Source organism: Bos mutus, chromosome 7 (assembly GCF_027580195.1).
Source record: "Bos mutus isolate GX-2022 chromosome 7, NWIPB_WYAK_1.1, whole genome shotgun sequence".
Taxonomy (NCBI): domain Eukaryota; kingdom Metazoa; phylum Chordata; class Mammalia; order Artiodactyla; family Bovidae; genus Bos; species Bos mutus.
In genome coordinates, this window is record NC_091623.1 from 32,617,875 (window position 1) to 32,906,232 (window position 288,358).

At 38.8% G+C, this 288,358-nt stretch overlaps 1 protein-coding gene and 2 pseudogenes across 1 annotated transcript; all 3 read right to left on the minus strand.

Moving 5' to 3' along the window:
- Positions 1-27,653: 27,653 nt before the first annotated feature.
- SLCO6A1 (solute carrier organic anion transporter family member 6A1) lies at positions 27,654-140,942 on the minus strand. Its single transcript, XM_005889812.3, has 15 exons — positions 140,576-140,942; positions 126,478-126,738; positions 118,664-118,849; positions 116,962-117,067; positions 113,855-113,885; positions 104,996-105,080; positions 103,819-103,931; positions 88,979-89,123; positions 77,014-77,209; positions 59,751-59,904; positions 51,837-52,024; positions 37,586-37,650; positions 35,111-35,248; positions 29,347-29,493; positions 27,654-27,706 (listed from the first exon to the last, which is right to left on the minus strand). Exons 1-15 carry the CDS (start codon positions 140,940-140,942, stop codon positions 27,654-27,656), a joined length of 2,235 nt encoding a protein of 744 aa, XP_005889874.3.
- Positions 31,985-33,366, minus strand: LOC138988462 (elongation factor 1-alpha 1 pseudogene; annotated as a pseudogene).
- A 38,749-nt stretch (positions 140,943-179,691) lies between the features above and the next one.
- On the minus strand, positions 179,692-181,490 carry LOC102275952 (large ribosomal subunit protein uL30 pseudogene; annotated as a pseudogene).
- Positions 181,491-288,358: the final 106,868 nt, after the last annotated feature.

The following is a 288,358-nucleotide window of genomic DNA, read 5'->3' on the forward strand; positions in this document are numbered from 1 at the left end:
GTTAGATAACCACTGAACCCCTTTCCAGCCATCCATTCATTTCATAAAATACTGATAAAAATATAAACTTAATTAAAATTTTTCATCTAACATCTATTTCGTGTCAGAGCCATACTTAGAATTTTGTCTTTCTACTAGGCCGCTTTTTTCCCGTGATCCTATTCCCATAGCTAGCAACCTTATATTTACTTCCAGGCCTTGGCCAGGCAAATAAATGTTCTATTCTAACTAGAACCATTCATGAGCTCACCAGCTAAGATGTTTGTTTATTGTGACCACCTTCCTTTCTTAGCACTCCTTGACTGAATAGACAATAGACTTCTTGATTTCTGGTGTACTGTTTACTGTTTATTCTATTTATGTCTAAGGCATTCAAGGTACATGTTAGCCAAGAAAGAAAGATTCAGTTCTGAGATGTGGGTGAGAAGAAAACAAGAAAGAAGCCAGATGAAATACTACCTAGTTTCGAGGTCATCCATGGAGTGGAATGAGTCATGAAACAGTAAAGCAGGTTCAATTGTATGCCCACAAATGCTTGCCCAAACAATGAACCTGAGTATAAAAGATGTATTCAATGAATGTCATGTAGTACTTTCTAAAGTAAGTGTAAAAAATCAGTAAGTATGGTATGGTGTAAGCATGGAGATACTGTAGGCGCAAATATTAATTAGGTACTATCATATATGTGTCAAAATATTCAAGTATTGTTGGTACCAAAGTTTTGGATCAATTACACATTCCTTTAAAATGGCCATGGCTCAGAAACTTGTGCCTATTATTTCCTTGCCCCCCCCCAAAAAAAATGTTAAGTGTTAAGGCAAAAATCCTAAGGTGAAATTCAAGCAGTAAAATAAAATTGCCCATAGGATACCTGCAATGACACCAGACTGATCTGAAATATAATTTCCTACCGGTCAACAGGTGTCATTTTATGACTCTCCCAAATTTAAACACTTGAGATAATTTCAATTGTCCCCAAATATTTTTGCATTTACTATCTGAATATTTGAAAAGTGACCTATTCTGATGGTGCCTGGTATATAGAAATCTTGTCTTCTCTGAATCCTAGAAAAGGAAAAGCCAGTATACCGTCTTAGATGTTTTGAAGACAATAGATTTCATCAGAGAGAACTGACACTGTTGTATTCTTCACCTCTCATATATGAACTTCCTTACACTATTCTTGCAAGTTGTCTATAATTTGTAGAAATAGAAATTAGAATAAAAATTTAAAAAATAAGATCTTTCATAAAACAGTCCAATCCTTTCCATCATACTTAGAATAAAATAGCATCCTTCCCACAGCCTATGAGGTCCTATATACTTTAGTCCCTGACTACCTCACCAACATTATGACACTACCTCTTGCTCAGTATACTTTGGGCTTCCCAGGTGGTGCTAATGGTAAAGAACCCACCTGTCAATGCAGGAGACGTAAGAGATGCTGGTTTGATCCGTAGGTCGGGAAAATCCCCCGGAGGAGGACATGGCAACCCACTCCAGTATTCTTGTCTGGACAATCCACATCAAAGGAGCCTGGTGTGCTACAGTCCATTGGGTCACAAAGAGTCAGACACAACTGAAGCGATTTAGCACACATACACGCAGTGTACTTTATTCTTAAGTTTCTCCTATATCCTTAACATGCCAAACTCTCCTCTGCCTCATTGTCCTGGAACTTGCTAATCTCTCTGCCTACAAGATTACTTTCCAGAATCTTATAAAGCTGATATTTTCTCCATGTTCAATCTCTGCATAAGTATTATATCAAGTAGGCTTTCCCTGTCTGAATTGAAACAGTCATCACACGCGTGTGCACACACACACACACACACACACAATCACCTGCTCTGATATCTTTCTTTATATTATTCATCAAAATTCACAAATATTTTATTTACCTTTTTATTATCAATGCTATCCTAAACCAAATAATTTTGTATTTCCCGTTCTAGCATTATAAGAGTTGAATAAACTTTTGTCAAGTAAATCAATTTGAAAGAAAGCCACAAAGTAATTATTATAACGATCATTATTGACAGGGATGTGCTAAGTCCTTTATGGGCATTTTTGTGACCTTATTTTACCGACCACTGTATCCTTATCTTTCTTTTTTATTATTTAACAAAAGTTTTATTTTATATTGGATTATAGTTAATTACCAATGATGCATTAGTTATAGGTGTACAGCAAAGTAATTCAATTATACCCATACAAGTATGTATTCTTCAAATTCTTTCCCCATTTAATTTATTACAGAATAGAGCTGAGTTCTTTGAGCTATGCAATAGGGTCTTGTTGGTTATTTATTTTAAATATAATAGAGTGTTCACATCAATCCCAAATTCCCAATTTTTCTCTCCTCATCCCTTTCCCCCGGGTAATCATAAGTTTGTTCTCCAAGTCTGTGAGTGTTTCTGTTTCTGTAAATAAGTTTATTTGTATCATTTTTTTTTTTAGATTCTGCATATAAGCATATTATGTGATATTTGTCTTTCTCCAACTTCACTTAGTATGATAATCTGCAGGTCCATCTATATTGCTGCAAATGGCATTATTTCATTCTTTTAAATGGTAGATAATATTCCATTGTGTGTATATACACATACACACATATACCACATCTTCTTTACCCACGCATCTGTTGATGGACACTTACCTATAGTAGTATCGTGGGCAATTTCTGAAATGACTCCCAATGACTCTTACCTCCTGATACTTATTCCATTATGTCATCTCCTTCCTTGTGTGTCCTGGCTAGACTTAGTGACTTATCTCTAACAAACAGAATATGTCAAAATTGGTGGTAGTGGCAGGTTGATATTAAAAAAAATAGTAACTTCACTGAAGTGAAGCCTGATGCATACAACCTTGACCAAACCATCAGACTTATGGATACTGGCAATATATATTGACATCTTGTACCCATGTTATGATAAAATGGAAAGGGATATCACTTTTGTGTTATCCTTCTAATAATACAAAACCTCAACAAAATCATGAGAAAATATCAACAATTCAAAATTAAGGGGCAATCCTACAAAATAACTAGCTCTTCTGAAAAAGTCAAGATTACAAAACCCAAAGAAAGACTGAGGAATGGTTACTAAGAGATGAAGGGTTACAAAGAGACTAAGGAGACATGACTACTCTGAATTGGACCCCAGGTGGAGGAACTGTTGAAATCTGAATAAAGTTGTAGTTTAGTTTGTTTTTTGTTTTTTTTAAGGGACGAGCTATCAATTCTGAGACTATGCTACAGAAGACCCTGACTTCCATCTAGTTTGTACTTACTCTTGGGCTCTTCCTGCTTGCTGCTCTGATGAAGCAACTTTCATGGCATAAGCCACATGGAGAGGTCCACATGGCAAAGGACTTCTGGTCAAAAGCCGGTGGAGTCACTGAGGCCATTGGTCCAACATACTTTGAGAAGCTGAATCCTACAAACAAAAACAGTATAATTATCATGGTTAAGTTTGGAAGAAGGTTCTTCTCTATGTAAGACATGAGTTGACTGCAGTCACAACTGACACACTGATACCACCCCCCTGAGACCCTGAGCCATAGAACCCAGGATTGTGTGCTGTGCACTTAGTCGCTCAGTCATGTCCGGTTCTCTGTGACCTCATGGACTGTAGGCCACCAGCCTCTTCTGTCCATGGGGATTCTCCAGGCAAGAATACTGGAGAGGGTTGCCATCCAGGGCATCTTCCCAAACCAGGGATTGAACCCAGGTCTCCCACATTGCAGAGGAATTCTTTACCATCTGAGCCACCAGGGAAGCCCACCCAAGCGAACTGCTCCCAGATTCCTGACCCACAGAAACTGGGTGATAAATGTTTAAAATCACTAAATTTTAGATTAATGTATTACACAATAATAGATAAGTAAGACCCATGGTTCTATACAATTACTATTCCTGCTTTCTGCAGGAAAGAGAAAAGTTGCTTAAAGAACTTAGGTAACTTGCGCAAATTTACATAATTAAGTGACAAAACTGGAATTCAAACACTGGTCTATCAGAGACAAAGACTATGGTCTTAGTCACTGCATTAAAATGTGCTCACAAGGTCCCTTACAGTTACATATAACAGCAGTTATATTTCTGTTAATGAAATTGATCTAAAACAAAGTAAAGTTTTAAAAGCATCTGAACCTATTACCAAATAAATTTCAGAAAAAAATAGACTTTAACATCTAAACAATGTCAAAGCAAAACCACGAGTTTTTGAGAATGATCGACTGAACTGAACTGAAGCCCAGCAATGATAGACAAAATCAGACATTCTATAAGATTCCATAGTGAGTTCGAGGGATTTCAGGGATGAAAAAGTGCCGGGAGCCGGCATATTGCATATTGAGTGCATATTGCGTATTGCATATTGAGTGCAGCACTTTCCACAGCATCATCTTTCAGGATCTGGAATAGCTCAACTGGAATTCTATCACTGCCGGTAGCCAGCGTGAGGAGCTCCGCCCATGACAAAGGTCATGAGGAAGGAGGCTCGGCACATGCAAAGGCGGGATCAAGCCTCAGGAGTCCCCCTGGAAATTCTCGAGCATTTACACCCAAAACCAGAGTCTGCCTACTTTCTGCTTTGTGCTTTCACCTACACCTCTGACTTTACGGGGGGCTGTCCCCCACTACCTCTTTGAAAATAGAGTTAGCTTACAGCTCCAGTTAATAGTTCCTGGGTGTGACAGTGTTTCAACCTACAAACTCCTTTGGAAATCCTCTAGCCTGCCTGAATAGGTTTTTCCGGCCACATGTGATTGTTCAGAGCCTCCCAACTGTGAGAGGCAGGAGATGTTCTAAACTGTCTAAACACAGATTCTTTTGAGTAGTTAAAAGATTGATTAGAAATTGTATTGGTGAAGGGATTTTTACTTGCTGGGCCAATGTTTGCTGCTAAGTTTCCATATCCCTTACCTGCTGTGTCCCTGGCAGTGTATTGATTAATATAATTGGTGTAAGTAGTAGCTTTAATGTTTGTAACCTGGGACCCTTGAGTTAATTCTTTTTCTTGTTATAGCCCACCACACCTTTGCCCTGTAGGAATGCAACTTTATCTAATGCTTTTGGAGGGTGGCGCTTGACTTATCACCTTTAGAGAAAAATAAGTTTTCTGAAGAAAGGGTCTTAAAATGTTAACAGGCCTCCAGGCCAGAAGATGATGCAAATCACCTAAGCTTTTGCATATGATAAGTTTGCAGGAAGAAAGCCTGGCTTGCTGCATGACTCTACCCCTTCCCCCATTATCCTCTATGCATAACTTAAGGTATAAAAACTACTTTGAAAAATAAAGTGCGGGCCTTGTTCACTGAAACTTGGTCTCCCCATGTCGTTCTTTCTCTTACCTTCTGGCTGAATTATTCAGCCTCTTTTCTCCACTGAATTTCCTCACTGAGCTATCCTTATTTCAGCCTCTTTTCTCCACTGAATTTCTTCACTGAGCTATCTTCATTCTATTACTCTTTATATCCTTAATTAACGTTTAATTAAGCAATTGTTTCCTGATCTTCGCCTAGCCGTCTCTCCTTCGAATACCCTGGATCAGCCAGGGCTGGTCCCCGGCAAAAAAGGGGAAAGATATGACCATGAGATGGCAGTAGTACTATGAGCCTTATCTCAGCAAGACAGGTTTTCTTGTGGGGGAAGTCCTCACCGCATGATAGTTCAGTTTAGCCAGTCAGTCCTGTCTAACTCTTTGCTCCCCCGTGGACTGCAGCACGCTGGCCTCCCTGTCCATCCCCAACTCCCAGAGCTTACCCAAACTCACGTCCATCAAGTCGGTGATGCCATCCAAACATCTTATCCCCTTCTCCTGCCTTCAATCTTTTCCAGCATTAGGGTCTTTTCCAGTGAGTCAGTTCTTCACATCAGATGGCCAGAGTATTGGAGTTTTGGCTTCAGCATCAGCCCTTCCAATGAATATTCAGGACTGATTTCCTTTAGGATGGACTGGTTGGATCTCCTTGCAGTCCAAGGGACTTTTAAGAGTCTTCTCCAACACCACAGTTCAAAAGCATCAATTCTTTGGTGCTCAGCTTTCTTTATAGTCCAGCTCTCACATTGTACATGGCTACTGGAAAAACCATAGCTTTGACTAGATGGGCCTTTGTTGGCAAAGTAATATCTCTGCTTTTTACTATGCTGTCTAGGTTGGTCATAGCTTTTCTTCCAAGGAGCAAGCGTCTTTTAATTTCATGACTGCAGTCACCATCTGCAGTGATTTTGGAGCCCAGGAAAATAAAGTGATAGTGATAGTATTGCAGCCTAAAGCCCTGGGGTAAGGGGTGAGAAGACTAATCTAGAGAAAGGGAGGCAAGTGAACTCCCAAGGGAGAGGAGACTCACGGAGGAGACTTACATGTCTCAGAGATGTCTCGCTGGAGCCCAGCAGGGAGTCGAGGTCAGAGAGCTCCAAAGGGCGGCAGCAGCTCTGATTTTGTAGCTCTGTGTGTGTGTGTGTGTGTGTGTGTGTGTGCTCAGTCCTTTCAGCCTTTGCGACTCCAGGGACTGTAGCCTGCCAGCCCTCTCTGTCCATGGGATCATCCTGGCAAGAATTCTGGAGTGGGTCTCCATTTCTTCCTCCAGGCTTTTGAAGCTACAGGGTTTATTTTATCCATGGCTGGCAGATGTTGGGCATAGTTTCCCGTGATACAGAAAGCAGTCCAACTCAAACTGACTAAAAATCTATTATGTTGAAAACTATTAATGTGTAAAAATTTTAGTTTGACACCAGTGACCTTTAGGGCAACAGGACCCAGTCTTCTGTGAATAAACAACCTAGGGGGCATCTTTGATTACTTTATAAAACAGATTCACACTAAAGTTTTTCTGCTATTAACTGGGTCAAATGGGAACAACTTGCCTTTAAAGATCTCTAGGCTAAGGTGAAACCAAACTTTTAGTTCACAGGAAACGACTGCCACAGAAGTATTATTCAGGCATAAAGTGAAGTCGCTCAGTCGTGTCCGACTCCGTGCGACCCCACAGACTACAGCCCACCAGGCTCCCCCGTCCCTGGGATTCTCCAGGCAAGAACACTGGAGTGGGTTGCCATTTCCTTCTCCAGTGCAGGAAAGTGAAAAGTGAAAGTGAAGTCGCTCAGTCATGTCCGACTCTTTGCGATCGCGTAGACTGTAGCCCACCAGGCTCCTCCATCCATGGAATTTTCCAGACAAGAGTACTGGACTGGGTTGCCATTTCCTTCTCCAGGGGATCTTCCTGACCCAGGGATTGAACCCAGGTCTCCCACATTGCAGGCAGACACTTTACTGTCTGAGCCACCAGAGAAGCCCATTCAGGCATACAAGCGGCTCAAAATTCTTTGAGAAAAATATTGGCTCCTCTCCTAGCATTACTGTAGACTCTGTCCCAGGCACCTCCATGAGAGGTGGGATTACCTCCAAGCAAAAATAAAACCACCTCTTTAATTTGTGTAACTGCATCTTATTCTGCCTATTGACCATCATCCATAGGAACATATGAATCTTTTCAATAAGATACACAGTCCTTATTCCAGTCACTAGCCAGAGAGCACAAGTTAGATCTGGAAATTTTATGTGCTAAAAGTGTAGATGAGAGGTTACAGTCTAAGGGCAGTGTTACCATAAAGTCTTTGGAAATTCTGTAATTTCTATCTTTAAGCCAGAACTCTAGAAATTACAGAAACTTAGTTCCTGACAGAACTATTTTTACTAAGTTATATTTAGTATCTGCATTTTTTTTTATAATAAACTATGTCAAATGGCAGTAACAAATGACCACTCCAACTGTGGTGGCTAAAAATTATTTCTAGCTCCACTACATGTTCAAAGAGGATTTGAGAATGTTTTCTCGGTTATACGTAGGTCCTCGGGGGTGCACATTGACTGAGAAGCTGCTGTCTTAGGGCTGTACCACATAAACCACACAGTGATGGCGCTAGAAAATAATCTGATCCCAACGAGACCCATTTCACTTCTGCTTACATGTCACTGGCCAGAATGACTAACATCTGACTTCGAGGGGACTGGAAAATGTAAGTGAGGGGAGGGAATATTTGATGAATATTATCTCTGTGACAGTATCATTCCTGTAAATTTTTGAGAACTAAATATGATAGATACACTTATTTGCTATTGCTGTTTTAACAAATGACCACAAACTAGTGACTAAAACAACAAGCAATATAATTCCTTACAGTCTTTGACGATCAGAAATCCAGAATGGTCTCACTGGATTAAAATCAAAGTGCTGGCATTCCTTGGCCCATGGTCGCCTTCCGTCTCCCATCTTCGAAGCAAGATGTGGGCAGTTTGGATTTTCTCACATCTCTTCATTCTGACACTGACTCTTCTGCTTCCCTCTTCCACAATCCAGGGTTCTCATGATGACATTTAACCTGGAAAAGCCAGGATACTCTCTCTATTTTTAAGGTCAGCTGATTAGAACCTTAATCCATCTGCAACCTTAGTTCCCCTTTGCCACATTCTGAAACATACTGACAGGCCCCAGTTAAGAATATGGACATTTTTGAAGGGCTATCATTCTGCCTATCAAAGTAGGATATGAAAAAGTATGTGCAGCTTTGTCATATTTGCTATTAAAGACCTACTCTAGTATTCTTGCCTGGGAAACACCATGGACATAGGAGCCTGGTGGGCTACAGTCCACGGTGTTGCAAGAATCAGACACAACTTAGCAACTACCCCACCACCACCACCACCGCTAAGGTAAGTACCATTCTTTTCGGGCTTCCCTGGTGGCACAGTGGTAAAGAATCCACCTGCAATGCAGAAGATGCAGGAGACATGGGTTCAATCCCTGGGTCAGGAAGATCCCCTGGAGAAGGAAACAGCAGTATTTGTTTCCACTCCAGTATTCTTGCCTGGAGAATCCCATGGACAGAGGAGCCTGGAAAGCTACATTTCACAGGGTTACCAAGAGTTGGACACGACTGAACTGACTGAGCATGCACAATATTTATTATGTTAAATAGTGAATTTTATATAAAATTTTCATTTAAAAAACTATGAAAACTTACTTTTTATCAATTCATAGAAACAGAGTAACACAACCTCTTTTCTTTGTCTTAGAGACAAGGAAGAAAACTAAATTCAGTAATGCATTGCCATATGAATTTGTGTCACTTTTTTTAAGCAAGCAAATCCTGCATTCTTAGGTAGTCTTATAATTTATTTCTCCTTAAAATAAATGCTTCCTGTTGCTCCCAATGTTTTTAAATCAAAAAATATAGTGTATTAATAATAATAATGTCAGCATTGTTGAATTAAAAAATTATAAAATATGGATGCAAAGTGAAAAGAAAAACACATTTTGAATATTTTCTACAGAATAAAGTTCTTATATTTTATTTTCAGTAATATAGAGATCAAGGCATGCATATTCTCAGGAAAGAGAATATTCAGAGAAATGAAGAAAAATCCCTTCTCTCAAGGAGCATAACATTTATTTGGAGTGATAAAATCATACACATAAAGGTATAACTAGCTACACCTAGCATGAAATAAACAGAAAAGTGCCTTCTAGTTAAATGCTATGAGAGCCATATCAGAAGGAAAAATGAGTAATTATGTGGAAAAGAAATGTCTGATTGGAGAAGAGTAAGTATTTTTTTTAATAATAGACTTTATTTTTTAGAGCTCTGTTTTCTGTGCACAGCAAAAATAAGAGAAGGTACGGAGATTTCCCATATAAACCCTGTCCTCTGTCCTATACATGCAGAGCCTCCTCCATTATCAACTTCCCCCACCGGAGTGGTAGATGGGTTACAACTGGTGAAACTATCTTGGCAAATCATTACCACTTAAAGTTCATCATTTCCTTTAGATCTCTCTTTTGATGTACATTCTATGGATTTGGACAAACTTATTGCCTGGAAAATTCCATAGACGGAGGAGCCTGGTAGGCTGCAGTCCATGGGGTCGCTAAGAGTCGGACTCGACTGAGCGACTTCACTTTCACCTTCACTTTCATGCATTGAAGGAAATGGCAACCCACTCCAGTGTTCTTGTCTGGAGAATCCCAGGGACGAGGGAGCCTGGTGGGCTGCAGTCTATGGGGTCGCACAGTCAAACACGACTGAAGCGACTTAGCAGCAGCAGCAGCATAATGACATATATCCACCATTATAGTATCATACAGAGTAGGTTCATTGTCCTTAGAATTAATCTGTGTTCTGCCTGGGGGTCCTCCTCTCCCCTGGCAACTACTGATCTTTTTACTGTTTCCAAATTTTACCCTTTTCCAAATGTTATGTAACCTGGAATTATATAGTATGTAGCTTCTTCAGATCGACTTTTTCACTTGAAATATGAATTTAAGTTTCCTCCAGTCGTTTCACACAGCTTGAAGGCTCATTTCTTTTTAGTGCTGCATAATATAACTGTCTGGATATGCCACACTTTATTTATCCACTCACCTACTGAGGGGCATATTGTTTGCTTTCAGGTTTAAGCAATTATGAATAAATCTGCTATAAATATCCAGTGCAGATTTTTATGTGGATGTAAGTTTTCAACTCATTTGGGTTAAATACTAAGAAGTGTAATTGCAGAATCTCATGGTAAGAGTATCATTAGTTTTGTAAGAAATTGCCACTCTGTCTTCCAAAGTGGCTGCACCTTTCAGAATTCCCATCGACAATGAATGAGAATTCCTGCTGTTCCACATTCTTTCCAGGACTTCTTGCTGTTGGTATTCCAGATTTCAGCCATTCTAACAGGCTGTAGTAGTATCTCCTTTTTTTAAATGTATTTTATGGCATCATGGTTGATTTACAATGTTATGTGAATTCTGTTGAACAGCAAAGTGATTTAGTTACGCATGTCTATATATGTTATTTTTCATATACTCTTCCATTAACGATTTATTATAGGGTAGTAATTGCAGTTCCCTGTGCTGTACAGTAGGACATTGTTTATCCATTTTCTGTATAATAATTGCATCTACTAATCCCAAACTACCAACCCACACTTCCTCAACCATCACCCCTTCCCTGGAAACCACAGGTTTGTTCTCTATCTCCATGATTCTCTTTCATTGTTGTTTTCATTTGCATTTTCTTGATGACGTATGATATTGAGCATCTTTTCACATGCTTATTTGTTGATTGTATATCTTTTTGGGTTACATATCTGTTAAGGTCTTTGACTCATTTTTAAATCAGTTTGTTTTCTACTGTATAGCACATGGAACTCTGCTCCATGTTAAAATGTGCCAGCCTGGATGGGAGGGAGGTTTGGGGGAGAATGGAATCAAATATATGTATGGCTGAGTCCCTTAGCTATACACCTGAAACTACCACAACATTGTTAATCAGGTATATCCTAATACAAAATAAAAAGTTTAAAACGTTTGGGAAGAAATCAGTTTGCTTTCTCATTGAGTTTTAAGAATTCTCTTATATTTTGGAGAACAGCCGTTTATCAGATGTGTCTGTTTCAAATATTTTCCTCCAGTTTGTGGCTTGTCTTTTCCTGTTCTTTTGCAGAGCAGAAGTTCTTTATTTTAATGTTTTAGATTTTACTAAATTTAAAAAGATAAAGACCCAGAAAAAGGGCTCCTGCCACTTTTATGGACCAGGGGTTTGCAGGGGAGGATGGGGCTTCACTTGTAGCTCAGCTGGTCTTCCAAAGAATCCGCCTGCAATGCAGGAGACCTGGGTTCAATCCCTGGGTTGGGAAGGTCCCTTGGAGAAAAGGGAACAGCTACCCACTCCAGTATTTTGGCTTGGAGAATTCCATGGACTATATACATATCCATGGGATATATATATATATATATATATCCAAAGAGTTGGACACGACTGAGTGACTTTTGCTTTCAAGAGACGGCTGGGAGTCGAAAAGTACTAAATATTGAGTTAGGATGAAGAAAAATATCTTCAAGACCTTTCAATAATGTAACCTGAGCAGAGGCACCTGAGAGTGGCATTGGCCAAAGTCTCCTGATAAAAACATCTCCAAACTAAAGTGTTTGGGCTGGGAATACAGGTACCCATAAGGTACAAATAAGAGCATGCTGGCCAACTGAAGGGCTGAGTCCTTGAAAGTAACTCCCTCCAGACTTGGTACCAAGTCTGGTGCAGAGGGGAGATTTGACCCATGAGACCTTCCAGGTAAAGCCTTTTAATTATGAATGGTTGGACCTGAGAGATCACAAGTAGGATTTTGGTGTGGTACTGGACTCCTCAATTACATATTATCAATATTACCTTTGCCTCATTTGACACCTTCTTTATCCCTTAACACAAATAAGAAACAATGAACTTGACCAATATAATAATTATTAAGGATCGTGTGTGTGTGAGTCTGTGTGTGCATGCATTAGTTGCTCAGTTGTGTCTGACTCTTTGCAACCCCATGGACTGTAGCCCACCAGGTTCCTCTGTCCATCGAATTCTCCAGGCAAGAACTCTGGAGTTGGTAGCCATGCCCTCCTCCAGGGGATCTTCCTGACCCAGGGATTGAACCTGGGTGTCCCACATTGCAGGCAGATTCTTTACCATCTGAGCCACCAGGGAAGCCCATATGATCATATCATATATTTAAAAATCCAAAACTGTTGAAGTGATTGAGTCATAATATTCCCTCCATGGTCAACTCCACTCTAGCTTTCTCTGTTCCTTCAATAAACCCAACTCATCTGCCTTGTATCCTTTGTATAAATTGTCTGAGACACTCTAATCAGATAGTCCTGGGTCACACATCTCAGTCTATTTAGATCTCTGCTCAAATGCCACTTCAGAGCAACACTAATTTAAATTCAGTAAAATATGGAAGTCGCTTAGTCGTATCCGACTCTTTGTGACCCCATTCTGAAGGCCGGAATACTGGAGTGGGTAGTCTTTCCCTTCTCCAGGGGATCTTCCCAACCTAGGTTCGGACCCAGGTCTCCTGTATTGCAGGTGGATTCTTTACCAGCTGAGCCACAAGGGAAGCCCAAGAATACTGGAGTGGGTAGCCTATCCCCTTCTCCAGGGGATCTTCCTAACCCAGGAACTGAACCAGGGATTCCTGCACTGCAGGTGGATTCTTTACCAACTGAGCTATCAGGGAAGCCCCACCCCCCCCCCCAAAAGGAGTACGTTTAGGCTGTATATTGTCACCCTGCTTATTTAACTTACATTCAGAGTACATCATGAGAAATGCTGGAAGAAGCACAAGCTGGAATCAAGATTGCCGGGAGAAATATCAATAACCTCAGATATGCAGATGACACCACCCTTATGGCAGAAAGTGAAGAGGAACTCAAAAGCCTCTTGATGAAAGTGAAAGTGGAGAGTGAAAAAGTTGGCTTAAAGCTCAACATTCAGAAAATGAAGATCATGGCATCTGGTCCCATCACTTCATGGTAAATAGATGGGGAAACAGTGGAAACAGTGGCAGACTTTATTTTGGGGGGCTCCAAAATCATTGCAGAAGGTGATTGCAGCCATGAAATTAAAAGACGCTTACTCCTTGGAAGGAAAGTTATGACCAACCTAGATAGCATATTCAAAAGCAGAGACATTACTTTGCCAACAAAGGTCTGTCTAGTCAAGGCTATGGTTTTTCCAGTGGTCATGTATGGATGTAAGAGTTGGACTGTGAAGAAAGCTGAGCGCCAAAGAAATGATGCTTTTGAACTGTGGTGTTGGAGAAGACTCTTGAGAGTCCCTTGGACTGCAAGGAGATTCAACCAGTCCATCCTAAAGGAGATCAGTCCTGGGTGTTCATTGGAAGGAATGATGCTGAAGCTGAAACTCCAATACTTTGGCCACCTCATGCAAAGAGTTGACTCATTGGAAAAGACCCTGATGCTGGGAGGGATTTGGGGGCAGGAGGAGAAAGGGATGACAGAGGATGAGATGGCTGGATGGCATCACCAACCCGATGCACATGGGTTTGGGTGGGCTCCCGGAGTTGGTGATGGACAGGGAGGCCTGGCATGCTGCGATTCATGGGGTCACAAAGAGCCAGACACGATTGAGTGACTGAACTGAACTGAACTGAAAATATGGAAACTTTTTTCAATATAGTTCTGTTCCAACCTCCCTCCTTTGTGCTTATATAAATGTGTTACAAACCCAGCAACATAGTATTAAAATTATTGTTTCATAAAATGTTATAGAAATAAGGAGAACAAAAAAGAATATTATATTTATGAAGTTTTTCTTTTTTATTAACCTACATATATACCATTTCTGATATTCTTCATTTCTTCCTAACTTTTTTCCAAGTTACTGTCTGGTATTATTTCATTGTTTCAGTATAGCTCCATTCTCTGCCGCTTCTTTTAAGCTATATTGTTGCATAGATTATATCCATATAGAACTCATTTTACTTGTTCTACTACATATTAGTAAATTAAATATTTCCACAGACAAGATAGCTTCTAAAGGAGAATTACTGTTATTTGTACTTAATTGAAAGCATATATTTTGTAAATGCAATGTAATAAGAAATATTGTATAGTTTTAAATTTTTCTTAAATATTTCCTTCTTATCTAGGGAATACTTCATCAGTTACCAAATAATCAACCTGTTAATTATCTCCTTGATACCTAGTTTTGTAAACAAGCTGTTTATAATTATTTTTTTTAAGTTAAAGCTTACACATTCTTGTCACTACTTAAGACATTTTTACCTCATCGGTGACTCAGATGGTAAAGCATCTGCCTACAATGCCGGAGACCCAGGTTCAATCCCTGGGTTGGAAAGATCTTCTGGAGAAGGAAATGGCAACCCACTCCAGTATTCTTGCCTGAAAAAATCCCATGGACAGAGGATCCTGGTAGGCTACAGTCCGTGGGGTAGCAAAGAGCTGGACACGACTGAGTGACTTCACTTTCTTTCTTTGAAAGCCAGCAATGTTCTTCAGTTCCACAACTCTCCATATGCCACAGGACACAAGACTTGTCTGTTGCTAGACCAAAAATACATGGTCTGGGAATAGTACCTGTGAAAAATATATTTATGTATTAATAGCCAGCTTGCTGTCTACAAATTGGGATAATATTTTGTTAATTAGATTTAAATTTAGGCATGTGTTTTCAGTTTCATTCCACCAAACATGTCATTTTACATCATCATGCACTAAAACGTGAACACAGTGAGGGCAGGGGTTTTCATCTATTTTGTTCACTGATATAACCCCACTATTTGGAAAAAGTTTAACATACATGATGAAATAAAATTTATATTTCAAGGCGGGTCAGGAGAAACATAGAATTCTCTGTGTCCATTTGGGCCTCTCCCTTCCTCCCTAATGTACAATGTGTATCTGCATTATGCATTAGCCACATCTTCTCAAAGATGGTCATGCCTGCTTAAACATAAAGATCCTTTTTTTCCCTTTCTTCTCACACTAGGAATGTAACTTCTCAAAAGAATAGTGTTCTTTTCTAACCCTGTAGAGGGTCGTGGTGACTTGCTGCTTGCTTTTTACATGCTTATCTATGTTAGGTAGTTAGAATAGGAAAAAGGAGTCCAGAATGGTGGTGGCTAAAAGACAAGGAAGGGGAAAAGCCCATGAAAATAGAACAAAGGAAAGTCTGAGGACCAGAGTGAGGACCTCAGGTAGAACAAATAGCACTCCTGGCTAGCCCAACTTATGTAACATAGGCCCAGGGAGGAGGAGAAAAAAACATATAAAAAGAGGAGCCAAAGAGCTATAGGGCTCTTGCTGTCTCTCTCTCTCAGTCTCTCTCGCTCTCTTCTCTTCATGTCTTTTGGGTTGGCATGCCCTCACACCTCGAGGATGTATTTTCCTTTTACTTTCTAAATAAAACCGAGCTGTAAGATGGAGCTGTAACACTGATCTGTCCGAGAGCTGTGACACGGTCTGTCCGAGGGTCTGTCACTTCAAATTTTTGATATGACGAGACACAACCGAGGAAATTACACACTCCCCCAACACCTAGACTATGTATCTTTGGTGACTTTTTTTGTATATAAAATATCAATATGTAATAAACTCGCACACCTATGGGCACCTTATCTTTGACAAAGGAGGAAAGAATATACAATGGAGAAAAGACACCCTTTCAGTAAGTAGCGCTAGGAAAACTGGACTGCTACATGTGAAAGAGGAGAAAGCAATGGCACCCCACTCCAGTACTCTTGCCTGGAGAATCCCAGGGACGGGGGAGCCTTGTGGGCTGCCATCTATGGGGTCATGCAGAGTCAGACATGACTGAAGCGACTTAGCAGCAGTAGCAGCAGCACACGTGAAAGAATGAAACTAAAACACTGTCTAACACCATGTGTGTTAGCCACTCAGTTGTGTCCGACTCTCAGTGACTACATGGACTGTAGCCCACCAGGTTCTTGTCCATGGAATTCTTCAGACACAAATTCTGGAGTGGGTAAGCCATTCCTTCTCCAGTGGATCTTCCCAACCCAGGGACTGAACACACACAGGCAGATTCTTTATTGAGCCACCAGGAAAGTCTCAGATAATATATTTTTGATAGTGAGTTATGAAGCACCGGAAAATTTTTTTACAGGTGGTAAGAAAACCTACTCTGTGATTAGTTCCATAAGTACGTGAGGTCTCATTTGGGATAGTGATTATTTGGGAGTTTGAGAATATATATAGAATTCATGCTAGACCTGTTTTTCTGTGGGGTTATTTTGTTAAAATTGCTTAAGAACTTTGATTTTGTGAAAGGCCAAGGTATTCTCCATAGTGGCCAACTCAAACCTGATTTATCATAATATTGAAAGACAATGAAAATGAAATTGACTTTGAGATGAACTTGTCAGGTCTATAGTTTTCCTTTCTCCTTATTCTGAGAAAGTAACCATGCTCTTTGTGCCTAGTTCCCTGAGAGAAAGTTGATATTATAGAACCAAAAGTAGTAGTAAATAACCTGCTTTCTTGGCTTTTCAGCTCAAGAAAGTTTCAGCTCCTTGAGAAATTATGCTAAAGAGATGGGAAAAGGAAGAGATTATTTCCAAATGCACAGGAGGATAGAGGCTGTTGGGCTACACAGAGATGAGGGGCCTTCCTCTGCCACCACTCCTAGCAGCAGTGGATAAAACATGGCCACATGTGCACAGTGAACCCAGAGAAGCTGAGACCCTGGGACTCCAGGATCCCCAAGAGGTGCTGAGAATGGAGATCCCTAGCCTAGGCAGACACCTCACTACCAATCTTGGTTCCTGACTAACACTTTATTTTGGGGGCTCCAAAATCACTGCAGATGGTGACTGTAGCCATGAAATTAAGACACTTACTCCTTGGAAGAAAAGTTATGACCCAACTAGACAGCATATTAAAAAGCAGAGATGTTACTTTGCCAACAAAGGTCCATCTAGTCAAGGCTATGGTTTTTCTAGTAGTCATGTATGGATGTGAGAGTTGGACTATAAAGAAGGCTAAGCACCAATGAATTGATACTGGAATTGTGGTATTGGAGAAGATTCTTGAGAGTCCCTTGGACTGTAAGGAGACCCAACCAGTCCATCCTAAAGGAAATAAATCCTGAATTTTCATTGGAAGGACTGATGCTGAAGCTGAAACTCCAATACTTTGGCCACCTGATGTGAAGAACTGACTCATGTGAAAAGGCTCTGATGCTGGGAATGATTGAAGGTAGGAGGAGAAGGGGACGACAGAGGATGAGATGGTTGGATGGCATCTCCACCTCAATGGACATGAGTTTGAATAAACTCCAGGAGTTGGTAATGGACAGGGAGGTCTGGCGTGCTGCAGTCCATGGGGTCACAAAGAGTCAGTCACAACTGATCAACCGAACTGACTGAATGGAACACTGAGTCAGTCACTCTCAAGATCAACCATGGGCTTCTAGCTCTCAATGGCAAAAATAATAATCTGAAAAATAGAGGCAGTTTTGGGGCTCCAGGTAGGTATTCTGAATTCCCAGTGTTATCTGAAATGGCACACTTTATACCCTCTAGGGATAGAATCTAATTAGAGACAACAATATGCAAATTGAGCTCAGGTCTCTCTAGTTTGTCTCTGCAATGGTATCTGCTACCTCATAAGGTTTTGCACCAGTTTCAGCAACAGGCCAGGGTGAGGGTTGCAAAGAAGTCTCTCTAAAATCCATGACTCCTCCCAGGCAATTCTATTAGGACCAGAATTAAGGTGATTGGAGAAGGAAATGGCAACCCACTCCAGTGTTCTTGCCTGGAGAATCCCAGGGACAGGGGAGCCTGGTGGGCTGCCGTCTATTGGGATCGCACAGAGTCGGACACGACTGAAGCGACTTAGCAGTAGGAGTAAGGTGATATTATTAAACTAAAAACAGTCACCATGTATTTTTCTTAATTGCCTCTGAAACACATATTTCTAAGAAACTTTTATCTGTGAAAAAAAACATCACTAACTGCTGGAGATTGCTAATTTAAATTCTGAATTATATTACCCTCATGGTAAAATATGTGAAGGAGAAGTAAAGGAGAAACGGTTGACTGCCATTCCAGTTCTACCAAGATCAGCCTTTAGCTCCTCTAGTTGCCCACGGATTGAGCACCCTGGGGGGATCTCAAGAGGAAGAAAAACAGGAAGCATTCTATGCTGTGCATGTACAGGCCCCTAGACAGTTGAAACACAGATCTCAGGAAACATTTCAATGCACTCCAGATTTTTGTATCTTCTCATGTTTAGAAAAGGACTAAAATCATCAACCTGAGATGTCTATTCTTTACGATTAGCAGTAATATTTTGATGTTTGACATGTTTTTTCCTAGCAAAAAAAAAAAAAAAAAATCATATATATCCTGACTCCTCCCTTACCTCTTTGGAGCAGGTCCTCAGAACTCTGAGAGGCTGGTTTCCTGGGCTGTTTCCCTCAGTAAGGTCCCTGAATAAAATGTAAATCACAACTTTTACGTTGCCTTTTTTCTTTTGTCAACAGATACGTCACATGGTAAAGTATGTCAACAAAATTTAGGCTAGTTCTACCCTCCTTCTAATTTAAAAAAAGCCCTCAACATAGTACATTATACACGTAAATTATAAATCTGACATTTTAGCTCATGCTTTATAAGGTAGATAATAGTTCAAACTCTAAAGAGGTGACATGTTTCCACAATATGAATCACCAGTCATACTGAGAATTAGAGGAAGGTTTCAGGTACATGACCACAATAATTGATGCAAACTAACCGCAAAATGTTCTGATGTAAATGCCAGTGTTCATTGTGGTATCTGACTACAGCATGCATCCACAGATATTAACTCTGCTTTTTTAGTTCTGCTTTTGCTTTTAATACAGATAGCCATAAAATAATAGGAATGAAATTTCAAAAATATTTCAAAATAATAAGAAAGAATACTTTATTAGTGACCAAATTCTTAAGCTGTATAATTAAACAACATTTACACTTAGTCCATTTGAATTATAACAGAAATAATAGGATTCCTGCTGTACCAAATTACAGGATAATTTTTTTTCTGAGAAGAAATAAGTTTTAATTTCTAAAGTAGAATTACAGAAGTACATTTCTACCTCTTTATTCACTCCAATGAAAGAGCAGACATTCTTCCCAATGATGACTGCTCCAACATGGGTTCTCCATGTTTTATACCAAGAGAGATACACTTTTCATGTATGCAAGAAAAGGCACATTTATATATTTACAGGATGATGGGAAAGGTAATTATTTAGGGCACTAGTGTCTCTTCTTGGACTCTCATAAGCAATAATGGAGAAACCAAAGCTATGTATAGTATTTCAGAAAAAATAATCCAGAAATATCACACTTCCTAATTTCAAACCCCATTATAGAGCTATAGCAATCAAAACAGTATGACACTGGTATAAAAAGAGATATATAGGCCAATGGAACAGAATCATGAAACCCAAGATAAACCCCTGCATATGTGGTAAACTAATATTTGACAAGAGCCAAGAATACTCAGTGGAGTAAAGATACCTCCTGAAAAAAATGATGCCGGTAAAACTAGTCATGTAAAAGAGAATGAAACTGAACCCCTATCTTACATCACTCACAAAACTTAACTCAAGATGGATTAAAGATAAATATAAAACCTGAAGCTATAAAGCTCCTAGAATAAAACAGGGAAAAATCTCCTCTTGGCAATGGTTTTATGGCTATGACACGAACAGCACAAGCAACGAAAGCGAAGTAAATAAGTACAACTACATCAACTCAAAAGTCTGTATACAGCAAGAGAAGCAAGCAACAAAATGAAAAGACAACCTACAAAATCAAAGAAAATCTGTGCAAATCTGACATCTGTTAAGATGTTAATATGCAAAATATATAAGGAACTTAAACAACTCAAAGGCAAAAAAAAATTGAACAATCCAATTAAAAAATGGCAAGACATTAATAAATTAACATTTTTTCAAGAAGATATTTAAATGGCCAACAATTACATCAAAAGGTCACTAATTATCAGGGAAATGTAAATCAAAACAACCATAAAATATCACCTCACACCTGTCAGAATGGCTGTTATTAAAAAGACGAGATAGTGTTGATGAGGATGGGAAGAGAAGGAAGCCCTTGTGCACTGTTGGTGGTGGGAATATAAATTAGTGTAGCTGCTTGACAGTAACTAACTGTGGACCTCCTGTTTCCTGTTATTGTACAGCCTAAGAATAGTTTTCACATTTTTTTAATGGCTTAAAAGAAATCAAAAGAAGCAGATTTTGTGGCACCTGAAAAGTATATTAAATTCAAATTTCAATGTCCATAAAGTTTTATTAGAACATAGCCATGCTCATTTGCTTATGTATTGTAAGCAAACCCAAAACTTTTACCCTCTAGAACTTGGCAGAGCAAGGTTACTGACCCCGGACCTTAGCAGATTGAACACCACTGAGGGCAGGGGCTAGAACAGACAGGTAAGGCAATGTAAGTAAATCAAATAGCACAGGTGATATGATAAATTACTTGTTTGGGGAAGAAAAATTGAAAAGAAAAAAAGCTTACATGAGAGTCTATGTAAAATGAAGCTTGGAAGTTTCTACTAGGGGTTAGTGGAAGAGTGGTTTCAACAGAAAGGGGCAAAGGTTTTACTCAGAACTGCCAATGCTGGTGTTTACCAAAAGACAGCAAAGTTCAAAAAAAAATAGTAGAAAACACTTACCTGTCACAGAGAAAGTTATCAAAATATTGAATAAAATAAATGAGTCAGAAGTTCGGAAACATTTCACTCTTTTAGAAATACCAGGCTGCTCCTGAGATGTATTGAAAAGGCTTTGGCTTGTTGTCATCCATATGTACAAAGGAGTTGCTATCCTCTTTATATTAATAATTTTCTGATTCTTCATATGCTACCCCTGACCATTATGCATTTTAGAATTCAAAATGACCATATTTAATCAGTTCAGTTCAGGTCAGTCACTCAGTCGTGTCCAACTCTTTGCAACCCCAAGGACTGCAGCACGCCAACCAGGCTTCCCTGTCTTTCACTATCTCCCAGAGTTTGTGCAGATTCATGTCCATTGAGCTAGTGATGTCGTCCAACCATCTCACCCTCTGCCACTCCTTTCTCTTCCTGCCTTCAATCTTTCTCCTCCTTTCTTCAACCCTTGCAGGGTTTTTCTAATGAATTTGGCTTTTCACATAAGGTGACCAAAGTATTGGCATTTCAGCTTCAGCATCAGTCCTTCCAACGAATATTCAGGACTGATTTCCTTTACGATGGACTGGTTGGATCTCCTTGCAGTCCAAGGGACTCCCAAGAGTCTTCTCCAATACCACATTTCAAAAGCATCAATTCTTTGGCACTGTTTTCTTTATAGTCCAACTCTCACATCCATACATGACCACTGGAAAAACCATAGCTTTGACTATATGGACCTTTGTTGGCAAAGTCTCTGCTTTCTAATACGCTGTCTGGGTTTGTCCTAGTTTTTCTGCCAAGAAGCAAGTGTCTTCATTTCATGACCACAGTCACTGTCCACAGTGATTTTGGAGCCCAAGAAAATAAAATACATCACTGTTTCCACTGTTTCTCCATCTATTTTCCATGAAGTGATGGAACCAGATGCCATGATTTTAGTTTTCTGAATGTTGAGTTTTAAGCCAGCTTTTTCACTGTCCTCTTTCACTTTCATCAAGAGGCTTTTAGTTCTTCTTCGCTTTTCTGCCATAAGGGTGGTGTCATCTGCATATCTGAGGTTATTGATATTTCTCCCAGCAATCTTGATTTCAGCTTGTGAGTCATCCAGCCCAGCGTTTCTCATGATGTATTCTGCATAGAAGTTAAATAATCAGGGTGACAATATACAGCCTTAACATACCCCTTTCCCAAGTTTGAACCAGTCCATTGATGGGAATACCAGACCACCTGATCTGCCTCTTGAGAAATTTGTATGCAGGTCAGGAAGCAATAGTTAGAACTGGACATGAAACAACAGACTGGTTCCAAATAGGAAAAGGAGTACATCAAGGCTGTATATTGTCACCCTGTTTATTTAACTTATATGCAGAGTACATCATGAGAAACGCTGGGCTGGATGACTCACAAACTGGAATCAAGATTGCCGGGAGAAATATCAATAACCTCAGATATGCAGATGATACCACCCTTATGGCAGAAAGTGAAGAGGAACTCAAAAGCCTCTTGATGAAAGTGAAAGTGGAGAGTGAAAAAGTTGGCTTAAAGCTCAACATTCAGAAAACAAAGATCATGGCATCTGGTCCCACCACTTCATGGGAAATAGATGGGGAAACAGTGGAAACAGTGTCAGACTTTATTTTCTTGGGCTCCAAAATCACTGCAGACGGTGACTGCAGCCATGAAATTAAAAGACGCTTACTCCTTGGAAGGAAAGTTATGACCAACCTAGATAGCATATTCAAAAGCAGAGACATTACTTTGCCAACAAAGGTCCGTCTAGTCAAGGCTATGGTTTTTCCTGTGGTCATGTATGGATGTGAGAGTTGGACTGTGAAGAAAGTTGAGTGCCAAAGAATTGATGCTTTTGAACTGTGGTGTTGGAGAAGACTCTTGAGAGTCCCTTGGACTGCAAGGAGATCCAACCAGTCCATTCTGAAGGAGATCAGTCCTGGGATTTCTTTGGAAGGAATGATGCTAAAGCTGAAACTCCAGTACTTTGGCCACCTCACGCGAAGAGTTGACTCATCGGAAAAGAGTCTGATGCTGGGAGGGATTGGGAGCAGGAGGAGAAGGGGATGACAGAGGATGAGATGGCTGGATGGCATCACTGACTCGATGGACGTGAGTCTGAGTGAACTCCAGGAGTTGGTGATGGACAGGGAGGCCTGGCATGCTGCGATTCATGGGGTCGCAAAGAGTCAGACATGACTGAGTGACTGATCTGATCTGATCTGATCTGATTGTTCCATATACAGTTCTAACTGTTACACTTTGTCCTGCATACATTATTCTCAGCAGACAGGCAAGGTTGACTGGTATTCTCATCTCTAAGACTTTTTCACAGTTTGTTGTGATCCATATACAACTATAAATAATAAGTTATTTTATGTTATGCACATTTATATATGTAACTTGAAATTTGGCATTTTTGTTCATTTTATTTTTAAATATTCATTTTGACAGCTCCACCTCAGTTTCACCATTTAATAGCAATTGGTTTCCATTATAAAAATATCACATAATGCATTTATGTTATCTTACCAATTACAATTTTTATTGTTCCCCTATTTCCTCATACAAACCATTACTTCTATGAACATTTCTTAGCATGTCTCTTTCTGAACATATGTAAGGGTTTTCTAAGATGTATACTCCTAGGAATGGAATTTTGGGGTTACATGGTATATACACTTTCAACTTAGAACATAAAGCAAATAAGTGTTCACAATGCTTCTACAGTTTCACACTTCCGCCATATAGAAGTGTAAAAGTGTAAAAGTGAAAAAGAGAAACTCTATTTGTCCAAATTCTCAACAAGAGATCTTGTTATGTTTTTTAAATTTTTAATTCTGATGCATACAAAATGACTCAATTTTCAATTATATTTTCTCAGGGTATATGCCCAGGAGTGGGATTCCTGGGTCACATGGTAGTTCTATAGTGTTGTATCGGTTTACATTCCCACCAACAGTGCAAGTGGGTTCCCTTTAAGATTTAATATTGTGTTGATGCCCATACTACCTAAAGCAATCTATAAATTTAATGCAATCCTTATCAGAATACCCATTATATTTTCTACAGAACTAGAACACACAATCCTAAAATTTATATGGAACCACAAATTGATCCAGAATAGCCAAAATAATCTTGAAAAAAAATAACAAAACTGGAGGTATCATGTTCCCTGACTTCAGACTATACCACAAAGATACAGTAATCAAAATCGCATGGGACTGACACAAAACAGAAAGTACAACGGAACAGGATACAGAGCCCAGAATTAAGCCCAAACACTTACAAACAACTAGTCTATGACAAAGGAGGCGTGTCATATAAAATGGATAAAAGATAGTCTCTTCATAAATGGTGCTGGGAAAACCTGCCATCAACACATAAAACGATGATATCTGAACATTTTCCCACACCATATACAAAAGTAAATTCAAATGAGTTAAAGACCTAAATGTAAGCCTCAAAGCAAAACAAAAAAACTCCTAGAAGAAAACATGCAGAACACTTTTTGACATAAATCATAGCAGGATTCTTTTGAGTCTGTCTCCTGAGGCCAAAGAAACAGAAGCAAAAATAAGCTATTCCTACCTAATTAAATATGAAAGGTTTTTCACAGCAAAGAAAACCATTGACAGCCTACCACGTGAGATAAATACTTCCAAATGATATGGCCAATAAGGGGTTGATATCCAAAATGTATAATCATTTCCTACAACTCAATACCAAAAAACCGAACAACCCAGTTAAAAAATGGGCACAAGACCTGAATACACATCTTTTCCAAAGAAGACATATGAATGGCCAAAAGGCACATGAAAAGACACTCAGTATCGCTAATCACCAGAGAAATGCAAATCAAAACCACAGTGAGACAGCACCTTGCATGAGTCAGAATGGCTATCATCAAAAAGTCTACAAACAACAAATGTTGGTGAGGGTGTGGGTAAATGGGAACTCTAACACACTTAGAAGGCAAGTGGGAGCACACCCTGGGAGGACAGTATGTTGGTTTCTCAGAAAACTAAAAATAGAACTGCCATGTAATTCAATAACTCTACTTGATATATATCCAAAGGGAAAAAACAAAAAACAAATCACTAATTCAAAAAGATACCTTCACGCAGTGTTCACAGCAGTACTATTTACAACAACCAAGATACAGAAGCAGGGACTTCCCCGGTGGTGCAATGTTAAGACTCTGAGCTTCCAATGAAGGGGCCCTGGGCTCAATCCCTGGCCAGGGAACAAGATCCTGAATGCCATAATAAATAAAAAATAAAATAACTATACTATTTTTTTAAAGATATAGAAGCAAACTAGGTTTGTATCAACAGATAAATGGATAAAGAATATGTGTATGCATGTATATCCATATATACCATGAGGGATCACTCAGACCTAAAAAAGAATTCTGTCATTTGCAAAAACATGAACAGACCTAGAGAATGTGATGCTTAGTGAAATAAGTCCCAAAGAGAAAGACAACTATTTTATGTTATCACTTATATGGGATTTGAAACAAACCAAACAAAATCTAAAGTCATAGAAAAAGGATCTGATTTGATCAGGGGCAATTAAGATGGTCAAAGACGCAAACCTCCAGTCGTAAGATACAGAAGTACTGGGGATGTACACCACGTGATGACTACAGTTAGCACTGTGTCACTGAGAGTTAAGAGGGAAGATCCTAAGAGTTCTCATCATGAGGAAAAAAACATTGGCTCTTTCTTTGTTTTTCTTCCTTCATTCCTCTTTCTTTCTTATCTATATTAGACGACGAATGTGACTGCGGTAAACTTACTGTGGTAATCACTATACCATACGTGTGACTCAAGGCATCGTGCTGTACACCTTAACCTTACACAGTGTGCGTTGTGCCCGGCTGTGTCTGACTCTTTGTGATCCCCTGGACTACTGCCTGCCAGCCTCCTCTGGTCATGGAATTTTCCAGGCAAGAATACTGGAGTGGGTTGCCATTTCCTACTGCAGGCCAGCTCTTGTGTTTCCTGCATTGGCAGGCAATTCCTTTACCACTGTGCCACCTGGAGCCCAACCTTATACAGTACTGTGTGTCAATTATATCTTAAAGCTGGGGGGAAAGGGGGAATAAACTCTTAGTGCTGAAAAGGAAAATGTTCTGTTAATAAACCAGACCTTGATGCTTTTCTAGACTATATATGTAAGGTTAAATGCTAAATGTTAAATCAAGAAAGCATCAATCTAGTTTACATAAGAATCCAGAGAAGAAAAAGATTGAAGAGACAGGATAGTCATAGGTATTAAGACTTTGGTGAAAATGCAACTTAAAGAGCACAAATAAACTCATCAATTCTAAAACATAAGCACTCTGCTGTAACACCAGGTATTGTTGTTTAGTCACTAAGTTGTGTCCAACTCTTTTGATCCCATGGACTGTAGCCTGCCAGGCTCCTCTGTCCATGGGATTTCCCAGGCACAAATACTGGAGTGGCTTGCCATTCCCTTCTGCAGGGACAGAACCCTTGTCTCTTGCATCTCCTGTATTGGCAGGTGGTTCCTTTACCAATGAGTCACTAGGGAAGCCCAGTATTAAGTAGGCTTTGCTTAAAAATGTCCCTTCAGGAAAAATCAAGCACCCAAAATAATTAGGCTGATGGAGAAAATACTGTAGAGGTAAACCATTCAAAAACCTATGCAACTTTGTAACCACAGTCCTAACAAAAATAATCACAATCTTAATGAATTTTAGCTTAGCTAAATCTCTCTAGCATTTTCACCCAGCATCACAGTCAATCGGTACTTTAAGTTTTAAGGCTGGGGCTCACCTCCCTCCTTTGAGAAGTAGTTCCTTGAGGGCACCAACTGTCAATAGAAAGCTGTTTCATCAAAAATTTAAATTTAAAATCTGATATTTAAAAATGTCTTTGCAGCTTCTTCATCTGCAGTTGCAGCTTCACTGGATACATTAACACTCTAGAATGTGTACTGATCCTTGATAGCATTAAAATACTCAAAATTGATTACAAAGAAAAGTATTTCAATAGGATTTTTAGCTGGCCTTTTTCCTTAAGACTAAGGTTTTCTCATTAACATTGAGAAGCTTCCACTGATTGTTTTAAAAGCTGCTAAATTGGTGTTAACCAGTGACTTTGGGGTTATATTTTCTCTATCAATCCTCTGTGAACTAGTTTGCAGCATAGAAACACATGTTCTATTGTAGCAGAATATTATATGCAAATTCAAGTCCTAACACTACTCTCCAAATTGTTATAATCTTTACTTTTACTCTACTTACGCAAAAAATACATATATAGATATTTACACATAAACACAGAAACATACTACAGGTTCCTTCAAAATGGATCAGAATATTATTATCTTATTTCCTCATTGCATAAATTTTCAAATAATATTTTTGGACAATATTAAGAAAGAATATAAATACCTTACAATTATTAACCTGTAATTCTAGGAAAACCTATACTGTACATTGGTGTTTAAAATCCTACATACATTAAAAACATAAGAGAAACACTTTATAGGAAAGTACTTTATTATGAAAATACAAATCACCACAGATTACATTTCTACTACTTTTGCAATCACATGTGATTTTCCTTTTCTGAATGTAGCACAGCAACAGATCTTGTAGAATCTTTAAAGGAAAAACTTCTGTTTTCACATTCTGATCCTCAGATATTCTACTATCCTGCTGGTTCAAACAGAGAACAGTCAAGTTTCACATAAAGGCAAGTTTATAGATTTTCATAAATGCATGTTACAGCTAGGTAGAAAAACGTATAGGAAGATATGAACACTCCCTGCTTCACATTTCCTTCTGCCAGCCAAGACCATGAATAGGGCCATGTCTGCCTTTACACACAGGGTCACTGACTAATATGAATAACAAAGGAGAAATTTTGTCAGTTGTTCATTCTCCCAAGAGAACAAAAGCAACATTGTAGAGAAGTTTTTGTTTCATAACAATTTTATTTTTTAATAGTTGGAAAATTGCTTTATAATTTGGATAGGTATTAAATCATGTATGAAATAATTATATCAACATTTTTCTATTGAAACACATTTAAGCTTAAGAAAAACTCCACAAATGGTTGGCACGTTTTCTGCATTCAGATTTGAACATTTCTTTAAGTGAAATGATTATGATTAATCATAAAATTAAATATAAAAACACAAAAATGGATATCAACTGAGGTATCAGTAGTCTTTACCAATAAAATTCAAGTCAAGAAATTAAGTAAAACAGAGAAGTATATGATCATATTGAATTTCATGTCTACTAATAGTAAAGAAGCGTGAAAATATGTATTGTAAACTGGCCAACTGACTGTTTGGATAAATTTTCTGAGAAAACCTTTCCATTACCAAATAAAGGAAAAATGCTAATTTTTAAATAGTTTGACATGTCTCCTTTTGGAGAGCAAATATGACTTTCATGTAAATATTTATTGTATGAACTGGATTGGCACATCTAGTCTTATTTTGAAAATTATTTATAAATATGCACAGCCCAAAGGAAAAGTAGCAAGAATAAACTACATGAAACCTAAATAATTCTGCACAAAAAAGGGAACGTGTTAGTTCTTCAGTTGTGTCTGACTCTTTGCGACCTCATGGAGTGTAGCCCTCCAGGCTCCTTTGTCCATGGAATTCTCTAGGCAAGATTACTGGAGGGGGTTGCCATTTCCTTCTCAACGGGATGTTCCCAACCCAGGGGTTGAACTGGGGTCTTATTTCTGGGAAAGACTGAGGGCAGGAGGAGAAGGGGACGACAGAGGACAAGATGGTTGGATGACATCACCGACTCAATGGACGTGAGTTTGAGCAAGCTCCGGGAGATGGTGAAGGACAGGGAAGCCTGGCGTGCTGCAGTCCACAGGGTCGCAGAGTCAGACATGATTTAGAGACTGAACAACTCCCTCACTGCAGGCAGATTCCTTACCATTTGAGCCACCAGGGAAGCCCAATCCTACATAACCAAAGACCAATAATGAATATATAAGACATCACTGCAGTTACAATTAACTTTCGTGTATTTTCTACTTTCACGTCATCTTTTTCTTTCAGAGTATGACCTTTCTATTGTAAGTATTAAATATGTGTGATATCTTTTAAAAATGCAAAACATAGACTATATTATTATTTTATACTCAAAATAATAAAACTTATAAGATCACATGAACTTATTAAACATGTAGTTATATTAAATTATTTTAAATTTTATTAATATCCAATAATATCCCATTGATAGATTGACAATTGTGTAATTCTTACATAATGTTGATTCTTCTCTTTCATTTTTTTTAACTCTTGGATTCTTCACAGCTGTAGCCAAGACATCACTATTTTCCTGTGGTAGATTTCTATATAGGCTCAATGCAACAGCATTAAAGAAAATAGTAGCTACTTTGCAGGTAAAACCTGAATTTGAAAAAAAAAAAATACAGTCATCAGATGCATCAATTTATGTAGAGCAAAATGTTTATGGAAAGAAAGATATTTACCAAAGAAAAGGTGAACATATTTCATCTCTAAAGTTACCAATTTTCCAATTGTAGAATATAAGTAATGTCATAAACTTATATCAAGTTACTTAAAGGAAAATGTGTTTAAATGTTTGTAAAACTTTTTAGATTTCTTAAATGTATGACCCAAGAAAAATGCAAAGTATATTACTATTTCACAGAATGTATTAACTCTAAAACATAAAAATACATTTCTACTTTCAAAACTAATTATCAGTGGAAACTGGAAACTTTTAAAGTCACTTCATGCAACTTTACTCTTTTTTGAAATATATATAATTTTCTAAATGCCAACAGAAACATTTTAGAATAACTAATTGACTATGTTTAAGTTTTTAAATTCATTTTCATTTTTCAAGTTTCAGAAAAGTATAGGCATTATATCAAAGTACTTGAAATTTGGATGCAAATAACCCTGTTAAAGTAAAAAATATTTTATAGCAACAATATCAATTATAGTGGTTTCAAAGATAAAATAGGAAACATTAATGAGTCTATATCATTTGTAATAATACATTTCAAACATTTATTTATAACAGCCAAACAGGGCAAACAGCCCAAATATCCATTAATAAGAGCATGAATAAACTATAGCATATTCAAAAATGAAATGGTATTCAGAAATTTTTAAAAAGCACAAACTCCTGCATAGAGTAACATGGATGAATCTCCCCAAAGTGTAACATTAAGCAAGACAGGTGAAATCTGCCCCGCCCCCAGCATATATTCTATTCCATTTCCATAATTTCCAGAACCGGCTAAACCAAGGTTTTGTAATAGAAATATGAAAATGGCTTATCTGTGCAGAAGGAAAACTGACTCGAAAAGGGCGTGGGATGAATTTCTACAGTTGTTTTGGATGCGGCTTGCACAGGTGCACCCAATTATCAAAAGCCTGACATGGAACACCCACGACATAACCATATGAACTCCTGTGTTAATTGTAGTGAACTCAATCTTATTTTTTTAAAAAACAGTACCACTTGATACATTTTTCACAAACTAAATAGCGTGACCAGCATTTGGATGAAGAAAATTAAGCATTGCCAACACACCAGAAACCCTTCTCATATTTCCTCAAAGTCACTGATGACAAAAGTTTAATCTTATTTGCTTTGGAAGAATATTTATAGCAGGTTAAAATTCTGTAAGTGGAGTCATACAATACATATTCATTTGCGTCTAGTTTCTTTCCTGCAACATTATGTGATTCATATTTTATGAAGTTGTGTGCTTTTAAATTTCACTGTTTCATAATATTCCATTGTTGATGTTATCACAATTTATCCATTCCATTGTTTTATGAATATGTATATATATTTAGCTTCCAGCCTCTAAGCCTCACATTTTAGATTAACTCGGTTCAGTTCAGTTCAGTCGCTCAGTCATGTCCGACTCTTTGCAACCCCGTGAATCGCAGCATGCCAGGCCTCCCTGTCCATCACCAAATCCCAGAGTTCACTCAGACTCACGTCCATCGAGTCAGTGATGCCATCCAGCCATCTCATCCTCTGTCGTCCCCTTCTCCTCCTGCCCCCAATCCCTCCCAGCATCAGGGTCTTTTCCAATGAGTCAACTCTTTGCATGAGGTGGCCAAAGTACTAGAGTTTCAGCTTTAGCATCATTCCTTCCAAAGAAATCCCTGGCACTCTCAGCCGCCACCCCTGACCTCAGACGTGGAGTAGCTCCTCTCTGCGACTTAGATTAACTACTTAATAATATTATAAGTGTGAATGCACAGCCTGATAACTGGGAATCTAAATGACATAGATTTACTTATTATTTATGTAACCATACAAAATTTTATGTGCAGCAGGAGCTTTTATACTGTAGAATCTGACCTCACAAACTAGCTTACATATAAAACATAGTTACTCTTTACTCATCTGTCCTAACCTAGAAAGTGCTGCACCGATGCTTTTTAAGATGTTCTTAAAACAGATGAGTTCTCAACACAAAATTAACAAATCTGAAGCACCACCCTAGAAATACAAACCCATGAATATAAAAATTGTTTTACCAGAAACAGGTTATGAGCACCTCTTACCAAAGTAGTACTACAGGGAGTTACAATGTTGACCCAAAGAAGACACTGGTTTCTCATTAAGCTTTTTATTAATGGGTCTCAAATTCTGTGACAGATTTTTGGTCAAGTTGTTTTCATTAAAAAGTACTGATTTTAAGAACTAATAACTTAAACTGCCACACACAAAACATATGGTCCACAGAACATTCTCCTTTCCTTCTGAAGGTTTTACGATGCATTGTTATCATTAACCAGTCTTTGGCTATTAAACATAAATGGCCACTTGAGACAAACAGTTCTGAGACCGTTCTTCCACCACTGATTAAGACTTGGGGTGGCAGGTATTGGGGATAATATTCATTCAACCTTCCTTCTGAGCTTTCTGGGCAGACTTGGTGACCTCGCCAGCTCCAGCTGCCTTCTTGCCCACTGCTTTGATGACACCCACAGCGACCGTCTGTCTCATGTCACGCACAGCAAAACGGCCCAGGGGAGGAGAGTCAGAGAAGCTCTCGACACACATGGGCTTGCCGGGAACCATATCAACGACAGCAGCATCGCCCGATTTCGAGGATTTAGGGCCATCTTCCAGCTTTTTCCAGAACAACAATCAATCTTCCCCTTCAGCTCAGCAAACTTGCAAGCAATGTGAGCTCTGTGACAGTCCAGCACAGGTGCATATCCTGCACTGATGTGGCCTGGATGGTTCAAAATAATCAGCTGGGCTGTGAAGCCAGAGGCTTCCATCGGTGGGTCGTTTTTGCTGTCACCAGCCATGTTGCCATGACGAACATCTTTGACAGACACGTTCTTGGCATGGAAGCCCACATTGTCCCCAGGAATGGCTTCACTCAGTGCTTCATGGTGCATTTCTGCAGACTTCACTTCAGTCATTACATTGACTGGAGCAAAGGTGACCCCCATACCAGGTTTGAGAACATCAGTCTCCACACAACCCACAGGGACAGTACAAATACCACCAACTTCATAGACATCCTGGAGGGGCAAACGCAAGTGTCTGTCTGTTGGGTGAGTTGGTGGCAGGATGCACTCCAGAGCTTCAGGCAGGGTGGTTCCATGGGCATTGCCATCCTTATGGGTGACTTTCCATCCCTTGAACCATGATTGCTGTTAGCACTTGGCTCTGGCATGTTGTCAAGATTCCAGCCAGGAACTGGCACAAAAGCTACTGTGTTGGGACTATAGACAATTTTCTTAACGTAGGTGCTGACTTCCTTAACAATTTCCTCGTATCTCTTCTGGCTGTAGGGTGGCTCCATGGAACCCATTTTAACTCCAACAATTAGTTGTTTCACACCCAGAGTGCAGGCCAGAAGGGCATGCTCATGCCCGCTCTTGGAGATGCCAGCCTCAAATTCACCAGCACCAGCAGCAACAGTCAGGACAGCACAGTCAGCCTGGGAGGTGCCTGTAATCACGTTTTTGATGAAGTCTCTGTGTCCAGGGGCATCAATGATGGTAACACAGAACTTGCTGGTCCCAGATTTCCACAGGGAGATAGCAGTGATGATACCATGCACGTTCAGCTTTCAGTTTGTCCAAGACCCAGGCATACTTGAAGGAGCCCTTCCACCTCGGCAGCCTCCTTCTCGAACTTTTCCACTGTTCTCTTGTTAATCCCACCACATTTGTAGACCAGATGGCCAGTCGTGGTAGACCTCCCTGAATCTACGTGTCCAATGAAGACACAACAATGTCGATGTGGGTCTTTTCCTTTTCCATTTTTGGTTAGGTTTAATGGTGGTTTTCAAGACACTTGTGTCCTGGAGGCAAACCCGTTGTGAAAGTGTTTTATGACTCTTTGATTATCCACTTTTCTAAAGAGTTCTTTCCAACATTTTGTTCATTTTTCTATTAAGTTATATATCCTCTATTTATTGTTGTTCTGTGGGTTTTTTTAAAAAGTATCTTGGACATTAGTTCTTTTTCACCTTTTTACTTTTTCCACTGTCTTCTAACATTGTGGTTATCTTTTCTGTCTCTCAGCTGTTTCTTTGGATGATCAAATTTTATTAATTTTATAGCTTGTGCTTTTTGTATCCTTCTTTACGCAGTCTTTTCCTACTTCAAGGTTGTGAATATATTCTACTGTTAATCTCTCACATTTGCTTCAGTGCATCTAGAAATGATTTTTGTGTATAACGTAAGGGAGGGATCAAGATACATTTTTCCAGATATGGAGATATAAAGTAATCTATTACCCTTTAGTTAAAAGACCACCTTTTTACCCGCCTAGTGTCTCCTTTGTCATTATCAGATGAGTGTGCAAGTGTGGGTTTACTTCTGGGTTCTCTACTCTGTTCTATTGGTTAATGTGCCGACACTCGCACTAATACCCTTTTGTATTGATTATTACAAGTTGATAGTAGGTTTTGATATCTGGTGGCATATACCTTTCAATTTTGTTTCTTCTTTAAGATTCTCTGGATAGATCTTAGCGCTTTGGCTTCCCATATGAATTTCAATTCCCTTGTCAATTAAAAAATTTCCTTCTGGGATTCTGTGACCACACCAAGGCTATACATTAATTTAGGAGAGGCGGTATTTTTAAATCTTCTTATCTGTAATCGTGATACATTTTTTTCATTTATTTAGATTATGATTTCCCTCAAATAAATTTTATATTTATCCGTGTAGAGGTTTTATACAACTTGCAACAAATTTTTTCTTGGTACTTGATTTTTAAATGTTACTGTATTTTTTAGATTATTTCTGTATTTGGTTGTGCACATGATTTCTGTGTATTGATTGTATACTAAGCAACTTTACTAAATTCATGTATTAATTCTAATATGCTGTGTTTCTTAATTTGAGTGCTAATGATACATATGCTCACTTTATAAAAATGTGTTCAGCTATACATTTATAATATGTGCTCTTTCTTTATATTTTCTATAAAAATTTTACCAAAAAACTCAAACTTGATGAAGTTGGTTGATGAATTTCCTTGCTACCAAAGAGAACCGACAGATTGATAAAATACACTTTTCCTAACTTTTTTGAGTGATAAAACTTTTGAGGATTTGGTGAATGCCACAGTCTTCCTCTATAGCAGATTCACGACTGTACAAACAGAATTTTAGGATTTCAAAATTACACAAAGTTTAACGTGGGCTCCCAGCATTCCTGGATCCCTCTTGAATAAGTTTTGCCCTAGAACAGTGGTGTGCACAGAACTTTCTGTGACGATGGCAGTGTTCTACATCCGCACTCTCCTACAGGGGCACTGGATGTTTAATTGCATTAGATTAACAGAAAACAACTTTATACGTGATGCAGCATTTCAAATACTTACATAAATTCCATAGTAATTTAGTTTCTAAAATATTTTGTATATAATAAGGTTTCTTTAATAATTAAAGTATCCACTTGTTGTTAGTTTATTATGACTATGCCTTACTCCAAACAGCCATAAGTTTTAAAAAACAATTTTACTTCTTGACATACTTCAATAGATATCACTTACATACTGCTACCAATAGGTAGGCCATTTTTGTCTTGTAATAGATCCAACAATTTCCAGTGCTTCCACAGCGCTCAGTATCCCGAAAGATGCAAGAAGTTTCTCTTATTATTTTAAAAATTACTGGTCCAGGTAGAGTCCCTATCAAAAATGCAATGATGATAAATTCTCCATGAAAACACTGTAGGCTGGAATCAGAATGATTTTTATCCCAAACTTAAACTTATATACTTAGCCATCATCACTCTAAACATACCATTTTAAATTATCTAAGAATTTATTTTTTAATAGGATTGTTAAAAAATGGAAACACAATTGTGTGTTTTTGAAAATCCTTATTCTTGTAGATATTAAAAAAAAAAAAAACTAGCAGATTCTCATCTTAGAATGGTATGCATGCTCTTCTTTAGTTCAGTGGTCCTCAACCTTTTTGGCATCAGGGACCAGTTTCAGGGAAGACAGTCCTCCCACAGATGGCGGCAGGGGATGGGCCTATGACTCAAGTATGTGACATTTACTGCGCCACCACTGATCTCACAGGAGGCAGAGCTTAGGTGGTCATGTGAGCAATGGGCTATGACTGCAAATACAAAAGAAACTTCACTTGCTCACATGCCGCTCATCTCCTGCTGTGTGGCCCGGTTCCTAACAGGCCACCAAACAGTACTGGTTCATGCCCTAAGGGTTAAGGACCCCTGATCTAGTTGACATCTCAACATTTTTATTAATTTCTGAATTAAAAGTTTAAGAGGAAGTATTTAAAACAGAGATTCTAAATACTGATTTTGTGAATCCAATGTATCTCCCAAAAGATTTAAAATTCTGAAATTTTCAATGACTGAAAAATTAGTTTTAAAATGCAGTGTGTTATCTGTTATGTGTCAAGATATTGAGAGAAATAACTGAAAAAGTAAATTCTTAGGTATGTTCATAGCAGCCCTAGCTTCAGAAGACCCCAAATCTAGAGGCATACTTGTGTGCTGCCTGAGGGAAATCTCTGTATACTCACAGAGAAAACATCTTCCCAGCAACAGTATCACTTTCAGATAAAAGTGAATGAAATCTTTAAAAAAATGAATAAGTAAGTAAATAAATACCACTCCAAAGACATTAGAGATAGGTTCTCAGAACTAATATATCTGGGTTCTCAGAACTAACATATCTAATGACTAACCTTCTTGCTTAAGAACTTGTGAGTTCTCATGTGTCATGACTTTGATGCCTATCAAAGAAAGCTACCCATCACCAGATTTCCCAATCCCAGGGAGTGCCGGTACTCTGTCTACAACTGCTCAAAGTGAAATGAGGCCTATTAACTCAATTTTTTTTTTCTATTTCCCTCCATGTTTTTTCCAATCCATGATAAATCTTTGTAACACTAACTCCAAGTATATCTTGGATAAGTTGATTTCTCTTTTTCATTACAACCCCCAGAATCAAATTTAATATAACTCAGACTAAGACTTCAGCAAACACATTTATCTTTTATAAATACTTCTCTCCAGCAGCAAAGTTATCTTTTAAATGTAAATCAGGTAATATCTATCAATTGCTTAAATTTTCTGAGACCTAGAGACAGTCATATCTAAAAGATCATCACCTTGTCCCACCCTCTATCATTCAAAAATGTACCAGCCTCACTGGCTTCATTTCTGAGGTAGGAAACTGTGCCCTTGCTCTTTCTTATGCTCCCTCTACCATTCAGAATCTATCTTTATCCATTGGATCATTGTCCACCATTAAAATATGATCTAATTTTTCTCAATCAAAATAGCTATTTTGAATTCTGAATACTGAGCTAAGAATTTCTTAGATTCCCCATTACAGCCACATTTAAATTTTTCTACATTCTTGATCCTAATTACTGTCTGTCTTTGTCTTCAACCCAGTCTAATCTTGTTTCCTTACCCCACCAATATTTTAAATCAACTTCTTGAATCAGAGCTCCTAATATAGTCTTCATGTGGACTTGAAAGCTAGTTTTTGCACTTTAAAAAAGCCTGAAGTACAGAGTGCATCACCATCACAAAAATAAATTTGTTCTTTGTATGTAAATCTTTTAAAACATCAGATACAGTATCTTTGGTAATGAAAAAAATTTAAAGCACTAATCTAGGTTAATGATTTCTCAAACACGCAAGAATGTAAAATATAGTTTCTGTGGTTATATGTGCTTTGTTTCAGCTTACCAAACCATTTGTATAAGCTTGAAGAATATATTTCTGATCAAAAAGATTTTCTTCTAGTTGAGTAAAAAATTAATATACATTTTATATGACAAGATGGATTTACATTAAGTATTATCTTTTTATACTGTCTCCTAAATTCTGTAAAGCATCTCCCCATTCACTTGTTTTGTCAGTTTATCCTTATTATCATTATTATTTGTTTGAAATTCTATATATACATGTTGACACATATAAATCAAAAGAGAAACAATTCAATTCAATTCAATAATAGATTGCCAAAAATCCATACCACATATTCTCAAAATCACAAAGGTCATACCCATGGCCAGAGGACGCTGTTTGTCAGACACAATCCTGCAAGCAAATAGCAATGATATCATCAAAACAGCATTATAATTAGCTGTAGAGAATGCTTACTAGGTTCAGGGGTAATTTTTTTTCCCCCTGTGCATCCATTAGACTAAGAATCTTTAGCCAGTTGACAGAATTCAGTCTGGTTGAATTAATTACAGCTCTTCCCATTTCCCCATATTTTGCCAACCAACTTTAAAACTTCTTACACTTCTCAACGAGGAAGCATTTATGGCCCAAACTCTCTGCTCCAGTCTTTGCTGGAAAAAGTGTAGCACTACCTTTCCTACTCCTCATTTTTCATTCTGCGGGGCAGTTGTCTCAGATGTCTTCCTTTTGGACCCATGAGATTCATCCTCTACCTTTCTCTCCCTTGCTCTCTGCCTTGGGAATCTGACTTGAATGGACTTCATCAGCAGGTTCTCTTGCCTCTGGCTACTGATTGGGTTCTGCCAACGCTGTGCTCCAGAGTGAGAAAGGAAAGTGACGTCAAGGTCTTCAGCCCCAGGTTTCCTCCCTGAAGAGTTTCCCACGTTGACTGGGTCTCTAGGCAAAGCAGTCCCCGCTGCAGGTCTCTCCTCTTCCCACTCGTGTTCCCCTTGGGTGTGGGATGGTAAGAGACCTGAAGCTGTATACTTTGGGTTGCCTTATACCCTGCCCACATTTTAAATAGCCACTTTATTCAACCTTACTTGTTCTAACTGGAGAGTGCCATCTCTTTTCTGTTGGAAATCTAAATTTTACCCTCACTATTCAAAAGTTGAAATAAATGAAAAAATAACTTTCTAAAAATATATATAAAGAATGAAGATCTCTGTACTTTGTATGGGTCAAACTAAGTATTTGTTTTAAAAAGAAATCATAATGCATAATGTCACATATTAGTAGTTAGGAAAATAAACTAAACTAAAATAAAAGTAATCAATCTTTGAACATTTTCAAAAGTAAAAAAATCAAAGCTACATTTAAATGGATATTTAAACAAATCCTATGCATATCCTTTATTTCCTTGTTCTGGAACTTGAATAATAAACAAATATGACCAAGATTGTCACCTAGAAATGACTCAGTGTATTAAAATTCAGCATTTGGACAGTATTTTACGACTCTTTTGTAAAAAATAACTCCACCTGTATCAACCTGATAAAATTACATACTCTTCTCTCAAAAGTTTACTACTGGGAATATGAAACCAAATTTACCAATTTTTAAAGGATTTAAAAATGTTTTTAAATAAAAAATAATTCAACTGTTATTATGAGTAGATTCATTAAAGACATATAAAGGAAGTAAAGTGAATTTTTTTGGTATTTTATCTAAGGGGTAAGGCTGTGATAAGATGGTTTAAGAATTTCATGGAATAAACAAAACATGTATTAGTACTCTTTCAAAATGGAACAGGCAGTTTCCAATATCTCTGATAACTTCTAAATTTATATTTTCAGCCCATATTTTCTTAAGTTCTAGACTTCAGTTCCTATCTTACACAAAAGTTGCATCCCCCTCATGCCCCCTATCACAAGAAGTAGAATCATCATCCATGCAGCTTTCAAGCCCAAAATCTAGAATGAGGCATGCTTTAAAAAGAGTATCCTTTCCCACTTTCATCAAATCAATAATAAAATACTGTGATTTTTAAAAATAACTTTTTCCCCATCTCTGATTTTCTTAATCTCTAATTCCACTAACCTACTCCAAGCATGTATTTTTTTTTTTGCATGAAGAAAATGAAACAGTTTCCTTACTTATCTCCCCCAAATCATTTTTAATTCTTTCAGCCCACTCTCTACATAGAGCCATAGTGATTTTTTTAAGGTAAAATTTTGATTATTTCATTGCCCCCCTAGGATCCTTCAATGGCTCATCAGTCTCACTGCACGCCACCTCACAACTTTTGCCTTTGTCATCCTCTTTGCTTACATTCTATCACACAACACTCTTACAAAGCTGTTTCTTGCACTCAGCTCAGAGTCTTGCATATATTGTTCCCACTGTGTGAAATTCTCATCCCTCACCTTGAGGACTTCGTTAAAATGTGATTTCTTTAAGGATACCCTCTCTGAATCTCCAGACTAATTAAGATTGTCGCATAATTTTCTCCTGGCATTCTTCTACATTTTCTTTGCAGTATATTTTAATGTTATAATTAAACACTTACAAGTGAAACTACTTTTTTTTTTTTTTTTCCCGGCCTTACAACCCTCCAAAGTCCATCAGAGAAGCAGGGACCTGGTCATTTCTATTCCTCTTTCAATTCACCGTTTTCCCTGAAAGTGCTCATCCACCTTCTAGCTTAAATCCATGGTACCTATCACAAGTGAGAAGAATACCAAGACATGCTAAAATAATGAGGAATGGAAGGGAAAGACATGAAGAACTAATTTTTCTTCATGAGCGCCTTGATGGAGAGAGAACTGAAAAATCATACTTCTCTGTTTAGACTTAAGCCTCACAGCTTCAGACAGGTCAAATTAGTCCAGAGGAAAAGGAACATTGTCTTTCTTTGTTATTGTTTTGTCGCCAAGTTATGTCCGACACTTTTGCAACCCCTTGAACTGTAGCACACCAGGCTCCCCTTTCCACAGGATTCTCCAGGCAAGAATACTGGAGTGGGTTGCCATTTCCTTCTCCAAGGGATCTTCCTGACCTAGAGATCAAACCTGCGTCTCCTGCATTAGCAGGCACATTCTTTACTGCTGAGCCACCAGGGAAATGCTACCCCTCATCAAGAACTGTAGGGTCGGTTTTAGATCCCTATTACATCTCTAAAAGCCCTGCTCTCTCTGGAATTGTAATCCCTCTAGTCCTCTGCCACCTTGTGCTTTAATATATTATCTCAGCTTTTCCAGTGATCTTCTGAAAGAGCACTGGCCTGCTGCAAAGTATTTCATCCTACATCACTTCCATGACATGAATTATCACTTGATAATGACGTCACAATTTAGGTATTTGACTCTATTATTATATTTTTAAAAAATAAATTTTGTTGAATTTGTATTATGATTATATGCTTTGGAAAGCTATAAAAAAGCACATACTAGAGAGACATACTTGTTTATACCCCGGCTCTCATCTACTTCCTTTACGCACTTAATTAGAATTTTACTTTTGTTGTATTAAATTCCTACATGGGTTGAGATCTATTTCTAAGCTTAATGTCATTCTATTCATAAATCAACACTATACTGCTTCAGTGTTGAGGCTTTATGGTGCATTTTAGCTTATGAGGATAAGCCTCTGTTATTCGTGCCTCTTTGTTTCAGATTCCCAAATCACTCTTGCTTATTATTTTTCCAAAAAAACTTTAAAATCAGGTTTTACACTTCAATAATTCTATTGGTATTTTCATTATCACACTAAAATTACACATTAACTTAAGGAGAATTGATATATTGGTGGTGCTAGGTCTTCCTATGCAATAATAGGGGATATAACCTTTCAAATTGTTCAAGTCAGTTTTTGTGACATTCAAGTGTGTTTTGCTTTATTTTGAAATTCTTATTTATCTTGAAACTCACAGGTGGTTGTAAAAATATTAATAGTACAAAACATCCTGTGTACCCTCACCCAGCATCAGTAAATGGTGAAATCTTATATAACTGTAACTATAATATTAAAACTAGGAAACTGACATTGGCTCATTGCTGTTAACAAAACAATAGACCTTAATTTATTTTCATTTTTCAGTTTATAAATGTTAAATTTTTAAACTGAATTCGTGTGTTTGTGTGTGTGTGTAGTTCAATGTATCTGTTATTTTTTTATATTCTGTTACCTTACTAAACACTTAGCTAAAATGTACTGGCTATTATTTCTAATACAGTGTAAAAAAGAACTGGTAATATTGCTTTTAGAAGTTCTATTGTGGTGGGGTAGATAAGTACTGGAGTTCAAATCTCATCAAAAGTGAAGGATCTTATATTTAACATACCTTTCTTTCAATTAAATCCTCCTGAAAGACTATACCCTAGTATCAATCTTAGAATTGATAAGGTCTTTAAAAAACTTACATGGACAAGGAAATGGCAACACACTCCAGTATTCTTGCCTGGAGAATCCCTGGACAGAGGAGCCCCGTGGGCTACAGTCCATGGGGTCACAAAGAGTCATACATGACTGAGCGACTGATACTACTACTTAAAAGACTTAAACCTATCGTCAAATCAGCTAAGTTTTTGCTTGGTTTACAGGGAACTGTTCCTATCTACCTTTATTAATAAAGCTATTATAAGATATTTTTGGAGTTATTAACATTCAGAGTCTCTATTATTTTTTGGTGCACAAAATCTCACATACGATTAAAAATAAATACAGGTGTTTTAAGAGACAGAGTCAAGAGAAAAGTTGAAATTTAATAATCCTACAGAATATTCAGATACTAGATACCTGATAGATATTTTAAATTTATGGGACTAATAAGTCCAAGGAAACAAATGACAAGGTAGGGAATATTATCAGAGAACTAGTCTATTAAAAAGAAATAATTCTATAACATAAAAGTACACTAATTATAGTGAACTCATGCGTGAATTTAAAAGCTAATAAGATACAGAGACAGCTAGAATTAGTAACCTAGGGTACATAACTGAAAAAGCAGGTGGAAATATGATTAATACATTGGAGATCAGTCAAAAAACTTAGGCTGAAGTGCAGAGCATAAAAACAAATGAAACTGAAAGTAACAGTGAGAAGATACACGGATATAGTGAAAGGTTTACAATTTGTGTAACTGATATCCAAAAGGTAAGCAGACTAAGAATGGAACAGAAGCAGTATGTGAATAGATAATAGTTAAGTATTTTCCAAAACCAGTGAAAGATACTGTGGTAGATAATTACCTGAGATGGCTATCATTGATTCTTTTTTCCCCTAAGACATGCACATTACTCCTGATCTCAGGAAGTGGAATCTAATCACCCTCCTTTTGAAACATGACTTTTTGGACAAACAGAATGCAGAAGAACAGCATTCTTGGACTTTCAACCTGGATCAAATGAAGCCTTGCAGTTTATACTTGTAGCTTATGCCTGTGTCTCTTAGAACACTAAAACTTGGGATGTTCCCTTTTGGAATTCTTGCACTTTGTTAGCAGACATTTAAGTTACATAGCAAAGCCACTTGGCAACAGCCCCACCTATGCTCCTAGCAAAATTCAGCCTAAATTATCAGCCATCTGGGAAATCTAGCCCAGTCATGCTATCAGACAACTCAAATGTTATGTGTCATCTGACCACAAGCTCAAGAGAAACCTCAAGCAAGAACTATTCTGTTGAGTCCAGTCAACTCACAGAACCATGAAATATGAGGAAAAATGTTGTTAAGTGATCAAATTTGGGATGGTTTGTTGCTGCTCTGGACTGACTTCCCTTCAAAATTTATATGCTGAAATTCTACCTCCAGTACTTTAGCTGCTGCTGCTGCTGCTGCTGCTAAGTCACTTCAGTCATGTCCAACTCTGTGCGACCCCATAGATGGCAGCCCACCGGGCTTCCCCATCCCTGGGATTCTCCAGGCAAGAACACTGGAGGGGGTTGCCATTTCCTTCTCCAATGCATGAAAGTGAAAAGTGAAAGTGAAGTCGCTTAGTCATGTCCGACTTGTAGCAACCCCATGGACTGCAGCCCACCAGGCTCCTCCGTCCATGGGATTTTCTAGGCAAGAGTACTGGAGTGGGGTGCCATTGCCCTTTCCGCCAGTACTTTAGAATGTCGTCAAATTAGAGACAGGGTTTTACAGAGATAATTAAGTTAAAATGAGGTCAGTTGGATAGGCCCTAATCCAATAGAACTGACATTCTTATAAGAAGAGAGAGTCTGGACACAGACATTCACAGAGTGAAGATAATATGAAAGACTCAGGGAAAGACAGCATTGAAAGGCATACTTGAAAGTATGAGAAAAAATATATATATCAAGACTTCTGGGATGCAGCTAAATTTATACTTGGGTAGAAAAGGCATATATACCAACACACAGAAGACATAGGTGAATAAAATAAAAATACTAAAAATGCAGAAGCAAAATGATAGAAATTATAAAGATAAAAGAAGAATGATTTATTAGCCACATACACACACATTCAAATTTTAATTTAAAATATTCTCACAAATTCTAGGCCCAGGCATATCACAAATAATTTCTTCTAAAGATTTAATTAAAATACATAATAATAAAACCAGATTAATAATGATGCCCAAACCTAACAAGCACATTGATAAGAAGGAAAATTCTAAGGCAAACTTCAAAAAAAAAGGCAACCTTATTCTTGAAAATGGGGCTTCCCAGGTGGTACAGTGGTAAAGAATCTGCCTGACTGAAGGAAACATAAAAGACGTAGGTTCGATCCCTAGGTCAGGAAAATCCCCTGGAGGAGGAAATGGCAACCCACTCCAGTATTCTTGGGGCTACCCTTGTGGCTCAGCTGGTAAAGTATCCACTTGCAATGCAGGAGACCTGGGTTGATCCCTTGGTTGGGAAGATCCCTTGGAGAAGGGAAAGGCTACCCACTCCAGTATTCTGGCCTGGAGAATTCCATGGACTGTATAATCCACGGGGTCACAAAAAGTCAGACAGGACTGAACGACTTTCACTTTCCAAGGGAACTACAAAAAAACCTGCAACCTGTCACAGTAATGAACTTTTATCTCCCTCTAGTGATAGCCTTTAGCAATCAATCATGTAAAGATAAAAATAGCTTCAGCTTGCCAGCAGGGAACATAATTCTTCTGAAGCAACTTTGCAGCCTTGTGGGTTTTGCCTTTACAAACACCTGCATTTTATCTCTTTCTTGGAACACATTTCAACTCTTGCTCAAACCAATGTCTTCAGAACTGGAATTCTCAGACCACAAATAAAGCCTTTATTTCTTCGCAGTTCTACTGTGGTGAATTTTTTTCTACATTGTATACAAAATTGGAAGTAATCTACCAACTAACTATTAGAAATTAACATGAAGGCAGTCACAGGATACAAGATAAAAGCACAAGAATAAATTGTATGTCCTTCAAATCAGTAATAAACAAGTATATTATATTATACTGCTGCTGCTAAGTCGCTTCAGTCATGTCTGACTCTGTGCGAGCCCATAGACGGCAGCCCACCAGGCTCCGCCGTCCCTGGAATTCTCCAGGCAAGAATACTGGAGTGGGTTGCCATTTCCTTCTCCAATGCGTGAAAGTGAAAAGTGAAAGTGAAGTCGCTCAGTCGTGTCGGACTCTTAGCGACTGCATGAAAAACAGTTAGCTAGGAATGCACCAAAGAATTGATGCTTTTGAACTGTGGTGTTGGAGAAGACTCTTGAGAGTCCCTTGGACTGCAAGGAGGTCCAACCAGTCCATCCTAAAGGAGATCAGCCCTGGGATTTCTTTGGAAGGAATGATGCTAAAGCTGAAACTCCAGTACTTTGGCCACCTCATGCGAAGAGCTGACTCATTGGAAAAGACCCTGATGCTGGGAGGGATTGGGGGCAGGAGGAGAAGGGGACGACAGAGGATGAGATGGCTGGATGGCATCACCAAATTGATGAACATGGGTTTGGGTGGACTCCGGAAGTTGGTGATGGACAGGGAGGCCTGGTGTGCTGCAGTTCATGGGGTCGCAGAGTCAGACATGACTGAGTGACTGAACTGAACTGAATGGCTAATGAATAAAAGAAAATATGTTCAATAATATTAGTCCTATGAATAAGGAAATTAAGATTACAATGAAATATCAACAGTTACACAACAGTAGACTGCTAGAAGAACTTATGCACTTATGCAAATACTTAAAAAATTTATTAAAATGCTTAACATACTATGATTCATAAATTCTGTTTATACATGGACTCAACAGAAATGTATTCATTTTTTCCAAAAGACAAGTAAAAGCATGTTCATGGAAATAGTAATCATATTAGCCTAAAGTGGGAACAACATTAACTATAGAAAGAATAAATTGTAGTATATTCACACAATGGACTACTATGCTGCTAAGTCACTTCAGTTGTGTCTGACTCTGTGCAACCCCGTAGACAGCAGCCCACTAGGCTCCTCTGTCCCTGGGATTCTCCAGGCAAGAATACTGGAGTGGGTTGCCATTTCCTTCTCCAATGCATGAAAGTGAAAAATGAAAGTGAAATCGCTCAGTCGTGCCCGACTCAGCGACCCCATGGACCGCAGCCCACCAGGCTCCTCCGTCCATGGGATTTTCCAGGCAAGAGTACTGGAGTGGGTCGCCATTGCCTTCTCCCTATAAAACCATACTATACAATATGATAACTATTACCCACGTGTGCCTACTTAAATTTAAGTCAGTTAAAACTAAATACAATTAGAGTTCAGTGCTTCACTCACACTGACCGCATTTCAAATGCACAATAGCACATGTGGCCAGAGGCTATAGTGAACATCGGAGATACAGAACATTTCCATCATTTAAAAAAATCTGATTGGATAGCACTGCAATACAGCAATAAAACTGAATTTCTGCTATATGCAGCTATATGAATGACTCATAAGCACGTCATTGAGTAACAAAATGCAGACACAAATAATTATGTGCTGTATCCTCCTGTTTCTGCATAAAGTTCAAAAACAGGACAAATTAACCTATTCATTGCGGAAGTCAAGCGAGTGGTAATCTAAGGGATTAAGGATTTAGATAAGAAAGGAGGTGGAGGCAAAGTTTTTGAAATAGTTGAATTATCTGTTTCTTGAGCTGGACTCTGGTTACATAGATGTCTTCACTTTGTAAAAATCTATCAATCTATACTGGTAATTTAGCACAGTCTTCTGAAAATGTATTATGCTTCAATAGAATGTCTGTAAAAATAATATCAATATTTTCTGCACATATCCATATACAAACTGTTTATAACTGTAGGATAGTTTTTTGATGATGAAATAATGAGCTAATGTTTTCTTTCCTTGAGGATTTTTGTTTGGCTAGTTTTCAGGAGATGAATGCTACCGATGAGAAATTTGACTGAAAACATTTTTGAGTTCTCTCTTTTTTTAGATGACAAAAGGACTTTTTCTTCATTTTTAAATCCAATAATTTTACCACAGTATATCTCAATGTTGAGATATTAGATACTCCTTAAGAACTGACAGCAAGGCAAATTATAACCAACCAAGATATAACTGGATAAACTTTGATAAAATGTCTGGTGACTAGCATCAAGTACGTTAAACTTCTTATGTTATACTACTTAGATTGACATAGATTTAACCACTTACATTAACTGGTATACTTAATTAATTAATTAATACTAGAACTAAGACTAAGTGAACATAAGGGTGAGAAAATGAAATAATAATATCTCTTGTCTCCCCATCTATTAGGCAGCCATCAAGTTTTCCTTCTTTTGATCTTGACCCTGTTCACTTCTCCAATTTTTGTTAGTTGTATGTGTACACTGGATCTCCTTTTCCTTTCTTCTATATTTGTCTCTTCTCACTAATACATTTCTGACTCTTACTTTATATTCTCCATTCTCCCCCTTCTATGCCACATTTTTGTTCTTGTTCAGTAGCTTACTCGTGTTCGACTCTGCGACCCCATGGACTGCAGCATGCCAGGCCTCCCTGTCCTTTATTGTCTCCCAGAGCTTGCTCAAACTCATGCCCACTGAGTCAGTGATGCCATCCAACCATCTCATCGTCTGTTGTCCCCTTCTCCTCCTGCCTTCAATCTTTCCCAGCATCAGGGTCTTTTCCAATGAGTCAGCTCGGGCATCCTCTGCCTTTTCTAAATCCAGCTTGTATGTCTGGAAGTTCTTGGTTCATGTACTATTGAAGTCTAGCTTGAAGGATTTTGAGAATTACCGTGTTCCATGTGAAATGAGCACAACTGTATCATAGTTGGAATATTATTTGGCATTGCCTTTCTTTTGGGATTGGAATGAAAACTGATCTTTTCCAGTCCTGTGACCACTGCTCAGTTTTCCAAATTTGTTGATATATTGAGTGCAGAACTTCTACAGCATCATCTTTTAAGATTTAAAATAGCTGCAATTCCATCACCTCCACTAGCTTTGTTTGCAGTGATGCTTCCTAAGGCCCACTTGACTTCACACTCCAGGATGTCTGGCTCTGGGTGAGTGACCACACCATCGTGGTTATTTGGGTCATTAAGACCTTTTTTTTTTTGTTTTTACTGTTCTTCTATGTATTCTTGCCACCTCTTCTTAATATCTTTTGCTTCTAATAGGTCCATATTATTTCTGTCCTTTATTGTGCCCATCTTTGCATGAAATGTTCCCTTGGTATTTCCAATTTTCTTGAAGAGATCTCTAGTTTTTCCCATTCAATTGTTTTCTTATATTTCTCTGCACTATTCACTTGAGAAGGCTTTCTTATCTCTCCTTGCTATTCTCTGGAACTCTTCATTCAGTTAACATATAGTTATGCTTATATTTTTATTGGATTCATGGTAACATTGTTCTCGAGCATTTTCACTGTCTATAGCAAAGTAATGCTTAATAATTTTAATTTATTTTACTATAATTATTTGGTATAGAGAAAGGAATTCTTCCTTTTTTATCCATTTTTACTTAACCATATTTGAATAAGATGCATTTTCTTAAACTAGAGGCAGAAAGTTATGGGAATGGAACATGCAACAGGTTTCCAAGCTTCAAAACTGAAGAGATCTTCTCTGTTTATGTAGAGGAGGGGTTTTAATATAATCCCTATGTGCGGTTACACCGTCTCAACTCCTGCACACCTGGCCTGCTTGCAAAGAACTTCTGTTGCCAGCTCTGAGCTTCTGAGATCTCTTCATATTTCTTGCTTTCCAAGGTTATGTATTCATTTATAGAAGGTACATTTTGCTGGCACTTTTTGAGATCTGCTGTCTGGACCTCCCAGGCATTTGCAAAGCTTTTCTCCCATTCTTTCCAAAAATAATCTGCTCTGACTTATCTACCTAGGTCTTACTCCCAGAACTTTCATCTTAAGGTGGACCTCTCACCTTCCAAGAAACAGTAATATATGCTGGAGATATTGAGATCTGTCAATTCCGAGACTCTCTCAACATTTGCTGTATCTTTTTGTGATAACATTTGTGATATCTTTGTGAATCTACAATCTGGTTCCTTGTTCTACTTCAATATTGGTAATATTTATATGCAATTACAACTCTTTTTTTTGTCTCGTAACTGTACTAAAACAACATTGTAAGTGTGCTCATGTGTGTTTGTGTGTGCATACTTATGTGTTTTATTCTTCTTATTGCTTTGTATAGTTATCAGGAGAAGTGAGAAGATTCAGAACCAGACTTCTAGAAAATTACAATCATCTTTCTCATCTCACTGCTGAGAATATTTATTCAGAAGTTTCACATGAACTTTAAATGAGGCATGATCAATACTTTAATCATTATCTTCAATCTGAGCTTTCTCTTCTTGAATTTCTTATCTCAGTTAATGGATTATCATTCATTTAGTTCCCAGACTAGATATCTGGACATCAGTTCAGTTCAGTTTAGTTGCTCAGTCGTGTCCGACTCTTTGCAACCCCATGTATTGCAGCACGCCAGGCCTCCCGGTCCAGTGAACTCCCAACTCCCGGAGTTCACTCAAACTCACGTCCATCGAGTCGGTGATGCCATCCAGCCATCTCATCCTCTGTCGTCCCCTTTTCCTCCTGCCCCCAATCCCTCCCAGCATCAGAGTCTTTTCCAATGAGTCAACTCTTTGCATGAGGTGGCCAAAGTACTGGAGTTTCAGCTTCAGCATCATTCCTTCCAAAGAACACCCAAGGCTGATCTCCTCTAGAATGGACTTGTTGGATCTCCTTGCAGTCCAGGGGACTCTCAAGAGTCTTCTCCAACACCGCATTTCAAAAGCATCAATTCTTTGGTGATCAGCCTTCTTCACAGCCCAACTCTCACATCCATACATGACCACTGGAAAAACCATAGCCTTGACTAGACGAACCTTTGTTGACGAAGTAATGTCTCTGCTTTTCAATATGCAATCTAGGTTGGTCACAACTTTCCTTCCAAGGAGTAAGTGTCTTTTAATTTCATGGCTGCAGTCACCATCTGCAGTGATTTTGGAGCCCAAAAAAATAAAGTCTGACATTGTTTCCCCATCTATTTCCCATGAAGTGATGAGACCAGATGCCATGATCTTCGTTTTCTGAATGTTGAGCTTTAAGCCAACTTTTTCACTCTCCTCTTTCACTTTCATCAAGAGGCTTTTTAGTTCCTCTTCACTTTCTGCCATAAGGGTGGTGTCATCTGCATATCTGAGGTTATTGATATTTCTCCCGGCAATTTTGATTTCAGCTTGTGCTTTCTCCAACCCAGCGTTCCTCATGATGTACTCTGCATATAAGTTAAATAAGCAGGGTGACAATATAGAGCCTTGACAATAATATATCCTTTTCCTATTTGGAACCAGTCTGTTGTTCCATGTCCAGTTCTAACTGTTGCTTCTTGACCTGCATATAGGTTTCTCAAGATGCAGGTCAGATGGTCTGGTATTCCCATCTCTTTTAGAATTTTCCACAGTTTATTGTGATCCACATAGCCAAAGGCTTTGGCATAGTCAATAAAAGCAGAAATAGATATTTTTCTGGAACTCTCTTGCTTTTTCCATGATCCAGCAGATATTGACAATTTGATCTCTGGTTCTTCTGCCTTTTCTAAATCCAGCTTGAACATCTGGAAGTTCACAGTTCACTTATTGCTGAAGCCTGGCTTGGAGAATTTTGAGCGTTACTTTACTAGCAGTAATGTAGTACTACATTTTCCCACATTTTATACCAGGAACATCAAATTAATAACCTTGCCCTTTTATCCAAGCTAAATATTTCTCAATTATCATCTATTCTTTCTCTCTTTCAGTAGAGATAAATTCTAAAATGGTTTCCTAAGTTATTTTCTTTGTTTCCAGTTTTCCACCATCAGCTCCAGCACCCAGACTATCTTCAAAGTAATCTATCTAAAACACATATTTGATAACTTTTACTTCTGAAGTCTGCTCTCTTTAATGGCTTTCTGGTGTACACAGAATAACATCATTCATGTTAACATGGCAGAGAAAGCCTTCCACGACCAGGCCCTTATCAAGCTCAAATCTCCCTGTCCAATTCACAATCATGGTACTCTTGCAACTAACTCCTTGCCAATATAGTTCACACACTTTTGCCTCTACATTCCCTACTCATTTTTCCTGTTGAGAACTGTCCCCCGTTTGCTTGCATTATGAGAGATCACTTATCTTTATGACTCAGTTCAAGTGCCACATTGTCTTAAGCATTTTCAAATCATCCTAGATAAAAATGACCATTTTTTCTCCTTTGTTCCCAGGTCACCTTGTACAAGCTTTAATCAAGGCATTCTAAGTGCTCACTGCACTCCTTTTTATGTGTTTTTCTCCTCCTATTAAACTCTAAGCAACATAAAGACAGGTCCATACAAGGTCTTTGTAGTTTCAGTCCCAGATACAGGTGAATAAACGAAAAGCCCATCTCATTTTACAGATATGTTCAAGTTTTGTCACCCATCTAAGCTGCAAGTGCACCAAAGACAGAGACCATATATGCCCAATTAGATCTTTCACTGGCATATATTTATTCATGTTTTCTAGTCTATTTTTCTAGCAGACAACAAATTGCTTCTCACGACCTAAGGATTTATGCTAGCCTTTTGAAAAAAATAATTTGAAAATAATGACCAATTATTCTGTTACTATGATAAAAATATCAAATATACTTCATATATTCAGGAGGAACAAATGAATAACCAATGTTTGTTTATTTTAGAATAATAATCAACTTATATATTAAAATTCCAAAATTCTAGAAGCTATTTTATGTTCCCTTATTGATGACACTGGTGTTTTCTCATAGTCAAACTGGCTAATATAGAAGTAAGTAGGCAATAAACATCTATAACCAATGAATGAACATTGAAATAATGTGTTAAAATTAAGATTTTTCCTATATCTATGAAATTTCCAGGTGCGTAAAATTAATGTTTAGTTTTAAATTAAACTAAATCTGTTTTCTACATACCTTCTGCAAATAAATTAGAGGGTTAAGCACATACAAGAATTTTGAAAATATAACAATTTTCCCCTTGAGCAGTTGCTACCTTGAAAAAAAAGCTTAAATTATTTACTGCAATATTCTAAAAGCTTCCTAAAATTGTCTTTCACATGTATTAAATGAATAATGATTATGAATAACATATACACACCGAAGGATGGTCAGGATGCTTGGTACACCAGCAAAAGCAGAAAATACAATTGTAGCAAAGATAAAAGCAATGAACAAAGGTAATTTATAACACTTTGGATCACATGTCCCTTTTGTAGCATCAATAAAATCACCTTGATCATCTGAGGTTGTTAATCCTTCTTTAATGCAAGAACAATTGTAGTATGTCTATAAAAATGAAGATAGGAAACAATCTTTAGAAATACAATCATAAGGTAAAAGCTCTTATAGTCATAAAATAAAAATTAAATCATTAACTGTAGGGAGACTAGGCAGTTTTATTAGTAAATATTTTTTGCCGTGTTGCTGATATTTGTTGTTTTAGTCACTAAGTTATGTCCAACTCTTTTGTGACCCCATGGTCTGTAGCCTGCCAGGCTCTTCTGTCCATAGGATTTCCCAGGCAAGAATACTGGAGTGGGTTGCCATTTCCTCCTCCAGGGGATCTTCCTGACCCAGGGATTGAACCCGCATCTCCTGCATTGCAGACAGATTCTTTACTGCTGAGCCACCAGGAAAGCCCAATTAGTAAATATGCTTACATTATATCGTATGTTGTTAATTTATAAATTCAGGACTAACGATAAATATCAAGGCATTTTACCTAACAAAGAATTGTGTACATGAGAATATACAATTATAGTTACTTAGGAAATATTCCATTAATTTAAGAAATTTCACTAAAAATATTTATATTTAATTATACAATAACTGAGAGAGATATGGGTTGAGAATGAATAAGAAAAATATAATGAACAAAATGGAATTTTAGATGGGATTTGAAATATGGAGAATTACTCAATTACGGACAGTTTTAGAACTGTGCTGAAAAGATAAGACTTTACTCTGTATGTGATGATGACAGGGCTGTTATCTATTAGGCAGAGGAGGCAAAGTGTGCCTAGGGCCCACAATACTTTCAGGACCAAAATAGAGGTTTTAATTTTACTGTCTTTTAAAATCAGAGAAAAAATAAATGTCATAATAAAGGAATATATTATAATGTATCAAGCCTGGATCATATTTGTCTTTACACCATTGCAGTTGAACATTAAATCAAATTCTCTCTCTCTTTCTTTTGTTTTAAGTGAAAGAAGAGGTTTACAAAGACAAAAGTGCCTAAAGTCAATGTAAGTCATAATGTAGTCCCTAATGAGAACCAATAAAACCTTCAGGTTGTTATTTTAGTACTGGTAATTCAAGAAAGATGAATAGGTGACATTTTCTAAGAAGAGCTAAACAGAGCTGGAGATACAAAAACTAGTAAGCAATTTGCTAATATATTGAGAAGATTCTAAATTAAATAATTTTGTTGTTCAGTCGCTAAGTCATGTCCAGCTTTTTGTGACTGTATGTACTGCAGCACACCAGGCTTCCCTGGGGAAATAAAGATGACTTGAACCTCAATGATTCAGAAGATGATGGTACAAAAGTCATATCAGTTGTTTAGGGAAGCTGCTAAGTGGTTGCTGGATATGTTAAACAAAAATAGAAATATCCAAAGAGTAAATCATTCTTTCTGTCATATTTTTTTTATAATGCCCTTGTACCAAACATCATTTTAGGTATTATTAAAACAGAGTAAACATACAACAGAAATCCCTGCCCTCATGTAGAAAATTTACTTGCATAATATAAGTGATTTTTTTATATAAAAAGAACCTTTAATGGAGCACACGGTGATGAATACTACGGAGAAAAAAAATAAAGGAAGGAAAAATCAGAGAGATGATAAGGATGAGTTTTGCACAGTCAGGTAATGCCACAAAGATACAGTGATATTTAAGCAGAGGTTTGAAGAAGGTAAAGAAGTGAGCCATTGTGGCTATCTGAAAGAAGTATATTCCAGGTAGGAAAAACAAAATAGAAATTAAAAAGCCTTGGGACTTGAGCTTGCTTGACAAGTTCAAAGAAAACAAGGTGGAAAATTTGGTTGAATCAGAGTGGACATAAAGAAAACTAAGAGAAAACAAGATCAGAGTAATGAGGAAAGGATTTATACAGAAATTGGTAGGTAATTGCAAGAGCAGTTTAGAACTTTGGTTTATATTCTTAGCAATATGAAACCATTAGAGGGGTATATGTATAAGCGATATATTTAAAAAGACTACTTTAGCAGCTATATTGATATTACTGAACTGTGAAAGCAGAGAAAAGTTAAAAGGCTATTGAAATAAGATGCAAGTCAGTGGTGACTGGGGCCCAGGTATCAAAGAAAATGATGAAGATAATCAGATACAGCATGTATTTTAAAAGTAGATTTGAAGGGCCCTAGGGTAGGAATGCTTACCAGAAGGAGAAAGTCATATGGAGAAGGCCTCCCTGAAAGAAACTAAGATTTGCAGGAAAGGGCGGTCAGTCCAAGGCACAGAGAGGGAACCAAGAAAATAAACACAATGGCTTTACTTTCTCCTACCCCATCTTTCTGATTTTCTACTAGGACTTCTTACTAGCATATAGTCCAGTCAGAAGCTAGAGGGCAAAGGAACTCTCATCCTATAGTCCAGTCTTCTGGAACAATGAGTAGGGTAGAGAAGGTGCAAAGTAGAGATCTAGTGTAACAAACAATTGCAGGCCATGGAACCTAAGCTGACCAACAGGAAAAGTGAAAATATGAAGAAAGTTTAGTGAACAGATGATAGAATTACAAGATATTAGGCTCTGTGGAGTTATAACCAAAGAGATATAACCAAAACGGCAAAAGTTAAATTAAAAATGAAACATTAAAAAATATTCAATCCAAATAATAAAAGAGGAAGACAGATCTAACTCTACAATATCAATAATTACAATAATTGTCAGTTGTCTGAAAATGCCAATTGAAAGACAGACATTAACAGAAATGTGGAATAAAGCAAAAGCATATTATCCATGGGCTATGGGAGACACTTTAAACTGTTGGAAAATAAAATGATAGAAATAAGATGCACCATGAAAACAGCAAGAAAATCTACAGTGACTATTTAATACACAAAACATACTTCAAGAAAAAAAGTATTATCAGAGTTGGAAAGGAACATTTTGTAAAGATAAAAGAAACAAATCATCAAGAAGCTGTGACAATTATTAATGTTATGCACACAGTGAGAGAGTCTGAAAATGCATGAAGCCAAAATAGAGAAATAGATGATGGTATAATTATGTTGACATATTTTTATATATAATGTTTAGGATTTCATATATCATTACAAAGTATGCAAAATGATAAGAATAATCGGCTTAAAACTAGAAGAACAAACATAAGTAGGCTACTACAAATAGTAGACCTGAAAACAAGAACTTTAAAACAGTTATAATTAATATTTTCCAGAAAATAGAATGTAAATAGATAAAATATCTTAAGGAATGTACAGTTTCTCCAGGGGTTTGGATTCTGCAAAAACACAGTGTTAGAACTGAAAAATACAATGAGTAAACTTACCACCTCAGTTAATGGGTTTGACAGCACAGCAGACATTGCAGAAAACAGAAATAGCAACTGGAAGACAGGCCAATAGAAAATATCTAAACAGATAAAAGGAGATGGAAAATAGAAAAAAAAAAAAGCAAAAAAAAAAAGGATGGGACGCAGTAGAAAAGTCTATTTGTAGTCTAGTGTTAGGCAGAATTCTAAAATGGCACCTATGAATCCCACCCCTCTATTTTATAAACCTGCATAATTACTAGGTTGATGGAAACTGGTGAATTTTAATCCTCTTACTAAGTTTATGTTACATGGCATTGCTAAGAGGTGGTAAACCTCACCCAATCAGATAGTGTATATAAGCAACTGGGCCTTTCCCGAACTCAGAGATTCAGAGCATGTGTCATAAGTGAGATTCCTTTGCTGGCTTTGAAGATGGAAGGAGTCATGTAGCAAAGAAGGGGGGTGGCCTCTGAGACCTAAAATCGGCCCTTAGCAGACAGCTAACAAGTAAAAGGAGGCTTCATTTTTTACAGTCCAAAGGAACTAAATTTGGCCCATAATCTGAATGAGCTCGGAAGTAGGTTTTTCCCCCCAGAGCCTCCAGAAAGGAATATATTTCAGCCAATACCCTGATTTCAATCTGTGAGACTCTGAGCAGAGGACTGAGTGATGCCATATCTGGATTTCTGATCCTGTCAGCTAATAAATGAGTATTATTTAAAGACACTAAGGCTGTAATAATGTGTTACACAGCGATATTAAGCTAATATACAGTGCTTCCCCCTCCAATAAAAGAGGAAAAAATGAGGGAGAAACAATTACCAAGAATTTTCCAACTGATAGACTATAAATCCAAAAACTAAAGACATTCTGTGAAACTCTAGCAAAATAATTATAATGAAAACCGCATCCAAGCACATCAAAGTAAAATTCTTGAAAATCAAAAATAAAGAGAAAATTTTAAAAGCAGCTAAGCAGCCAGAGACATAAAGACGACATAATGGCATCTTCCAAATGTAGGGGCGGGGCAGGATGTGGGGACAGATCATTGCCAATATAGGATTCCATACCAAATGAAAACAGTTTTTCTTTTCAGAAATGAAAGGTAAAATATAGTTCTTCAGGAAGAAAGAAAATAACCTCATATGAAAACATGAAAATGCAAGGAAGTGGGCAAATTGACTGTACAAAACAGCAACAAAAAGGGTATGGTGTGTGCTGTGTCTGACTCTTTGTGACCCCATGGACTGTAGCCCGCCAGGCTCCTCTGTCTATGGCGGGGGGTGGCCATTTCCTGCTCCAGGGGCTCTTCCCAACCCAGGGATCCAACCCAGGTCTCGTGCATTGCAGGCAGATTCTTAACCATCTGAGTCACCAGGGAAGCCCATAATTTACATAATTTATCAAAATTACATATGTCTGCAAGAATACTGAATATGTCACCCAAGGATACTGGAGTGGGTCGCCTATCCCTTCTCCAGGGGATTTTCCCAACCCTTTGATGTGGGGTTTCCTGCATTGCAGGTGACTTCTTCACCAGCTGAGCCACCAGGGAAGCCCAACAAAAAGGATATGTGTCCTTAAAAGTATATGGGGAAATAAAATATATATGACAAAAATAACACAAAGGAGGCAAATCAGTAAATGAAATTAAAATATTCTAGGGGTGTTTCAACTGGAAGAGACCCTAAGCCTGGCTTCTTGTAATCCTTAACACTTTGGACAATACTGACTTCCCTTCTCTATAAATAATTAGAATGAGGCTCCTGTTGAATGAGAGCAGTCTCTAGAAGAAGCCCCTGAAACTGCTGTTTTATGATGAAAGCCATATCAGCTGCTGAAAAGAACTGCTGCTAAGCTGCTAAGTCACGTCAGTCGCGTTCGACTCTGTGCGACCCCACAGACGGCAGCCCACCAGGCTCCCCCGTCCCTGGGATTCTCCAGGCAAGAACACTGGAGTGGGTTGCCATTTCCTTCTCCAATGCATGAAAGTGAAAACTCAAAGTGAAGTCGCTTAGTCGTGTCCGACTCTTAGCAACCCCATAGACTGCAGCCTACCAGGCTCCTCCGTCCATGGGAGTTTCCAGGCAAGAGTACTGGAGTGGGTCACCAGTGCCTTCTCCGGCTGAAAAGAACTAGTTCCAGTGAAAAGATCATGAAGAAAAGCTAGAGATTTCTTTCATATCTATGTAAGGATAGTTGAAGGTCTTTGATAGCATGGAAAATAGCAATACATGTGGGTCTCAAAGAGACAAAACACTTGGAATATTATCAACATGAATAGCAGATATCTGTTTTCAGTTTTGGTAAAGCTGTGATTCTCTACAGAAAATTAGAAATCTTCAGAGGTGTAGTGTTTCCTACCACTCCTCTTGTAAATTTTTGCATAAATCTAACTGAAGAGCACTCAATTCTAACACATTTGACCCTGATCATACTTTGAATATGAACATTTAATCAGAATTATTTCAAAGTTGACATATTTTCATTGAAAAAAAAATTTCCAGAAGGAATTCTACTAACACAATTTAGACACAATAGTTTTTTATATATGTTTAAAGTTTTTTAAATATTTCTCTTATTTAATTTTCATTTTGTTAAAATTATGTTTATTGGTATCAGTTCTTTCCCCTTGAAGTTAATGTATGTTTTATCCATTAATTGGCTTCATCTGTATCAAATGGTACTAATCATAACATTTGCTATGGTCAGTTTTCCTTCAGAGACTTTATTGCGTTTCAAAGCTAATTGTCTTGGGTAATTTGTAAAATCTAATTTTTGGTCATGGAGAAGGCAATGGCACCCCACTCCAGTACTTTTGCCTGGAAAATCCCATGCATGGAGGAGCCTGGTAGGCTGCAGTCCATGGGGTCGCTAAGAGTCGGACACGACTGAGCGACTTCACTTTGAGTTTTCACTTTCATGCATTGGAGAAGGAAATGGCAACCCACTCCAGTGTTCTTGCCTGGAGAATCCCAGGGACGGGGGAGCCTGGTGGGCTTCCGTCTATGAGGTTGCACAGAGTCGGACACGACTGAAGCAACTAAGCAGCAGCAGCAGCAGCAGCAGCAGCAGCAGTAGCAGCAATTTTTGGTCAAAAATATTTCATTCTTTTAATTTTTATTCAGGATCAAATATTATCACAGAGCACCAGCCTGGGCTCCCTGTATCATGTGGCAGCTTCCCACCAGCTATCTATTTTACAGATGATAGTGTATATATGTCAATACCACTGATATAAAAAAAAATGTTATCACACAGTTTGAGTCACTATTTTATGAATTACTTCATTATTCCTTAAGAATTAATTATTCCTTAGACAAATTAAATATAAAGATTTTTATGAAATAGAAACAAATCCCTAAAAGGGATTCCCCAGAAAAAGAAAGAGGGGTTAGAGCATTTCAGTGAGTGGACTTCTTGGCTCTTGAATATCCCATGGAATCAAAACACCAAAGTCAAACAGTTCTGCTTTATACTGTGGTTACAATATGAACACTTAAAAAATCATTTATTTAAAATAAGATTTTCCATAAGTTAATAAATTGTTGAAGATGGGTAACATATAGGAGTTCATTATGCTTTTCTACTACATTTAAAGTTTTTTCTATAGTAACCTATTTTGAATGGTTTAAAATATTTTAAATATATTTTAAAATATATAAATCATTTAAAATATGTAACAGTTTTTAGAAAATATAATATTTATAAATAACCATCTTAAATTTTAAAAAATTAAAGAATCATTTTAAACATTTAAAAAAAAAAAAAATTTTTAAGGGTATATAATCTTTTCAATATAAATATTCAATAAAAACTGAAGATACATTGTTAAATCATAGGCCAGAAAAAATACAACAATGAGGAACTAAAGTTGGTCAGGTATGTTATTATCTTGTAATAAAATTATCTGTTTGTGACAGCAAAAAAGAATATTGTGGTGTAGATATGAATAAATAAAGTACTAATAAAGTACTTTATTGCCCACTTGGGAAGATGGTATAACGTCCATATGTGAGGAAAAATGCTCTTTGTTTTTCTCTTCCCCTCACAAAGACTAGCCAGAGAGAGAGGAGCGAGAACCATTGAATAAAATGATGGATCCCAAAGTCATTCCTGGGCTTCCCTGGTGACTCAGATGGTAAAGAATCTGCCTACAATACAGGAGACCCGGGTCCCATCTCTGGGCTGGGAAGATCCCCAGAAGAAGGGAATCTTGAGTATTCTTGTCTGGAGAATCCTATGGACAGAGGAGCCTGGCAGGCTACAGTCCATGGTGTCACAGAGTCGGACTCCATTGAGTAACTAACACTTTCACTTCACTTACGGTTCTCCATAAGTCCTATGAATTGTGACCAATAAATCCACAATTTAAGAAAAATTTAAGAAAAGGGAAAATAAGGAGAAAAAAAGGATTTTATAGAGAGCAAGAGTAAAATGTAAACATCTATAAGATGGAGAGAGAGAAGCATAATAGAAGATAATAACCTTGCTAGCCTTTAATGTTTTAGACTGTGTACAACCTGCAAAGCAAGGAGAAAAATATCCAATATCATTTCTTCCACATGTAGCAGAATAAAATGCAGACGAGCATTTACAATGGGAATTGCAAGGAGCTGTCAGGTTTCCCAACTGCCCTATTCTGTAAAAAAAAGAGATTGAATGTAATTATAATACTAGTGTATTATACATATTAACACACACATCGAGATATCAATGAGACCAATAAAATATGATTCTTAATTTTAACAGATTTAGGAATAACTTATATACAATAAACTGTACATATACAAGGTATAGAATTTGCATACACTTGTGAAATCATCACTGCAATCATGTTAAAGAACACGACCATCACCCGCAACGGTTCCCTCATGCTCCTTTGTATTAATAGTTCCTCCACCCCATGGCATCTGCTGATCTACTTTCTGACACTATTCATTACTTTCAATTTCAAAGCATTTTATGAAATGGAATCATACAGTATGTGCCCTCTTTTTGTCTGACTTCTTTCATGAAGTTGGTCTTTACATGGTCTTTGTATGGTCATATGTTTCCATGTCTCTTGAGTAACATCAAGGACTAGAATTTTTGTATCATATGGTAGGTGTTCATTTAACTTTTTAAGAAACTGTTAATTAGTTTTCCAAAGTGATTGTGTTATTTCATAATCTCAGAAAGAGTGTATAAGATTTCAACTGTTTCCTATATTTCTTGCCAACACTTGGAAGAGTCTTTTTCATTTTAGACATTCTAACAAAGATATAGTTTGAGAGTCCCTTGGACTGCCGGGAGATCCAACCAGTCCACTCTAAAGAAAATCAGTTCTGAATATTCACTGTAAGGACTGATGCTGAAGCTGAAACTCTACTTTGGGCACCTGATGCGAAGAACTGATTCAATTGAAAAGACCCTGATGCTGGGAAAGATTGAAGGCAGGAGGAGAAGGGGACAACAGAGGATGAGATGGTTTGATGGCATCACTGACTCAATGGACATGGGTTTGGGTGAACCCAGGGAGTTTGTGATGGACAGGGAGGCCTGCTGTGCTGCAGTCTATGGGGTCGCAAAGAGTCAGACACAAATGAGTAATGGAGCTGAACTGAATATGAGTTTCCCTAATGACTGATGCTAGACATCTTTCCATGCACTTATTTTCCATCTATATTTATTATTTGGTTAAATATCTGTTCAAATCTTCTCCCCATTTTTGTGGCTTTCTTATTAAGCATTGAGAGTTGTTAATATTAGCAAGAAATCAAGTTCTTTGTTAAACATATGATTTTCAAATATCTTCTCATAGTCTATGGTCTGTCTCTGCATTACTTTAATGGACTCTTTCAAAGAGCATGTGTTTTTTATTTTAATTAACTCCAATTTATCAATATATTTCTTTGCGGATCACATATCTGGTGTCATATCTAAGAAATCTTTGCTGAACACAAGTTCACGTAAATTTTTTCTCATATCCCTGGAACTGTATATTTTACATTTACAATCCATTTTAAATTATTAGCATTGTATAATATACAGATCAAAGTTTATTTGTTTAAATATAGATATCTAAGTGTTCCATAAACTGCATATGCACTCTATCATAAATCAATTATCTATATATGTATTTGTGTACTTTTGGACTTTATTCTGTTCCACTGACTTACTTGTCTATATTACACCAATACTACTTTCTTGATTATTGTGGCCTTATAATAAGTCTTGAAATTAAATAGTGTTAGTCCTCCATCTTTGTTCTTTAGAATTGTTTGTTTGTGGTTCTTCTAGGTCCTTTGCATAACTATATGAATTTAAATATCATCTTTCCAATATCTAAAGAAGGAAGCTCACTAGGATTTTGGTTGTGGGTACATTGAATACCCACATTAATTTTTGTATTAACATCTGAAGATTAACATCTTAAAGATATTGAGTCTTTTAATCCACCAACATTGAATATCTCTTCATTTTAAAATTTAGGTCTTGGAGCTCTCTGTACACGTTAGAAAGTAGGGAATTCAGTTTTATTTTTCTCCCTGTAGTGAATCAGTCTTTCCAGCATCTTCTTTTAAACAACATGTCCTTCCTTTGTCATTAAATTGTGATGCAATATTTATTGTATATCTAATACAGAGAGCTCCAAAAAATTAAAGACCTCAAGGCAAAAGGTTATAAGCTAATGGTAAATATTGTGGATTAATGTCTTTCTGACATACGAGGCAAGAAAGGGCTTCTAAAGAAAAGTACAAGAAGAAATCATAAGGCCAAAGCTAATTAAGTTAACTACATCAAATTAAGAAATTGTATTCACTGAAGCACATCATGATCAAAGTTGACAAACAGATGACAAACTAAACATTATTTGTTCTATCTAAAACTTATTTTTTTAAATGAATATCTAACATATACAAGGAACTCTTAAAAGATTAAAAACAGGAAGCCCAAAAGAAAATAAATAAATAAATAAATAAAATTTAGGTCTTTAATTTCTCTCAGCATGTTTTACAGTAATCATTGTATAGAGTTTTTACATCTTCTATCATATTTATCTTTAAAATCTTCTTTTTCTTGATACTATTGCTAATGGTATTGTTGTTTAATATCAATTTCAAATTGTTTGTAGGTAGTGTATAAAATACCAAAGATTTTTGAATACTGATCTTTTCTTCTACAGAATTTTTTCTTGCTTAATAGTATTGTTAACGTTATTTTTTAAGCTTTTCTAGTTTTATTGAGATATAATTTACACTTTATAAACTTAAGGTGCATAGCACAATTATTAGACTTACATATGCCATGAAATGATTACCACAATAAGTTTAGTGAGCATCCATCATCAATATAAAATTAAATAAAGAAAAAAAAATGTCCTTGTAATGAGAACTCTTAGAATTTACTCTAACAACTTTCATCTATAACATGTAGCTGTACCCCACTCCAGTACTCTTGCCTGGAAAATCCCATAGATGGAGGAGCCTGGTGGGCTGCAATCCATGGGGTCGCTAAGAGTCGGACACGACTGAGCGACTTCACTTTCACTTTTCACTTTCATGCATTGGAGAAGGAAATGGCAACCCACTCCAGTGTTCTTGCCTGGAGAATCCCAGGGACGGCGGAGCCTGGTGGGCTGCCGTCTATGGGGTCGCAGAGAGTCGGACACGACTGAAGTGACTCAGCAGCAGCAGTGTCTATTACATCCCTAGTACTTATATATAAGTGGTAGTTTGTACATTTCCACTGCCTTCCTTCAGTTTCTGCTTAAAACCCTGCCTTAGTAACAAATGTGATATATTTTTCTGAGTTATTAGTTGAGTGGTTGGTTGGTTTTTGAAGCATAATTGGCCTACGACACTGTTAGTTCCTATTACACAGCATGGTGATGTGGTTTCCTATGCATTTCAAACTTTCCATCACACTAAGTCTAGTTACAACACATCAGCACACACAGATATTACACAGTTACTGACTATAATGCCCACACTGCACATTTCATATCCGTGACTCACTTATTTTGCAACTACAAGTTTGTACCTCCTAACTCCCTCACCTATTTAATTCCTGCCCTCAACTCCCTTCTCTCTGGCAAGCAGTTGTTTGCTCTCTGTATCTATACCACTTTGTTTCTGTTGTGTGATGTTTGTTCATTCATTTTTAAATAGATTCCACACATAAGTGAAATCATACAATATTTGCCTTTGAACATATTTAACTTATATTTAAATACCCTCTATTTCCATCTTTGTTGTTACAAATGGCAAGATTTCATCATTATTTATGACTAATATTCCACTGCATGTGTGTTGCATCTTTTTTTATACATTCATCTATTCATAGGCACTTGGGTTGTTTCTATACCTTGGCTATTGTAAATAATGCTGTCATAATTACTGAGGTGCATATATCTTTTCTAATTAGTGCTTTTCTTCTCTTCACCTAAATACCCAGGAGTAGAAACTAAACTTGTACGTATGCTTTGTATATATTGGATATAAATCCCTTATCAGATATATCCTTTGCAAATACCTTCTCCCATTCAGTAGACAGCCTTTTACCTTTTGCTGGTGCTTTCTTTTACTGAACAAAAGATTTTTAGTTTGATGTAGTCCCATTTGTTTATTTTTTTATTTGTTTTCTTTGCCTGAGGAGACATCCAAAACTATCACTAAGACTGAAGTCAAAGAGTGTACTGCCTGTTTTCTTCCAGTACTTTTGTGATCTCAGGCCTTACATTTAAGTCTTTAATCCATCTTGAACTTATTTTTGTTTATGGTATGAGAGAGTAGACCAGTTTGATTCTTTTGCATGTAGCTGCCCAGTTTTCCCAACACCGTTTGTTGAAGAAGCTGTCTTTTCCCCGTTGTATATACCTTCATTGTTGGAGCTTAATTGTCCATATAAGATTGCTTTTATTTCCACTGATTTATGTGTCTGGTTTTTGCCTGTGCTATACGTTTTGATGACTGTAGCTCTGTAGTATAGTTTGAAATCAAGGGAGCATGATTTCTTCTTTCATGAGATTATTTTGGCTGCTTAGGGTCTTTTGTTTCCTTACAAATTTTAGCATTAGTTGTTCTAGTTCTCTGAAAAATGTCATTGATATTTTTAGGGATTGCACTGAATCTGAAGTTCTCATTGCGTAGTATGGTCATTTTAACAATATTAATTATTTCACCCATTCAGTTCAGTTCAGTTCAGTCACTCAGTCGTGTCCGACTCTTTGTGACCCCATGAATCGCAGCACGCCAGGCCTCCCTGTCCATCACCAACTCCCGGAGTCCACTGAGACTCACGTTAACATGGTCTATCTTTCCCTCTGTGTATCATCTTCTATTTCATTCATCATTGTCCATTATAGTCTTCTGAGTACAAGTTCTTTACCTTCCTAGATATACTTCTAGGTGTTCTGTTCTTGTAATGCATTTAAAATGGAATCGTTTTCTTTTCCTTTTAATTTTTAAAATTGTATTTGTTTTTGGCTGTGCTGGATCTTCATTGCTGTGAAGTTGCGGTGAGTGTGGGTTACTCTTCACTGCAATGTGCAGGCTTCTCATCTCAGTGGCTTCTCTTCTTGCAGAGCACAGTCTCTGAGGCACACAGGCTTCAGCAGCTGTGGCCTCAGTAACTGCGGCTTGTGGACTCTCAGTGCACAGGCTCAGTAGTTGTGTCACAGCTTAACTGCCTCACAGCATGTGGGATTTTCCCAGACCAGGGATCAAACCGGTGTCCCCTGTATTGCAAGGTGGATTCTTAACTACTGGACCACCTGGGAAGCTGGAGATTGTTTTCTAAATTTCTGATAGAAATTAGTTAGTGTATAGAAATGCAACAGATTTCTGTGTATTAAATTTATACCCTACAACATTACCAAATTCACTGATGAGCTCTAGTAGTTTTTATATCCTGTTTTGAATCCTTTCCAGCCACTCTATATATTTTCATTAGAGTATTTAGAACATTTACATTTAAAGAAATTATTACTAGTATGTACTTTACCGTCATTTTGTTCACTTTGGGGGGTTTGTTTCTGTGGGTCTTTTTTGTTCCTTTCTCTTCTTTCGCTCTCGTCCCTTATGATTTGTGACTCTTTTTCGTGTTATGTTTGGATTCTTTTCTTGTGTGTGTGTCTGTGTAACTAAGAGATTTTTGATTTGCAGTTACCATAAAGTAGGTACCCACAGACAGAGACACATGTATCATTATTTTGTTATTTATCTCAAGTTCAAACACATTTTAATAACCCTGCATTTTTGCTCCACCCATGTTTCCTGTTTTTTACCTAGATTACATCTTTTTGTGTACCCCTTAACTATTTATTGCAGATATAATTTGATTAGTTTTGTCTTTTAGTCTTTCTACTGACTTACATGTGGTTGATTTACTGTCTTCCCTTCATATTGCCGTCACCAGTGAGTTTTTTCCTTTTCTAATTTTCGTGTTTCTAGTAATGGCCTCTCCTTTTTCAGTTAGAGAAGTCCTTTTAATATTTCTTAAAAAGCTAGTTTGGTGGTGCTGAACTCTTTTAGCTTTTGCTTATCTAACTTTTTATCTCTCCATCACATCTGAATAAAAGCCCTGTTTGGTATAGTATTAGGTTTTTTCCCTTTCATCACTTCAAATACATTAAGCCACTCCCTTCTGGCCTACAGAGTTTCTGTTGAAAAGTCAATTGATAGCCTCATGGGAGTTAATAATACTACTTTTAATATTGATTTCTACAGTTGTAGGTAGCATATATAAATGACATAGATTCTTGTAGATTTATTAGTATCTTACAAACTTGCTAAGCTCATTTTATTACAGTGTTTTTTTGGATTTTCTACATAGGCAATGGTGTTGACAACAGAGTTTTGCTTCTCATACCTTTTATTTTTTTCTTACATTATTGCAGTGGTTAGAAGCTTTATTTGGATTTTAAAATTGTCTTCTACTTGAATTTTTATCATATGGATTACTGGTATAATAACTGTGTTAACATTCTTCTCTGATAAGCTTAACATATACATCAGTTATGGGTCTGTCATTTTGCTAATCATTATGGGTTGTATTTTTCTGCTGATTTGAATTTCTTTTAATTTTTCAAGGGTATTTAGGTCTTGTAAATTTCACCATTTTGGAAACTAGATATTTTTGTATTTTTATAAATAAGCTTTGTTCTGGAATGCAGCTAATTTATAGGTAAATGCTTTTTGCCTTTTTGAGCTCTTGCTTCCAAGATTTGTTAGAGCCAAAGTAGTGCTCAGTTTAGAGCTAATTATTACCCGTTACTGAGGCAAGATCCTTCTGTATTCTATACGCTCTGTGATTTTGGAGGTTTCCCAGTCTAACTGGTCAGAACAGGCACTAACCCCAACAGTGTGTGTGTGGTGGGTTCTGCTTGCTTTAATTTTCCTTTGTAGCCTTAGACTCAGGTACTTTACTCGCATATATGCTAGTTAGTACTCTGCTTCATACTTCATCCTCTGTAGACACGCTGTGTCTTCTCGTATACTATCCTCTGAATTCTAGCTGCACTGATTTTTTCTGGACTCTCAGCTTAATTGCTTCAACTCAGGGAGTTTGACAGAATCTGTATGGTTCCCCCTTCCTGTACCATGACCTCAAAACCCTCTTAAGGCAGTAAGCTGGAGGAATTATAAGGCTCACCTTAAATTTTTCCTACCTCTCATGTATCACTGTCTTTCACTGACCAAGTCCTCTGTCATGTAAACCACTGTCTCAATTTTTGTCAAAATTTTGGTTGGCTTTTGTAGTAGGGGAAATGTGTTATTCCATCTTGGCTGAAAGTGGAAATCCAGAACAATTGCTAAATATAAATTTATAAGGAAATAAAAGGATCTTAATTTACATTATTAGTCATTTGAAAAAGTAGCTATATTTAAAATCATTTTTAAGACTATCATTTTTTTATTTATAAACTATGTATTTGAACCAATATAGGCAGCATGAACTGATTCTTGGTAAAGTGCATGAATTTATTGAGAGAATGTCAAAGAGCTCATAGAAATATGTAAGAAGCCTCAAAAAGTAGATTCTAAAAACCATCGTGAACCCTAAAAAGGCAAGCAAAAGTACATTATAGGACTAATCTTCTTAGCGAGATGTCCCCCGTGCCTCCACCCCCGGGATCTGATGCACTGCAGTATCCAGTTTTACACTGGCTGCTGCAGGTAATCTCTGGCTGATCATGGGCTTTTTTCTTACTTTCTCAAAAATCAAAATCTTGAGGGAGCAGTCCAATCAGATGAGCCTAACTCATACACCTGCTCATGAGAAGACTAGTTTGTATCTCCTTTTGGTTGATTTAAAGGGCTTCCCAGATAGCTCAATTGGTAAAGAATCTGCCTGCAATGCAGGAGAGCCCGGTTTGATTCCTGTGTCGGGAAGATCCACTGAAGAAGGGATAGATGAGTCAAGGCCCTGACTCACATGTACACTGAATAAGCCCCAAACAGGAGAGAGGATGAATATTAGGCACCAGGAAGGTATAGTTTTTGTATAAATTTGTAATATATATTGTTGCATTTAACTTGCTAATGTTTTGTTGATGCTACTGCATCTAAGTTTATGAGAGATATAGTTCTGTGTGATCCTTTTTTTTTTTTTACTGTCTTTGGCTTTGCTATCAGAACAATACCAGCCTCATCAATCAAGTTAGGAAGTATTCCTTCCTTTTATACTTTCTAGAAGATACTGTGTAGAATCACTGTTAATTCCTTAAATATTTGGTAGAATTCTCCAGTGAAATCATCTGGGCCAGCATATGTTTTAGGGGTACTTTGTAAACGGTGGATTCACTTTGCTTAATAGTTCCTTCTATAACTATTCAAATTATCTATACTTCATTTTGGGTGACTTTTTTTTCTGTTTTCGAGAATTAGTCCATATTACCTGTCAAATTTATATGCATGGAGTTACTTTTGGTAGGCCTTTATTCTTTAAATATCTATGAAGATAGATATTGCCTATTTTATTCCTCATAACAGTAAACTGTATGTTTTCTGCTTTTTTTCTTTGTTAATCTTGATAGTGATGTGTCAATTTTATTGATCTTTAAAAGAATAAGGTGTTTTTTTTTTGTTTGATTGATTTCTACTTGTATTATTATTTGCTTTCTTCTGATTCTTTTGAGTTTATTTTGCTCTTAAGTTCATGGGTAGGACCTTAAATTATTGAGGTATTTCCTATTTTTTACTGTGTGCATTTAGTACTATGAATTTCCCTCCCAGTCCTGTTTTAGTTTGGTCCCACAATCGCGGTATGTGGTATTTTCATTTTCATTCAGGTAAATGTATTTTCTGTTAATTTCTCTTCAGACTTCTTTGATCTGTGGGTTCTTAGAAGTGTGTTATGCGGTTTCCGAGTGTTTAGAGACTGTCTCATTATTGTTGTTTGATGACAGTTTGATTCTGCTGTGGTATAGTGCTCTGTATAGTTTCAGTTCTTTTATACTTTAAAGGTCTGTTTTGTAACCCAAAGTATGGCCTATTTTGCTATATATTCCATTTGTATTCAGAGAATAGGTATTCTGCTTCTGTTGACCGGAGTGTTCCATAAATATAAATTTGTTTAAGCTGACTGACTGTGCTATTCAGTACTTTTTTATCTCCCTTGAGAGAGGAGTAATAAAGTTTTCAAGTATATTTTTGGATTTATCTTTTTTCAGTTTTACTAGCTTTTTCCTCTTAGATCTTGAGTCTCTGTTGTTAGCTGTACACTTAAGTATAATTGTTTGCTCTTTGTAAATTGACCATTTATAATTTTGCAATGTTTCTTTATCCCAGTTTCTTTATCAATGTTTCTTTATTCTTGATTCTAAAGCCTGATACTAATATATTTATTTTAGATTTCTTTTGTTTAGTGTTTGTATGTTATGATTTTTTCATCTTTTGACTTTCAATATGTATGTCATTATTTACTGTAGATTTCATGTAGACTGAGTTTAGCTTAGGTTTACTTTTTTAAACAATCTGACAATCACTGCCTTTAAATAGGTAGGTTTAGATTAGGGATCAATGAATACACTCTATAAGGAGCCAGACAGCAAATATTTAGGCTTCACAAGACTTGTGCTGTCTCTTGTATATTCTCAGGTATCTGGGAGCCAACTGTGATCTTCCCAGAGACTGGGGAAGACATCAGACACCACCTTTGACTTCTCACTCTAGCCCACTACAAATGGCCAGTCTCCCTGGAAGGAGCAAGTACACATATCTGCCATCCCAGCTTTTCTGACTGCTGCCCAAGGAAGGAACAGGTCCTGGGATCACTTGGCTGTGATAGCCAAGGGGCCTTGTATTCACAGGACTGTAAACAAAAGAGCAGTTATTAATAGGCATAAGAACACCCCTCCTGCAGTGATAAACTCAAGCTTAGCACAGAGGGAGCAGGCAGGAAAAGCCTATCTCCCAGTTTCTCTCTAAAAGTAACCTAACTACATATTTTCTCCTCCACTGCTTAAGGATCCAGCTTCCCATCTGCCTGCATCTATGTGCCAGCTGCCATCCTCTCCCTTGGGCCACTGACACATCCCAGCCATCCTTAACTACTGGGGGTGACTACAGACAAAGAAGGACACCTGGGCAATCACAAAGATTTGATGAACAGCCAAGAACTCAGGGTTGGTTAAGTGATAAGGCTATTTAGTCAGTATAATTATAGATAAGGTTACTGTTATAGATATAGAGCTATGGGCTTCCCTCATATCTCAGTCGGTAAAGAATCTGCCTGCAGTGCAGGAGACCCAGGTTCGGTTCCTAGGTCGGGAAGATCCCCTGGAAAAGGAAATGGCAATCCACTCCAGTATTCCTGCCTGGAAAATCCCATGGACAGAGGAGCCTGGCGGGCTACAGTCCATGAGGTATCACAAGAGTCAGACACTACTTAGCGACTAAACCACCACTGTTATAGATAAGGTTCATCTAGTTATTATAGTCATTAAAATATAACTACAATAATTTGTTTATAGATATACAAGGTAAAAGGTACAAATTTTGACATCAAAAACATACATAAAATGCAGGGGGAAAGTGAAAGTGTAGAGCTTTATTATGCATTCAAGGTTAAGTTGTTATCAGCTTAAAAAGACTGTTATAAATATGCTTTCTATAAGCCTCATGGTAACCACAAAACAAAAACCTATAGAAAATGCACAAAAGAGAGAGGGAAAAGAGTCTAAGCACTAAATAAAATCACCAAATTACAAGGGAAGAGTAAGAACCAAGAAGAAACACAGGAACTACAAGACAGCCAGGAAACAGTTAACAAAATTGCAGTAAGTACATACCTATCAACAAAGACTTTAAATGTAAATAGACTAATTCCCCAATTAAAAGACATGGAGTATCTGAATGGATTAAAAAAACAAGCCCCATATTTATGCTGCATACAAGAGACTCACTTCAGATATAAGGACACATACAGACTGAAGTGATGGAAAATTATATTACATACAAATGGAAACCAGAATAAAACTGGGATAGCTATACTCATATCAGACAAAAAAGACTTTAAGACAAAGACTGCACGAAGAGACAAAAAGGTCATTTTACAATAAAAAGGGATCAATCCAACAAGGATATAACACATGTAAATATTTATGCACCCAACACAGGAACATCTAAACACATAAAGCAAATATTAATAGACCTAAAGGGAGAAATAGATGGCAATACAATAATACTAGAGGACTTTGACGTTCCACTTTCAGCAATGGATAAAACATTCAGACAGAAAATCAATAAGGAAACACTGAAATTAAGCCACAGGTTTGAAATACAAGACTCACCAGACATTTACAGGACATTCCATGTGATAATAACAGAATACATATATTTCTCAAGTGCACATAAAAATTCTCCATATATTATGTCACAAGTCTTCATGAATTTAAGAAGACTGGGATTATATCAAGCATCTTTTCCAACCACAATAGTATGAAACTAGAAATCATTTACACGAAGAGGACTGGAAAATTCACAAATATGTAAAGATTAAACAACATGCCACTAAACAGCCAATTGGTCATAGAATAAATCAAAAGAGAAATTTGTAAATACCCTGAAATAAAATTGAAAGCATACCAAAGCCAATGGGACACAGCAAAAGTATGAAGGTTCTTTAAAAACTAAAAGCAGAACTACCACAAGATGCAGAAATTACCCTCCTGGGTATACATCCAAAGAAAATGAAAACACTAATTTGAAAAGATAGGAATACATACACCCCAGTAAATGTTGATAGCATTATTTACAGTTGCCAAGATATGGAAGCAACCTAAGTGTCCATCAACAGATGAATGGATAAAGAAGATGTGGTATTTATATACAAAGAAATATTACTACTCAGTTATAAAAAAGAATGAAATTCTGCCATTTGCAACAACATGGATGGACCTAGAGGGTATTATGCTTTGTGAAATAAGTCAAACAGAAAACAAGTAACTCTATGTTATCACTTATATGTGAACTCTAAAAAAATAAAGAAAGCTGAGCACTGAAGAATTGATGCTTTTGAACTGTGGTGTTGGAGAAGACTCTTGAGAGTCCCTTGGAATGCAAGGAGATCCAACCAGTCCATTCTGAGGGAGATCAGTCCTGGGTGTTCATTGGAAGGACTGATGTTGAAGCTGAAACTCCAATGTTTTGGCCACCTGATGCAAAGAGCTGATTCATTGGAAAAGACCCTGATGCTGGGAAAGATTGAAGGCAGGAGGAGAAGGGGACGACAGAGGATGAGATGGTTGAATGGCATCACCGACTCAATGGACATGAGTTTGGGTGAACTCTGGGAGTTGGTGATGGACAGGGAGCCTGGCGTGCTGCGGTTCATGGGGTCGCAAAGAGTCAGACACAACTGAGAGACTGAACTGAACTGAACTGAAAAAATAAAATGAATAAATGTATGTAACAAAACAGAGAGACTCAAAGATACAGAGAACAAACTACTGGTTACCAGCAAGGATAAGGAAGGAGGGAGGGGCCAGATAGGGTATAAGACTGAGAGATACAAACTACCATGCATAAGAAAGCAATAAGGATATATTATACAGCACAGGGAAATAAGCTGTTATTTTATAATAACCTTAAAAGGATTATAATCTATAAAAATACTGAATCACTATTTTGTACACCTGAAACTAATATAATATTGCATATCAACTAGTTTTCAGTGAAAAAAAAAAGCAATTCTAAGAAATTCATATCAATTAAACTTTAGACGAAGAAAAAAGAATGATCTCAAATAAACAATCTAACTTTATACTTCAAGAAACTAGAAAAAGAATAAACTAATAAGTCCAAAACTAGTACAATAAAGAAAATAAATATCAGAACAGAAATAAATGAAAAAGAGCAAAAGAAACGATTAATAAAACTGAGTTTTAAAAATAAAAGATAAATAGAATAACATAGCTAGACTTGCAAGAGAAAAAAGGAATTAAATAGATCTAATTATAAATGAAAGTAGAGACATTACAGCTGATGCATTATAAATATAAAGGTCATAAGAGACTATTGTGAAGAATTATACAACAAAAATTTGTTCTTTCTGGTTTTCATCTTTCCTGTTTTTTTGCTTTCTCTGGTTTTCGGTATGAGATTTCATCTTCTCTCACCTGTTAGCATAGCATTTATATTGCTTTTTAAAAATGTTTTAATGGTTTTTCCTAGAATTCCCAATATAAATTTACAAGTTATTTAAGTTTACTTTCAAATAACATTATAACACTTCATTGATATTACAAGTACTTTATAAAAATATATTCCCAATTCCTCCCTCCCCTTTTATAAGACTGCTGTCATTTATTTCACTACCCATAAATTATAACCACTGAATACCTTAATGCCATGATTATTTTGAAGAATTAACCTATCATAACAATTAAAATAATAAAAATAAAAGAACATAGTCTACCAACATTTATATTCACCTCTAGTGTTCTTTGTTTTATATGGATCTATTAATGCATCTAATAAATCATATCATTTTTTCTGAAGAAATTCTTTACACATTTCTTACAAAGCAGGTTTACTGGTGACAATTCCATTATATTTTGTTTAAGAATATTTCTCCTTCACTTTTGAAAGATACTTTCATTGTTTATACCATTCAAGGTTCACTTTTTTCCAATCCTTCACATATTTCACTCCATTCTTTTCTTGCTTGCACGGTTATAAGTAAAGTTTTATTTCCTCTGGCTTTTATTCAAGATTGTTTTTGATTCTGCAGGTTGAATGTGATATGCCTACATGTAGATTTTTTTGTAATATTAATCAATTTTGGTATTCCTGAGCTTCCCAAATATATGGTTTGGTGTCTGTCTGTCATTAACTATGGAAAATTCTCAGCCATTATTACTTCACCTATTTCTTCAGTTCTTTTGTCTCCTTCTTCTCTTTCTGGCATTTCCGTTATAATTGTGTTACATCTTTGTAATTGCTTCATTGTTCTTGGATATTCCGTTTCTGTTTTTTTCATTCTTTTTTCTCTTTGCTTTTCAGTTTGAAAGTTTCCGCTGATGTGTCTTCAAGGTCGTTAATACTTTCTTCAGTTCAGTCCAGTTTACTGATGAATCAATGAAAGGAACTCTTCATGTTATTATACAGCCGTTTTGCCTTTCTAGAATTTACTTTTGATATTCTTCTTAGAGTTTCCATTTCTCTGCTTGCATTATCTAGATTTTCTTTCATGTCCACTTTTTCCATTAGAACCCATAGAATATTAATCATAGTTACTTTATGTTCCCAGTCTGATAATTCCAAAATCTCATTTCTTTTAGAGCCAACAACAAATGTTATTAATTATCCTTAACCTGAGACTGTCTTTCATCTTCTTTCTTGAAGAATATTTCCACTGGATAATAAATTATGTGTTGAAAGTTCTTTTCTGTCAGGACTCTTAAGACATTGTTCTCCTATCTTTTGAACCTATGGCTTCTGATGAGAAATTCACAGTCATTGTCTCACTGCACCTATAATTATTATTTTAACATTCTCACTTGATAATGTCAATATCTGGATCCCCTGTGGGTCTGTCCTATAATCTGTTTTGTCTCATGATTTTGTGGCTGTCTGGTGTTTTTTTTTTTTTTTTTAGTATGAGACTGTTGTCTACAACACTTTACAGCTTTGTATGATATTATCTTTCTTTCAGAGTGTCAAGTCTTTCTGCTGCTACAGTGCTGGCTGACCAAATTAATCCAATTAGAGAAAAATTAACTCCTGGCTGGTTACAGTACTAGAGGGAGCCCCTCACTCCTAGATCTTAACCTTACAGAGGTATCAGTTAAGAACATGGTGGTTACCATGGTTCCTTCCCAACAGCACATTCTAAAATTGAACTCTTATCTATAGGGCATCACAAGACCAGTGAAAATTTTCTTTGCTTTTTATATTATTTTTACTTTATCTTAGCCTCTTAGCTTCACTGTTATGTAAATGTGCTGAGTGAAACCCTAAAGAGTGTTATCTTATTTGTTTCCATTTCTTCTTACTGATGTCGTGTCCCATTCCATGGCCTAATTTTTGTCTCTTTAGGCTCAAAGTTCTGTCAAAGAATTGTGCCAGATTTTGGCCATCTTACTATTAGGTTGGTGCAAAAGTAATTGTGGTTTTTAGCATTGTTGAACTTCGCCCTTTGATACTGGAATACATTCTTAACTAAATGTGGTTAAACATTATACATCATTCTAATGTGCATCTCTCATTTTACATCTTTTGCTAATGAATTACTACTTGCTATTTATTTTGGAAATGATGTTAGACAAAAAACAAATTTGAGAAATTTTCTTATTCGAGTTCGAATAAACTCGGGTCATAAAGCAGCAGAGACAACTCACAACATCAACAATGCATGTGACCGAGGAGCTGCTAGTGAACGTACAGTGCAGTGGTGGTAAAGGAAGTTTTGCAAACAAGGCAAGAGCCTTGAAGGTGAGGAGTGCAGTGGCCGGCCATCGGAAGTTAACAATGACCAACTGAGGGATCATAGAAGCTGATCCTCTTACAACTACATAAGAAGTTGCCTAAGAACTCAATGTCGACCAGTCTATGGTCGTTTGGCATTTGAAGCAAACTGGAAAGGTAGAAAAGCTCAATAAATGGGTGCTCACGAGCTGACAGCAAATCAAAAATATTGTCATTCTGAAGTGTCATCTTCTCTTATTTTATGCAACAACAAACCATTTCTCAATTGGATTTGATGTGTGATGAAAAGTGCATTTTATACGACAACCAGTGATGACCAGCTCAGTGGCTGGACCGAGATAAAGCTCCAAAACACTTCCCAAAGCCAAACTTGCACCAAAAAAAGATCATGGTCACTGTCTGGTAATCTGCTGCTGGTCTGATCTCCTACAGCTTTCTGAATCCCAGTGAAACCATTATACTTGAGAAGTATGTTCAGCAAATCGATGAGATGCTCTGAAAACCGCAACACCTGCAGATGGCAGTGGTCAGCAAAAAGGACCCAATTCTTCTCCATGACAATGCCTGACAGTACTTTGAACCAATGCTTCAAACTTGAATGAATTGGGCTATGAAGTTTTGCCTCATCTGCCATATTCACCTGTCCTCTTGCCAACTGACTACCATTTCTTTAAGCATCTCAATAACTTTTTGCAGGGAAAATGCTTCCACAACTAGCAGGACTCAGGAAATGCTTTCCAAGAGTTTGTCAAGTCCCAGAGCATGGACTTTTATGTTACAGGGATAAACAGACTTATTCCTTGTTGGAAAAAATGTGTTGGCTAATGGTTCCTATTTTGATTAATAAAGACATACTTGAGTCTAGTTATAATGATTTGAAATTTAGGGTCCAAACCGCAATTGCTGTTGCACCAACCTAATAGATGCTTTTCACCCAGACCCTTTGCCAGAATTCCCCAGTTTCTTGCCAATGTCCAGAAATACTAAATGTACTCAGGGAAAACAGTAATTGCAGAAGGTTGCTTCTCCTTACAAGGTTTGCCTTTCCCCAGGATTTTGGTGCTTTAGCAGCTACTTGCCTAAGCAACTGTCTGATATCTTTAAACAAATCTTTTAAAACATTGTTTCAGCTTTTCCAGGTGTACTCAGTGGAAGCACTGGCCTGCCGTGTAGTTGAAGTAGAAGTCTAATTTTCTTTACTTATTTTATCTGCTTAGTTTTTCAGTTTCTAATTCCAGCTCTGTTTCTCTTCCTTAACATTGCTACTGCTAAGTCACGTCAGTCGTGTCCAACTCTGTGCGACCCCATAGATGGCAGCCCACCAGGCTCCTCTGTCCCTGGGATTCTCCAGGCAAGAACACTGGAGTGGGTTGCCATTTCCTTAACATTAGATAACATTAAAATAATCTGTGCCCAGTTCTTTGAATTTTTTCAGGTTTAACTAAAAGGAGACCTTACTCATGCATACTTTCAGATGCCTTCGGTTCCATTCTTTGACAAGAAGGCTGACATACCAATTCAGACAAAGGTAAGCCTGGCTTCATACAGTTAGTATGGTCTCCTATTTGCTACTCACTTTAATACAGATTTCTACTTCTAGGTTCTGATTCATTTCAATATCTTCTTTCTTTATATGAATGCATAAGCTGTTACACCACAAGCTATCCTTATGATATTTCTGCCCTAACAGTTAAAGGTGAAACTATGCTTTATGTTTCTTTTACATGTTCAGTAATGCCAAGAATGTTATGAACCTATTAGGGTGACTGGGTAAATAATTATTGACTAATAAATATGTGATTGGTTTGGATATGAAAGTACAAAATTATACTTACCCACCATAATCTTCAGTGATCCCAGCAAACGGTATTGGATCACAGTGTACAAAAACTACAAATGCAAGCAGTACAAGGGATACAGCAGATGTAACTATTACAAATCTCATAAGGCCTTTAGAAGATATGTGTAACTTGGAAATAATGATACCTCCCAGAATCTGGCCAAGTGCACCTCCTGGAAGTAAAACAAGTCCTAAAAGAAAGGAGGAAGAGAAAACACAGTTAAAAATAGTAGATGTATGGCAGACACCAACACAATATTGTAAAGCAATTATCCTCCAACAACAAAAAATAGTCAGCTAAAGACAGGACAGAAAATTCACACATTGATGCAATCTCCTCTGCTCTAAACATGCAGCAAACGTAAGTTTAACTAAGAAGCCAAGAGAAAATTTAAAGACACAATAAACAACAAACCTTAACCTTAGGAGAAATACAAATTTGTGCATGGGGCTGATACTACAGGCCTAAAGGACCTAGAATAAGAGGTTCCACAAAGTGTTTTACAGCAGTTATGAGCAATACAATAAAATCAATGCCAGAGAAACAACATTTGAAAGTCTGCAGCCAACTATGATAAATTTAAATAATTAAAGTGATATTAGTCCTGGGCATAAACATGTACTATAATTATGGAGAAATGTAAAAATAAAAAATATTAAATCATATAAAGTAATAAGGTAAGAAAACTTTGTAACATCAAGACTGAAATGAAAACTGTAAAAGCTGCCAGAGAGTCTGTTACTTGCCAAAGAATTATAATTATAGTTTATTTTTAAGAAAGATAAAATTAATAACCTAGACATACATACACACATGCATACATACACACAATCCTGAGCAGTGGAGTTAGTGAACTGCAAGTGAGCAGCTAAAATTTCCTAAACCAACTGATGGGGATAAAATGAATAAAACATGAATCCACTGAGAGAAGACAGAATAATGGGGGAAGAGGTAGGAAGCAAAAGAGAAGTGCAAAAAAATAAAATATACAATTAAAAAATGAAAAATTAAACATGTCAGAATTCACAATAACGATGTATGAATAAAACAACTATTAAAAAGACAGATGATGAAATTTGATATTTTTTAGAATGGAAAATTTGAAAATAAATAGTAAAAAAAAATGTACCATGAAATGTAGATCATGAACATGTTTATAACTAATGACATCACATTAAATAAATTATATAAATACTGCCTAGATTTCAAGGAAATTAAAAATCTATAAACAAAGTGTTTTAAATCAGCTGTCTCAGAGATGAAAATTTACTTTACAACACTGTTAAAGACATGTAAAATATTAATTGATTTGAACAGGAGTTATTAAAAAGAGAAATAAAAGCCTATGTCTACAAACAAAAAATCTCTGTTTTCAACAAAGCATGGCTTAAGTAAAAATATGCTGATGAGAATTTAAAATGCTTAGAACCAAACAATAATACAAATTACATCTAAATGTATGAGGTGCTATCAAATAAAATCTATAAGTAATGACATCTCCATCATAATTTGTTAGGAGAACTAAATGAGTTAATACTTAAGTGCTCAGGACAGAGTACAGTCATGCAGCAAACATTATATGAGTGTTTGTTTAAAGGTAGAATTTACAGACAAATGCATTTATTAGAAAAGCAAAAAGTACAAATAGTGTAGAGGCAATATTTATTAAGAAATGTGTGGGAACTTGAAGTGAATCAGAGAGTGAGCAATAAGGCTATAGGTAAAGAAGTCAAGAAGAAGTAAACCACATTGCAACTCATAATCTCTGAAATTAAGGGTAGGTATTAATATGACTGAAAGCAAGAGTGAGGTAGACTTAAAAAAATAAGAGGTTTGGATGGCAGTCTACATAAAATGCTTGATCCCCGATTCCTATCCCTAACCACAATGCCAGAGGACCCTAGGTTTCTTCATTTTGAACCCAACAACCATAGAGTTGAGAAAGCCAAGTACATCTGTGAGCATAAAACTGAAAACACAATTTAACTGAAAAAGTATTGGCTGCCAGGCTCATTGCCCTAGGCAATAAGAAAATACTGAACACTGAAAGTTCAACAGTTAAAAACTGGGTCCTTGAGGACTGCCCTAAAAAGAAACAAAATGGTTGAAAATTGAATTGCAAAGCACAGAACTTCCAAGCAACTTTTTATGCAAATATTATATTGATGTACAGAAAAACACACAAATTGAAATTGTACATTTGATGAATTTCCAAAGTGGACTTAACTCTGTAACCACACCCAGGTTAAAAAAAATTAATCAAACATTTACTAGAAGGCCAGAGGCTTTTTTGTGCACTTACAAGATTTTATAAAATATGAATTATAAAGTATGCATACATTATAGCTTCTTTTATTGGACATAATATTTGAAAAATCCACCCATGTTTTTGTATATAATAATAATAGTTCATGCCGTATCACTGCTGAATAGTATTCTAGTATGTGCATACAACACAACTTATTTACTCACTGTAATGTTAACAAATTGTGCTGCTACTTTAAAAAATTCATGTATATGTTCTTTTTGTAAACATTTGCATTTCTGTTGAATATATTCTTTTTTTATATATATGATATTATACATGTTTCAATGCCATTCTCCCAAATCATCCCACCCTCTCCCTCTCCCACAGAGTGTCTCTTTTGCTGTCTTGTATACAGGGTTATTGTTTCCATCTTTCTAAATTCCATATATATGTGTTAGTATACTGTAATGGCAGCCCACTCCAGTACTCTTGCCTGGAAAATCCCATGGATGGAGGAGCCTGACAGGCTGCAGTCCATGGGGTCTCTAAGAGTCGAACACGACTGAGTGACTTCACTTTCACTTTTCATTGGAGAAGGAAATGGCAACCCACTCCAGCATTCTTGCCTGGAGAATCCCAGGGACAGGGGAGCCTGGTGGGCTACCGTCTACAGGGTCGCACAGAGTCGGACACGACTGAAGTGACTTAGTAGTAGTAGTATACTGTGTTTTTTATGTAGTATGTTTTTTATGTAGCAGTATGTGGTGTTTTTCTTTCTGGCTTACTTCACTCTGTATAATAGGCTCCAGTTCCATTCACCTCATTAGAACTGATTCAAATGTATTCTTTTTAATGGCTGAGTAATACTCCATTGTGTATATGTACCACTGCTTTCTTATCCATTCATCTGCTGATGGACATCTAGGTTGCTTCCATGTCCTGGCTATTATAAACAGTGCTGCAATGAACAATGGGGTACACATGTCTCTTTAAATTCTGGTTTCCTCAGTGTGTATGCCCAGCAGTGGGATTGCTGGATCATAAGGCAGTTCTATTTCCAGTTTTTAAGGAATCTCCACACTGTTCTCCATAGTGGCTATACTAGTTTGCATTCCCACCAACAGTGTAAGAGGGTTCCCCTTTCTCCACACCCTCTCCAGCATTTATTGCTTGTAGACTTTTGGATCGCAGCCATTCTGACTGGCGTGAAATGGTACCTCATAGTGGTTTTGATTTACATTTCTCTGATAATGAGTGATTTTGAGCATCTTTTCATGTGTTTGTTAGCCATCTGTATGTCTTCTTTGGAGAAATGTCTGTTTAGTTCTTTGGCCCATTTTTTGATTGGGTCATTTATTTTTCTGTACTTGAGCTGTAGGAGTTGCTTGTATATTTTTGAGATTAGTTGTTTGTCAGTTGCTTCATTTGCTATTATTTTCTCCCATTCTGAAGGCTGTCTTTTCACCTTGCTTAGTTTCCTTTGATGTGCAGAAGCTTTTAAGTTTAATTAGGTCCTATTTGTTTATTTTTGCTTTTATTTCCAATATTCTGGGAGGTGGGTCATAGAGGATCCTGCTGTGATGTATGTCGAAGAGTGTTTTGCCTATGTTCTCCTCTAGGAGTTTTATAGTTTCTGGTCTTACATTTAGATCTTTAATCCATTTGAGTTTATTTTTGTGTATGGTGTTAGAAAGTGCTCTAGTTTCATTCTTTTATAAGTGGTTGACCAGTTTTCCCAGCACCACTTGTTAAAGAGATTGTTTTTAATCCATTCTATATTCTTGCCTCCTTTGTCAAAGATAAGATGTCCATAGGTGCATGGATTTATCTCTGGGCTTTCTATTTGTTCCATTGATCTATATTTCTGTCTTTGTGCCAGTATCATACTGTCTTGATGACTGTGGCTTTGTAGTAGAGCCTGAAGTCAGGCAGGTTAATTCCTCCAGTTCCATTCTTCTTTCTCAAGATTGCTTTGACTATTTGAGGGTTTTTTGTATTTCCATACAAATTGTGAAATTATTTGTTCTAGCTCTGTGAAGAATACCATTGGTAGCTTGATAGGGATTGCATTGAATCTATAAATTGCTTTGGGTAGTATACTCATTTTCACTATATTGATTCTTCCAATCCATGAACATGGTATATTTCTCCATCTATTAGTGCCCTCTTTGATTTCTTTCTGGCACCCCACTCCAGTACTCTTGCCTGGAAAATCCCATGGATGGAGGAGCCTGGAAGGCTGCAGTCCATGGGGTTGCTGAGGGTCGGACATGACTGAGCGACTTCACTTTCACTTTTCACTTTCATGCATTGGAGAAGGAAATGGCAACCCACTCCAATGTTCTTGCCTGAAGAATCCCAGGGATGGGGAAGCCTGGTGGGCTGCCGTCTATGGGGTCACACAGAGTCAGACACGACTGAAGTGACTTAGCAATAGCAATTGATTTCTTTCACCAGTGTTTTATAGTTTTCTATATATAGGTCTTTAGTTTCTTTAGGTAGATATATTCCTAAGTATTTGATTCTTTTTGTTGCAATGCTGAATGGAATTATTTCCTTAATTTCTCTTTCTATTTTCTCATTATTAGTGTATAGGAATGCAAGGGATTTCTGTGTTGATTTTATATCCTGCAACTTTACTATATTCATTGATTAGTTCTAGTAATTTTCTGGTGGAGTCTTTAGGGTTTTCTATGTAGAGGATCATGTCATCTGCAAACAGTGAGAGTTTTACTTCTTCTTTTCCAATTTGGATTCCTTTTATTTCTTTTTCTGCTCTGATTGCTATGGACAAAACTTCCAAAACTATGTTGAATAATAATGGTGAAAGTGGGCACCCTTGTCTTGTTCCTGACTTTAGGGGAAATGCTTTCAATTTTTCACCATTGAGAATAATATTTGCTGTGGGTTTGTCATATATAGCTTTTATTATGTTGAGGTATGTTCCTTCTATTCCTGCTTTCTGGAGAGTTTTTATGATAAATGGATGTTGAATTTTGTCAAAGGCTTTCTCTGCATCTATTGAGGTAATCATATGGCTTTTATTTTTCAATTTGTTAATGTGGTGTATTACATTGATTGATTTGCAGATATTGAAGAATCCTTGCACCTGTGGGATAAAGCCCACTTGGTCATGGTGTATGATCTTTTTAATGTGTTGTTGGATTCTGATTGCTAGAATTTTGTTAAGGATTTTTGCATCTATGTTCATCAGTGATATTGGCCTGTAGTTTTCTTTTTTTGTGGGATCTTTGTCAGGTTTTGGTATTAGGGTGATGGTGGCCTCATGGAAGTTTACCTGCCTCTGCAATTTTCTGGAAGACTTGGAGTAGGACAGGTGTTAGCTCTTCTCTAAATTTTTGGTAGAATTCAGCTGTGAAGCCATCTGGACCTGGGTTTTTGTTTGCTGGACGATTTCTGATTACAGTTTCAATTTCCATGCTTGTGATGGGTCTGTTAAGATTTTCTATTTCTTCCTGGTCCAGTTTTGGAAAGTTGTACTTTTCTAAGAATTTGTCCATTTCTTTCACGTTGTCCATTTTATTGGCATATAATCGCTGATAGTAGTCTCTTATGATCCTTTGTATTTCTGTGCCGTCTGTTGTGATCTCTCCATTTTCATTTCTAATTTTACTGATTTGATTTTTCTCCCTTTGTTTCTTGATGAGTCTGGCTAATGGTTTGTCAATTTTATTTATCCTTTCAAAGAACCAGCTTTTGCCTTGTTGATTTTTGCTATGGTCTCTTTTGTTTCTTTTGCATTTATTTCTGCCCTAATTTTTAAGATTTCCTTCCTTCTACTAACCCTGGGGTTCTTCATTTCTTCCTTTTCTAGTTGCTTTAGGTGTAGAGTTAGGTTATTTATTTGACTTTTTTCTTGTTTCTTGAGGTATGCCTGTATTGCTATGAACTTTCCCCTTAGGACTGTTTTTACAGTGTCCCACAGGTTTTGGGTTGTTGTGTTTTCATTTTCATTCGTTTCTATGCAAATTTTGATTTCTTTTTTTATTTCTTCTGTGATTTGTTGATTATTCAGCAGCATGTTGTTCAGCCTCCATATGCTGGAATTTTTAATAGTTTTTCTCCTGTAATTGAGATCTAATCTTACTGCATTGTGGTCAGAAAAGATGCTTGGGATGATTTTAATTTTTTTGAATTTACCAAGGCTAGATTTATGGCCCAGGATGTGATCTACCCTGTAGAAGGTTCCGTGTGTGCTTGAGAAAAAGGTGAAATTCATTGTTTTGGGATGAAATGTCCTATAGATATCAATTAGGTCTAACTGGTCTATTGTATCATTTAAAGTTTGTGTTTCCTTGTTAATTTTCTGTTTAGTTGATCTATCCATAGGTGTGAGTGGGGTTTTAAGTCTCCCACTACTATTGTGTTATTGTTAATTTCCCCTTTCATACTTGTTAGCATTTGTCTTACATATTGCTGTGCTCCTATGTTGGGTGCATATGTATTTATAATTGTTATATCTTCTTCTTGGATTGATCCTTTGATCATTATGTAGTGACCTTCTTTGTCTCTCTTCACAGCCTTTGTTTTAAAGTCTATTTTATCTGATATGAGTATTGCTACTCCTGCTTTCTTTTGGTCTCTATTTGCATGGAAAATCTTTTTCCAGCCCTTCACTTTCAGTCTGTATGTGTCCCCTCTTTTGAGGTGGGTCTTTTGCAGACAACATATATAGGGGTCTTATTTTTGTATCCATTCAGCCAGTCTTTGTCTTTTGGTTGGGGCACTCAACCCATTTACATTTAAGGTAATTATTGATAAGTATGATCCTGTTGCCATTTACTTTATTGTTTTGGGTTCGAGTTTATACACTGTTTTTGTGTCTCCTGTCTAGAGAAGATCCTTTAGCATTTGTTGGAGAGCTGGTTTGGTGGTGCTGAATTCTCTCAGCTTTTGCTTGTCTGTAAAGCGTTTGATTTCTCCTTCATATTTGAATGAGATCCTTGCTGGGTACAGTAATCTAGGCTGTAGGTTATTTTCCTTTATCACTTTAAGTATGTCTTGCCATTCCCTCCTGGCTTGAAGAGTTTCTATTGAAAGATCAGCTGTTATCCTCATGGGAATTCCCTTGTGTGGTATTTGTTGTTTTTCCCTTGCTGCTTTTAATATTTGTTCTTATCTTTGTTAATTTGAATATATTCTTAAGAAAGGAATTTGTGTATATAACTAGGAGTTGAATTCTTGGGTCAGAGGATATGTATCAGATCAGATTAGTTGCTCAGTCATGTCCGACTCTTTGCGACCCCATGAATTGCAGCACGCCAGGCCTCCCTGTCCATCACCAACTCCCGGAGTTCACTCAGACTCACGTCCATCGAGTCAGTGATGCCATCAAGCCATCTCATCCTCTGTCGTCCCCTTCTCCTCCTGCCCCCAATCCCTCCCAGCATCAGAGTCTTTTCCACTGAGTCAACTCTTCGCGTGAGGTGGCCAAAGTGCTGGAGTTTCAGCTTTAGCATCATTCCTTCCAAAGAAATCCCAGGGCCGATCTTCAGCATGGACTGGTTGGATCTCCTTGCAGTCCAAGGGACTCTCAAGAGTCCTCTCCAACACCACAGAGGATATGTATAGGTTCAGATTTTTATGACACTGCCAAACAGATTTATAAAACGATAAACCAATTTACACTCTCACCAGGAGTTGATAAAATGGCAATTGCTCCACATTCATACCAACATATCTTTCCCTTACATTTCAGCAATTCTGGTGACTGGGTACTAGTTTTGCCTTGTGGTTTTAATATGTATTTCCCTGAAAAACCACTGAAGGTGAGTACATTTTCACATGAATATTGGCCAACTGGTATCATCTTTTATATAATGCCTGTTCAAATCTTTTGTCCATTTTTATTGGATTATCTACCTTTTTATTACTGTCAGATTTTTAAATATATTCTGGACCCAAATGCTTTGTAGAATATTTCTATTGAAAAGATTGTTTTATATGCATTTTCACTCTTCATGCTGACCTTTGATGAATGTAAGTTCTTAATTTTAATGTAATACCACATTTTTTCCTCCATATTTATGTAATTTGTGTCCTGTTTAATAAATCTTTATCTTCTCTAAGACACGAAGATATTTTCCTACATCTTTCTAAAAAGCTTTATTGTTTTACCATACACATTGAGACCTGAAATCTACCTAGAATTGGTATCTATGTATGTAGTTACATAGAGGTCAAGATTTGTCTTTATTTAAATGTACCGATTTAAACAATAAGTGTATTCAAATAATTTTAAATTTAAAAAATATTTAAATTTAAATTTTTGTATTTAAAAAATTACTACTTTATTTATTGGGCAACAATTCTCTACTACCCTCTGATGCTATATATCCTACAAGTAAATGCGGTGACTGCTTTTTGTCCTACATTTTCACAGATATTTCTATAGTATGCTGTAGTTTCAATTTCAAAGTGTAGAATTGGTAACTGTATTTTGCACACTGGTACTGCATACGCTTCTAAATTCTAAGAGTGACAGAGGAGCACATAAATTGCTGTCCTTTTCCTCATGTATGGTCCAACAGGAACAACCCAGGACCCCAGGAGGAGAAAGGAAAGTCCCAGCTTCCATTAGGGACTTAAATGAAGCAGTGTCTCATCAACAGACCTTATGTCCAGTGAAAAAAAGTTTCCAGGGGCTTGAGGTTTACAGTGGATTAACCACCAACTGAATTCCATTGTCCCTACAGCCTTGAATGGCCTGTACATGGTGATGTCACTAAATTTTGGGCACAGACTGATGGCACTGGATACATTGTCTTGGACACTGCCAGTCTTCTTTTGCGCCCCACTAGTACCCAAAGAAGACTAATTTTCATTTGTGCTAGAAGGCCACAAACATACATCTGCAGTACTCCCTCAGGAGTACCTAAATTCCTCTCCCATTTACTACAAGGGGCAGATTTATTTTGACTGCCACTACCTACGATGCCCAAAGCTTTCAATGATAGAAGATACTCAGTTGGTTGTAGGGTGAGAGGCCTGACTCAATGGCTCTGACTTTGGTGTTATTGTACCATCATCAGCAAGGAAGACTGATCAAGCCTAACAAAATCCAGAGACTGCTCATCAGGTTTTGGGGCACTCTGCAGACAGAATCACAGCGCTCTATCCCTCTGGAAGTTAAGGAAAAACTGTCTCCCTTTCCACTAACCAAAAGCCAGTCTAGCATTGGATTTTGGATTTTTGAGTATTGAACACAGTAGACAACTCACTTACGGTTTCTCTTTGGTCTATTATATTAGCTGACCCACAGACCTACACTGAATGCTAATCAGAAAGCTGTGGTATGCTCCATACTTTGAGGTGAAAGTGAAAAGTGAAAATGAAGTCATTCAGTCGTGTCCGACTCTTTGCAACCCCGTGGACTGTAGCCTACCAGGCTCCTCTGTCCATGGGATTCACCAGGCAAGAATACTGGAGTGGGTTGCCATTTCCTTCTCCAGGGGATCTTCCCAACCCAGGGATCAAACCCAGGTCTCCCGCATTGCAGGCAGACGCTTTAACCTCTGAGCCACCATACCACAAACCTAATAAACCGATTTCAGCTGCAAGGCTCTGTGACTGATGATTTTGTGTGCTGGAGCCTCTGGAAAAAGGGAGGAAACCGCCACTCAGAAGCATTATTGCTTGTATAAGAGTCACAGACTCCCTGAAACAGCTACATTTAAAAGCAACTCTTAGCTTTTTCTGGGGAAGAAAATGGGAACCCACTCTAGTATTCTGGCCTGGAGAATTCTGTGGGGAGAGGAACCTGGTGGGCTACAGTCTACGGGGTCACAGGGAGTTGAACACGACTGAGTGACGAACACTAACACTTAGCTTATTACTGGTCTCTTGGCATAATCAAAGTCCTGACTCACAGAAAACTTGATTTTGTGGACTGATATTCTCATTTGGAGATGAACCAAAACAGACTCACCACTAACCATTTGACAAGCCTTACTTGTCAACTGGAATTGGTGTGGTCCAGCCACGGAGGTGGTCATAAAAGAGCCACAAATGTTTAAAGAAACACCACCACTAGACCGCATAGCCCTCAGAATACTGTGGGAATTTCTTTCAAATGAAGTAACTTTCTTTACTCTGGGAAGATTTTCAGAGGGACTACTGATACACTATCTGTACACACCTTGAAGGCAGTTGTCTCTACTACTCGACAAGTAATCCGACTAGAAAAGGTGGTACAAAAAAACTTCTCCCTAATTTTCGTTGAAAAATCAATGACACCTCATCCCTGGAAAGCACTCTGGTCAGCCTCAGTCACTGAGCAGCATTGTTATGGATGAGTGAATTGCCCAAAACTTCATCCTCGCAGGCCCCGGTAGAATATATGCAATTACTAACCCGTTCTGTTATGCCTGAATGAATACCTCAGGCTAAGTGGAAAAGTCAATACAGAAACAAGCAGAAATTTATCTTACTGTCTAAGGTAGATCCTGAGGACCAAGAAATTTGGTCAGCTGGCTGCATCCGAACTTTGCTAGCATGATTGAGGCCAATACTGCAGGTGGCCTTATCCTGTTCTTTGGAGTCTTATTGATATTAGCTTTAATTAAGTACTGTATGAAAAAATACTGAATGATTAGTCCCTATCTGTTAATTATATTAATCATTGTCAAACAAAATGGTATACCCGTGGAAAAATCTGTCATATGGCCCCTGAAACTGTGTCGTGTTTGGCTTTTGGACTATGTGCAATTCAACAATGGTGTGCCCTTTACCACAAAATCTACTCCACAATGGGCTGAAAGTCAAAACTTTTGCACGTATTAACATTTGTTTTTATTTGGCTTACATGTTTTATGTTCCTTTTTTTTCCTTTCTTATTTTTTTAAATTGTTAATAACATATTTGAAGTTAATGTACTCTTTACTATTCTCTTACTGGTTACCTGCAAGTTACAGTGTGTATCCCTGATTTTTTACAACATAAAATAAATGATCACATTCACCATTTTCCCATTAATGCTAGAACCTTAAAACATTTAATTCCACTTGCACCCTCTTTTGGAGAACCAATTCTCAACATCTAATAAAACTGATGTACTTAATAGCAGCGTCTCTTTGATGTCTAAACTTAGATCAACTTTTACAGAGGTGCACAAGGAACATGTATACGAGTCTATTTGTTACTTCATTGTTTGGAAAAGTGAAATAGTTGGAGGCAACTTCATGTTGATGTATATGATACAGAAAAAGAAACAGCATTCATAAAATAGAATCCCATAGCAACCTTAAAATGCCTTAAATAGAGGTCAATATGAATCTGATGAACACAATTTCAGATAAAAGTAACAGAAGAGCACATACAAAATGATATATAGATTTTAGAAATAGACTGTATGTAGACAGGTACATAAGAGGTAACAATATATAAATGTGTGAGAAGGAAGAACTCCAATTTTAAAAGAGGTGTAAGTTACCTCTGCAGAGGGAGGAAAAGAAATGTGATAAAAGAGAAATGCAGAAGTCCTACAAATTTCTATATGTTAAAAACTAGTGATGCAATGATGGGAAAATGTTCATATTTTAAAAATTTGAACAAGCAGCATTCAGATATTTAAAATTTAAGCAAACACTACTGCTCCTTCTACTTCCCACTTAGTTGAAATTTTTCATAAATACATAAAAGAAAACTTTACATAAAAATTTCACAATGAGTACAATGAATGGAAATGTCTACCTGCAAGTGTAGTTGCCTCATTGGGTGATAATATAAACTGATTTTCTATATATATAGGCAAAAATTCAGATGCTCCAATCATAACTAAAGATTCTGAAGCTCTGGACAGAGATAGGTACACAAATATTGGATTCTTGATCAGAATCTGAAATAGAAATAAGTTACATATGAATTATTTTATTTTATTAGGTAAAGAAAAATAGATATACCCACCTGTATATTAGTGACTGATCCACAAAAAGTTTACCTTTTTCAATAACTGACAATACTATATGTATATAAAAATTGAAACAGAAACTTAAAATTCACCAATATACCATAAAAGGCATGTAGTGTTTGAACCATTTTTATTTGCTATTTGATCTCCATAGCACCTATAATTTTGATTTGTGACTCTGGCAGTGTGCTAGGACTGCTAGAACTAGAATATTAATTTTCAAACTGATTTCTATATTTCTTAGATATGTATATATCTTTGAGAATGTTCAATGATGTTTTATATTTGTATATTTTTAAATAAACTTAAATTGTCTTTTTCTATCCCTAAACACTATTTCTGAAATCTATCATTTTCTGCGTATTTGTCAAATTCATCTTCTGGGTTATATTTAACACATTACGTAGTGTAATACCACTCCCATAAGGTTAAATGCTTAAGTCGACTTGAGCTTCCTACTGGTGTGAACAAGGTGACATTAAACATCCCTGTGCAACCCTTAAAGAAATAGGACAGAGTGTCTTTGTAAATATATATACTAGACAGGGATTGCTAGGGCTCTGGGATTTGGTCTACCTCATGCCATTATTTCTCCAAATTTTTCTCCAAAATTATCAGTTTATACTCCCACCGTAATACAAGAGAATTCCATTTTCTTCACGTAGCGACTGGTACTTTTCTAAAATTCATCAAAGCAATATTTCTGATTTCATATTCCTTTCCAGAACTTCGCCATTCTCCAAGAAAGAGGGTTGAACTTCAAAAGGCCTGACTGACTGCCTCACAAAGCAAGTAATGCTGCACAACTTCTGAGGCTGGGTCAAATAATGACAGTATGACTTCTGCTGGGAACGAACTCTCTCAGGAGTCTGGCCGTGGAACGTGGTTACCGTGTTCTGAGAAAAACCAGGCCAGACGGGGAGGTCACGTGTGGGCATTCTGGCAAACAGCCAGAATCAAAAGCTAATATCTGGAACAAACCTTCAGATGACTTCATCACCCAGACTTACTTTACTACAATTGATCAAAACAGATGCTCTTTTATTTTAAGCCACTAAGTTTGGGAGTGGTTTGTCATGTAGCAACAGATAACTGGCATACCCCACATATTCACAAACACTTTAATATTAGTTGGCTTTCAAAATTTCACCATTCTGATGAATGCATATTATTACAGTGCTATTTTTTATAATTCTCTAACTTCAAATATAACTGAGCATTTCTTCATATAATTTCTTAGCTATTTAGTATTCACTTGGGAGTATGAACTGGCTGTTTATATGCTTCCTGAAATTCTGTAGATTTTCCAAGAACTCTCATTTATTCTAAATACTAATCTTGTGTTGGATTTAGTTATCTGTCACTAACCTTTTAACACTGTCTACAGCTTCCTTCATTGAACAGAAATCTTAATGTAATGTACTTAAGACATCTTAATTACATTAATGTCTTAATGCAATCTAATCCATAAATAAGCTCATATTTGACACTATTACAAATCTTGTCTATTATTTTCATATCCTTATATTGCAAGGTGTTTCTTTCGTTTTAAACCTTGACTTTGTCATTTTTTATAGTCACATTATACTAACCTAGAAATTATCTTTTTGCATAATATGAAGTAGACAGCCAACTTCACTTTACCACACAAAGAACCGAGTTAGTCATCATACCTACTGAACAATTATCTTCGGACTGCCTCCTCTATCATATGACAAGTTCTTATATACACTAATCTGTAGCTGGGTTTTCTGTTCCACTGGCTTGTTTGTTTGTACTGAGGAAATAATACCTTTTCTTTTTTAAACCACTATGGCTTTATATCAGGTCTTATTGTGTACTAGAATAAATATTCTTTGTTTCACTTATTCATGCCCTTGTGTGCCCAGTCACTCAGTGACTTCCCTGCCAGGCTCCTCTGTCCATGGAATTTCCAGGCAAGGATACTGGAGTGGGTTGCCACTTCCTTCTGCAGGGGATTTCCCCAACCCAGAGAAGAGCATGACCTTGCACACCAGAGTAACACCCACTTTTCCCCACAGCCAGTCCCTCCCATCAGAAGCTTGTACAAGCCTCTTACCCTCATCCATCAGAGGGCAGATAGAATCAAAACAACAATCACAGAAAACTAACCAAAATGATCACATAGATCACAGCTTTGTGTAACGTAATGAAACTACGAGCCATGTCCTATAGGGTCACCCAAGACGGATGGGTCATGGTAGAGAGTTATGACCAACTGTGGTCCACTGGAGAAAGAAATGGCAAACCATTTCAGCATTCTTGCCTTGAGAACCCCATGAACAGTATGAAAAGGCAAAAAGACATGATACTCCTGGAGAAGAGCAGAGAAATAGCTCCAGAAGGAATGAAGAGGCTGAGCCAAAGCAGAAACAATGCCCAGTTGTGGGTATGTCTGGTGATGAATGTGAAGTCTGATGCTGTAAAGAACAATACTACATAGGAACCTGTTAGATGCTTGAATCAAGGAAACTTGGAAGTGGTCAAACAGGAGATGGCAAGAGTGAACATTGACATTTTAGGAATCAGCAAACTAAAGTGGGTTGGAATGGGTGAATTTAATTCAGACGACCGTTATATCTACTACTGTGGGCAAGAATCCCTTACAAGAAATGGAGTAGCCGTCATAGTCAACAAAAGAGTCCAAAATGCAGTACTTGGGTGCAATCTCAAAAATGACAGAATGGTCTCAGTTCATTTCAAAGGCAAACTGTTCAATATCACAGTAATCCAAGTCTATGCCCCAACCACTCAATGGCACCCCACTCCAGTACTCTTGCCTGGAGATTCCCAGGGACGGCAGAGCCTGGTGGGCTGCCATCTATGGGGTCGCACAGAGTCAGACACGACTGAAGCAACTTAGCAGCAGCAGCAGCAGCAGCACGCCCCAACCACTAATGCCAAAGAGCTGAAACTCAATGGTTCTATGAAGATCTACAAGACCTCTAGAACTAACACCCAAAAAAGATGTCCTTTTCATCATAGGGGACTGGAATGCGAAAGTAGGAAATTAAGAGATACCTGGAGTAACAGGCAAGTTTGGCCCTGGGATACAAAATGAAACAGAGCAAGGCTAACAGTTTTGCCAAGAGAACACCCTGGCCATAGCAAACACCCTCTTCCAACAACACAACAGATGACTCAACACATGGACATCACCAGATGGTCAATAGTGAAATCAGATTGATTATATTCTTTGCAGCCAAAGATGAATATGCTCTATACAGACAGCAAAAGCAAGACTGGTAGCTGATTGTGGCTCAGATCATGAACTCCTTATTGCAAAATTCAGACTTAAATGGAAGTGAAGTGAGTGAAAGTCGCTCAGTCATACCCGACTCTTTGACCCCATGGACTATACAGTCCATGGAATTCTCCAGGACAGAATACTGGAGTGGGAAGCCTTTCCCTTCTCCAGGGGATCTGCCCAACCCAGGAATGGAACCCAGGTCTACTGCATTGCAGGCAGATTCTTTACCAACTGAGCTATGAAGAAAGTAGGGTAAACCACTAGGCTATTCAAATATGACCTAAATCAAATACCTTATGATTATACAGTGGAAGTGAGAAATAGATTCAAGGAATTAGATCTGATTGAATGCCTCTGTCTATGGACGGAGGTTTGTGACATTGTATAGGAGGCAATGATCAAAACCATCCCCAAGAAAAATAAATGCAAACAAGGCAAAATGGTTGTCTGAGGAGGCCTGACAAATAAATGAGAAAAGAAGAGAAGTAAAAGGCAAAGGAGAAAAGGGAAGATACATCCATCTGAATGCAGAATTCACAGAATAGCAAGGAGAGATAAGAAAGCCTGCCTCAGTGATCAGTGCAAAGAAATAGAGAAAAACAGTAGAATGGGAAAGACTAGAGATCCCTTCAAGAAAATTAGAGATACCAAGGGAACATTTCATGCAAATATGGGCTCAATAAAGGACAGAAATGGTATGGACCTAATAGAAGCAGAAGATATTCAGAAGAGATGGCAAGAATACACAGAAGAACTGTAGAAAAAATATCTTAATGACCCAGATAACCATTTTGTTGTGATCACTCACCTAGAGCCAGGCATCCTGTAGTGTGAAGTCAAGTGGGCCTTAGGAAGCATTACTATGAGCAAAGCTAGTGGAAATGATGGAATACCCATTGAGTTATTTCAAATCCTAAAAAATGATGCTGTGAAAGTGGTACACTCAATATGCCAGAAAATTTGGAAAACTCAGCTAAGGCCAAAAATTTGAAAAAGTCAGTTTTCATTCCAATCACCAAGAAGGGCAAGGCCAAAAAATGTTTAGACTACTGCACAATTGAACTCATTTCACATGCCAGTAAGGTAATGCTCAAACACTATTGAACTGAGGACATCCAGATGTACAAGCTAGGTTTAGAACAGGCAGAGGAACCAGAGATCAAATTGCCAACATACACTGGATCACAGAAAAAGCAAGAGAATTTCAGAAAAATATCTACTTCTGCTGTGTGGATCACAACAAACTGTGGAAAATTCTTTAAGAGATGGGAATAACAGACTACCTTACCTGCCTCTTGAAATATCTGTATGCCTGTCAAAAAGGAACAGTTAGAACTGGACATGGAACAACAAACTGGTTCAAAATTGGGAAAGGAGCACATCAATGCTGTATATTGTCACCCTGCTTATTTAACTTATATGCAAAATACATCCTGTGAAAAGCCAGGCTGGATGAAGTTCAAGCTGGAATCAAGATTGCTGGGGGAAATATCAATAACCTCAGATATGCAGATGACATCACCCTTATGGCTGGCTGAAAGCAAGGAGGAACAGCCTCTTGATGAAAGTGAAAGAGTCGAGAGTGGAAAAGCTGGCTTAAAACTCAATTCAGAAAACTAAGATCATGGCATCTGGTCCCATCTTTCATGGCAAATAGATGGTCAAACAATGGAAACAGTGACAGACTTTATTTTGGGGGGGCTCCAAGATCACTGCAGATGGTGACTGCAGACATGAATCTAAAAGATGCTTGCTCTTTGAAGGAAAAGCCATGACAAAACTAGACATCATATTAAAAAGCTGAGACATCACTTTGTCAACAAAGATTGGTATAGTCAAAGCTATGGTTTTTCCAGTAGTCACATATGGATATGAGAGTTGGACTTTAAAGAAGGTGAGAGCAGAAGAATTAATGCTTTCTAACTGTGGTGTTAGAGAAGACTCTTGAGAGTCCTTTGGACTGCAAGGAGATCAAGCCAGTGAGTCCTAAAGGAAATCAATCCTGAATATTCATTGGCAGGACTGATACTGAAGCTGAAGCTCCAATACTTTGGCCACCTGAGTTCACTGGGAAATACCCTAATGCTGGGAAAGACTGAGGACAGGAGGAGAATGGGGCGACAGAGGATGAGATGGTTGGATGGCATCATCGACTCAATGTACATAAGCTTGAGCAAACTCTGGGAGATAGTGAAGGACAGGGAAGCCTGGCATGTTGCAGTCCATGGGACTGCAAAGAGTCAACACAACTGAGTGACTGAACAAAAACAACAACAAATATTGTGTATCTTTCAACTTATCCTAGTCTCCTCTAATACCATTACATAGAGTTATAGATTTTTTCATGAAGTTCTTGAGCAGCTTTGTTAACATAGTTCCTGAATTGTTTATAGTTTTGTGATTACTTTTTACTTTGTTAATTTTAAAAGTACTATTTCATGAATAGTCTTGTTTATTTGAATATTTTATTTTGTTTTATTTTTTAATTTTATATTTCTCATGTTGCATATTCAGACACTGCTCAATTACTGGGTTACATCTCTTTTATAGGTCCTTCTAGTTCACAAATGTAATTTATTCATAATAATTATTGAGAATTGAACACTAAGAATAGTCCTTATTCTAATGAAAGTTAAAGCAATATTTCATGATTCTGGATGAAATGGAAGACTGTATTAGATATAACGAGCAGAACAAGAAGCAGAGAAATCTAGTTTTTGTCTGGGTCTGCAACTGATTTTTGAAGCAACAGTGAGCAAATCACAATCTCTATATGTCTCATTTTTAGCAAGTATTATGTAATAGTAGCCAGAGCAATGGCCTCAGAGCCAAATACATGAGGTATTCTTATGCTTTTAACCTCAGTTCAGTCCCCTGTACATGTGTGTGTAAGTGTGTGTCCAAAGTTATACAGGTCCTAGAAAAGTTACTCATCATTTCTCCCTTATTTTGCTCATCCTCTTTAAATTACTGGTAAAGTAGAAATTATAATATCTAACTTATGGTGATTATGAGAATTGAGTCTGTGTAATAATTTAAATAATATCTGATACATATTAATAGTAGGTGCCCAGTAAAGAATACATATCAATTTCATCATTTATAAAGTAAGAATAATCACATCAGATTACTAGATTTCTTACTTATAAACTTTAGTGTGTCTTAAATCATTTGGAAGATGGTTATAAAACATATATCGCCAGGTCCTACTTCCAAAGTTTCTGGTTCAGTAGATCTGGAATGGGGCCTAAGAATTTATGTTTCAGCAAACTCCCAAATAATGATGATGATGCTAATCTGGGAACAAGGGCATGAGACAATTTTTGTGTTTAGGCTGACATGAATGGACTCATTGGCTAACTCATAATGCAACTTATTACAGTGTTACACAGGAAATAAAGTCCAAGCAGACTCTCGGTAGCTCAACAATGCAGTGCTTGTAAAGATATAGGACATCATTCAGAATAAGATGGCAGCCCACCATGACTGCTCAACAGTGGGAGTTCCATTGCTTTGTCGATTGCTTCAAAGGCTGGAATATTCAGCTTCTTTCTGTCAGTTTATTGCATCTATGTCTACTTCTGTTTTGGCTACTGACTATTCTCTCTCCATTTGCTTCTTCATCTCAATGGCCTTTGATAACTCATCTTCTCTATGTCCATTTACCAAAGGCATGTTGCTCAATTTTCCCTCTCTTTCTCCTATGTATACTCCCTGAGAGAGAAATTGATGAGATAAGTTACTTCATAGCAAGGTGCCCCTACTGGTTATTGTTCTCAAGATATGATACTCAGTAAGTTTTAGGAAATCTAAAGATTACTGACTTGGGCTCAAATGCTGACCCAGATCTACTTTTGGCTAGAACAATCAGAATATATCATACAGAGTACAGCGACTAATGCACAAGGAAACACTTCTGGGCACCTTATTCAGAAAGGGACTATGAACAGAGAAAATCATCAGCATACCAAGGATTCTCTTACAGGTTTTCTTACCTAAAAAATCCAGCCTATTTCTTTTCTTAGGTATAACATATGGGGGGAGTGCAAAAAAGAAAGCCAGATATATAAATTGGTATCTAAGTGGTTTGCTGTAGCAAAATGAGGGTTTTCTGGTACTGGTTGACACACAAAGGGAGAACCTGAATTAGTTCCACAAAATAGAAGACAGTTCTGTGCAATTAGCCATGTCTTGCGGTACTGTGGGTCTTAGTCCTAGTCCTTCTCAGAGTTTCTCAACAACCCAGGGTCTTTACTATACTAGAGGAAGCTCATGCTGGTCTGGAATTTCAAACTAGGTTCAGTTCAGTACTAGGTTCAGTTCAGTTCAGTCACTCAGTCGTGTCCGACTTTGCGACCCCATGAATCGCAGCACGCCAGGCCTCCCTGTCCATCACCAACTCCCGGAGTTCACTTAGACTTATGTCCATCAAGTCAATGATGTCATCCAGCCATCTCATCCTCTGTCTTCCCCTTCTCCTCCTGCCCCAATCTCTCCCAGCGTCAGAGTCTTTTCCAATGAGTCAACTCTTCCCATGAAGTGGCCAAAGTACTAGAGTTTCAGCTTTAGCATCATTCCTTCCAAAGAAATCCCAGGGCTGATCTCCTTCAGAATGGACTGGTTGGATCTCCTTGCAGTCCAAGGGACTCTCAAGAGTCTTCTCCAACACCACAGTTCAAAAGCATCAATTCTTTGGCACTCAGCTTTCTTCACAGTCCAACTCTCACATCCATACATGACCACTGGAAAAACCATAGCCTTGACTAGACGAACCTTTGTTGGCAAAGTAATGTCTCTGCTTTTCAATATGCTATCTGGCTTGGTCATAACTTTCCTTCCAAGGAGTAAGCGTCTTTTAATTTCATGGCTGCAATCACCATCTGCGGTGATTTTGGAGCCCAAAAAAATAAAGTCTGACACTGTTTCTACTGTTTCCCCATCTATTTCCCATGAAGTGATGGGACCAGACACCATGATCTTTGTTTTCTGAATGTTGAGCTTTAAGCCAACATTTTCACTCTCCACTTTCACTTTCATCAAGAGGCTTTTGAGTTCCTCTTCACTTTCTGCCATAAGGGTGGTGTCATCTGCCATATCTGAGGTTATTACTATTTCTCCCAGCAATCTTGATTCCAGCTTGTGTTTCTTCAGTATTCTTGCCTTGAGAACCCAATGAACAGTATGAAAAGGCAAAATGATAGGATAAAAGAGGAATTCCCCAGGTCAGTAGGTGCCCAATATGCTACTGGAGATCAATGGAGAAATAACTCCAGAAAGAATGAAGGGATGGAGCCAAAGCAAAAACAATACCCAGTTGTGGATGTGACTGGTGATAGAAGCAAGGTCCGATGCTGTAAAGAGCAATATTTCATAGGAACCTGGAATGTCAGGTCCATGAATCAAGGCAAATTGGAAGTGGTCAAACAGGAGATGGCAAGAGTAAACGTCGACATTCTAGGAATCAGCGAACTAAAATGGATTAGAATGGGTGAATTTAACTCAGATGACCATTATATCTACTACTGAGGGCAGGAATACCTTAGAAGAAATGGATTAGCCATCATGGTCAACAAGAGTCTGAAATGCAGTACTTGGATGCAATCTCAAAAACGACAGAATGATCTCTGTTTGTTTCCAAGGCAAACCATTCAATATCACAGTAATCCAAGTCTTTGCCCCAACCAGTAACGCTGAAGAAGCTGAAGTTGAACGGTTCTATAAAGACCTACAAGACCTTTTAGAACTAACAGCCAAAAAAGATGTCCTTTTCATTATAGGGGACTGGAATGTAAAAGTAGGAAGTCAAGAAACACATGGAATAACAGGCAAATTTGGCCTTGGAATATGAAATGAAGCAGGGCAAAGGCTAATAGAGTTTTGCCAAGAAAATGCACTGGTCATAGCAAACACCCTCTTGCAACAACACAAGAGAAGACTCTACACATGGATATCACCAGATGGTCAACACCGAAATCAGATTGATTATATTCTTTGCAGCCAAAGATGGAGAAGTTCTATACAGTCAACAAAAACAAACTAGTTTGGGTACTCCTATATGTGCTTACTTAGCTGGGAGTTGAAACAAGAGCAGGACTAGTAAAATATAAAGTATTGGGTATAGAGGCCTGAGAAAAGTAGACTGAGATTCAGGACAGGGCTCAAGCAGCAGTGGGATACAAATGTTAATGAAGAAACCAACGCAGAGGAATGTTGCAGGGAGGAAACAGTTCCTAAAGATGGGTCATATAATATCCCAGTTAATTCTGGAAATTTTCCTATCATGTGGTAGAAGCATTAATCTACTGCCTACCCTAATCCAGGTTGCATGATGGGAGACACTGGTCCTGCCAGTAAAAAGGCCTTGGTGTCTATGGACAAATAGAAGGAAAACAAGTTGAGGAGGACACCAATAAATGTTTAACTTCTCAAGAGTTTTACTTGTAATTTACCTTCTCATGGAAGTCGTGGATCGGGAGGTGTCTGGAACACTGACTAATGTGCAGGGACCACCTTAGCAAGGCTCACACTGGGCACCTGCTCTGGCTGCTCTTGCTTCAGGACAACTACCCTCTCAGGTGAAGGCGCCACTGCAGGGAATGAGGGGAACACACACCTGTAGCGAACGGAAACAGCTCAGACCTGATTCTCAGGGCTTCTCCTCCAGCACCTCAGGACCCAACCTTACCCCAGATAGGGCAAGGATGGTCACTGAGCCTAGGACAAGCCCTAGCTCATACCTGACTGGCTCTATCCATGCCAGCTCCAGCCCCACCTCCCACCAAGGTGATAGCTGGCCGGTGTACCCTGGGGGAATACATGACCCTTGCACATTTCAGATCCAGCTCTCCCACCAGAGGCCCTGGGAGCACACACACTGTACAGGGATGCTCTCACATAGGGACACCCTTTCGAGTCTGGGATAGTTAACTGCTTTACCTAATTTCATAGAGATATTCACAAGAAAGTTAAACACCATGAGAAGACAGAGGAATTTGTTTCAAATGAAATTATAAGAAAAAAAAACTCTAAAAAAAGAATTAATGAAATTATAAATAAATAATTTCTCAGATAATGAGTTCAAAGCATTAGTAATAAGAATGCCAACTGAACTTCAGAAAAGAATAGATGAACACAGTGAGAAATTTAACAAGGAAATTGAAAATATAAAAAGAGCCAGTCAGAGCTGAAGAATACAAGAATTGAAATGAAAAATGCACTAAAAGGAATTAACAACAGACTAAAGGACATGAAAGAATGCTTAAGTGATCTAGAAGGCAGAATTATGGAAATCACCCATTCAGAACAGCAAAAAGAAAAATAAATTTAAAAAGTAAGGGCAGTTTAAGGGACATGTGAGATTTCATCAAGCATAATATTATGTATATGCAGGTCAGGAAGCAACAGTTAGAACTGGACATGGATCAACAGACTGGTTCCAAATAGGAAAAGGAGTACGTCAAGGCTGTATACTGTCACCCTGCTTATTTAACTTATACGCAGAGTACATCATGAGAACGCTGGGCTGGAAGAAGTACAAGCTGGAATCAAGATTTCTGGGAGAAATATCAATAACCTCAGATATGCAGATGACACCACCCTTATGGCAGAAAGTGAAGAGGAACTAAAAAGCTTCTTGATGAAAGTGAAAGTGGAGAGTGAAAAAGTTGGCTTAAAGCTCAACATTCAGAAAACGAAGATCATGGCCTCTGGTCCCATCACTTCATGAGAAATAGATGGGGAAACAGTGTCAGACTTTATTTTTGGGGGCTCCAAAATCACTGCAGATGGTGACTGCAGCCATGAAATTAAAAGACGCTTACTCCTTGGAAGGAAAGTTATGACCAACCTAGATAGCATATTCAAAAGCAGAGACATTACTTTGCCAACAAAGGTCCATCTAGTCAAGGCTATGGTTTTTCCAGTGGTCACGTATGGATGTGAGAGTTGGACTGTGAAGAAAGCTGAGCACTGAAGAATTGATGCTTTTGTTCTGTGATGCCAGAGAAGACTCTTGGGAGTCTCTTGGACTGCAAGGAGATCCAACCAGTCCATCCTAAAGGAGACCAGTCCTGGGTGTTCATTGGAAGGACTGATGCTGAGACTGAAACTCCAATACTTTGCCCACCTGATGCAAAGAGTTGACTCATTGGAAAAGACCCTGATGCTGGGAGGAATTGGGGGCAGGAGGAGAAGGGGATGTCAGGATGAGATGGTTGGACGGCATCACTGACTCGATGCACATGAGTTTGGGTGAACTCTGGGAGTTGGTGATGGACGGGGGGGCCTGGCGTGCTGCAATTCATGGAATCGCAGAGTCAGACACGACTGAGTGACTGAACTGAATATTATGTACATTATAGGGGTCCCAGAAGGAGGAGAGAGAAAGAACAGGGTTAAAAATGTATTTGATGAAATTATGGCTGAAAAATCCTGAACTTCAAGAATGAAACAGGTAACCACGTACAAGAAACACACAGAGTCTCAAAAGAGATGAATCCAAAGACATCTACACTAAGACTTATCATAATTAAAATGGCAAAAGTTAGAGATGAAGAGAATTCTAAAGAAGAGCAAGAGAAAAATAAAGAGTAATTTACAAGGGAATCCCCCCACATTGCTATTAGTGATCTTTCTGCAGAAGCTTTGCAGGTCATGAGGGAGTAGCATAATATATTTTACTGTTAAAAGGGAAAAACTTACAACCTAGGATATTCTACCCAGCAGAGTTATTGCTCAGATTTGAGAGAAAGATAATGAACTTTTCAGACAGAAAAAACAAAAAGAAATCATGAATACTAAACTGACCTTAAATAAAAAGTGTCTTCTAAGTTGAAAAGAAACGATAATAAGAATTTATGAGAAAAGAAAAATCCCACTAGGAAAGGCAAATATATAGTAAAGGCTATGGACCAACCACTTAAATAAGCTAGTATGAAGATTAAAAGACAATGACTGTAATATCATCTATAACTACAATATCTAAGGGATAAATATGGAAATGTAAATATGACATCAACAACACACAAAAAAAATGGATGAGGGAAGTTAAAACCATAGATCTTTCAGGATGTGTTTGAGTTTAAATAGAGAACAGTTTAAAACAAGTAGAGTTACCAGTCAACATATATGAAGCCACATATATGTAATCACAAATCAAAAACCTATAATAGATACACAAAATTAGAAAGAAAAATACAAGTATACCACTAAAGAAAAATCATAAAAATACATGGGAAAAAACAAAAACAAGAAAAACGGAGAAGAACTATAAAAACAATCAGGAAAAATAACGAAATGGCAATGAGTACATACCTATCAATAATCACTTTAAATGTCATCAGAAAAATGCTCCAATCAAAAGACAAATGTTGGCTGATTAGGTAGAAAAAACAAGACCTATCTATGTACTGCTTAGAATTAACACTTCGGACCTAAAGACACATACACAAACTGAAGGTGAGGGGATTGTAAAAAGACAGTCATGGAAATGAAAAGAAAGCTGGGGTTAGAATACTCATATCACACAAAACAGACACTAAAACAGTCTATAAGAACAAACAAAGGCATTATATAATGACACAGATCAATGTAAGAAGATGACATAACATCCATTAACATATGTGCACCTAATATGTGAGCACCTAAATATACAAAGCAAACACTAACAAACATAAAAGGAGAAATGAACAAGAATACAAAAATAGTAGGGGACATTAATACCCCATTTGTATCAATTGACACACCATCCAGACATAAAGTCAATATGGAAATTGTGGTCTTACACGACACATTAGACTACTTGGCTTAACAGACATCCATAGGACATTCCATCCCCAAACAGCAGATATACATTCTTTTCAAGTGCACTTAAAGTGTTCTTCAGGTCAGGTCATATGTAGGCCACAAAATAAGTCTCAACAAATTTAAGAGGACAGAAACTATATTGAGCACTTTTTCTAACCACAGTGGTATGTAACTAGAAATCAGTTATAGGAAAAAAAAAAATGGACAAAGCACAAATGTGGAGACAAAATAACATGCTACTAGAAAATCAATGGGCCAGTGAAGAAATCAAAGAGGAAAATAGAAAAGATACAGAGAAAAATGAAAATTAAAAAGACAAATTTCAAAAGCTATGGGATGCAACAAAAGCAGTTCAAAGAGGGAAGTTCATAGCAATACAGTCCTACCTGAAGAAACGAATCTCAAAACAAACAACTTAACCTACCATCTAAGTAGAAAATATCAACAAAATTAAGAGCTGCTTTTTTTTTTAAAGATAAGCCTTAAGCTAGGTTCATTAAGAAAAAAAGATAGAGGATACAAATAAACAAAATAAGAAATTAAAGAGGAAAAATTACAACTGATATCACAGAGATACAAAAATTATAAGAGAATACAGCAAATAGTTAAAGGCCAACAAATGGACAATCTAGAACAAATGGATAAATTTCTAGAAACATACAATCTTCCAAAACTGAATCTAAAGAAGAAATAAACAATCTGAACAGATCCATCACTAGTAGTGAAATTGAATTTGTAAGAAAAAATTCCCAGCAAACAAGTCCAGGACTGGACAACTTCATAGGGGAATTCTACCAAGCATATAGGTAAGAGCTAATACTTATAGATAAGAGCTAATACTTCTCAAGCCATCTCAAAAAATTTTGGAGGGAACACTGTCTAATTCATTCTACAGGGTCACCATTACCCTCATACCAAAATCAGATAAAGACAAGCACATAAAAATAAAACTATGGGCCAAAATTTCTGACGAATATAGATGCAGAAATCCTCAAAAAAAATAGCAAATTGAATACATGTTTGTTAGTTTTGTTGCTTTGACGTGTAGGTTCATAAAAGCAAAACTCAGTCATGACCAATGAGAAGGGCTGACAGGAACTTTACCTGGGTAAGGTCCTATAGGCCATTCTGAAATAAACATTTCTAAACGGAAAAAAAAAAGTTGTTTGTGAGAGTATTTGTTAACTTCTGAAGTTCTTTTCTAAGTTATTAAAATATAATAAAAAGATAATGCTAATACCTCTGTCATCTTATTAAATGGATTATTTATTTATATAGAGAAAAAAATAAATCCATTATAATATAAAAGTTAAAAGCAATAGAAGAAGGAAAAATACTTTGTATCAATCTTTGACACTAACCAAGTTCATAGTGAAGCCACATAGGTGAAATGGATCCTATTTTCCATTACCTATAAAATGAGTAGGTTAATTAAGACTTCAAAAGTTCCATTCAGATTCAAGTTGAACACTTTATAGTTTTCTCAAATCCACAACAAAAATATCGTACATGTCAATTTAATTTGCTTGTTCATATAAAATACATTACCCCAAAAGTAGCAAATAAGTCCTTGATATTAGGTCCAAATTCCTGATCTTTTGTTTGATCTCTGTCCAAAATATGAGGCTGTTTACGTTTTCCAGCTTTTATCCTTGCTGTGCCTATACGTTAACAAGGAGAAGAATCTTATAACATGTTCAAATAACTAACACACATATAATAAGCATTCATACATATTCCAACATAGACCCAATTGGTCCTGAAATGGTAAGTGAACTATTTTTGAACAAGCTAAAGTCAAGCTGGTGGCCCCTGGTGGCTCAGACGGTAAAGCATCTGCCTGCAATGCGGAAGACCCAGGTTCAATCCCTGGGTTGGGAAGATCCCCTGGAGAAGGAAATGGCAACCCCCTCCAGTACTCTTGCCTGGAAAATTCCATGGACTGAGGAGCCTGGTAGGCTACAGCCCATGGGGTCCCAAAGAGTAGGACACGACTGAGCGACTTCACTTTCACTTTCAAAGTCAAGCTAATAAACTAAAAGACATTCTCTTCTAAAACAGTACTGTCCTAAAGAACTTTGTGATAAGGAAAATTTCCCATATCTGTACTCTCCAATATCTCCAATACCGTAGCCATTAGCTATGATGTGGCTATTAAATATTTTAAAATGTAGCTCCTATGATTGAGTAAATGGATTTTTAATTTAAATTGAAATTTAAATAGCTACATATAGTGACTACAGTATTTGACAGCATAGCCCTAAAATATAAAAGCACAAATTTGGTATTACTAAAAATATTTTGTACCAATTAAATTTACTACCATTAGGAAACGATTTGATTTCTCTAATGTTACATGTATATTCCAGTGTTTTCCAAAGACTTATAATAGTTAGTACTTTACCTTATAACGTAAATCCTGATAGGTAAATAGGATTAAATATGCTTCTTTCATTAAGAAAATTTTAGATTGCATGAAGCATTTTTAGACAGGAATGACAAACAAAACTATGTACTAATGACAGTCTGGTACATAAATAAAATAATTACTTGGTGGCATGCTTTATTTGTTCAAATAATACTAGCACATGTCACTGTTTGTCCATTACAGAAAGAAATGTACACAGAAAGTAATGAAATTCAGTCATATTCTGAGAACTGGGGATCAGGGTAGGGTGAGGAATATACTCTCCTTTAATTTAATGAATTATATTTTTATAGTCACCTCGTAAACTCTGTGGAAAGCATGAAAATGGTATTAATGTAGACCATGCAATAACTGCAATAATTACAAAATAACTCCACCAACTCTGCTGCCAACGTTCTTTATCATCACTGTCTCCAACACTTTAATAGAGAAAATGAAAAATTTCAACTTTGTATAGTTTATTACAAAGCCATAATTAAACAGAGAGAGAAAGAGCATTTTCTGTTAGTCTTTGTTATTGCTTTGTTTTGCTGATATTGAGTGGTTGTGAGTTCTCCAATTTTGTGGTTCTCTTCTGTCATGTAGGATGCTAAATTTTGTCCTTTCCCCACTTTTCCCCTGTCTGCTCAGGTGGTGAACAGTAATTCTTTGTCCCTTTTAAACTTCTTTCTCTGACAGAAGTTACACATTTAGAAGACTCGCTTTAAATCTCATCTATTTTTTAAAAAATCATTCTTACCCCCTTTAAATCATGTGCCAAATTCTTTAGAACAAGGTTGGCCCTTTAAATTGCACAACTAACACTTTACCTGGGTATCTGACTCATTACCATTTCTTGGTAATCTTTTTCTTATAGTCCCTTCTCTGACCTCTCAGATTGAGCGTGTTTTAGCCTTCTAGTGATCCTAACTCATCACGCTTTGATAGCCTTTGTCTTCTATCCCCTCTGCGGTTTTTCTTGGTCTATGTTTGCAAACCATAAAGCTTTGCAGTGGGCAGAGCAAGATGGAGATGTGAAGGGTCCTCTGCTGGGATTTTGTTGATTTTTTTACCCTTTTCAGTCACAGTTGCTTTGTAGTTTCAACATTCTTTGTTTCCAATTATGTTCAGGCCATGATTTTTGTGGGGTATTTTCATGTTACGACATTATTTTATATCATTTAGGGAGGAGACTTGGGGAAGCTGATTACCACATCGCTGCCATTATCTTCAGTTCCACACACATTTAAGATGCTGTCCAACCAGCTGTTGTGGGAAAAAGTCCACATCCACAAGAACCAGCTTTGGTGGTACTCTAATGCCAGCAAGATCTGCTGCCAACAGAACCTGGTGAGTAGCCTGCATTTAGGCCTCGACTTCCACAGAGTATGGAGAATATTCCCAGTTTATTCATTGATGGGACAACTTCCTATCCATTGCTACATTATTCAGGGATACAAATACCAACTTGCAATGACACAGGGTTACAAATTTGATGTCCAGAGTTCAGTAAGGATATATACATGTGGATATGTTATGCCCAGGGAGTTTCAACTCCAGATTATCACTGGGCTCTGTTTCCTTGTTAATTATAATATTCATAAAATTTATATTTTTCTCTCTTTTAAAGTATTTAAAAAATTACAGCTTTTTGGAAATCTTTCTTTTTACATTTGAACCCATCTATGTATTCTAACTATATGTATGCATTGGTTCCAATTATTACCATGCAACTACTCTCATTTGACACACAAATCCAACTGTTACAAGTCAAACATTTTATTATAACCCATAATTATCATATGTATCTGGAAGAGCAATTTTGTAAAAACAGCCCCTTATTTGATGAATGAGGACTTATTTAACATTATAGAAAATAATACAATAAAGCTTTAGTTATTGAAACCCTTCAGTATTGGCATGAAATAAAAAAATATATCAGGGAACATACTAGAGATACAGAGACAGGAAGAAAATCTATATATACAGGAAAATTTTATTTATCATAAAGATGGTATTAAAAATTAAATTAATATTTTAAAAAATCATGGACTGACTAAAAAATGTTATAAGCATAAATAAATATTCCTTTCAGGAAAAAATATAAATGTGTCCCATTTCTCATATTATATGCAAAAATAAACTGAAATTGATGTTAAATTTAAATGTACAATCAAATCCAGACAAGGACACTACAAGTAAAGAAAATTACAAGTCAATATTTGTGATGAACATCAGTGCAAAAATACTCAACCAAATACTAGAAAACTGAACTAAACAGTACATTAAAAGGATCACAACCATGATCAAGTGGGATTTGTTCCAAGGACAAAAGGATGATTCAACATCTGCAAATCAATCAGTGTGATTCACCACATTAACAAAATGAAGGATAAAAATCATATGATCATGCCAATTAAAGCATAAAAAGCATTTGAGAAAATCCAACATCCATTTATGATGAAAGACACTCAATGGATTGGGTATACAGGGAACATTTTGTTGTTTAGTCTCTAAATTGTGTCTGACTCTATTGCAACCCCATGGACTGTAGCCTGCCAGACTGCTCTGTCCATAGGATTTCCCAAGCAAGAATACTGGAATGGGTTACCATTTCCTTCTACAGGGGATCTTCCCGACCCACAGATCAAACTGCATTGGCATGTGAATTCTTTACCAATGAGCCACCAAGGAAGTCCATAGAGGGAACATGCTGCTAAGTCTCTTCAGTCGTGTCCAACTCTGTGCGACCCCATAGACGGCAGCCCGCCAGGCTCCTCTGTCCCTGGGATTCTCCAGGCAAGAACACTGGAGTGGGCTGCCATTTCCTTCTCCAATGCATGAAAGTGAAAAGTGAAAGTGAAGTCGCTCAGTCGTGTCCAACCCTCAGTGACCCCATGGACTGCAGCCTTCCAGGCTCCTCCGCCCATGGGATTTTCCAGGCAAGAGTACTGGAGTGGGGTGCCATTGCCTTCTCTGAGAGGGAACATACCTCAACATTAAAAAGGCCATACATGACAAACACACAGCTAACATCACACTGAAGAGTGAAAAGCTAAAAACATTTCTTCTGAGATCAGATAAAGGCAAGGATGCTTACCTAGCCACAGCAATTAGGAAAGAGAAAGAAATAAAAGGCAACCAAATCAGAAAGAAGTAAGTAAAACTGTTTCTGTTGTAAAATGGCATGATATTACATATAGAAAACTCCAAAAACTCCACCTAAAAACCTGGTAAGGGCCCCAAGCTATGACACCATTCTATTAAGCCAGATATTTCTGGATAATGGTGTGCAGATTAAGACCAGTAATTGCCATGCTGTCATACTGCCTTTGTCTTATCATATATCCCTAGTCAAAGACTAGAGAGATAACCACAGGAATGAGATACCAGAGGGAAGAATAGGGCATCTATATGAATGGTAGTGATAGCACAAGCGCTTTTGGTAGAATGAATATTGTTATGAATGAATATTTGTGTCCCCTTCAAATTCATATGTTAAGATTCCTTGTAATGGTTTTAAGAAGTGGAGCTTTGGGGAGGTGATTAAGTTATGATGGTAGAGTCTGCATGAATGTGACTAAAAACCCCAGACAGACTTCTTGCCTATTCACCCATGAAAGGACACAGGGAGAAAATAGCTGTATCTATGAACCAGAAAGCAGGATCTCACCAGACACTGAATTTGCCAGCACCTTGATCATGGACTTCTCAGCATACAGAAATATAAGAAGTACATTTCTGTTTCTGTAAGCTCAGAGTATGAGATTTCTATTCAGTTCAGTTAGGTTCAGTCACTCAGTCATGTCCAACTCTTTGCGACCCCATGAACCGCAGCATGCCAGGCCTCCCTGTCCATCACCAACTCCCGGAGTTCACCCAAACCCATGTCCATTGAGTCGGTGATGCCATCCAGCCATCTCATTCTCTGTCATCCCCTTCTCCTCCCATGCTCAATCTTTCCCAGCATCAGGGTCTTTTCAAATGAGTCAGCTCTTTGCATCAGGCCAAAGTATTGGAGTTTCACCTGTCCAAATAGACAAAGACAGTAGAGAAGAAAATTCTTGCCTAGGATATGTGCTGTTGTTCCTGTTGTTGCTGAGTTGTGTCCCACTCTTTGTGACCCCATGGACTGTAGCACAACAGACTCTTCTGTCCTCCACTATCTCCTGGAGCTTGCTCAAATTCCTGTTTATTGAGTAGGTGATGCTATCTAAGCATCTTATCCTCTGATACTCCATTCTCCTTTTGCCTTCAATCTTTCCCAGCATCAGGGTCTTTTCCAATGAGTCAGTTCTTCACATCACATGGCCAAAATATTGCAGCTTAAGCTTTGCCATCAGTCTACCAGTGAATATTCAGGGTTGATTTCCTTTAGGGTTGGTTGATTTGATCTCCTCGCTGTCCAAGGGACTCTCAAGAGTTTTCTCCACCATCATACAATTCAAAAGAATCAATTCTTTGGCACTCAGCCTGCTCTACAATTCAACTCTCACATATGTATATGACTACTGGAAAAACCATAGCCTGGACTATATGGACATTTATCAGCAAAGTGATGCTTCCATTTTAAATACAATGTCTAGATTTGTCATACCTTTCCTTTTAAGAAGTTCAGTTCCATTCAGTTCAGTCGCTCAGTCACGTCCAACTTTTTGCAACCCCATGGATTGCATCACTCTAGGCCTCCCTGTTCATCACCAGCTCCTGGAGCTTACTCAAACTCACACCCATTGTGTCAGTGATACCATCCAACCATCTTATGCTCTGCCATCCCCTTCTCCTCCTGCCTTCAATCTTTCCCAGCATCAGGGTCTTTTCAAATGACTCAGTTCTTCACATCAGGTGGTCAAAGTATTGAAATTTCAGTTTCAGCATCAGTCCTTCCAATGAATATTAAGGACTAATTTCCTTTAGGATAGACTGTTAGATCTCCTTGCAGTCCAAGGGACTCTCAAGAGTCTTCTCCAACACCACAGTTCAAAAGCATCAATTCTTCGGCGCTCAGCTTTCTTCACAGTCTAACTCTCACATCCATACATGACTACTGGGAAAACCATAGCTTTGACTAGATGGACCTTTGTTGGCTAAGTAATGTCTGGTTTTTAATAAGCTGTCTAGGTTGGTCATAACTTTTCATCCAAAGAGCAAGCATCTTTTAATTTCATGGCTGCAGTCACCATTTACAGTGATGTTGGAGCCCAAAAAATAAAGTCTGTCACCATTTCCACTGTTTCCCCATCTATTTGACATGAAGTGATAGGACAAGATGCCATGATCTTAGTTTTCTGAATGTTGAGTTTTAAGCCAACTTTCTCACTCTCCTCTTTCACTTTTATCAAGAGGCTCTTTAGTTCTTCTTCACTTTCTGCCATAAGGGTGGTGTCATCTGCATATCTGAGGTTATTGATATTTCAAGGAGTAAGCATATTTTAATTTCATGGCTACAGTCAACATCCACAGTGATTTTGGGAGCCAAGGAAATAAATAAAATCTGCACTGCTCCAGTTTTTCCCCTTCTATTTGCCACTAAGTGATAGAACTGGTTTATTTCTGCTTTATTGACTATGCCAAAGCCTTTGACTGTGTGGATCACCACAAACTGTGGAAAATTCTGAAAGAGATGGGAATACCAGACCACCTGACCTGCCTCTTGAGAAATCTGTATGCAGGTCAGGAAGCAACAGTTAGAACTGGACATGGAACAACAGACTGGTTCCAAATAGGAAAAGGAGTACGTCAAAGCTGTATATCGTCACCCTGCTTATTTAACTTATATGCAGAGTACATCATGAGAAATTCTGGGCTGGATGAAGCATAAGCTGGAATCAAGATTGCCAGGAGAAATATCAATAACCTCAGATATGCAGGTGACACCACCCTTATGGCAGAAAGTGAAGAAGAACTAAAGAGCCTCTTGATGAAAGTGAAAGAGGAGAGTGAGAAAGTTGGCTTAAAGCTCAACATTCAGAAAATGAAGATCATGGTATCCAGCCCCATCACTTTATGGCAAATAGATGGGGAAACAGTGGAAACAGTGGCTAACTTTATTTTGGGGGGCTCCAAAATCACTGCAGATGGTGACTGCAGCCATGAAATTAAAAGATGCTTGCTCCTTGGAAGAAAAGTTATGACCAACCTAGACAGCATATTAAAAAGCAGAGACATTACTTTGTCAATAAAGGTCCATCTGGTCAAGGCTATGGTTTTTGCAGTAGTCATGTATGGATGTGAGAGTTGGACTATAAAGAAAACTGAGCACCAAAGAATTGATGCTTTTGTTGGAGAAGACTCTTGACAGTCCCTTAGACTGAAAGGAGATCCAACAAGTCCATCTTAAAGGGGATCAGTCCTGGGTGTTCATTGGAGGGACTGATGCTGAGGCTGAAACTCCAATACTTTGGTCACCTGATGCAAAGAGCTTACTCATTTGAAAAGACCCTGATGCTGGGAAAGATTGAAGGCAGGAGGAGAAGGGGATGACAGAGGATGAGATGGCTGGATGGCATCACCGACTCAATGGACATGAGTGTGCATAAACTCTGGGAGTTGGTGATGGACACGGAGGCCTGGCGTGCTGTGGTTCATGGGGTCACAAAGAGTTGGACACAACTGAGCGACTGAATTGAACTGAAGTGATGGAACTGGATGCCATGATCTTAGCTTTTTTCACATTGAGTTTCAAGCCAACTGTTTCACTCTTCTCTTCCACCTTCATTAAGACACTTTTTAGTTCCTCTTCACTTTCTGCTATTAGAATGGTATCATTTGTATGCCTGAAGTTGTTGATATTTTTTCCCTGCAATCTTGATTCCAGCTTGTGATTCATCTAGCCTGGCATTTCACATGATGTACTTTGCATAGAAGTTAAATAAGCATAGTGACAATAATTCAGTAATTCCATGGCCAGTTCTAACTGCTGCTTCTTAACCTGTAAACGGTTTCTCAGGAAGCAGGTAAGGTGGTCTGGTACTTCCATCTCTTTTAGAATTTTCCACAGTTTGTTGTGATATGCACAGTCAAAGCTTTCAGTGTAGTCAAGGAAGCAGAAGCAGATGTTTCTCTGGAAGTTTCTTGCCTTCTCCATCATCCAGCAAGTGTTGGCAATTTAATCTCTGGTTCCTCTGCCTCTTTGAAACCCAGCTTGTACATCTGGAAGTTCTCAGTTCATACACTGCTGAAGCCTAACTTGAAGGATTTTGAGCATAACCTTGCCAGCACATGAAATTACTGCAATTGAACTGTAGTTTGAGCATTCTTTGGCATTGCCCTTCTTTGGGATTGGAATGAAAACTGACCTTTTCCAGTCCTGTGACCACTGCTGAGTTTTCCAAATCTGCTGATGTACTGAGTGCAGCACTTTAACAGGATTATCTTTTAGGATTTTAAATAGTTCAGCTGAAATTCCATCACTTCCACTAGCTTTACGTGACTTAACTCTGCAGGATGTCTGTCTCTAGGTGAGTGACCACATCAAGGTGGATATCCAGGACATTAAGACCTTTTCTGTTCAGTTTATGTGCTCTTGCCACCTCTTCTTAATCTCTTCTGCTGCTGTTAGGACCTTACCATTTCTGTCCTTTACCATGCCCACCCTTGCATGAAATGTTCCCTTGATATCTCCAATTTTCTTGAAGAGATGTCTAGTCCTTTCCATTCTGTTATTTTCCTCTCTTTCTTTGCTCACTTAAGAACGCCTTCTTATCTCTCCTTCCTATTCTCTGTAACTGCATTCAGTTGGGTATATCTTTCTCTTTGGCCCTTGCCTTTTACTTCTCTTCTTTTCTCAGCTATTTGTAAAGCATCCTCAGATAACAACTTTGCCTTCTTGCATTTCTTTTTCTTTGGGATGGTTTTGGTCACTACCTCTTATACAATGTATGAACCTTCATCCATAGTTCTCAGGCACTCTCTCTACCAGATCTAATCCTTGGAATCTATTCATCACCTCCACTGTATAATCATAAAGGATTTGATTTAGCTCATACCTGAATGCTGCTGCTGCTGCTAAGTTGCTTCAGTCATATCCGACTCTGTGCGACCCCATAGACGGCAGCCCACCAGGGTCCCCGTCCCTGGGATTCTCAAGGCAAGAACACTGGAGTGGGTTGCCATTTCCTTCTCCAATGAATGAAAGTGAAAAGTGAAAGTGAAGTCACTCAGTCGTGTCCGACTCTTAGTGACCCTATGGACTGCAGCCTACCAGGCTCCTCCATCCATGGGATTTTCCAAGCAAAAGTACTGGAGTAGCCTAGATATTTTCCCCACTTTCCTCAATTTAAGCCTGAATTTTGCAATAAAGAGTTCGTGATCTGAGCCATAGTCTGTTCCAGGTCTTGGTTTTACTGTCTGTAAAGTTTCTACATCTTTGGCTGCAAAGAACATAACCAGGATATGTATCTTCCCCTATAAAGACAAATCTCTAGGTTAATGGAGGGCCAACCTGATGACAAAGTAATCAACCTGATAAAATCTTGTCTCCTGATGAAAGTATCATATCAGGAACTCACGGTCTACTGCTACTATTGATGAATTGGGCAATCAGCAGTATTCATAATTATATCCTGGGAAATATTCTTGTTGACAGATTGTCCTTAGTGTGAAGAAGTCCAAGTAGTGCATTTATGCAAAGTCATCATTACTCTCACCAGCTCTTTTTACATGAGCTTACTGAGGAAGAATTTAGAGTGGTTAGAAAAAAATGAGAGAGGCTGATTAACATTCACAGGATGGGTCACCTTGTCCAACTGCTAAAGAGCCTCTTACAAAATGCATACCATTTTCATGTGCTAGTTGCAAGAGGTTCATCTACATATTCTCCTGGTTACATAATTTTTATACTGCTCTAAGTCCCAACCATACATTAGTATAAATTTATACCTCAGTATAAATTTAGTATCAGAGGATAAGATGGTTGAATGGCATCACCGATTCAATGGACATGAGTTTGGGTGAACTCCCGGGGTTGGTGATTGTCAGGGAGGCCTGGTGTGCTGCAATCATGGGGTCACAAAGAGTTGGACACAACTGAGTGACTGAACTGAACTGAACTGAATACCTATAAAAAATTAGTATAAATTTATACCTCCTGGGTGGCTCAGCTGGTAAAGAATCCTCTTGCAGTGCAGGAGACCCCATTTGATTCTTGGGTCAGGAAGTTCCCCTGAAGAGGGCTACCCACTCCAGTATTCTTGGGCTTCCCTGGTGGCTCAAAACGTAAAATATCTGCCTAAAATACAGGAGACCTGGTTCAATCCCTGGGTTGGGAAGATCCCCTGGAGGAGGGTATGGCAACCCACTCCAGTATTTTTGCCTGGAGAATCCCATAGACAGAGGAGCCTGGCAGGCTACAGTCCATGGGGTTGCAAAGTGTTGGACACGACTGAGCAACTAAGCATAGCATGCCTCAGGGTATCCCTTCTATGCTAAGTGGTCAACAGCCTGACATTCACTAGAATGATTTCCTGTATTTCAAGGCCACTGTTGAGCAGCCACTGTAATATAGTGGCTATCCTTTTTCTCATTTCAATAAGAGAACTTTATATTCACACATGTAAATGTTTCCTTTTCCCTGAAATGTTTTCTAGTATTATTAAAAGAAGCTATATGTATTACAGAATGCAAGAAAAATTCAACATATAATTATCAGTTAATGTGATATACCACATTAACAGAATAAAGGACAAAAGCACATGATCATCTTAAAGGATTCAGAAAAAGCATTCAACAAAGTTTAACATTGTTTCATTATTAAAAAACACTCAACAAACTATGAACAGAAGGAAATTACCCCAACATAATAAAAGCTATATATGAAAAGCCCACTTCTAATATTGTATTCAATGTGAAAAACTGAAAGTTCTCCCTCTAATATCTGGAACAAGGTAAAGATACCTAACTACTTTTACCACTTCTATTCAACATAATACTCAAATTCTAACCAAAACAAATAGGCAAGAAAAAGAAATAAAAGCCATCCATATTGGAAGGAAGAGGTAAAATTATCTCTGTCTGAAGATGATATGAACTTCTAAGAAAATGCTAAACACTCCAAAGAAAAAAAACTGTCAGAACTAATAAATGAATTCAGCAAAGTTGCAGGATACAAAGTTAATACAACTCAAGTGTAGTTCTATACACTAACAATGAGCAACACGCAAGGCAAAGACTTGTACACTGAAAACTCCAAAACATTGCTGAAAGAATTAAAGAAGATACAAATAAATGGAAGAAAGACATGCTCATAGATCTGAAACTCAGTATTGCTAAAATGCCCTTAATACCCAGAGTGACCTACAGATTCAATGCAATCCCTATCAAAACTCCAACAGAATTCTTTACAGAATCAGAAAAAAATCCTAAAATTTCATATGGAATCTCAAAAGACCCCAAATAGTCAAAACAATCCTGAGAAAGAAAAAACAAAGTCAGAGGCTTCATATGTCCTGGTTTCAAAATATATTACAAAGCTATAATAAACAAAACAGTATGGTACTGGTACAGAGTATGGTACTGGTTACAGAATCTAGAACAATGGAAGAGAATAAAGATCCAAGTAATATATTCTCATAAATATGAGACAAATCATATTTTATAAGAAGAATAAGAATATACAACAGGGAAAGGAGAACCTCTTGAATAAATGGTGCTGGAAAAACTGAATATCCATGTGCAAAAGAATGAAGTGGGATCCTTTCCTTACAATATATATGAAAATAACTCAAAATGGATTAAATATCTAAACACAAAACTTGCAACAATAAAGCTCCCAGAAGATAATATAGGAGAAAAGCTTCATGGTTTTGATTTTGGGAATTAATTTTTGATATGAAGCCAAAAGCACAGGCAACAAAAATAAGATTAGAGCAATGGGACTACATTGAACTTAAACTGGACAGCAAAGGAAACAACAGAGTGAACAGAGAAACTACAGAACAGGAGAAAATATAGGCAAACCATTTATCTGGAGTAAGGCTAATATCCAGAATATAGAAAGAATTGTGTCAACTCAATAAGAACAAAAATCTGATTTTAAAAATGTGCAAAGGACTTGAATAGATATTCCTCCAAAGAAGATATACAAATGATCAACAAGTATTTGAACATCACTAATCATCAAGAAAATGAAAATCAAAACCACAACAAAATATCACCTCGTACACACTGGTCATTTAAAAAAGAGAAAATAAGTATTGGCAAAGATATTGAGAAACTGGAAGTATTATGCACTATTAGTGGGAATGTAGAATGATACAGCCACTGTGAAAAACAATATGGAAGTTCCTCAAAAAATTAAAAATAGAAATACCATACAATCTAATAATCTGGGTATATATATAACCCCAAAATATTGAAGATAGAATCTCAAAGAGATATTCACACATCCATGTTGAAGTAACCTAAAGGTCAACTGACAAATAGATAAAGAAAATGTGGTTCATACATACAATGAAATATTATTTATCCTTAAAACAGAGGAGCATGGTAGGCTGCAGTCCATGGGTCACAAAGAGTCGGACATGACTGAGCGACTTCACTTTCACTTAAAACAGAAGGAAATACTGTTATATGCCACAACATGGATGAGTCTTGAAGACATTATCCTAAGTGAAATAAGCCAGTCATAAAAAGAAAATTACTTCATGATTCTATTTATGTAAAGTATCTAAAGTAGTCAAACTCTTAGAAACAGAAAGTAAACGGGCTGAGGGGAAGAGGGAAATGTTGCATAATGAACAACATTTCTTACTTGTTTTTTTTAGATTTTTTTTTTTGGCTGTGCTGCACTGCATGTGGAATCTTAATTCTCTGACCAGGGATTGAACCTGTGCCCTCTAAAGTGAAAGCTCAGAGTCTTAACCACTGGATTGCCAGGGAAGTCCCAACTGTATAATGGATATAGAGTTTCAGCTTTGCAAGACAAAAAATTTTAGAGATATGCTGCACAATATTATGCATATAGCTAACATTATTGTATTACACACTTAAAAATGGTTAGAATGGTAAATTTTATACTATGTGTTTTTTAACACAATTTAAAAAACTATATGCAGAATTAGTAGTAAGGCTGTCATCATAAGCCACTTTTTAAATTACATTTCAAACAGCAAAGTGTATTTAGATGTATTTATATGTACCTATATGTGCATACTAGTCACATTTATATGCTTTTAAAAATATAATGATTATAAATGAAATATACATTTATAAGCTACAGTATCTATTCAATAAATATTTTATACAATGTAAACCAGAAAGAAAGGAAAAAAAAAAAAACAGCTTACCTTCTCCCAAAAGTACTATTCACAGTTAGCACAGAGACCTTAATTAGGGGTGCTCCTATAGTATAACCCAAAGAATATCCAAGTATTCCTACAGCTTCCACAATGCCTATAAAATGAATATTGAATGTCAAATAACTATATAACCCAGCTTTGTTGCAAAATGATAAAAATTATCTAATGGAAATGGGTTACTTCTGAAAGCTTCATTGCATACTTTGTTAGTCTCCAAAGAAACAGCACAAATAGAATATTGAGAGAGAAAGAGAGACAGAGACAGAGATTTCAAGGAATTGGCTCATGAAATTGCAGGGCTGGCAAGTCCAAATTTGTAGGACAGGCTCTCAGGCTGAAAATTCAGATAAGAGTTAATGTTACAGTCTTGAGTTCATAAGGTTATGCACAGGGCAGGCCAGTAGGATGGGAAAACTCAGACAGAGTTTGTACATTGCAGTCTGAAGACAGAACTGTTTCTTCCTTGGGAAACCTGTCTGTTCTGCAACGCTTCAACTGATTGGATGAGGCTCACCCATATTATTGAGGGTAATCTTGACTCAAAGCGTAGTGATTGTAAATACTGGTCACATCTAAAACATATCACAGAAATATCTAGCCTGGTGTTTGACAAAAGAACTAGTTGTCATAACCTAGCCAAGCTGACACATATAATTAATCATGCATATTACTCAATGCACATAGAGAAATTCAGATCATTTTATAATTCACTGTAACATTTAATCTACATTTAATATAATTTAAATAAATATACATATATTCAATATAATTCAAAAGTATTTCACTTTAATTTGTGGTACTAAAGCAAGATGATATTTCAATACAAATGTCATTTTTGCATCCTTCACTTTAGCTGCCAGGGAGGCAGGAGGTAATAATAAAGTAATCTATTCTCTGTAATATATACATGTATGCTTTTAATTGCTATTCTGTAAAATTAAAAGCAAAACAAACAGATTTGTGCTACCATCAGCCAACACTAATAAACTGGTGCAATTTTGTTCTAAAAGCAAGCATAAATATGAATGTCATCTATTTTAGTTTATTGACATGACTTTCCTTATCTCGGGTGGAAAATTATTATTTTGGTGTAAAATGTTACTTTCTGTTAAGTCACCTTCACAACAGGTATGTAAAAACAACTTAATTTTTTTTCAAAAAGGAAAGTTAGATAACCCTGTACAAATAATCTACCGGGACCAGAAGCTATTACAATATAAAGGAGTACAGATTACTGTGACATATACTCAGGGTTACTTTTTGTATGACACACTAGCATGAAATATTATAAAAGTGGATTCTACATTGTAGCTAATTAAATAGCATGTCACTCCTCTCCTTGATAGGATGAACAAGATTATAACAAGAACTGTTATAAATTCATTAACTTCAAAATGTCAAAGCCCTCCAAAAAGACTGAGTTGGTATATGTAGAGAACTTAGTACAGTAATAATTATTTCAGCACTGCACTGAATCTAGTTCTGAGGAAGCATAAAACGATGTTTTCATTCCCTTAAGGACATGACGGCAGCAAATCCCACTATATCTTCAAAGTTTAAGCATACAAATATTCAAGCAATTTAATCTAGTAATTTGAGTTATTTATTTCCTAGAGAAATTAACTACAGCCTTTATAGTTTGATAGGATGAAAATACACAAAAATCATATTACAAGGGAAAAAAACTTGCCTAGATAAATACCAGCTGAGTGTGTGGCAACGCTGTTATAAATAAAGGTTACTCCAAGGATATAAAGAGGTATGGCTGCGATTCCCTGCACACTCTGCCCAAGGATGAAGAAAGTCATGTAGTTTGATCGGAATGAGAATGAAGCTTTCGAGCAAGGCTTGACAATCTTCACTTCTTGGCAAATATCTTTTGAAAAGATAATTACATTTTTGTTAAATGGGTCAAAAGTTAAACATACAACAAATATGCAGTGTCTTCTATGAAATGTTTTACCTTTTATAAGCTATTTCTACCATAATGCTTTAATTTTAGTTAACATCTCATTTATATTGAATGTAGTAGTTCTACAGTAAATCATTATGTTCTCAGAAAAAAAACAATGATAAAAGAAAATTTGTGGGAATACTGGAAAAGACGCACATATTATAAACCAAATATAAATCTTTATTGCATGATTATATGTGTATACACATTTATATGTGCATAAGTATATATACATAGCCACACATACACACATATTCCTCTTAAATCTGGCATCTGGTACCCCTGAGTTTCGACCCCAGAAAAAAAGTATTTCTGATGTCCTAAGTTATCTGAATTACTAAAGATTACTTTCTGAGATTAATTGTAGATCAACTTTTTCAGCAATCTTCATGTTAACTTCACGTCACTAAATAGTTTTCCATTTTAACCCCCCTAACTTCTAGATACAGGTGCATAAGGACAAGGCATTATACAATAAAATGTCTCTCTATTAGAGTTACTCATTATATAGCAAAGTACTATATTTTAAATTCTTTGAAGTGACATTCCATTTCTTATTCTTTCTCAAATTCACATGACTGTAGCTGAATAGTCAACAAATGTTTGTTGGAATTACATTTGTTGTTAGATTGGTAGATCCAAGCAATGCTATTAGATCATTCTGATTGTGTCTATTTTGATTCAAATGTGTCTATTTAACAAAATATTCTTAAAATATTAGTTCAGTTCAGTTCAGTGGGTCAGTCATGTCTGACTCTTTGCGACCCCATGAACCGCAGCACGCCAGACCTCCCTGTCCATCACCAACTCCCAGAGTCCACCCAAACCCATGTCCATTGAGTCAGTGATGCCATCAAGCCATCTCATCCTCTGTCGTCCCCTTCTCCTCCTGCCCTCAATCTTTCCCAGCATCAGGGTCTTTTCAAATGAGTCAGCTCTTCACATCAGGTGACCAAAGTATTGGAGTTTCAGCTTCAACATCAGTCCTTCCAATGAACACCCAGGACTGATCTCCTTTAGAATGGACTGGTTGGATCTCCTTGCAGTCCAAGGGACTCTCAAGAGTCTTCTCCAACACCACAGTTCAAAAGCATCAATTCTTCAGCACTCAGCTTTCTTCACAGTCCAACTCTTCCACCCATACAGGACTACTGGAAAAAAACATAGCCTTGACTAGACGGACCTTTGTTGACAAAGTAATTTCTCTGCTTTTTAATATGCTGTCTAGGTTGGTCATAACTTTCCTTCCAAGGAGCAAGCATCTTTTAATTTCATGGCTGCAATCACCATCTGCAGTGATTTGGGAGTCCAGAAAAATAAAGTCAGCCACTATTTCCATTGTTTCCCCATCTATTTCCCATGAAGTGATGGGACCGGATGCCATGATCTTAGTTTTCTGAATGTTGAGACTTAAGCAAACTTTTCACTCTCCTCTTTCACTTTCATCAAGAGGCTCTTTAATTCTTCTTCACTTTCTGCCATTAGGGTGGTGTCATCTGCATATCTGAGGTTATTGATATTTCTCCTGGCAATCTTGATTCCAGCTTGTGCTTCCTCCAGCTCAGCGTTTCTCATGATGTACTCTACATATAAGTTAAACAAGTAGGGTAACAATATACAGCCTTGTTGTACTCCTTCTCCTATTTGGAACCAGTCTGTTGTTCTGTGTCCAGTTCTAACTGTTGCTTCCTGACCTGTATATAGGTTTCTCAAGAGGCAGGTCAGGTGGTCTGGTATTCCCATCTCTTTCAGAATTTTCCACAGTTTATTGTGATCCACACAGTCAAAGGTTTTGGCATAGTCAATAAAGCAGAAATAGATGTTTTTCTTGAACTCTCTTGCTTTTTCAAAACTGGTAAAAGTACAGATTGCAAAATAGTACACAAGTGGAATTTTTCAGCTAGTCCAGTATCCACATGTCAAATGGGAGGAGGTCTCTAGAACTGTGATCCAAACTACAAATGTTTCAATTTTACATAAATGTGTTAACTAGTAGTGATATCACAATCAATCTGACATTTTCAACACCCTAGCCTCTTAGTTTCTTGAATTTCACTCTGTCCATTTACTTGTACTCCATTTACCTTAGCTATTCATTTTAAACTTTTGGAAACAATAACTACAAACCTTCCTCAATCGCAATTCCAAGCATCCTACACTCAAACTATTTCCACCTTTCCAGATCACTCCTTCTAGCAACCAAGTTGCTACACTCCTTAAAACCCACCCGGACCTATAATCAACCCACTGAGCCCACTCTGTTTCACTATCTCAGTGTCACCTCCATCGCCTTACTTTTTTCATAGTCATCTTAGCACTTTTAAAACCTTTGTTCGCTTTTATATCATGCAATCCCTTAGTAAAATTTCAGCCTTTCAGTCAAATTAAACTCTGTTCCCTACTCTACACCTACATGTTTAAAGCTGAATGTGGCTGGAGGGAAACACACAATGAGGCAAATCTCACTTTGAATGCATGATTGTTAAATTCAACTAGGCCCTTCACCCTCCTGATAATTAAATATGTCCCTAATTGACCACTCTTGGCTTCTCCTAGGAAATTCAACTTGATTTCCTTCTCCTAAGGATCGTGGGCCTGAGATTCAAATGTCCAACATTTGAAAACAAATGTTTTTCCATCAGTAGGATACAACTAATCTTTTGGTACCCTTCTTCATCTTAAAAAATATCCTTTGATTGGACTATAATTTCAAGAAGGGTGGCAGGCAAGAAATGTAATAAATAAAACTTTTAATTATATTAAATAACAAATTATGATTATAGTTTGGTGGAAATATATCTGTTGCAGTGTTTATGGTGAGGGCCATGTTAAAGTGGGTTGAGTGAAGAATATGAGATAAAGCCAGAAAGCATTCTGGAATTCTTTCCAAATTTTTCAATGAAAATGAGGAAGTTGTGCTAAGGGATACTGTTGGTTATGTCTCTTGTTGTTTCAGTTCTTTAAGAATAGGAAAAAACCTGAGCGTGTTTAAATGCCAATACATGAGAAGCAAAAGAGAAGAAGTTGCAGAAAGAGGGGCCAGGAGACCACCCATGGAATAAAGTCCCCATGGAGTTAAAAGAGCACAGGATGTTTAGTGGGAGGACAGCTCTTCCATTTTAACAGGAAGGAAGAAAGAACAGTGCCAATATGAAGTTATAGGTGAATCACGATGGTGTGATCACTCACCTAGAGCCAGACATCCTGGAATGTGAAGTCAAGAGGGCCTTAGAAAGCATCACTACGAACAAAGCTAGTGGAGGTGATGGAATTCCAGTTGAGCTCTTTCAAATCCTGAAAGATGATGCTGTGAAAGTGCTGCACTCAATATGCCAGCAGATTTGGAAAACTCAGGAGTGGCCACAGGACTGGAAAAGGTCAGTTTTCATTCTAATCCCAAAGAAAGGCAATGCCAAAGAATGCTCAAACTACCGCACAATTGCACTCATCTCACACGCTAGTAAAGTAATGCTCAAAATTCTCCAAGCCAGGCTTCAGCAATATGTGAACGGTGAACTTCTTGATGTTCAAGCTGGTTTTAGAAAAGGCAGAGGAACCAGAGATCAAATTGCCAACATCCACTGGATCATGGAAAAAGCAAGAGAGTTCCAGAAAAACATCTACTTCTGCTTTATTGACTATGCCAAAATCTTTGACTGTGTGGATCACAATAAACTGTGGAAAATTCTGAAAGAGATGAGAATACCAGACCACCTGATCTGCCTCTTGAGAAATTTGTATGCAGGTCAGGAAGCAACAGTTAGAACTGGAAATGGAACAACAGACTGGTTCCAAATAGGAAAAGGAGTACGTCAAGGCTGTATATTGTCACCCTGCTTATTTAACTTCTATGCAGAGTACATCATGAGAAACGCTGGACTAGAAGAAACACAAACTGGAATCAAGATTGCTGGGAGAAATCTCAATAACCTCAGATATGCAGATGACACCACCCTTATGGCAGAAAGTGAAGAGGAACTCAAAAGCTTCTTGATGAAAGTGAAAGTGGAGAGTGAAAAAGTTGGCTTAAAGCTCAACATTCAGAAAACGAAGATCATGGCATCCAGTCCCATCACTTCATGGGAAATAGATGGGGACAGTGGAAACAGTGTCAGACTTTATTTTTTTGGCCTCCAAAATCACTGCAGATGGTGACTGCAGCCATGAAATTAAAAGACGCTGACTCCTTGGAAGGAAAGTTATGACCAACCTAGATAGCATATTCAAAAGCAGAGACATTACTTTGCCAACAAAGGTTCATCTAATCAAGGCTATGGTTTTTCCAGTGGTCATGTATGGATGTGAGAGTTGGACTGTGAAGAAGGCTGAGTGCTGAAGAATTGATGCTTTTGAACTGTGGTGTTGGAGAAGACTCTTGAGAGTCCCTTGGACTGCAAGGAGATCCTACCAGTCCATTCTGAAGGAGATCAGCCCTGGGATTTCTTTGGAAAGAATGATGCTAAAACTGAAACTCCAGTACTTTGGCCACCTCATGCGAAGAGTCGACTCATTGGAAATGACTCTGATGCTGGGAGGGATTGGGGGCAGGAGGAGAAGGGGACAACAGAGGATGAGATGGCTGGATGGCATCACTGACTCAATGGACATGAGTCTGAGTGAACTCCGGGAGTTGGTGATGGACAGGGAGGCCTGGCGTGCTGCGATTCATGGGGTCGCAAAGAGTCGGACAGGACTGAGCGACTGATCTGATCTGATGGGAAAAAATTTAAGGGAAATTTCTATTATGGCAGTATTTTCCATCCAACACAAAAGGTAAGAGTTAAGTTAGATGTTATAGACTGAATGTTTAGAGTTTCATATACTGAAACCCTAATCCCCAATGTGATGACATATGGAGATGGGGGCTTTTGAATAGTAAGTCGCACATGAAGGTAGGACCCTCATGAGTGGGATTGGTACCCTTATAAGAAGAGAGGACATGTGAGGGCTTGCTTTCTCTCTCTGTTATATGAGAACATAACCTGGAAATGAATCAGCTGGCACCTGGATCTTGAACTCTCAGCCTTCAGGGCTGTGAGAAATGTTTTTGCTATAGCAGTCTCTGATGTTTTTGCTATGGCCGCACAAACTAAGACATGAGGAAAATCGAAAATCTTTGTTGTGAATTACAGAAGGGAATTAAAAAAAAGTCAGTGGAATAGATCCATTTGAGAATATAACTGAGGTTGAAAGTAGCAAATTCATTGTGGGACTAAGCAGTCCTCTTGTGTGATTTTTTCTCTCTAAAATACTCATCAGCAGGCCAGGTAGAGATATAAAAGAGAGGTATACGGTTGGATCAAAAGTTTTCCAGACCAGGAACAAGAAAGGACAATGAGGCAGAGAGCTTAGTATAATCATTAGAGTGTGTTTGAAATACTCTAACATGTCATATTAAGGGACACAAAACAAGCTACGAATGAAAGAAAGTAACAACAGGAGAACCTGATAAAGGCAGAAAGTAGATGTCAATGTACTAAGTTTCAATGAAAGGAGAGAACTGAAGTCTCGGTTGCATGAGTGAGCTAGGAGAACTAGTGGATATAATCAGAGAGGCAAGACAAGAGATATTTAGGAAGTTCTTAGTAAACTGACAATGTGCTGAAACCATTGATATGCTAGGTATTCAATTATATGTAGAGATTTAGAAACTAAAGACCAGAGTGTGATACAACTGTTTTCATGAACTAGAGGGGAAAATTAGTTTTTAACTTCTCAAGGATTTGGTGGAGTAGGATTTCTACATGTTAATTAGGACATAGGGGATGAAGACCAATTTATTATGAGTACTTAAAACTGAGACAGGGTAGAGGGGCAGAGAGAGGGAGTGTGAGGTAGCAGTAAATGGACTACTTCAAGCTTCAGACCAGTCATACAGGAAGATGAGTATGGCAGGTGACTGGGGAATACAGAACAAATAGAACAGGAGAAATATTCAGAAAAGAGGAAGAGATGGACTGTCCCCAAAATAGGACGAAAGAAGATAAAGAAATTAAAAATATATACGTGTGTAAACTGAATTGTGGGCATAGTGCAGAAAATTAGTTATGTAAAAACTAAACTTCTAAACAAAATGGGCAAAACAGCTACATAGATAGACGGATGAAATGAGCACTTCTACTTGCAAAGATCATTCTTTTACTTTATTTCTGTTTTTCTAATACCAAGCAAAGGGTTACCCAGTCAACACATTGAATGAGTGTTGTTAGATAAATTTCATGTTCCTAATCACAAGCAGAAAATAAAATATGTAGAATCTAGATAATATAAAGAAGATAAAGGAAGAATGACTATACTATATCTACTCTCATTACTCCTGAGGACTCATCAAGCAGCATTTTTAATATCTCAAGCAGTGCTTCCTAACTTTTCATCCTTTCTGACCAGAACAGGGTTAAAGGAAAAATAGGAGCAAAATGTTCTCCATTCCCTTCTTTCCATAAGTCTTGTGGAAATTATGACTTATGGATGACATGGAAATTAGCTGTCTAATTCGATTAGCTGTCTATTCTATAAATACAATAAAGATATTACAAATATATCCTATAAATTAATAAATGTATTTATTCTATATACATTCTGTAAATATACAGATTATAAATATATGTGAACATTATATACTTCATAAATTAGTGATACATGATACATATTTATAATATAAGTTATAGTATAATACTATCTTAATACATAAATTATTATATTTAATATGAACTATTTATTTATGTTATAAACACACAGCATAAACACACATCATAAACATACTTTTAAATATCATAAACATGTATATACACATATACACACATACACATGCATAAAGATATCCTCATGCCTTTTCCATCATTTCTTGCTTAAGCCCAGTCTAAAGGTTACAAATGGGTAAATGCATTTCAACACTTTTACACACCTATACATAAGAAAGTATCTGACATAAAGATGTCAAAAATAGCGCTTTAAAACTTTAAATAGTGTTTTTTATCTACTGGGGGTAGATTAAAAAATGTGGAATAAATCAGAAAAAATTAAGAAAGCAAAGATACCACCTATCTTTTCAAAATCCTACGCCAAAGGGCAGCACCCATTTTTGAAATGGTAGAAATAGCTAGAAAAGTTCTGACTTTTTGAGTATGTCTGTGTAAGTGTGTATCTTTGCCTTTGTATTTAAATACATGTGTTGAGGTCAAAATAAAGGGATCAGTTAAAATATATTGTAGAAGATGTAAGAAAAAGTTCTCAAAAGATTTATAATATATATGAAAATTAACAGAAGAAAAACAACTTCACGAAATAATTATCCCAAATATTGTCCTAAATATTCTTTCATTTTCCTAGGCCCTTCTCTTAGATGAAAGGATATGTGCTCATGAGAAGATGGAAGAACGGCATATATGTTATTAGGGAGCCACCATTAATTAGCTAAGTAAACTTGGTCACATAAACAGATACAGATGAATGAATGTACAGACAAGTATGACTGTTTACATTAAATTCCTAGAGTCAATGGTTTAAATGAATAATGATTTGATGGATGACAGTATCTTTTAAAATCTTACCTTCAAATTCTACATTCATTTGAGAATCTTCAACACTAAAGTACGGAAAAGCAAATAAGAGTGATCCAGACCCTACTAAAAAGGAGGAAACTGTAATCCATCTTGGTATGTTTCCTTTTCCTCCATAGTATGCTATAAACACCACTACCAGGCAAGATGAAATATCATAAGTCAGTGACAAGAATATATTCTCAATGATGCTCAAATTATTTTCCTTCTTAAAACTGTCGGTGCTCAGATCTACAAGACCAAACACAACACCTAAAATGTGAAAAGAAGAAAAGAAGCAATAATCTGCATTAAATAATCTTTATAAAGACAAAATAGATCATCATTATAATCATTAAAAAACAATTCACAATGATTTAAGTTTATTTTAAATTACTCTGAATGCTTAAGATCTATAAAAGCCTAATAACTTCTTTTCCAAAAGTCTAATAAGACTTCAGTTCAGTTCAGTTCATGTCTGACTGTTTGTGACCCCATGGACTGCAGCACACCAGGGCTCCCTGTCCATCACCAACTCCCGGAGCTTGTTTAAACTCACGTCCATCAAGTCAGTGATACCATCCAACCATCTCATCTTCTGTTGTCCCCTTCTCCTGCCTCCAATCTTTCCCAGCATCATGATCTTTTCCAATGAGTCAGTTCTTCACATCAGGTAGTCAAAGTATTGAAGCTTCAGCTTCAGCATCAGTCCTTCCAGTGAATATCCAAGACTGATTTCCTTTAGAATGGACTGGTTGGATCTCCTTGCAGTCCAAGAGACACTCAAGAGTCTTCTCCTAACCTCTATGATTTGCTATTGAACTTTTTTTGTAACTATTTTTAAACAGTATTTATGAGTAATTTACTAAAGAATGTGTTCTTTTTAATCATTTCACTTAGTACTGATCTTTATTTCAATGTATTATGCTTCAATTATTTAAAAAACAGTAAGTAACAATCTGATGAATAAATTTTTATCTCCCATCCAGAATAGGAAATGAAACTTTACTGAAATAGTTGAAACTCCACATGTACTCCTTAAACACATTCTTCATTCGCATGCCACAATCCATATCCTATATTTGAAGTTTACCATTTCTGAACCATTTTAACACTTTTTTTGACAATGCATATATACATCCTTAGACAATTTAGAGTATCATTTGTCATGTCTTTGAACATTAAGTAAATGGTATCATATAGGTACATTTCTATAACTCAGCATCCAACTGGGAAAAATAAACATACTAAATATTTTAAACAGAAAAATTGATCTAGGGGTTGGTTACAAAAGTAATACATTTGTTGGAATGAAAAGAAGAAAGTTACTAATCAAAACTCATGAAATATATGCCACTAACTGGAGTGGTGACTGGAGTGGCAACAGCTACTGCTGCTGCTACTGCTGTTGGAACTGCAATCACTGCCTCTTGCAGGAAGCCACGACCCACACACCTAATAATACTATGAAAGCTGGCTACCTCATAGTCACGTGCTATTTCCATGGCTCTTGCAGTTGCTTGAGACAGTGCTCAAAAGTACCTGACCACTGCAGCCTCCACTATTGTTGCTGTTGGAGCTCTATTCACTGCTAACTATAAATCCAGGAGCCTCACTTATCCAGTACTGCTGCCGTTGCCAAAATTATCACCAGAATAGAGAGAGAGAAAAAGAGAAAGGCTTCTCCTGCCCCTTTTTCAAATGTTCTGCAGCAGCCTCTTACTGGCAACACCTAAGTGGAAGCCAACTGTCAAGAAAGTCTGGTAAATGTAGTTTACAGGCTGCCAGTCCCCTTGGAAACAGGAGAGAGTCCAGAAGGGCAACAATGGAGTTTATGGGCAACAGACAAACAACTTGAAGAGTTGTCTCCCTCTGGACTACTCAGGACACATTTTCACCCTTCTTTCCATATTTAAACTTCCATACCAAATTAGCAGCAACATAATCATGCTTCTGCCAAATGTGTCGCAATAATAATTCTTACAAACAAAAATGTTCTCACTCTTTCCCCAGAAAGGTCACTCTTACCCTTCTTCAATCCAATCACAAACCTGAATGCATTTCTTCACTATAAAAATGAGTTGCAAGGTATAAATGGTACGCTGCTGCTTAGTCGCTTCAGTCGTGTCCGACTCTGTGCGACCCCATAGACGGCAGCCCCACCAGGCTCCCCCGTCCCTGGGATTCTCCAGGCAAGAACACTGGAGTGAGTTGCCATTTCCTTCTCCAATGCATGAAAGTGAAAAGTGAAAGTGAAGTCGCTCAGTCGTGTCCGACTCTTCTCGACCCCATGGACCGCAGCCCACCAGGCTCCTCCGTCCATGGGATTTTCCAGGCAAGGGTACTGGAGTGGGGTGCCATTGCCTTCTCCATAAATGGTATAATTAAATAAGTAAACAAAGATGTAGGCCTAACTAAAACTGTGAGGGAACGAGACTGCAAAAGAAATAATAATCGGACTTAGAACCACAGTTTAACAGACCTAAATTAGCAAGAAACAAGATATAAACATTTTTCTGTACCTAAAAGAATTTTTTCAACTCTCATTTTAGATGTGGCCAAGGAGGATAATGGCCAAGGCAAAGAATGCTCTGTTAGTAACTGTGTCCGTCTCTGGGGCTGGGGCATTAGTTCCTCCTCTAATTCATGAATATTTTGCAACCTAAAGTTCTCTTCCACAATACTATTCTGTTAAATAGTAAGGGAAAGAGGAAGAGAAAAACATAAAAATTGAAATACACACAAATGTATATATGTTGATGGCACCCCACTCCAATACTCTTGCCTGGAAAATCCCATGGACTGAGGAGCCTGGTGGGCTGCAGTCCATGGGGTCATGAAGAGTTGGACACGACTGCGCTACTTCACTTTCACTTTTCACTTATATAACATTATATTGTAGCATACTTTGGCCTTAAAAAAACCCACAGGTTCACCAAAGATTATGTTCTTTCTTAGCAGTAGATGGTAGAAATGAAGAAACTTTTCCTTCATTTTAGAAGAGGTAGCCCTGCAGCATATCAGTCATATGCTGATATATCAGCATATCCCTAGAGGCATCGCTGAAGTGGCAGGCAAATTTTGGGTATATAAGATATTATCTCCCATGACAGATTTTATGTTACTCATTCTAAGAAGGCTGAAATCTGATTCTAGCTATTAGTCTAGTAGGATGGGTCAAGAGAGCAATCAGTATTCCCTTAACTCAGGTGAAGTAAATTCAATGTCTGCAAGCAAGCAATTGCTTTTTTTGAGACATAGAAGAATGGTTGCCCATACTGGGAAAGGAGGTTCAGGATTCAGGGTTTATAGTTGTTGGATTCACGGAAATCCACACTAATGCTTTTGGCCCAGTTCTCAGGGTTCCACTGCCCTCCAATCAATGTCCCAACTCTCACATCTGAGATCACAGGAATTTGTGAATTCAACTTATGCTGTAATTCTGCAAGTGTGGATAAGCGTTGCTCCAAACACACAGTGTGAGGCTAAAAGGGAAAATTCTCACAGGACCATCAGAGAACCTCACGCATTTTCTAATCGTGCCCTAAAATTCTCATTTTCCTTCTGTAACTTTTTCAGTGAAGTGAGAAACAGTCAATCCCAAAACCTTTGCAGTCAATAATACTGCCATAGGAGTTAACTGCAGAAGCTATTGGTCTCCCAAAATCTTGACTCTAATAATAACTTTACCCCAGCAACATTTTAAATAACTCTTTTAAGTCACTTCATGTCTTGACTTCCAGTATACCATTTTCCACAGGCACAAATACTGTTTTTTTCATTACTTTCAAGCCCAGTAAGGTCAGATAACCAATTTTGGATTCCTATCTTTGAGGGTTGATTTGTTTGTATTTTTCCTGCTTCAATGCCTGGTATGGAGTACTACATTTAAAAGCCATATAATTTTTGCATTTATAGACAAGCTAGTTTTATTACATTAATGAAGCCAAAAATTTAGTAAAAACCCTTTTCAAATATGTTTATACATCATGATATTTACAAGATAAAGGAATATTATTCCCGTTGCACATCAATACCTTAACTGATTTCTTAGCCACCTTAATTCATAATTTTTCCAAAGAATATGTTTTTTAATGTGTTCTTATTTCTAACTGAAAGAAAATGGACTGGAATGGCTGAATTTAACTCAGATGACCATTATATCTACTACTGTGGGCAAGAATCCCTTAGAGGAAATGGAGTACCCATCATAGTCAACAGAAAAGTCAGAAATGCAGTACTTAGATGCAGTCTCAAAAATGACAGAATTGATCTCTGTTCGTTTCCAAGGCAAACCATTCAATATCATAGTAATCCAACTCTATGCCCCAACCAATAACATTGAAGAAGCTGAAGTTGAATAGTTCTATGAAGACCTACAAGATCTTTTAGAACTAACACCAAAAACAGATGTCCTTTTCATTATAGGGGACGGGAATGCAAAAGTAAGAAGTCAAGAAACACCTGGAGTAACAGGTAAATTTGGCCTTAGAATACAGAATGAAGCAGGGCAAGGCTAAGAGAGTTTTGCCAAGAGAACGCACTGGTCATAGCAAACACCCTCTTCCAACAACACAAGAGAAGACTGTACACATGGACACCACCAGATGGCCAACACCGAAACAATATTGATTATATTCTTTGCAGCCAAAGATGGAGAAGCTCTATACAGTCAGCAAAAACAAGACTGGGAGCTAACTGTGGCTCAGATCATGAACTCCTTATTGCCAAATTCAGACTTAAATTGAAGAAAGTGGGGAAAACCACTAGACCATTCAGGTATGACCTAAATCAAATCCCTTACGATTATACAGTGGAAGTGAGAAATAGATTTAAGGGATTGGATCTGATAGAGTGCCTGATGAACTATGGACATAGGTTTGTGACATTGTAGAGGAGACAGGGATCAAGACCACCCCAAGAAAAAGAAATACAAAAAAGCAAAATGGCTGTCCGGGGAGGCCTTACAAATAGCTGTGAAAAGAAGAGAAGTGAAAGGCAAAGGAGAAAAGGAAAGATATACCCATTTGAATACAGAGTTCCAAAAAATAGCAAGGAGAGATAAGAAAGCCTTCCTCAGAGATCAGTGCAAAAATAGAGGAAAACAATAGAATGGGAAAGACTACAGATGTCTTCAAGAAAATTAGAGATACCAAGGGAACAATTTCATGCAAATATGGGCTCAATAAAGGACAGAAATGGTATGGACCTAACAGAAGCAGAAGATATTAAGAAGAGGCAGCAAGAATACACAAAAGAACTGTACAAAAAAGATCTTCACAACCCAGATAATCGCAATGGTGTGATCACTCACCTAGAGCCAGACATCCTGGAATGTGAAGTCAAGTGAGCATTAGGAAGCATCACTACGAACAAAGCTGGTGGAGGTGATGGAATTCCAGTTGAGCTCTTTCAAATCCTGAAAGATGATGCTGTGAAAGTGCTGCATTCAATATGTCAGCAAATTTGGAAACTCATCAGTGGCTACAGGACTGGAAAAGGTCCAGTTTACATTCCAATCCCAAAGAAAGGCAATGCCAAAGAATGCTCAAACTACTGCACAATTGCACTCATCTCACACGCTAGTAAAGTAATGCTCAAAATTCTCCAAGCCAGGCTTCAACAATACGTGAACTGTGAACTTCCAAATGTTCAAGCTGGTTTTAGAAAAGGCAGAGAAGCTATAGATCAAATTGCCAACATCTACTGGATCATCAAAAAAGCAAAACAGTTCCAGAAAAACATCTGTTTCTGCTTTATTAACTATGCCAAAGCCGTTGACTGTCTGGATCACAATAAACTGTGGAAAATTCTTCAAGAGATGGGAATACCAGACCACCTGACCTGCCTCTTGAGAAACCTATATGCAGGTAAGGAAGCAACAGTTAGAACTGGACATGGAACAACAGACTGGTTCCAAATAGGAGTTCCAAATAGGACTGGTTCCAAATAGAAGTACGCCAAGGCTATATACTGTCACCCTGCTTATTTAACTTCTATGCAGAGTACATCATGAGAAACGCTGGGCTGGAGGAAGCACAAGCTGGAATCAAGATTGCCGGGAGAAATATCAATAACCTCAGATGTGCAGATGACACCCACCCTTATGGCAGAAAGTAAAGAAGAACTAAAAAGCTTCCTGATGAAAGTGAAAGAGGAGAGTGAAAAAGTTGGCTTAAAGCTCAACATTAAGAAAACTAAGATCATGGTATCTGGCCCCATCACTTCATGGCAAATAGATGGGGAAACAGTGAAAACAGTGTCTGACTTTATTTTGGGGGGCTCCAAAATCACTGCAGATGGTGATTGCAGCCATGACATCAAAAGACGCTTACTCCTTGGAAGGAAAGTTATGACCAACCTAGATAGCATATTCAAAAGCAGAGACATTATTTTGTCAACAAAGTTCCACCTAGTCAAGGCTATGGTTTTTTCAGTAGTCATGTATGGATGTGAGAGTTGGACTATAAAGAAATCTGAGTGCCAAAGAATTGATGCTTTTGAACTGTGGTGTTGGAGAAGACTCTTGGGAGTCCTGTGGACTGCAAGGAGATCCAACCAGTCCATTCTAAAGGAGACCAGTCCTGGGTGTTCATTGGAAGGACTGATGTTGAAGCTGAAGCTCCAATACTTTGGCCACCTGATATGAAGAGCTGACTCTTGAAAAGACCCTGATGATGGGAAAGACTGAAGGCAAGAGGAGAAGGGGAGAACAGAGGATGAGACGGTTGGATGGCATCACCGACTCAATGGACATGAGTTTGGGTAAACTCCAGGAGTTGGTGATGGACAGGGAGGCCTGGCCTGCTGCAGTCCATGGAGTCGCAAAGAGTCGGACACAACTGAGCAACTAAACTGAACTATTTCTAATTGTTCTTATAAGATTAACTAATTCAACAAAGATGCTTTTATAGCTTTGCAGTGAGTTAACTCAGAAGGCCTGGGTTACACAAAAAAGGCCTGGCTTCAGGACTGGTCTTTGGCGGGCTCCTGGGAGAGGACTCTGAGCCCTTGGAATATTCTGCCATATAAGAGTACTTTTTATATGCTGGAGGCTTTGGGCCACAAAGTACCATTTTGGTCAGATAGTTTATGTTAGCAACATGACTTGCAGTGAATGCCTTTTCTGTTGTGTGTAAGGGGTGGGATAATAGAGTCTGAGTAGCTGAGGTCAGTCACACAGATATTGCATGTGTACATGACCGAGACCTCCCTTCAAAAAAAAAAAAACCCTGAATACCCAGGCTCACATGGTTGAGCTTCCTTGGTTGGCAGCTCTTTGCAAGTGTTGTCATATACACTGTTGCTGAAAGTATTAAGCAGTCCCTGTGAGTCCACTGGGAATGGACAATGGAAGCTTGGCCTGGTTTCTTCTGGGCATTGTCTCATGTGCCTTTTCCCTTTGTTAATTTCAATCTGCATACTTTCACTATAATAAATGATATTCATGAGTATAACATCTTTCTCTGAGTCCTTCTAGTGAATCACTTAGCCTGAGTGAGGTTTTAGAGATGTCCAAAGTAATAGTTAATAAATTTTAAAGTGGTTAAGGCCTCCAAATGGCTCTTTATTGCAAAGCATAATATTTTCATTGAGAAAACACTCTTTATAAGTATGTAAGTATCTAACAAGCTAAAGAAAACACTACTAAATAAAGAATATCTTCAGTTATATCTTTGCACTGAAATATTTCAGCCTAACACTCAGTTAGAAAATCCTTCTTTGACAAATACTTTACAAGACAAAGTTCTTCAAATAAGTTGTCTCTGTTTGTGATTATTTTGAATATTTCACCAAGTTTAAGTGTCCAAAGTAATAGGTCTCCTTAATTTCAATTCAATATATGAAAATGAATCATTGTAACTTACTAAACTTTAAAAACAAAAGCCACATGAACAAATGCATTGTCCCCAGTTTATATAAACATGTGTGTGTGTGTATACAAAATCTAATTTCAGAAGATGGAAAAGGGTGTAAGCAGCATTCTAATTTATGAGATCAGGGAGTAAACATAAAATTTACCTTTGTAATTCTGCTGAAGTGTATAGCAAAATATCCTTCTTGAGGTTTATTAAACTCTAATCATTTTCTTGAAAGATTAGCAGCAATTATCATTAAGGTTTAAGCATTTAACTGTGACTACTGCAGTAAATCTTATTAAAATAACTGAAAAAAAATTGACAAAATCTAACACCTTTTCATAATAAAAACACTTGATGAAAACATGATTCAAAAACACATGAAACTCTCCTTTGAGAGAAAGGAGAAGGAGAACTTCATAAATTGATGAAGTACGTATATGCAAAACCTACAGGATACTGAAAAATTTAACTACCACCTGCTCTATACAGAGGTAGCATGTGATCCAGCAATTTCACTCCTATAAATTCCAGGGAAATTAAAACATGTGTCCAGGCAAATACTTACATACAGTTCCAGTTCCACGTTTAAGGAGCTAAGAGGTCACCACTATATCCTAAGTAACAAACCGAATAGACTGCAAAAATAACACTCTTCTTGGATACATACAAGATGGGAAGACACAGGGCAAACTTGACAAAATTTTGAATTCAAATGTCATCACAATTCATTAACCCATACATTTAATTTTCTGTTGATTTCCAGAAATATGTGGTTAAAAAAAGTGATAGCTTATTTCAGGGCTTTCATGGAGGCCCTCAAATTTTCAGACAAAAACTTGAGCTGAGAGTTAACAAACCCAAGTCTGTCATTTTTCCTTCACAAGTGCTTCAGTTCAGTTCAGTTCAGTCACTCAGTCATGTCCGACTCTGTGACCCCCATGAACTGCAGAAGGTCAGGCCTCCCTGTCCATCACCAACTTCCGGAGTTTACCCAAACTCATGTCCATTGAGTCGGTGATGCCATCCAACCATCTCATCCTCTGTCGTCCCCCTTCTCCTCCTGCCCTCAATCTTTCCTAGCATCAGGGTCTTTTCAAAACAGTCAGCTCTTCACATCAGGTGGCCAAAGTATTGGAGCTTCAGCTTCAACATCAGTCCTTCCAATGAACACCCAGGACTGATCTCCTCTAGGATGGACTGGTTGGATCTCCTTGCAGTCCAAGGGACTCTCAAGAGTCTTCTGCAACACCACAGTTCAAAAGCATCAATTCTTCGGTGCTCAGTTTTATAGTCCAACTCTCATATCCATCACATGACTACTAGAAAAACCACAGCCTTGACTAGACGGACCTTTGTTGACAAACTAACGTCTCTGCTTTTAATATGCTATCTAGGTTGGTCATAACTTTCCTTCCAAGGAGTAAGCATCTTTTAAAGTCATGGCTGCAATCACCATCTGCAGTGATTTTGGAGCCCAGAAAAATAAAGTCAGCCACTGTGTCCACTGTTTCCCCATCTATTTCCCATGAAGTGATGGGACCAGATGCCATGATTTTGTTTTCCTGAACACTGAGCCAACTTTTTAACTCTCCTCTTTCACTTTCATCAAGAAGCTCTTTAGTTTTTCTTCACTCTCTGACATAAAGGTGGTGTTATCAGCATATCTGGGGTTATTGATATTTCTCCCAGCAATCTTGATTTCAACTTGTGCTTCCTCCAGCCCAGCATTTCTCATGATGTACTCTGCATAGAAGTTAAATAAGCAGGATGACAATATATAGCCTTGACATACTCGTTTATTTGGAACCAGTCTGTTGTTCCATGTCCAGTTTTAACTGTTGCTTCCTAACCTGTGTACAGGTTTCTCAAGAGGCAGGTCAGGTGGTCTGATATTCCCAAAGGGCACTCAAAACATTCCATCCAACACGTGGGTCCTTATAGTCATCACTACTATCATAAGGTAAACTATAGCATCCACTCAGCTTTCAAGGTACATGCTTCACCTGGCATTTTATCCCAGTCAAGCACAGGTAATACCTTAATTATGATACCACCACATGCCAAGAACTACTACCCATTTTCCACTGGCAAAAGCTCAGCATTTCACTCAAGATTAAAGGCCCAAAAAAACCAACCCTAAAATTCCAGCTTATGAGTATATATCTTCTGGCACTACTCTTGATACCAATTCCATACTATTCTGAATCCGATCAGAAGAGAGAAACCACACAGTAATTTGAACAAGAAAAGTTTAACATAAAGAATCATTAGCTATAATGGGGGATTTGCAAAACAAGGCATTAGGTAGTTACAAGTAAAGTGAAGTGAAGTGAAGTCGCTCAGTTGTGTCCGACTCTTTGTGACCTCATGGACAATAGCCTGCACCAGGCTCCTCTGTCCATGGGATTTTCTAGGCAAGAGTACTGGAGTGGGTTGCCATTTCCTTCTCCAGGGAATCTTCCCAACCCAGGGATCGAACCCACGTCTCCCACATTGTAGACAGACGCTTTACCATCTGAGCCAATATAGAAACAGCCAGTATGAGGAACAGTCACTTCCCTTAGGACTGAGAGAGAGCATTCAAGGGCTAAAAGCCAGACCTTGTGAATAGGGCACAGCTGTGGCTTACTGAATGACCAAGAAGTCACTGTGATGCCATGCTAACAAAACTAGCAGGAAATCTATACTCTAAAACTTCGTGGTAGGTCTCCTTCTATGTGCTGGGGAGATCTCTTCACGAGAGATGCCAGAGGGAGCTGCCAGCCACTGAGGGCTTCTGGCCACCGTGTACTACAGGAGAGGGATACCAGAGAAGATGCAAACACGCAGGAGCCTGATGCTAGAGAAAGCTGTACACACTGCAGAGGCTCGCCAAGCAAACACCCTGGAACCAAGAAGCAATATTTCCTGTGCAGTGGCTCTCCAGTACCTCCGACTGCCAAAGTTGAACACTGTTACAGCTTGGGGTAGGGGGTGGAATTTAGAGGGCCCAGGTCCATTTTCACAGAGTAGGCAAAATGGATGTTTGGAACTGAGAGGCAATCAATTGACAAATTGATTCTGAAAGACTCAGGTAGGTACCAAATCTTAAATAAACTCTTTCAGAAAAAAAGAAGAGAAAGGAATGCATCCAAATTTAATGAAGCCAGTATAACCTGATACTAAAGACAGGCAAAAACATTCCAAGAAAACTACAAACCAATATCCTCATTAAAAAATATTCTTAGCGAAATTTTCACAAACTGAATCCAGCAATCTAGAAAAAAAAGAAAATAAGATAGCAATAAGGGTTTATCCCAGGAATACAAGGTTGATTAAACATCCAAAAATCAAAAAACACAATATATAATGTTAGTAGAATAAATAAATAAATGTGATGGCCTCAATTGATACAGGAAAAAAACACTTGATAAAATTCAACACCATTGATGATAAAAAAAATTCCCAACTAACTAAAAATAAAAGGGAACATCTGCAAACCGGTAACAAGTATCCACAAAAATTCTGCAGTAAATATATTTAATTGTGAAAGGCTAAATGATTTCTATCTAAAATCAGGAAAAATAAATGAATATCTATTTCAAAACGTCTATTCAACACAGTACTGGAGGTCCTAGTCACTGTAAGAAAGCAAGAAAAAGAAATAAAAAGCATACAGACTGGGAAGAAAGAAGTAAAACTGTCCTGATTCACAGATGACATGATCATGTAGTTAAAACTTCTAAAGAATCTGCCAAAAGGCTCCTAAAAGTAATAAATTACTATAGCAAACCTGCAGGAGCGAAGACCCAAGTAAATAGGTATACAACAGTCAGGTATCAGAACACTCGATATTGTTAAGATCTCAATTTTGTCACTCACCATTCTGAAGCAAGGCTTTCCTGTATCTGTTTGTTTACCAAAACACTCATTCATTCATTTCCTTATTCAAAAAGTATTCTACATCCCCAGCTATTATTGTACCTATTTGTCAAGGCATAATTTAAATCCTTCTTTCCCAAAGAAATGTCTTTGATGATTTCTCAAGACAAACAAATTGATGACTATTTATCAATCTTTGTTCCTCTCATATGGTTCTTATCATATACAGCCTCTTTACTGAAGTTATTTAGATACAGCATTTTAGAGCAAAAAGAGATGTTTGGCAGCCTCTGTGCTGTGATTCATGGGGTCGCAAAGAGTCGGACACGACTGAGAGACTGAACTGAACTGAACTGAATATCATCAGTGTAAAAAGGTTTGTGAAGAATATACGTGTCATGGGAGTGGTGAGTGTTGTGGCCAAGTAGAAAATATATGCCCCCTCTATTGTTTAGTCGCTAAGTCGTGCTCAACCCTTTGCAACCCCAAAGGCTGTAGCCTGCCAGGTGCCTCTGTACATGGGATTTCCCAGACAAGGATCAGATCAGATCAGATCAGATAAGTCGCTCAGTCATGTCCGACTCTTTGGACCCCATGAATTGCAGCACGCCAGGCCTCCCTGTCCATCACCAACTCCCGGAGTTCACTCAGCCTCACGTCCATCGAGTCAGTGATGCCATCCAGCCATCTCATCCTCTGTCGTCCACTTCTCCTCTTGCCCCTAATCCCTCCCAACATCAGAGTCTTTTCCAATGAGTCGACTCTTTGCATGAGGTGGCCAAAGTACTGGAGTTTCAGCTTTAGCATCATTCCTTCCAAAGAAATCCCAGGGCTGATATCCTTCAGAATGGACTGGTTGGATCTCCTTGCAGTCCAAGGGACCCTCAAGAGTCTTCTCCAACACCACAGTTCAAAAGCATCAATTCTTCGGCACTCAGCCTTCTTCACAGTCCAACTCTCACATCCATACATGACCACAGGAAAAACCATAGCCTTGACTAGACGAACCTTTGTTGGCAAAGTAATGTCTCTGCTTTTGAATACGCTATCTAGGTTGGTCATAACTTTCCTTCCAAGGAGTAAACATCTTTTAATTTCATGGCTGCAGTCACCATCTGTAGTGATTTTGGAGCCCAGAAAAATAAAGTCTGACACTGTTTCCACTGTTTCCCCATCTATTTGCCATGAACTGGTGGGACCGGATGCCATGATCTTCGTTTTCTGAATGTTGAAGCTTTAAGCCAACTTTTTCACTCTCCACTTTCACTTTCATCAAGAGGCTTTTGAGTTCCTCTTCACTTTCTGCCATAAGGGTGGTGTCATCTGCATATCTGAGGTTATTGATATTTCTCCCGGCAATCTTGACTCCAGCTTGTGTTTCTTCCAGTCCAGCGTTTCTCATGTTGTACTCTGCAGACAAGGATACTAGAGTGGGTTGCCATTTCCTTCTCCAACGTGACCCTCTAAAGGCATTCAGATTCACATTTTTCGTCCATCTGTGCGGACAAACATTAAACACCTTAGAGTTTGGGTTCTCTGATATCGTCTGATGTCCCACACCACCTCTTTAATTCACACACGAGGAAACAAGATCCTGGAGGGAAGTGGCTCCGTCAGGGCGTCTCAAAATTGTGGGTAGAAGCAGAAACCACCTGGTGGTCACATTCTTTTCGACCTTATTTTAATCCTCTAAGTGACTCAGCCTTGAGTGAAGGAGGTTCTCTGGGTTGGTGACCAAACACACCTGGCGAAATGACTCAACGACACCCTCATCCCGTCAAGCTACCTGGAGGCCAGGCCCCACTGCGAGGAAGAATTACGTCAAATCGGGGCCTGAGTAGCTGAAGTAAACCAGGGCGGGGCCCTGTGAACCTCCGCTGATTTCAGATGCTCCTGGAGAACGCTGGCGGGTTCATCCACATGGAGCTGGGCCTCCCCTCCACACCCGGACCTCCCCACCTCGCCAGGGTAGGGGGCCCTCTGCCCTCTGGCGCCCCCCTCAGCCCTCGCCAGGAGCCTCGCCCCTCATCCGCCTCCTCAGTGTAGGGGGCCCTCTGGCGCCCCCCTCAGCCCTCCCCAGGCGCCTCGCCCCTCATCCGCCTCCTCAGTGTAGGGGGCCCTCTGGCGCCCCCCTCAGCCCTCCCCAGGCGCCTCGCCCCTCATCCGCCTCCTCAGTGTAGGGGGCCCTCTGGCGCCCCCCTCAGCCCTCCCCAGGCGCCTCGCCCCTCATCTGCCTCCTCAGTGTAGGGGGACCTCTGGCGCCCCCTTCAGCCCTCCCCAGGCGCCTCGCCCCTCATCTGCCTCCTCAGTGTAGGGGGACCTCTGGCGCCCCCTTCAGCCCGCGCCAGAACGCACTCTCCTCAACGCAGCCCCCTCGGCGGGCTTACATTGAGCAGTGACCAGAATGCAGAAGAAAATCAGGAAGCAACGGACGTTGTTAAAACGCTGACACCAGGGGAAAACCAGACAGCTCCAGCCGCAGGGCCCCTCCAAACTCCCTTTCCGGTGTCCGAGTCCGGTCTTGGCGCCGCGCCGCGTGGCCCCGGTCTGGCCGCCTCCTTGTTTGCTGAAAGCGCCGAGCTTCAGGAGGCTAACCGGAAAGATCCTGAGGTGCGGGCGCTTCGGCCCGGCCTTCTCGGCCTCGGCCGCCGGTGGCCCGGTGCTCTTGGAGGGCGCGCCCTGCTCGGCCTGCGACTGCACCTGCTCTGGGGCCTGCGCCACCTCCGGCTGCACCTGCACCAGGCCCCGCTGCATCGCGCTGAGCCGGGGCCGTGGCTGGTCTCAGCCAGAAACAAGCCTGCCGGGCCTGGAGGTCGGGGACCTGTTGGCCACCAGGGCCTCCTGCAACCCCAGCCTTCAGGGGGAACGTTTCTTCTTGGGCAGGAGGCAAACGTCCCGCGGGGAGGTTGGCAGTTGCCCCAGGAGAACGTCCGGGGCTGCTTCCTGCTTTGCTTCCACGTGGGGCAGGGGGTGGGGTGGAGGGAACGCTAGTCCTACTGCGTGTGTGTGTCTGTGTGTGTGAGAGAGAGAGAGTAACTCAGTCGTGTCCGACTCTGCGACCCCATGGACTGTAGCCCACTCACCAGCTCCTCTGTCCATGGGATTCTCCAGGCAAGAGTACTGGAGTGGGTAGCCATTTCCTTCTCCAGGGGATCTTCCCAACCCAGGGATAGAACCCACAGTTTCCTGTTTTGAGGCCGATTCTTTACTGTCTGGGCCATCAGGGAAGTCCCCTCACTTTTGCTAGATTCTTATAACTGCTCACATGGACAGGGGCCCCCAGAGGAACTCGGATGAAAGAGATCCATTAGCGCCTTCAATCCACAACGATCCAAGGATACTGCTTCTTAATACTTAACTCGTTAGGAGGCAAGGGAAGGGGAGTTCTGTTTAGTGATGAGACAGTGAAACCGTCTCCTGGTCTCCTCACACTTATTTTATCCTGGTGTTTTGTGAACTGGGTGACCTCACTAGAAACAATCTGCTGCTGCTGCTGCTGCTGCTGCTAAGTTGCTTCAGTCGTGTCTGACTCTGTGCGACCCCATAGACGGCAGCCCACCAGGCTCCCCCGTCCCTGGGATTCTCCAGGCAAGAACACTGGAGTGGATTGCCATTTCCTTCTCCAATGCATGAAAGTGAAAAGTGAAAGAGAAGTCCTTGCTCAGTCGTGTCGGACTCTTCGCGACCCCATGGACTGCAGCCCACCAGGCTCCTCCATCCATGGGATTTTCCAGGCAAGAGTACTGGAGTGGGGTGCCATTGCCTTCTTCGAGAAACAACCTGAACATTGTTAAATAACCGGGGAATCAGAAGACATGGGGTGGGGGAGGAATTTTCTTTTCCATTAGAGCGGGCTGGTTTTGTACCTGGAAAATAAATCACATGCTAGGTCCCATCCCCCTATGTAGGGAAGAAAATAATAATCCTTTCTGTTCTTAACGAGGTATTGAGATTCTGGGACAATAATTTCTGTGTGAAAAACACCTAGCAAATGGATGAAAACCAGCAAAGATGAAAAGACAATGTACTTTCCCAGGTATAAATTTTTTTCTGAAAAGAAAGGAGGTAAGAGAATATTACCAGGATAAGAAATATGTTTTTATGTAAAAATGCAAATTCTTACTGGGTTTTTTTTTTTCCCATAGGCAAAAATATAAGTTATTTGGGATATAACATTTGGGGAGGATGACTTTCCAGGAGAAAATTAAACTTTCTTTCCTCCCATGGATTAAATGTTTTGTTATCAAAAACAACCACCTGGACAACAAGTTTTTGTGCTAGCATGGTACTGGGGCTGCTGTAATGGTACTGAGGCTCTGAGAAGAGCTGGGAAGAAGGCAGCCCAGACACCACTGCTGACCTGAGGCCGGGCTTTCCTCAATAGATCTATATGCATATGGGTGAACGGAAATGTTATTTTGCCTATACTAAGAAACTTACCTTGTCAAATATGTGTAACTCCATACAGAGGAGCAATGTCCTAGTTTTCCCATCTTCATCTCAATGATGAATATTCATTGGAAGGACTGATGCTGAAGCTGAAGTTTCCATACTTTGGCCACCTGATGTGAAGAGCTGACACATTGGGAAAGACCCTGATGCTGGGAAAGATAGAAGGCAAAAGGAGAAGAGGGCAGCAGAGGACACAATGGTTAGAGAGCATCACCAACTCAATGGACATCAGGTTGAGCAAACTCTGGGAGATAGTGAAGGACAGGGAGGCCTGGCGTGCTGCAGTCCATGGGGTTGCAAAGAGTCAGACACGACTTAGCAACTGAACAGCAACAATCATACTCAAATAGAATTCTCCCTTCATATTGCTTCATGACATTAATAAGCATAAAGGAAACAGGGGGTAGGAAAGGGGTACTCTTTTTCTTGTGCTTTGGTACCAGACTGGGCACTGCCTGAAAGAAGGAAAAAGTCAACACTGATCAAAATAAATGATGCTAGTACTTTTGCTTCTACTCAAAATACAAAGAGCCATACTGAATGTTACCCCCAAGCTACCAATGACAATAACCAAAAGAAAAAAGCAAAAAGAAAACTAGAAATAATATTTAAAAAATTATCACTTTTTTGAGCCTATCAGAGAACTATATATTTCCAAAGCAATCAGGTGAAATGACTCCAAGGGTAACATACCTGGGAAGAAGGATGAGGCTCACAAACCGTTTCATCTTTGGCAGAGTTTGAGAACCACTGATGCAAGAATGCGGCCACCTGTATAGATCCCTTTGAAATATGATATCAGTTCAGTTCAGTCGCTCAGTCGTATTTGACCCTTTGCCACCCCATGGACCGCAGCACTCCAGACCTCCCTGTCCATCATCAACTCCCGGAGTTTACTCAAACTCATGTCCATTGAGTTGGTGATGCCATCCAACCGTCTCATCCTTTGTCTGTTAAGAAAAAGAGGGTGAAAAGCCTCAAGAATAATGTTTATTTATGACACGTACCATCCTGTAAACTTTCTTCCCTCTCCTATGGTCTTGATTCCTGTGCTTTGAGTAGTAAATATGAACTGTAAACCCTGAAATATCAAAGTCCTAAAAGAACCCTATAAGAACTACACAATAGAAACTTTCTCCATACTTCTTACTGATTTGATGTTTTGGTCACAGGTTAGTTGAGAGAGTGAAAATGAAGTGGAAAGGGATGGATAAAGTAATAAAATGTAGGTAGACAGCTCCTGAAGGGCAATATCAGCTTTCAGAATTATGTGAAGTATCAGCTTTCAGAATGTTACTTGTCCTTACATTTAATACTAAGAATGAAGTTGATGCTTACACTACCTCAAAAAGACATACCATCAACACTCTGAGTGTACAGAAAACAGTGAATATATCCTTTAGAACTCAACTGATCAACTGCCTTCACCCTGTCCCTTTATTTCTTTTACCCTCCTTCTTTCCCTTTCTCCCACTGTACTTGTTCTGGATCATTTTTCATTTGATATCAGTCATCTTTAGAGAGAGTTCTAGACATTTAGCTCCAGAAACTTCAAGAGACTCACAAACTGTTTCACCTTTGGTATGGTAATCTCCACGAAGATTACCATAAGAGTTGTCGAATTTACCTTTATTTTATTAGAATTCCCAGGTAGTATTGTTTAAGGAGTTTTCTCCTTTTCCTGTCTAATAAAAGGAATAGAATAGATCCCAAGCTAGTCACAAGGGGAATTCTAAAATTCTTCACTTAAATTAAAGCACAATAATCTTTTCCTTGTGTCAGTGAGCTTTGAGGTTAACTAGTTAGACCTTTCTCATCAGTCTTTATTTTGAGAACAAATACCATTTTATTTTCCATCCTTCGTAACTTTTCCAAAGTTGTACAATTTTGACTTAAGATATTTTTTTTTAACTTCAACGTTTTTTCACATAATATCTTAGTATTCTGTCTCCTAATATTTCTCATTTGATTCCAAAAACCTCTTCTAAGACTTTCAAGTGTGTCATAATGGTAAATTATAAAAATAATACCACAAGTTGTTACTATGCAAGTGACAGACTGGTTTCTTCTTAGATAGGAACATTTTTAACTAGTGATTTGAAAGCTCTTTTCCAAACAATTAAAAGCATGTTTTCATTGTAGAGTCTTGGTTTAGTACTAACAGGTTTCAAAAAAAAGGAAACCTGTCCATGAGTTTGTACAGAGAATTGTACATTTGGACAAAGTCTATTTCACATTTCTGTGTGATTTTTTTTTCATAACTTTTATTACATGGAAAATGAAGTTCAACCTGTATAAATTTAAAAACAATCAAAAAGAAATATTTAAAAAACAAATCATTCTGCTCTTCATAACCCTCAAATTTCGAACTAGATTACATGATGATAAGTAAATATAAAAATCTTTAAATTAAGATAATAATGTGATGGAACTAAATATGCAGCAAATGTATTCAAATAAAATATATTTAAGCTAATATATTTTAACAGAAAATAGTTATTATAATAAATGGAAAACATACTACATTTGAAATCAGAGACCTAGGTCAATATCTATCTTCCTTACTTATTAACATTGTCTTTGACAAGTCACTTAAATTCTCTTAACCCAGGAATCTTTATTTATAAAATGAGATTCTTCCTATCCTACTTATTTCATATGGTTGTTGTGAAAATCAGAGATGACAATACAAATTAAAATGAATTATAACTACAAAATATATACATTGTAAATTTAAAAATAAATTTTAAAATAAAATTTTTAAGTAATTTAAATTTAAAAATATAAAAAGAAAATGTTAACAAAATTACCACAATTCTTTCTTCAATGTCTACTGCCAGGATTTACTTCTAATTTAAAATAAAGTCATTATTTACCACACTAAGATCTTAAAGGGTAATAAACTGCTTTGTTAGGATATGTTTCCATTTCTAGAGTCTAGGATAACTTGTTGGATTTTCAAAACTGAAAAGAAGAAGGAAGCAAAAAGAACTGTAATTTGTTGCCTGCCTACTCTCTATCAATCACTGTGCTAGGTATTTAGCATTTCACTCAGTTTTTCAGATATACTGGCTCAGGAAAGTTAAGGCTTTTGCTTAAAATATCATGTGAAATCAGGAGGAAGTATTTCTATATTTGATCTAATTTCAAGGGTTCTTGACAGGGGCTATTGCGCCCCTGGGGTTCACTTGACAATGTCTAGAGACATGTTTGTCTGTCGCAACTCAGGGTAAGGAGTAGGATTCTGCTGAATATCCCACAATGCACAGGAATAGCTTCCACAACAACTATCAAGCTCTTAATGTCAATAGTGCCAAGATTAAAATGTCTTGCTCAGATTTCAAAGCTCATGTTCACTCTACCATGTAATGTTGAAAATAAAAGCTATTTCCATGTTTCTTCCACAACACTGAGCTGTCACAGATGCACCAGGTTCAATCTTAGATACATTCTTTCTATGTTTTGAGTCTGTTTGGGAAGCTCCATTTTAAGATCCCACTAAATTATCTTTTTATTCAAGCAGCAAAGAAGGTTTCTGGAAAATGTTCATGCTAATCAGTCCAAGGAAAATGACTTGAGGTCAGAGAGCAAGGATGATTTGGGGAAAGGCTGGAGGCCTGTTACTCAAATCACATCCTGGCTTCTTCTCCCTCGCCCCCACCACTCAGCACTGTGTCCTAGTGAGAGAGGAATGCAGCAAACACTAAAGGAGCTTTTCATGAAACTTGAGGGCACTAGGAAGCTCTGTAGAAGTATAATACCAAAGAGAGGAAAGAATACTCTTCCTATTTGGAGTTGCTTCTCGGAAAATGATGCCGAAACACGAAAAAAGCAGTACTGTGCCCGAACCTAAGTTTGGGTCAGAAGAACTTCATATTTACAAGCAGATCACATTGGAGCTTAATGGTGTTCAAAAATTTGTAGCTTCAAAATACTTTTATAGAGGTTTGGCAGCCAACAATAATTCTAGAGCTAGAAAAGAGAGGTCTATAAGGCCAATATTTTTGTATTCCTTGACTCTGTGAATGGTACCAACATCCACTCAGTTACAAGTCTCGGTGAAAAAAAAAATGAAAGTGTTAGTCACTCAGTTGTGTCCAACTTTTGCAACCCCATGGACGATAGCTGTCAGTCTCCAGGAAAGAATGGAATTCTCCAGGCAGGAATACTGGAGTGGATAGCCATTCCCTTCTCCAGGGGATATTCCCGACCCAGAGATCAAACCCCAGTCCCCTTCACTGCCGCCAAATTCTTCACCATCTGAGCCACCAGGGGACAAGCCTTGGTAGTCATGTGTAATTTCTTCTTCTTTGTAACTCCTCGGAACTCTTCAAACCCAGTGATAGAAGAGGATTTCTAGTATTGCAATCTATTTACATGCTTTACTCGCAGAGACTCTATGTAATATTTAATTTGAATAAAGGAGTCCATGGTTGAAAAGTTATTTGAAACCTGTGATTTTCCAGGTTGAGATCTGCAAGGCACTCCCTGCTCTGACTGCTGCCTTCTGACTGACTTTATATGACTTTGATCATCAGGTTCCAGCTCTACTCAGTTCATTGTGACTTCCCAGAGAGTTCATGCTACCATTTCAGTTTGACATAAATCTCCATTAAAACAAGCATCTCAGGGACTTCCCTGTAGGTCCAGTGGTTAAGATTTTGCCTTCCAGTGCACACGGTATGGGTTCGATCCCTGGTTGGAGAGCTAAGATCCCATGTGCCTCGTAGCCAAAAAACCAAAACATAAAACAGAAGCAATACTGTAACAAATTCAATAAAGTCTTTAAAAATGGACCACATCAAAAAAATTACTTAGCACAGAGATCCTGGTACATAAGAAGCATGCAGAAAATATTAGTTAACATTACAAAACAACAAAACAACCCAAAATCAAACATCTCATTGTTTTTGTATATATGTTTCTCCACTAAACCAAAAGCATCTTGAGGGCACAGTATTTAGCACTTTGGAGAATTTAATTAATATTTGATTAGCAATTGATTAATTAACTAATTAAAAGTGAACGCTACATGAAGCAAATGACCAAACCAGTGGAAACTATTAGTAATAGTTAAGAAAATCTTTAACGGAGCATGGAGCATATTACTGGGGTGAAGATAAAATCAGAGAAATATTGTCCTTGGATTGATTTACCCTGGAAAAGCTGTGCAGAAAACAAAAGAACATTCATTCCATGAACAGAAGATTTTATAAGAACCATTTTTAGCTAGAAATATTAGACCAGCTATGATTCTACAAATAACATATTAGCCTTTAATATCTGCATATATCTAGATTCTCAATTGCATTGCTGACTTGGATAGCAATGCCTTATCAAGGAAACTAACAGAGATGATCTCTTTTCTTTTGATGCTGATTTATTGATCTTTGACTTGTCTTCAAGGTCATTTGAGTCACCCTTTATGCAAAGATACAACTGTATGATCATGCAGTCATATTTCAAATAGCCAATGATGTTTAAAGTATCCATGGAGGAAAAAAAATGATTTACCCCGTTAAGAATGTAAATCTGGACATCACTACTGAAAGCAGTAGGTGACAGACTTAAAGAGATACGTCCTTTTCACTGTGCAAGACAACATGTGTTAGAAGGTCATTGCAACAGCACCAGTGTTATTTATTAGCACAACTGAACCCTAAAGGAAAGAGGAAGTCCAAGGGGGAAGTTCTGCCCATGGCTTAACTTTTGTGGTGGGTGTTCTGACTACAAAATTTTTTAAGTCTAAAGGAGTGTCAAAAAGAAATAATGATTCCTTACAAATTCTTTTTTAACTTTAGCCAGAAAATGAGACCTTTTAAGTTTCTAAGTCTCTAAGAAACAAAACTTATAAAGCAGTGCTGTCCAATAGAAACAACATCTCAGCACATGTGTAACTAAAAATTTTCTAGTTGAGAGGGAGGGGACTTACGTGTACCTATGGCTGGTTCCTGCTGATGTTTAGCAGAAACAAACAAAATTCTGTAAAGTAACTATCCTTAAATTAAAAATAAACATTTTAAAAAGATTTGTAAAAGAAAAGTACAAAAAAGAATTTTCTAGTACCACCATTAAAAATAAAAATGAGTGAAATTCATTTGAATTATATATTTCCTTTAAACAAAGATGCACAAAATACTGACCTTTCAGCATGTAATCAATATTTTTAAGGCATTAACTATAATAAGATAATTTACACTCTTTTATTCCTACTAAGACTTCAGTATTTAGTGTGTATTTTACACTTGGAGCACATCTCAGTATGTACTGGCCACATTCCAAGCGCTCAGTAGCCACATGTGGCTAGTGGCTACTATGGCAGGGAGTGCAGTTACAGAGGTTCATTTTTAGTTTGAAAAAGCTAAGTCTCTAAGTTATTTTAGGGCTAGAATTTAAATCACAGAATTAACAATATTTTTTTTAGTTATTCATTATTTAACCGATGCTTTTGTGTTCTTTCATAATTTAACATAAAATGAGGCTTTTTCCATTTTTATAAATGAATTGGTTTTTCAAAGTCAAGCTAAATTACTTAGTTGTGTCTTTTTTTAATCTCAGGGTTTAGTCAAGTCGAGAAGTGTCTAATCACAAGATTTATTACGTAAGAGAGGGCATTGCCATCCAGTTGCAAGAACTGTAGCCAAGTATTTAAAAAGAAATAGTGGCTCTTTCCTGCCTTATCGATTTAACCTCAGTAAATATCATACTCATAAATCCATGTTGATTCTGTTTTTATGGTGGCACAATATCTACAAAGAATTTCATTGTATGAATTTAATATAATTTATTTAGCCACTCTCATATTGATGAAATAAGCTTGTTTCCAATTTTTGCTCTGACAGTACTGAAATGAATATCTTCATATGTAGAATACTTTCCCAAAAGACAGATTGCTGACTTAGTAGCTTTTCATAGAAAATGTAAATAAGAATTATAAAACATATCCCAATTGTAGTAATACTAAATATGAATAAACTATCTTTGAACCTATAAAAGTATGGATATTAAAATTCTTTTGCATGTTTTCTAGAAGTTAACAAGTTACTATTGCTTAAAATTTCAATATAGGTATTAAAATATAGCTGCTGAATAAAGCAGCCCTTGATAAATTTAGCAAACCAAGACCTTGAGATATTTCAAGATATCAGCTTGAATAAAACAATGAATGTTTATAATGTGCTGTTAAATACCTCCCATATAAGATTTATTTTGGCTAAAATCTCTAAACCTGTATATAGGAAGAACTAAGGAAAGTTATGACCAACCTAGATAAGCATATTGAAAAGCAGAGATATTACTTTGCCAACAAAGGTCCATGTCGTCAAGGCTATGGTTTTTCCAGTGGTCATGTATGGATATGAGAGTTGGACTGTGAAGAAAGCTGAGTGCCAAAGAATTGATGCTTTTGAACTGTGGTGTTGGAGAAGACTCTTGAGAGTCCCTTGGGCTGAAAGGAGATCCAACCAGTCCATTCTAAAGGAGATCAGTCCTGGGTGTTCTTTGGAGGGACTGATGCTGAAGAGAAACTCCAATACTTTGGCCACCTGATGCAAAGAGTTGACTTATTGGAAAAGGCCCTGATGCTGGGAAGGATTGGGGGCAGGAGGAGAAGGGGATGACAGAGGATGAGATGGCTGGATGGCATCACTGACTCGATGGACATGAGTTTGAGTAAACTCCGGGAGTTGGTGATGGACAGGGAGGCCTGGCGTGCTATAATTCATGGGGTTGCAAAGAGTTGGACACAACTGAGCCACTGAACTGAACTGATTCACTAAAGTAACCTGTTAAGAGTAATTCATATAACTCTTTTTGACAAATGAATCATAAATCAGATACGTGATGGTACAGATTACTGTAACATAGTTTAATACAGGAATGACCTCAACTATTAAGGGACATAGAACTGTGTTCAGTTCAGTCACTCCTTGCAACCCCATGGACTGCTGCACGCCAGGCCTCCCTGTCCATCACCAACTCCAGGAGCTTACTCAAAATCATGTGCATCACGTTGGTGATGCCATCCAACCATTTCATCCTCTGTTGTCCCCTTCTCCTCCTGCCTTCAATCTTTCCCAGCATCAGGGTCTTTTCCAATGACTCAGTCCTTTGCATCAGGTGGCCAAAGTATTGGAGTTTCAGCTTCAACATCAGTCCTTCCAATGAATATTCAGGACTGATTTCCTTTAGGATGAACTGGTTGGATCTCCTTGCAGTCCAAGGGACTCTCAAGAGTCTTCTCCAACACCACAGTTGAAAAGCATGAATTCTTCAGCACTCAGCTTTCTTTATAGTTTAACTCTCACATTCACCCATGACCACTGGAAAAACCATAGCTTTGACTAGATGGACCTTTGTTGGCAAAGTAATGCTTTGCTCTGCTTTTTAATATGCTGTCTAAGTTGGTCATAGCTTTTCTCCCAAGGAACAAGTGTCTTTTGATTTCATGGCTGCAGTAATCATCTGCAGTAATTTTGGAGCCCCAAAAAATAAAGTCTATCACTGTTTCCATTGTTTCCACATCTATTTGCCATGAACTGATGGGACTGGATGCCATGATCTTAGTTTTCTGAATGTTAAGCTTTAAGCCAGCTTTTTTACCCTCCTCTTTCATCTTCATCAAGAGGCTCTTTAGTTCTTCTTCACTTTCTGCCATAATGGTGTCATCTGCATATCTGAGGTTATTGATATTTCTCCCAGCAATCTTCATTCCAGGTTATGCTTTATCCAACCCAGCATTTCTCATGATGTACTCTGCATATCAGTTAAATAAGCAAGGTGACAATACACAGCCTTGACGTACTCCTTTTCCTATTTGGAACCAATCTGTTGTTCCATGTTCAGTTCTAACTGTTGGTTCTTGACCTGCATACAGATTTCTCAGGAGGCAGATCAGGTAGTCTGGTATTCCCATCTCTTTCAGAATTTTCCACAGTTTGTTGTGGTCCACATAGTCAAAGGCTTTGGCATAGTCAATGAAATGAAAGTAGATGTTTTTCTGGAACTCTCTTACTTTTTTGATAATTCAGGGGATGTTGGCAATTTGATCTTTGGTTCCTCTGCCTTTTCTGAATTGAGCTTGAACATCTGGAAGTTCACAGTTCACGTACTATTGAACCCTGGCTTGGAGAATAGAACTGTGTGCTCCTTTAGTAAACTGCCTCCATTTGCTTAGCTTAGTAAATGATTCTTGCTTCCTCTCTGATTAAGAGTAGTGAATTTTCACTACTTTTTGTTTCCAATATGTTGCCTTTCATAGTTTATATAATCAAATTTATTACATATTCTGCATAAAATATAACATCCTCAGGTTCTACACTGAAAAATGCAATGTACTATTAAAAATATTTAAAATGTGGGTGCTATTTAAGTACTACTTTTCTCACCCATTGAAGATATATTGTCAAAGATATAAGGTTAATAAGCAAGGAAGATAGATTTTTGACCTAGGTCTCTGATTCCAAATATAGTACGCTTTTCCTTTACAACTATCTTCTACTGCTCTGTGCTAAGTTGCTTCAATGATGTCCAGCTCTTGGTGACCCTATGGACTGTATCCCACCAGGCTCCTCTGTCCATGGGATTCTCGGGCAAGGATACTGGAGTGGGTTGCCATGCCCTTCTCTAGGGTATCTTCCCAGCCCAGGGATTGAACCCATGTCTCTTGTATCTCCTGCATTGGTAGGTGGGTTCTTTACCCCTAGAGCCACTTGAGAAGCCCCATCTTCTACTAGATGAAATATATTATTTGAACACAGTGCTGCATATTTAGTCACAGCACATATTATCTTTATTAAAAGATTTTTGTATTTACTTGTCATCATGTAATCCATCTCAAAATTTGAGGATAATAAGCAGACTGGTTTGTTTTTAAATGTTTCTTTTTGGTTGTTTCTATATTTATACATGTTGTATTTAATTTCCTATGTAATAAATATATTTCAGTACATAGGAACTTTGAAAATAATTTCTTAATAATTTGATAATCTCATGTCTCATTGATATATTGAAGCTCATCAACCAGTACCAATAGGAACACCTCCATAAGTCTGACTGAAGCAGGAGAGAATGCATACCTAAAGGGGGGAAGTAGGCAAGGGTCCCAAAAGGGTTTGGAGTGCTAGAGTTAGTCACAGTAAACCTTGGCAAGGATCACTCAGAATCTGCAAACTGGGCCAGCCTCTGTCACAGTCAATAACCGTATTTTCAGAACTCAGAAGACGATGGTGGGTTGGATCACTTGGTCTGTGGTACTTTCGCATAACATAAGTGTTCAAAGGAATTGGTATTAAAAAGAGTTTAACCATGGGAGACCAATATAGATAGTCTGTAACCACGGTTTGATAGTGTTAGTCAATCAGTCATGCCTGACTTTTTCCAACCCCATGGGCTGTAGCCCACCAGGCTTCTCTGTCCATGGGATTCTCCAGGCAAGAATCCTGGAGTGGGTTGCCATTTCCTTCTTCAACAATTTGATAGAGTTAATCTGATTTACCAGTGCATTTTACAAGTCAAAGCTTTTGTCTAAATGCCTACTTCTCCCCTAACAACTTCACAGCCAGCACGGATTCCCTTTGCCCCTCTACCTCATGCTTCCATGCTTAGTCACTCAGTCGTGTCGAACTCTTTGGGACCCTTTGGACTGGAGGTCACCATGATCTTCTGTCCATGGGATTTTTCAGGCAAGAATACTGGAGTGGGTTGCCATTTCTTCTTCCAGGGTATCTTCCCGACCCAGGGATCGAATCCGTGGCTCCTATGTCTCCTGCATTGCAGACAGATTCTTTACCTGCTGAGCCATAGGGAAGCCGGACTTCATCGGAGGCACTGCACTCCAGTGTTCTTGCGTGGAGAATCCCATGGAAAGAGGAGCCTGGCAGGCGATGGTCCCTGGGTCGCAAAGAGCGGGACCCAAATGAAACGAATTCGCACTTCTGCACACGTTTTGAAAGATTTAGTCTGCTGCCATCTAGTGGGCGTATACTTTCATTTTTATATTAAATGTTAAAGAAAGGGTTTCGACGTTTAAAACAGACCACATGCTGTCACATTTTTAACTTACCTTTCTTTGGAGAAAATATCTTCAATTCCTTTCACAAAATGATTTAATGTTCCTAATCATGCCCCCAGGATTCCATGAGAGCTGAACTGGAGTTACTGAATATATTCAGGGTAAAACAGTATATTTTTGTTTACACCATGCCAACTTTTTAAACAGCACACAGTGTATTTAAAACTTGAGTTTTAAAGCAAAACATTTTTAAAGAAAAAATTTTAACTCTTTGAATCAGGATTTTAAAATTCTTTTAATCAGGAATACCTGATTTGCACAACTTTAAGGCAGGGATTGATTACATACATACTGATAAGCAATGGGGCTAAATTGGCCCATAATTAGATTTTAGCTCATTGATTGACATTTTATGAAACTGATAATTTGACAGGAGGAAATATCTATCACCATCACCCTTCTCTCACGTCTACAAAAAGAGAGGTCTCCTATACTCCTCGGGAAAGAAACATCGAGATTACTTCTGCTCACTCCTGTCACCTCATTACTTGACTCTCCCCCAAGAAGGACTGACTTATCAAACTGGTGAAAGTAGGGAAAGGACACTGAACGTACAGAACCCTGACCTGCAGTGTCCGTTCAGTCTGCCTACAACAATGTAGCAAGCTCAATTCAGTGGGAAGAACAAGAAGCGTATTTCACTTTGCAGTTCCAGCTGTGCTCTTCAATATGGCTTTTCCAATAGTACAGCTAATATTCTGTTCCTTACTGTATTTCTGCATCTTCTTTACTGTATTCAGAACTCAAAGGCAAAAGAGGGTGGAATTAGTACTACCACAAAACCCAGTATTTGCATTTATATGTGTGAAAAAGTGAAAGTTAGTCACACAGTCATGTCCAACTCTTTGCAATCCCATGGACTGTAACCTGCCCAACTCCTCTGTCCATGGGATTCTCCAGGCAAGAATAGTGGAGTGGGTTGCCATGCCCTTCTCCAGGGGATCTTCCCAACCCAGAGGTTGAACCCAGGTCTCCTGCATTGCAGGCAGATTCTTTACCAACAGAGCCACCAGGGAAGCCCCTTATATGTATGAAATGGGATAATTGAATTAGAGGAAGAGAAATCTATGGTAAAATGTTTCTTTCTGTGGGATTTAAGGATGAGGCAATGGCACCCCACTGCAGTACTCTTGCCTGGAAAATCCCATGGATGGAGAAGCCTAGTGGGCTGCAGTCCATGGGGTCACAAAGAGTTGGACACGACTGAGCGACTTCACTTTCAGTTTTCCCTTTCATGCATTGGAGAAGGAAATGGCAACCCACTCCAGTGTTCTTGCCTGGAGAATCCCAGGGATGGGAGAGCCTGGTGGGCTGCCGTCTATGGGGTCGCACAGAGTCAGACACGACTGAAGCAACTTAGCAGCAGCAGCAGCAGCATAAATAGAGAAAGATCATCTTTGGGAGGCCAAGCGAGAATTACTGTAAAAGTAATGAAGTTAATGTAGAATCTGAGAGAGTGGCTATTTATTTAGCTTGACAAAGTTGACCATCCTCAAATACAGATATTTTCAAGAAATTCAGAGCAAAACAGAGATTTATATTCCTAGAAAGTTTTCCCCCTGACTCAGTGTCCTGGAATATATTATAAAAGCACAAATTGGAAGGAATAAAAACATAACATTGTTGGCCTAATATGTATTTTGGGGAAACAGACTCTTGGAGGAGACAAACAGAACCTTGTGTGCACCAGGACCCAGGAGAAAGGAGTAGTGACCCCACAAGAGACTGACCAAGACTTGCCCGTGAGTGTCTAGGAGTCTCTGGCAGAGAAGTGGGTCGGGGGGCGGGCTGCAGGGCTGGGGGCACCGAGTGTAGCAGTGGGTGCATGGGACCTGTTGAAGGCAGTCGCCATTATCTTCATTACCTCCACTGTAGTTTGGCTTCAGGTCAAATAATGGGGAGGGAATATATCCCTGCCCATCAACAGAAAATTGGGTTAAAGATTTACTGAGCATGGCCCTGCCCATCAGAACAAGACCCAGTTTCCCCCTCAGTCAGCCTCTCCCATCAGGAAGCTTCCATAAGCCTCTTATCCTTCTCCATCAGAGGACAGACAGAATGAAAATCACAATCACAACCAACTAACCAAACTGATCACATGGACCACAGCCTTGTCTAACTTAATGAAACTATGAGCCATGCAATGTAGCGCCACCCAAGAGGGCAGGTCATGGTGGAGAGTTCTGACCAAACAAGGTTCACTGGAGAAGAGAATAGCAAACCACTTCAGTATTCTTGCCTTGAGAACCCCATGAACAGTATGAAAAGGCAAAAAGATAGGACACTAAAAGATGAACTGTCCAGGTCGGTAGCCCAATATGCTACTGGAAATCACTGGAGAAATAACTCCAGAAAGAATGAAGAGATGGAGCCAAAGCAAAAACAATACCCAGGTGTGGATGTGACTCGTGATGGAAGTAAAGTCCGATGCTGTAAAGAGCAATATTGCATAGGAACCTGGAATGTCAGGTCCATGAATCAAGGCAAAATGGAAGTGGTTAAACAGGAGACGGCAAGAGTGAACATTGACATTTTAGGAATCAGTGAACTAAAATGGACTGGAATGGGTGAATTTAACTCAGATGACCATTATATCTATTACAGTGGGCAGAACCCCTTAGGAGAAATGGAGTAGCCATCATGGTCAACAGAGAGTCAGAAATACAGTACCTGGATGCAATCTCAAAAATGACAGAATGATCTCTGTTCGTTTCCAAGGCAAACCATTCAATATCACGGTAATCCAAGTCGATGCCTTGACCAGTAATGCTGAAGAAGCTGAAGTTGAACGGTTCTTTGAAGACCTACAAGACCTTCTAGAACTAACACCCAAAAGGGATGTCCTTTTCATTATAGGGGGCTGGAGTGCAAAAGTAGGGAATCGAGAAATTCCTGGAGTAACAGGCAAATTTGGCCTTGGAGTGCAGAATGAAGCAGGGCAAAGGCTAATAGAGTTCTGCCAAGAGAATGCACTGGTCATAGCAAACACCCTCTTCCAACAGCACAAGAGAAGACTCTATACATGGACATCACCAGATGGTCAACACCGAAATCAGATTGATTATATTCTTTGCAGCCAAAGATGGAAAAGCTCTATACAGTTAGCAAAAACAAGACTGGGAGTTAACTGTGGCTCAGATCATGAAGTCCTTATTGCCACACTTAGGCTTAAATTGAAGAAAGTAAGGAAAACCACTAGACCATTCAGGTATGATCTAAATCAAATCCCTTAAAATTATACAGTGGAAGTGACAAATATATTCAAGGGATTAGATCTGATAGACAGAGAGTGCCTGATGAACTATGGACAGAGGTTCGTGACATTGTACAGGAGGCAGTGGTCAGACCATCCCCAAGAAAAAGAAATGCAAAAAGGCAAAATGGTTGTCTGAGGAGGCCTTATAGCTGAGAAAAGAAAAGTGAAAGGCAAAGAAGAAAAGGAAAGATATTCCCACTTGAATGCAGAATTCCAAAGAATAGCAAGGAGACATAAGAAAGCCTTCTTCAGTGATTAATGCAAAGAAATAAAGGAAAACAACAGAATGGGAGAGAGGCACCCCACTCCAGTACTCTTGCCTGGAAAATCCCATGGACGGAGGAGCCTGGTGGGCTGCCGTCTATGGGGTTGCACAGAGTCGGACACGACTGAGTGACTTCACTTTCACTTTTCACTTTCATGCACTGGAGAAGGAAATGGCAACCCACTCCAGTGTTCTTGCCTGGAGAATCCCAGGGACAGGGGAGCCTGGTGGGCTTCCGTCTATGGGGTCGCACAGAGTCGGACATGACTGAAGCGACTTAGCAGCAGTAGCAGCAGCAGCAGAGATCTCTTCAAGAAAATTAGAGATACCAAGGGAATATTTCATGCAAAGATGGGCTCGATAAAGGACAGAAATGGTAGGGACCTAACAGAAGCAAATGACATTAAGAAGAGGTGGCAAGAATACACAGAAGAACTATGTTAAAAAGATCTTCATGACCCAGATAACAATGATGGTGTGATCAGTTCCCTAGAGCCAGACATCCTGGAATGTGAAGTCAAGTGGGCCTTAAGAAGCATCACTACGAACAAAGCTAGTGGAGGTGATGCAATTCCAGTTAAGCTCTTTCAAATCCTAAAAGATGATGCTGTGAAAGTGCTGCACTCAATATGCCAGCAAATTTGGAAAACACAGCAGTGGCCACAGGACTGGAAAAGGTCAGTTTTCACTCCAATCCCAAAGAAAGGCAATGCCAAAGAATATTACAACTACCACACAATTGCATTCATCTCACATGCTAGCAAAGTAATGCTCAAAATTCTCCAACCTAGGCTTCAGCAATATGTGAACCATGAACTTCCATATGATCAAGCTGGATTTAGAAAAGGCAGAGGAAAGAGAGATGAAATTGCCAACATCTGTTGGATCATTGAAAAAGCAAGTGAGGTCCAGAAAAACATCTACTTCTGCTTTATTGACTATTCCAAAGCCTTTGACTGTGTGGATCACAATGAACTGTGGAAAATTCTTCAAGAGATGGGAATACCAGACCACCTGACCTGCTTCCTGACAAATCTGTATTCAAGTCAACAGTTAAAACTGGACATGGAACAACAGACTGGTTCCAAATCAGGAAAGGAGTACATCAAGGCTGTATATTGTCACCCTGCTTATTTAACTTATATGCAGAGTACATCATGTGAAATGCCAGGCTGGATGAAGCACAGCTGGAATTAAGATTGCCGGGAGAAATATCAATAACCTCAGATACACAGATGACACCACACTGATGGCAGAAAATGAAGAAGAACTAAAGAGCCTCTTGATGAAAGAGGAGAGTGAAAAAGCTGGCTTAAAACTTAACACTCAGAAAATGAAGATCATGGCATCTGGTCCCATCACTTCATGGCAAATAGATGGGGAAACAATGGAAACAGTGACAGACTTTATGTTTAGGAGCTCCAAAATCACTGCAGATGGTGACTGCAACCATGAAATCAAAAGATCCTTGCTCATTGGAAGAAAAGCTATGATCAACCTAGACAGCACATTAAAGAGCAGAGACATTACTTTGCCAACAAATGTCTGTCTAGTCAAAGCTATAGTTTTTCCAGTAGTCATGCATGGATGTGAGAGTTGGACTATAAAGAAAGCTGAGTGCCAAAGAATTGATATTTTTGAACTGTGATATTGGAGAAGACTCTTGAGAGTCTCTTGGACTGCAAGGAGATCCAACCAGTCCATCCTAAAGGAGATCAGTCCTGAATATTCATTGGAAGGACTGATGTTGAAGCTGAAACTCCAATACTTTGGCCACCTGATGAGAAGAACTGATCACTAGAAAAGACCCTGATGCTGGGAAAGATTGAAGGTGGGAGGAGAAGGAGATTACAGAGGATGAGATGGTTGGATGGCATCACTTACTAAATGGACATGGGTTTGAGTAAACTCCGGGAGTTGGCAATGGACAGGGAGGCCTGGCGCACTGCAGTCCATGGATTCACAAAGAACCGGACACGAATGAGCAATTAAACTGTAACTGAACTGTCTCCTCTCAAGGGTGCTGGTTCTGCAGGCTGCAGTTCCCAGGCTTTATTATCCACTGCTCTCTGTTCGGTTTGGCCAGTGGGAAGGTGGGAGGAAAGAGGAAACCACAACACTTCTCTCCTTCTCTCTCTACCTTTGCAGTTCCTCTGCCAACAGCTGCCTCTTCCCCCATGGATCCAGTGTCTGCCATTTAAGCCCAGCCCCTGGGCTTCAGGAAAGCCGCCTCCTTATCTCCCTTCAGGGCTGGCGCGGCTTCCTGCTGGTGCTAATCATGTGCCTCACTGTCCGCTATTTGGTTTCTCACTCTTGCCATCACCTATTTAACCAATTCCTGGTATTAACTTCTTTCAAAAGAAACTGTAGAGTGGTCTCAGGTTTCCTTTTTTTTTTTTTTCCCCCCTTAGGACTCTTACAGCATATAAAATATGTGCATATGCATATATGTGTGCATATGTAGTCTGATTTTGATTCTGAGTCTATCTCCAACTTCCTTCTGGGAAAGCATTTTTGGTGAGGCTGAGGAAAGTAATAGAAACTCTTTGGGGATCATAATGTGGTATAATTCAGCATTAAGGAGTCCATCTCGGTGAGAGAAAAGATGTGACTTGCAGATATTTTGGTTAGAAGGCTGTAAAGAAACTTGTCAGCCGTCACCCCACCACATTTATAGAATCCACGGACTAAGAGGAGGAACCCTCCACAAACGGGAGAAGGCCCAGGAGGACAGACAATGAAGACGGACAGACAATGAAGACGGACAGACAATGAAGACGGACAGACAATGAAGACGGACAGACAATGAAGACGGACAGACAATGAAGACGGACAGACCGAGAGGCTTCCTCACTGTAGGCACACCCGGTCTCTTCTTCATATTCATTGTCTCCTTAACCCAGGTAGAGAGAGAGGATGTAGGAAAACCAGGCTTTTACCAGGTTCATTCCCTCCATGAATTTCGAAGACATCTTTAAGTAATAATAACACTCTCTACAAATCTTCAATGTCAAAATATAATTTTCAAAAAAACAAAAGCATCACTTACCCAAATAAAGTCCCATATTTGTTTTACCTCATTAATGAGGGAACCAGAAAGACGGTGAAGCTAGTGCAAAAAGAATTGGAAAAAAATCCCAGTATTTATAGTGGTTTATAGAGAAGACAATAATGGGGCTAATTTCAATACAAAACTAGTTAATATCCTACGTGGCAACAAACCCACAACTTCTGAGGTTCATCTTTTTACAAGGTAAAAGTCATTTCATCTCTTGAACAAAATTCATTTGTATTGCTGTCAAAAAAAAAAAAATCATGTGTGTCAGCTTCTACAAGTCAGCAACAATTTCTACAGGGATGTAGAATGTCCTAATCACTATTAAAATAGCAGTGAAAATAGTTATTAACTCCTAGAGAGTTAGATCACAACTGAGTGACTTCACTTTCGCTTTCACTTTCCTGCATTGGAGAAGGAAATGGCAACCCACTCCAGTGTTCTTGCCTGGAGAATCCCAGGGACCGGGGAGCCTGGTGGGCTGTCATCTGTGGGTCGCACAGAGTCGGACACGACTGAAGCGACTTAGCAGCAGCAGCAGCAGCAGCAGAGAGTTAGATAATACCTCCATGGACCAGCTAGACAATTCCTAACATAACTCCAAAGAAATAGTAATCTCTTTTTATGTGGTTCTAAGATTTGGATACTTTTTCTTAGCATTTTGCTAGTTACCTAAGTTGCCGCCCCATTCATGCAAAGAAGATATGGTATACCTTTTCTGGAAGTTACCACTAACTGATCTTTAAGCAGCTTTCTCCAAGCTGTTACACTTCACTCTCAACAAATAATTTCAAGTACAGACTCCAGCTAGAGGGACCACCAACCATTCCTATTTGCCTGAATCTGAGCAGTTTCCTGAGACATGGGACTTTGGTATTAAACCTGGGTGAATCAGACAAGTTGTTTATCCTAACACAAGCTCATCCCCTAATTCCACAAGGTAAAAAAAGATGTATATCATGTAACATAAACCAAAATGCCACTAAAGTCTGGATATCAGAAGACAGAAATATCAAAGAACTCAAAACCATACATTACACATTCCTGCTGGTTAGAGTCCCCTGGTCAAACCATCCCAGTGCAAGTGCACGTGGACACCTCTCCTTCAGCCCCTAGTCTCCTGTCACATTTGATCCAGCTCCTGACTTATGAATCAATGACTTCAACATCGACACTCTTGCCTGGAATTCAGGACCAGGACTCCCCTAAGTCTCCAAAAAGGGAGAAAATAGGAAATTTTTCTTTCTGAAAAGGAAACAAACTTCAGAGATATGGTTCCAATTCTAAGAAAAAAAAAAAAAAACTTTTATTGATAATGCAGAGTAATTTCACTGCTTACTATATTAATAACACATCCCTTCACTTCAAACTGGGATATTGGCTTACCATAGGAAAAGCCCTATTACACTGCTTAAATTTCTTCCCTGAAACAAAGATTGCTGACCTCAAAGGTAAATTCAAGCTTCTCCATCTATAGAAAAAAAAAAACTGTCTTCAACTTTAAAGTAGTAGAATTTTTTCCTTCCTAATATGAGATAGTTCATATTTTTTCAGTGATAACTGCAAAAATACATGCTACCAAGCAAGCTCCATCACAATGCATGTATGTATCACTTACAATGTATGTATGTATCACATACAATGTATGTATGTATCACAATGTATGTATCTTCCCCTTGGATGGTCTGTGACCGCAACAGTGATACCTTCTGCCTTCTGAGGTTAGGTCATGAAGCCTTTTGATACCTACCATCCCCAATGCAATAGATTATATTCAGGTGTGTGTGTATACATACGTATGCAAATTATATATATATTTATTTATTTAAAAACTTGTTTAAATTGTGACCCAGGACACGTAACAGCTAGAAATTTGTTCAGAGGTAGAGAGGAAGAGAAAAATCCCCTGTTCTTGTCATCCTTAATTATTTCTAATGATCTGTCAGCTAAAAATTCTATTAGGTCTTCCTTCAATTGTGTTGAAAGCAAAGAACTGGAACTCACCAGACTTTCAAAAAAACATAATTTTGCTCATTAGCATCACTCAACAATAACAACACTGTTTCATGTAGTCACTTCATTTGGCCCTGGAGGATTTCCGCATTAAATGAAAGCAGCCCCATAGCATTCTGGATGGCTAAGAAGTGTACCTAGTTTAGAATGTGATAAAGAAGAGTTGTGGGAAAAGATAGAAAATAGGCATGACACTCTAACATGATCACTTTTGGAGCCACAAGTTCTCGGGCACAGCACTGTTGAGTTCAGGATCAGGAAAGTGATTCCTTTAAGACTGTCCACACTCTTTGAAGGGTTCATGCAGCTGGTGCAGGCCACCATATTAACTTACTTTATCCTTAGAACCACACCATGAAGTAAGTGCTATTAGAAATCCATTTTACTCATTAGAATATTTGGAGAAAAAGATGTAATATCACTTGTCCAAGGTCATAAAACTTACCAGCTAGCATAGCTGGGATTTACATTCAAGTTGTCTCTAAAGCCCGCATTCTCAGGCACTCTCTTGAATATCTCTTATACACACTGTAAATACGTGTATATAACATCTTGCTTTAAAGCCACATATCAGGAAAAAACAGGAAGGAAAAATTAATGTTAGCTGAGAGTAAAGGAAACTTTTAATGAACTCAAAGACTATTTCTTCTAAATGCCTAATACTGTATACTTAATTTAACATTACTATTTATTTAATTCATAGAAATTTACAACCACGAATATTACATCATTTGGTTGAATTTTCCCTCTTTATCTCGTACTATCCTTTGGTAATAATTTTTAGAGCCTACAGTTTTTCTACTTGCTAAAATCTTTATTTTATTCTTCCTTCTTGCTGGCACCAGAAAAATCTTCCAGGAAGGAAAACATGAATACAAATCAGTATCTCTCTTTCCCAGTTCTTGATTCACATTTATCCCATTGTCTCAAGAGCAAAAATAAAGAAAATGTTCAATTACTGTCTTTGGGAGATATGAATTCCTGAAACTATGTTATTGCAATTCTTAGAAGAATTTTTTTTTTGTTTCTCTTTTGCTCACCAGAAAAGGAATAGATCAGCTTCTTGTTATTTTTTTTTTTCTCAAATAGGGAGTGAGTGACCATTTCACTTTGTATCATATATGATTTATCAATTTTTCTTAGCAATATCCCAACAAATTTTTTATGAACTACTTTTGAAAGAATCCATTTAAAGTATACTTAATGCTTACAATTGAATATTTGAGCAGTAAATTAAACTAAATTCCCATTGAGAGTAATTTATTTTTTCTGCACGACAATAAAAGCCAAGCTGACTTTTGGAATTGTTATCTTCAGATTCATGCTTCCATTAATTTCTAAATGTGTGTTTTGATTCATAAATTTATGAGGGTATCTGTAGAAAGAATCCAAAACCTAGATTGGAACTGTGCCATAAATCTAGGGTATTCCATATTGAAGCATAATCTCTGGGGAAATCATCTTACTGCGAGTAATGTTAACTTTATGAGCTTCAGGAAACTCCATTTCCCACAGACACAAAGACAGTAGATTTAGCCACAGTCTGTTGCATTTCAATAGTAACTCAACAGGCTACTGCAAATTTTTTGGTAGAAATCAGCTCTCATTTAGAGTTCCAGTAAAGAGTCACTTGTCAGAGATAATGGAAACAAGAAAAAGGATAATAACAGTATGAGCCACATACTGGTAAGTACTGCCTATATTGTACATTCTGTCTGCTCTTGTCGTGATGGTTCAGGCCATGACTGTACCCATGCTTGGGGATGGAGAGAGGGACTAAACACAACAATTTGACCCTGAAGTGGGGGAAACTGTCATTGAGAGTTTAGTATCTTAAATACACAGAGAATCAGGCTCATTATTCTGTTACTTTCAGATGTGAGATGCTATTGATCATTAGTGCATCCAACATGGTAATAAATCTCTTTGACTATAAACCATGTAGTAGAGACTTCTGCTGCTGCTGCTGCTGAGTCACTTCAGTCATGTCCGACTCTGTGCGACCCCATAGATGGCAGCCCACCAGGCTCCCCCGTTCCTGGGATTCTCCAGGCAAGAACACTGGAGTGGGTTGCCATTTCCTTCTCCAATGCATGAGAGTGAAAAGTGAAAGTGAAGTCGCTCAGTCGTGTCCCACTCTTTGCGACCCCATGGGCTGCAGCCTACCAGGCTCCTCCATCCATGGGATTTTCCAGGCAAGAGTACTGGAGTGGGGTGCCATTGCCTTCTCCAGAGAGACTTCTACAGCCCATTAAATTTCCACTTTGAGGGGGAGGAGTTAGTCTTTTCATGTTTACAACTTCGTCCTAGATTTTCAGGCCATGAATCTTGGCGGGCAGAAGTCCCACTTCGGCACTGTAAATATTTGACATCTCTGAACCTCAGTTTCCTTATCTGTAAAATGTGGAGAACAATACCTGGCTGACTTCATGCTGGGTGTGAGTTAAAGCTGAGTGCATTAAAAATTACTGTGTTGTAAATGCACTGTGTGTACTGAGTAAACCAGGACAATGGTGGATGTTATCAGAATCAACTAGAAATCTTTAGCCAAATGCCTGGTGCAGAACACAACGCAAACAGTTGGAACTCAATGTACGCAAGGTGCTGTTATCATTCTAGAGGCATGGAACTTCTCATTCAATGTTATTTAAGTTGGAAACACAGGTCACACATGAACCCAAGTATTAGTAACCATTGATCTTTTTGTCAAGGAACAAAAATGTAACCCCATTCTTTCACCTTGTCAGTTTTCTACGGGCACTCTCTTGTTCATGTGTAGATCGCTAGAACCAAGGCTACATATCTCGCTATAAAGATAATGATGATGGCATGAATAAGGCAAGGTTTGGGAACCATCCAGTGGATCAAACACAAGAAAGGAAGGCAGTGGGCAGAACTGTGACAGACTGAGTTTTACAAAAGCCGAGAGCAAAGGAACCTTTGTCAGGAGTCCCGGAGAGGCACATCAATAATATTAACAGCACAGGTCTGAAGGGTTGCTTCAGCACTAAAATCCTAACATTAAAGAGGCTGTTGGAGATTACTGGCATTCTTTCTGGCTGCTAGGTCGTAAGTATAGCTTTGCTGAGTTTGAAGAATTCACCAAATGGTAACACTCAGTTGGGGGTGGGGCCAATTGGAGAAGCACTTTAAGATTTCCACCAACTGTCCATTCTAAGAGTCTGTGTATGCCTTTTGTATTAGTTTTCTACGGTTTCTTTAACAAAAGACCACAAACTAGGAGACTTAACTCACAGAAATGTTCTGTCTCAGCATTCTGCAGACCAGAAATCTGAGACCAAGGTGTCAGTAGAGTTGGTTTCTTCTGAGGCTGTGAGAGAATCTATTGCATGTCTCTTTTTAGCCTCTAATTGTTTGCTCATAATCTTTGGCTTATTGCTTGGCTTGTAAAAGCCTCACCTTGAGCTCTGCCTTTATTTTCACAGGGTTTTCTCCCTTTGTGCACATATGTATGCAAGTTCCCATGTTTATAAGGGCTCCAGTCACACGGGATTAGAGGCTGACTCTACTACAGTCTGACCTCATCTTATTTAATCACATCTGCAATGACTCTAGGGCTTTCCATGTGGCTGAGTGATAAAGAGTCCATCTGCCAATGCAGGAGATGTGGGTTCAATCCCTGGGTCAGGAAAATCTCCTGGAGAAAGGAATGGCAACCCTCTCTAGTATTCTTGCCTGGAGAATTCCGTGGACAGGGGAGCCTGGCAGGCTACAGTCCATGGGGTCGCAAAGAGTCTATTTCCAAGTAAGGTAATACCCTGAGGTGCCAGGGGCTAGAATTTCAACGTATGAATTTGGTGCTGCGGGATAAAATTCAACCCTTAACAGGATCCTTGGAATTATCACCTACTGCTATGTTTCCCTGGGCCAACCCATGGGCATACATCATGTATGGGAAAAGGAGTGTGAATGCACTGAAATAGGAATATATGTGTGAGTATAGTGCAGACAGCCAGTACTAGTATATCTTTGCAGTGGGACAGATTAGCCAAATAATGAAGGAATCATTGGAGAACTTTGTGGGAAAGCAACCCTGAGTGTTGGGAGACAATTTTCCATGGGTCTCTCTCATGCCTGCTTATTTTATGTGAGGTGAACAGACTAAGTAAACTTTAAATGTTGAGTTTTAACAAGCAAAGGATTTAGAGACATGATTTTAAAGACTTGGTATTTGATGAAGATGATTTTTTTAAGCACCTAAGTAAAATTATTCTTCTTTGACCACTTATTTGCCATTTATCTCAAAATATATAACATGAAGAGTCAAAATTAGAGTGACTTATTTAAAGAATAAAGAAAAGGCAATGAAGCTCTTCGTAGGGAATAATATATGTGAATTGACAGTGAAAGATTCTTCAGGTTACTGGCAGAGTTAAGATAAAAATAGAAATATTCTGCATTGTCTGTAGAGAAGCCAGCAAATGAGAATGAATGATGATCTTTTAAATGAGGAGATCAGATTTGGTGATGAACATGATTTATTTTTAAAAGCACCTACACCTAAGTAAAATTATTCTTCTCTGACCACTTATTTGAAATTTATCTCAAAATATATAATATGAAGTCAAAAATAGAGAGTGACTTATTTAAAGAATAAAGAAAAGGCAATGAAGTTCTTGATAGGGAATAATATATTTGAATTGACAGTGAAAGATTCTTAAGGTTACTGGCAGAGTTAAGATAAAAATAGAAATATTCAGCATTATCTGTAGAGAAGCCAGCAAATGAGAATGAATGATGATATTTTAAATGAGATCAGATTTGGAATTTCATAAAGATAATTGTTAAATTAGCACAGGAAAAGTTCTCCTGGATATGGTATATGCTAGTGAAAGTTGCTCAGTCCTGTCTGACTCTTTGAGACCCCATGGACTATCAGATCAGATCAGATCAGATCAGTCGCTCAGTCGTGTCTGACTCTTTGCGACCCCATGAATCCCAGCACGCCAGGCCTCCCTGTCCATCACCAACTCCCGGAGTTCACTCAGACTCACGTCCATCGAGTCAGCGACGCCATCCAGCCATCTCATCCTCTGTCATCCCCTTCTCCTCCTGCCCCCAATCCCTCCCAGCATCAGAGTCTTTTCCAATGAGTCAACTCTTTGCATGAGGTGGCCAAAGTACTGGAGTTTCAGCTTTAGCATCATTATGTAATTCTCCAGGCTAGAATATTGGAGTGGGTAGCCTTTCCCTTCTCCAGGAGAATCTTCCCAACCCAGGGATCGAACCTGGGTCTCCCACATTGCAGGCGGATTCTTTACTAGCTGAGCCACAAGGGAAGCCCAAGAATACTGGAGTGGGTAGCCTATCTCTTCTCTAGGGGATCTTCCCAGCCCAGGAATTGAACCAGAGTCTCCTGCATTGTAGGTAGATTCTTTACCAACTGAGCTATCAGGGAAGCCCATGGTATATGCTAAGAATGTTGCTATTTGGAGTCTAAACTTTATAAATTTTCAGACAAAAATTCTGCTCCTGCAGAGATTATAGGATTGCTTTTAAGGGTAATATGGGTTTGGTTTTGTTTTTCTACATGAATCCATCATCTGTCTTTACCTGCATTTATTAGAATCTTGATTATTATCCAATCCATTTCAAGCTTTGAAAGTTAGTGTTATTCAGGCAGAAGTAGCCACGTTCCAGTTTTCAGATAGCTGTATGTCACACCTCACCAAACACAGCTGAATTTCCAGCCAAAGTAGACACTGATTCAGCAGCATTGTCAGAAGACCTTATTCCTAAAATGTCAAAGGACAAACATTAAGTGACATTTTGTGAAAGAAAAAATAAATGCATGTAGGTTACCTTACATTTGACTGTTGCCTCAAGGAAAAAATAAATATTTAATGTATATATTGAATTCACAGGAAATACTGGAAAGTTGACTGTGTGTGTGTGTGTGTTTAAATCAAATTCTATGATTCTTAAAGATCAAAAATTTTCCCCCAGACCCATATACCTTACTCTACAAAAATACCCTCATGTTACTCTAAGGGCTTTGACCAAAGACATTCCATTAATGAAATGTGAAAGGGTTGCCTTCTCTGTCTTCTTTGTGAGTGAAACCATTTTGATTTCTTTTTACCTTTAGCTCCTTTTTTTTCTCAGTCAGTCATAGCATCGTATCAGGGCTGATTCTCAATAATCATTTATCTATTCATTCCATGGTGGTGGTGGTTTAGTCACTAAGTCGTGTCAGACTCTTTCGACTCCATGGACTGTAGGCTGCGGGGCTCCTCTGTCCATGGGATTCTCCAGGCAAGAGTACTGGAGTGGGCTGCCATTTCCTCCTCTAGGGGATCTCCCGGACCCAGGGATCAAACCCAGGTCTCCTGCATTGCAGACAGACTCTTTATTGACTGAGCTACAAGGGAAGCTCCTTAAATGAGTTAATACAACGATTAAAAAGGTGAGTATGGACATTCATCAGCCTGAATTGACTACATCATACACCCACTCCTTGTAATGTTTCAGTGCCTTGGTTTCACCAAATTAACTTAAGGATAACATTCATGCCTCTTTAACAGAGGGCTTGCTGTATTAACTGAGACGCACATCCTTCCTAGTCTAAAAAGCTGTTGTGGAGCAGTGGGGGAGGAAATGGGAACAGAAGCTAGGTCAGGGCGAGGCTCCAAGGGCTGTGGATGGGGTATTACTCGATTTCCTTAGATCAAGAGTGTGTATGGCAGACAAAGACTGATAATGCAGGAAGACAGCAACACATAAAAGCATGTTCATGTATAAAAGGTGAGCACATTTGGGGAATTTCCCATGCTTTGCCATGACTAGAATGTAAGTGAGTTTAAAGCAAGAGTAAAAATCAAGACTCAAGAAGACATGAGCTCACACATATCATTAGGCAGTTTTATATATAGTATTATATGTGCTGTAAAGAGTTATAATATTTTAGTTTTAAATTAAATGACCTTCTTTCATAGATCACCACAGCAATTTAGGACCATGATGAAAAAAAAAAAAAAAAACCATTATTTTTACCCTTTAATGGAGATGGTAAATAATGAACAGAGTATGATTCATCCTAAGTATCTTGCTCTCTGGGGAAATAAGAAAACAGGGTACAGAAATGTCTATTATAATTGCCATTGTCATGAAGTATCTTGAAGGGACCTGAAGATTTTGTAGTATCAAGTAGCCATGACTTACCAGTGACACAGGTTGCTTTCCTTTTCTGGTAACTGAAAATTGCCAGAATTTAATGTGATTTATTGTGATGTTTAATCACAATAAAATGTGATTTATTGTGATTTAACATGATTCAAACAACATATCAATCCTAACCAGCCCAGGTTGGCCAATGAAGCACCACATGCCTCTGGAATTAATGACTATAGCAGACACTTGACCCAAGCAAAGCCAATCAGCTTTTCTCTGACAATAAATATAAGCTCTAGATGGAAGGAGCTTTCCCTCTGAGAGCACTAAAGGTTATACACCTCTGGTGTTTCCAGGGTCAATATTGATGCCACATATACAGAAACCTGACTGAAGTTATTATAGAAGAACTCAGAGCCAAGAGATGGACAGAGAAAAAGAAAAAGAAGTCCTGGATAGTCAGTCCTAAGCCAGCACAACCCATTAGGATTATTACTTATATTTGCCAGTAAATTTCATTTTCTTGCTAACCCAATTTAGTTGAACTTCTGCCTCTAGCAACCAAGATACAATACAGATGATCTGGAGTATGAAAATTCTGGTCAAGACAACTGAATAGACAAGATAAAATAAACACTGGCATATCTGCACATTTTATCTGTAGTAGTCCATTTCATACATCTTGTTAAACATTTCAATAGTTTCAAACATATATAGTTTCAAAACTATATATGTTAAACATATATAGTTCTACTATATATGTTTGCTTAATAGGGTCTTGGGGAAATCCAACATGCAAAAATTCCTATCCATAATTAGCATTACCATACCTAGTAAAATCACTACAGATTCTAATTTTTTCTTTCAGGAATCATGTGAAGAAGTAGGCAAAGTGATTAAGGGATGCTTTCAGAGCTGTATCACAAGGGCTTGAACAAGGTTTTGCAACTTACCAGCTGTGTGATCTTGAGCAGGTCACCTACCTCTTTGTGCCTCAGTTTCCTATCCCATAAAATGGATACAATAACTGCTCCTATCTCAAGGCTATTATGAAGATTAAATGTGTTAGTTCATGTAAGAAGCTTAGAGCAGTGCTAGGAGTATAATAAACACTATACAAATATTTAAAAGAGAATATGCTGCTATTTTTAAGCTATGGTATAGAACTTCTTCAAAATCACCACAGTGACTGCAGCCATGGAATTAAAAGACACTTGCTCCTTGAAGGAAAGCTATGACAAACTTAGACAGCATATTAAAAAGCAGAGGGGTCACTTTACCAACAAAGGTCCCTTATGGTCAAAGCTATGGTTTTTCCAGTAGTCATGTACAGATGTGAGAGTTGCTCCATAAAGGAAGTTGAGCACTGAAGAATTGATGCTTTCAAATTATGGTACTAAATAAAACTCTTGAGAGTCCCTCAGACAGCAAGGAGCTCAAACCAGTCCATCCTAAAGGAAATCGGTCCTAAATAGTCATTGAAGGACTGATGTTGAAGCTGAATCTCCAATACTTTGGCCACCTGATGTGAAGAGTTGTTAGAAAAGACCCTGATGCTGGGCAAGATTGAGGGCAGGAGGAGAAGAGGACAGCAGAGGATGAGATGGTTGGATGGCATCACCGACAATGGATATGAGTTTGAGCAAACTCCAGGAGATGGAGAAGGACAGGGAAGCCTGGCATGCTGCAGTCCATGGGGTCACAAAGAGTCAGACATGACTTAGCAACTGAACAACAACAGCAATGGATAGCAGCATGCTGCTGCTGCTGCTGAGTCGATTCAGTCGTGTCTGACTCTGTGCGACCCCATAGCCGGCAGCCCACCAGGCACCCCCGTCCCTGGGATTCTCCAGGCAAGAACACTGGAGTGGGTTGCCATTTCCTTCTCCAATGCATGAAAGGGAAAAGTGAAAGTGAAGTCAGTCAGTGGTTTCCTACTCTTAGCGATCCCATGGACTGCCGCCTACCAGACTCCTCCATCCATGAGATTTCCAGGCAAGAGTACTGGAGTGGGTTGCCATTGCCTTCTCCAGATAGCAGTATATTTTTCATTAAATAAATGAACGCAGGAACAATCTTATAAAATCATTGTGGTCCCTAACATTTCTACTAAATGATGAGTTGTAGATTAATGAACTTTTTATAACTCAGTCTCTGTCTTCGAATTATAAGATACTTTGTATACTTTTTTCACTTTTATAGGTATATTAAAAATTAGCATCTAAAGGTGAATGTTTAATCTTTTGATGACTAAATTGCTTCCTAAGAACTTTAAGGAAGACTGTAGGAATCAGTAATTTAATTAAGAGCTAGAAGTCAGGGGAGATCATTAAACTGGCCCTTTCGTGGTGAACTCTGACATGGGAAAACGACTTGGCAAGGCCTTGTCCAATATTCAACAGTGAAATCAATGAGAGGAAATGAGCTATTCACCAAGTCCTGTAAGTAAACAGATATTAGTCCACTGCAATTAAACCTTGACCCATAAATTGTATTTGTAAGTAAATTATAATTTGCAAATGGAAGACCAACTTAGTTGTTTCAATATTTGCTAAAAATTAATGAAAGAAATTAAACACTTAGAAGTAGAGGCAGAAAACTAGCCTTATCTCTTACCGGATAAGAGATTTTAGTTAAATTATACAATCTCTCTGTGTCTAAGATCTTTGCTCAAGGAAATAAATACAATGCTCGCTCTATTTAACGTAAAGATTGCTATATGTTTCAACAGAAATAATTTTGATTGGTCTCTCTAAAGGTATGTGATGTGGTTGCAAAACACCTCTTCTACATGCCATAGTATTTTCCAGGCAATCTGCACCACTTTCCCTACAGTAGTGCTAGTTATCAGATCTTTGCTATGAGGCACATACTTTTTTTTCACTTTGTATTAAGTATACTGGAACATAGTAATGACAAATAACTGGTTCAGAGCAAGTGATGAAGCCCAGATTCAATTCCAGGTTGGTGTGTCACAAAGAGGGGCTTCCTGGGTGGCTCAGCAGCAAGGAATCCACCTGCAACACAGAAGACACAGAAGACATGGGTTATATCCCTAGGTGACAGGGAGCAGGAGCTCCGCCCATGGCAAAGGTCATGAGGAAGAGGATCAGCATACGCAAAGGCGGGATCAAGCCTCAGGAGTCCCCCTGGAAATTCTCGAGCATCTACCCCCAAAACCAGAGTCTGCCTACTTTCTGCTTTGTGCTCTCACCTACACCTCTGACTTTATGGGGGGCTGTCCCCCACTACCTCTCTCTGAAAAAAGAGTTAACTTACAGCTCCAGTTAATAAAGTTCCTGGGTGTGACAGTGTTTCAACCTACAAACTCCTTTGGAAGTCCTCTAGCCTTCCTGAATAGGTTTTTCCGGCCACATGTGATTGCTCAGAGCCTCCCAACTGTGAGAGGCAGGAGATGTTCTAAACTGTCTAAACACAGATTCCTTTGAGCAGTTAAAAGATTGATTAGAAATTGTATTGGTGAAGGGATTTTCACTTGCTGGGCCAATGTTTGCTGCTAAGTCTCCATATCCCTTACCTGCTGTGTCCCTGGCAGTGTATTGATTAATATGATTGGTGTGAGTAGTAGCTTTAATGTTTGTAACCTTGGACCCTTGAGTTAATTCTTTTTCTTGTTATAGCCCACCACACCTTTGCCCTATAGGAATGCAACTTTATCTAATGCTTTTGGAGGGTGGCGCCTGACTAATCACCTTTAGAGAAAAATAAGTTTTCTGAAGAAAGGGTCTTAAACTGTTAACAGGCCTCCAGGCCAGAAGATGATGCAAATCACCTAAACTTTTGCATATGATAAGTTTGCGGGAAGAAAGCCTGGCTTACTGCATGACTCTACCCGTTCCTCCATTATCCTCTATGGATAACTTAAGGTATAAAAACTACTTTGGAAAATAAAGTGCAGGCCTTGTTCACCAAAACTCGGTCTCCCCATGTCGTTCTTTCTCTCACCTTCTGGCTGAATCATTCAGCCTCTTTTCTCCACTGAATTTCCTCACTGAGCTATCCTTATTTCAGCCTCTTTTCTCCACTGAATTTCCTCACTGAGCTATCCTTATTTAACCACTCTTTATATCTTTAAATAACATTTAAATAAGCTGTTGTTCCCTGATCGCCAAAGCCGTCTCCCCTTCGAATTCCACTGGGGCTGGACCCTGGCACTAGGTCAAGAGGATCTTCTGGAGGAGGGCACAGCAACCTTCTCCAGTATTCTTGCCAGAAAAACCCCATGGACAGAGGAGCCCAGCAGGCTGTGGTCCATGGGGGTTGCATAGAGTCAGACATGATGAAGTGATTGAACACGCACGCTGTCACAAAGATGTTTCAGTTTGCCTTAAACCAGATACCCAGCCTTTCTCTCCTTATGCCTTGCCTCTGAGTCCAGTCTTGGCACTGGTGATCAGCAGAGGGCTTGCCTTGACTCACTTGGTGCAGACAGTGTCTATTCTCAAGTGCCAACCCCAGGCCTTTCCCATTCTGTGACCTGAAAGTTCAGCAGGATCCCATTCCACACACACAGACACACACACACACATGGGCAACTAGAGTGCAATAATGCTGGAAAGCCTCACTCAGTGGGGGATGAGCACTAAAGGCAAGTGCTTCCTGCTGCCCCCTCAGGAGGACAGCTCTGAGCGCCTCACCACCTCCTCAGAAGGATGGAGCCCTGGGACCTCCAGCCGTAACCATCTCAGTAACCCACCCTCGTCGCAGCTTCTCCCGCCTCCCTGAATGAACTCTGCCTCAAGTCTTCCCTCAAAGTAACCACTGGCACACAAACCCCTTCTTTGGGGCTCTGCTTTCTAACACGTCTCAGGTGAAGATACAGACTAACGAAAGAATGACATAAGATCACATTCCAACTAAGTTAAGAAGTATCAAGCGCCAGAACTACCAAGGGAAGAGCCTCACTCTTCAGGTGTGGTGGATAAAACCCAAAGACAGAAATGGCAGAAAGTATTCACTGTTGTAAGTCGCCAGAGAATGACTTTCACCATCTGGATACTCCTCCTCAGGATAGATGGGATAGTGATGAATATTATGTTTATGAGCCTCTGAAGCAAAAACCAGTCTACACTGAGCTTCCATAGGAACAACTTATCTTGTTTTTACAGAGCATAATCTACTGGCACACAAGTAGGGCCTCAAAGCATAGTTAGATGAAGTAAAAATACTTTCCACACACACCCCACCTTTAGACTCAGGCAAAGCTCCCCCTGTACGTGGCATCTCCCAGCTCCTATTAATTAGAATCAGCCTGCATTTGATATATATTCTCTTCTAAGGCAGACCAAGTGGAGAAAAGGAGTGAAGTACAAAGGGACTGTGAGTTCTCTTTGCTCATGTAAGATCCATTTAAAAGAGTGAGCAGGTCTAATTACTATTGGACCATTTGGATTGCTTTTCATAGGAAAAAGGAATGCTGAAACTAGAAATCAGACTACCTCTCTGACTAGGTCATTCTGGCCAATGCAGAGTTCCCTGGATCTATTGTGTAGGAGATGCCTTCTTCTGAATTCTGAACAGCTCCATGTCCCTTTCTTTTCTATTTTCCAAAGGAGAGAAGAAATACCTAATGGACATGTGGAGATAGTCTCACACTTGCTGAACTTTTCTCGTCCTGGGCTCCAAGGTTAAATAATCACAAAGAGAACTTAAAAAAAAATCCACACTATACAATACACAATGACTATTTTCTACTACTTCAATTAATATGAGAGCAAGAGGTTTGGGAGACCCATTATTAAGGTGGTTGCTAAATCAATGCGCTTACTGAAATAAAATTAGCATGCATTGTTAAACTCCTTTGCCATCGAGGTTCCCATTAGTAAAGCTAGGATAATAAGATCTACTTCATACAAAGAGGATGAAATAACAAATCTGTATAAACCTTCTAGCCCAAACCTGGATATATTCTAGTTACTCAAAATAAGTAGTGAATATTCATTACCTTCTTTGATATATAGAAATGAGAAGCTTGCTTACTTCTGATTATCCCAATGTGCATAATATTATTAAAATTAATAGCTATCACTTACTGCTTATGATTTATCAGGCACTTTGCAAAGCACTTTTCATTGCTTTGTCATTTAATCCTGTAATTTATGAGTTAGGCATACATATTATCCTGATTTCGCACAAATAAAGGAAAAGAGGTGTTGATCTAAAACAAGTAGGCTACCAGATATTTCCCCAGAAAAGATGGATTTATTCAGTATCAAGAGAATTGCTACTTAGGATCTACAACCATGGCAAGCTGCATGCAAGTCTCTACATGCACAAAATAACGAGAAACCTTTTATAGAGGGAAAAAGGAAGTTGGGAGACTGCAGTAAACAAAAAAGCCATCCCTCTTCATAAGCTGAGTCCTTGTCAGGAAAGAAGAGGAGTCTTTCTTCTTGCTGTCGGGCTCTGCTATCATGAGAGGGTGTGAGCATCCCGCTACTGGTCTTCCAACCCTGCTCAGTTGAGATTTCTGTTTATTAGTTGTTATACACTGGCAAAAGAAGTACCTAATTTACTAAAGACACACAACTAGATAGAATTCAGACGAGTCCAACACGAAAACCCAAGCTTAACTAAATGGATACTAGTTGAAGACAACAAATGTTCATGAAAAATAACCCAATGGTAATGACTAGAAGTGCATACTAATATTACAAGCTATCTTGTCAAATTAATACAAAAAAATCTGTTCTTTAACAAATACTGATTATCCAATATGCTTCACCCGTGTAAATGTCTCATGTGTTAGAAATATCACAAAATTTTAAGCTCAAAATTGCCCAGGTATTTCTGGTAGAAAACAAGAGTCAAGGTAAAACTGGCAAGGCATTAAATGTCAAATCCACTTCTAAGATGGTTCCAAATGTGTTAGTGTAACCTTTAGCACTACCACACAGAAATAATCTCTTTACCAAAAATGTCTAAGAGATATTTATCTATCTCTGTTGGTGGGGGGCAGGGGGGAGCGTTGTTTGTTTAACCAACATAGTACTTCTGGAATACTATATTGTTCTTCTAAGTGGCATACTACTTCAGACAACTCAGCTTATTCCCAAGCAGCGGTTCTCAGTTATGATCACACACTGTAATTATCTAGAGAGCTTTAAAAAATATTGATGTGTGGGTTACATCCTCAGAGATTCTGATTTAATTGGTGTGGGGGTGTAATCTGGGCACCAGGAATTTTAAAATCTCCCCAGACATTTCTAATGTGCAGCCAAAGTTGAGAACCCCTCTTCCAAATCCTGAGCTATACATTTTACATAGCTTTGGATTGCTTCTCTATATGAAACAAAATTCTGTGTGACTCAGCAAGAGGGACATGAAAAGATGCTCAGCATTGCTAGTTATTAGAGAGATAAAACAATTATCCTTCAATTAAAAATAAATTAATTTAAAAAAACAAGTATGAAGAGGTGCCACCTCACACTGGTCAGAATGGCCATCATTAAAACGCCTACAGAGAGCAAAAACTGGAAAGTGTGTGGAGAAGAGGACCCCTTCCTACTGGGTCGGTGGGAATGTAAATTGGTACAGTCGCTGTGGAAAACAGTATGGCGGTTCCTTAGAAAACTGAAAATTAAGCTACTGTATGATTCACAGTCCCACTCTTGGGTACATATCCAAAAAAAACCGTGATTTGAAAGAATACGTGCATCCCAATGTTCGCTGCAGTGCTATTTACAATAGCCAGGGCACGGAAGCAACCTGACAGATGAATGGATTAAGAAGATGTATCCATGGAATATTACTCAGATATTTGTAGCAACATAGATGCAACTAGAGATTATCATGCTAAATGAATTATGTCAGACAAAGACAAATACTGTATGACATCACTTATATGTAGAATCTTTAAAAAATGATACAAATGAACTGATGTACAAAACAGAAACCAGACTTAGAAAACAAATTTATGGTTCAGTTCAGTTCAGTTCAGTCGCTCAGTTGTGTCCAACTCTTTGCGACCCCATGAACCACAGCACTCCAGGCCTCGCTGTCCATCAACAACTCCTGGAGTTTACTCAAACCCATGTCCATTGAGTCAGTGATGCCATCCAACCATCTCATCCTCTGTCATCCCTTTCTCCTCTTGCCTTCAATCTTTCCCAGCATCAGGGTCTTTTCAAATGACTCAGTCCTTCGCATCAGGTGGCCAAAGTATTGGAGTTTCAGCTTCAACATCAGTCCTTCCAATGAACACCCAGGACTGATCTCCTTTAGAATGGACTGGTTGCATCTCCTTGCAGTCCAAGGGACTCTCAAGAGTCTTCTCCAACACCACAGTTCAAAAGCATCAATTCTTCAGTGCTCAGCTTTCTTCATAGTCCAACTCTCATCCATCACATGACCACTGGAAAAACCATAGCCTTGACTAGACGGACCTTTGTTGGCAAAGTAATGTCTCTGCTTTTTAATATGCTGTCTAGGTTGGTCATAACTTTCCTTCCAAGGAGCCAGTGTCTTTTAATTTCATGGCTGAAATCACCATCTGCAGTTATTTTGGAGCCCCCAAAATAAAGTCTGACACTGTGTCCACTGTCTCCCCATCTATTTGCCATGAAGTGATGGGACCGGATGCCATGATCTTAGTTTTCTGAATGTTGAGACTTAAGCCAACTTTTCACTCTCCTCTTTCACTTTCATCAAGAGGCTCTTTAGTTCTTCCTCACTTTCTGCCATAACGGTGGTGTCATCTGTGTATCTGAGGTTATTGATATTTCTCCCAGCAATCTTGATTCTAGCTTGTGCTTCCTCCAGCCCAGCATTTCTCATGATGTACTCTGCATATAAGTTAAATAAGCAGGGTGACAATATACAGCCTTGATGTACTCCTTTTCCTATTTATGGTTACTAAATGGGAAAGGTGGGGCGGAGTATGGGGGAAGAATAAATTGGGAGCTTGGAACGGACATATACACACTACTGTATTTATAATAGATAGCAAGAACCTACTGTGTAGCACAGGGAACTCTACTCCATATTCTGTAATAACCTAAATGGGAAAAGAATTTGAAAAAGAATGGATATACGTATAGGTATAACTGAATCACTTTGCTATATACCTGACACCAACATAACATCGTAAATCAACTATACTCCAATATAAGATAAAAATGTAAAAATAACCAGTTGCTATCTTACTTTTGCTTTTGTTATACTGAAGCTTCTGCTACAATGTCTTCAACAGTAAGTTTTATCCACAGTTTTCTACCTAAACCTTCATGATGTGGGACAAATATTAGATTCTTAAAAATTTCATTTCCTCCACTTAGATCTTTTCAGGTATAATATACAGTGCTTTATCTTGGTCTTCTCATCACTATGGAATCCTTAAACCAACTTTGCTAGAACTACATCACACTAAGGAAAAAGGGGGACAGGAAATTATTGAGTATTGGCCATTGGTAGGAAAGGATTTAAACTCCCTAAGGTCCAATCCCCAGGTGATGCAGTGGTAAAGAATTCACCTGCCTATGCAGGAGACAGAGGAGACAAGGGTTTGATTCCTGGGTTGGGAAGATCCCCTGGAGGAGGAAATGAAATGGCAATCCACTCCAGTATTCTTGCTGAGAGAATCTTGTGGAGGAAGGAACCTGGTGGGTTACAGTCTGTGGGGTCATAAAGAGTCAGACACGACTGAGCACACATGCATGAAGGCACAATCTGAGAAAGGATCCAAAGAGGGTTTCTAGTTTGTTGCCCCTCTTGGGCTCCCTGGGAGGAACAAATGTTTGCAAGCAGAATGACACAGTGGAGCCTCCCAACCTGATTGTGGTTGGATGCCTTACTCACTTCCTTGGTAAGTGCTGTGCAGAGATGTGGTGAGAATTATCTCCCAGAAGAAAGGACAAAGGACTGAGCAAATCTCCTGGTGAACTGCCCTGGGTCTGCCAGGATATATCTCCTGGGCCTGCCAGGATATATCTCCTGGGCCAGGAAAACAATAGGCCAACAGGGGCTGCACAGTCTCTATTTCAAAACAAGCTCATTAAGAGAGTTTACTGAGTGGCCACTGATATTTACCAAATAATATTGTGCCTTATAGCAAATTTCCTCTTTAACCTGCCCTAAGGATACTGATGGAAGCAAAGTGAAATTATGGAATGGTTACTCTTCCTCACTAAGGCCTAGAAGAGCATTATATAAGATTTTACCAAGTCCTCTTGCATTTCATAAGTTTTATTATGCTGCAAATTCTTCCTCCAGGGAGTAAATTTTGATTTAGGCTATTTTTGTTTATGTTGTGCTCTCTTGTTCTGTTTTTTGCAAAGCAAAAGTCTGTAGCACAGGAGCTAAGGAGACCTATAAGAAATAACAATGATATACACAGACTAAACTTTATGAATTTAATGACAGGTTCAATGTGGCCTGACTTACTGGGATAAAAAGAAGAGCTAAAGCAAAAATATGTATCATGGATCATGAACTAGGAATAAAAAGAGAAACACCTGCTCAGAATATCACATAAGAAAGCAAAAATAAATCCACAAGTATATATTTTTAATTTCCCTTAATTGAAATGTACTTTGTGGAATTTCACCCAGATGTTTCTGAAATTATAACATAAATTTCATATCTTCTGTTGATCACTGTATTTTTTTTTTCAATTTGTTTCAATCACTTTTTAACTAACCAGATTACAAATATAATCATGGTAGATAACTTGGTTCATCCTTCTAATAAGCCTGTTTATCTGGTCTTCCCTGTTGCCAGCATCTCCACCTTCTACAAAATGGGTGGTCTTTTTCTTCATTCCATCTCATGGATAAGACAATTTAAAGGTCCACAGAAATTTGTTTGCTTCTTTGAAACATTTTCCAATGGTATAGATCTCATGAATCGATCCTCCATGCAGATAATGCCATTATTTCCCAAGAGATCAAGCAAACAAGGCGTTATCTGTCAGGGCAATTCGTTTCTTGTTGATTTTGCCATAACCACACTTGTAGATCAATTCATTTACTGACTTCAGATTTGGGTACCCCCATGCAATGTATGGCAAATACTTCATGGCAAATAGATGGGGAAACAATGGAAACAATGAGAGAGTTTATTTTCTTGGGCTCCAAAATCACTGCAGATGGTGACTGCAGCCATGAAATTAAAAGACTCTTGCTCCTTAGAAGAAAAGCTATGACCAACCTAGACAGCACATTAAAAAGCAGAGACATTACTTTGCCAGCAAAGGTCCATCTAGTCAAAGCTTTGGTTTTTCCAGTAGTCATGTATGGATGTGAGAGTTGAACTATAAAGAAAGCTGATCACCGAAGAATTGATGGTTTTGAACTGTGGTGTTAGAGAAGACTCTTGAGAGTCCCTTGGACTGCAAGGAGTTCCAACCAGTCCATCCTAAAGGAAATCAGTCCTGAAGATTCATTGGAGGAACTGATACTGAAGCTGAAACTCCAGTACTTTGGCCACCTGATGCGAAGAGCTGACTCTTTGGAAAAGACCTGATGCTGGGAAAGATTGAAGGCAGGAGGAGAAGGGGATGACAAAGGGTGAGATGGTTGGATGACATCACCAACTCAATGGGCATGAGTTTGAGTAAGCTCCGGGAGTTGGTGATTGACAGAGAAGCCTGGTATGCTGCAGTCCATGGGGTCACAAAGAGTCGGACACGACTGAGCGACTGAACTGAACTGGTGCAGTGTATGGCTCCACTATTGATGCCGTGTTGAGCTTCACAAAGGTGCCTCTGAAGATCCAACGGAGACGAAGGAGCTGTAGCACCTTTCGAAGCTTCGGGCTCACACGGTCGGTAGCTCTGATCCTGATGACAAATGCCATTTGGGTTCCACAGCTACACAGACGTTGCCGGCTCTTCATGCCATCCTAGCCACTCGAATTTCAGTTCTATATATCTGCTTAGCTTTTTCATTGATAAGCTTCCTCCTTGCCTTTCGGAAGCATCTTTTGGGCAAACTTCTTTCTCAGGCGCTTGATCTTAACCTCAGCGAAACTCTTTCGCTTTTTCTTAAGGGCTTCTGGCCAGCAGGAACCTTCTTTTCCTTTTTTTCCTCTGCACCGTCCATGGTTCCAGCCGGGAAAGAGGGAGTTGGCGCATGCGCCTGTCACTGTATTTTAAGTATGGGAGTTCTCTGCACAGGTGCATGGTCTGTAAACTTAGACAATAGTTGCTAAGCCATTTCAGAACTAAAATCCCCAGTCCATGTAGGAATGAAAGGGAACAGCTGATCAAGAGAACATAAAGGAAAAGAGAAAACTTTCAAGGCCTCTGTGTACCTGATTCAGCTGAGAATGAGCTCTGACAATTGAGGCTGTACTTACACATAAGGCCCAATTTAGTCACTTTCCTAAAAATAAACTGTCAAGTGAGTCAGCCAAATAATTCATTTTTTCAAAGAGAGAGATTTCCTAATCGGAAGGTTGAACTCATCAACCGTTTGCACTGATTGACCATTGTAATTAAAAACAATCACATCAGAAGTGCCTGTACCTGGACAAATTTATTCAAATGGCTTAATAATCTTAGCACTTCACTCCTGCTCTTAGGACAATAGCTTAAATGAGTTGGTGCCCCACACATATTTGCTGAATATTGGCACAAAGAGTTCATGTTTTACCAAACAGTACCTGGTCAGAACCAAGATCCGTTTTGAATAAGAGCTGGGAAAGAAAAATCAAGTGTCTTAAGTTTTGGAATATAAAAGGCAAAAATTAGTCCCAATATCACATTTACAGTATCTAAATAGTTTTAAAGTAATAATCATAGTAATCACTCAGTTGTCCATTATAATCAAAGTTTTTAAATGAGAGAAAAATTAATAAAGAGCACTTTCAGTAACTAGGACAAGGGCCCCTATAAAATGACCACCTGTGTGTTAAGTCGAAAAGGAACTGTTCAGGAAATGATTTCTTTTATGATGAGATTACTGCAAGCTGGTGCTTAGGAAAGTGCCTTAATGCCTAGTCTACCTGGTTTAGATTAAGTCAAATTTTCTAGCACTTTCGTGTGTGGTTTTTGGAAACATCAACAAAGGACAGATTTTTATAACCAAAAAAAATGCTTAATATCACAAATTTCACTACACAATGCCTTAATAAACTTGAATTAAATTATAGCAGTATAATTTACAGCTTGGTATTAATTTTCAGTACTCTCCTTCCTTGAGAAAAAAGCCTCAGTCATGAAGGGCCAGAAGGCTGACTTTATCCTTATCTTGATATAGATTTAGATTCTTTTATCCTTCAATTCTGGGAACTTTCCCAGTGGCTCAGCTGTAAAAGAATCCGCCTGCAATGCAGGAGACGTAGGAGATGCGGGTTTGATCCCTGGGTGGGGAAGATCCCCTGGAGTAAGAAATGGCAACCCACTCCAGTATTCCTACCAGGAAAATCCCATGGAAAGAGCCTGGAGGGCTAAGGTCCATGGGGTCGCAGAGACTGAGCAGGAACGCAGGCCTGCTTTGATTCTGTTCTTGGAAACTGGTGCCCTCTTCTGGAGAACCATAACTGGGTCTTGCCGGCTGAACTTTTTCTTTCTATCAACACAGAAGAAACTCCAGTCTCTCTGGCAACCACCAATGAGAATTTGAGTTACTCGTTTCAACAGCAAGGAGTCTACCAACTTTTCATGAGCTTCTTTATTTGTTCCTGTCACTACTGCACAAATCTTTGCAATTAAGTACTTTTCTTCAGATAAAAATTATCCTACTCAACCCATTTAGGATGTTGTTTTTCCTCCATCACTGGCAGGAAAAAGCAGATAATGATTTTGATGACCAAGCAGACACAAATAAAAGTCATTTTTAGCAAGACAAATTTAAACATACAGCTTTAGGAAAATGCTGTTTATTTCCAAAACACTGCAGTGTAAAACAAGTGCAGAAAACTCATTCTCTTCAACAGCATCATCCTTATTGCACATTGACTTGTAGAATTTAAGTAATCAGAAACTCTGGGGCTCAGAAATAAAAACAAGAGATTGCTGTGGATCTATCATGTGTGAAGAACATGGTTTGAGTGAGTAAAAAGGAAATGCAGGTAAGAGAGTCAGACCTGCACCCCTGGGTGATGACTGTTAAACCACTTAACTTCAACATACATCAGGTTTCCCCATTTGTAGATTGGGAAAATCTTGTTTTGCCTCTTTCATCACCAGAATGTTGAAAGCACGTTGTAACAAAATGTGTGTTGACTTCCTCTGAGGGGAGAAAGTTGTAAAACATAAATTCATTAAGTTACATTAGAAAAACTTTTCCATTAGAAAAGTTGGAGCAGGATACAGTCCTAATTAAACTGTAGTTCCTGAGAGCAGAGATCACCAGTGTAGTCACAGGAAGTATAAGGCTGTAGCCTATGAGTAACCATTTATTGTTTTTATACAGAACTGTTACCATAGTAAAGACACAGATTATCAATATATGATAGGGTAAAGGCTTATGCTTAAAATCTCCTGCAATTCATAACTAACCATGCTTGATGTACATAGAGTTTCCTCTTTAATAAGGCATAGAAACCATTCCCCAAAAAGCCTGAAATTGCATCTTTTTATTCACCTATTTTAAGAGCTGAAACAAAATGGTGCTGAGTGGTTTATTCCATCAATTGACATTCTATAGAAAAGAAGCAGGCTATAAATTAATAAACAAGTCAAAATGTTAATATGCTCTAGATACTTGATATAGTTATGTCAAATTAAATCTGGGCAGTATAGTCAGTAGTTTTGCACAATGTATTTTTAAACAAGATGAGGAACAATTTAGCTCTTGACAACTCATGGCCACAGTGGGAATGACATCATGATCTTAGCCAGCACTGCTCTTCAGGGACCCAAGCTGCGGCTGCTGCTGCTGCTGCTGCTGCTACTGCTAAGTTGCTTCACTCGTGTCCGACTCTGTGCGACCCCATGGACAGCAGCCACCAGGCTGCTCTGTCCATGGGATTCTCTAGGCAAGAACACTGGAGTGGGTTGCCGTTTCCTTCTCCCCGCAAGCTGCTAGGAGACATGAGAAGCATGAAGCTTTCCAACCATGCGGGATGACCATTCTGAACTGAGCATAAAAAGAGCTCCTGGCTGCAGCAAACCTTAGAAAAACAAGAGAGCAGCTGACCACCGATAACAGCATGCCCAGACTCAAGAAAAGTGTTCCAAAGATTTATGTTAATGACTTTCTCTCTCACACTCAGTCTTTATATGAGGAAATTTTGCATCCTGTTCCTCTCGGAAAGTATTTTATCCAATTTATGAAATCTATTGAATATGTTTCTTAAAAATCTTATGGTATAGAATGTAGAATAATAAATGTATTCCTTTTTCAAAGATGGATACCTTTTAAAATGTACTTTTTACAACACAAACATAGACGAAAAACAATGGCCTGATACCTAATCAACAAACTCCTGATGTTTTCCTCTCCCCAAGTGTTTCTTAACGTGTGTAATTTGGCCATTTAAGAAAACATTCTCCTTTCTTTGGATGGAAGAGTGCTTCACTAAAAAGTCAAAGAAGTACGTTGAAATAATTGATATTTCTAGTTCTTAGCATTATTAGCTTAAAATAACTTAAAGACTTTTAAAAGTATTTTTTAAAAACATAACCTTTAACCTCAAAGAAAATAAATAAAGATAGCACTAAGTCATGTTCGACTCTTGCGATCCCATGGACTGCAGCCTGCCAGGTTCCTCTGTCCATGGGATTCTCCAGGCAAGAATACTGGGGTGGGTTGCCATTTCCTTCTCCAGGGTAACTTCCCGAACCAGGAATTGAACGCAGGTCTCCCGCATTGCAGACAAATGCTTTACCGACTGAGCTATGTGGGAAGGTTTTACCCTCAAATTACATTTAATTTCTTATATAAAAAGTGCTCAGTGCTTTGTTTGCTATAGTAAATGTTGTATTAAAAGTGGTTCTACTAAATTAACTGAAAAGAATGGTTTCTCAAAGTAATTTAAGAATCTAGTAATAGTGCAAAGAAAAACTTTACCCCTTTTAAAATTAATGTAAGATTTCTTGCAATTATACATTTTAGATCAAACACACATTTCATGTTTATTTACATATTTATAAAATTTTATCAGAAAATTAATTTTTGAGATTCAGTGTATCTACAATTATACCACTGTTTGTAGAATGTTTTATCCACAAATGTTTTATCCTTCATGCATTTTATTTAATTTTTTAGGTTTTTATGTACTGTTACTGCTAGTCCCAGAATACGTGTGAATCCTGGAAGATAGGAACCAAGCCTTATGTTACCCTTTGCATTTGCTGAGCCTAGTGTTGTGCTGGTACATGTTAAGTGCTGAATTAAAAGTTGAAGGATAAATTAATAAATAAATGAATGATGTAGCAAAATCAGAGAATCATATAATTATCTCCCCATATATTCACTTTATGTACTAATATGACCACTAATATACAAAGTATTAGTATTTTTTTTTTTAATTTAAAAGCCTAAGAGTGGATTTCACTGGTGGCACAGTGAATAAGAATCCGCCTGCCAGTGCAGGGGACACAGGTTCAATTCCTGGTCCAGGAATATTCCACATGTAGCCTCTCTGCTACAACTACTGAAGCCCTGTGTGCCTAGAGCCTGTGCTTCAAAAGAGAAGCCACCGAAATGAGAAGCATCACACCACCTACTGCAAGGAAGAGGAGCCTTCAGTCTCCGCAACTAGACAAAGCAATAAAGACCCAGCAGAGCCAAACAATTTTTTTTTTAATATAAAAAAAAGCCTAAGATTTTCTTGCTTTCTCAGCCTTTATTCCAACTTACCATTTTACCTTTGAGAAAACAAGATTTTTATTACTGTGTCTGGGATTTACCCCAAGTTATACAGCACTTTCCCCAAAAATCTTTCCTCTACTAAGAAAATACTATGTAGCACCAAAAACATGGTAACTATGCGACATCACAGGTATGGTACCAGTGCTATAGAGATAATCATTTTGCAATATATAAATGTATCAAATCAACACATTATACACCCTAAATTTACACAATATTAAATGTCAGTTGTATCTCAGTAAAGCTGGAAAAATATTATTGTTCACATTCACAGAGGCAGAAAATTGAACAGAGGTAACCAGAGTCTGAGGGAAGGTGGGGGTATGGAGTTAATGTTTAATGGGTACAGGTTTCAATTGATGATGAAAAACTTTGAACACGGGTAGTGATGATGGTTGCACATCATTGTGAACATATCTAATGCCACTGAACTGTACACTTAAAATGGCTAAAATGGTGGATTTTATATTTTACCATAATGAAAAATGCATATGTGTAATATTTTTTAAAAAAGAAAAGAAAATATGTAGAAATATTTTATCTTATATACTTGATTACCTTTGGGCATTTTTACCTTGAGCTCCTTAACTACCACATAGAAATGATCCAAAATAAAGTAAAAATGTCTAAATAAAAAAACAGGATAAAATTGATATCCTGCAATTCTAAATCTGGAGAAGGCAATGGCACCCCACTCCAGTACTCTTGCCTGGAAACTCCCATGGACGGAGGAGCCTGATAGGCTGAAGTCCATGGGGTCGAGAAGAGTTGGACAGGACTGAGCAACTTCACTTTCGCTTTTCACTTTCATGCATTGGAGAAGGAAATGGCAACCCACTCCAGTGTTCTTGCCTGGAGAATCCCAGGGACGGGGGAGCCTGGTGGGCTGCCATCTATGGGGTCGCACAGAGTCGGACACGACTGAAGCGACTTAGCAGCAGCAGCAATTCTAAATCAAATGTAAATTTAGATCTAATAAGTATTTATTTCCACTAGGTGGAGCCATTTGCTAAACTAGCTGTAGGAGAAGTGATTGAAACAGTGCACGTTTATAATTTTATGTAGTTGTTTAGTTGCTAAGTCATGTCTGATAAGAAACTGCAAAACAATTTTCCAAAGTAGCTATACCATTCACATTCCCTCTAGCAACAAAAGTTCCAGTTGTCCCAAAGTCTTATTAGAACTTGGCCACTCCCTTGCAGGACACTTGGTCGTGGATGTTTTGGACAAGACCAAAGTTCTGATAACCCTATCTGATTCCATTCATATGACATTCTTGAAATGGAAAAACTCCAAAACGAAATTGGATTAGTAGATGTCAGGAACGGGAGTGGGAAGAAGAGACTAAATGCAAAGGGGCATTGGTAAAACTTTAGAAGAGATCAAATTATTCTATATCTTGTTTGTAGCAGTGGTTTCATGATCATGGACATTTGTAAAAAGTCTTTGAATATACACCTAAAAATGCTGACTTGTACTATTCAAAGCTTTTGCCCATTATTGAGATTTGTTTACTTAATATTGAGCATTTAATATTCAATTAATGAGACATACCAAAAAATTGCCTCAGTCAGTTCAGTCGCTCACTTGTGTGATCCCATGGACTGCAGCACACCAGGCCTCCCTGTCTATCACCAACTCCTGGAGTTTACTCAAACTCAAGTCCATCGAGTTGGTGATGCCATCCAACCATCACATCCTCTGTCGTCCCCTTCTCCTCTCGCCCTCAATCTTTCCCAGTGTCTTTTCCAATGAGTCAGCTCTTTGCATCAGATGGCCAAACTATTGGAATCTCAGCTTCAGCATCAGTCCTTCCAATGAATATTCAGGACTGATTTCCTTTAGGATGGACTGTTTGGATCTCCTTGCAGTCCAAAGGACTCTCATGAGTCTTCTCCAACACCACAGTTCGAAAGTACCAATTCTTTGGCGCTCAGTTTTCTTTGTAGTCCAACTCTCACATCCATACATGACCACTGGAAAAACCATAGCCTTAACTAGATGGACCTTTGTTGGCAAAGTAATGTCTCTGCTTTTGAATATGCTGTCTAGGTTGGTCATAGCTTTTCTTCCAAGGAGCAAGCATCTTTTGATTTCATGGCTGCAATCACCATCTGCAGTGATTTTGGAGCCCAGAAAAATAAAGTCTGTCACTGTTTCCACTGTTTCTCCATCTGTTTGCCATGAAGTCATGGGACCAGATGCCATGATCTTAGTTTTCTGAATGTTGAGCTTTAAGCCAACTTTTTAACTCTCCTCTTTCACTTTCATCAAGAGACTCTTTAGTTCTTCTTCGCTTTCTGCCATAAGGGTGGTGTCATCTGCATATCTGAGGTGATTGATATTTCTCCCAGCAATCTTGATTCCAGCTTGTGCTTCATCTAGCCCAGCATTTCTCATGATGTACTCTGTGTAAAAATTGCCTATGAGAAAGCAATTATGATTGAAAACGTGCTGAAGAATTCTCTCGGGTTTTGTAAAAGTCTCTGTTAACATAAAAATCTTAACTGTTTTTCTCTGTCCTACCATATTTTAAGGATATGTATTGACACTTTCTGATAAATATGTATTTGTTTAAGAGGGTCAAAGACACTAATGTGATAGTGATGATGTTTGTTTTATAATAAAAAGTCCAAAATAAACTTGGATATAACAGAACATCTTGGGATCGCAAAGAGTTGGACACGACTGAGTGACTGAACTGAACTCCACAGAATATCTTGGTGAGCTATACAAATCAAGAATCACCACATATTGTTCTTTTTTAATTGAATACTTTCTTTCATATATATGTGAAAATAATCTTACTCCTAAAGATGAGAAACCAAATAAGTATTTTAGATAGACAGAAGAGCATTCTGAGATATATGCAGATGCTTTACCCTCTGAGCCATCAGGGAAGTCCCTATTCATATACACAAACATATGTATGTTATATACTTCTCTATGTCATTTAAAAGTATCTTCAACTTTGATGAAGTTAAAGTTATATAATAGTTAATTCTAGTTTTACTACTATAGCCTAGTACTTATAAGTAGAGTAAATCTCATTTTTAAATATGTTTTGTTAGAAATTCCCATCTGTGTTTCATTTGGAGTAAATGGACTTGGGTTTTCAAGAGGGAAGACATCCAGTAAATCTTAAAAAAAAAAAAAAATCATGCTTTGTTGGCACTTTTTAAAATATATTCAGTGAAATCTCATACTTAATTCATGCAGTAAGAAAACTCAGAATTTTGTAGCCTATAAGGTGGCCAAGAAAAGAGGTTGGCAGAAAAGCTTCAACAAAGTGACAGCATATGAAAATATTTTTGAATGAATTTGGCCCTGAGAATTATAATAGAATTATAGTCTTCAGCTCCATAGAAGAATAAAACTGGATTATAAAGTAGGTTCATAGCTATAAAGTAACGGAATACTAGCAAGTTTATGAGTTCTTCTGGTCATCTTCTAATGAGGGTGCTTTATCTTCTTGGCTCCGTATTTTGAGAAGAATGTCTAGAGCATGAAAGATATCAGATTTCAATTAAAAGGCTTCAAAGGAGTCATTAGAATATGGTCACAGAACCAATGGAAAGCATAATTAAAGACGTAAAGGAAGGCATGATGGCAATGTTCACCAAACAGAGACTATCAGTAGAGAAGTAAAAATGATAATAAGAAAGAAGAGATGAAAACTGGGGACTGAAAAGTAGATATGAAATCATATCTGGTCAGTCTCAGAGAGTTTCTGCGGCTTGTTTTTTGTTTGCTTTTATCTGGTTTCTTTGCATGCCTTGTTAAGTTTTTTAAGAAACTGAAAATTTTAGGTTATATAGTGTAGAAACTCTGAGTATTGATTACCTCTATTTCATGGCTTGTTACTGTCATTTTTAAAATTTGTTCGGTAACTGGCCAGATTATTTTAATATAGTCTATTCCCCATGCATACCGACCTTCCCCCTCCACCACCCCCAACCACTCACACACACAGATTCAATGTTAAAATTCTGTGGTTGTTTTTCAGGAAGGCACTGCTTTAGGTATGCCCACAGTCTCTCTGGGATGACAGTATGTGTATGGTTCTGTTCCTCCCTTCCATTGACCACAACCAGCAGTTAAATACCATTAATTGCCAGCTGATTGCTCTGTTGTTCTACAAACTAATCCAATTAAACGTTGCCTCCTTTGAAGAAACAAATTCTCCGGTCAGTATTTGATATTTGTTCTAACCCTGGAAGGCTTCTCCCAGCTATTTTATTCTCTAGTTCTCTCCTACAAACTTGTCAGCCAATAGTCTAGGCTATACTGTCATTAAATCCAAGAATCACCTCCAAATTGCCTTTCACCAAGATCTCTTTGGATCTTTGGATGGCATCACCGACTCAATGGACATGAGTTTGATCAAGCTCCGGGAGTTGGTGATGGACAGGGAGCCCTGGCGTCTTGCAGTCCATGGGGTCGCAAAGAGTCGGACACAACTGAGCAGCTGAACTGAACTGAAGATCTCTTTACAGTGCTTTTAGGCTTGAACTTCTTTATGCTGCTGCAAATGAAGTCAGTTCCCTTGGGAAGAAAATTAAAAGCTGTATGTTTTGTGGCCTGATTCTCTCTCAGGCAAGCTGTCTTAGCCAGGGCTCTGGAGCTGGGGGTGGTAACAGTCCCTGTTACCATCTTGAAGCTTGACCAGAGAGTCAAGCATCTCTCTGCATGACTACCCCACTGTAGAAGCTGAGGACTCGGTACAGAGGTGGTGGGTGGGCAGCAGTAGAGGTGCTCTCAGCTCACCTCTCCTTGCATGGAACCACGCTTATGAGCTAGGGCAAGGACGATCAGGATCCCAGTATTTTCAATGTTTTGTACTCAAGGTAGGACCTCCAGTTCATAAGTAGGGGCTGGGTGGAAAATGTGAGTCCCACCTCTCATTAGCAACCACCTGGAGTTTAGCCTCAGCAACAGGTCGCCAGAGTCAGGATAAGCTTCTCCTCCAGGGAAAAAAAGCCCTTGGACTAGAAGCTGGGATAAGAATTGGTCCTATCTTCTTGGGCTCAGGAGTCTGGAGTAGACTCTTCATCTTGCTGAGCAGAGAGAGAGGAAAAGAGGAAGCAGTCTTGGTTCAAATACCACGAACTCTCACCTTTTTTTTTTACTGAATGTTGATAGACTTAAGTAGATGTTTCATTTGCTATTTGTCCTTAGGACCATTTCCAGAAGCTCTGAATGGTTGGTTTTTCTTTAAAAAAAAAAAAAAATGTTATCAATTTCACTGAGGAAGGGGTAAGCGGAGCTCTGGACACAGTCATCCCAGAGACTGATCCAAACTTTCATTCATTTTCTATATATGATCAATCAACAATGACATGGAGCATAGTCAATGTGCCTGAGTTTTCCCAGGTAGCGCTAGTAGTAAAGAACCCGCCTGCCAATTCAGGAGACCCAGGTTCCATACCTGGGTCGGGAAGATCCCCTGGAGGATGGCATGGCAACCCACTCCAGTATTCTCCAATATTCTGGAGGTTCACAGGACAGAGGAGCCTGGAGGGCCATGATCCCTAGGGTCGCAAAGAGGCAGACATGACTGAAGCACACGCGCATGCACACACACACACACACACACACACACACACGAGTGTGCCATGAATTCAGTAAAAATGAATAGGATAAGGCTCCTGCCCTTGAAGAGAAAATATTCTAGTGTAAGGTATAAACTAATAATTACAACCCTAAGGGACAAGAGCTACAACAGAGAAGTATATTAAGTGCAGTGGAAGCAAGGGGTAGAGATGACGACTTTGGGATGGGAGTGAGAATGATATGGACCATCTCGTGAAAAGAATTAGAAACGAAGAGGGTGACCTTGGGAAACTTTAGCTCTGCTAGATCTGCCATCCCTGAAAGTCATTCCAGATAAAAACAATGATTATAATCATTATATTAATAATATTATTGGATTTAAACAATTGACATTTCCTTAATCTTACACATAATAAAAGAATCTCATAATTTTTGCTGCATTTGTCTGTAATACAAAATATAAGTAAATCACATTGAGCTAGTAGAACTCAAGGCAAGCTCTCTAGCCTCCTCCTTCCAATAATTCCACCTAGTTTGTGTCCCTAAGCCCTTTTTGTACAGAAATCTAGAGCCTCCATTGTTTATGGAGAAGAGGATATAGTTACATACCATTTTGGTAAAGTCTCCAAGGAACAGAGGAATAGGATCAAGCCCTTTTGCTTTCTAACATATCATGCTAGATGGGATACTGTCAACCAAAATAACACAGAGAGTTTCAAATAAAGCAGTTTATTTGTGGCCCTAAGAATTGCAGTTCAGGAGATACACATTAGGGTAAGACAAAAAGCACATTCCAGGGAACAGGAAGAGTCATCGACTTACAAAAGCAAAAGCCACAAAGCTGTACTCTGACATAAAAAGGAAACGTTTCTCAAGGGTTAGTTGTCACAGGTTGTTTTAGAGTAAGGTTCCAGTAAGTATCTTGAGTTTTTGGCAGATTTTACAGATGTGTCCATTAGGACATTAAGTAGTCAAAGGATCAGATTTCATAAGTTACAGCTACTCAGCGGCCTCCTGACTCCATTTTAAAGAGCTCTCTTAGCAATATCAACTCTATTTTGACTTTCTTTCCACACTTTCCCTGGCCAGTTTCTGTTATTTCCTTTTGTCATACATACGCTCTCTATTCCAAGAAGAGTTCAAGAATATAAAATCCTTCTAAAAATATTTACAAACAAAACAATAACAGTGACAACAATAAACATAGGATTTGTCGAAGAGAAAAAGAAAAATTAAACCGTATCATCTGCCTTGCTCTGTTCCCAAGGACAGCTTTTGAGTTTCTAATTCAAATGTACAGGAACAGCCTGTCGGCTTAGCTTAACCCATTTACTGCCTCAGCCAGACCGCTCCAGTGCAGTGCAGAAATATTTAAAATTTATGACTTTGGCTAAAGAGCTTGGGGCCATTGAGATAGTATCTGGAAAACACAAGAATTGCTGGATGCCTAGGATACAAAACTAGCCTGATTTTTAACATGTGGAGTGGAGTTATTCATTCTATCCTTGAAGAGTCTTGCAATATTTGACTTGAACAGACTATGTCTACATCCATGACCAATGGTTTCACTGTTAAGACTATGACTGTTCCAACTTCAAGCATGTCTTGTGTCCTTTCTTCGGTTATCGTGGTCAAAGCATAGTCATGGGCATTTAACATCACTGTCTTAATTGATCTAGACAATATTACAAATACTATCGTATTAGGGCACCTAATCTCTGACACAGGCCCCTCATGTAGTAATAACAACACCCAGCAAAGAATGAATGAGGGGTTTCCTTCACTGTGTATCCATCTGGATATAGACTGGAAATAAGTCAGAATGATGGAGGAGAATGATGTTGTGAAGTTTTCAGAGCATATTAGGGTTTTTTATTTTCCCCTTTACTAAGATGTCATCATAGATCATAATACCCTTGAGATGAAGTGACTGGCTCTAAATAATCTTCTTGTCAGAAATAACTGAACAAACGTCAGCCTCTCTTCTAGCGCCGTCTCTCTCTGTCTCACAGGACTCTCAATGTTATTGTTGTAGTATCTTTTTTTGAATTATGTCAGAGAGTCACTGAAATCTTCCAGCACTAGGTTTTGAAAAAAGACAACACACTGAACAGTGAGAAATGGAGGAGAGATGTGATTAATCATCTAAGGGGAGAGGCACAGAAGCGTAATTCTTCCTCCTGACAGATGCTCCGGCCCATGACAGATTCAAGTGATAGCATTGCTAGAGAAAGTTGGCCAACTGCTTCAGGCACCATCTGCTCATTTCCCCCCAGAAGAGTAATCCCTTCAAAGGAGGAGTTCAAAAGGCTGCTCAGGCACTTAACAAATTTCCATCGATTTCCAGAATTATGAGCCATCCACATGTAACCCAAAGAAGAGTTAACCCCAACCAGGGCAGAGGCCATCAGAGCTGAACCAGATCGGGGAAAAAATTATAAATTGCTTTAAATCCTAAGTGAAGTTTGTCATTACATCTCTCACCCTATCTGAGAAGTGTGGCCTGAAAAGCCAATTGTCTGAATAAACCAGAATCCATATTTTAAACTGAACATCTGTATTACCCAAATGAGTCCTTCCGATATCTTCTCTTATGATTGAAGCATAAGAATGGAGTAGATAAAGCAAGTTCAGAGGCAGTAGTGGATAGGAAAAGAGCTGTCTTCAGAGAATCCACATGGTCGTTGTAAGGGAAACTCAGCAAAGATGGCACTACTGTCTTTTTCTTCAACATCATCTACAACCTAAAAGACAAATTTTTCTCTTTGCTATGGAGGAAGTTAAGTGTAGTGGTTAAGGGTATCACTTTGGATGTCAGGTAGGTAATGTTCAGTTTCCAATCCTACTACTTACAAATACTGTGTACAATCTTGGGCAAATTACCAATCTTAATTTTCTCCATGAGTTATTAGAAGGTGCCTCTCCAGGTAACCATGTCACACCACTCCAAAAGTGACATTCATAGAGAATTCCATGTGAATCGTGCCTCCTGCAGTCATACAATGCGCTTGGCCCTGTTCCCGGCATACAGTGAGTATTAAAAAAAAAAGGCGGAGGTTAAATATCCAATATTCAATTCAGTCCGCTCTTGTAAACAAGAAGGAGGAAGTTCTGTAAATGTCCACGAAGCATATGGTATTAATAAAAACACGAATCGTTAAACCCCTACTGCCACTATTCTAATATAAGTTGTGCTTCTTAGTAATCACGTGTTCTTGGGCAGTTTACCTAACTTCTTGGTGCCTCAGTTTCTCCTTTAGCAAAAGAGGGCTAATAATACTCCTTACATTTTAGGGTTCTTGTAAATCTTCCCAACCCAGTGATCGAACCCATGTCTCTTGCATCTCTTGCATTGGTAGGTGGAATCTTTACCACTGTGCCATCTGGGAAGCCCACAACGATTAAATAAGTTAATACATATAAAACATTGAGAAAAAATCTGGTAAATAAGCATTAGTTATAATTATTTACATGTTATTTGTAAAGGTATCCTAAATGTATTGTCAAGGTGAAAAAGCAAAATGATGAATACCTTTAAAAATTAGGGTAATTAGAATAGTGGTTACCAGAGGAGAAGAAATGGGTAAAGGCACTCAACTGTACAGTGATGGTAGAAACTAAGCTTCTACTGGTGAGCACGCTGTAGTGTAAAGAGAGCTGTCATATTGCACACATGAATCTAATACAATGCTATAAAAAATATAGGCAGAAGGCAATGCTGCTCCAAAAATAATGATAATAATAATATATATATAATGTTTTAACTTATATATACATAAAATTTCTCTGTAAGAATAGCTAAGAAATTTATCTGGAAGGGAATTGAGTGGTAGGAGGAAGAGGGAGCATTTTCATTGTACAGCTCTTCACACTCTTTGAAGTTTGAATCGTTTGAAAGTATTAGCTTTGAGAATTTTTAAACATAGCCAATATTATTATTAAGTTTGATATAATTTCCCTTATATTAACAGATATTACTATTAATACTATAATCAAGTATCATTGCTGCTTCTGCTGCTAAGTCGCTTCAGTCGTGTGCGACTCTGTGCAACCCCATAGACAGCAGCCCACCAGGCTCCTCTGTCCACAGGATTTTCTAGGCAAGAATACTGGAGTGGGTTGCCATTTCCTTCTCCACAAGTATCATTGGGTACCAACTATTATGTACCACAATACATTGCATTTACACAAAGGATATCTTGACCCTCCCATTCAAGAGCAGTTAATTGGATGCAACAAATAAACACAAGCCTACAAGCATGAGGAAAGCACCCATGAAAGAAGTGTGCAGACCACATTCTCAGGGGTGAGGGGAAGTCAAAAGACTGAGAGATTATTTCTGGCTTGCAATCAGTGAAGCTCGATGGATGCATTCCTTTCCAAAGAAATTCAAGGCAGAAGAAATGGTACAATTTGATTACAATAATATGGTTCATTACTGGGAAGAACCAAGAACTGGAAGATGTAAAAAACAGAGAATATGACTGGTGCTGGAATTTGGAAGGGAAACAACTTCATTCACTTTTCAAAGAATATTTTCCTCTCACTGGAATAAATCATGCCCATGCATGTGTGTGTGTGTGTGTGTTTGTATCTAACAGTACATATTGAATGAGAGTGGTAGTTACTCAGCTGAAGGGGGAAACCTTATTAAAAGCAACCACATTGAGGGATTGATTGATTTATCAACTCTAAACCATAATGTTCAAACATCTGTGTAAATAGAATAATTGTTATCTCATATAAGTTTGAGGCCTTTAGAAAATGAGTTTGTGATTTCAATTAGTTTATAAACCCTAAATCAATTTAATTGCAAATCATAGCTATGCTCCTAATATTTTCTTGAAGCTACCTCCTTAGAATTTTCTGTGGTTTCCTCCAAGTATAGAAGCTAAAAATCACATCCAATCCTTTCAATTTATATACTATTGTAGTCAACAGTTTTTGAGTTAGAAAATTACAAGGAATTTGCATTTGACCCACATTTACTTAAGTGCCTAAACTGTGTTTTCACAAAGATTTCTTTGTAACCTTTATAACACTGTGATGACATACTTAATTCCTTCTTTGACAAATAGGCAATTGGGTCTTAGAGATTTACCAATCTAACTGCAGAGCTGAGCTTAGAATTCAGGTGACGTGTGTATGTAGATATACACACAGGTGGGGGGCAGAATAAAGAAAAATAAGGGCCAAAGTCATTGGCAATTTTCACCACAGCTTTATTGCCTCAGAATCAAATTCAAGGCATATTGTAGTAGAAGGCACCATGGTGAGAGGAATACCAGGCACATACATGACACCCATATATATATATATATATATATATATATATATATATATATTTCTCTTAGTCAAAGAAAGGTTAAAATGATAATTTCCTTTTGCCAATTTAGCTTCCATTCAGCTTTGTGACAGTTATCCATTTACTGCCTCTCAGATCCAAACATATCCTTCATTATCTCATCTGGGACAATGGAGCCCAACCCTCTAAGCAATCCCCCTTTGCAGTGAACACAGGGTTAAGCCTTTTTTTTCCCTTCAGTAGAGAAGACTGAAAGGACATTACGGAAGAAGGGAGATCATCTTTCCTGTTCCTGCATGACTTCTGTTTATTTCTTCTTGGCCCCACTGTGCCACAGCCAGAGGTGATACCCACATTCAGTGGACATCCTGCCCTTTGGCCATGCCCACGTCATGGAGCCACTTGGTCAAGTGACCACCTTGCTGAGACCCTCATGACCCAGACATCTCATACCCCAAGATCTGTGCCAGCCTGCTGACTCTAACACTCTACTCCTTTAGGTCCCCACTCTCCCAGCCTCAGGTCGCCTACCTCTCCTACTTGCCTGGGGAATGTGGGCCAGCTCTGGTCCAGGCAACCCCATCAACTTCTCTGTCATCTAGCAGGCTACAACTTTCCTTTCTCCAATGAGGTCTGAATCCTAGCCTTAGGGAGAGCCACCCCTTCAAGTTTTTCCTTTCTTTGGTACTCTCTCAGATATTCTTTCAGTTCAGTCCAGTTGCTCAGTCATGTCTGACTCGTTGCGACCCCATGAACCACAGCACGCCAGGCCTCCCTGTCCATCACCAACTCCCAGAGTTCACCCAGACTCATGTCCATTGAGTCAGTGATGCCTTCCAGCCATCACTGTCGTTCCCTTCTCCACCTGCCCTCAATCTTTCCCAACAACAGGGTCTTTTCAAATAAGTCAGCTCTTTGCATCAGATGGTCAAAATATTGGAGTTTCAGCTTCAATATTAGACCTTCCAATGAACAACCAGGACTGATTTCCTTTAGAATGGACTCCTTGGATATTCTTTAGCATTCTCTCAATCTTAATAATCAGTCTTGAGTTATAATTAATAATTCATATATTAAAACTTCTCAGTTCAAATAGTTGTGTGGTTACTGTCTCCTGTTTGACTGATAAAATCTCTAACCTTGTTATTTTCCACATAAGCAGATCTAAACTATGTTTTCTTGCCTAGTTACATTTCAATGTACCTTTTCTTACTATTAAAGACAATTGAGATTAAAGGGAAGAAGGAAAGGAGACAGCTGGGTATAATTGTCTATATTGATCAAGGTGGTTTGTTCCTGATTCTCACTTACACCTATTATGCAGAGCACTGGTTCAGGAAAACATTCCTCTCCAGAGTTTGCATATTCTTTTCCAGTCAAAACTAGAACATTATTCGTTACTCACTAAACCAGAGAAAAAATACTAAGAAATTATTTTGCACGTGTGCTCAGTCACTTCAGTCATGTCCAACTCTTTGAGACCCTGTGGACTGTAGCCCGCCAGACTCCTCTGTCCATGGGAGTCTCCAGGCAAGAAGGCTGGAGTGGGTTGCCATGCCCTCCTCCAGGGGATCTTTGATCCAACTCACATCTCCTGCGACTCCTGCATTGCAGGCAGATTCCTTACCTCTGAGCCACTGGGGAAGCCCCAGGAAATTACTTCAAGAAGAACAATGACAACAAAAATAAGAACATCTAAAATTCTAGTTCTAAAGTTTCTAGGGAGAAGAACTGGGAACAGATTGTTTTACAGATTTCTTATTCCACTCAAAGATTTTTATTGGGCACTTAGCAGTAAGGTCCTATATACTATTGACAAATTAATAAAAAATAATTAATAATATAACAATGATCTAATGCTTTGATATCCTCGATATTTTTGTGTCCCCTCCCAAAATTCGTAGATTGAAATTCTAACCACTAATGTGGTGTTGTAGGGCCTTTGGGAAGCTCTTAGATTTAAGTGAGGTTATCAGGGCAGACACATTGACTTCCAGCCTCCAGAACTGTGAGAAACAAATGTTGCCGTTGAAGCTACCCAGTCTATGGTATTTTGTGGTCGCAGGCTGAGCTGACTAAAACACCAGTCTTCACAATATACAACTGATACTGTATTTTGAACCACTACCTTTGAACTGCTCTGAACTACTCTCGGTTCTCAGAAGGGACTGCGTTCTCTCCACCCCAGACTGTCACACGTGCTGCCCTCCCTACTGAGACACGCTTCCGTTCAGCTTCCCACTCCTCTGTTAGCCAACACCCAGGTATGATTCAGATCTCGGCTTAGAAATGCTTCCCTCAGAAAGCCTTCCCTCTGACCGCACACACACACACACACACACACACACACACACGCTCGACTGTACTGGATTTCCCTTTTACGTGCTTCAATTTCTCAATACATAATAAAACTACTTGAAGGCGGGAATATTGTCTTGTTTATCATGCCTAACTTGTGATGGGAATTCAACAAATATTCTCTGACTACTTTTAGTTTCTTGGATAAATCTGTATCCAGAGCCTCACCCAGTTATTCTCACATGAAGTCCCTCTTAACACTAAAGAAAGACAGCAAATTTCACAGATATGATCTCTTTCAAACTCACTTTTCATAACCAGAGAAAGGTGATGAAATATTTGGAAACCAGAAACAGTTGCCAAATCACAGCTGTGAGTGGTAATCACTAAATAAAAATCTTCTCAAATACATTTTTGGATCCTTCACAGATAAAATCTTTTGAAAACACTTTTGTTCTTTCTGTGCAAAGAATAAAGAAGAATAAAGTTTTACAAATGAGAAATCTTGAAACAGAGCCAGACTATGAACTTTTACACTTTTGCACAAATACTTAAGAGGAGACTGAAATTCTGTTAGAAACATTATTGCCCTTATAAAACTTTAAAAACATTTTCTTAAGGCAATATTTACCTTTGGCAGCTGAAGATGAGAGATTCGATTTTTAAGATTTCTGTCCAATCTTGCATGATATTCATGGACCAGAGATTTTATGAAAGCCTAGCTAATGGTTTATCTAGAAGCTGACATCCCCTTCAAATATTCAAATTTCACTTATCTCTTTAATTGTTCACATCATCAATACAAAGTTATCCCTTGATAAGCTGAAAATTGTCACCCAAAAGGAAGAAAAATTACCATAGAGTCCAGAGCATGATAAATGCAAATAGCTCATACTGGGTCTGTCAGTGTGGAGGTGTTTGATTCTTTGTATTAACAACAGGGGTATGAAGTGTGCATGCAGGAATAGAATGTTGCCCTTTGGAATGGTATTTGAATATTCTGGAACCAATATAAATGAGCTATTTAAGCCCATTGCATCCAAAGTGTTCTAAATGGCTGCCAAATTATGAAATACTTGAAACTGTGGAGGAGTCCCAAAAATTAGTCCTCAAATCACTTTAAAATATTTTTCTAAACTGTGCCACAAACCGATGCACACAAAAATATGTTCCATTTTTTCCATTCATAGTTGTTCTGGGAGAAAAAAACACTTTCTTAACATAGAATCACTCACAGCTGGTGTTACACTTGTTGGGATTCTGACCATTTCTGCTTTTCATCAGCAACAACAATGTAATAAGCATCTTCATGCTTGCCATTACAGCAGCAATATTAAGGGTAGTTAGAGCTAAACTGCCCCATCGTTTAGACGCTTAGAATTGTAAATGTGCCTGTGTAATATGCATAGAAACTAGCTAGCTATGCACTCATTATACTACAAGAGTAGTATAGGCTTTGATTATAGGCTAAAGAACTTCAAATCACTTATCACAAATCTTTTAATCCAGTGAGAAAGATGATTAGGATAGTAACTGTCAGCAAGGTGCATGGCTGTCCAATGCATACCATCTTTCGGCAGGTGCAAATGAGCCAAGAAGTGACTGGGAAAGACATATAACTGTGTTCATTGGGTCACAGAGTTTCCAGACATCCAAAATCAGTTGTAGATTAATAACCCAAGAGAGTGCAGCCATAGGAAGAAAATGATATCCATAAATCACATATGGATAAGTCAAAGCTCCACACTAACATATTTAAAAAAAATAGAGTGTTTTCTAAACTGTCCAACTGTCCAAAGGATTTTCAGTGATAGACTCCAAAGCCTCATATGATCTTGTCTCTGCTCTCACCGAATATCCTACAGTGCTGCACCTAGTCACACTAAATTTTTACTTTCTCTTCCTCTTGCTTGGGGAGAAAGATGGTTGTTATACAACACACTTTGCTTGGGGCCTTTGCACTAGCTTTTCCTGCACTTAACTTCACATACTTAACTCTTGTCATTCACATTTCATCTTAATTTTCACTTCTTCAAGCAGTATTTACCTTCTAGAGAAATCACTTTGAAGTCCTACTCTATTTTATTTTATATTATGATTCTCATTCTTACTTTAATTTCTTTTTTATTCCTGTGTTTGCTTGCTTGTGTGTTTTTCCTTTTCCATCTCCTGTCAATAGAATGTGAGCTCCATTTCACATGCTAGCAAGTTAATACTAAAAATCCTTCAAGCTAGGTTTCAACAGTACATGAACCAAGAACTTTCAGATGTACAAGCTGGATTTAGAAAAGGCAGAGGAACCAGAGATCAAATTGCCAACATATGCTGGACCACAGGAAAAGTAAGTGATTTCCAGAAAAGCATCTATTTCTGCTTCATTGACTATGCTAGAGCCTTTGACTGTGTGGATTACAACAAACTGTGGAAAGTTCTTAAAGAGATGAGAATACCAGACCATCTTACCTACCTCTTGAGAAACCTGTATGCAGGTCAAGAAGCAGCAGAACCAGACATGAAACAACGGACTGGTTCAAAATCAGAAAGGAATCCATCAAGGCTGTATATTGTCACCCTGTTTATTTAACTTATATGCAGAGCACATCACATGAAATTGTGGACTGGATGAATCACAAGCTGGAATCAAGTTTGCCAGGAGAAATATCGATTAACTCAGATGTGCAGATAGGTGATACCACTTTAATGGCAGAAAGCGGAGAGGAACTAAAGACCCTCTTGATAAAAGTGAAAGAGGAGAGTGAAAAAACTATAAAACTGAGTAAAACTGAAGATTTAAAAAACTAAGATCATGGCATCCAGTCCCATCAGTTCATGGCAAATGGAGTGGGTGGGGGGAGAAAACAGTGAGACTATTTTCTTGGTCTTCAGAATCACTGTGGACAGTGACTGCAGCCATGAAATTAAACAATGTCTGCTCCTTGGAAGAAAAGCTATGACAAACCTAGACAGCATATTAAAAAGCAGAGACATCACTTTGCCAACAAAGTTCCATATAGTCAAAGCTATGGTTTTTCCAGTAGTCGTGTATGGATATGAGAGCTGGACCTTAAAGAAGGCTGAGCACTGAAGAATCGATGTTTTCCAACTGTGGTGCTGGAGAAGACTCTTGAGAGTCACTTGGATTGCAAGATCAAACTAGTCAATCTTAAGGGAAATCAACCCTGAATAGTCATTGAAAGGATACTGATGCTGAAGCTGAAACTCCAATATGTGGCCACCTGATGCAAAGAGCTGACTCACTGGAAAAGACCCTGATGCTGGGAAGGATTGAGGGCAGGAGGAAAAGCAACGACAGAGGATGAGAAGGTTGGATGGCATCATTGACTCAATGGACATGAGTCTGAACAAACTCCAGGAGATGGTAATGGACAAGGACGTCTGGTGTGCTGCAGCCTATGGGGTCACAAAGAGTCAGCCACGACTAAGCAACTGGACAACAACAATGGAGCAAAGATCTCTTATTCATTCATTCTTCTTCACCTTAAGATGTCCACTTGTGGCCATGATAGAGTAGCAATAACTTAATTATTTTCCTACAATGAACAGCTAGAAAACTAGACAAATACATATTAAGGGATTTTCAGACATTGGACTATAGGCAACATCAAAATGTGATCTCTGAGAAAAAGAATACAATAGATTTAAGTCCTATAATTGACCAGCTTCTTTTCAGAGGGACATTGAGAACACTGGAGTAGAAAGGGGAATACCAAGCAAGGTAATCAGTTTGCTAATTCAAGATACCAAAAATCAGAGTTCAGTGACTGAGGCAGCTGCAAGTTACAGGTCAGAGTTCCAGAGAAGAAAGAGCTACTGAAAACCCACAAAATCTGCAAAGGCTGAAAAATAGAAGCTGCAGAAGCATGAGTTAAATCACGCGAAAGCTCACTCAAAACTTGGAGATGTTTGGCTTCCAGTTACGTAGAGTGTAGATCCTTGAGATATTTAGTAAAGGTCAAGAAGGACAATATCCTAGTGGTGGGACTAAATTATCCTAGAACAAAGAAAACCCTATATCCATCTATGTGTGCGTGTGTGCTCAGTTGCTTCATTCGTGTCCAGCTCTCACAATCCTGTGGACTGTAGCCAGCCAGTCTGCTTTACCCTTGGGATTCTCCAGGCAAGAATACTAGAATGAGTTGCCATGTCCTCCTCCAAGGAATCTTCTTCACCCAGGGATCAAACCCGCATCTCCTGTGTCTCCTGCCTTGCAGGCAGATTCTTTACCACTGAGCCACTGGGGAAGCTCCGTATCCATCTAAATGAAACTGAAAAACAAGTCATGAATGGGTCACGCTAAACTGAACTAAATTTACCCACCTATAAAAAACAAAATCCTTTCTTTTTTTTTTAAAAAAAAGGCAACAAAATCTAAACATTCAATAATGAAACATCCAAACTTTTCAGCATCCAACAAAAAATTGTGAGGTATTCCAGGCAGCACGGAAATGTGATCCACATCGAAGAGAAAAATCAGCCAACAGAAACAGTTACACAAGCAACAGAGATGATAAAATTTGAAGGCAAAGATGTTAAAATAGTTGCTATAATGATCTTCAAGTGTTTGAAGAAAAGCATCAATATAATGAGGAGATAAATGGAAAATCTGTTGAAAGAGCCATATGGAGTTCTAGAGGTAAAAGCTTGATTACTAAAGCAAAAATTAACCAAAAAGGATTAAGAGCAGTGTAGATACAATAATAAGTAAATGAAAAGATGTAGTAACAGAAAGTATTCATGAATATGAAGGAGAGGAAAATAGTAGAAATAAGCAGAGTATCAAGGACCTACCGGGTACCATTAAACAGTCTGAAAAGTGAAAGTGAAGTTGCTCAGTCGTGTCCGACTCTTTGCGACCCCATGTCCATGGGATTCTCCAGGCAAGAATATTGGAGTGGGTTGCCGTTTCCTTCTCCAGAGGATCTTCCTGACAGGGATTGAACCCAGGTCTCCCACACTGCAAGCAGATTCTTTACTGTCTGAGCCACTCACAAACTGATAGTCCTAGAAGCAGAGAAATATAATTTGAAGCAATAATGAACCAAAATGTACAGATTAATGAAAACTATAAATTTATAGATCCAAGAAGTACAACAAACCAAAAACAGGGTAAAAAAAGAAAAATAACACTGGAGAATATCAAAATCAAACTCTTGAAAACTAGTCATGTAAAAAAAATCTTTAAAATAGCCAGACAGAAGACATGTTAAATTCATGGAAACAAAAATAAGAATAACAGGGATAAAAACCTGTAGACATCACTGTAATTATAGGCTGCTGATGTCTGTCTAAAAAACAAGCAAACCAAAAACCTTAATTTTGGTGAAAAGCTAAACTGGTTTATGCAGAAGGCAATGGCAACCCACTCCAGTATTCTTGCCTGGAGAATCCCAGGGACGGGGGAAGCCTGGTGGGCTGCCATCTATGGGATCGCACAGAGTCGGATATGACTGAAGCGACTTAGCAGCAGCAGCAGCAGCAAACTGGTCTAGGTCAATTGGCATAAATTACTTTTACCAGTTAGACTGCTTCAGGTCACTTAGTCAGTGAGCAAAACCTGGCTAGATGGCCATCAGAATGTTTTCTTTCTTTGTGTTGAGCCCACAGCTAACCTATTTGTGTATGCAACTGAATTTTGGCCAATGGAATGTGAATGGGTGTGATTTATGCAACATCCAGGCCTGGCCCAATAAAACCTCCAATATGACTCCTGATCAGTCTGATCAGTCTCTGATCAGTCTCTCAACCAGCAGAGGACCCTGAGGTACAAGGATATGGCAGAACCAATCGATGTCCCCCTAGCACAATGACTTTTGTCTGTGACAAAAGCAAGAAAAAACTTTTATTAAGCCGTTGAAATTTTTTCAATTTGTATTAATAACCCTAACTGTGAATAACATAGCTTTGCAACAAAGAGATTGATATTCACAGGTAAATGGTAAAGAGCTGGTAAAGATTCATAGGTCTTTACCAGCTCAAATTTATAAATATCAAAGTATATAAATGATGCATTTCACATGTGTGTGCATGCTAAGTCACTTCAGTGTCCGACTCTTCGTGACCCTATGGACAGTAGCCTGCCAGGTTCCTCTGTCCATGGGATTCTCCAGGCAAGAACACTGGAGCCCCCTGAGGAGGAAATGGCAACCCACTCCAGACACTGACCAAATTTACACAGTTAGTAAATGCCAGGTTCAAATTTTAAACTCAAGTCTTTCTGACTCTAAACTGCTGGGCTCTTTTTACTGTCTCACATCACACAACTCCCATACTTATTTCAATGAAATAAGAAATGCAGAGTGGGGTAAGTACTGATTTATGTCAAATTAAGATCATAAGAAAGATTTTCTAGTTTACCAACATTGAGCTCTGAATAATTAAAGGCAAGTACATACTACGACAGTAAACCACAACTGAAACTAAAATTCGGTCTGTAAGAGAGCTGCGCGTGTGACGATTAATACGATAATTTTGCCATTTCCTTCCCATCAGCACAATCCAGTGTTTATAGTCTCATATTTGGCTTCTTCCCCTCTTACGGAATCAGATAATAACCGCTGATGAAATTTCTTAATTTTCATAGCTCTGAAGTAAACAGCAAATCTGTTTTTTTTCAATATATCATGTTTATAATATTTAGCAGAGCTTATTTCATCCATTAAAAGATACTCATGTATACATAAAACAAAGTAAAGGGTACTATTAGCTCTTTGAATATGGATACAATATAATGAAAATCTATTTAAAATGTGTGATTTTTTTCTCCCCTTTAGCTTATATAAATTCTTTATAGTTATTAGCACACTCTATGAGTGAATTGCATACTTTAGAACACATCTCTTCTCCTCAAAGTGCAATGCATTATTAATAATGGGAAAACATTTCATCTACTTCAAAGTGCTAGCATTTTTACTTTATATATTGTCTAGATAAAAATAAAGACATTCAAAAAAATGTGCACTCCTTATCCAAGAAAATAGATATCGCATACAATCCAGAGGAAACATAAAATGACTCAAGTCTTAGGGAACATGCTTTATTCATTTGTATTCATTGACTAAAATATGCATAATTTTGCTTTTAGAATTTATTCTAGGAAAATTATTATGAATGTGTCCAAACTTATTATGTGTGCCTTAGCTTTATTCATTGAAGAAATTGTTTTAATTGTATATAACTCCTTGTTATTAAAAAAAGAACTAGTTAACAAAAAAAGAACAACTAAAAATATCTAAACACTTTCTTGTAGGAGATTAAAATGCCATATGTGAGTTCTGTCTCCTTCATTGAGATTAGGACTTAAATCCTGTCTTGGCATAAGCATTCTAAGGTTACTTAAAACAAACACGGCTATGCTTTCCTCTGTGTCTTAAAACTCTGGCAAATCGAAAATAGAAGAAACAAATATTTTTCTATGTTTTGATATTACATAGTTCACACCCTAAAATTTATCCTAGATTAGAAATAAATGTCATTGATCATCGATTGTATACAATCAATTAAACATTTATATAAAACAGATCTCAAGTATTCTAACTAGCTTAACCTCTTATCCGCAGAACACCTCTAAATCAGTACTTAATATTATTTACAACAAAGCTTCTATGGTGTCCTTAGAAACTCTACTATCCCCTCAGGAAATGATTGGCCAAAGGGACTTTGAGCTAATGAGGTTAATTTTTGTGGTTTGTTGCTTGTGTATTTCCAAGACCGCTGTAAACACAGTGGAAATTTTTCAGTGGAGTTAAGGGGCTTCCAGGCGGCTCAGTGGTAAAGAATCTGCCTGCCAAAGCAGGAGTCACGGCTTCGATCCCTGGGTCAGTAATATCCGCTGAAGGAGGAAATGGCAACCCACTCCATTTTTCTTGCTTAGAAAAGTCCATGGACAGACAACCTGCGACAGTCTATGGGGTCGCAAAAATTCAGGATGCGATTCAGCACACACACAGTGGTGATCATAGCTGCTGAAAACCCTTTATAAAATATTAGATGCTCTAATTTCCAGACTCGAATTACTTTTATTCTAAATGTTATTGTTAATGTCAACTCTTCAAATACGATGATTAATTTGCTTTCCTAACTAGATTGTTCATAAACAGCATGAATCAGCAAAAAACAAAAATGAAAACTGACAGCATTAATGCCCTATACTGAAGAAATTTTAATTTATTTCTTAAAACATCAGTTAAATAATATTGTCAAAATGTTCTTATCTTATTATCAATAATAATATTAATAGCATTTTAAATTGTAAAATAAATATTATGAGAAAACAGATTTTAAAATATATTATTTGCTACTTGGAATGGCTTTAAATCTTTTTCTCAAACATAGTCATTTAGATGGAAACCGGAAGACAAATGCTAAGTTCCCAGGACCCTTCCTTCAGACTCAGGTATAGTCAAGAGCTAGATCTTCCTGAGGATTTTCAGAAACTGCTGTATGTGAAGGACCAGTTATCTGTCCCTGCACACAGCTTAGGGAAGCCTAGGTTAGCCTGCAGAACTCAGCGACAGTGAAGAGGGAGGGACAAACTAAGATGAGATCTCACACCTAGGGTGCGAGTTCTGCAGAGGAGCAGAACCAAGGGCCTTTGCAGAAGAAAAATTCTACATCATACATTTTGGGGGGCTTCCCAAGTGGTGCTAGTGGTAAAGAACCTGCCTGAGAATGCAGGAGATGTAAGAGACTAGGGTTTGATCTCTGGGTTGGGAAGATCCCTTGGAGAAGGGAATGGCAACCCACTCCAGTATTCTTGCCTGGAGAATCCCATGGGCAGAGGAGCCTGGCGGGCTACAGTCCACAGGGTCACAAAGACCTGGACATGGCTGAAGCGACTTAGCACAGACGCACTCACAGTTTTTGAATAGAAGAGATGATACTATTCAGTTTCTTTCTAGCATAAGTATTTTATCCCAAGTTCATTGCTATCACAGCTGAATGCAAGAGAGACTGGACCCCTTGCCCATGAACATATTCTAAAGTTAAACAACAGAACAGACAGTAAATGTGGGTCCTAAGCTTCCTGGGGAAGCGAAAGCTAAGGACCTCCATAGGACTTCACAAACAACATCGAGATCCAGATGTAACCCTTGGCCATTTATCACCAAGGAAGTTTTTATATGCAGAGTCAGAGGATTGTATTTGTGTTAAAAGTCTGCATTTAATCAGACTTTTGTGTGTGATAAACCTGTAAAGCATATCACAGTGCTGCTTCTCTGTGTTGGTAGCTCTTCATTATTAAGACATCAGAGTTTCAAAGAATGGACAGATCCCAAATCTCTCAGAAATTCTGAGAGATGCCCAAGGTGTTTATTAGTTTGGTTAATAAATTATGGAAATCTGGATCTATATTCTTCTAGATTCTTTTTCCAAAATAGAACTCCATTATTTCTAAATTTTTAAGGAATTTAGCTATACTGGTGGCTCAGATGGTACAACTGGTGGCTCTGCCTATAACGCGGGAGACCTGGGTTCAATCCCTGGGTCGGGAAGATCTCCTGGAGAAGGAAATGGCAACCCACTCCAGTACTCTTGCCTGGAAAATCCCATGGATGGAGGAGCCTGGTGGGCTACAGTCCAAGGGGTCACAAAGAGTCGGACACGTCTGAGCAACTTCACTTTCACTTTTCACTTTTCATCATCATCTTCTTATGATTATTAAAGACTAAAACTATCTTCTTAGATAACGATACATCTTTGAGTTAACACCCTCTTCATCATTAACATTTTAGGTAAATAGTTATCTACCCGGCGTTTTATAGTAAGAATTCCCCAGTAGGCTGCTACTCCACAGCACCATGCAAAATGCTCTAGCGCCATCTGGAGGGTACTTGTTGGGTATTTAAGAAAAGCAAATTGCATAACCGATCCATACAAAAATGACACAGTGAGAGTTCCGTGTGCCTGCACTTGCACAGTTTTGAAGAATTTCATTAAAAAAGAAATTCAAGTATTCTTCAGAAAGATAGACAAAGATAACAAGATCCTATCTGACAAGCAGTTTGATTCTGGCTGAAGGATAACTCATATATTTCTATTTGACCTGGGGAGAATTATGTATTTGTACCCACATATTAAAGCCATTATGAGAAATGCTGGGCTGGAAGAAGCATAAGCTGGAATCAAGATTGCCGGGAGAAATATCAATAACCTCAAATATGCAGATGACACCACCCTTATGGCAGAAAGTGAAGAGGAACTCAAAAGCCTCTTGATGAAAGTGGAAGTGGAGAGTGAAAAAGTTGGCTTAAAGCTCAACATTCAGAAAACTAAGATCATGGCATCTGGTCCCATCACTTCATGGGAAATAGATGGGGAAACAGTGGAAACAGTGTCAGACTTCATTTTTCTGGGCTCCAAAATCACTGCAGATGGTGACTGCAGCCATGAAATTAAAAGACGCTTACTCCTTGGAAGGAAAGTTATGACCAACCTAGATAGCATATTCAAAAGCAGAGACATTACTTTGCCAACAAAGGTTAGTCTAGTCAAGGCTATGGTTTTTCCTGTGGTCATGTATGGATGTGAGAGTTGGACTGTGAAGAAGGCTGAGTGCCGAAGAATTGATGCTTTTGAACTGTGGTGTTGGAGAAGACTCTTGATAGTCCCTTGGACTGCAAGGAGATCCAACCAGTCCATCCTAAAGGAGACCAGTCCTGGGTGTTCATTGGAAGGACTGATGTTGAGGCTGAAACTCCAATACTTTGGCCACCTCATGCGAAGAGTTGACTCATTGGAAAAGACCCTGATGCTGGGAGGGATTGGGGGCAGGAGGAGAAGGGGACGACAGAGGATGAGATGACTGGATGACATCACCAACTCGATGCACATGAGTTTGGGTGAACTCCAGGATTTGGTGATGGACAGGGAGGCCTGGCATGCTGCAGTTCATGGGGTCACAAAGAGTCAGACACGACTGAGCGACTGAACTGAACTGAACTGAACTGAAGGATAATTGTAGGTCCAGTCAGTCAGTTCAGTAGCTCAGTCGTGTCCGACTCTTTGCAACCCCATGGACTGCAGCATGCCAAGTTCCCTGTCCATCACCAACTCCCAGAGTTTACTCAAACTCATGTCCATTGCAGAGAAGGCAATGGCACCCCACTCCACTACTCTTGCCTGGAAAGTCCCATGGACGGCAAAGCCTGATGGGCTAGTCCATGGGGTCACTAGGAGTCGGACATGACTGAGCAACCTCACTTTCACTTTTCACTTTCATGCATTCAAGAAGGAAACAGCAACCCACTCCAGTGTTCTTTCCTGGAGAATCCCAGAGACAGAGGAGCCTGGTGGGCTGTCGTCTATGGGGTCACAGAGTGTCAGACAAGACTGAAGCAACTTGGCAGCATCAGCATGTCCACTGAGTCGGTGAAGCCATCCAACCCTCTCATCCTCTGTCGTCCCCTTCTCCTCCTGCCTTCAGTCTTTCCCAGCATCAGGGTCTTTTCCAATGAGTCAGTTTTTCACATCAGGTGGCCAAAGTATTGGAGTGTCAGCTTTAGCATCAGTCCTTCTAGTGAATATTTAAGACTGATTTCCTTTAGGATGGACCGATTGGATCTCCTTGCAGCCCAAGGGACTGTAGGTTACAGATTACTGAAAGAATTTATTAAATATTTCTCTTTTCACTAAAAAGGATACAGTAACCCTCAATTCAAATTAGGAGTACAATTTAAGAGTTATGAAAGATGCAGAAAGAGTGGGGAACAAACTGAAGAGACAATTATCACTACAGGTGGATGGGTGAGTGATAAATTAACTAATAATATTAATTATTAGTTATTATTAATTAACTAATTAATATTAATTAATTCCCCACATGCTCAGTCATTAATTGTGTTCGAATCTTTGCTATCCCATGGACTGTAGCCCACCAGGCTCCTCTACCCATAGAATTTTCCTGGCCTGAATACTGGAGTGGGTTGCCATTTCCCCCTGCAGGGTATCGTCCTGACCCAGGGACTGAGCCCACATCTCCTGTGTCTCCTGCATTGGCATGCAGATTCTTTACCACTGAGCCACCTGGGAAGCTCTATTAATTAATAATAACATAAAAATGTATATTTTTTTGTGTTCCAACTCATTACTGTGCCTTCTTTGACCAGTGGAAACCTATTTAGATGATGTTTCATTTTGTTTTTTAGATACAATCAAACTAGTCTCTTGCATCATGTTCGCTGTCAAATGTAGCAGGAAATTATAAAATCAGTTTGTACATCACCTGACCAGACCTGGAATTTGCCATTTCTCCTAGGTGCTCTACTTCTTTTTGATGGAAATCTGTATTTAGAAGCCACAGTCTGGGGCACCAGAAAAATATATTGTTACTGTTTCTACAGGTTTGCAATGGCCAGAGCTAGAAGTCTTTTTTTTTTTCCCAGCAGTTGTATCTCAACAGGTCATACTGATACTTCCATTTAAAATTCTAGACTAATTGACCTTAAATCTAAATATAGTTTTTCTCATGCCAAAAATCCCAGCCAAGTAAAAATTATACATTTGCTTTATTCAACATTCAAAATAACCACCACAATAACCTTGAAGACACTGGAACTTTTTTCCGTATTATTGTATTCTCAGTGTATCCTCTAATGATGTATATAAATATCATTCTGTCTTAAAATTTTTGGAATAGTTCCTGTTTGTATATTCTTGCCACCAACTAGACAAAAACTGAGGTTCATTTGTTTTTTTATTTAATTATTTTGTAAATATATGAAATACACATCTTCATTAAAGACATTTTTCCAAATCTACTGATTTAACTTCTATCCCGTTGTCTCCACCTAATGCTACCCTTATCCATATTAAATTTGTAATTTTATGGTTTATCTTCCATTGTTTCACCTTAGCATAAGCAAGTGTGTTTATGCATAAGTGGTAGCATACAATGCATATTTTACTTCATTTTGCTTCTTTCATTTAATACACCCTAGAGACAATTTCTTAAGTCTATTTATATTTATTGATATGATCAGTATTTTGGCCTCGGGTGGTGCAATGGTAAAGAATCCGCTGCCAATGCAGGAGACTCATGCAAGAGACACAGGTTCGATCCTTGGGTAGGAAATGGCAGCCCACTCGAGTATTCTTGCTTCGAAATTCCATGGACAGAAGAGCCTGGTGGGCTACAGTCCACAGGGTCGCAAACAACAGGGCACAACTGAGCACACGTATACTCTGTCAAAGTATTTTATAAATATATGTTTACAATTTTGCTCATATATATGCAAAATGGTCTTTCATACAAATATTTTTCACTATGCGATCTATTTTATTCTACTCTTTCTCAGGATACTTTTGGTATGTAGAAATTTTGTAATTTTGTTCTAACCGTTTATTGCTTTGGGATTTTTTAAAAATTGAAATCACATTTGATTCACAGCTCAATTTGAAGAGGATTGATTTATTCATAGCACAGTTCCTTCTAGGCTTTATGATCATATACTTATTTACTCATCTTCTTTTAAAACTTTCACCTAAATTTTATATTTTCCTTAAGCTCTTAATATTAAACATCACTTACTAGGTTTCTTCCATAGCAATTTATTGTTGATGATGCTATTAAGAATGAGGTATTACACTTTTTTTATTTTCTAATTGGTTATTTATAGAAAGGTAAACTATTGATTTTCTTTGTTGATGTTGCATTTAATCTTATTGGATTCCCTCATTGGTGCTGAGTTTAATTAAATTTTTAATTTCAAGGTAATTTTAAGTTCACAGCCAATTATATGAAATAACACAGAGAGATCCCTGTATTATCCTTTTACTCAATATCCTGCAATGAGAACATCTAAACTCTTTAAAACTTAATTTTAAAAAGATGTTTGCAGTTTAACAACTTTGCAAAATCTAGTTTTGCTATAATTCCTTATCCCTGTCTAGATATGTATTTTGTGATCTCAAACAAGTCTAAATAATTTATTATTAAAACTTTTCAATATATTCTCTGTGATCACTGACTAGGAATTTCAAATTTTAAATTGTCATAAGCTAAAATAAAAATAGTCAAAAATTTTGCATAATACCTCTGCTGTTCTTTGAAATAGCAAATGTAGAACAAAACATTTAGCCTTTGTTTAACAAGGACCTACTAAAGTCTGAAGTATATAGACTGTATTATGAGTCTATTTTAAAACCCTTAAGTAAAATACAGTGTATGATCTATATGTTATCTATTCACCAAAAGGTCATGGTGCACAGAAGTGACTGGAAATCTGTCTAATGACTGTTAGATTTCTGTTCATCTCTAATAAGAAAACACCTTTTGCAGCCACAGAGGATCAATGGAAGCTAAAAACTGCTTTCACATTGGGATGGTGAGCTGAAGTATATGCGCTCGAGGCCATGCTTTATATCCTAACAGCTTCCTTTCTTTCTCAGAAATGACACCCTGACAAAATATATGCTAAATCCACTCATGTGTAAATGGAATATATAAAATGTGTACTGAACTCATTACGCTTTCTAGACTGCTGCTTTCATTTAGAAGAAAAAGGGCAGGTGCGTTACTGTTAATTTCAAGCATTTGGTTCAGTTCAGTCGCTCAGCCATGTCCGACTCTTTGCAACCCCATGAATCGCAGCACGCCAGGCCTCCCTGTCCATCACCAGCTCCCGGAGTTCACTCAGACTCACGTCCATAGAGTCAGTGATGCCATCCAGGCATCTCATCCTCTGTCGTCCCCTTTCTCCTCTTGCCCCCAATCTCTCCCAGCATCAGAGTCTTTTCCAATGAGTCAACTCTTCGTATGAGGTGGCCAAAGTACTGGAGTTTCAGCTTTAGCATCATTCCTTCCAAAGAAATCCCAGGGCTGATCTCCTTCAGAATGGACTGGTTGGATCTCCTTGCAGTCCAAGGGACTCTCAAGAGTCTTCTCCAACACCACAGTTCAAAAGCATCAATTCTTCGGCACTCAGCTTTCTTCACAGTCTAACTCTCACATCCATACATGACCACTGGAAAAACCAGAGCCTTGACTAGACGGACCTTTGTTGGCAAAGTAATGTCTCTGCTTTTCAATATGCTATCTAGGTTGGTCATAACTTTTCTTCCAAGGAGTATGCGTCTTTTAATGTCATGGCTGCAGTCACCATCTGCAGTGATTTTGGAGTCCAAAAAAATAAAGTCTGACACTGTTTCCACTGTTTCCCCATCTATTTCAAGCATTATTGGTACATTTAAATTAAATATAGAAATCAACATAAATAAATCAAACAAATCTAGAAGAGACCCGTTTGGTTGGAATCTCTGAACAACTTCCGTTTCAACCATCATTCCCATTTTACTGATACCAATTTAGTATGACAACACATCAAATGAATGAGAAGGAAAAGCCTATCTTTTTCCACATAAGAAATTTCAGAGAACAAAGTTTTTGGAAATAGATAAAATAAAAAGTTAATTTCAATCACACAATTTTCAGACATTTGTATATATTCAGACTTACTTGAAAAAAAAATATTTTTTAAAAAAGAATCTAACCAACATTCTGCATGCTCCTGTATGCCCTCTGCAGAGATTTTTTAAAAATTGAGTTTGAAGAAAAAGAATCTATTAGTATGTAATGATTAACTCTACATATGTAATGTTTTTTTTCATGGACTCACATTTTATCAACAATATATACAAGTTATAGCTGACTTTTGGACAACATAAGTTTGAACTTCATGGGTCTATTTATACACAGATTTTATTTTTTTTTTACAATAAACACATTGGAATCTTTTGTGGAGATTTTTTATGACAATTTAAAAGGCTCTCAGATGAGCCTGGAAATGTTGAAAAATTAAGAAAATTTAGATATGTCATGAATGCATAAAATATCTGTAGGTACTAGTCTATTTTATCTTTACTACTATAAAGCATACACAAATCTATTACAAAATGTTAAAATTTATCAAAACTTGTTTAAAACACTATGGTGCCACTTTCAGTCAAGAGAAATAAAAACAAACATAAAGATACAGTATTAAATCATAACTGCACAAAACTACAGTACACATTACACTAATGTGATAATTTCATAGCCACCGCCTGCTGCAATCGCAGAGAGCTCAAATGTTGCTAGTCTCGGCTTAAAACGCTGGGTGATGCTAACCATCACGTGGGGCATTCATCTCTTCCGTAAATTGCACGCTGCAGTGAAAAGTCATCTCTTGCGGTTCCCTCATATTTTCCATCATGTTTACTGGCATACTGTAGACACTGAATGACACCACGGGACCTGCATGAAGTCCCACTAGTGATGATGGAAGTGCTCCTAAGAAGCAGACAAGAGTCATGACATTACAAGAAAAAGTTGAACTGCTTGATGTGTTCCACAGGTTGGGGTTTGCAGTTATAGTTGTCTGCCATTTCAAGATAAATAAATCCAGTAAGGATCATTGTTTAAAAAAAGAGAGAGAGAATGCTTGTGATGCTGTCACTGCAGCTACACCAGCAGACACAAAAATATGGCACTTTTTGTGAAATACCTTCTTTATCTCGTGCAGCTTTTAGGCAGGTGCAGGTTGCTGTGATAAAGCATACAGGCAGACACTGATGTGATTCTAGAAAAAGCAAAGTCACTATAGTGAAAGTGAAGTCGCTCAGTCGTGTCCGATTCTTTGCACAAAACATCTGTAGGTACTAGTCCCATGGAATGCAGTCTACCAGGCTTCTCTGTCCATGGGATTTTCCAGGCAGGAATGCTGGAGTGGGTTGCCATTTCCTTCTCCAGGGGATCTTCCTGACCCAGGGATCGAACCCAGGCCTCCTGCATTGCAGGCAGACACTTTACCCTCTGAGCCAAAGCATCTGCCTACAGCGCGGAGACCCAGGTTCAATTCCTGGGTCAGAAAGATCTCCTGGAGAAGGGAATGGCAACCCACTCCAGTATTCTTGCCATCCCCCCAAAAAGGGGGGCTCAAAGTTACTATATGACAATTTAAAGCAAAAGAAAGGCTAAGGATCTACAGCTGGAGAATTTAATGCCAGCAGAGGATGGTTTGATAATTTTAGAAAGATGTTTAGCTTTAAAAATGTGGAGTAACAGAAGAAGCAGCTTCAGCTGACCAAGAGTCAGCAGACAAGTTCCCATGTCATTAAGAAAATCACTGAGGAGAATAAATACATGCATGAACATGTTTTTAATGCAGACTAAAATGCCCTACTTTGGGAAAAAATGTCACAAAAAAACATTTATTAGTAGAAAAGAGAAGTGAGCACAAGATTTAAGTCTGGACAGGATAGACTAGCTCCACCGTTTTGTGCAAATGTGCTCAGGTTTATGATCAGGACAGTTCTTGACTGTAATGTTAACTAGACCCCAAGTCGTGAAGGGAAAAGATAAACCCCAGCCACTAGTCTTTCAGTGGTCCAACAAGAAGGACTGGACAACAAGAACCCTTTTTTCCAGTTTGGTTCCATTGATGTTTTATCCCTGAAGTCAGAAAATACTTTGCCAGTAAGAGACTACTTTTTACAGTTCTTTTGGCTCAGAGGTTAAAAGCGTCTGCCTGCAATGCGGGAGACCTGGGTTCAATCCCTGGGTTGGGAAGATCCCCTGGAGAAGGAAATGGCAACCCACTCCAGTATTCTTGCCTGGAGAATCCCATGGAGGAGCCTGGTGGGCTACAGTCCATGGGGTCGCAAAGAGTCAGACAGAACTGAGCAACTTCGCTTTCGCTTTGCTATTGGGCAATGTCGCTGGCCACCTGGAACTCCATGAATCCAACATCCAGGGCTCTCCAGTAATCTGTTGCCTTAAACATAATGTCTCTAATTCAGCCTCTAGAACAGAGGATCATTAGGACTTTAAAGCTCATTACATACAGTATTCTATGGATAAAAAATGGTCAATGCTATGAAAACAAACAAACAAACAAACAAAACCAATAGAGAATATCATGAAAGTCTGAGGGATTACACCACTGAAGATGCCATTGTTGTTGTAAAAAAAGCTGTGCGAGCCATTAAGTTGGAAACAATAAATTCCACTCTGAGCTTGGATGACCTCTACCTTGAAGAAGCAGAAGATTTAATCCTTAACTTCAAGCTCAGTCCCCTGCCTTGTCTGAGACTGAGGATAAGGCTTCAGTTGTCTGAGACTGAGTATAAGGCTTTTAAAAAGCCTAGATGTACATGTCAATGTATGGCAAAAACCACTACAATATTGTAAAGTACTTAGCCTCCGATTAAAATAAATAAATTTTAAAAATAAAAATAAAAAGCCTAGATGGCTGAGACAAAGCAACAAAAAGAAATCAGAGTGACTGACTCAGGGGAGGGTAGAGACGGGAAGTCGGGAGATCAAGATAAACTTTTGGGTACTGGGTTGTTTACTTTTTTAAACTTTGCAATTTAATTTGATAAAACATTTGGAAAAAGAAAAAAAGAAATATAATGTGAGCCACAAGGTAAATTTTTTAGGATCCATTTTTTAGAAGTTTGAAAGAAAGTTAGAAAGTAAATAGCAGTTTCAAGAATATATTTTTTTGTTAATTCAATATATTCAAAATATCATTTAATAAATATTAAAGTTATCATTGGGTTTCCCAAGTGGTCCTAGTGGTAAAGAACCCCCCACCAATGTCGGAGAATCAAGGGACACAGGTTCAATTCCTGGGCCGGGGAGATCCCCTGGAGGAGAAAATGGCAACCCACTCCAGTATGCTTGCCTGGAGAACCCGAAGGACAGAGGAACCTGGTGGGCTACAGTCCATAGGGTTGCAAAAAATTGGACATGACTGAAGCAACTCAGCATACACACATGCACAAAGTTACCACTGAAATAGTTTACATTCCTTTGTGTCATTTTTAAACTCTAAAGTCAGTTATATATTTTGCACCATTAGCATATTTTGATTCAGACTGGCTCATTCCAAGTGTCAATAGTCACCTGTCACCAGTACCTACCATAACGGAAAACCCTATGCATTATACAAGTTATAAACAACTTCTACAAATTATAAGGTTCAGAAAGTGCCAATATCACCTCAAAAATAAACTGCTCCTCTAGTACATGTCTTGTTATAATGTACAAAATTCTTAAGGCATACCTAACTTGATTATACCCAAGGCAAATGGATAGAAATCACTTAGAAATCAACAAAGCGTATCAAGCACAAACCAACAGTCCAAAAATTGCCTTCTGTTTGGGGCTGTACTTTGACTCACACCTTCAAGCCATAATTTGTTTTTCATTCTGCCCACTTCAGGAAGACATAGTGCTTATGGGAAAAGGAAAAAAAAAGTTCTATTTGAAAATGCTTTAAAGTGTTCAAAAAGGAAAAGTTCCTTTAAAAAAGTCTATTTTAAAAACAATAAAAGTTGATAAACTTTTGCTATGAAGGGTCATGTAGTAAGTATTTTAGGCTCTGTGGGGCATACGGTACCTGCCACAACCACTTGACTCAGCTATTGCCGTGAGAAAGAAACCGTAGGACATAAGTAAACAAATGCGGGTTCCTATGTTCCAGGAAAACCGTTTATAAAACAGATGGTAGGATCACAGTCTGAAACCCTTGTTCTAGACAAATTTTCTTGTAAATGAAAGAAAACCAGCTCTAATTTATTGGATATTTATTGGAAGCAAGCGGAAAAATTGTGAGCCAAGTGTTCAAAAGATGTCATGATGTATCCATTCCCCATTATTGGCCAGTAGCGTCTCCAGATTGCAATGCCTTTACAGCTCATAATCTCAGAAGGAAAGAGGAAACACTGTCTGCTCTAGCAACTATTAAAATATCAGTCCCTGAAAAGATTCTGAGGTCTCGCTTAAGCCATTTCCCCATTCTTGGATCAGTTGATGTTACCAGTGAAAGGAGACCACTCAGCGGCCAGCACAGCTCACATGCACCCATCTATGAAGGCCAATGGAGTGAGAAAAGAGACATCGGATCGCCAGCTTCACTGAAAGCAAGAGAAGCTGGTAATAAAAGTGTGTGGAGCAAGAATTTATGATTTAAAGAAAAAGGCAAGAAATGCATGACAGAGACAAATTAAAGCAATTTACCAACAGCATCATATCTCAGGACATAATCACAACTACCCATTAACTCCAGTGAGCAAAGAAATACTAAAACAAGGGCTTTTCATTTGAGAGTGTTAGGCACTGAGTTGGGATAGGAGACTAAACCAGACCACAGGTATAATGAAAGTCTCATGCGGAGCAAAAGATGTTATGTACAGACTATAACCATGGACATCTAGTGGAGGACAATCTCCAAAGAGTGGGGGTTTCTAATAAGCAGGCCAGGCACTAAGTCGTACGGTCTGAATCAAGGGAATGTGTCCTGACAGAGGTCACTGATATTTGCAAGGAAGGGACTCCTGTCTTATAGGATCTTGGGTTACCATTCAGTTTTCGAAAACATGATTGCAGATAGCAGAGACAGAAAGAAGGATGCATATTGGGTTTTCAAAATGAAAAGTACACGAATCTGAGTAACATGGAAACATATATTACCATATGTAAAATAGATAGCCAACGGGAATTTGCAGTATGGCTCAGGAAACTCACACAGGGGCTCTGTATCAACCCAGAGGGGTAGGGTGGGGAGGGAGATGGGAGGGAGGTTCAAAATGAGGGGATATATGTATCCCTATGGCTGATTCATGTTGAGGTTTGACAAAAAACAGCAAAATTCTATAAAGCAATTATCCTTCAATTAAAAAAAAAACAAAAAAACACTTGTGATGGTTAATTTTATGTATCAACTTGGCTAAGCTACGGTGGCCAGATGTTTGGTCAAACACCAGTCTAGATATTGCTTTTTAGATGTTAACATTTAAATCAGTAGATTTTGAGTAAAGCAGAATGTTTTCCATAATGTAGGTGAGGCTCATCTAATCAACAGAAGGCCTTAAGAGGAAAAAACTGAGGTCTCCGAAGGAAAAAAGCATTCTGTCTCTAGAATTAATTTTTTTAATTAAATTAATTAATTATTATTTTTTAAAGTAGACAAATCTGAATTCGTGCTAATGGCAAGAATCATGCCCTGACTCTTGGTCTGGTGTTCTTTCAGCTCTCCCTCCAGAGGTCAAGATTTTCCTAGAAAACGCGACAAGGTCGAGCCTGAAACTGACGACCAATTTCTAAGCCTAGAAAGAAGATGCACAAGTCAAGAGTAACTTAGAGTCTTTTTAAAGATGAAAGGAACGTTTCTATTCTCTGAGACAGCTGGAATGCTTTTTAATTTTTGCTCTTGTTTTTTATTATGATTTTAATTCAACAGGTAGGGAATGATAATCTTGGAATATGATCTGAGAAATTTGATACGATCTTGAAGCTCATCATTAAAAGTAATATTTAAATGTTTCTCATGATATATTTTCAGGTTGTACCCTAATATAAAATAAAAACAAAAGCTGTTTTTTATGGCACAAAACTAAAGAAAATAAGGCTTCAGCATCATAGAAATAGGCTCCATTTTAACCATATTCCTGAAAGTAAAATTGAGTTGTTCTAACAAATATTATGGCTTAAATACGGCAGAAATTTACTTTTCTCTAATATGACAACCCAGAGTAGGATGATCTGGTAGCTCGCCTAGGTTATGGAGGTTCCCAAGCTGTCAGGGAAGTTCAGCTAACTTCAACACAAGTTTCCATCTGTGGGTTCAAGACTGCTCAACTGTCAGCGTTTTTCAGTTAGTGAGCAGCAGAAAAGACAAAGGAAATGAAGAGCAAGCAGTGTCCTAATAAGGAAGTGGCAAGGAAGTGGCACATATCTTGTTCAGTCACATGTTACAGATAAGGCCTCAGGGGTATGACCACACCAACCTGGGGAGCTAGAACGAGCTCTTCAGTGGGTTTTTCTATTAAATAAGAGAGATTGTATATTAGTGCTTGGTTTTTACCACCTATCATAATGGAGAAGGAAATGGCAACTCCCACTCCAGCGTTCTTGCATGGAGAATCCCAGGGATGGGGGAGCCTGGTGGGCTGCCATGTATGGGGTCCCACAGAGTCCGACACGACTGAAGCGACCTAGCAGCAGCAGCAGCATACATGCCTTTAACAAACATTTAATAAGGGATCCATTTATTTTTGATGGGGTCCATTACCATTCAAAACAGCAAATAACGATTTTAAAAATAGAATACAGTTACTGCTCTTGAGAAACAGTATAGTGAAAAAGATGTCCATGGAAACAATTTTAGCAGAGTAACTGCATTATTTTGGAGTGTGTTATGAGGTTTTTTTGAGCACAAAGAAAAAAACCACTATTGTCCACAAGAAAAAAAGTCAAGAAAAGGTTCATAGCAGAGATAGTGTTAGAGCTAAATGCTTTTAAATCATTAAGAGTTCACCAGGTAAAGTGAAAAAGGGTGCTTCAGTGAGGAAAGTTTTGGCAGAACGTAGAGGCCTTGGGGAAAGGCAAGTAGTCTCGTATGAGAGGATCTATTCAATGTGTGTGTGTGTGTGCGTGTGTGTGCGTGTGTGTGCATGCGTGTGCATGCGTGTGTGTACATGCATTTGCCTGCACATGGATATATAGTTGTTTTAGGACAGAGAAGTGAAGTGAGGGAGTGAAGAGTGAGAGGAGATAAGTCAAGAAAAGTGCACAGAGGGGCAGACTTCCTAGGTGGTCCAGTGGTTAAGACTCTGCCTCCCAATGCAGGGGTCACAGGTTCAATTCCTGGTCAGGAATGCAACAAGGTAGGGGAAAAAAAAAAAAAAAAATGGGCTCAGGGACCAGGTTGCAAATGACTCTGCAAGGAGCTTGATCTGGATTGTGAAGCCATTGAAGGATTTTTAAGCAGGGAAGGGATGTGGCAGGCTAGCATATTAGAAATTTCATTTTGGTTGAAGTCTCCTCTTATGAGGCCTACAAGGGAAGAAGGATTCTTCATTTTGATTTAATTCGGCAAACATTTATTGAACACTGTCTTTGTGCCAGACCTACTCATCATCCTCCCAGAAAAAGCCAATTTTCAGTGAAATCAAAAGACAAAAGAATCAACTTTATTGCCTGGAGGCACTTCCCATTTGATAGGTTCTCTCTTAGGAGGTACTTTGGTCCTTAAAGGACAGAAAAGATGAATAAAATATGGTTTTTCATTTACATTGGCCTCCAGGTTCACCCGTATATCCCCGTTGGGTTCATACAGGCTCTCATGCAAAGAAAATAAAACAAAAACACCTTCCCGCAAGTCTACCCCACTAGGTTTCAGATGTAACTAGATTGCAGGAGTGAGAAAAATTTAGAGGAAATTGGTGAAACATAATATCTCTTCAGGCAGTTGGCCCATCACCCACAAGAACAGCCTAGAATTTCATAGGTGGATCTCATTTTTTAAAATGTGTGACCAGAGAGGAAATGATAAGACCAGATACCAGGAAATTACTACTCTAGTTAAGATGAGAACCAGCCTCACAGCTTTACACAATTTCTCGTCACTTTTTTTTTTTTTTTTTTCCCTCACCATTCTTTATGGGTGAAACGAATTTCTGAGTTGGGAATTTTATCACTGTACATTTGTGTCTGGCTAAATAAATTCCAAACTATTTCCTGCTATCCGATGTGTCAAATCTTCATTTTACTTTCCAAAGATTTCAGTCAACTCATTAAAAATTACTAGAGCAGTAAGGCTACTATAATACAAAAAGGAAATTTTAAAATTCTAGAAATATCATCCGGATATTAATGTATTTATTTTCACCACCAGATGGCATTATTTAATTTTTTTAAGTTAAAAAAAAACAAAAAAACTTGCTAACATAACATGATGTGTGTGTGCTCAGTCTCGTCTGACTTATTGCGACCCTGTGAACTGCAGCCTGCCAGGCTCCTCTGTCCATGGGGTTCTCCAGGCAAGAACACCAGAGTGGGTCGCCTGACCCAGGGACTAGACCTGCCTCTCTTCCCTCTCTTGCACTGGCAGGTGGCTTCTTTACCACTGCACCATATGGGAAGCCCACTGACATAATACCCGCAGCAGAGTATTCAAAGGAATTTAATATATGAGTGAGTAGTCTTAAAAGAACCATCAAAGAAATGGATTATGCTTTTCCTCTGTTCCAGCCCCATCCATCTCTACAAGATGTTGCTTCTTTTGAAATCACCTGAAGATTAAATATGTTTAAGGGACACACTGGGGGGCACTAAGAGAGGAGAATCAGGCCCCAAGAGCTCAGATGCTTTGAAAATGAGTAAAGGTAATTAATAATAATGATGTCTTGAATGCATGGAGCAGCTGTCTACCTCGGAGCTCAAAGAGCTTCCTTCATTATCTCCTTTATCCTCCTTCAGAGATCAGATCAGATCAGTTGCTCAGTTGTGTCCGACTCTTTGTGACCCCATGAATCGCAGCACGCCAGGCCTCCCCGTCCATCACCAACTCCCAGAGTTCACTCAGACTCACGTCCATCGAGTCAGTGATGCCATCCAGCCATCTCATCCTCTGTCTCCCCTTCTCCTCCTGCCCCCAATCCCTCCCAGCATCAGAGTCTTTTCCACTGAGTCAACTCTTCATATGAGGTGGCCAAAGTACTGGAGTTTCAGCTTTAGCATCATTCCTTCCAAAGAAATCCCAGGGCTGATCTCCTTCAGAATGGACTGGTTGGATCTCCTTGCAGTCCAAGGGACTCTCAAGAGTCTTTTCTCCAACACCACAGTTCAAAAGCATCAATTCTTCGGCGCTCAGCCTTCTTCACAGTCCAACTCTCACATCCATATATGACCACAGGAAAAACCATAGCCTTGACTAGATGGACCTTTTTTGGCAAAGTAATGTCTCTGCTTTTGAATATGCTATCTAGGTTGGTCATAACTTTTCTTCCAAGGAGTAAGCGTCTTTTAATTTCATGGCTGCAGTCACCATCTGTAGTGATTTTGGAGCCCAGAAAAATGAAGTCTGACACTGTTTCCACTGTTTCTCCATCTATTTCCCATGAAGGGATGGAACCCGATGCCATGATCTTCGTTTTCTGAATGTTGAGCTTTAAGCCAACTTTTTCACTCTCCACTTTCACTTTCATCAAGAGGCTTTTGAGTTCCTCTTCACTTTCTGCCATAAGGGTGGTGTCATCTGCATATCTGAGGTTATTGAGATTTCTCCCAGCAATCTTGATTCCAGCTTGTGTTTCTTCCAGTCCAGCGTTTCTCATGATGTACTCTGCATAGAAGTTAAATAAACAGGGTGACAATATACAGCCTTGACAAACTCCTTTTCCTATTTGGAACCAGTCTGTTGTTCCATGTCCAGTTCTAACTGGTGCTTCCTGACATGCATACAAATTTCTCAAGAGGCAGATCAGGTGGTCTGGTATTCCCATCTCTTTCAGAATGTTCCACAGTTTATTGTGATCCACACAGTCAAAGGCTTTGGCATAGTCAAGAAGGCAGAAATAGATGCCTTTCTGGAACTCTCTTGCTTTTTCCATGATCCAGCGGATGTTGGCAATTTGATCTCTGGTTCCTCTGCCTTTTCTAAAACCACCTTGAATATCAGGAAGTTCACGGTTCACATATTGCTGAAGCCTGGCTTGGAGAATTTTGAGCATTACTTTACTAGCGTGTGAGATGAGTGCAATTGTGTGGTAGTTTGAGCATTCTTTGGCATTGCCTTTCGTTGGGATTGGAATGAAAACTGACCTTTTCCAGTCCTGTGGCCACTGCTGAGTTTTCCAAATTTGCTGGCATATTGAGTGCAGCACTTTCACAGCATCATCTTTCAGGATTTAGAATAGCTCAACTGGAATTCCATCACCTCCACTAGTTTTGTTCGTAGTGATGCTTTCTAAGGCCCACTTGACTTCACATTTCAGGATGTCTGGCTCTAGGTCAGTGATCACACCATCGTGATTATCTGGGTCGTGAAGATCTTTTTTGTGCAGTTCTTCTGTGTATTCTTGCCATCTCTTCTTAATATCTTCTGCTTCTGTTAGGTCCATATCATTTCTGTCCTTTATCAAGCCCATCTTTGCATGAAATGTTCCTTTGGTATCTCTAATCTTCTTGAAGAGATCCCTAGTCTTTCCCATTCTGTTGCTTTCCTCTATTTCTTTGCATTGATCGCCGAAGAAGGCTTTCTTATCTCTTCTTGCTATTCTTTGGAACTCTGCATTCAGATGTTTATATCTTTCCTTTTCTCCTTTGCTTTTTGCTTCTTTTCTTTTCACAGCTATTTGTAAGGCCTCCCCAGACAGCCATTTTGCTTTTTTGCATTTCTTTTCCATGGGGATGGTCTTCATCCCTGTCTCCTGTACAATGTCATGAACCTCATTCCATAGTTCATCAGGCACTCTATCTGTCAGATCTAGGCCCTTAAATCTATTTCTCACTTCCACTGCATAATCATAAGGGATTTGATTTAGGTCATACCTGAATGGTCTAGTGGTTTTCCCTACTTTCTTCAATTTAAGTCTGAATTTGGCAATAAGGAGTTCATGAGGTCTGAGCCACAGTCAGCTCCTGGTCTTGTTTTTGCTGACTGTATAGAGCTTCTCCATCTTTGGCTGCAAAGAATATAATCAATCTGATTTCAGCGTTGACCATCTGGTGATGTCCATGTATAGAGTCTTCTCTTGTGTTGTTGGAAGAGGGTGTTTGTTATGACCAGTGCATTTTCTTGGCAAAACTCTATTAGTCTTCGCCCTGCTTCATTCCGTATTCCAAGGCCAAATTTGCCTGTTACTCCAAGTGTTTCTTGACTTCCTACTTTTGCATTCCAGTCCCCTATAATGAAAAGGACATCTTTTTTGGGTGTTAGTTCTAAAAGGTCTTGTAGGTCTTCATAGAACTGTTCAACTTCAGCTTCTTCAGCATTACTGATTGGGGCACAGACTTGGATTACTGTGATATTGAATGGTTTGCCTTGGAAACGAACAGAGATCATTCTGTCATTTTTGAGATTGCATCCAAGTACTGCATTTCGGACTCTTTTGTTGACCATGATGGCTACTCCATTTCTTCTGAGGGATTCCTGCCCGCAGTAGTAGATATAATGGTCATCTGAGTTAAATTCACCCATTCCAGTCCATTTGAGTTCTCTGATTCCTAGAATGTCGACGTTCACTCTTGTGGTCTCCTGTTTGACCACTTCCAATTTGCCTTGATTCATGGACCTGACATCCAGGTTCCTATGCAATATTGCTCTTTACAGCATCGGACCTTGCTTCTGTCACCAGTCATATCCACAGCTGGGTATTCTTTTTGCTTTGGCTCCATCCCTTCTTCTGGAGTTATTTCTCCACTGATCTCCAGTAGCATATTGGGCACCTACTGATCTGCGGAGTTTCTCTTTCAGTATCCTATCATTTTGCCTTTTCATATTGTTCATGGGGTTCTCAAGGCAAGAATACTGAAGTGGTTTGCCATTCCCTTCTCCAGTGGACCACATTCTGTCAGATCTCTCCACCATGACCCGCCCATCTTGAGTTGCCCCACGGGCATGGCTTAGTTTCATTGAGTTAGACAAGGCTGTGGTCCTAGTGTGATTAGATTGACTAGTTTTCTGTGAGTATGGTTTCAGTGTATCCTCCTTACTTCTATCTAACCATGACATCAAGAATGCAGTGGACATACCCATTGGTTTGATTTTGGTTTGAGTTTGGGGGACTCTAGACAGGAATAGTTTCTCCTGATAAAATAAATTTTCATTCATGGTTACAACTGCAACACATGTAAATACACAGTATGTTTTTTTAAAGTAATGGAACAAAAACATTAAAAATCACAAATATGTAGAATTGCTTGAACTGGTGTGGAAGCAAGGCAGAGGAGCTTGAAAATACATGTTATGGAAATTCAGTACAAGAATAATTTGCAAATAAAAACAAAAGTAAACAAGTGGGACCTGATTAAACTTAAAAGCTTTTGCACAGCAAAGGAAACTATAAGCAAGGTGAAAATACAACCCTCAGAATGGGAGAAAATAATAGGAAATTAAACAACTGACAAAGGATTAATTTCCAAAATATACAAGCAGCTTATACAACTCAATGCCAGAAAAACAAATAATCCAATCAAAAAGTGGGGGGAAGACCTAAACAGACATTTCTCCAAAGAAGACATACAGATGGCTAACAAACATATGAAAGACGCTCAATATTGCTCATTATTAGAGAAATGCAAATCAAAACCACTGTGAGACATCACCTCTCACTGGTCAGAATGGCCATCATCAAAAAGTCTACAGATAGTAAATGCTGGAGAGGGTGTGGAGAAAAGGGAACCCTCTTGCACTGTTGGTGGGAATGTAAATTGATGCAGCCACTATGGAAGACGGTATGGAGATTTCTTAAAAAGCTAGAAATAAAACCTCCATATGACCCAGCAATCCCACTCCTAGGCATATACCCTGAGGAAACCAAAATTGAAAAAACACATGTACCTCAATGTTCATTGTAGCACTATTTACAACAGCTAGAACATGGAAGTAACCTAGATTTCCATCGACAGATGAATGGATAAAGAAATTGTGGTACATATATGCAATGGACTATTACTCAGTCATAAAAAGGAATGCCTTTGAGTCAGTTCTATTGAGGTGGATGAACCTGAAGCCTATTATACAGAGTGCAGTAAGTCAGAAAGAGAAAGGTAAATATCATATACTAACACACATATACAGAATCTAGAAAGATGGTACTGAAGAATTTATTTGTAGAGCAGTAATGGAGAAACAGATATAGAGAACAGGTTTATGGACATGGTGGGAGGGGAGGAGAGGGTGAGATGTATGGAGAGAATAACATGGAAGCTTACATTACCATATTAAAATAGATAGCCAATGGGAATTTGTTATATGTCTCAGGAAACTCATACAGGGGCTCTGTATCAACCTAGAGGGGTGGGGTGAGGAGGGAGAGGGGAGGAGTTTCAAAATGGAGGGGATGTATGTATCCCTATGGCTGGTTCATGTTGAGGTTTGACAGAAAACAGCAAAATTATGTAAAGCAATTATCCTTTAATTAAAAAATAATTAAAAAAACAAAACATACAAAAAAAGAATAATTTGCTATATATCAGATAGTTTCTAAAATATGTATTGAAAATGAGATGACTTTTTCCAGTATCCAACCCAGGATGCAAGGTGTCTGATTATAAAATTAGAGAATATTGAGGTTTCTTTTTTTGTCCCACTGAAACTGTGCCACCTTCTTCCTAGAATCCTGAGTCTTATGAATATTAAACAGACTTAAAATACCCCTTTCTCTAAGAAACTCTAGCACTTAAAAGCATTTGCTAACATGTTATTCTAAAGAGAGGTTCTAATTTTTTTAAACCTGTTTACTGAGAAATTGCAACCTGATAAGAATATGCCATCTTTTTATAAAAGAAGTTTTAAAATGTGAGCCCTCTAGAAGAAATTAGCTTAAAAATTTGTGGTCTATACTTATGCTAGAATACTACCTCAAAAGTAAGAACTATGAATGTTAGGGGCCTACCAGAATATAGTGAATCAGATCTGAAAATCCTTTTTTTGTTTTTGTTTTTTTTATTTCTGGGAAGATTTCTTTATCCATCTCCTTCTCTTCCATTATCTAAAATATGCATGCTCAGTTGCTTCAGTCATGTCCAACTCTTTGCAATCCTATGGACTGTAGACCACCAGGCTCCTCTGCTCATGGGATTCTCCAGGCAAGAACACTGGAGTGGGTTGCCATGTTCCTCCTTCAGGGGATCTTCCCGACCCAGGGATAGAACCTGCATCTGCAGGTTCTGCATTGCAGGCAGATTTTTACCTAGGGAGCTAACTGAGTGCTCAGTCACTTCAGTCGTATCTGACTCTGTGAGACCTCATGGACTGTAGCCCACCAGACTCCTGTCCATGGGATTCTCCAGGCAAGAATATGGGAGTGGGTTGCCATGTCCTCCTCCAGGGGATCTTCCTGACCCAGGGATTGAGTCCAGGTTTCCTGCATTGCAAGCAGATGCTTTACCATCTTAGCCACGCTTCCAGCTTCACTCCAGCCCTACTTTCTCCTTCTCCCAACCCTACTTATTAGGTATATCTTCAGCTCATAAGAACAGCCACCAAATTATTCTCTATATGCTTTTTGCCTGTATTGGACAGAGATCATAAGATGCCACAAGGGGAGAAAAGATAAAAATTTTCAGAATCAATGTTCAAGAGAAGAGCCCTCTTCTCTTAAAACCCCTTGATGAGGTTACCACCAGCTTCCATGAGGATTTCTCTGAGTATTTTGAAATGTTATTATGATTTTATTTTTCAAATACTACAGATCCCCTCCTGTAGTGGGATTCCAAGAGAAAAAACATTCTTCGTAAATCATCTTATCTATTACTTCCATTTTATTCAAAATAGCTGCAATCCCAAGTGTATCTGCATGGCCCATACAAGGCATTATTGGCCTAAGACCGACTGGTACCATGGAAACCTGAAGAGTCAGTGGTGTCTTGCAATCAGTGCCTGTTTGACAAGGAATTTCAAAGAACTCCAAATCATCTCAAGATCTTCTGATCTGGGCTAGTTTCCAGGCTAGTGTCTGGGGTAAGGAACCTTTGGAATGACCTAGCAGCAGTCCAGAACTCTCTAGTAAGTTCTCACCAATTCTGAGAGCTGTGTTTGATCCCATGCCTCATTCTTTGTCTCCTGAGCAGTTGTGGAGCCTTCTCCCTCCATGCAACTCCCACCGTCTGCAAATGAAACCATCAATCAGTAAAAACCCTTTATTGAAGTGTCACTGTATGCCAGGCTCTGTGCTTGATACATTACTAATAATAACACCAGCAACAAAGAAGAAAAGAGATAGCCAAGATACCCAAGCTTATATTCTAATGACTCCTGGGGAACTATCAGGTAGACGAGTCAAGTAAGAGAAGGGTTAACTAGTCTGGATATGAGGACAGGAGCCCAGTAGGACTCCAGTCTATGCTTTTTTAGGTCTCTTTATACTTCATATTCAGAGCTGACGCCAGCTACAGGAAAGAGTGTGTTGTCAAATGAGCTCAAATTCCAGGATTCATATTTACTATCCAGTGACTTAGGCAAGTTATCTGATTCTCTCAGCTTTCATTTCCTCATCGGAGTCCTGGCCTTGAACAATGACTCCCTTACCAGATGGCAGGGACAATTAAATTGGATGGTATCCGGGAGGCACTGGACACAGTGGATGGCTTCTATCAGCGACTCACTAAGAACATGGCAGGTTTAGCATTTATTGAGCAGCCTTTTTTGGACCAGGATCCTTGCCAGGTTATTGCTCATGTACCATCTCATTATTTCTCCAGAGCAGCCTGAGGGTAAACCTTATTATTCTTATTTTATAAGGAGACTCAGAAAGGCAACTGGCCTAATTTTATACAGCTAGCAAGTTGTGGGATTGGATTCAAAGTCATGTCTCTTCATTTCAAACCCAGACTTTTTCCTTTATACGTTTTTTGAGGAGCACACGCTGTCTTGGAAGAGACATCCATCTCCCAGAGGACTCTCACAAGGTACTCAGTTATTCAGTCCAGTTCTGCAGCCCGTGGGTCAAAGCTGTGCAGCTGCTGAAGCAGGCCCTTGTCAGGTTCATGCAGCAAGGGAGGATTAGGCTCCTCCCACAGGATGAGACAGACGGCTTTCATGCTTCTCCCTACAGAGGACATGTTGCTGCAGTCTGCAGATTGAGAAGGGAAGAACTAAGCGGATTGTTCTTTGTACAGTAATGAGTGGGTGGATTCCCAAAGTTAATGGTGCACCAAATGTGATGGAGCAGTTGGCATAGCTGGATACATGGAAATGCCTCTCTGTATGTGCTCCTTAGGGAAAAAAAACCCTCAAAAGAGAAAAAATCTACAGGATCAAAGACAAGAGAGTAAGCTGTAAGTTCAAGAAGCCTATGATGGAACTGGGAAGCCTTGGAGATCAGTGCTTAACTCTCCTTTATAAGCTGTTCTCCCTGCATTTGCCTTTGGATTGAGTCATATGGTGAAAGGCAGATGTGTCCATTTAAACGTTAATGAACTCAGATCTGGTGCTTGTATTCATATTAGTAAACTTCTTGAGTCAGAAGAATCCCTGGTGGCTCGGTGGTAAAGAATCTACCCGCCAAGGCAAGAGACACAGGTTCGATCCCTGTGTCTGATCCTGGAAGATCCAACATGCCACAGAGCAGCTAAGCCCATGCTATTGAGCCTGTGCTCTAGAGCCCAGGAGGCTCAGCTACTGAAGCCCTCACACCCTAGAGCATACGTTCCAAAACAAGAGAAGCCACTGCAATGAGAAGTCGTGCAACTGGAGAGTAGCCCTTGCTTGCTGCAACTAGGAAAAGAGCCTGAGCAGTCGCGAAGATCCAGCATAACCAAAAATAAAATGAATAAATAAGTAAGATGAAATAATTTTTAAAAAGAAGAGTATTGGAAGCAGAATATCTAGGTAGGTAAGTTATCATTTGCGTGCATTTCAGCACTGTAAATCACTATCCATCATTCATGTGCAAATAGCAAGCTGGCAGTGTTTTGGGTCCATCTACCATAAAATGATGGAGATTACTAATTGCTCTACCTTCTTTTCACTTTACTCTGCATCTCATTTTCCAAGTCTTATCCATCATTGATGACATTTTTAATCCACAGTACAGGAAATTTGATTCTAAACACTATGTACTTCTTTGTACATGTTTTAGCATTACAAACAACATTCTTTGGAACTCTGATTTAAATTCTTTAAGATCTCCCCCCTCACTAGCCCTACAGCCACTCAATTACCTACAGTTTACTCTGCCCTCGATCCATTTTGGCTTTACTCAATCTTTACTCAATATTCTTTGGAACAAAGATTTAAATTTTTAAAATATTCTACATGCAAGTATTGTTTGAAACCAATGCCCTTTGACATTAGCAAATAAACAATGAGACATTTTGCTGCTATTCAGAATTTTAACTTTTTAATAGAACTTGAGGTATTGATGATGAGTGTGTGTATACTTGGGGGGGTGGGTGTGTAACAAGGTTCAGAAAACATTAAAATCCTCAGTGTTTCTAGGGAAGATGATTGTGTCTTTAATATATGATCTTTGTTATTCCCAATCCACAGTTTCTGAAATGCTGTTCTCCAAAGCAACTAGTCTTAATCCAGACGTTTTGCTCCCTTGAAAACTCATCCAAGTCAGTTCACAGACATTTTACTTTATCCCTGCTTCTTCCAAAACAGCCCTTGAACTGACATAATTTTCCACTCTGGGTGTCATTTAACAATCAGAAACGAACACCTTCTCTGAGGTTCTGAGTCTTGAAAGCCTTAATGCCTTCCAAAATGCTGCTTCTTTTCTATCACCTTTATAAACATCCGTCAATCACCTTAACACTGACAATGCCGCTTTCACGTATAACTTTCACGAACTTCTCCCACCTTTCTAAATGACATGGTACTTGGCTCCCATTTTTTCCTGCAACCCATAGTCTCTGCTTTCATCCCAAGTAGCCTATGATGTGTGCATGCATTATGGGCCACCTGAACCCCGTATTCTTGCTCTGCCTTGCATCAGTGATATCCATCTACCTCAGGACATTCGCACTTTAAGGGGAATCAGATTGTCAAAAGGCAATACTCCATGATCAAAGTATCTAGTTCACTGCCTTTTTTTGAACAACAGCCTCTTTTGTCTTATTCCATCGCCACTCAATTAGCCCTACAGTCACTCAATTACCTACAGCTTACTCTGCCCTCAATCCATTTTGGCTTTACTCAATCTTTGTTGGCTTTACTGAGTCTGTGGGCTACCTTTTTCAGAGATCCACTTTTCCACTTAAAGTATCCAGCAATATGCTGAAACCTATGAGGTACAGAGGAAAAGTAATACGTATTCCCTGTCCGTGCGCAGTTCACAACTTAATATGGAAGGCAAGAAATTCATATGTGGATGCTTATTTCTTCTTTGGGGAAATGACAATAGCTTTTGTTATTTGGCTCATGTTGATGTTGAGCTCAGAGATGACACAGTCACCTCACTTCTTAATTTCAAACTGCATCTCCACTTTAAGAAACACTTGTACCTAAACTGGGGAGACTGGGGGGAAATGGCCTCAGTTTGCCCTCTTTTCTTATATGGGATCTTACAAAATTTTCTTGCATCTATTCTAGAAAGTTATTTTTACTTTAATTATTTTGAGTACTGGTTTTAAATTTTATGGTGAATTTTTAAATAAGAGCAAGTTAAAAACATGACCACTTGAGATGGTTAATTTTATGTATCAACTTGGCTAAGCTATGGTGGCCAGATGTTTGGTCAAACACCAATCTAGATGTTGCTTTTTAGATGTTAACATTTAAATCAGTAAATTTTGAGTAAAGCAGAATATTTTCCATATTGTGGGTGAGCATCATCTAATCAACAGAAGGCCTTAAGAGGAAAAAACTGAGGTCTCCAAAGGAATAAAACATTCTGTCTCTAGAGCGTGATTCTTGATTTGGTAGTATGTCAATAACATAATTCTCATTGCTTAACTCCACTGGAAATTAAAAAGGCTAATTGCAACATTAATAATCAATTATTTGGCAAAATTCAACATGTTGCTTCCACTTAAATACACTGAATTTATTTGTGTATGTTGCTTCTTCTTGGATAGCAGCATTACCAAGCTAAGTAAATAGCTTCAAATATTACAGAAAGTAATTTAAATGAAAATACAATTCAAAAATTCACATCAATCACTCACTTATACATTCATTCACCAGTGAGTTACCAATACCTATTTTTTTCAATATATTATGGGGTTTCTGTTTTGTTTTTTCTGTTTTTTTTTTTTTTTTCTCTGTTTTGCTTTTAAAGAAGTATCAGAAAAGCTGTAACATACAAAAGAGAAAGGACATTTCCAGTCTTAGTCAGTGCCAGTCACCTGAAGAATAAGAAAGACAAGGCTTTGCTGTTTCAGAGGCAAATATGACTCTGGCTAAGGATGAGTCATATCTCACCATAGGGATGACAAAGGGGTACATTACTTTTGTCTGATAGTGCAATGAAGATTTGATTAAAAGAAATACTAAAAAAAAAAAATCAAGTAGTAAAATATACTGTAAGTATATACAGAACAGATTTCACCCAAGATAGAAGGGCAAAAAATTAAGCTACAGTAGGAGGATTCCTGGGAGTAAATTAAATGGGTTCAAGTCTGAAGTGCCTGATTATTTTCATAACAAGTTGTTTATAAAATTATCAGGGTCCGTACAGGTCGACTGGCTGTTGTTGAGTATCTGAACAAGATTGAACAGATTTCAGAAGACAAGAAAGGTGAACCTATTTTTAAAAGGAAAAATTGGATAATTAGAGCAAAAAAACCTGTTAGCTTGGCTGAAACAAATATTGAGAGGAATTCAAAGCCAAAATGATTTGCAAGATCCTTACTGATAACAACACAATTGATATTAAACCTACTTGGTTTTTTAAATAATAAAATAATGATCTAATCTATGTTAAGGTAAACAGGCCTAGTATTTTAAGGCAGAGCTACAGATTTTAATCTCTTACAAACTTACATAATATTCTGCATGATGTTCTTCATAAATGTTTGGTTGAGGCACTCAGTCATGTCCGACTCTTTGCAACCCCATGGACTGCAGCACCCCAGGCCTCGCTGTCCATCACCAACTCCTGGAGTTTACTCAAACTCATGTCCATTGAGTCAGTGATGCCATCCAACCATCTCATCCTCTGTCGTCCCCTTCTCCTCCTGCCTTCAATCTTTCCCAGCATCAGGGTCTTTTCCAATGAGTCAGTTCTTCACGACATAAATGTTATAGGAAAATAAATCCAAGCATGAAAGCTATAGTACCTGCTAATTTTAAAACCTAGTTGGGAATGAGGTCTACTCTTCTCCCACCAGTGAGTTTTCTAGATAACATAGGAAAGGAGATTGGGAAGGGACTCAAATGTCCATGGGCACAAAATAGGGCACAGTTACTTGTGCAGAGTTGGTATTCAAACACCTTACGTTTTAACTCTCATTTTGTTTCTTACAAGTAATGGGATCTTGAGCAATTTACACAATCCTCCCAAGAGTCACATTTTTTTTTGTCTGTGAAATGGGAATAATACTGTCATTTAATGAAAAGTAAATGAGGTTATAAAAGTAAAAGACTTGTCAGAGAGATTGGTCTATAATCGGTCTAGGTAATTTAATAATTTATTAACTCATCTGTTTTTCCCACTAAATTCTGAGTTCCTCAAGAGCAAGTATTACATATTGCTCTTCTATGTGCCCACTGTATATAATAAGAAGCCTAACACAAAGTATGGGCTTGCCATAAATTTGATATTTCATATTTCAAAATGCATATTTCACAGCTAATGATTACGTGGGGGCAGATAGCTCAAATAAGGGTAAAGAAAGGGAGACAGGATGATTTGTGCTGGACATGAGAGCCTGAAGGAGGCAGAAAGGGAACAGAAATGCCTAGGCTGATAGGAAGACAGAGCAATCAGCTCTCCATTGGCCAAGGAAAGTAAGTCAGACAGCAGGGAAGGCGGATTAATAAAATGGCACCAGAGGCAGGAACAGAGCCAGGAGCCTTCTTCTTGACAAGAAGAATCTTCTACTCCAGCCTCCTTTACACTTCCTGTGAGAATCAAAGACGTTTGCAAGTGGAAATTATAACCAGCTGGTAGACCTTAGTACTATAGTTGGATATGCGTTTTTTTGGTTTTTTATGAAGGAGAATTACAACAGATGGGGCTGTCTGAGTGCTTCTATACCTCAGAACTGAAGGTCAAATCAGATTTCCTTCCTTCAACCGTGTGGAATGCTGATACTATACAAGTCCTAAGGATACAAATATACATAGAGCATAGTCCCTGCCTCCTGTCTGTTCACTGGAAAGGACTAGCGGGCAGATGCGTAAACAAAAAGTACAACAGAGTTAGGCCGGAGCCATAGACATGCATACAAGTCCTTGTCCGTGCTCGGAGAGGGAAGGTCTCCGAATGGACTTGATGGAGGAAGTGGTGTTGGAGGGTCGGCGTGCCGGGCGGCGGGGCGGGTGGGGGGTGGCCAGGCTACTCAGGCAAGAAGACTGGCGTCAGGCCCCAGCCTGAGTCTACTCACACCATGAGGTCTTTACCCTCTGACCTGGTGCAGCCCCACCTTCCACCCTGGCATTTAGAGTCATGTGCAGCTTTTATGATAGCTGTCCTTCAGTGCTCACAGAGGGGATTTATTTTGTTTTGTTTTTTGTACTTTTAGGTTTAAGCCATGTCAGATAGTTGAGGTTGCTGGGAGTCTGCCTTTATTGCATTATATGGGTTAATAAACGGTTAAGAGTATCCGAGGGAGCAATTATCTGTAGGTCGTTATCAACCCTGGAGGAGCCATCCAGGAATATTTCATTGTGACTGATACTACATTCAAGTATCCTTGCATTTTTCTTCGACTTGGATAATAGAGACAATCATACCTACCAAATCTAGAGGTGAAAGAAAGCCCAGAAGACTGAATTAGAATTTTTACAGTCAGGATAAAATTTGACTGGTGGTTAGAATAGACTTGGCTAAGTAAGTTGGAAAAGGTACTAACGTGCCCAGGAAGAAAATTCAAATTAAGGGAAAAGAGAACAGACTTGATTTTATATTAAAAGATACAGTGGACAGTCTAGATTGTCATACTGAGTGAAGTAAATCAGACAGAGAAAGACAAATATCATATGACATCACTTTTATGTGGAATCTTTTTAAAAAGGTACAAATGAATTTACTTACAGAAAAGAAATAGTCACAGATGTAGAAAACAAAGTTATGGTTACCAAAGGGGAAGGGGAGTGGGGTGGGGGGGGGGGGATAAATTGAGAGCTTGAAATTGACATATACACCGGACTATATTCAAGACAGATAATCAACAAGGACTTCCTGCATAGCACAGGGAACTCTACTCGACCCTGTGTAATGACCAATACGTGAAAAGAGTCTAGAAAAGAGTGGATCTGTGTATATGTCTAACTGACTCACTTTGCTGTACAGCAGAAACTAAACACAGTAAATCAACCATCCTCCAATAAAAAATAGTTTTAAAAATATAGTAGACAATGTATTAGAGTCGCAGTACATAATAATTGTCCTATCTGCTATAAATTTTTTAAAGATTCTTCTGACCTTTGCAAAAACTCACCTCTCTAAAAGAACATTAAAAACTGAAGAGTAATTGGAACAGTGCCATGAAAACATTCCATGGACGTGAGTTTGAGCAAGCTCTGGGAGATGGTGAAGGACAGGGAAGCCTGGCGTGCTGCAGTCATGGGGTCACAAAAAGTCGGACACGACTGAGCGACTGAACAATAATGAAAATAAATCATACGTGGCTCAGTGTTCTCCAGCTCTTCCTGTCTTATTTCCCATAAACTACTCAAAGTATCCAGATCCTACCATAACATGAATACTAAGCTCATTTCTTTTGATTACTTTTAGAAGCTTATAAGCGTCCTGTTCGTGCATGTCCTGCTATTTGTTATAAAAACCCAGTGACCTACTTAGAGTGGTGCTTCTCAACCCATCTGTGGTGACAGGCTGATTTTTATTTGTAATCCATTGAAGAATGATGCTTTTACACAATACTCTAAAAATAACGTAGAAGGTAAACTAAATTATAAAACCAGACAAAAACAAGTCCAAGTTGTTTATTGTTACATTCAATAGACATAAACTGTTCTGCCCAATTGTGTGTACAAGTTCCTAAATGCTTACTTTCGATGTCTTTACTTGTTTCATTACAAGCCAGTTAGAAACATTCCTGGATCAACACAGGGCCGTGAAAAACACTTGGCGTGGCACTGGCGTGCATATATCTCTAATTGAAAACCGCTGGTAGAGCTGAAGAAGCAGAGCAATACAAACATGTGGTGCTAAAAATCCAAGATCGAAGCTCAGGAGCCTTGTGTTCTCTGCTAACTCTTTCATTAAGTGCAACTCTCCAGTCCTCCAGTTTTCTCACTTGAAAATCATCAGATTAGTTGGTTATTTTAGCCCTCCTATCCACCTCTGAAAACTTCATGTTTGAGGTTATGACTAAAGATTTTAAAATGAAGACTTCTGAAGAAAAATGAGCCAGGCTACTTAACATGGAGAAGAGAAAAGTGGGAAATTTTGTTACTATGGTGTCACTTGGTTGTAGCTCCAAGACCTACATAAAGTTACCTATGGCCACAGACATAATGATTCTGCCTGTCAAATGACTAACTACCCGCAAGTAACTGGATTGACTGCAGTAAACTTTAGGCACATCTAAATCTCCTGTTGATATCTCTCTAATAATTATAACTGTGGTGCTGCTATCAGTGGTCATGTATATGAAGTTTGATAATACTTAGAACCAAGATCACTAGTCCCACGTCTATCAAGCATAGAACAGAAGGGTATAGTCTTTCGTTTCACTGTCAGTTTTTATATATATATATATATATATATATATATATGTATCCCTTCCCTGTTTAGGGGCTTCCCTGGTGGCTCAGCTGGTAAAGAATCTGCCTGCAATGCAGGAGACCTGGGTTCAGTCCCTGGGTTAGGAAGGTCCCCTGGAGAAGGGAAAGGCTACCCACTCCAGAATTCTGGCCTGGGAAAGAGGAGCCTGTCCATGGGGTCCCAAAGAGTTGGACATGACTGAGCAAATTTCACTTTGGGGCTTCCCTCAGAGCTCAGTTGGTAAAGAATCTGCCTGCAATGCAGGAGACCCTGGTTCAATTCCTGGGTCAGGAAGATCCCCTGGAGAAGGGATAGGCTATGCACTCCAGTATTCTTGGGCTTCCCTTGTGGCTCAGCTGGTAAAGAATCTGCCTGCAATGCGGGAGACCAGAGTTCAATCCCTTGGTTGGGAAGATCCCCTGGAGAAGGGAAAGTACCCACTCCAGTATTCTGGCCTGGAGAATTCCATGGACTGTATAGCCCATGGGGTTGCAAAGAGTTGGACAAGACTGAGCAACTTTCACTTTCACTTTCCCTGTTTAGAGTGTGTGTTGCTCAACTCTGGAATAGTTTACCAAGACAGGCTGTATACATTCCTTCTTTGAGGATTATTACAAAGAGGACACTTTTTCTTTTTCTGAAAGGCTTGACAATGACCAGTGGAAAAGCACACCAGTGAACAGGATGGACTCTAGCACTATGATTTGTTGTCACTGTGGCATCATGATTTAAGCCTTGAGAAAAAATTGCCTGCTAACAATATTCAGTTTAATTCTCCTGGACTTCTATTCTTCAATTCCTCTGCCTTTTTTCAGGCCCAGGTTAGCTTCTCAAGGTCTTTGTTCTGTTAAGTAGGTACCAAAAGTTTCTCTCTCCCACTCCTTTTCTGGTTCTGAGCTTAGATTACTTCCTCTTTCATATGCCTTCCACTAAAAATCAGTTCTGAAGATACAGATGGGGTATCAAGAGTAGGGAAATGCTTTACCACATCACTGAGTATTCATCCCTGTGGAGAAATTATTCCAGTTCAAACTTTCTTAATAAGAGCACATCACAGCCCTCAGGACTCAGAGGAGAAAGCAGTCTACCTCCGCGTGTCTGCAAGAACCTTTGAAAAGGTGAACTCTTCTCCAGCTACAGACAAAAAAAAAATGCTGAAAAATTATTGCTTAATAATCCATCCTGCCAACTTCCACACAGTGAAAATAAAGTATCTGCCCTTGTTTGCACAAGATGAAAATATTGTATGGGAACAGCTCTACAAAGGGACTTAAGTTCACCAAATCTGACACCCAATTTCTTTCCTTTCAAGTGCCACAGACCCTTGGAATCAGAGTTTCCAATTACTGATTCTGTACTTGAGCATAGGGTGGAAGGAATTACCGCTCTCTGACTTAGATGAAAATGTGTTCCAAAGGTTCATTCAATTCAATTCAACAAAATGTGTCCTAGCGCCTGCTGAGAGCAATCCACTTTCGTTGAGTAATACACTCCAGAGCCTCCAATCTAGTTGAGGAGAAGGACCCACCTGCACAGATTACTCTAGCAAAGGTCAGACTGTGGTAAGCGTGATGAAAGAGGCTCAGAAACCTAAGGGAGTCAAGGGAGAAATTGATATGAGGAAGGATTCTTAGAGGCGGGGCTTGAAAAATGAGTAAAACTCTCTTACTATTTCTTACTTCACTATGGAAAATACAAGTAAAAAGATAAAAATCACACAGAATCCCATCACCTGAAAATAATTACTTTTAACATTCAGCATTTTTATCTATTCATATATAAGCATGAATGCACCTTAAAGAAAATATAATCATCAGTGTATACTCCTTGGTAGACTATTATTTTTTCCCCTTAACAGTAGACAATGAACATTTTTCTATGTCATTAGCTATTACTCTACAATATGTATGGCTCATAAATTTCCCGCTTCCTTTTATTTCTGGTCCTGATAATGGATTCTTGGAGCTTGATATTAAGAGGGTTCTGAGACCATGTTCTAAGTGAGAAGAATGGCTTTGGTCCATTTAGCAATGTCTCCACAATTCCAGGGGCTTCCCAGATGGTGCTAGTGGTAAAAAAAACAAAAAACCCGCCTAGCAATGCAGGAGACATAAGGGACATGGGTTTGATCCCCTGGAGGAGGGCATGGCAACCCACTTCAGTATTCCTGCCTGGAGAATCACCATGGACAGAGGAGCCTGGTAGGCTACAGACCAAGGGGTCGCAACAACTGAAGTGACTTAGCACCCACACCACAAGTCCAGGTTAGGGGATCTGTGCTACAAACACCATTTATTTTCAGGTTCATTTCTTTTTCTCTTTTAATATTGCATGCCATTCTATCACATAATTTCATATATATTTGAACTAACGCCATGTATTTGGACATTAAGTTTATTTCCAATTTTTCCCTGTTACACATAACACCATGATGAACATCCTTTTGCAAACATAGTTGCTCATTTGTATAATTATATTCTTAACAGAAGTTTCTAAAATTATTAATGCTGAGTCAAAATATATGCAAAGTTCCATGGCTCTTAAAAGCATTGTCAAGTGCAGAGAGTTTCAGTTTAATTCAGTTGCTGAGTCATGTCTGACTCTTTGAGACCCCATGAACCGCAGCACACCAGGCCTCCCTGTCCATCACCAACTCCCGGAGTTCACCCAAACTCATGTCCATTGAGTCAGTGATGCTATCCAGCCATCTCATCCTCTTTCTTCCCCTTCTCCTCCTGCCTTCAATCTTTCCCAGCATCAGGGTCTTTTCTAATGAGTCAGCTCCTTGCATCAGGTGGCCAAAGTATTGGAGTTTCAGCCTCAGCGTCAGTCCTTCCAATGAACACCCAGGGCTGATCTCCTTTAGGATGGACTGGTTGGATCTCCTTGCAGTCCAGAGGACTTGCAAGAGTCTTTTCCAGCACCACAGCTCAAAAGCATCAATTCTTTGGTGCTCAGCTTTCTTCACAGTCCAACTCTGACATCCATACGTGACCACTGGAAAAACCATAGCCTTGACTAGACAGACCTTTGTTGGCAAAGTAATATCTCTGCTTTTCAATATGCTATCTAGGTTGGTCATAACTTTCCTTCCAAGGAGTAAGCATCTTTTAATTTCATGGCTGCAATCACCATCTGCAGTGATTTTGGAGCCCAAAAAAATAAACTTCAGTTATCTGCTACATGAAATTAAAAGATGCTTACTCCTTGGAAGGAAAGTTATGTTCACAGTTATGTTACAGTTATGTTAAAGAGGTCCTGGGCCTTCCCATGGGATGAAAGCTTGAGTCAGTTTTGTTTTCGCCTCAGGGTGATTAAGAGTCTCCCCTGAAGTCTAAGTCAGTTCAGTCGCTCAGTCAGTTTAAAATGGTTCTCAATCCTGGCGGAGTGTTAGAAATGCCGGGGGAACTATTGATGACAGCTCCCAGTATGTAGGCTACCTCCCAGAACTACTAAATCCGAACTCCAGGGAGAGAGAGCCAGGCGCCATCAGTGTTAAAGTGTACAGCTACGACTGAGCACCACTAGTTTACGGTGTGAAAGGATCTTGAAGTAATTCTCACTTTTGAACTATGGGCACTAGAAGAGAAGTGAGTGAAACGAACGTTCCAAGAGATGGGATCGTGCACGCGTGCTTAGTCACTCAGTCGTGTCCGACTCTTTGGGACCACATGGACTGCAGCCCGCCAGGCTCCTCTGTCCATGGGATTCTCCAGGCAAGAACACTGGAGTGGGTTGCCATGCCCTCCTCCAGGGGGATCTTCCCAACTCAGGGGTCGAACCCAGGTCTCCTGCACTGTGGGTGGTTCTTTACTATCTGAGCCCCCAGGGAAGCCCAAAAAGCTGCTAAATTGAAGCTCGGAGAAGATTACTCAATTCGGTAGTAAAACTGAGTGAGTGAGAACAGAGATAGGCCTTCCATGTGACTAACAGGAGGATACCTTTTTGCTCTGACAGTTCATTAGTGAAATACTGGGGACAAAATTTGGATTAAAAGATTTGAAAAGTGAGCAAGGGAGAGGAAGTAGAAGGAAATGCAAGCCAGTTTTTCAAGATAGTAAAAGGAATGATGAGACAGAAGATGCACACCATGACAGGGAAAGAAGATGGAAATAACTCAAAAGTACAAATGCTCGAAGCATACTTTCATAAATGAAAAACAAATTCAAACAGTGAAAACAGTCTGCCTATTCCTGACTCCACACATATTTCTTTATAGTTGTAAGTGAAAGGACTGAGAACCATGTTTATTTGAAAAAGAAAAATACTCTTTCACTTTTCCCGACAGGAGAAAGAGGAATGGAGAACAAAACTCACAGCACAAAATATACTTTTCTATCTATAATTTAATCAGCCTGCCCATTAATTATAGCTGTCAATAGTTTACCACTGTGTTCAATCTACCATGCACCTATAGCAGGTTTCATAATGTAGACAGCTAGACAATAATAACTTGTTGAATTCAAGTAAGCGATTCATGCCAATGTGTGAATGGCTTGAGTTTCCAGACTCCTTGGAGACTTAACTTTTAAAACTTAGAAAGTTTATTAGTAAAATTGAAGCAATATGAAGAAGAAATGTGAAGACCTACACCAAAGTCTGCCCTCGGGCTGGACATGAGCCCTTCTTTGAAATCAGCTTCTGTAAACCAGCCCTACCTTTTCTCTGCCTCCACTTCTGAGCCCCAGGTTATCTAAGACTGAGGTGGCTCTGGGCCCTGCAGGAGGTGATGAAGAGGGAAGGAATGATAGTAGCTATTCTACTGTGCAAGTGAGTGTTACTTATAACTGGATTGAGAATTTTAATCAGGAATTTTATTCCAGGTACCTTGCAGGCGAAAAAAAAAAAAATAGATGTGGCTCCTTAGAAACCATGCGACATGTTTGTATCCCACTATATCCGCATCTCCAAACAGCCCTTCAGAAATCTCTCAGCCACCCACGACCACTGGACTTGGCTTGTCTAGAAAGGGTTTTCTGTTTTCCTCTTTAAAAAAGGGTCAGTGGATTTCCAGTTTCTCACTGTCCCCATTAGAGTCTTATGATAAATGTGGAAGAGCCCCTGGGGAGAGTAAGTATTCCCAACAGACCTTAAAGGAAGGACACTGAAAGTTTCCCACGGCGGGAAACGGACTTAGTGAATAATCAGTTAGCTGCAGTCAGCCTTCGCCTGAGGTTGGGAGAATTCCCTGTCTACCAAATCACAGGTGAGCCGTCAACAATTTGCAGGGTAAAGAGTGGAAGACTCACTTATACGTGTAGGGAAAGAGGCCCTTCAGTTACCTAATTAGTTGGAAGATCTTCCTTGAAGAGCAATTGTCAAAGGTAAAGTGATTTGAGATTTGATGAGGTCATCCTTGATTAAAATTTAAATAGAACTTCAGAATAAAACTAATGTCCACAATATCAGCGATATTGTGAATCTATACATTATAGACTCTAAAGGAGTAGATGGACTCTAAAGGAGCTTCTGTTTCTGAAATTCACAGTATTTTGCTCTTTTCCTTTGTTTTGAAATAATATCCACCATTAATTAAATACCTCCCACATCTGAGTACAATATATAGCTTATTTAATCTTCTCACATAATGCCATAAGGTAAATATTTATGTCCCTGCTTAATAGATCAGTTAATAGACTCAGGCATGTTGAGTAGCTTACTCAAAACCACATGGCAAATGAGTAACAGAACTAACATTTTGATCTCAGATTTATTTGCCTCCAAAGTGTGCCTTCTTTCATATATAAATAATATCAATTTTCTGCATGTTTAAAAGAGTTTCATAAATATATAAAAAGGGACATTTCCAGTTTTCCATGCCAGCAGAATTTCTACTCAGGGCTACACAAAGCAGTGAGCTAATTTAAAAGTTAAAGGAATGCTGAAGGAAGCTGCTGGTAAAAATAAGGCTACATAAAGAATAAGTAACGTCATATCTTAGCCTTAAAGGTGTATTTCTAGAGACAGAGAGATGACACACACCATTATTCTGGGCTAAGAGTTACAAGCCATTTGTAATATCCTAGCTTTGACTCAAGAAATTACTTTAGGAACATTAGGCTAAATTTATGAGATTGACAGGGAAGCTCAAAATAGTAAGAGTAATCTTACTGGATGACAACAGAAATAGATAAAGAATCCCTGTTCTTTCCTTCTTGTGACTCTTGGGAGAAAGGGATGGTAGAGGTTTAAGACTTTGAATCATGATGGACAGATTGGAGGATAGGAAATGGCAAAAATTTAGTAGAGTAAATAGATTTGAGACCAAAATAAATTCAGTTCTTTGTTTTTCACAGACTATGGCTGAATTCCATTTATTCTCTCACCACTGTGCCAGGTGCTATGTAGGTGGACAAGGTAAGTAAGGCACAGGACTTTTCCTCAAAGAGCTTATGATATAACCAGGAAGCAAGTAGTAAATATAATAATGCATAAGTTGGTGCAAAAACAAAAGTACTGATAATAGAAGCTATAAAACTCAGAGAAGAAACAAGGAAATTAGGACTAGACGGTGCATTCACTCAACTGCTGGTTTGTTGAATACCTCCCATGGGCCAAGTAGTATAAGGTAATTAACAGCATGGCTAACCAGCAGAGGCTTTCAACGGGTGAAGCCAAGTGGGCCTTAGGAAGCATTACTACGAACAAAGCTAGTGGAGGTGACGGAATTCCAGTTGAGCTATTTCAAATCCTGAAGATGACGCTATGAAAGTGCTGCACTCAATATGCCAGCAAATACAGAAAACTCAGCAGTGGCCACAGGACTGGAAAAGGTCACTTTTCATTCCAATCCCAAAGAAAGGCAATACCAAAGAATGTTCAAGCTACGGCACAATTGCACTCATCTCACACACTAGTAAAGTAACGCTCAAATTTCTCCAAGCCAGGCTTCAGCAATACTTGAACCGTGAACTTCCAGATGTTCAAGTTGGTTTTAGAAAAGGCAGAGGAACCAGAGATCAAATTGCCAACATCTACCGGATCATTGAAAAAGCAAGAGAGTTCCAGAAAAACATCTATTTCTGCTTTATTGACTATGCCAAAGCCTTTGTGTGGGTCACCATAAACTGTGGACAATTCATGGGCATATCAGACCACCTGACCTCCTTCTTGAGAAACCTATATGCAGGTCAGGAAGCAACAGTTAGAACTGGACATGGAACAACAGACTGGTTCCAAATAGGGAAAGGAGTACATCAAGACTGTATACTGTCACCCTGCTTCTTTAAATTATATGCAGAGTACATCATGAGAAACACTGGGCTGGATGAAGCACAAGCTGGAATCAAGACTGCCAGGAGAAATATCAATAACCTCAGATATGCAGATGACACCACCCTCATGGTAGAAAATGAAGAACTAAAGAGCCTCTTGATGAAAGTGAAAGAGGAGAGTGAAAAAGTTGGCTTAAAGCTCAACATTCAGAAAACTAAGGTCACGGCATCCAGTCCCATCACTTCATGGCAGATAGATGGGGAAACAGTGGCTGACTTTATTTTTTTGAGCTCCCAAATCACTGCAGATGGTGACTGCAACCATGAAATTAAAAGATGCTTACTCCTTGGAAAGAAAGTTATGACCAACCTAGACAGCATATTAAAAAGCAGAGACTTTGCCAACAGAGGTCCATCTAGTCAAGGCTATTGTTTTTCCAGTAGTCATGTATGGATGTGAGAGTTAGACTATAAAGAAAGCTGAGCACCAAAGAATTGATGCTTTTGAACTATGGCGTTGGAGAAGACTCTTGAGAGTCCCTTGGACTGCAAGGAGATCCAACCAGTCCATCCTAAAGGAGATCAGTCCTGGGTGTTCATTGGAAGGACTGATGTTGAAGCTGAAACTCCAATACTTTGGCCACCTGATGCAAAGAGCTGACTCATTGGAAAAGACCCTGATGCTGGGAAAGATTGAGGGCAGGAGGAGAAGGGGATGACAGAGGATGAGATGGTTGGATGGCATCATCGACTCGATGGACATGGGTTTGGGTGGACTCCGGGAGTTGGTGATGGACAGAGAAACCTGGCGTGTTGCGGTTCATGGGGTTGCAAAGAGTCGGACATGACTGAGTGACTGAACTGAACTGAGCTGAACCAGCAGATGCTTTCAAAGGGTGAGATCTTTGAGGTAAACTTCTAAAGACAGAAAACATTGAGTTAAGTAGATAAAAGGGAAATGAGTTTCTCAAGAAGTAAAGATTTTAAAAGCCATAAACATTACAGATTTAAACACTCTTTCTATATACGTTAGCTCATATAATTATCATAAGAACTCAGCTGCTTAGTCACTAAGTTGTGTCCGACTCTTTGTGACCCCAGGGACTGTATTCCACCAGGCTCCCCTGTCCGTAGGATTTCCCAGGCAAGAATACTGGAATGGGCTGCCATTTCCTTCTCCAGGGGAAAGAACTCAACTAGGTAGGTATTATTAGTGTTCCCATTTTACAGATAAGGAAGTAGAAGATAGACTCAGAAGGTTTAAGCAACTGTCTCCCTAAGGCACACAAGAAGAAGGTAGTATAGCCAGATTCAGATGTAGCAAGTAAGAGGTTTAATTTGCTTTGTTATGCAGCCTCTCAGGCCACCATATTAGAGAAGATCTGCTCATGCAAAGAATACAGGATTAGCACTTCTTAGCAAGTAAATCATTAGAAGTTTGAGCAAAATCTTCTCTTACACCCTGGTGGCTGAGGTTAATCTCTAAGACAATAGTTCTCAAGTGTTATTGGTGCATCTGATCACCTGTAAGGCTTGTTAAAATACAGATAGTTGAACTCTTCCCATAGAGTTTTCAACTCAGTGAGTACCAAAATTTACATTTTTCAAACAAGTTCCAAGGTGGATGCTGCTGGTCTGAAGCATTTGAGAACCAGTGATTAAAAAACAGCCTCCTTCACAAAACTTATGTCTGGAGCCTTCTATCACTGAGCCCAATAGAATCAAACACCCCTACTTCCGTATCACAAGAACTGCAAATTCGACATGTCTGGAGTTGAAATCACTATCTCCTCACTGAAAACCTGCTCTTATGCTTTTGCCATGTTAAGTGATGGCACAAATTAACACTTAATACTTTGGAAGCATCCCTGATTCTTTCCCCACCTGCCTACATCCAATCACTGCACCATGTATATTGATTTTCTCTATTATTAATAAGTACTTCTTTCAACAGGCTTCCCTGGTAGCTCAGATGATAAAGATTCTGCCTGCAATGAGGGAGACGGGTTTGATCCATGAGTCAAGAAGATCCCATGGAAGGGAATGACTACCCACTCCAGTATTCTTGCCTGGAGAATTCCATGGACAGAGGAGCCTGATGAGCTACATAGAGTCCATGGGGTTGCAAAGAGAGGCAGACACGACTGAGTGACTAACATTTTTTCCATTTTTCACTTCTTTTAACAGGAATTTAAGCACTACTATGTGCTAGAGCTTTGCTGGAGCAGCCATGAAGAGATACCCCACGCCCAAGGGAAGAGAAACCCAAGTAAGACTGTAGGTGTTGCAAGACAGCATCAGAGGGCAAACGCACTGAAACCATACTCACAGAAAACTAGTCAATCTAATCACACTAGGACCACAGCCTTGTCTAACTCAATGAAACTAAGCCATGCCCGTGGGGCAACCCAAGACGGGCGGGTCATGGTGGAGAGATCTGACAGAATGTGGTCCACTGGAGAAGGGAATGGCAAACCACTTCAGTATTCTTGCCTTGAGAACCCCATGAACAGTATGAAAAGGCAAAATGATAGGATACTGAAAGAGAAACTCCCCAGGTCAGTAGGTGCCCAATATGCTACTGGAGATCAGTGGAAAAATAACTCCAGAAAGAATGAAGGGATGGAGCCAAAGCAAAAAAAAAAAAAATAGTCTAGGCTAGATTAAGACTAAAGATGCTGAATACCCCCCAAAATATCACCAGTAGACAGTGTTCCTTGCTATAGTAAGGGAGGACCTCTCTTTTACAGTCTTAGCAGTGTCACAGAAGAGAAGATATTCAAAGGGTTTGTGGGAGGGGGTGGGAGTCTAGGCTCAAGTGGTTTCAAAAGGGGCTTTCAAAGCAGAAAGTCACTTGGGATTGAGCAATGGTCCTGAGGAAATAGTTTATGACTGTCATCATAATGAGATAAGAGTCCTGATAAGTGAGCTATTTGCCTAGAGGAGGAGACTATTGTCTCAAATAAATTGATTTGCAGGAACTACCTGAGGCTAATAGTGAGACTATTTATCAGTTTACAGTCTTATCTTTTTTGGGGCAAATGTTTCCTGGGAGACAACACTAACTCTTGTTGATACAGGTCGTCTTTGTTCTCAGCCCTATTAACTACGTCACCTTGATGTAGGTGATCACTGTTCTCAAAGACATCCTCACCTAGATATAAGAAACTTACATTCTGGTAAGCAGGTGGACAATGCTTCAGTGAAATACTTCCTGGCTAAAATTAAGTTATTTACGAGGTAGAACATATATAGAGAAGAAATATCTGAATATTCTTATGGAAATCTTCACAGTGGAGCTAGCACTGAGTTTGAATGGATAAGGGAATGAGGACGATCTAGTCCAGGTGAAGTAAGAGGGACATGCAAAGCCCCAGAGATATGAGATATCATGAAGCCATTCCCTTTCTATTCACACACCCAAGCTTGAGTTCAGGTCCTCCTCTTTCTTCAAACTGTTTAAAACATCTTCTAACTGACAGCTCCCAACCAGTGTCCCCAATCTTGCACGAAAGTGAAAGTGAAATCGCTCAGTCATGTCCGACTCTTTGCGACCCCGTGGACTGTAGCCCACCAGGCTCCTCCGTCCATGGGATTCTCCAGGCAAGAATACTGGAGTGGGTTGCCATTTCCTTCTCCAGGGGATCTTCCCAACCCAGGGATCGAACCCAGGTCTCCTGCATTGCAGGCAGACGCTTTACCCTCTGAGCCACCAGGGAAGAAGGAATCTTGCATGAACACATACTAAATCACTCAATACTCTTCAGCTAGTATATCTGTAACCCAGGCACTTTATCTTCAGCCCATGGTAGGAGAGGTGTGTTTTGCTCCTCTAGAGAGTTGAGGGAGATGGTCAAGGAAGCACTCTGCCTGCTTCTCTGGGTGTATGAAGTCCGCAAGTGGTCCTCCTGCTGCCCAATCTGCCATAGGAAAGACGATGGTGTGTACCACTCTGGGTTGGGGGGATAGTTTTTTTCACCTTGCTGACCAGTTAGCCCAAAGATGATCCAAATAACTATTTACCTGAGGTTTCAGAGGATAAAATACAAATTGTATAGAGTGGGGTCAGGGTGGACTTTGGGTAACTTTGCATCTTTGTTTTATCTAATCCCCATCCTTTTTTAAAATAATTTTATTTATTTATTTTATTTATTTTTTGGATCTTCGTTGCTGCAGAGGCTTTCTCTAATTGCCACAAGGTTTCTCTTGTTGCATAACACAGGCTCTGGGGCGTGCAAGCTTCAGTACTTGTAGCACACAGGCTTAGCTGCTCTGTGGCATGTGGGATCTTTCTGGACCAGGAATCTAATCCATGTGTCTTGCATTGACAGGTGGAATCTTTACCCCCGAGCCATCAGGGAAGCCCCCTAGTCCCCAGTCTTGAAGGTCCCTTCCTGGCTCTCCCCGTGCATGTCTCCGCGTGGGTATTCCCTTCAATAGCAGAGTGTCTCCGCACAGACCACTTCTTTTCCTTTCCTCAGGTTACCCTCATCTTGCCTCCCCCGTTCTCGGAGTTTTTGCTTCTTCTTTCTCCTCCCTTCTTGTATAAGGAAACTTCCCCCAGCAACTGTCACATTTCTGGCATCTTCTTGGGTATTGGAAATCATTATGGTCTTCCGTCGTGTGCTGAGTGTTGCTGGCTCTGAGCTGTGAATCAGCCAAAGCCCTTCAGTCTCTATTCACTTCTATTGCTGACTAAGGGGACGGAGGGGAATTTCCAGTTCTGAGAAGAGGGGAGGAAGGACATTGGGAATGATCGTCATTTTGTATTGTAGCTTAATTTTTATTTTTTCTGTTTCTATTAAGAGGTATCTTTAAAAAAAGAGAGAGAGATAGTATCCTACAAGTATTATTCTCCAGCCAATAATACTCATGGAATCTATGTATGGCATTCATATTCCCTCTTCTAGAATAACGTTTAACCTTATTTTGTTTTTTTTTTTTTTTAAGTTTCTCTCTTCTTACCAACATGAATACATTGAAGATCCCTCATCCATTAACCTGGCTTTGGAAGGTGTCATGTCTAATCACCTCTCCTTGATTCCTAGCCTGCTCTCCCTCAAGTGCAGTAGGAAGACACAAAGACAGTCCTATATATATATCCTGCCATATAACCAACCTACTTAAAACCTCCAAGTTTCCTTATTGCTCATCAACAGCAAGAAATCACAGGCTCCCCTGAGGGGTGACCTCTGTTTCAATCAATTTATGCCATGAGCAGATTCAGACTCACTGTGGCAAATTTCCAAGAGAAGTCAGAAAAAAACCTGGGATTTTCAATAGAATATCCCTATTTTTAAGCCTTAGATGATATAAATAAAAATAACACAAAACTGAAACAGAAAACTCATTACAAAAACATTCATCTTGCACTTCTGAAATAAAGGATCAAGTCAAACTTTTTATCAGAGCACAGACTGAGATGAGGAACTGGCCCCTGCCTCCTTTCCCGCCCCATCTCAAATTCAGTCAGTTCAGTCGCTCAGTCGTGTCCGACTCTTTGTGACCCCATGAATCACAGCACGCCAGGCCTCCCTGTCCATCACCGACTCCCGGAGTTCACCCAGACTCACGTCCATCGAGTCAGTGATGTCATCCAGCCATCTCTTTCTCTGTCGTCCCCTTCTTCTCCTGCCCCCAATCCCTCCCAGCATCAGGGTCTTTTCCAATGAGTCAACTCTTCGCATGACGTGGCCAAAGTACTGGAGTTTCAGCTTTAGCATCATTCCCTCCAAAGAAATCCCAGGGCTGATCTCCTTCAGAATGGACTGATTGGATCTCCTTGCAGTCCAAGGGACTCTCAAGAGTCTTCTCCAACACCGCAGTTCAAAAGCATCAATTCTTCGGCGCTCAGCCTTCTTCACAGTCCAACTCTCACATCCATACAGGACTTCTGGAAAAACCATAGCCTTGACTAGATTTTGTTGGCAAAAGTTGGCAAAGGACCTTTGTTGGCAAAGTAATGTCTCTGCTTTTTAATATGCTATCTAGGTTGGTCATAACTTTCCTTCCCAGGAGTAAGCGTCTTTTAATTTCATGGCTGCAGTCACCATCTGCAGTGATTTTGGAACCCAAAAAAGTAAAGTCTGACACTGTTTCCACTGTTTCCCCATCTATTTCCCATGAAGTGATGGGACCAGGTGCCATGATCTTCATTTTCTGAATGTTGAGCTTTAAGCCAACTTTTCACTCTCCACTTTCACTTTCATCAAGAGGCTTTTTAGTTCCTCTTCACTTTCTGCCATAAGGGTGGTGTCATCTGCATATCTGAGGTTATTGATATTTCTCCCAGCAATCTTGATTCCACCCTGTGCTTCTTCCAGCCCAGTATGTCTCATGATGTACTCTGCATATAAGTTAAATAAACAGGGTGACAATATACAGCCTTGACGTACTCCATTTCCTATTTGGAACCAGTCTGTTGTTCCATGTCCAGTTCTAACTGGTGCTTCCTGACCTGCATACAAATTTCTCAAGAGGCAGATCAGGTGGTCAGGTATTCCCATCTCTTTCAGAATTGTCCACAGTTTATTGTGATCTACACAGTCAAAGGCTTTGGCGAAGTCAATAAAGCAGAAATAGATGTTTTTCTGGAACTCTCTTGCTTTTTTGATGATCCAGTGGATGTTGGCAATTTGATCTCTGGTTCCTCTGCCTTTTCTGAAACCAGCTTGAACATCAGAAAGTTCACAGTTCACGTATTGCTGAAGCCTTTTCACAAATAATGGATGCAACAGAAATGTTAAACTGTTATTAGTTTTCAGTTTCCACCTCCTATGCATTTGAAAGTGCTATTTCCTCTGCCTGGAGTCCTTTCACAAATGCTGTCTACCTGGAAATTTCCTATTTATGTTTCAAAACACTTTGGAGGTACACCCTCCTCTTTGAAGCCTTCCCTGATCAGCTCACCAAAATCATTCTCTCTGCTATAGTACCTCTGTATCTTATACACAGTTTTTATTACTATTATCTTCCTTTTTTTTTTTTTTTTTTTGCATGGCTATTTGCTCCAGAGGTGATAAATAGCAAAGGTTATTTAAAAGAGTAAAGTAGCTTACCTAAAGCCACAAAATTAAAGCAAGACCCAGCGTGTACTCCAGTCCTGTCTATCTCAAAGTCTATACGTTGCCCACTGCCACAGTCTACCTCCGTTTCTGTATGTATTATTTGTTTATATCAGTCCCCCCCACCGCCCCCCGCCACCAGCCTTTAACTGGGACTAACTGAAAACCGAAATAGTACTTTATTCATCTGTGTCATCAGAACCTGGAATATAATATACATTCAATACATGGCTGTTGAACTTAGGTGAACTGCATTTCAAATGCAAACCATATCAGTCTTATTCAGTACTGCTGTATCCTCTTTTCATGAAGTATTTATTTATTTAATTCTTGGTATTTACTTAAATTTATCTTCTTCATCTTGGATCATTGAAAAGTTCAATGCAGCGGTTTTAAAATTCACTACCTTCCCAAAAGGTAATAAACCAAAAGGCAGGATTGTCATCACTTTAAGAGTGATGTCCTTGATTCAAGCAATCATTACCTGGGCATGTTTGAGAAGCAGAATATTAGGTCCCAAATTCCAAATCTTGACTTAGCAGGAACTGGCCTAAATTTGGGGAACAATCTTTCTTTGACATTTTCACTTGTATTTGTTTATTTTGGCTGTGCTGGGTCTTCACTGCTGTGTGGATTTTTCTCTGGCTGTGGTGCGCAGGGGCTACCCTCTGGTTTCAGTGCCTGGCCTTCTCATGGTGGTGACTTCCCTTGTTATGGAGCTTGGGCTCTAGGGCATCCTGGCTTCAGCAGTTGCAGCTCTCCAGCTCAGTACCTGTAGCTCCCAGGCTCTCGAGCACAGGTTCAATAGCTGTGGCTTTCATGGGCTCAGCTGCTCCGCAGCATGTGGGATCTTCCTGGATCAAGGATCAAACTTGCATCTCCTGCATTGGCAGGCAGATTCCTTACCACTGAGCCAGCAAGGAAACCCCTGGGGAAATATCTTAATCACTGGCTTCAAATTAAAGAAAAAAAAAAACATAAGCTGCAATTGTCCTGCCTGCCCCTGTATGCTGAAAGATTTTTACAGAGGGGGATCAAACTATAATTGTGTCTTTCTCTGTAAGATATTGATAGGTATATGTGCATTTTCATCTGTGAGAAGATAGCCCAACTCACCCACAGTTGATAGGCATATTTTTACCTTGAGTTACTTCCAGCAGGAAGGAATATTTTCTGCTCAACCATTTATCTGTCTCGTCAAGTTTCCAGCAAGAGAAACCATCTATTTTACATATGGTAGAACATGGCCTAAGGACAGAGTCTGGCTTGATAAAAAATCTCAGTGGATGGAAACTGTGAGCATAATCTCAATGCACCAGGCTCAAACGCAATATTTAATTACCTTTTTTTTCTGCCTCAGCATCCCTGAGGAACCTCACATATTCTCCTCCATAAGGCTGACTAGAATTCTCAGTGTGGGAGGGAAGAGAGTTGGGGGGAGAGACCCACACCTCTGAGAGAAGCCACATCAGGCTGTCAGGAGGATGTGTGACATTTTCTTACCATGTGATTCTCCTCAAGCACCCCCATGATGGGCTGACTTCTAGTCTCCTGTTGAGAATTTTCCTGTCACAGAAAGAAGTTTTATTCCAACTGAGCATTCAGATACAGGGTTCCCTTAGAGATACTGATTTCCAAGACTGAACTGAAATGCATAAGAATAAATGACTACCGGGCTTCCCAAGTGGCTCTAGTGGTAAAGAACCCGCCTGCCAATGCAGGAGACCTGAACGATGCAGGTTCTGGGGAGGGTGAGACACATGGAAAGAGTAACATGGAAACTTACATTACCATATGTAAAGTAGATAGCCAATGGGAATTTTCTGTCTGGCTCAGGAAAGTCACACAGGGCTCTGAATCAACCTAGAGGTGTTGCGTGGGGAGGGAGATGGGAGGAAGGTTCACAAGGGAGGGGATATATGTATCCCTATGGCTGATTTGTATTGAGGTTTGACAGAAAACAGCAAAATTATGTAAAGCAATTATCCTTCAATAAAAAATTAATTAATTAAAAAATAATAATCAGAAGAAACAAACAAAAAGATGCAGGTTCAATCCCTGGGTTGGGAAGATTCCCTGAAGGAGGGCATGGCAACCCACTCCAGTATTCTTGTCTGGAGAACCCCATGGACAGAGGAGCCAGGCAGGCTATAGTCCACGGGATCACAAACAGTCAGACACGACTGAAGCGACTTAACTCAAACACACGCAGATTACTACTAAGAGATTCACTTTGAAGTATTTTGAGAGCGACTCTTCTAAAATGCTATAAACACTTCACCCCTGACATTTTGGTGAGAAAAGGTTAGTATTCCACTTCAAAAATAAAGAAAATGGGTTTTGGCGGAGGGGGGAGCTGTTTTAAGCTTGTGAACTCCGGGAGTTGGTGATGGACAGGGAGGCCTGGCGTGCTGCGTTTCATGGGGTCGCAAAGAGTCAAACACGACTGAGCGACTGAACTGAACTGACTTTTATTAAAGTATCACAGCTGAAAGCCTTGCTTCTTTTTTACTTTACTCATATGGACTGAGTAAGGTAAGCTTGTCCCTCTTCCCACTCATTTAGTCACACAGACTGGCAAAGCCAGTGTCTCACTTAGCCTTCTATTTTCTAATTTTTTTTTAATGAGTCCCCAAGAAGGAAACTATCTTAAGTATAATCAGAGTCATGCCTGGAACACTGCATTTTCTTTGTTCTAAATTTTACAAACCAAGTGTCAAGCAAAAGAAGTTACCATGAAGAAAAAATTAAGAAACAGAAACTTCAGTTAGCTGGGAGAACAGAAGGGGGAGCTCTCATTCCTTGTGAGGATAGCTCAGTATAAAGAAGAAAGATTTCTCTTTCCTGGCAACGACTCGGCCAATGAACAGCCAAAGATTCTGTGCTTACTATAGCCCTCCCAACTTCCTTTTTCCTCTCTATGAAAGAGTTCTTCCTTCTCTTGCTATACAGGGGAATTGCTTGTGGCTTATATAGTTCAGTTCAGTTCAGTTCAGTTCAGTTCAGTCTCTCAGTCGTGTCTGACTCTGCAACCCCATGGACCGCAGCACGCCAGGATAGTTGCAGGCACCAAATTGCAAATTTCTGCTAATCTCAAAACAAAGCCATATTTTTGGCTAGAGAAATAACTGGCAGTCTATTTGTTTTAGGTCAATACTTGTTCTTTGAAATTCAAATAAAATTTGGTTTGAACAAAATGGAACATGTTTCCAAAATGTCTCCAAGAATCCCGTGGACTGCTAGAAACTTAATGTCACAGCTGCCACTTAGAGCACCTCAATCTGTCTCCAAATTGGTCATGACCCAAACTGTTGCTGACTCCCTAGACTCACCACACAGTGCCAGTGACCCTTTATTTACCTCCATCCTTTAGAGTAGTGGTTCTCACAGTGTGCTCCAGAACCAGTGGCATCAACATTACCTGGGAAGTTGTCCGGAATGCGAATTCTTGGGCCCCCACCCAGACTTCTGAGTCAGAATCCTTGGGGGCAGACCCCAGCAGTCTGTGTTTTAACAAACCCTAACTGATTCTGATGCACACTAAAATCTAACAGTCTGTGCTTTCGAGCAGAACTGCTCAAATTGTGACCCATATATCTGCAGTATCAGAGGAACTGGCAGCCTGCTAAATTTCAAGATCTCTGGCCACAGTGTGAATTTACCGAATCAGAATCTCAGAATGCTGGTTTATAAGTTTTCACTCTTCTGCTTGACGAAGTCTGAGAATTACAAATTTAAAGCATTTGTGGGGTTCTGCATCTAGTTTCTTTTTAGCTAAAGAGCAGATGGGCTAGAGACCTCGTAATGCAGTTCTTTTACACTCATCCTCTTTTCTCTTCTTCTCAATGCATATGGTTGCTGCTAAAATTCTTGATGTGATGGTCTGAACACTACTAAGTGTTAGTCTAGCCCATCCTGACAGATCATTTCTTCACACAAAGGAACATTTCTCTCAAGAGGCTGATCACATCCCCTAAGGATTCTATGACAGCTAAAGAGGCTTTGCCTACACACAGCACAAAGAAAGAAAAGAAAAGAAAAAGTACTTCTGGGGTAGGACCTGGAGAGATAGGGTTTGTCAAACTGCACACAAATAGTGTTGATGAGCCTCAGCACTAGCTCAGCCAGAATGCCCTGTATCTAATTGAAAGATAGAAGAAATATTCAGACAAGAATTACCATATGTGAATATGCTGGGTTTGGTTTGACTCTGTAAATTGTATTGCATTTTATCAGATAGGATGGCAAATTTTCAACAGAAAGAGAAAATACAAAAACAATAAGATGAAAAAAGAATACACCGTGTCTCAAATTTTTGTCTCCATAAAGGCACAAAGCGGAAGCAATGTAGTCAGCAAAGCACAGGAGGCCTTGCACACAACAGGAATACAGAGGATTGATTTGGAACGCTGGGAGGGCTGTTATGAGAGCAGGCGTTAGATAATCAGTGAGAAAGATAAAGCAAGAAGACAAACCACTCATTAAAGAAAAAGCCCAAGATCAGAACTGGGTCAGCATGGAGAATTTCAGCTTAATGTGCAGCTTAATGACGAGGTTTTGTTGTTCAGTCACTCAGTCATGTCTGACTCTTTGTGACCCTGTGGACTGCAGCACACCAGGCTTCCCTGTCCTTCACCATCTCCCAGAGCTTGCTCAAACTCCTGTTCACTGAGTCAGGGATACCATCCAATGATCTTGTCCTCTGTTTTCTCCTTCTCCTCCTGCCTTCAATCTTTCCCAGCATCAGGGTCTTTTCTAATGACCTGACATTCTGCATCAGGTGGCCAAATTATTATTGCAAGCCATTTCCTAGTAGTTAATTTCAGTTACAATAACCTCATAGACAGCTTCATAGATGGCTAATAGAACTATCCCACCATTTAGTTATTATAAAGGTTCTAAGAGAACTTGGAGAAAATCTGCCAAATCAAACAATATTTTGAACAGACAATTTACCTGAAGAACTGGTACATTTGGGCACCAGCTTGACTATTACAATGTGGGTCTTGGTTTTAACTGTATCTGAGTTCCTTCAGCAGAAATCTGTGCACACATTAGGGGTACAATAAATAACCAAAACATAACCTATTATTGGGCTTGCCTGGTGGTTCATTTGGTAAAGAATCTGCCTGTTGTGCAGGAGATCATCTGTAAGGCAGGAGACACAGGTTCGATCCCTGGGTTGGGAAGATCCCTTGTAGAAGGAAATGACAACTTACTCCAGTATTCTTGCTTGGCAAATCCCGTGGACATAGAAGTCTGGCAGGATACAATCCATGGGGTTGCAATGAGTTAGGCACAACTTAGCAAATAATCTACCAGCAACCCAGTATTATTTGATGTTTATTGAAGTGTTAAATATATATTTATATACGTTCAACTAAAAGAAGTAGAAATTTTCTAAACTTCCTCCTCTCCATTCTTTATTGAACTATTCCTTTGATTCCTTGTCCCATTCTTTTCCATTCTTGCACGTTTCTCTAACATTTTTCAGTGCCCATTTCCTTATGCATTAAAAAAGTTCTTTATTAACATTTAATATTATTTAGGAAACCAACAGTGTTTCTTGTAGCACATGGTAGTAGAGTCTGTGGCCTAAGTATATGTAGTCTGTTTTTATTAGCACAGTAATTTGGTTATTTGGGGAATAGAAATGACTAAAATTTGCATAATTCAAAGAAATAAGGCAAAGATGGCCAATTAGGATACACAAATTATTTTTTCTAGAACTCAAAAGTGACGGGAATTATTAAAAACAACCATAACAGCTAACTCAATTGCTAGTGGCCAGATGATGGAATGACGGGTTATAAATATGTGGTAGGCCTGCCACAGCCTACAAAATATGTGCTCTCTCTCTTTTCACTTCTCTTCGATTATTTGTACAAGAAGACCTTTGCAAACCTTTCTTTTAAAATATTCATCTGTAATTCAGTTTCCTCTGAACCTCCAGTTCATTTCAAGAGAGCAGCAGCTTCATATGCCCTTGATAGAGAACTGAAAACAGGGATGCTGAAAGCAGGGACTTTTACTTTTTTAGTTTTTAGTTGCTCAGTCATGTCTGACTCTTTGCGACCCCATGGACTGTAGTCCGCCAGGCTTCTCTGTCCACGGGGATTCTCCAGGCAAGAACTGGAGTGGGTTGCCATGCTCTCCTCCAGGGGATCTTCCCAACCCAGGGATCGAACCCGGGTCTTCTGCTTTACAGGCAGATTCTTTACTGTCTGAGCCACCAGGGAAGCCCAAAATGGGGGTAAGTTATAGAAAAGTGAAAGTGTTAGTTGTTCAGTAGTGTCCAACTCTTTGCAACCCCATGGACTGTAGTCTACCAGGCTCCTCTGCCCATGGAGTTCTCCAGGCGAGAATACTGACGTGGGTTGCCATTTCCTTCTCCAGTGGATCTTTCCAACTCAGGGATTGTAACCGTCTCCTGCATTACAGGCAGATTCTTTACCGTCTGGGCCACCTGGGTGCAATTTGTCAAGGAATGAGAATGGGTACCCGCTTTTTAATCCATCTCCCCTAAAGATATTGCTTAAGGATCTAGGATTAACATGCATTATTTTACACTGGGCTTTATAATCTAATCTTCAGAAAATTGTTACTTATCAGAGATAGTGAAACATTTATCATGACTTGTCAAATCTCAGAACTCTTCGGGAAGAGCTTTCCACTTGCAGATACACTTCTTGTGGAAGAAAGCCCTCCTCCAAAGAAAGTTTTTCAAAAATGGATGAATAATTTTTTTAGATGGGGCACAAATAAGTTCTGATTTCAATGTTCTACATCTCCCCAGAGCTGGAAAGTTAAAGACAGTTCTACAATATTATATTTCAAAAGCAGCACAGGGCTTAGCTGCTAAAGGAATAAAGTGGCTTTTGTCTCAGAAGCATACAACGTCCAGAAAGAATGAACTGGTAGGCAACTGCCCCCTTCTATGTTGCAGCTAAGAAAGCCAGCTTGATAGGGAGCTGTGAGTGCTGGCCTGCCCATTCCACCAAAGTTGTTGACGTTTTGTACAGAGCAGAAGAAATGTGCAGTATGAGATCAATAAAGAAGTAATTAAAAGTAAAAGACTCTTAATGATTGTAAACGAAGCTGAGAACACAAACTCGCATCTCGGTAACCTGGAGTTACGACGCTAGGGCCATGGTCTGTTAACATCTGCTGCTTGGGTAGGAATGTTTTTCTTTCAAAATAGCAACGCTACCTGAATCAACAGCTTCCCAAGGAACTATTTCATGGTATACAACCTTAGGTCTCAGACTTGAAAAAATCTCATTGATCTTTGGTGAAGTCTCAGTTATATAAGTAGGAAGTTATTTTTAAAGTCATACCAGATGCCACAGTTCCTCCTCATTGCTCCCACATGGATATGCACTGTTTATTCAAAGTCAAGCCAGAAGCCCTGAAATAATAAAGTTATGTAGGACTCCCTGACAAACCTAGGAAACAAATCTGCATGCAGTGGGTCTGTAAATATTCCTTTTAGTTTTATTACTTGACTGCTGGCTTTTGAGCTGCCCACACTCACACACACACACTTACTCATGCACACACACTCACGCACACACACACTCTCTCACACACACACCCACACACACACACTCACACACACACTCTCTCACATACACACTCACACACACACACATACACTCACACTCACACACACACACCCACACACACTCACACACACACATTCACACACACACACATACACACACACACACCCTTCAGAGATTTTCCTCAGGAAGCACATGGTTTTTATTCTGAAACTGATGGTGAGTTTTTTCCTTAATTTAAATCATTTTTTTACAGTCTTCTTGGTGAAACTAAAACATTAACACATACTACAACCCTAACTCATCATTTTCCTGTAAGAAATGTGCAATAGCCCAAGCTGTCAGAAATAATCTTTTGTTCCAAAAAAGGTAACTAATTTAGTTAAATCAGAACTTAGTGTAAAAGGAATATTTATTTGTTGGGGGCCAGCGTGAGGCACTCCGCCCATGGCAAAGGTCATGAGGAAGGAGGCTCCACATATGCAAAGGCGGGATCAAGCCTCAGGAGTCCCCCTGGAAATCCTCGAGCATCTACCCCCATAACCAGAGTCTGCCTACTTTGCTACTTTGTGCTCTCACCTACACCTCTGACTTTACAGGGGGGCTGTCCCCCACCACCTCTTTCGGAGACAGAGTTAACTTAGAGCTCCAGTTAATAAAAACTCCTGGGCGTGACAAGAGTGTTTTAACCTACAAACTCCTCTGAAGGTTCTCTAGCCTGACAGGCTTGTCCAGCCACATGTGATTGCTCACAGCCTCCCAACTGTGAGAGGCACGAGATGCTTTAAACCTTCTAAAAACAGGTTCCTTAGAAAAGTTAGAAAACCATTAGTATAAGTATAGTGGGCTGATTAGAAATTGTATTGGTGAAGGGTTTTTCATTTGTTGAGCCAATGTTTGTTGCTAAGTCTCCACATCCCCTGCCCTTATATACATTAATGAATATATAGAAGAAATAAGTATTAACCTCTGATATAAATCACGTTAGACCTTAGGCTAAGTAAATTCTTTCCTTAACTAAAACCCACTACACCCTCACCCTATAGGAATGTAACTTTATTTGGGTGGCGTCTGTTTTAAGAATAATCACCCCTGGAGAAATAAGTGTTCTGGTTGACTGACTGTTGTCACAAGGAGAGGGTCATAAATTGTCAGCAGGCCCCCCTGGCCAGAAGATGATGTAACACCCCTAAGACCTCTGTATACATTTGTATGAAGCACCTGACTTTAATAAAAGTCAGGACTGCTGTTCCCGCGTGACTTTTGTATAATATCTCAGTGTATAAAAACAGACTCTGGAAAATAAAGAATTGGGATCAGTTACTCAAAATACTGGTCTCCCCATGTCGTTCTCTCTCTCAATCTCTGGCTGAGTCTCCATCTGGAGCGTGGAGCCCACCATGCTTACTAATTATGCCTGGGCTTCTAATATCCGACCCAGGAGGCCTCAGTGTCTCCTCTCCTTTGGGAGAATGGAAGGACGCCTGCGGCCTATGTAAGTGGTGCAAGCTTCTTGTCTTGAAGTTTTATTGGTTTCCCACGTAAACCAAGCTACTCAGCCTCTTTTATCCACTGAATTTTCCTACTGAGCTATCCTCATTCTATTACTCTTTATATCTCTAATTAATATCTAATTGAAGCTATTGTATCCTGATCCTCGCCGACGCCTTCCCCGCTTCAAATACCCTGGATCAGCTGGGGCTGGACCCCAGCATTTATTGTCATACTTTATCCATGCTTTGAAGCATTCTTTCCACTATACATATTTTTCTGTAATTTAAGGCTAGGCTTTAATCACTGGTAATGGGAATTTTAAAAAAGTTCAATTATCAGGTCTCATTGAGAAAGTAAGTCTCTGACTTCATTTGAGGTGTGTCAGAGATGAAACATCAAAACTGAATAGACTTATGTTTCTCCAAAGAATGTATATATTCACTGTCATTTCCTTAGTATCTAGAATAGTCGCTAGGAAGTGTGAGCAAATGAATGAATGCGGTATTGTATCTCCATTATAAAAAAGAATCTCAGTTTTTAACCATCCCTCTTTTAATTTTTAAGTCAACTAGTGGGCATCCTTGCTTGGTGAGTAAAGTCATAATTATTATTACCCACTATGAAGCTTTATGATATGTCACCTTTACTGACCCAAACACCTGTTTTATAATGAATAAACCCTATCCAATATTATTGACCATGTGTTTTCACATAGAATTACTAATACTATTATCTACTATATTTTCATGTAGAACTATAATTGTATCTAAAAATAAGATTGAACAACTCCTTAAAATTCTCTAATGCTTTTATAATGCCTAGAATAAGCTTCACTCTTCTTGCCAAGGCTTTCCAAGCCCTACGGGATTATTTGTTTATACTTCCAACCTTACCTCCCATCATTCCTCCTTGGCCTGTATACTGCAGCTCATTTCCTCTGTAGGAATTCTGGGTTTCAATAATGGCAAAGTAATTTGTGTTACAACAGTTAGAACTGGACATGGAACAACAGACTGGTTCCAAATAGGAAATGGAGTACGTCAAGGCTGTATATTGTTACCCTGCTTATTTAACTTATATGCAGAGTACATCATGAGAAACGCTGGGCTGGAGGAAGCACAAGCTGGAATCAAGATTGCCGGGAGAAATATCAATAACTTCAGATATGCAGATGACCCCACCCTTATGGCAGAAAGTGAAGAGGAACTAAAAAGCCTCTTGATGAAAGTGAAAGTGGAGAGTGAAAAAGTTGGCTTAAAGCTCAATTCAGAAAACTAAGATCATGGCATCTGGTCCCATCACTTCATGGCAAATAGATGGGGAAACAGTGGAAACAGTGTCAGACTTTATTTTTGGGGGCTCCAAAATCACTGCAGATGGTGACTGCAGCCATGAAATTAAAAGACGCTTACTCCTTGGAAGGAAAGTTATGACCAACCTAGATAGCATATTCAAAAGCAGAGACATTACTTTACCAACAAAGGTTCGTCTAGTCAAGGCTATGGTTTTTCCTGTGGTCATGCATGGATGTGAGAGTTGGACTGTGAAGAAAGCTGAGCACCAAAGAATTGATGCTTTTGAACTGTGGTGTTGGAGAAGACTCTTGAGAGTCCCTTGGACTGCAAGGAGATCCAACCAGTCCATTCTAAAGGAGATCAGTCCTGGGTGTTCATTGGAAGTACTGATGCTGAGGCTGAAACTCCAATACTTTGGCCACTTGATGCAAAGAGTTGACTCATTGGAAAAGACCCTGATGCTGGGAGGGATTGGGGGAAGGAGGAGAAGGGGACAACAGAGGATGAGATGGTTGGATGGCATCACGAGCTCTATAGACGTGAGTTTGGGTGAACTCCTGGAGTTGGCGATGGACAGGGAGGCCTGGCATGCTGCGATTCATGGGGTCGCAAAGAGTCAGACACCACTGAGCGACTGAACTGAACTGAACTTTCCCGCTTGTAACAATCAGAAACCCTGGAGAAAAGAACTACTGTTTGAAAGCATGGAGGAGTGACAGAAGGAGACCCAAACTTCAAAATAAGGAAACCACATAACTGGCAGAAAGTCGCACTTATTTTTTTCACTTTTAGCACTTCCCAGTCTACAACCTAGGGTGAATGGAACTCATGTAAAACATTACTAGCTTGAAGAGTTGAAGGAGAAAATTAGAGGCTTCCTAGAAACTGAGAGGGAGAAATTCTGAAAAGGAAAAAGCTATAGAAGAGAAAACCCTCAAATACACATATAACCCTCCACTCAAATCCTCAACTGACTCCTAAACTGCAGCTATGTAGGGTATTGGAGGACGGCAACAGCTAGGCGAGATTTCAGTGAATGAATACCCCAAGGCAGTCAGATTTTGGAATTAGAGTTCTGCTGAGTAAGTTAGAGTGGCTGGATAAATACATGATGCTTTCCATTAAAGCACCAGAAGGATCCCATTTTAGGATTAACAACCACAAACCAGGACTAAATAATCTGCTAGCAATTTAACTGCCTGATGGGAAAAAAAATTACACCCTTCAGAGGAAGACGATTGAATCTAGAGTCTCTATAGTGTATCAATGCAATATGCAGTCTGCAATCAATACGAACAGATATATGAACAAATTTTAAAACATGACCCATAGTCAAGAGGAAAACAACATTACTAGACAAGGTAAAATAGATGTTAGAATTGACAGACAACTTCAAAAATAGTAACAATAAATATATTAGAGAATCTATAACAAAAATTTAATATAACAGGTAAAGAGATAGGGAAATTCAGAACAGATGTGGAAACTATCTAAATAAAACATTTTTGAAGTGGGGAAAAAAATCTAAAATAAAAAACTTCAATGGATGAAATTTATAGCAAATTGGATATAACTGAAGAAAGGATTAGTGAACTTGAAGACACTCAAAATAAATCACCCAAACTGAAGCATAATTGAAAACATAATGAACAAATCCTCTGTGAACTTGGAAAACATAGTGATTGAAATCTAGAGAGAGAAATGTGAGGGAGGAAAAAGTGACTAGATAGATAGACATGTAAATTTCAGTTCAGTTTTAAACTCAGTCCTATCTGAAAATCTAGTTTCTATAGGTAGTAGTTCTCAATCTTTTGGGGGGAAAATGCTTCTTTCCACAAAGGTTCTTTCCTCAAGGTGATAACTAGTTTTATGCTGAAAGCAACTGGCTGACCCTCTGTAGAGAGGGGTCCTCAGGCAGAGGGTCCTCCGACCTCTGGGATGATGTTCCTGTCCACCCGAATGCAGCTGCCCCTTCTGACACTAAAGTGTGTGTTTAGTGGAATTAAGGTCTGCAGTGAGCAGGACAGAGGCTGACCAAGCCTTCCCTCAGCTCCCACTCCTACTGTCTCTCAAGTATCTCCCACATTCTTCTTCCGGCCTCTTGGACCCTGGGTTCAACGCTGGCTTCTCCTGCTATGACAGAGCTGCTGACTCCAATGTGTTAATGCCACTTTGGAATCTGGAGCTTCACAGTCTCCTTTCTGACCATTGAACAGAAAGAACCGTCTTGCTGATATAGCCTAGCCTCCAAGATGCTACAGGTACAACCAGGGGTAACCACTCTTCAGAGTCCCACATGGGAAGCAAGAGGACACTTTCCCCTTGTCTCCCAACCTACCCTATCCTCTCCACTCCCAAACCTACTGGTACTCTATGACTTTTAACCCTCTGGATTTTAGCTCAGAGAGAGGAAATCCTTCTTACTTTCTTGGCAACCTCTAAAAAATTTCCAAGCCAGAAAAAGGCATTATTACTTCCTGTAGTTTATATCCTTCTGTGTCATTAAGCACCATCTCTATTCTACAGAAGAACGTCATATGCAGAGTTCTACAACTTTAATACCCAAGCTATTGAGAGCAGGAAAGGAATAAAGAAAATTAGGAAATCCTGTCTTAAAACAATGGTCTGACTGTTGTGGTTGCTTTATCATCTTATTTTGCAAGGCAGAAGCTATTTATTCTGTCTTTGGATTCCTTTTCCAGCAAACTCTGATCTCTCCCTAGACATCTGGACTGGCGAAGCTGACTAGGACAAAGAAAAAGGGAGAAGTACAGCAACACTTTTATTACTCAAAATGTACTTTATTTGCAACTGTGCAATATGAACAGAGGTATAAGGCAGAAATCCATTTCAGGATAACTCTACTAGTCATTTGAGTCTTGAGGACCCTTGCATTTCAGATGGAATTCCTTAGCATGAAATTCTCAGATTAGTAAAGAGTGCAGCTCTCGTCAGAAGCATCAGGATAATGCTTTATGGAAGGCAAACTCCTACTTTCCCCAACTCTGTGAATCTGAGTCACCATAACAAATTTAAGCTTCTCAAGATGAAGGTAAGAATCATTCAGAGAAAACAATATCAAATTCCGGTATGCTCTTGGTATACTCCTGGTATACTCTTGGTATACTCTTTTCTCTGTCATTAACTATTACCTCTTCTGGACCATTATAAACTGCATCAGATTCCATTCACATCAAGCTTTGAATTATGGGTCAAATTATCACACTAAATTATGATTGTTTTTAACCCTAAATAGGTGCTTATGGTTTAAAGAATTCTCACTTTTCTTTGAAAAGCATGTTCTCAGTTGACTCTAGTGATAAATTTCCAAATTTACTTACGGTAATCAGCAAAAAAAGTTTTAACATGATGATTGATGGCATACTCATCCAGAGACAGGTGGGATTTAATTCAAACAGGAAAGTTTTTTAACTTCCCCATTTTGACTATATATATATATCTGTCTCTCTCTCTCACACACACACAGAAAAAATTCCCTCAGGAGCAGTGAATTTCAGATGTGTTGTCTCTGCTGGTTTATTAATGACACTGTCTGGTGGGCATCGATGAATCGCACAAGGGCTGTAACAGATTCCTGTCTTTCCTTAAATGTCTTGTTCTAGTCTACATCAATACAGCAAGGCAGAAAACAACTCATGCATCTAGACCTTGGGCTGATGTAGCAGCTGAGTTTTACTAAATATTTAACACACAGGGTTCTTTCTAATTTCAGAAGAAATATGAAGGCAGTGCTCCTGAAATCCCACAAGCTAGTCTCTCATTTTAAATCCAAATGTGAAGGGTTACGGTTCAAATGACTCCAAGCTGGCATTAGATGATTCAGAAGAAATAAAACCATTTCAAAGAAAACCACACTTTTTTTCTGGAAAGAGATTTTTAAAAGTGTATTTTATTTTCTACATAGTAGCCATAATATTTCCCATGATCGGAAGAGCATGACATAAATCTAAATAGCACCATGGAAAACAGTCTTTCCTGAGGTATAATATCGTTTACTGGACAAAGTAGAACTATTAGAAAATTTTGGAAATTTTTTCTATAATAAAAATATTTATATTATATTATTGTGAAAAAACAGCCCAGCTTCTCTCTTCCATAGCCTTCACATCTATCACAATGTGTAGTCTACTTCCATATAATTGCTTTTATAATAACACAGTGTAAAAAATATTCACTGAACAAATACAGTAGGTTTAGCTGTAAAAATTGCCTAGGTCAAACAAAAGAAAGCAGGACAAGTTTGAATCTCATCAAAATACCTATACATATTAATTCTTTGGTCTTTTAACTCTGTCTATCTGGAAAACCAAGTGCCCCAAAGTTTATGCCAGAAAAATATTTTAAAGCTGGCTAGAATTATTTAATGAGAAAATCTGTTTCCTTAAGGTAATAGGGACTGATTAGGCATAAAAGTGCCAGAAGACAGCCGGGTTCCTTCTTCTCAGAAGATTATCAAAGTACGGAGCCCAGGGCATCAACTAAAGCACACAAAAAGGAGGATTTATTTAGGTAACATCAAGTCTAGCTATTCAGCTAATATCACGGTGTTTGGGCAGAAGAAGAAGTAACATCCTCCTGTTTTAAAAAAGGAAATACTCTACATTATTAGAAGCTTACATCTCACAAACAATTCTGGAACTAATTTTCCAACATTTTTATTAAATCACATTAAGTCTCTGAATCTCACAAATAAGTATAATTAACATTAAAGGAACACATTTTAATGACATTTTAAATATAAAGCAGCACTGAAATCTGAGGCCTAGCGAGATATGCACTTAAAATTGACTAAACTGTTTCAAGTGCTATGTCTTTAAATTAATTTATGTTGAACACAGTGGGTATCAGAGTCAATTCTCGTTGCTATGGCAACAGACACTGAAAATTTAAAGATCCAGCAGCAGGCTCAATTCCTGGCAAAGAGGGCTATTTTACATTAAAATTACATACCACCACAACATTTTTGATGAAACATGTTAAACAGATACACATGCAAGCCATCTTTAAGACAACTTAATTAGTGTATGTGAGATATCATGTTTATCATTTTAACTAAATCTCTTTCTAGCTAGATTTAAAGAGTGAATTAAAATCTAAATTTTAGAAGCAAGCAACTAATTCTCAAAATGCTTCACTAGGGAAAGGAAAGATATCTAATCTAACCATGTAATAAAAACACCATAGAGTATCAGTCTATTATACTTGCTTTGCAAATGGGTATTCGGCTGGTGGACCATTCTCATATGATAGAAACCAAAAGGCAACAAAAGAGGGACGTGCCCTCAAACGAATCACTGAATTTTTAGCCTGATAAAATGCATTATGTTTTCTTTAAAGAGTCTTTTAATTGGCTGTAAGATTCCTGGATTTGAAAACAATTGTGTTTTATGTCATTTCAAAACAGTTTTTATGAGATCAAAGCTCATCAATTGTACCAAACAACCATACTCACCATAGAGCCCCCCAAACAGTCACCTTGTATGTATAAACCCACTGGAGGGAAACAAGATGTGAGGGGCTGTCAATCAAGGTGTACCGAAGAGAAGAGAAAGATAGAGGTCTCGGGAAGGAGCAATCCTCTCTATGTCTCCTCCCACTGGAGCACAAAGGGCAAGGGAACTGATTGCTGGGTTATGGTTAAATGCACACCCTGATAGCCCAGTTTTTCCCAGTCTGTCTTTAAAACTATTTATATAGACACAATTTTTTGTGTGTGAATTGGCCATTTTCTTGTTGCTTAGTCTACTAAAGTGTAAAGTACTCTTGAGTTGGTTCATCTTGAAGTGAAAGTCCCTCAGTCATGTCCGATTCTTTGCGACCCATGAACTATTCAGTCCATGGAATTCTCCAGGCCAGGATACTGGAGTGGGTAGCCTTTCCTGTCTCCAAGGGAATCTTCCCAACCCAGGGATCAAATCCAGGTCTCCTGCATTGCAGGCAAATTCTTTACCAGCTGAGCCACAACTGGTTAAAAATGATTCTCTTTGGAGTGTCCCTGATGCCAAGAATTAATGCCATTAATTTTTTTGTATGTTCATTTTATAATTTAAAATTAGATTATTTAATCATACTTCATGTTTTCAAATATTGTTCTAAGAAGGAACAGGAGTTGGGGAGGGTTATAAATATGAAAGTATTATTTCTCTCTCCTTGAGTAGGTCCCCTATACTGAAGATTTTCCTAACTATAAGAATTCTAAGTCAACAAGAGACCTGAAGAGTCTAAGGAATATTTATTCAGTTCATTGGCCATATTTTTTTTACAGTTCAAAGAAATGCCTAAAAAATTCATTTTATTGGCCATCCAAACTTTCCTCTTGCACAAAGACAAGAATTGAAAAGAAGGAAAACACTATTTGAATCCAAATGTGCAGTGTCCTTGGAATGTAGACTATGGAAACAAAAATCAGGGAGAATGTCTGCATTTCAAATAAATTTCAAAGAGATGGAAAATAAAAGTATTTTAATATGTGAAATCCAATATTGTTTCACCTGTCTGCAATTACAGGCTATTAATTCTGTTGAAAACATGTTCATCATCAGAATAAATATTACCCATGGTGATTCAAAGGAAAAAATCTTTTCCATTAAAAGAGACACTGATGTATAGAACAGTCTTATGGACTCTGTGGGGAGGGAGAGGGTGGGAAGATTTGGGAGAATGGCATTGAAACATGTATAATATCATGTATGAAACGAGTCGCCAGTCCAGGTTCGATGCACGATACTGGATGCTTGGGGCTGGTGCACTGGGATGACCCAGAGGGATGGTATGGGGAGGGAGGAGGGAGGAGGGTTCAGGATGGGGAACACATGTATACCTGTGGTGGATTCATTTCGATATTTGGCAAAACTAATACAATAGTGTAACGTTTAAAAATAAAATTAAATTAAAAAAAAACTATATCAGGTTAAAAATATTAAAACTCATTCATGTTATATAAGTTTTCATTTGTTTCAAGTGGTTTGAAATAAAGACTCTGCTATGATCCAGTAAGTAGAGAACTACAAACAAGATTCTAATTATGTATTAAACCAGGCATTTATATAATCTACAAGGAACAATGTGTGCCATTAAAAGCATCCTTCAGTTTTTAAGAGTCCTCTTTAGGTATTTATAGGCCTTGGCATTCACTCCAATTGTTAGAACTTGCAATGACTTTTCACACATTCCTCTTTAACTTACCAGCAACAACATTTATAGATGTGCCATGTGGCATAAGAAATTATCTGTATTTAATTTATACTTAAAAATCATTCAGTGTCCATGTATAGCAAATAACACAAAGATGTTCAACATTACTAATTAGGTGTTATAGTTGAACAGATACATTGCCTCCCTTTTATCATTCCAGAAAATCAACATCAGGCTTCCCTGGTGGCTCAGTGGTCAAGAATCTGCTTGCCAATGCAGAAAACACATGTTTGATCCATAATCCAGGAATATTCCACATGCCTCAGAGCGACTAACCAAGCTGGTGTGCCACGACTATTGAGCCTGTGCTCTAGAGCCCGGAGCCACAACTACTGAACCTACGTGCTGCAACTAGGGAAGCCTGCACACCTGAAGCCTGTTTTCTGCAACAAGAGAAGCCACTGCAATGAGAAGACCACACCTCAACAAGAAAGTAGCCACTGCCACTTTCCAAAACTAAAGAAAAGCCCAAGCAGCAGCGAAGACCCTGCACAGCCAAACATAAATAAAATAAATAAATAAAAGTTTTAAAACATCAACATCTTTTGAACATCTGTCATGAGCAAGGCACTGTAAAGGGTACAATCTAATGGGGCAAATTCCAATACTTTGGCCACCTGATGCGAAGAGCCAACTCATTTGAAAAGACCCTGATGCTGGGAAAGATTGAGGGCAGAAGAAGGGGACAACAGAGGATGAGGTGGTTAGATGGCATCACTGACTCAATGGACATGAGTTTGGGTGGACTCCGGGAGTTGGTGATGAACAGGGAGGCCTGGTGTGCTGGAGTCCATGGGGTCGCAAAGAGTCAGACATGACTGAGAGACTGAACTGACTGAACTGAATCAGTGAAGAAGACAGATACCCTGATATTGACCATGCAAACATGCTGAGACTAAGTAGTCAAAGATTTTCCCTGAACACATCAGGAAAAATTTTTCTGAAAGATATAAGGCATTTGTTTCTAAAGATTGAATTTGCAGAGTACAGGGGCCTATACGGATGAAAATGAAGGACCTTCCCGGAAGTAAAGACAGTACAAAGATGCAACAGGGGAACATACATACTGTTTCAGAGATCCTGAAGCGATCTATTGGTAGATTGAGGCTGTGCCTTAAAAAAATAGTTTCAAACCCTAGTTTGATGTACACTGATTTTGTTCTTTAGGCATGAAGATTCTGGAGCAGGAAATAGCAAGATGTAAGGTGTTGTCCATAAAATTCACATGGCAACAAGTCTGCAGATGGACTGGAAAGTGAAGGTATGAATTTAATACACATTCGAAGAGTTAGTCCAAGTAAGATTTTTTAAAAAATTAATCTGGACTAGGATGATAGCAAGGAAGATAGGACAAAGGGCACTTAGAGACATAACAGAGGTAGAAAGACCAGGATCTGGTAAAGGCCAATTTGATATCCCCACTTGTAAGGGTTAAGAGGGCTGATATGTTAAAGAACATGAATATACCAGAGTAGAAAGTGTTATATCACAGAATATTTTGGAAGTGGAGAGCAAATAATAGTGTTTTCATTTTGTCTTTAAATGATGTGGCCTTCCTTTTGATTCCTCATCCTCACTCCTCTGCTAAATAGGAAAAGAATAAAGTAAATAACCAGCAGTTTAAACCTTAATAAAACCTAATAATTTAAATAGTCCCTTTGGGTGGTACATCGTCTCCATGAGATTAAAAAAAAAATGTTCATCTTCTTAGATAATCTAACCCTCTTCTTTTAGCCATAAGTGGTAAATGGATATATAAGTGAGTGGATCTGTGAGTGGACAGCCTACTTTACCTCTCTGTGCCTCTATTTTCTCTTCTGTAAAATAAAGATAGTAGCACCTGCCTTGATCTCCTAAGACAGTTGTGAAAATAGAAACTAAGATCATGTATCGCTTCTGATAATCCTTTGTAAATGTAAAGTGCTAAAGATGAATGGCCAGGCATTATTACTTTTCCCTTCATACCTGTAGCTGTTGCTGAGGTATATAGCTCCATATATCCCTCATATTCACTTCTGCACACCCAAAGCTGATCACTAAAAACAACTGTGACTTTCTGATCAGAAGAGAAGCTTGGAGCACTCCAGGCAAGCAGAAAGTACCAGTTACTTATCTCAGATGTGGCCATCAGTCAGTGATGAAAGAGATTGGTAGATAGTACACCTCAGCTTCCTTGCCCCTCGGATGGAATAACTTGAATTGCACCCTCCACAGGGCATCCTGTAACTTCTCAGTGGGAACAAGGGCCAGTTAACCATAGTAGTAGCTTGCTCCATGCTAAACTGTTGGTTGGTTTCCTAAACTTCCCTGTCTAACTAACCCACTGGCCTACTGCTGTTTACTGGGATGCCCTTGACTAAACCACATGCACTTGAATCCTTGTCTCACAGCATGCTTTAGGGAGAAAATCAAGCAAAGGTAGTATCCCTCGACCAAGTCTTGCCATCCTTATTTGCCTGGGAGAAGTCTCTGAAGCCTGGAAGCGTAAATCACACAGGAATTCAAATCTGAAGTATTCCTGTTCCTCCCTTTTAATCTTTCAATTAAAAGCAGGATGACAGATTTTCCATTAATAAAATACCCTGGGTAATTTTATTCCCCCTGCATGACTCATCCTGGGTCTAGCTAGCAGAGAGCATTCCTAGACCATTTTGAAAAGGTCAGAGAGCTCTGAGTTCATTCTCCTAGGCGCATACCTAGAATCAGCAGATTCTTCTATCCAGACCGGTTTTTTAAAATCTCTTTTAAAATAATTTTTATTGAAATATAGTTAACTTATAATACTGTGTTAGTTTCAGCTCTACAGCAAAGTGATTCAGCTATATAAACATACATAGTGTTTTTAGACTCTTTCATCACCAGATATTCAGAGAAGGCAATGGCACCCCACTCCAGTACTCTTGCCTGGAAAATCCCATGGATGGAGGAGCTGGTAGGCTGCAGTCCATGGGGTCGCTAGAAGTTGGACACGACTGAAGCAACTTAGCAGCAGCAGCATTACCAGATATTGCAAGATACTGAATATTGTTCCCTGAGCTCTACAGTAGCTCCTGGTTGTCTATCTCCAAACCTGTTTTATATAGAACAATAACTTTAGCTAAGTAAGTAAAGATTTTTACGCTATGGTCTAAGAGCCATAGGATTTTAAAAGTACCAAGTTTGTCCCAAGGGTCATTAGTCCAAATTTAATATTGCCTTCAAATTTGTACAAAAAGTAGTACTACCAAGTCTTCCTCTCTTGATGAATAAAGCACAAACACTGGCTCAAAGTATGTTCGTTTTAACTGGAAATCTCACTCTATGACGTTAGGAAGACCTGCTTTGAAATTCTGGCTGCAACTCTTACCAGCTGTGCCACTAGCACGTTACTCAAAGTGCTAAGCTTCTCCTCCTTTGTTCCCTGAATTAGAAAAAGTGCAAGCACCTAGATTTTACAGCGGCAGTTAGAAACAACTGAAATGAGGTTTATACAGCCTAACATGCAGTAAGTATTTTTGTTAGTGTATTGTAAAGGGATCTGGTAGTACTTCATTCTCTTATTCAGTTGACGTTTTTGATTATCTGTTTATTGCTAGACCCTGTGATGAATAAAATATAATTTTTCTCTTATTCTCCAGGAGCTTATGGTCTACTGTGGAGACAGATATACTTTTTTAAGTGAAAAAATAATAATAAAACATATATATTATATCATATTCAATATACTATTGCATATTAGTATTAAATTGAATGATTATAAGAAGCTAATTTTTTCCTAAATAAAGGAACAGTAAAAACACTATCTATAATTTCTATGCTTAACAGACCTTAGCACTATTCATATGTTGGTTCCTACTCCTCCTGTGCTCAGCAGGGGAAATCTCTTAACTTTGTAATTCTTAGGAACCATTCTCTTTCCATCACCAGTGTTAACGTTTGATACTGAAGAAAACGAGAATGAGAAGGCTGCTCAACCCCGGGTCATGGTAAATGTGAAGAGAAAATTATAACCATGTAGGGCTTTGTAGTAGTCCAAAGAGAAATGAATTGCTAGTCTGCCTAACTTGTCATGTCATTCCACTAAAATTACCATCGGTGCCATAAATGGATATCAATTGGCTAAGTGCTGAGGGGTCTGGGAAGTCTAACATTCTCCTGCCAAAAATATCCAATAATACGTTTTGTTGATCATGGTGCCAAAGCTCACCCTGCTTCCTGTTCTGCACACTTCCAGCATGTTTTGCCCTTGTGAGAGAGCATTGGAGTGTATATCGTGGGCTCTTAACCCAGCTCACCCCAAAGCTGCTAATTTCCACAGCTGATCCTCACATGCCATTCCTCAAATGGGGAACACACAGCACACTTGCCCCTGGGGCCTCTCTCGCACTTCCGAGGGTGAGCAGTTGCCCCTGGCTGGGATGACTCCTGAGAGGAAGAGTCTGCTGATGAAGTGGCTCAGCTCCACCAGCAGGTTTAGTGAGGTGTTTAGCTAAGATAAGAAGCGATGGAGCTGACACTCATAACTCAGCCACAATGTGTTCATCTCCTCACACCTGGCTCTGAGACCTAATTTTTAAATGGCTTGTGCATATCACCAACTCTCCCAGAAGAAGGATAAAGGATGTCGGTTAGCACTCGGAAGGTCAATCAAGCCTTTCTCTTAACCTTCTCTTATCTTTGCGAAAGTGAAGGTTTAAATTTTTTAAGAACCATTTGCCTATCAGATGTGCATTTTTAATAACTATTTATTCCTACTCTGAGAATAATTGCAGCCTCCTTAATTTAGCTCTTCAAATCTCAGAGACATCTTCTATAAGGACAAACACCACTTGATTTCTGCTTTTGAATAAGCATTCTATTTTCTGTTTATGAAGAAGAAAAAGATCAATTCTCAGCTAAACATCAAGCTGACTATCTTTATTTTAACTCTAGAAGAAGCTTTTCCTGAATAATTTTAGAATAAACTCTTACATTTGGCAAGGCATTAGGAATTAACTTTCCTAGCATAATTGACCATTTCATGTTAAAAAATTCAATCAGTTATTGTGGTTGAGAAATACCAAACGAACAAGGAAGAGGTGGCAAGAAACCAAGGAACCAACACCACTGTATAAACACACACACACACACACACACACACACAAGGAAACCAGGAAACAGAGCCCTGATAGCTAAGGTCCAGGAGTTGCCAGACTATTGGCATGGTCCTCCAGGGTGTTATCATCTTGGTCTGCCCACCCAGGACCAAGATGATCCTCCATGGTGTCATCAATGTGCCTTCATTCTAAGAGCAGTGAAGGAGTTTCAGATACACACTCGCTCACTAGTCTAGACAAAATTAAGAACGTCTGAAGGGTTCAGACATGTGCAGGAAAGAAACATGATTAACTGAAACCGTTCAAGGTTATGATTAGTCCCTCAAGACTGATGACCAGGGAGAGGAAGAACTGGAATAGTTGGCAGACGACAGAGACTGAGGAAGAGTGACCGTTGGCTGACTTCTTTGAAAAATACGGTTCCCACCCAGACAACTACTGTGACTTACTGTGTCTGTACTACTTGCAGTTGAGACCCATATATGCCAAACAAACCCTTCATTTTACAAATTAGAAAACTGAAGCTCGACTTTCCCCCAAGATAAATCCCTATGTGGTTACAGAGTTGGATTAGAATCCAAATTTCCTGCCTCTTCCCTCCATTCCCTTTTCACTCCACTCTGACTGAAGCACATCTTGGGTCCAAATAGTTTACCATAATTACAAATAACTACCTTTACTTATTGCTAAGTTGCTTCAGTCGTGTCCGACTCTGTGTGACTCCAGAGACGGTAGCCCACCAGGCTCCCCCGTCCCTGGAATTCTCCAGGCAACACTGGAGTGGGTTGCCATTTCCTTCTCCAATGCATGAAAGTGAAAAGTGAAAGTGAAGTAGCTCAGTTGTGTCCGACTCTTCGTGACCCCATGGACTGCAGCCCACCAGGCTCCTCCGCCCATGGGATTTTCCAGGCAAGAGTACTGGAGTGGGTTGCCATTGCCTTCTCCGGATTATTGAGTAGATGCTATTCATATGTTTCAGGTGTTATAGTAAGAACTTTAGACTTTCCCATTTAATTTCATGATGATTTAAATGATATGGACACACACACACACACACATATATATATGTAACATGAATAAAGCAATGTTTAGAGAATTAAATGCATCATAAAACATAAAAATTGCTAACTGACAAAACCTCCTCCACTTGGATCTATGTCTGTCTAAATTCCAGTAGAAGTAAGGGGAAGATTATGGAGATCAGCTGTGGCCAAAAGATCTAAATCTGCATACTTCTTCATCTCCATTTCTGTGGTCTTATTGCTGCTAAGACTATTGCCACAGCCTCCTAATCTGTTTTCCTATCTTCCTTGTCAGGCCATCATCTACACTAAGATCAGGATCAATTTTTAAAATGTGTAATTCAACATAAAAATTCTCCTGTTACATCTAAGACCACACAGTTCAATTCAGTTCAGGCCCTCAGTTGTGTCTGACTCTTTGTGATCCCATGAACTGCAGCATGCCAGGCCTTCCTGTCCATCACCAACTCCCAGAGTTTACCCAAACCCATGTCCATTGAGTTGGTGATGCCATCCAACCATCTCATCCTCTGTCATCCCCTTCTCCTCCTGCCTTCAATCTTTCCCAGCATCAGGGTCTTTTCCAATGAGTCAGCTCTTCACATCAAGTGGCCAAAGTATTGCAGTTTCAGCTTCAACATCAGTCTTTCCAATGAACACCCAGGACTGATCTCCTTTAGGATGGACTGGTTGGATCTCCTTGCAGTCCAAGCGACTCTCAAGAGTCTTCTCCAACACGACAGTTCAAAAGCATCAATTTTTCTGCACTCAGCTTTCTTTACAGTCCAACTCTCACATCCATACATGACTACTGGAAAACCAGTTCATTTAAATAACTGTCAGAATGAGAACCAGAGACCCTATTTATTTTTTTTAGTTCTTTTAGATTTAGGGGTCCTTTTTATTCTTCCTTGCTAATTAAAGCAATATAATCACAAATTACAATCACTCCATAAAACATTTTGAATTCCAAGTGTAAGGACAGTTTCTGAAATGTTATATACTTAGAAGGTAAAAGTTGCAGGCCTCTTTCAAATGCCATTTGAAAGGGGTATTTATGATACTAAACCATTTCAAATGCCTAGAGAAGAATGAGTGATTAACTTTTAAAAAATCAGGTAAGGACATCAGAAGAAGCAAAAATTATGGGATAGCCTCTTTTATAAACCTGGATATAGGAATATTAGCAAAACTGACTTCAAAAAAATACTTGAGACTATGATTCTTTCAAGAAATGCAAGGATGGTTGAAATTAGAAACCCTAGTATTGTAACTGAACACAGCCACAGATTAAAGAAGAAAAACTACATAGTCACCTCAATAGAGAAAAAGTGTTTTTGAAAATTCAACACCTTATCATATAAATTTTTGAGCACATTTTAAATGGAATAGAACTAATGATAGGAGTTTAATCCTATAAACTTAACTAAATAAATTAATAGCAACTGAGTCATTAGGTAGAGGTCTGGAAGAAATTATACACTGAGTATTAGGGGAATACTGTAAGTGATTTGTAAAAGGTACTTTAAACTAGGAGTTTTCTAGATACTACCTTACCTTAGTAACTAGAGATTAAGAAAAAGGTAAAACTTTTTCACATTTTAAAATTATTCTCCACATTAATTTTGTTAAATGCTATCAGGTACTGTGGTTTCATCACTCTGTGAGGCTGCACATTCAGAGCATCCTCCTGCCCACTGTAAGTCAGTCTTCAGTTTGATATCAATGGATACAAGGCAAAAAAAAAAAAAAAAAACCAGCTAAGAGGTGAGGGAAGCCCAGATCACATGTACATTTATGAGTCTATACTGGATACTCTCAATGGGCTTCCCTGGTGGCGCAGAGAGTAAAGAATCTACCTCCAGTGCAGGAGACCTGGGTTCGATCCCTGGGTTGGGAAGATCCCCCTGGAGAAGGAAATGCAACCCACTCCAGTACTCTTGCCTGGAGAATCTCATGGACACAGGAGCCTGGCGGGCTACAGTCCATGGGGTCACAGTCAGACACAACTGAGCAACTAACACATAACACACCACACACTGAACACTTTAAACAGGGAAGAGCCACGCAATCTGCTTTTTATCCCTGTTTACTCATTATTTCAGTAGTAAAAACAAACCATATAGTTTAATGTTTATTTTTGCCTTCTGAGCAACAAATTCCAACACAAAGACCACATAAAAAATGTCAGGAATGTAATCTTCTATAAGGAGGAAGGAGAAAAAAAAAAACCCACTTCTTTCCATTTACAGGATTTACAGGACTATAAATCTAATTTTAATAAAGTATATAATAGAAAGTATAAAAGTATGTAAAAGAATTGATTTGATATAGGAGAAGAAACACTCATTCTAATTTGGTCATTTGAGGGAGCCTTTACATTGCTATCCATCAGTTCAGTTCAGTAGTCGCTCAGACATGTCCGACTCTTTGTGACCCCAAGAACTGCAGCAAACCAGGCCTCCCTGTCCGTCACCAACTCCCAAAGTCCATCCAAACCCATGTCCATTGAGTCGGTGATGCCATCCAACCATCTCATCCTCTGTTATCCCCTTCTCCTCCCGCCCTCAATCTTTCTCAGCAGTAAGGTCTTTTCAAATGAGTCAGCTCTTTGCATCAGTTGGCCAAAGTATTGGAGTTTCAGCTTCAGCATCAGTCCTTCCAGTGAATATTCAGGACTGATTTCCTTTAGGATGGACCGGTTTGATCTCCTTGCAGTCCAAGGGCCTCTCAAGAGTCTTCTCCAACACCACAGTTCAAAAGCATCAATTCTTCGGCGCTCAGCTTTCTTTAGTCCAACTCTCACATTCATACATGACCACTGGAAAAATGTTATAGTATATGGATTTTTAACCAGTTTGTTATGCCCTTTCCCAAGAAGGACATACCCTGTGATGCAATTATTAGAAAGTTCAGCTTCTTCGTCCTCCGACATGGTCCCCTGTTCTGAGGCTCCCTAAACCCAGGCAAGATGACTCTGTCACATAGAAACTGGAAGCTAATGAAAAGGCCTGTCAGGGTACAGTGGGCAGATTCCCTGAGACAACTGTACCTGAACAGAAGGAGTCATTTAGGGACCATACAGATTTTACAGTCTGTACATTTTATTGTATATTTATAGATTTTAAAATCTATAGTCTGTAGAACTCAAGATTTCATTTTATATTTTATATGTTCATTCGTGTTGTCCTAGTTTGTTTTTTTTTTTTTAATTCTAAGCACTCCTGTTCTCTGTCAGGAATCTCCCACTTTAGACAATAAGTCCTATGACTGTCCTATTTATTGGCTGCCCCCAGAACACCAGTGGCTAAGCCCTAGGGCAAGGAGACAATACTAGAATCAGTTCAGGCTTAATTGTCCTAAGCAGAATGTCATGCAGAGTACCCATGAAACTGTTTTGTGAAAGTGAAGTCGCTCAGTCGTACCCGACTCTTTGTGACGCTATGGACTGTAGCCCACCATTCTCCTCTGTCCATGGGATTTTCCAGGTGAGAATACTAGATTGGGTTGCCATGTCCTTCTCCAGGGGATCTTCCCAACCCAGAGACGGAACCCAGGTCTCCCGCATTGCAGGCAGGCTCTTTACCATCTGAGCCATTAGGGAATCCCTGAACAAACAGATTATATGAAGTCAAGGCAGGAGCAATAATCTATAAAAATAAACATTGAGCTTAATGCAAAAAAAAAAAAAAAAAAGCAAGAGGAGAGCAGTGTAATAAAATGCTGTTAGCATGATTTTTAATTTTTTTATTTATGGCCTCCAAACATACTACATGGAAAATGTGGGGGAGAATGAGTTAAGGAATCACTCACATTGTCAGGAATTTTTCATATGACAAGCATCATGCCAAGCAATAACAGTCTTCTTGTAGACTCAACCACTTACAGAGGATCAGGAATTTTCTAAGGAATTTTTTGTATATATACCCACTTCGTTGAGTCCTCGTGAAAACCCTGTGGAGTGACACTACTATTCTGCTCAATTTGCCTGTAAGGAAACAGGGGCACCAAAAAGCTGGTTCACTCAAGGACTCATAGCTGGGAAGTCATAGAGTAAAAACCCAAGCAATTTAACCTCCTGGTTTGCTTTTTTAACTACTATGCTATAATTACCCATAATAAGAACTAAAGTCAAAAATGCTTTCATTTCAGGTTCATTAGATGGGTACTTTCATTAGAAATAATAATTGTTGGTATGTCACACTTTCTGACCCCAGAGCTGATGCAATTCTGGTTCCCTATGCAAACACTAGCCCATGCATCTCTGATATGTATTCTTAGAGAGCCCTAAGACAGTTTGTCTCTGATATGGGTCCCAAGATATCAGGATATCCAAAAACAGACATATTCTCTAACAGGTCTCTAATCTGGAACTATAGATTTTATTTTATATGTCTCTTTGGCCTACAAGAAACTTGATTTCAATTCCTAAAGATATTGACAATTGGATTGTATCCACCAGTATTGTCTAGGCAAATAATAGAAATGGATTTGACATTATATCTGTTAGGAATATTTTCAGCTACCAGTAACAAATGTCCTGACTGACAATGGCTTAAACAAATTGAGGTTATTTTTCCACAACCGGAAAAAAAAAAATAAATCCACAACCGGAAAAAAAATAAAACCCAGAGTTATATGATTGAAGCTGCTCCACATTGCTACTGCTGCTCCAAACTGCTGTCAGGGATACAGGGTCTTCCTATCTTTAGGTCCTCAATTTAGAGTGTATTGGTCTCCATCAAGCTTGCTACCTCCTAATATCAAGATAGCTATCACAGTTTCATAGCATGCTGTGTTCCAGGTAGGATAAAGACGAAAAGTGGTTTGTACCAACTGCATTTAATCTTTCCACCATCTGACTTTAAAGTACATCTTTTTGCCCAAAATGAATAAGTGGGGGTTTCTATCTCCTGGCAGATGGCAGTAGAGATGGATTTGAAAATGTGGATGGAGTTAGACAGCCACAGGAATCAATATGTAGCTTGGGACTTGCCCACTGGTGTGAACTCTGCCCTTCCCCCTCACACTGAAACATGATAATGGAGAAAACAGAGAAGGAATCTACATTCTCCATATTCTTACAGACACAACTTTTCTTCCTCACTGCAACCCAATGTTTCTTTGGTCATAGAGGGAAATGTTCATCAAATATTTTACTTGTCTCCAGCTCTCCTTTCTCTCTTTCCCTTCTCCTCAGCTCCCACCAATCCGAGAAGCTTTGGACTTGAATATCGCTATTAATTAAGAGTATTATTAATATATTGATGCATGCATGGGGGGAAAGTGTGGAGGAATCTATATTCCTATTTGTTGCTGGAGAATGACAGGGACTTTCCCTCTGTGCATATACATTTATCACTTGAGTTTTTCATATAAGCATCTGTCACTCTTAACCTGTAAAAGCAACAGAGATAGGAATAGACAGCTACTAAATTTTTCACTAGCTTCTCAAGTTTCAAGCAGAATAATCCCAGTTCAATTAATCTTTCTAAAGGTCTTATTTTCTAACTGGTGATTCAGGGATAAGTTACAAAGTTGGTTAGAAAATAAGGGAAACTTTGTTGTCTATTCCTGAATCATCAACAAGTTCTTCAGATATTCTTTAGTTAAGAGCAAGCTTGTATGATTTAATGCACTCAAGTCAGATCACTAAAGTCCTAAAACATTCATAAGCCTTCGTCCCTCTTGCAAATGAGATTGAATGGCTTGCCCTCTGAGGAAATGCCCACGTATCCTCAGACCGTGCTGACCTTGCACAAATACTGCTTGCCTCAAACTGCCAGGGTACCACGGTGGCTGGTATATTTTTCGAAAGTGACTTTATCAGACTTTAGGGCAAAGGTGATATCTTACAGGGAAACATTCAAAATTCTGTACATCGTGCTGGATATATTTCTTTTGATTGATAAGCCTGGTAATTTGTCCTGGAGTTTTTCATTTCAGTGAGTTACATAATAGTACTTCCACCAGCCTTTGTCTTAATATGATAGGAGAAACTGCACATTTTGCCTAATTTTCTCTTCTGAGAGACACAACGTGCCAGGTTCACGAAGTCACAGACTGTATAAAGGGTGAGGGGAGCGGGGGAGAAGGCTGTCGACCACTAAGTTGAGTCGTGACTTACGTGCTCAGCAGTAAATTCACAAGGTCCACAGAGGTCATGCCCAAGAACAGGGTCCTGATTCTCTTCATAAAGCTTCTGAACAGCTTTCCCATTATCTTTGATACTTATCCTATGACAATCTGCAGTAATTTTTTGTCTTTTTTGCCTAATATTTGATGCTCTGTTTTTATGACATCTATGTAGACAATGTAGATGAAAGTGTTAGAATGTTTGCAGCAATTTTAACGATCCTAAAGTAGTTAGAAAATAATAACTGGCAAAAATGGTTTTCTGAGTATCCAAAAGGATGTGCTAATGTTGAAACCCCAAACACTGAGTTTCTTCTGGTCAGCATCTTTGTCTTCACTCAGAAGCTATTGGTCTGCTCACCTAGTTCTGACAAGCTTGGTTAGAAGTGACCACAGTGAAGAAGAGGATGTTGATGAAAGCTACATTATCCTGGCACTGGCCTAGGAACATTATATTATTTCTAATTATCCTGATAACCGTTTTAACAACGCTTAGAGGAAACATTATCTACCCTCATTTTATATATAAGAAACCAAGCTTGAGAGGATAACTCACCCAAACCAGTAGGGGCAAAGCTAGGCTCCAATAGCTCTATCTCTCCTGCCCTAGATAGTAGCTTCCCTGGTGTCTCAGAGGTTAAAGTGTCTGCCCACAATGCGGGAGACCTGAGTTTGATCCCTGGGTTGGGAAGATCCCCTGGAAAAGGAAATGGCAACCTACACCAGTATTCTTACCTGGAGAATCCCATGGACAGAAGAGCCTGGTGGGCTACAGTCCACGGGGTGGCAAAGAGTTGGACATGACTGAGCAACTTCACTTTCTTTTACTTTCTACTGTCCTTACGGCCTTCCTGAACAAGATTGCTGCTTACATTTCTCTGTGTTGCATTCCTGGACAGAATTTTCTCATGCCACCTTTTCTCATAAGACAAGTGATCTCATCTAAATTGATGGCTGCAGCAGTCACCTGGAAGCTAACGACTCCTGGAATTACCTTCCAATTCAACTTTCTTCCCTGAGTTCTGGATCTGAGCATCTTACTGCCTCACGGGTATCTCCATTCCAGTGTCCAACAGTCACCTCCAGCTCAACAAATACCCAACTAAACTTCATCTCCTCTATCCCTGGACTTCCCTGGTGGCTCAGCTGGTGAAGAATCCGCCTGCAATGAGGGAGACCTGGGTTCGATCCCTGGGTTGGGAAGATCCCCTGGAGAAGGGAAAGGCTACCTACTCCAGTATTCTGGCCTGGAAAATTCCATGGGCTGTATAGTCCATGGGGTCACAAAGAGTCAGACACGACTGAGTGACTTTCACTTCCCCATCCCTGCCCCATCTCTGTTTCTCATTTTCTAGTCCTTCTCTTCCTAATGAGTATTATCAGATACCTAGCTGCCCAAGCCAGGAGGCATTCTTGACATTTCTCTGTCCTTCAATTCTCACATATAGTTGAGAAATGAATCCAACTGGATTCCTCCTCTTGAATGGTTCTTGAACTCTCAAGTACATTCTCTTCTCTCCATCTCCCCTGCCATCAGTGTAGTCCCCTCTTCATAATATTTTGCCTACTTTACTGCAGCCAAGTCCAAGATTCTAATGCCACTCCAAATTCATCATGTGCTTTATTTAAAAATTGTTTAACTTTCCATGTAAATGTCTCCATCTCTTCACACTTCAAAGTTGGACAAGTAAATTTTCCAACTTGATTTCTTAAGTCCAAACATAGTGAACATAACTGTATGATTACTAATGGCTTCATATATTTGCAACTGGAATTTTTCATTTCTTTTATCTGCTATTCTTGAACCATATACACTATATACATGTATACACTGTGAATTTCAGTCAGAGTATCTTAATGTTTTATTTTACAATATGTTGTCTCTTATCTCAACCCCTAAAATCCCAAACTCCAAATGGCTGCCATAATGACCATTTCTAAGATATATATTTGATTTTCTCATGGTCTTGCTTAAAATCTTGCAATGGATTTTTACTGGTTCTAAGACAAAAATCCCAGATTGTTAGATGACATAAAAGAAAAGTCTGAGGCCATTTTCTGGAAAGACCACCAACCCCACGTATCAGCCACATAGGACTTAACTAGAGTATGTTCAAAATGATGACCTAAAATCAAAGTAAAGGTACAGTTCTAGTCACAATATTAAATTTAAGGAGTTAAGAAGGTTCTATTTGAATAGATTTCCTGGAGAAGTGTTCACATGTGAATGGCAAAATAAATAAATGCCAATAAGTCAGAAAATCATGTCACTGTACTTTCAGATTTTATAAGATAGAAAAATTTGCATGAGAAGTTAAATGAATTATTTAAAAAAAAATACAAGATTAGTCTGGAATTGTAAGAAATGCTGAATACAGCTTATAAGGGAAATGAAACATTAAGTGACTTAGACCACACTTACACAATATAGGAAAAACTGACGAAATTATGAAATATAAGACATTAAAAGTTCTTTAGTATCTAATTTAGAGGTCACAACTGAAGGCTTCAGATCAGATTTTGCCTGAAGGTAGATTTTATCTGGTTTGTACATATTTTAAAATTTTCTGAAATTTAATATCCTTAGCCTGCTCAAGATCAGATCAGATCAGATCAGTTGCTCAGTCGTGTCCGACTCTTTGCAACACCAGGAATCACAGCACGCCAGGCCTTCCTGTCCATCACCAACTCCCAGAGTTCGCTCAGACTCACATCCATCGAGTCAGTGATGCCATCCACCCATCTCATCCTCTGTCGTCCCCTTCTCCTCTTGCCCCCAATCCCTCCCAGCATCAGAGTCTTTTCCAATGAGTCAACTCTTCACATGAGGTAGCCAAAGTACTGGAGTTTCAGCTTTAGCATCATTCCTTCCAAAGAAATCCCAGGGCTGATCTCCTTCAGAATGGACTGGTTGGATCTCCTTGCAGTCCAAGGGACTCTCAAGAGTCTTCTCCAACACCACAGTTCAAAAGCATCAATTCTTCGGCACTCAGCCTTCTTCACAGTCCAACTCTCACATCCATACATGACCATAGGAAAAACCATAGCCTTGACTAGACGAACCTTTGTTGGCAAAGTAATGTCTCTGCTTTTGAATATGCTATCTAGGTTGGTCATAACTTTCCTTCCAAGGAGTAAGTGTCTTTTAATTTTATGGCTACAGTCACCATCTGCAGTGATTTTGGAGCCCAGAAAAATAAAGTCTGACACAGTTTCCACAGTTTCCTCATCTATTTCCCATGAAGTGATGGGACCAGGTGCCATGATCTTCGTTTTCTGAATGCTGAGCTTTAAGCCAACTTTTTCACTCTCCTCTTTCACTTTCATCAAGAGGCTTTTGAGTTCCTCTTCACTTTCTGCCATAAGGGTGGTGTCATCTGCATATCTGAGGTTATTGATATTTCTCCCGGCAATCTTGATTCCAGCTTGTGTTTCTTCCAGTCCAGCGTTTATCATGATGTACTCTGCATATAGTTAAGTAAACAGGGTGACAATATACAGCCTTGACGTCCTCCTTTTCCTACTTGGAACCAGTCTGTTGTTCCATGTCCAGTTCTAACTATTGCTTCCTGACCTGCATACAAATTTCTCAAGAGGCAGATCAGGTGGTCTGGTATTCCCATCTCTTTCAGAATGTTCCACAGTTTATTGTGATCCACACAGTCAAAGGCTTTGGCATAGTCAAGAAAGCAGAAATAGATGTTTTTCTGGAACTCTCTTGCTTTTTCCATGATCCGGTAGATGTTGGCAATTTGATCTCTGGTTCCTCTGCCTTTCCTAAAACCAGCTTGAACACCTGAAAGTTCATGGTTCACATATTGCTGAAGCCTGACTTGGAGAATTTTGAGCATTACTTTACTAGCGTGTGAGATGAGTGCAATTGTGTGGTAGTTTGAGCATTCTTTGGCATTGCCTTTCTTTGGGATTGGAATGAAAACTGATCTTTGCCAGTCCTGTGGGCACTGCTGAGTTTTCCAAATTTGCTGGCATATTGAGTGCAGCACTTTCACAGCATCATCTTTCAGGATTTGGAATAGCTCAACTGGAATTCCATCACCTCCACTAGCTTTGTTCGTAGTTATGCTTTCTAAGGCCCGCTTGACTTCACATTTCAGGATGTCTGGCTCTAGGCCAGTGATCACACCATCGTGATTATCTGGGTCGTGAAGATCTTTTTTGTACAGTTCTTCTGTGTATTCTTGCCATCTCTTCTTAATATCTTCTGCTCCTGTTGGTCCATACCATTTCTGTCCTTTATCGAGCCCATCTTTGCATGAAATGTTCCTTTGGTATCTCTGATTTTTTTGAAGAGATCCCTAGTCTTTCCCATTCTGTTGCTTTCCTCTATTTCTTTGCATTGATCGCTGAAGAAGGCTTTCTTATCTCTTCTTGCTATTCTTTGGAACTCTGCATTCAGATATTTATATCTTTCCTTTTCTCCTTTGCTTTTCGCTTCTCTTCTTTTCACAGCTATTTGTAAGGCCTCCCCAGACAGCCATTTTGCTTTTTTGCATTTCTTTTCCATGGGGATGGTCTTGATCCCTGTCTCCTGTACAATGTCACAAACCTCATTCCATAGTTCATCAGGCACTCTATCTGTCAGATCTAGGCCGTTAAATCTATTTCTCACTTCCACTGTATAATCATAAGGGATTTGATTTAGGTCATACCTGAATGGTCTAGTGGTTTTCCCTACTTTCTTCAATTTAAGTCTGAATTTGGCAATAAGGAGTTCATGGTCTGAGCCACAGTCAGCTCCTGGTCTTGTTTTTGCTGACTGTATAGAGCTTCTCCATCTTTGGCTGCAAAGAATATAATCAATCTGATTTCAGTGTTGACCATCTGGTGATGTCCATATATAGAGTCTTCTCTTGTGTTGTTGGAAGAGGGTGTTTGTTATGACCAGTGCATTTTCTTGGCAAAACTCTATTAGTCTTTGCCCTGCTTCATTCCGTATTCCAAGGCCAAATTTGCCTGTTACTCCAGGTGTTTCTTGACTTCCTACTTTTGCATTCCAGTCCCCTATCATGAAAAGGACATCTTTTGGGGGTGTTAGTTCTAAAAGGTCTTGTAGGTCTTCATAGAACCGTTCAACTTCAGCTTCTTCAGCGTTACTGGTTGGGGCATAGACTTGGATTACTGTGATATTGAATGGTTTGCCTTGGAAACGAACAGAGATCATTCTGTTGTTTTTGAGATTGCATCCAAGTACTGCATTTCGGACTCTTTTGTTGACCATGATGGCCACTCCATTTCTTCTGAGGGATTCCTGCCCGCAGTAGTAGATATAATGGTCATCTGAGTTAAATTCACCCATTCCAGTCCATTTGAGTTCGCTGATTCCTAGAATGTCGACATTCACTCTTGCCATCTCTTGTTTGACCACTTCCAATTTGCCTTGATTCATGGACCTGACATTCCAGGTTCCTATGCAGTATTGCTCTTTACAGCATCGGACCTTGCTTCTATCACCAGTCACATCCACAGCTGGGTATTCTTTTTGCTTTGGCTCCATCCCTTCATTCTTTCTGGAGTTATTTTTCCACTGATCTCCAATAGCATATTGGGC

What these genes read in the sequence shown, in the direction of transcription:
- SLCO6A1 (XM_005889812.3), bottom strand. Translation starts at nt 140,942, where the DNA reads ATGCAGCGGGGCCTGGTGCAGGTGCAGCCGGAGGTGGCGCAGGCCCCA. An exon ending in CTTTCCACAGAGTTTACGAG is followed by an intron (nt 103,932 to 104,995) that starts GTGACTATAAAA and finishes GTTAACGTATAG; the next exon opens with GCACAGCAAGGATAAAAGCT. An exon ending in CTACCTATTGGTAGCAGTAT is followed by an intron (nt 29,494 to 35,110) that starts GTAAGTGATATC and finishes TTTCAAATTCAG; the next exon opens with GTTTTACCTGCAAAGTAGCT.